This window comes from Phlebotomus papatasi, chromosome 2 (assembly GCF_024763615.1).
Source record: "Phlebotomus papatasi isolate M1 chromosome 2, Ppap_2.1, whole genome shotgun sequence".
In the NCBI taxonomy this organism is placed as follows: Eukaryota; Metazoa; Arthropoda; class Insecta; order Diptera; family Psychodidae; genus Phlebotomus; species Phlebotomus papatasi.
Window position 1 is genome coordinate 71,805,370 of NC_077223.1, and position 288,358 is coordinate 72,093,727.

General features: G+C 32.9%; 6 protein-coding genes across 11 annotated transcripts; 3 read left to right on the forward strand and 3 right to left on the reverse strand.

Annotated features, from left to right (window-relative positions):
• The first annotated feature begins 20,119 nt into the window (after window positions 1–20,119).
• Window positions 20,120–150,480, forward strand: LOC129804241 (potassium voltage-gated channel subfamily H member 8). Of its 6 annotated transcripts, none has more exons than XM_055851377.1 (16): window positions 20,120–20,427; window positions 25,751–26,367; window positions 49,071–49,178; window positions 63,976–64,086; window positions 64,326–64,445; window positions 83,136–83,273; window positions 104,111–104,301; window positions 107,024–107,252; window positions 111,952–112,320; window positions 123,222–123,401; window positions 123,502–123,620; window positions 127,472–127,552; window positions 138,033–138,128; window positions 143,253–143,406; window positions 147,906–148,335; window positions 148,678–150,480. In XM_055851377.1, the coding sequence occupies exons 3-16, from the start codon at window positions 49,103–49,105 to the stop codon at window positions 149,951–149,953; spliced, it is 3,570 nt and encodes a 1,189-aa protein (XP_055707352.1). In that variant the 5' UTR covers window positions 20,120–20,427; window positions 25,751–26,367; window positions 49,071–49,102; the 3' UTR covers window positions 149,954–150,480. The 6 variants fall into 6 exon arrangements, with proteins under 6 accessions (XP_055707352.1, XP_055707353.1, XP_055707354.1 ...); XM_055851378.1 differs by having other exon boundaries at window positions 25,917–26,367; XM_055851379.1 differs by having other exon boundaries at window positions 20,120–20,380.
• Window positions 150,481–153,019: 2,539 nt separating this feature from the next.
• LOC129804280 (calcyclin-binding protein) lies at window positions 153,020–153,979 on the forward strand. Its single transcript, XM_055851435.1, has 2 exons — window positions 153,020–153,157; window positions 153,243–153,979. Exons 1-2 carry the CDS (start codon window positions 153,137–153,139, stop codon window positions 153,912–153,914), a joined length of 693 nt encoding a protein of 230 aa, XP_055707410.1. The 5' UTR covers window positions 153,020–153,136; the 3' UTR covers window positions 153,915–153,979.
• LOC129804279 (nucleolar protein 11-like) lies at window positions 153,969–156,159 on the reverse strand. The gene is made up of 3 exons (XM_055851434.1): window positions 155,933–156,159; window positions 155,691–155,855; window positions 153,969–155,632 (listed from the first exon to the last, which is right to left on the reverse strand). The coding sequence occupies exons 1-3, from the start codon at window positions 156,062–156,064 to the stop codon at window positions 153,995–153,997; spliced, it is 1,935 nt and encodes a 644-aa protein (XP_055707409.1). The 5' UTR covers window positions 156,065–156,159; the 3' UTR covers window positions 153,969–153,994.
• A 25-nt stretch (window positions 156,160–156,184) lies between these two features.
• Window positions 156,185–173,802, forward strand: LOC129804278 (cyclic AMP-dependent transcription factor ATF-6 alpha). Its single transcript, XM_055851433.1, has 5 exons — window positions 156,185–156,358; window positions 160,291–161,258; window positions 165,846–166,003; window positions 166,078–166,685; window positions 173,037–173,802. Exons 1-5 carry the CDS (start codon window positions 156,331–156,333, stop codon window positions 173,336–173,338), a joined length of 2,064 nt encoding a protein of 687 aa, XP_055707408.1. The 5' UTR covers window positions 156,185–156,330; the 3' UTR covers window positions 173,339–173,802.
• Window positions 173,803–177,049: 3,247 nt separating this feature from the next.
• On the reverse strand, window positions 177,050–202,808 carry LOC129801029 (paired box pox-neuro protein). The gene is made up of 5 exons (XM_055845786.1): window positions 202,725–202,808; window positions 196,122–196,302; window positions 195,916–195,995; window positions 188,097–188,289; window positions 177,050–178,262 (listed from the first exon to the last, which is right to left on the reverse strand). Exons 1-5 carry the CDS (start codon window positions 202,806–202,808, stop codon window positions 177,442–177,444), a joined length of 1,359 nt encoding a protein of 452 aa, XP_055701761.1. The 3' UTR covers window positions 177,050–177,441.
• A 62,488-nt stretch (window positions 202,809–265,296) lies between these two features.
• LOC129804281 (zinc finger protein 512B) lies at window positions 265,297–267,901 on the reverse strand. Its single transcript, XM_055851436.1, has 4 exons — window positions 267,394–267,901; window positions 266,636–266,894; window positions 266,131–266,568; window positions 265,297–266,059 (listed from the first exon to the last, which is right to left on the reverse strand). The coding sequence occupies exons 1-4, from the start codon at window positions 267,400–267,402 to the stop codon at window positions 265,731–265,733; spliced, it is 1,035 nt and encodes a 344-aa protein (XP_055707411.1). The 5' UTR covers window positions 267,403–267,901; the 3' UTR covers window positions 265,297–265,730.
• Between the last annotated feature and the right edge of the window lie 20,457 nt (window positions 267,902–288,358).

Here is a 288,358-nt window from a genome sequence, read left to right on the forward strand (position 1 = left end):
TACTTAAGGAGTGTTGCTTGGAACCTTGTAGACAGTTTATCGTCCTTATTTAATCTAAAATCATTCTTAATACATTTTAAAATAAACAAAAATGTAGACATAGCTTTGGTGCCCTATTTCGGCCACCTTCATTCTCATAGTTCCTTGCCCTTCAGGAATTCTTCCAATGCCTTTTTCACGTCATCTCGTTTGTCGAAGCTGCATTTCTTGATATTATTTTGCATTGTATAATCTCTGGAGTATGTAAAAACTAAAAATTCATGAAAATTCGAGGAACAAAAAAGGTGGCCGAAATTGCAAGCTGGCCGGAATTTGGCACACTTACCCTACCACAAAAGTACTTTCGCATCATTTACCGTCTACCGGTACTCAACCGATTTGAATCGGTTCATAAATCACTCAATAGATTCCACAAAATAATAATTCCACGCTAAATAACCGGTTCATTACCGGTTCACAACCGATTTGAATCGACTTATAAATTACTCAAAATATTTCCCAAAATACACCTCAGGAGCTATTTAATTGAATTTTGTATAAAAATTATTCATCGGTTATGAACCGGTTCATTACCGATTCAAAACCGATTCAGTTTTATAGGAAATTCCAAGACCTTTCCAACGAGTCCAAACATGACCCAATTCGATTGATAAATGCGCTCTCTAGTGTCTTTTTAACCTTTGACCTTGAAAAACCGTTAGTAGGAATGATTCAACGGTATTTTCGCTTAAGGACGAAATGTTCGCCTGGGTAATCACAAACACATATCAAAAATTAAAAAAATGAAGGGGAGGGGTTATGTTATGAGGGACGTGTTAACGATCCTTGGGTCGACTTATGAGGGGTCCCTAGAAGGTCCCAAGTCGCTATCTCTAACCGTTTGGCCTCTAGAGCTGGCGACAGCCGGAAGGACAGACGGACAAACAGTATGACGACATTTCTCAGAAATCGTCTGAAATGTGAAGATTTGTTGAAAAAAAGAGGTCTCCGGGGGGTGGAAGGTGGAAATTTTGGGGGGTGAAAAAATCGAGGGATTATAAATACTGATCTCTCTGTGAAGTTAGAGCAGTAAAGAGAGTTCTATAACATGAGAAAATCTAATACGCGCGAAGTTTATGTTGAAAAATAAACAGACAGGGGAAGGTTTTCAGGCTTCACACAGACTGTGGCTTCGAACACTTCATATTTTTTCGTATATATGCCTTCCCTACTAGACTTCAAATTAAAGCATTTTAAGAGTAAAATAGTAAAGACATAAATTAATAATTTCAGATTTTAAGGGAAAAGTACCCGTTTTAAATACCTGGTTAAGAAATACATTTTATTATCGAAATTTTGGGACAAATCTTGTGATCAAATCTTTGGCCATCAGATATTTTTGACTCAAAAATTTATTGACCGAATATTAGGTCACCAAAAAACTAAGGCCTCAAGAAGTTTATGGTCAAATATTGGGTTACCAAAATTTTGGAACTCAAGAGGTTGGTGATCAAAAATGTTGTAATCAAATATTAGACAATTAAAATTTTGGATCTAACTCTAATTCTCGAATTTTTAATATTGGCAAAATTTTGAGATTAAAAAATTATCAAATATTGATTATCTGGATTATTTATACATTTTGGGACTCAGACATTAAGTTATTAAATTTGGTTACTTTGAGATTCAATAAGTCAGTTATAAAATTTTTAATTACCAAAATTTTGAGACTCAAAAATTTAGTAAAATTTAGTAAATTTTAGTGGTAAAAATAAATAGATCAAATTGATCCAAATTTGATCCTTTTGCAAAGGATGGATCAAATTAATATGTTCTATTATGATAAAGGACATTGGACAAAAATGTGTGGGAGTTGGTCTATGTAGCGACGACAGATGGGACTAGGCGCATTTTATAGATAATGGTGTAGGATGAAAAACTACCGATACCCAGGACGATATTCGCCGGGAGTCCTTGTAAAAATTCCTTTATCCTTTCGAAAAAATATTATTTTGACATTAAATTACTCAACATCAGCTAAAGGGATCTTCATGAAATTCGGTATGGAGTCAATGTATGACTTATGCTATTTATCTATGGATACAACCCCTTCCCCCTACCCCTTCTTCCAGTAGCCCCCATACAAAATGTGGACATTTTTTATTATAACTTTCCTCTGAGAAGAAGTAGAAAGCTAAAACTTGGTATGGGATCAAGGTTTATCAAAGGTTCCTTAACCATGTATATAGGCTCTTCTCTCCTCCACTCCTTCTTGTTGCTTCCCTACCAAAATAATGACTTTTTTCACTATAACTCCTCTGTGAAAAGTAGTAGAAATCAGAAACTTGACATATGACCAAAAGTAATATAAGGCTCTTTAAGCGTGTATATATACATTTCCCCCCGCCACTCTTTACAGCAGTCCCCATACAAAATGATGACTTTTTTCACTATAACTCCTCTCTCAGAAAAGGTCGAAAACTGAAACTCGGCATGGGAACAAGGTTTATGGAAGGCTATGCAATCATAAAATCAGATTACGATTACAAAAGAAAATAAATTAAAAAAAATAAATCACAGTTAGAAAAATAAGTCAAAATATGTAATGATTCTACTGAAATCGATGAATACAATGAGCCCATATCTCTCTCTAGAACATATTAAAAGTAAAATCATTAAAATCGGTTGAATAGTTTCGAAACTTAACACACTTCTTGTTAATTGAAAACTTTGATAACCTGGATCGTCCCTAGCGGGCGACTCGTGAACTTAATATATACCGCCATTATGTAGGATTTTGCGAGACCTTTCGATTGAGTAATCATTGATTAAATTCGGTTGATAAAACTATGAGATATAAAGTTTGAAGTTTTTACTTCAAACGCATGTTATGCATTGCAAAGACATATGCTTTTATATCCATTTCGAGAATATGCAGTCATTTAATTTATTTTATAATGCAATTTATGTTGTTCCTTAAAAAAAAAGACAGTATAAATGCGCACATTTCCTATAAGAGATTTTTTTTCTTCTATAAAAATATTTTTTATGCTCTGGAACATTTCCCCCATGGTTTAGAACTTTAGTCCCGGAACAAAAGTTGTTACCTACACTGAGTGAGAGAAATCCGAAAAAGTTAAAATAACATTCCGGAAATGTTAATTTTACCCTGCAGTATTGATCCGAAATCGGTGTAAATATTACCCTTTTTAGGTGTATTCGGTGTTAAAGTTACCCTTTTTTCATGTTAATTTTACCCTCAAAAGGTGTAAAATTAACATTAAAAAATGTTGATATATTTTTACACCTAAAAAGTGTTAAAGTTATGAGGAAAAAAAGTTAATCGCACCCTCTTTTTTTTCTCAGTGTATATCATGGCCTATACCATGGCCTATTCAATGATATAGGTCTCATTGGTAGTTGCACCATAGACCACTTTTGCCCATTGTCCTTTGAATCACTACAAATCGTTTTAAGAGATTTAAGTAAATCTTCGGCTGAAACCGATCGAGAGTGATTGAAAATGGTCGGTAGATGCGGCAATATAACTGATTAGAAGATTTAGTTAATTCATCACAAATTTGACCTATTTTGCAAAGATTTAGGATTTTTACTGACCAAAATTTACTAACCAAAATTTGCTAACCAATTTTAATTTTTTTTCTGACGTTTAATTTTTCTGCCTTATTTTTTACCGTGAAATATTGGTGCACGATACTTTAAGATTCATTATATAGTAAGTGTAAGTAATATTCTTAGGTATTTTATCTAATATTGAAGTTGCAAAAAAATATAATGCAATTAGCGAAATATAACGCTTGAATAAGCATATCAGGAATTGACACAATTTGTATCCGTAAATTGCCAGATTTGATTCCAAACACGATGCTCTCTTAACACCTGGACGATTCACCCGAACTGAAAATTAATGTAGGTGTGTGAGTCCGAGGAGTTTTATGCATAACATTACCCAGGTCAGAAAACATGCCGAGAATATTATTGGCGCAACCTGTGCGTGGTTAATTAGCAATTTAACAATTTATGGAATATCGTTCAAAATTGAATTATTTTAGCAATATTCCCTGGAAAACGGTGGGTTCATAGTCAGCAGGTGTCTGCGGGGTGAAAATGATGGAAAAACGCACACAACGATACTCTATAAGAAATTTAATTATTTCGCTGCGTGATGGGATTTTTTTATTTGTATCTTTTTCCGACATACTAATTTATCACTTTATGACGGTGGAAATTAGATGAGAAAATACTGCAAATTGTTTGATAATAGAGTGTGGGAGAAGATAGTAAAAGTAAGAGGGTAGAAGAGTATTTTAATTGGAAAATTATTTTCTTGTTTCTTGAATAATTAAAAAGCCCCTTAAAGCATAATTTAGAATTATAGTTTTTAGATGGTGTAATTTAAGTGAACCATAGAGAAAGTTAAATGAAGAACCTTCATAGTTTGTTAACCATAATATTATGTATTAAGGTTCATTTCGATAGATTTGAAATGTCTTTGAGGTCGAGTAATTGTGGATTTTAATATTTTAAATAAATTTATAAATTGGTAGGGCAATTTCATGAAATCAAAATTCACATCCTTTTCTTTCTCAAACATTTGGCATATGTCTATCCTCCTCTTTCACACTCTTCTTCTTCTTCTTTGAAGCATCACAATAAATTCAATTTAGTTTCATAAGCAATTTTGAATGCGAGAGAGTGGAATAGACAAATACAAAATGTTTGAGAATGAAATCAATGTGAATTTTAAATGTATGAAATTTTCTTGATCTGAAAGGTACATAGGTATACCGGAGCTTTATATAATTTTTTGCTGCTTTATTGACCAAAGTTTTCAGTCAAGTTTAAATTTTTTCGGCTCTTAGTTTTGACATTTTTTTGTCAGTTTAAATGGAAAAATGGCAAATGTTTTAATACTTAAGAAAAACCGTATCAGAACATCGAGAATATCAAAATCAAAATATAAAATCATTGTTTCATAGTTTCAAAACTTTTGTCCAAATAAAAAAAATATGCCTTAAGATACTTTACACTTTCTCTGAGTGTAATATATAGTTTTAACCTCTCAAGGAGATTCAGTAGATTTTCTTTATGTTTTATCAACCAAGAACAGGATATCTTGGTGATGATAAAATAATTTCCCGGAGATTTCTATCGATTTAACGATCCAACTTTGCACTGACCAGAGGAAGTATGTATTTTCAGGCCTCTAGTAAAAAAAGGCATCTTACTCGTAAAGTGAAATCTTTGATGCTACTTTGGAGTAATATTCTCGCATGCAAACGCAAAATTTATTTATTTTATCAAAATCCAACCCACAGTCTCTCTTCGACACATTGTACCATTAAAATCACAGTTTTATTGTGATATTATTAATAGAAAGTTTTTGGTGGTGTTTATCTCTTCGATTTCCACGCGAGATTTCATTGAGATTTTACGGTGTGGGGAAAAAAAAGGTCAATGAGGCACTCTTGTGAGCTCTTGGCGGGAAAATGTCTGGCATGGAAATTAGCATTTGAGTGGGAAAATGTTGAGGATGTCGCATTCCACCGTAGAGACTTTTCTTCCGGAAGTTCTGTTTGGTATTCCTTCATCAGCATTAATAAAATACCAAGATGAAGAAAGGAGCTCTTTTTGCGGAACGGGTGAATCGATATTTTGGTACTTCTGAGAGTTGAGAAAAAAGTATTTCTGTTTCTTGTAGAAGTTCCAAATGTCACAGTTTTTAAAGTGGTTCCCAGAGAGAGATCAACAATGAATATTTATGACCAAATCCCAGATTTGTCAATTTAAATACGTGCCTTATGGTATTTTGACGATCTCAGGACAAGAAGAGTGGACCATATTTTAATTAATAAACCCATTTTCTCATAAGGAAATTCCCGCATCTTTGGGTTGAAAAGAAAGTCATCTATCTTAATTAGAAAATAAAGTCTAGAGACTGTTTAATGTGGTTGAAGGTACGTAAATCACTTCATATGAAAATAATTCAACCCTCCATAAATTTCTCCCTCAGGATTTGTTTAATTTTTTTTCCTATAAGAGAGTCTTTTTGCTAAAGTACACGTTTATGTAGGGGCGACTGGCGAATTCTAGAACAATTTTTAAAAGTCCCTCAGTGGGAAATTCTTCTATTCAATAAAGAATAAATCAGGATAATTTTGTTTAGATAATAAAAGCATTTTTTGTTACCTAAAAATTAATTTTAGTACTCAATACAAAAAAAGTTTTATAACTGAATTTTCCGTGATATACTTCAGATCAAAACAGTTTTTGTTTAATAAATTCAATTTTTTTTTTAATAAAATGAAGAGTATTAGCTGAGATTTTGATTATTAAAGACATTTTATAATTATTAGAGAAAAAGCTATAAATATTTAGAATAAGAAGACAGGACGAGTTCCTCATGATGGTCAAAAGAAAAACAAATTATTATGCTTTTTCAATATTAAAAACCCTGTACTCAGCTTGTGAAGTCTCAGCTTGAAATCGTTCTCCTGTAAAATTGCTTTCATTGAATAAGCTTCCAAGGGTATTTATTAAAAAATTTAAATTTTTTTAAAAATTATTTTGAGGGAGAAAAATATTTTCTCCCGTTTAGAGGTATTAGAAGTAGTCAAAGCGCATATTTCGTCCTCGAACACCTATGTTCGAAAATCATTTCGATATCGAATTTTCGAAGATCAAAGTTTAACGACTTTGGATGGCCTATTTTTCAACCGATTTGCTTAAACTTGGATTTTTTTTAAATATCTTGAAATTTACGACTCGACTGCATCGCTTACAATCGGTCATGAGCTGTGCAAAGGAACTCACGAGAGAGAACTATCCGTCTATTAATTTTTTACATGCTTTGTAGGTTACATACCGCTTTATTACCGCTTAAAATGATTGATAAATTTAAAAAGCCATTCTGAAATAAGAAATTGCTTATGAAAAGTAGGTTTTAGAATATTTTAGCATGAGTACAAGCTTTGGAACAAATAAAAAAGTAAATCCGAGCAAGGTAAATCATTTAGGGTAAAATGAGGTAAGTAATTTGGAACCATTTACAATTTGGAACACTTGAGATTTTATCACTGTTTAAGAGATTGAAAAGGAATAGAAGCTGTTCCTTTTCTTCTTAATCGTGTTTTTCTTCTATTTTGGGGTCTTTGTTTTCTCTTTGCTCATCTGAAACAATGAGAAAATCTCAAATGTCCCAAATTGTAAATGGTTCCAAATTACCTAATTTTACCCTACGTGTAGTATATCTACTCCTGGGACACTCAGAAAAGGGCAGTTCTAACTTTGTATGGGATTTGCAAAAATACAGCTCTTGTCTGTAAGAATATTTTAAGAACCGAATCAACCTAAACATGTTGTGCTTTGAATTAAGAGCTGTGCTCTAAAACAGAACAAGTAAGAGCTGGCGTGACTTGATCGAAGTACCGTCTCACTGAAAAATTTCCAGTGGCTTCCAGTGCTGTCAAATAGCAGAAAATATAATTCACAGTGCAATTAATTGGCAAAGTTGTGATTGTTTTCGGGAGTTTTCTCAATGAAATTATAGTGAAAAAAATGAAATTATAGTGATTTGTGGATAGAAGTGTTTACAAGTAGTGAAGTGTCTTGTGATTAAAAAAAAATACAGTACCGACAAGGATTATGCGAAAATTAGGTTAATTAATGCTCAACGCACAATAACTTTTGTTTTGTAAACATGTTTTTGACATTTCAATGAAAGTGAATGAAACAGAGATCTAGTCACCTCGCTCTCTCTCATAGAAAATTTTGAAAAGATGTTTACAAACAAAAGTAATTGTGCGTTGGGCATTAAAAGGCACAATGTGGTATTTTTTTTTTTAAATTGGTTAAAAAGTTGCATTGTAATATTTCTTTAGGGTTGAAGTTCCAGAATCGCTCGAAATTGTCTTGAAATTTCGTTAGGTATTAAATAGTTATTTTGCTTATAATTTAAAATTATGTAGCAAAAAGTAAAAAATAATATTTTGCGTAGAAACCAACAGCACAGGGTTAGAAATGCTCATCATGATGATTCTAAAAAAACTAAAAAAAATCATGAATATTTTTTTTAAGACGCAACGTATTCCTTTTTTTCTGACCGAAAAACAGTTCCAGTCAAATATTCCTGAATAATTTTCCTATGCATATGACAACTGCAAGAAAATCTAGGAATATTCCAGGATTTTCATTTTTAAAATGTAACAATTTAAGGGAAACTAGAAAAATTCATTGGTTAATTCTACCCCTGAGTAATTATACTACGGTATCCCCTACTAAACACTAAGTTCAGGGTAAGAAAACGTTACCGAATTTCCCTGTTTTCCCCTACAACATATGAGAATTTTTCTGCAGATAACATCTCAAGAGATACCGAATAATTGTATTTCTATCATTCAATTCCAGCTTTCTTGCTGTTGTGAAAGACACGAAGTTTTTCTTTGTGGCATGAGGAAGGAAAATTGCGAATGATACAAATAAGCTGATAATGTAAATAAGAATTTTATCAAATTTGAACTTGAAAGCATCTCAAGGGAATCCATCATAGAACATAAACTCGCACTGGTTGAATTTTGTGGGGAAAATTGAGGAAGTGGAGAGAGTTTCTTTGCATAAATTTCCACCACTTTTACCACGCAAATATTTCTCTCGATCATAGAACTTTTAATTAAAGAATCCCCACGACTCTTTCTTTTATTGAACGAGCAAATACTTTTCCAGATCCATCTCTGTCCTACTAAGGGCACAAATAGGGCGAGAGAAAAAAAACCGTGAGAAAATGATTGACTAACGATTAGGGAGATAATCTCAAAATCCATTCATCGTGTTCTTTTCACAACGAAATTGATTGATTGACAGTGTCTCTGGGGATAATAAAGGGTGGACAAGTCATTTGCTATATGTTATCATTCCTTCTCTCTTGAAATCTCCTCATTAATATTTAACCCACGAATGCTCCACTAGCCCACTCCAAAACTTAATTATCCGCGCAGTTATTAACATTTTCAAGATCAAGCTAATAAGAGATATTTCAATTTGTACGTACATTCCTGCTGAAAGATGCATCATAAAGTTGATGTTTATGCCATGACTTCCAATGGATTTGTTGTTAAAGTCGATAGAGTCGTTAAGTTGATGTATTTATGGCACTATGGAATGGATTTCTCTAGATGAAATGGTGCTAAATTGATCTCACAAATAACTTTGACCCTCTTAATCATATCCTCGAGACATTCTCTTGGGATTTTGGGGAAAATTCTTTGCAACTGAGTTGAGAAAATTAAATTACTTTGCTACAGATAAACACTAGCCACACATAAAACTTTTTTTTTATTTTAACCACCATAAAACTTTTATTTTACGTGATTCTACTATGATTTCTGTGTTACTTTTATAATTATGATACAACAATCCACAAAGTTCTTAGAACAAAGAGAGATAATAATTCTTTTTAGGACGAAAGTTACGTTTTATGTCATTTGAAAGGGGTGAAGTTTACTTTTGAGCCAATGTTTTAATGGTTTTAATGGTCTGAAACTTTGCACTAACACATTATTCATTATATGATTAAGTATTTAATCCCGGAAAATATTTTAGGTCTATCACTTTATTTGACTGGCAGAAGCTTGAAAGCGTTTTAAACCATCGAAGTTCTAAGAACACGATGAGACTAAATAACTTAATGCTTAGTTCCTAAATACACTTGTGAATCAATTGTCAAAAATCTGTCGTCTGAAATTTGTAGAATATTCATAAACTCGTTGCTTTGTCGCTACACATGCCTTTGAATTTAGTACATTGCTTATGTTTGTAGAAGCGTATGGCCTATTCGACACATGTCAACCCAGTCGACGGCCATGGCCCACCAATCCTAATCCTTTATTCCTTTGACACGCCCACTCCTACTATCCCGTATGGGTGCTGAAAGGTTGCTTTGGGGCTTTTATTGTTAGATAAATATCCTCAGTCTTCAGTGAGTGAGCATCAGTAGCCGTGGACGGTTCACTCTGATGAAGTGAAAAATGGGTGGCACCTTCAGTTCTCCAATTTCTCTCTAAGTTTGTATTTTTTTTTATTTAGGTGAGCCCCATCTGGGCTTAGGGGAAAGTAACCATGCTTGATACGATCCAAGCTTGATAATAACTATTTTTTTCTTCTGTTAATCAATAGTTATGACTCATCGCAATATATTTCAATAGCTGGTGCTAAGCCTCACATTTCCTAAAAAAATTAGGATTCTAGCTCTTTTTTCCTAGTTTCAGGAAGCAAAAATCAAAAATAGGCCCAAAACTGTAATTTCGATACATGATATTTCATAAGTATTTCTTAATTAATGTCGCTGTTCACGAAAACTACTATCATAGGCACATAGAGGGGTCATCAGAACTAATATTTATGTAAAAATATTTTTACCTGGTGGACACTGTTTTTGTGGGTGGTAACAAATTCATAACTTCTACTTGTGTCCATCCTATATTTTAAGAAGGGTCCATGAATGATAATTTTAATGTGGCAACTATATTATTAGATGTGATTATTTCATAATTACATATATTGCAATCCGCCAATTTTATCGACAATTGACATAATCTTCAACCCTGTTGCCTGAATTTTAAGAGTTGCAGAATGACATTTTCATGGACTCAAAGTGAAAAAATGGTTTTCGCTAGCGCCCTAATGTCATAAAAACATGGCTTAGAAAAATTACATAAAAGTGATTTTAAAACTAATAACCAGTCATATAAACGATTTAAGCAGAGAGATTAGAGTTCCGTCTAAATATTGATGTGCAATTTTTTGTATCCGGTGATTTTTTTGCAGTGAAAATGGGCCTCCGAATTGTCGCATCAATTATTATACAGGAAGGCCCGAGACCCAACTTGTATAAAAATCGCCACTGAATTTCCATTTTCTTCTTGAGGAAAATCTAAGGATTTCCAGGAACTATTTGAGGTTGGATTATGAACCTAATAAGTGAGACATTTTTTTGTCATAGTGCAAGAATCGCTTCGGTTTGTGTGTTAATCAGAAAATAATCACAAACCTTGGACATCATTTTACAGTATCAAGCATGGTCACTTTCCCCAACATGTTGCTTATTTTACAATTTTTTATTCGGTTTACAATGTTTATGTGAAATATGTACCTTCAGATGCTTCAAACATTTGCACCGGATAGGCCTCGAACTTACAACTGTGAAAGTCGTGTTGGGAATCACAATCCTTGAAATAGAATTCTACTGATGTAAAAAAAAAAGATTTTTTTAGCAATATATTGTGAAAATAATGAGTTTTCCAATTAAAGGTTTCCTTAAGAATTTGTTTCTATTTTTTAATGTTTTATTTACTTATTATGCAATATATTTTTTTGGCTCTTTACAGGTTCATTACTGCTTATGCTTGGTTCAGGATTCCAAGACCTTTCAAATGAATTCATATTTGCTAAAATCGGTTCAGAAATGGATCCTTCATGGCAGATTATTTTTTCAATATTTGTTCTTGAATAACCAAGGGCCGAAATAGGTTCAGGCTGATCTTCGAGAATATTTAGCCTGCCTGCCAAATTTGACAGTTAAGGTTTAGGTAAAGGAAATTCATGTAAATGACGTCTACTTGATGATTTATAAGCTCTCAGTGTACGATAGTTCCGGATAAATCTTTACTGCCAAATTATTTACTGCCGAGGATCAGCCTGGAGGTTTAGCCCAGTTCCCAAAGGTCTCAAAAATCTAAATAACAAGCAATTTTATTTATTTTTCAAAATCTAATGGATCATTTGCCCTTAATATCTAATCCTAAACAACAATTTCCTAAAAAATCGTACCTGATAAGGAATTAGTGAAGTTAAGCCAGATGGCTAAGCCTTAGATCTGAAGCCCGTACTAGGCGGGTTATTAGGAATATTTTAAGTTTATTTTCATATCAGAACAAAAAAAGTCTGCCAGCTCTGCCAGCAATCAAAAAAGCATAACGGAAATACAATAAATCAGACGACACATTTTCGGGATATCGCAAACGTTTTGATGCGGGATAGAGGAATGATGGACGAAAAATAAAGCACATGTTTATGATCCAAAGATGGATTTAGATGTGTATCCTCCATAAAATAAATTTAATTTATTTTAGCATCATAAACATAAGGACTTCATTTTGCGCTACTATACCTAAAAACCACTATCTCTGACCGTTTAGTCTTGTAGGTCTCGTGACTTTGGCCGCTCTCTCTATGGATTTCAAGCAGTACAATAATTCAGTAAATTAGGTTTTAATACCGGCTTTACTCCTCTCCAAGATTCCAAAACTTTTTTAAATACTGAATCCTATTTGGATCAATAAAGCTTTTTCAAGGATAGTTTGTGTTATCCTTAATCTGTTTCAGTTAAGAGTTTCAACTCTTGATATGAAAACCTAAGTCAAGAGATAATCTTAAAGACATTGTATACACAATAATGGATGCGATATCAGGGACATATAGATGCCTCTCTGGTGATGAATTTAAATCCTTATTATCTCTATCCATTTCTGGGTCACGTAGAGGTAAAAATTTGCTGAAAAGATTGACCTCTTTCATCTCCCACGCCAATTCACTGACCATGGAACACTAACTGAAGACCTTTCAGGTCCACATTCCTTAATTAAGAGTCATAGAATAATATTTGTCATGTCAAATGTAAGCTTCAAAAGGAAGGATTATGGACATTTGTGTTCAAAGATATTCGATAGTTATATAATTGTCCACTCATTCGTATGAATTAATCAACTTCATGTCCGGTTCTATGAGATTAGGATTAACAATGTTTATTTTAGTATTTAATTTACATGAAAAGTCATCCAAGAGGAAAGTCACATGGAAAGGCACTATAGTAACTATATTTAGTTTAGGTTATAATGACATAATAATTCAAATTCCTTCTAGTCTCACCCAATGGATAATTCAATTAGCATTGAATGCTTGAATAATCCAATTCTTATTCGATACTCAGTGCATAGGAAGTTCGTAGCTTAGAAATCTATTTTGCATGGTCAAGAATTATCAAACTATTTAAAATCAAAAATTAATGGGTTCTCCAATAAATAAACTTCACTGATTGGGAAATTAATTGATTTTCCTGGAAAATGACATTTGAATAAATATATAGTTTAATTCATATTCAAATTTATGTACAAAACCTTCTTAATAATACGTGCAATGTAATTCTTATTGCAAAAGACCCTTACTCTCTTAAAAGAGAAATTAATATTGAATTGTTAAACAAATATTTTTACAAAAAAAATGAACCAGCCATAATTTGTCAAGAATATGATTAAATAAATAAACTTCATTTAAAAATATCCCTTAACAAACTAAAATCTTCTACAAAATAAACATAAATAAACAAAATAAGCAACCAGAATAATCCTCAAAGTCTTTATTGGCTTAAAACGGCCAGGATTCTTATTAAATCACCCCGAAACAAAAAAAATAATATAAAAGATCAATGAATAATTTGCCCCTAACATTAATTTATTTGAATAAATTCTTGTCAAGCTTCCACTGAATCATCCACCATCTCCAACCTTTCGCCCGAAACCGAAGGATGAATTACAGTGAATTGTAAATTTTCCAGTAGGGGTTGATTAGGAGCTTTTGATAGAATTCGAGGGGTGCTTATTGAGTTTTCATCAATGAAATTGAATAGAAATCCACAATACACAGATGAGTTAAATACAAATAATGTTTGAAAGCTCCAACTGTTTTTTGTCGATACTTTCCCACTAAACTCTGTTTTTTTTTTACGGAAAATAAATACGGGTATATTTCTACAAACGTACAATGGAGGATTTGTCAAATAAAATAATTCAGCACGATCTGACATAACAAATACCATTCTGTTCTTTCAGACATTTTTGTTCATTTTATTAAAAGTTGATATAAGGGAATTTGAAAATTGAATTAAATATAAATCATGAAAGGAAAGTATTAGAATAAAATGAATTATTGTTAAAAAGTAAAAAAGTAAAGTTTGTACAGTAAAAGCGTAAATGGAGCACACAGTGGGTAAAATGATGAATCGATTGGTTTATGATTCAAGTGCCTTGGGTTTGAATTCGTTTATTCCCTACAACTTTTTTTTTAGTATTAAAGGTCAATTGTATCCATAAGGCTTTATTGTAAAAACAATGATAAGGCTTGAGACGTTTGAGATTGAAATCATCTCTGTATAATGAAAAAATATAGACATGTATATAGAAATTTCTTTTCCGTTTATGGGATGATGACTCCTAAAACGATTTTATTAATTTTAAGTTCTAAATTTATCATTTTTTATTTTTACTTTTTGTAATGCTGATAAAATTTATTAAGATAAAGACAATTTAATAGCACCTGAAAAAGAGGCCTTGAAGACAGAATTATATTGCATTATTTTATAAATTTAATTAAATAAAAATAATTTTATTTTAATTTTAACCTCACATTTCCCTTTTATTAAAACCAAGAATCGCGAATGGCCAACTTTACAGGAGAGCGATTTAAAGCTGAGATTTAACATGAAGAGTATATATGATTTTAAGGATTTGAAACCCCTATAACTTTGAGAATAATTCACTTTCCGGTATACTATTCACAGGGATGGTAGAGGGTGTCAAGGAGTACCCAAAAAGCGAAAATACAAATTTTACAAAAAATCGACTTATTCGACTTATATTCTGACAAGTCGATATGAAATTAGTTAGCGCTGAATTCAACGATCATTGTGAGATAATAATTTAAAGCAATGTTACATGAATTAGAGTGTATAGAATATTTATTTAAAATTCAATTAAAAAACGTCATGGAACTTAAAACTTGCACTTCGTTTTGTTTTATACTCTAAGTTAACGATATAGTTAAAGTACTACAGGTTACGAAGCACAAATAACTAGGATTAGCAAATTACATGTTAAAATAACTACTTTTCTACAAATTGTAATTTTTACACAATTCAGGGTCAAATTTCTTGATTCACTTTTAATCTTCCACCTGTATGTTAAAGTTGAGAACTTTCGCAAACAATTTCAATTTTTCTGTGTCCTCGGGAATAAGAAGGGAATTTAAAGAGATAAAACCAACATACAAATTGAGTTAAAATTGCTGTTATATGTAACATAGAATTTAATAACGGATAATGAGGACTTTCATAACTCAAAACTTTCTCACAAAAGCCACTTGGCTTTGGAATAAAGTTTAATTAGACTTTGCCAAGCTAAATTTATAAATCCCCGAATGGCAACTAAAAGAAATTTATGTATATATCATTATTTTGTCATTTATAAGCTCCATAGTCGTCATACTCGAAAAATTCTTAGTCAGCACTAATACCATCGATTTCCCAACTAATTTAATGTATACATGAATATTTAATACCTCACCATTTTGAGAGATACTCGTAAAATCATTTACGACATATGCTGGTTGATTTGCTGAGTAAGTTTGCCTAAAATACACATATGTTATGAGAAATTAGTCAAGTGATGGATAAATCAATAACTGTGGCCTATGTTTTGTTAGAAGTTAGTTCAATTGAGCAAGGAATTTAATCGAATCTATGCTTGACCAAACATTTCTGATTAATGGTTTTATTACACAATTTCTTCTCTCGCACTGAAAAAATTGGGTACAAAATGTATAAATTTGTTTTTATATTAAATTATAACCCAGAATCAATCACATATCGTTCTACGTCTTTTAACGTCAGAGAAATTCCTGGTGACCTGAGGTATGCGATCTTGCATTTGCATCATAGAATGAGTCATAATAAAAATTAGAAAAAGAAGAGAAAATGGTATAACTCGTATAACTATACTATAGGGGGAAGAGGGGCACTTTTGAATTGGGGTATATTTAAATTAGACTTTTTTCTCCTGTTTTTAAAAGAAATTGAAGCTTATCATAATTTAATTTAGCTTCACAATTGGATTGGAGCTAAATATTATCATGCGGTAAGGTTCAGTTCTGTTTAAAAATAAGACAGAAAGGCCCAATTTTAAAGCTGCCCCATTTCAAAGGCACCGTACTGTGCTTGTGCATAAAAAATAAGAATTTTCAAATAAAGATTTTAAGTTTAAATAATTCTATATTAAGGTGTTCACCTTATAAAGGTAAAAATATTATATATAATCTATTAAATGCAATTTTCATTGTGTATAATCGTGACAGACACACTGTCCATACTTAAATTATCATGATCGTATATTAAGGACCTGTGACCTGTGTAAATTTTATGATCATTGAAAAGGTTGAACGCTTAACATATTCTCTAATTTAAGTAGGATAACAAAGTGGTTCAATATCTAAAAACTCACGTGTTCCAGCAATTTGCTAAGTGTTCTTCCTTCGGTCAGTTCCTATGTGTTACGCATTCATATGCGCCTTCTCATTCAATAAAAGTTAAGTGTGCATTTATTCAGAAAATATCTTTCCGATATCTATATATACATATATATACAAAGATGGTGTAGCAGAACCATGAAGCTTTTGTAGCTACCAATACATGCGTCATCGTTAAAAAGAGTTAGAACATGGATTTCATTGATCTCTTATGAGGAAGAGGATTTCTGTTAACAATCGTAAAATTTACAAAATTCTTTGAAAATTCTATTGAAATAATAAAATATTCTCGAAGACCAGAAGATACCGTTTTAGGAATATCAGTATTTAAAAAAAAAGTATTAATATCATTTTTCTTTTGTAAGCACGGAAACTATATATTTTTACTTTTTAATAGACTTTATTGCTTAATGGAGAACTAATTTTTCAATACATTTCGTACTTTACTTAAAAACAATAGCCTTTTGTGCTTTCATTCATAATGAAAATTCTATGCTTTTTCAATTAATAATTAGTATGGATATAGTAGGAGCATACCTCAAATATACGTTCCTAGAATATAATGTTTCTATGCCATATTGTAATAAATTGTCTTTAATACTTCACTAATTATAATCATGAAAACACAAAGAAACTTAAAGTATAAACCATACCGGCTTACTTTAGTTATTTTTGATAAGAAGATAATTAGAGGCGAGTAAAATATTCTATTTTATTGTGTATATTAATTTTTAAACAACTCAAAATTAGTAAAAATATTTGAAATCATAATCTTGACGTTATTACTCTCAATTTTCTAATTAATGACTGCGTATGTAGGGGAATGTTAGCATGGTTCGCACAGAGTGAACCTACAAACATCGCAAATTTTCTCTTTGTTTGCAAAGAGCTAGTTCGTCATTTCTTAGCCATAAGATAGATCATTAATAGGTTTATGAAACGATATGAGAAATGGTAGGTCAGCTCTTTTCAAAGAAAGAGAAAATTCGCATCGTTTGAAGGTTCACTCTGGGCGAACCATGCCCACATTCTCCTATAGTTATAATGTTAGCAATTCATTTTTAAGTGTTCAAACTCCAAGAGAGAGCAGTTTTAACAATCGTTTTTTATTTATTATACAAATGATTGACTTTGATACTATTATTTACCAAACATCCTCTCAAACTTTCAATATTGCATTTATTCTTTTTCCTTGAAACAATAAATAAATTCCAAGCAGGTGGTCTGTTTTCGAACAAGAAATTATGTTCAATATCTAAGAAGTTTTCCTCAGGATTGTGAAAAAAATCAATATTTGAAAGCTGGTGTATACAAGACTTACTAACCTTCTTTTTAAAGCACTAAAATTGAGACAGCTTCACATTTCCCTACAATAGGGGAAGGCCTTCACGCTTCACACATTCTCTGGTTTCGAACACTTCATATTTTTCCCATATATAGTGGGTGTCGAAAGTTTGTTACCTCTTTTGAAAAGTGATGCAGAATGATCAGAAACATGCAACAAACTTTATGTAATCCGACTATATTGTCAAGTTATGTTATTTAGGACACAAATGGTGGGCTTGCACATTTCTAAAGTTTTCAGTGGTCAATATATTATATTTTTTATAAAACGATGATAAATAATAAGGAAATAATTATATTTTTTATTATTTTAAATTTAGGTTAAAAATGGAAAGTAACATAACTTAATCGGATTACATTAAGTTATAGTTGCATGTTTTTGCTAATTTTGCATTACTTATTAAATGGGGCAACAAACTTTTGACGGATGAAAACTATAAACATTTCTCGAAAACATTTTTTTTTTATGAAACGAAAAATATATTAATTTTTAAAATACATGAATAAAATTTACGGATTACATGCAACCCATTTTCAAAAAGAAAAATTTAAAAATTTTTTCTATATTTTTTTTTCATCTGGTTTCTCGAACATACATTAGGCAACAAACATTTGTCATCCACTGCACCTTCAATGAATCTAACCTATCTATGGCAATATATATCGACGGTTCCATTCCATACTATTCTATCTCAGAATGACAACATTTCAGGAGAGCCATTTGAAGTTGGCGATTTCCTATGCTGCCGCCTGTGTAATTTTTTTTTTTTTGAAAAAATTGAATATTGCGTTACCCGAATGCCAGATGACCACCAAATTTTCACCAGTTGTAGATCTCGGTCTAGCTAGTTTTAAGTCACAACTTTCTTGAAAAAAATAGGCCAGATTCATTAACCCTTTAAGAACGATTGAGTCACCGGTGACCCAAAAACAAAATTTGTCCTACTACGATTTTCTAAAGTTATGTTTAGCACCAAAAAGCCAAACAACAAGATTTTTTCTAACCCCCGATTTTTAACCTTCTCGTCCTTAAAGGGTTAAAGGAATATGGAAAAAAATTAAGTGTTTAAAGACAGAGTTTGCGCGAAGCTTTTGAAAGCCTTCTCTTTACGTGGTTTTAAATAAAATAATACTACTATTTTTCATTTTTTACTCCGTATGCTTAGAAAATCTTTTAAACTTATTTTAAGTTTCTATATTCTCTATTGCATGTCTTACCATACTGACTTCAGCTAAACAACTGATCCATTCTGTAATATTCGGAAACGATTTAGAATAATTTTAGTCTAAGAAATTTATTCTGTAACTGAAAAAATGGTAGGTATGGTTCATGAGATTTTTGTTTAGGGATAATATTCAATTTTCTCGAAAAAAGGACAATTTTAACGAAATTTTTCAAACAACACAAAAGTTTCTTAATTCACTTAATTAACAGCTCTCTGGATATGGTGTCATTGAAAGTCATAATTACAATAGTGTCTAACGGAAGCAGCTAATTATACTCAAATCTTATTTATGACCTTGTTAATTGGATTGATTAAAAGTTCTCAAACCCTTAAAATTTGAATTTCCAATTTCGTCTTCCAAATACTATTTATCTTCTAATAAACAATCATACAAAACAGTATTGAACTCGTGTAAATAATACGATATAGAATATTGCTGTATCCAACAATATTGTTGCATACCCCAGATATTTGCAATATCCAAGGTAATTTCAATAGATACCTATATATTTGGTCTGGGAGAGAGAAAGAGCTTTCGAATGTCAAAGCTCAATATTTGAGGAGGCTAAAAGATAGGGAGATATTTCACTCTGTGGGACCTTTCGACATTTTCATTTCATTTAAAGGCCACATTGAGAGAAATCCCTGAAATCTCACCCTCTTTCACCCAGAATCTCATCCTCAGACGTACGGTCTATTTATACGCCGTGGAAGCAACATGTAGGTGAAACAGAGAGTCCAAAAGAGCATGATGCAGGCGTTTTTCGATTGGGGATTTCGTTAGTTGCAAGTGTTGCTTCGGCGCATGCCACGTGGAGAGTCTGCCCAGGGCAACGATTTCCTTCGGCGGGAAAATATATGACTGTGGAGTATACCCACTCAACAACTTGTGGAGTCGATTTTCATGGACACTGTACTTGCAATATCCTGAAAGGAAATCTTGTTGGCGAAGTTTCAAATTGTTCAGTGAAATTAAAACTAACTGTTTGTTGAACTATTTCTGGTATTTCTGGCAATTTCCTCGGGAAAAGACCTTACGGTAGTGAAGAGAGCATACCAGTAGCGTTCGGAAAATTTTTCCTGGACAACCCTGTGAGAGAATTTTCCCAGTGTGAGAGGAGAGAAAGCATGTGAGAGAGAGTTCATGCAACAACCACTTGTAATTTTCATATTTCATCCAAATCGGTTAGTTGTCTGGGAAATCTTGACGAGCTCAGACGTGTCTCTTTCCCAAGGATTCAATTTTCACCCTCTGATCCCTACAACTGTTCTCTCATTCACTGGACCAGTGAATGAGAAGAATATCTGCGAAATTTCTCAGTTATTTCTCATGTGGAGCATTATAAGAAAAATTTTCATTGAAAGTGTCCTCGGCAAAAAAAAATTAACGATCACATTTTATGGTGCAATTAGTGAAAATTTAAATTAGTGCATGACATGGTTTGAGTGCTACATCCCAGAGAGTACGTAGAGTTTTTGGTGGAAAAGGACGATAAGACTAATTAAAAAGGTTCAAATTGATTTTGTATCGTATTACAATGATGACTTTTTTTCTGTCCTTCTTCCTCACATTTCCCAGTTACAATTTCGATCTAATTATGTATTTCCATCTGCAATCTGACATCCAATATCATTTGCCGTGGCGACGGTAAAAATTTCAGGATGTGACTATAAATTAATTCCTATTCCAGTCAGGATTAATAATAACGATGTTGCCTGTAATTAGATTTATCCAATTTTTCAATTTTTTTTCTGCTCAGTGTCAGCATTTCACGCATTTAAAGAGCAAATTGAAGATCTATTTATTTTCACCACGCCAATTTTTCTCTTTGGGAAATCTTTTCGAATCTCTCCAAAGAAACAATTTACATGACAAAAGAATCCCATGTACTCAATATCTTTGTGGAGTATTATTGGTTTTCCGGACACAGTGAATTATAAGCCCTTTCTCTTTCCTTTTGTCCTCTTGAGACAATTTTAGCACACAGAGATAACGTTCCACTGATGTTTTTTTTTCCTTATATACATGTTCTCAAGTATTTTTATCCCATATTTCTCAACTTTTGTGATTTTGCACAAAAAAATCCACAGAATAGGGCTTTTGAGTATGATAATATAGGGAAATAATGCAAATAAAGCTCATTAAATAGAGTTGAAAATGTTCTATAACAGCTCGTTAATGCTATTGCATTTTATATAATTTTATTTGTATTTGTACATGTGTCAGTGAATTATAATGCTTTTGTGTCTTCTTTCAGCTCTCATTAAATTGAACAGATCATCAACATTTGCTCAATATTTATTTGTTCGAAGTGTGATGAACAAATTTAATAATTATTTTCGGAAAGTGAATTTATAGAAAATCGACTTTTGTTGAATTTAATCGTAATAGAATTGAAGAAGTAGAATTAAGTTTTAACATCTTTAGAAGACAAAATTTTAAACATTTGATAAAAAAAATTCGAGTTTTTTTTAATAATTTCCCTAAGAAAATCTTGTAGACTTTTATCGTATTTAGAATATACCCTATTATACTAAAATAGCAACGCAACGTAAAGAAAACATGACTTTTACGTTATTTAATACTTGGACCGAAGGTTATCATTAAAAATTCACCGTTACGTCTTAAAAACATTAATATTACATGAGAAATTAATTAACTTAAATACGCAGGTTGTTCATAATTGTTCATGATTTTCTCAGAAAACTTAATAGAAAAAAGGCGATTTTTACAACGAGAAAAATTTTAATGGTATTTTTAACAAATCGTGTCTTTTCAATTTATGATGTGTTTTTAATAACGGGTTTTCAAGGTCAAAGCTTAAAAAAGGCTCTAGAGAGCACATTTATCAGGCAAACTGAGTCATGTTTGGGTTCGTTGGAAAGGTCTTGGAATTTCCGACAAAATTGAACCGGTTCTAATCGGCTTTGGACCGGTAATGAATCGGTTTATAACCGATAACTAATTTTTATTCGAAATTCAATTATATTAATCCTAAGTTATTTTGGGGAATATTTTGAGTGGTTTATAAATCGATTGAGAATCGGTAATAAACCAATCATGAATCAATAAGTATTTTTTGTCCTAAAAACAATTTAATTACTCTTAAATTTATTTTGTGCGGTCTTTTGAGTAATCTACAAATCGGTTTAAATCAGTTGAGAACTGGTAAGCAATAAATGATGTAAAAGTATTTTTAACCATTTAAGAACGATTGGAACACCGATGTCTCATAAAGAAAATAATTTTTCCTGACTATCGAAAGTTATTCTTTTTTTTATGTTTTTACTTAATTGCAAAGTAAAAGGTTGAAGGAATTTAGATTATTTTTTGAAAGTTTCCAACTATTTGCTAGATCGGAAATTTTTAAAAGCTCAAAAATGACGAATTTTTAAATTCTCACATTGGAAGTTGATTTTAATTATTTTTTATACTTTTTTTTTAAGGAAAACCGTTTTGGTAAAAGAAACTACAATAAAACATATTTTTTTCATTAGAGTGAAAATTATCAGTAATTGGTATCGTTAGAAAAATTACTTAAATTTTTGGGCTATTTTTGTCCCTATTGTTCATAGAGATGAAAAATACACCAAATCAGACTTTGTTGAATTTTCTAAGATTAGATGTAAGACCTTTTACTGATTTTGTTTATCTGTTTAATTTTGGTGCTGATTTTCGGTCAGCGAAAACTGTGTCGTCGTTATAGGGTTAAGGGATAGCATCTAATGTTACGATTTCGAGCACTTCGTAAAACCTGGGACGCTTTGCCACTCCTTTTAAATAAGTTGGTATAAGCTTTCTTAAAAATTGTATTTTCCATGGTGTATTTTAAAGGAAGTCTAAGTAGTTTTATTGAATCCCTAACGTTTTGGAAAGTTTAGAAGACATAAAAATTGGAATTCGGAGATTATGTAGACAATATAGTTAATACTAAATCAAATTAGAAATAATATATGCTAATTTCTTAAAATGAAAGGGGTGACAAAGAATCCGAAGCTACGCGATCTGCTCGAACTCTCAAGAAGGAGCCCAGCCTTATATTCTTTTTCGAAAACTTTTTGGATAAATATAAGATTAATGTCTATTTATATTTGTCTATAAATTACCATAAATCATCCCATTCGATATGGGTGTATTTTAAAAAATCATTAACAGTTTAATTACTTAATTGACTTAACTTCCGATCTTGAATTATTTAATATGGCGATTTAACAGGACGAAATATTCATCTAGACTAAATACAAAACTTATTCAAAAATGATCAAAACAGATTGGGCTTCTTGTGATAAGTCAAAAACCGAAAATCGATATCCCTTACCTTTTAGAAGCCAGGGTAGTGAAAAATTCAAAAAAAGAATTGGATTGTGGAAAGTGCTTTCTCATGGAGTTCTAGCAGTTAAAAATCTCGGCTAATTATTAAATTAACAGTTTCTTTCTATAATTATTAATCATAGCATTGTTTAAAAAATGCTTTTAAAATATAGTATAAAATTTAATAATTCTTTCGCTTCTTCTTTATTACACAAGCTATGTAATTTTTTTTGTTGATTTTGAGATTATTTTTGTTTTTTGACAGTAATTTTGTTAAATATGAATTCAACGTGTAAATCTACATATTAATCAAGTATTATAATATATAATTATTGTGTTAATGCCACGTAGAACTAGTAGAACTTTGTTAAAAAATTACTTTCTATGAAAACAATTTTTTGGTACGTTTCATGCGTAAATAGAATCTCTAAGAAACAGGAAAATATGTATCTTTATGACTTTTACGATAAAATAATGTTAAATTGTATGAATTTATGTGCAAAATTTTATAGATTTTTTAATATATCGACGGTTCCATTCTATACTAGGCTACATCAAAATTGAATATCTCGTCACTCGGATGTCGAATAACCATAAAATATTCACCACTTATAGAGATTGATCCCGGGATTAAAATATATCGAAGTACAGTAGACTCTCTCAAATTCGGGCACTTAAGACTGAAATGTCACCCCAACTAGAGAAAAATTCGTGCGTCAAACTGGTTGAAATGCAATGATTTTTTAATCATCTGCTCATTTATTAAATTAACATCTTCATATTTATTGTAAATTTCATGAAATACCCTTAAAAATAGAAAATAACATCATAAATGAAGGAAACCAATGCAAATTTAAGCATATTTCTTTCATTCGATAACCAAAATCAATCTTGAAAAATGTCAACAAACTTTTTGCAAATAGGGGAATGTACTCTCCCTTAGAACGTTCATGCCTTCGAATAATGTGAATTTTATTTTAATTTTCCTAAGAGACTTACACATTTCTATTAAATATTAGTTAGTTTATCATTAATTTTATTGATAATTACGTTATAATTATGTGTAAGTCTATTAGGAAAAATAAAACTAAATTCACATTATTCGAAGGCATAAACGTTCGAAGGGAGAGTACTTTCCCGTATGCCTCAATTAAAAAGTATGCCGAGCCTAAAATAGCCGAAATAGCGAGAGTCTACTGTAATATATTAGTAGACTCTCATTCAATAGAGTCTTTTGCAATCAGTCTACTTTCTTTTTCTGGTAGATGTTAAGGGAAAGTGCCCATGCTTGATACCATTTTAAACTTCGTAATGACTAAATTTTCTATGTTTCATAATATATATGACTTATCGCAACCATATATTAAAAACTATGGGAACGTGGCAAGTTTTTAAAATATATTGCGGAGTCATATTTATTGGGAAACATAGGAAAAATTTAATCATTACGAAGCTCCCAATGGTGTCAAGCATGGGTACTTTCCCCTACATTTCAATAAAGTTTGTTTTTTTTTTGTCAAAAAAGAAAATTTTCATGTCAAGTCAAGTTTTAATTTTAATTTAATTTTATCGATATTCAAAATGAACTTACACCCGTGTCACGTTAATGATACGATATTAATGTTTTGATGTTGATACAAGACCGTTATTTAACTACAAAAATAAAGCATTTTAAGTTTTTTTTTTTTGGAATGAAAAGGTTCCCTTTTTCGTACAAGTTTAGAAGTTCTACAATGAGCCTTAAAAGGTTAAATTAAAAAAAACAATGCTTATAAATTCAATACCACCTGTAATTGAATTCGCGTGGTTTGTCAAGTTTACCTAATAAGCCTGAAAAACCTAATCCAAATTCATGAGTGTATCTTGAACTTACTTACAAAAATAAATAGCTCCATACTGAGAAATAATATGTTGCCATAAGAACCATCCCCAGATTTTCCTTGACAATCTCTTTGTTCAGAGGGGTAAACTTGGAAAATCGGGTTTCTACGTTCTTAATAATAATAATAATTCGTAGAAGAATAGAAGGAGGGAAGATAAAGAATCCATAACTTGAGACGTGCGTTGATTCCTACTTAATGCGAATGTGATTTCATGATGGTTTTTCCAGGGAAAATTTATATATGTGCGGTTTCATTGGCTCTTGAGACGTCCTGAAGGGTTGACTGCTTTCCATCAAGCATTAAGTTTATATTTGGAAAATTCTAAAGCTCATTATATGGTTGACCTTTGTCTGAAAGATTTATCCAATTCCCTTTTTTAAGGGGTTTTCTCCAAATTGAGTTGGATTTTCCAGAATTTTTTTTCTCAGTAAACTGCATAAAATTGATTTGATTTTTCTGCTGCTATGGAAAATATTTGTTCCGTAAAAGAATTTTCCGGACTTCTAAAAGATTCTTTTTTTATTTCACAATTTCACCACATCAATTTTGAAATATCAAAACGATATCCCATGGAGATCGTACATTCCCATATTTTCTTTCCCCCTGTAGCTAGTACAGAGAAATTTTCCATTTTCCAGCCCATACAGGGGTTTGAGTGACAATTTATGAGAGTTCATGTTTGAGAGGGAAACTACAGGAAAAAAAATCGTCGTGGCAAAATTTTCCATGTATTCCAACTGTGAAAATTGACTGAGCTTTTAGTATTTGCACTCGCAATTTTTCATTCTGAAGACTTCTCTTCAGGAAACGAAAGAAAGTACGCCAAAAGTGAAAGGAAAAAAACCGGGAAATATACCCCACATTGTGAAACAATACTAGAAAATTTCATTGTGCACAATATCTCATGTGAACGCCACACCAAGGCACAGTAAAGAAAATCTGTAAAGGAAAAGACTCTATAAACGACAGTGGAAAGGAGTATTTTCACACTAATGAATGCAAATGGATTGAACAAAAAGGTGGAAGACGGGGAAAAGTGTCCACAGAAAAATTAAACAAAAAAATGTGGTGAAAGAAAACAGTTTGTGTGCGGAAAAAGGTGAAGCGAGAAATGAAAAATATTTAATTACTGTGTCTATCAAGCTCTCCATTTAATTATGGAATGTGCAATAATGGATATAGCAGCTGTTTAGGGGTATTTCTGCCACAATCATCCTATATTGAATTCACCAACGTTGCAGAAGAGGAGTAAAAGGTAATGGAACAATTTTCCCATTTAGCTGAGGGAGAAAAAAGTTTAAAATATTGTCGGATAAATCTTGATTTTACGCACAGTGAATTTGAAATGGAATTTCTAGGGGGTAAGAAATTTAATGTGGATGCCCTTAGCTTCAGAGGTAGCTTGAAAGTCACTCCTTATCTCCATAGAAAACAAGATATCTCTAAAATCAAAGTACCTTAAGAAGCACAGTTATGATTTATGTATATATTGTAAAAATTGTTTTCAATTAAAAAATTTTCATTAGGGGCATTAGGGCTTATCTGGGATAAAACGTAACAAGTAAAATTTCAAAATTAAATTTAAGATTTAATGTACATATTTAAAATTTTGAATTAATATGCTATAAACCTATTTTAATGACCAAGGTTTTAAGTCATTCCAATGAGATGTAAGAAATTTGAAAGTTTTACATTTTCAACCCTCATTTTAAAATGTATTTCTAACATCAATTTTGACAAAATTATTTCCCAAAATTTCTACATTATAAAATATTATAAAATGACAACCTCAAAATCTAAAAATATTATACTTACTTGTAATTTTTTGTATGTAAAAAAATATTTTAAATTTATTAAGACATAACCAAAACAGAACATCGTAGTCTTGATCACTAAAATTAATATTTTTACTAGATATGGGCTACTCTATGAACTGTGGGGCTATGAGTATTTACTAAAAAATCTAATTTGACTATCATATCAGTTTCATTTATCCTAATTCATTCATACAAATTTAGAAATTAAAAGCCAAACAGACAATAAGTCATAGTACTCTACCACGTCAACCACATACTTCTATAACTTGTCATACTCATTAAGATCGGTGGCAGCCAAAATCCCGAAAGCCAAAATTCCGAAAGCCAAAATCCCGAAAGCCAAAATCCCGAATTTTCAAAATCCTGAAAGGGATGAAATTATATAGCAGAAAATGTTTAGAATAATTTCATAAAAGACACAGAAGATTTCCCTTTGCCTCCAGCAAGCGCAGGTACAATCGTGGGAGTAGCTGTGACACTTTTGAGAATTCGGGATTTTGGCTTTCGGGATTTTGGCCTATTCAGGATTTTGGCTTTCGGGATTTTGGCGTTCGGGATTTTGGCTTTCGGGATTTTGGCGTTCGGGATTTTGACCGGGACCCCATTAAGATAGTAATTAAACTATACATAGGAAGGGGTCTCGGTCAAAATCCCGAACGCTAAAATCCCGAATGGGCCAAAATCCCGAAAGCCAAAATCCCGAATTCTTAAAAGTGTTACAGCTACCCCCATGACTGTTCCCACGCTTGCGGAGGTAAATGGAAATCTTCTGTGTCTTAGGAAATTATTCTAAACATTTTTCTCCATATAATTTCATTCCTTTCAGGATTTTGAAAATTCGGGATTTTGGCTTCCGGGATTTTGGCTTTCGGGATTTTGGCTTTCGAGATTTTGGCTTTTGGGATTTTGGCCTTTTCGGGATTTTGGCTTTCAGGATTTTGGCTTTCGGGGTTTTGGCTGCCACCGATAGGAAGAAGTGGGGTACCTTTCGAATAGAGTATTTTTGAAATTAGATTTGTTCTCTTATTTTTAAAAGAAATTAAGGCTTATCATAATGTTACTAAGTTTCACAATTGGTTTATGAAGCCAAATCATATCACGGTAATGTCCACTATTCAAAAATAAGACAAAAAAGCCTAATTTCAAAAGCATCCCATTTCAAAGGTGTCCCACTTTCCTCTATTCTTCAAAAGTTGTTTATGAAATACAGTGAGATTTCACGTAAAAATTACTTTGTGTATGAATTTTTAAAAGCTCTATCAATGTATTTTTGATAACCAAAAAAGCGAAAATATCGGGTTATGGAAGAAGTCATATAGGGGAAAATTTTGAAACTTCTAATGATAGAAGTTTCATGCCATTGGTTTTTCCTATGTTCCTTAATAAGTTTGACCCATGGCAGTTTTCAGGCAATATTTAGGAAGAATAGACTTTTAGCTTAACATAAATAATATTGGCATGAAGTAGGTACATGTGAGAACATACGAAAAAATAAGTGTCACGAAAAATGCCTCATCCAAATTATTGTTTTGTAAAGTCATAAAACTTAGTATTCAACTTACAAGTTCTTTTCTAAATTGAAATTGAATATCGTAGAATAGATTAAACAATATAAAATACTATGAGTTACTATTACCTATTTATGTTAGAATTACTTAAAGATGGAAGATTGTTCTACGTGCCAAGGTAATATCTCTGACTGTTTAGCCTGTAGGTGCGGTATTTACTTGAATATAATGATAGATAAACAGGAGAACGCATTACACTAGCAGACACACTTACAATTTAAGCAGAGAGACGGCTTGACGTAATTATTATATAATCAAAATATGATTAGCTTACATTTCCATCAGTTTCTGAAATAATATGACTCTCTGCTTAAGCTGAGAAACGACTTAGTTAGTGGAAAACTGATGTCAAATCATTATTTTCATTATAATTACATTAAGCCATTTTTCGGCTTAATTCATAAGTGTGTCTTGGGCATTAAGCTTAGAAAAGTTATTAAAAGATCTTTTTATGATATGTGATTTAATTGTTGTTAAGGAGAATATTTCAATTTAGTTGGATACTGTAGGCATGATACCATTTCTTAGGCCCGTAGTGAGTCAAAACGAGTTGAAGTGCACATGACAATTGCTTGAGATCGGTGGCAAACACAATCAGATCCGGTACCTCCATAGCTCAGTTGGTAAAGCATTAGTCTAGAAGACAGCGACAAGCGCCCGGTTCGAGTCTCGGTAGAGGCAGGAATTATTTACTGTCTCTAGGACAAAGTGATATAATTTGGAATTAGTGTTACAAGTTGGACAATTCGCCGGTACAAGTTGGACATGGCTTTTTTCTTAATAAATGCAGTACTAAATTTATTTTTAAGCACAAGGAACCAAATTATAAAACTAAAGCATTAAAAGTATACAAATATAATAAAAATGAAGTACTAAATTTATCAAGACAAAAAGCCCTGTTCAACTTGTACTACTTTACTCTATTTGAGTGAAATTTATGGAGTTGGGTTTGGGTATCACTAGTTCTTATTGTCGCTTCCTCTTTGCACAAACACAAAAAATTTTGGGATTACGTACCAAGCGAACAGTAGTCTGTTCAAAAATACTTACAATGAATTGAATTATTTTTATTTTCATCTTATTTTTAACGTTTTTAATCTTTCGCACTCCCAATACGTCCATCCGTGTGTTAAATTTAATTCCATCCTCCAGGACCAAACGATCACTGAGTGAGAAATCCGAAAAAGTTAAAATAACATTCCGGAAATGTTTATTTTACCCTGAAGTATTGATCCGAAATCGGTGTAAATATTATGCTTTTTAGATGTATTAGGGGTTAAAGTTACCCTTTTTTATGTTAATTTTACCCTTAAAAAGGTGTAAAATTAACATTAAAAAATGTTGATATATTTTTACACCTAAAAAGTGTTCAAATTATGAGGAAAAAAAGTTAATCGCACCCCCATTTTTTTCTCGGTGTAGAAATGCCTCTTTTTGATGTATGTTATACCAATTTCTAACCTAAAATTTTTCGTTACCGTAGATGAGGGTTATTTAGCACTCCTTTTTTTTCATAAGTTTCTCTTTAAGTCCAACACTTTTAGGATGATCTTTAGACCATCTTTAAGTGTTCTTATGATCACTGAACCATCCTTAAGTTTTAGGATTAAAGGAAATATTGCGTAAAGCAGGGGTGGAAAGCTACCCACATCTATGGTAATGTACAACTTTGTTCTCAATGAGACACCCCTTTGAATGTTCTACTAATCATAAGAGCATAGCATTCATGTTATATTTTAACTTGTTCGTTCACCCGTTTCACCCTTCTTATGAATTTAGCAATAAGCAGTAAAAAAAAACATTTTTCCATTATATGCAATATATTGCAGAAACTTTCTTAAATTTGAAAGTCTAGCCGAAACTTCTACATAACTCATGAAAATGTTCATTTTTATTTCATATTAATATTCACAACGGATAATCTGTTAAAACCTCGAGAAAGGGTTCAGAATATTAAAGGGATTCCCTACTAAAAGCTTTGCATGAATTCTTTACATGTGCATAATTGAAAATTATATGCAAGAATGGAAAATCCATAAATATTTCAGAAACTTTGCGTGGTAAAAGATTTTCTTCCATTCCAAGCGCATCAATTTGAGCATTGAATTTTTCATAAAATGCTGTTAAGAGAGATTTTTCGCAGTAGAAATCATCTTTTTGCTATGGTGCGAGAAAAAAAAGTCATTAAGGTGAATTTCTGAAGAATTAATGTCGTTTACTTAGAATTTATTTTTCTTGGGAATTCTTCAAGGTGCTCTCGTGAGAAGAAGGTTTTCCCTGTGCTGACGAATGGTTGATGGCGAATGATGTCTCACCGAAGTACCAGGTGGCTCCATTGAAAACCATTATCCATGAGAAAAGCAAGAAAAAAAAGTCCTTAATGCAAAAGTCTTCTCATCATAAACTTCTATATTCTCTGCTACTTTTAATATTTCCACAAGAAGAAAATTCAATTACATACGAGTAAATATTTTCACCACAGATGAAATACCCAGTTGTTTTTAAATATTTTATAGGTAGTGTGTGTTAGCAAAAAAAGGAGCTGTTCTGAAGATATGGAATTTTGGGTTTTTCACTGAAGAATTTTACGAAAATTGTAATATGAAAAATGAATTTTAATTCCAAATGAAAGGATGAATTATTTGGCAAAAAAATTCACATTCTCATTCCTGTAGCCACAGAAAAAAATTATTATATACGTGTGATCCCTAACAAGCCTTTCCCTCTGTTTCAATATTGATTTTGGGATTATTGTACATTTTTGGCCACACAAAGGCTGCGTGGTAAATACTTCCCTTCGGCGGGATGTGTTGGCATCTTTTCTGGAGAACAAAAAAGAAAAAAAAACCCTTTCTACTCTATTATTTACGAAGCATCCGAGGTAGTTCGTCATCATTTTCCCTTGCAGACCGAATAATAATAATTTGTATGAAATTCTTCCTTTTTTTTCTCTCACCAAGAATCCGCTTTCACGTGTGAATTATAAATGTGTACACACGCTCTGTGTTGGATCACTGGATTCTAGTCCTGGGGACATGTGGGTAATTCGTCAAACATTGTGGAATTTTCATCTCGTTTGAGCTCCTAGCAGAAGCTACAACATCACAAAGGGAGCTTTTCCTAACACCCAGCCAAAGGGTGACTCTGACGCTCTCAATCGCTTCCTACGGATTTATGGCTTAATCTATCTTTGCTGGGATTTTTCTTGGACTCCCCTTTGATCATATATTCCATCAATTTTGAATTTCTTTTCTCAGAACCTTCCGCAAAATATCAAAGTGTAAAATCTTTAAGTCATTCTTGAAATATTCTCCATGTGGATTAGAGGAAAATTGCGAAAATGTAACCACTGTAACAATAATCCCTGCAGAAGAATTGAATTTAAAGTCCATTATGTAGGTGGGAGAAAGTGCATTTTGTGTGGGAGAAAATACCAAATGCAGAAGATTATGTGGTGCAGCCTGTTAAAATTCCGTTAAAGTGAAAAATGTGACATTCTGTTGTGCATGGTGTCGTTGCTTCTACAATTTACTTCATCACTCTTTATATAACTTTGCTGCTGAACTATAGTGAAGAGCTGGGTAAATTCCGGAAATAATTCTATACATTTCAGCATGATTTGTGCTAGAATTACCTGAAATCAAATAATTAAACTTCCCGCTGGCATTTGAATTAACGTCAAGAACAAGAAGGTTTCTTGGAACGACGTAGATTTGCCCTTAAAGCTTTTCTAGTATCACCCTGCTACTGTATTAATATTTTATGATGATTCGCATGTATTGTCGCTAATTATATTGCTTAAATTTCTCACCTAATAGCAACAAATTCTCTGCTAGAGCAACCCTAACCATTTGATATGAAACATCTCCTCCTTACAATGATAGAAAAGAAGACTGTATAGAATAGTCGATTGTACCGATTGTACGACCTCAACTGAAGAAGTTTTTAGTGATACGTTAAAGTTGATAAAGTACAGAGAACACTAATGAATTAAAAAATTAAATATCATAAAAACCTCAGACTAATTCAAACTTGTTCTTATTAATATTGAAAAGCGTTTTTGCTTTTTTATCATAGGTTTCCTGAGAGCTCTCCTATAAAATACGAGGGTATGAATAAAATAAATAAAGTTTTTAAACATTGCTAAAAAAAATATAAAAAAAAAGAAATGAATAATTCAGACTGAAAATGCAGTTGAACATGTGTAAGCTATATTTAATTAAAAAGGCGGCGAACGCTTAAAGTTCAAAATAGCTCAAACTTGAATAAAAATTTAATGGAACTCACCGCTTCTATAATTTCATAGAAGGGGTTTTTCGTATGTTGACATTGTTATTTCTTTTTAATATTTTTTTACTTATAATGACTGGAGTTTGAAATAAAAATTGTGAGATCAGAATTACGAGATATTTTAATTAATATAACTTTATCAGTATTAGAATTTAGTAAATTAAAAAGATACTAAATTTTATGTTATTCCTTTACTTATACTCACAGACATAATTTCAATTAATATTAATTAATTAATTAATCACGCCTGTCGATCTCACACTATTTCCAGGTGTTCTGAGTCGATCCCAAGACGACCTAGGGCAAAGTCCTAAATTTGTCGCTTTCTCTTTTGAAATGCCGCTGTCATCGTGGTAGGTTTGTTGAACCTAAGGTCAAATTCTCTAACGTAGCTAGTCACAACTGTTTAATGGTTACTGTCTGTTTCGTTTGTCGATTGTTAATCGGAAATTTAACCATAGCCAAAACCAATTATCTCGTACAACACTCCTTTTTGTATTAACCCGAGACACTTTCGCTTCTTTTAAGCAATGAGACAAAATTATCTTTATAAAATGTATGAACCAGTAACTAGTCAAAATTTATCTAGTTACGCTCGTGAATATGGACCTTGATATCGTTTTTTTGCAAGCAGAATACTGTGAAACTCGGTGCAAGCCTGAGGTCTCAGGCCTCTACCCAGGAGAGACGGGTTTTGTGGCGGTCCACGTTTTAGTATTCACTAAGGACTTCTCGAAGACGCAAGAATACTGATACATTCCTGTAGCTATTTCCAAACGGATCCCGGTCAAAATCTCTAAAACCAACATCCCGAAAGCCAAAATCCAAAATTCCTAAAAGTGTCACGATTGCACCCGCGTTTGTTGGAAGAAAAAGAAAATTTTCTGTGCCTTGGGGAATTATTCTACACACCATCTTCCATATAATTTCATCCCTTTCAGGATTTTGAACATTCAGGATTTTGGCTTTCGGGGTTTTGGCTTTCAAAATTCTGGCGTTCGGAATTTTGGCTTTCGGGATTTTGGCTACCTCCGTTCCAAACAAACTAATACCGACTCTCCGGACCAATTAAAGTCTTTTGCTATCCACCACCTAGAACACACCTGATGGGCAATGTGTAAGTTTTGATCTTTATAATATTTTTCAAAATTATAATAGGAGGAAATCAAATAAGAGCCTTAAATTAATAAATTTAGAATGGGTCCCTGCTGTACCTTGAATTTTAATAAGCGATATGTCTGAGTTATTCAGATATCAAATTTTAAAAAACCAAGCATTAGAACTGAAATTATTATATAGAATGGGTTGAATGGATTGAATTCAAATTCGTCCTAGAAAACCTATAAAATAATAAATTTACTGATTGGCAGTAATTGATTAAAGATGTATGTATTGGAGAGCTACGAGAAAGTTTTAAAAATACATCATTTTTAATCTCATACTTAATATAGGGGAAGTCTTTCAGACTTTGCACATACTCCGGCTTCAAACACTTAATATTTTTCCATATTTTTTTTAATGAATTTGACCTATTTTTTCAGGAAATGTGTGACTTAATAATAAGAAAATATATGAACTATTTTTAGGCAGAGTACGTGCGAAGACTGAAAGACTTCCCTCACTAGAATACGATACGTAGGAAATATTTGTCATATGTTGTGACTTCCTTAGAAGTTTTTTACGAATTGGGTCATCGTCGTTTGCCCTGATTTTTCTCTATCCAATAATGGTGTACTCTAATGATTGGGCCTGTGTCTGCGGGCTGCGAGACGATCCCTAGTGTCCCATCCTCTTTTCTCCTTAAACTTCCTCCCCGATTCAGAGTCTGTATGCTTTATCCTCAAATCGATCCATTAATTAATTCCTTAAATAATTCCCCTAATTCCGGTATCAGCGACACATGCCTTCTTGACCAAGCTGTCACTTATTCATCATTACGCTAGCTTCTGTTGTTTTAAAGCCTATCAACAGCTGCCACAAATTCAAAGAATTCAAAAAATATAAACCACACAACAAATTTTAACCCTTTAAGGACGATAAGAATACCGGTGTCCCATGAAGAAAATAATTTTTCCTGACTACCTAAAGTTATCTTTTTCTTATGTTTGTATACGTAATTGTAAAGTAGAAGGTTGAGGGAATCTAGGATATTTTTTGAAAGTCTTCAGCTATTAGGCTATATAGTAAATTTTTGAGCTTAAAAATGACGAATTTTTAAATTCTCATATTGAAAAATTATTTTAATTTTTTTTTATACTTCCAATTTTTTTTTTTAAACAAAACCTTTTTGGTAAAAGAAACTACAATACTCAAACATCATATTTTTCATTAGAGTGAAAATTATCTCGGTATAGTCAGAAAAATTACTTAAACTTTTAGACTATTTTTGTCCCTATTATTCACAGAGACAAAAAATACAACAAATCAGACTCCGTTGGCTTTTCGAAGGTTAGATGTAAGACTTTTTACTGATTTTGTTTATCGGGTTTATTTTCATTGCTGATTTTCGGTCAGCGAAAACTGTCTCGCCGTTAAAGGGTTAAGCAATATTCTGAGTCATACGATCTGTGATTCAGTGATTTCTGCCGGTTACCTGATGAGATCGCTAGTGGGCAGTCGGTCAGCACCATAACCAAGCATACTTCAGGAGATAGCGGAAAGTACTCTCACTTCGAACGTTCATACCTTCGAATAATATGAATTTACTTTCAGTTTTTCTAACGGCGTTATCACACTTGCACATTAAAATTTTAATGTGATTCACATTAATTTTCATTTCTGAGCGTCCAAATATGTTATTTGTGTCTTTGAGTCACTTAATATTTGGGGTTTTTCTATTTATTGATAAAGAAGTGGACTTGGTCTGCAAAAATAAGTTTAAATTTACCTAAAGCATAAATATTTTTCACATTCAAAAATTAAAAAGAAAATCGCATTAATTTTTCGCATTAATGCTATAAATCAATTTATATCAAATTTTGCGAGTCAAGTCTACCTTTTTATAAACAAATAGATCAAATTTTGAATATAAAATGATTCAAACACACAAATTACACATTTGGATTCTCACCAGCGACAATTAATGTGAATCATATTAAAATTTTAATGTGCAAGTGTGATAACACAGTAAGAGATTTACACATTTCTATTAAATATTAGTTAGCTTATTAGAGAGCACTTTCCCCTAGTAAACTAGTAACTTCTTTTATAGGAATGGTTAAACATTCTTGGTTGTCCTAAAACAGCTCCCACAACTCTATGCTGTTGCACACACTGGTTACATTCGCGATATCCACATCCTAGGAAATAGAAAAACAAATTTTTTGACAGTCTCGTTTCTATTGTTGAGAATATACAAATGGTGCCAAAAATAGAGCATGGAAAAATCTAGCACTGGGAAAACTTTCATCACACGTTTACCCTATATTTCCCCTTGAGATTTCATAGCTCCCTGAAGTGGGTTGCCGGGTAAAATCCTTTGGTGATTCAGTTTCTGAGAAAATGATCAAATGGACAAACTTTTGATGTCTTTCTCTTCATTGTCTTGTGAAACTTCAGAAATAGCCGCAAATGCGCTAAGAAATTTTGACGATAAAAAATTCCCAGAAGACTTGAATTTTTTAACACTTTTTGAGCTAATGGCGATGGACATGAAGCAGGAGAATATGATGATTACAGAAGACACTACGAAGTGTGCAAAATGTTGAAAGATATTGAAGTGAGACGAGTTGGAGCACCTGTTGGTTATGTTTGTTTTTTCGAGGGCGCCCTCAAGCTTCTGCTATCAGTGATGCGTGGAAATTCGATAAGAGAAGTGCCAATGCCAAATACTGCAACCCCAGTTTGATTTGAACCTCGACAAATTGGTGGACTCACAAATGATAAGCAATGTCATATTTTCATGCTCCCACGACTTTCCCAACAAGTGACAGAGCATGGTGTATAAATCAACATAAATTCTTCACTTGTGATTTCACTGATGAAATTTTCCTCTTTACTTAGAACACTCAATGGAAGTGTTACTGAAGCATCTGCGACACGTGAAAAGATTGGACGTCAACAGATTCGAGATTCGCAATATAAATTGATTTTTTTTCACCCATAAATACGCATAAATCACACGCTTTTTTTCACCTTTTCTCATCGCTCTTGAGGGAAACTTTTCTAACACGTGGGATACAGAGATATAAAAAAAAAGTTTCGCTATTGCTTTGGAAGGTGAGATATACCTGAAGAGACTAGGTTTGCGAGGAAGAATTATCGTACTTTGATACACTTTCGGGAAATAATCTATAAATTATGGGTAAAGTTTGTCTATGAAACGTATAAGAATATTTTACACTGGTATAATTACGCTAAATTTTTTTTTGTAGAAAAGTTCGCGCCATAAAGGCTCCTATGAATTTCAATTATATTTCATAATATATTGAATTAAAAATTTCTTTTTGATATCAAAATTTGTTAATTCAAATAATTTTAGACGAGATTATACCATTTTTTCCCTCTTTGATATGCAGATTTGGTTTCAGATATTCTTTATCTCGGCATTTATTTCTTTATTTTCTTTTATTTCTTTATTTTTTTTTCATAAATCTTAAGATTTTCCTACTTTTCTGCCTGAATTTATAAATAAAATACTAGTAAAAAATACAGTGGGACCTCGATAGAGTCAACCCCCGATAGAGTCAACTTGGACCCAAATTGACTTCGATAGAGTCAACTTTTTCATTATTATTGAACTGATAATATTGTATGACTTTTTCGAAATTAAAATCAGTGTTTTGGTGTATCAATGCAACGTTATGTCATTTGTAAAATATTCTACACTGGTACAATGACGTAAAATTTTCTTGTATAAAAGTTGGTATAAAAAATAATTTTATGAAATAGGAGCTAAAAAAGTTCGTTTTAGTATTTGAGCGGTTAATTCGAAAAGCTTTAGACGATAATATAGGATTTTTTTCCACTTTGTTTTGTAGATTTTGTTTCCATTATTTTTCAGTAAAGATGTTTCATTAGTATGTATTTTATCTTTTCATATTCCTATTCTAATATTCTACATGAATATTTTTTTATTATTTAAACTGAGTTGATTAACAAGATATGATATATGTTGTATGTGTAATATGTATAACACTGAGTGAGAGAAATCCGAAAAAGTTAAAATAACACTCCGGAAATGTTAATTTCACCCTGCAGTATTGATCCAAAATCGGTGTAAATATTATGCTTTTTAGGTGTATTAGGAGTTAAAGTTAACCTTTTTTCATGTTATTTTTACCCTTAAAAAGGTGTATAATTAACATTAAAAAATGTTGATAAATTTTTACACCTAAAAAGTGTTAAAGTTATGAGGAAAAAAAGTTAATCGCACTCCCGTTTTTTTCTCAGTGAACATTTGGGAATTTTCTACACTGGTATAATTTTAAAGAATTTGATTGCAAAAATGTTCGTATCATTATAAAACCGTGCCACGTAAAAATAAAATTATTCTGTATAATAAGTTTGAATTCATTTAGGTGAATTTAGGTAAAATTACACGAGTTTCTCTAGTTTCTTCTGTAAAATTTTATTTGCTATATTCTCAATTTTTTTTTTTTATAAATCTCATCATGGTGTACGTTCTTCACCTTTGAAAGTGGGGCACTTTTGTAATTGGAATTTTTCTCTTGTGTTTAAGTGGTACTGAAGAATATCATAGTGAAATTTAGCTTTTTAATCTGTTTGTGCAGCTAAATTATATCACGATAATGCTCAATTTTATTTAAAAATAGGTGAAAAACAGAATTTCAAAGGTGTTCCACTTCCCCTACTCCACATTCTCTCATTGTTTAGACGAGTTAAGTACCTTTTCTCAAATTTAATACGCGTAAAAAACACTTCTTCGTCAGAAAATATTTACTTTCCAATTTACATTAATTTATCGACTGAAAAAGTGAAGAATTCCACAAATTTAAATTTTTTTCGTATCTCTTTATCAAAATAGAAAGTAAAAGTAATTTGTCAAATAACTTCTCAAACAACTCCCAACTTGCAATATTTCTTTCATAAGTATTACATGACTTTGTAAGAGCAATTTTGATCGATTTTCACTCAAATATATTTTTCTTCGCTGAGCTTTTGGAAAGCAATATTCAGTCTTTTTCTGCTACTTTTTACCTCAGATACATCTGGAGTTACATCATAAATTTGAAGAACCTCCAGACCTCCACATATTGATTTTAAATGTCTTTCCGGAAATTCCCTGAAAAAGCTGAAAACAGGAAAGAATCAAAGACCCCGCGTGAGTCACGTGAATAGTGTCGAAAAGTTGCTAATTAAATTGTCTCTAATATTCCAAGAAGTTGTTGTTTCCCCAAAAACCTTACGCAAAGCAGATATCAATAACAATGAAAAAATAGAAAACTAATTTCTATCTAAACACTCCGCTAATAAAGCGATAATTCATTCAATTGATGATTAATTTTAATGATCAGTTTGTTGTCTCGTTTCCGCTGGTGGAAATTTTTGGTGCTAGAGAAAAATAGAAATCTCTTTTTAGCACGAGATAAGATTAAAAGGCGCGAATGACAAAACACCATAAAACGCATACGTCTCCAAAACGGAATTCACACAATTTTCTTATCAATTGCGTTACCTGACTCTAATTAATGTTATTGATTCAGGGCTATACAAAGTTATGATGGAACATTTTTCCATCGTTCGAAACTTCAGGGGCTTTTCAGGACGACTATGAAAGATTGGATGAAAAACTCTAGTGCGGTATAATTAACCTATTTTGTTTAATTACTTCTCAGGTAGGATCGTTGCTCGTTGCAGGAGAGCATTCTAATTAAAATATTTCATTGAAATTCATATCAGGGAGATGGTTAATAAAGCAAAAACTCCAGGGATTCTATTCCAGAAAAAATCCAAATAATAGTGGGAATTTTTTCCTGCAAATTATTTTGTTACAGAACTTGCTAACTTGTTTACATCAAGCATATAATTTCGTAAATGTTACGAATTGGTTTCTGAAATATATATGGTATGTATATTCTTAGAAAGTTTATCTATCAATTTAAACAATAGAAAATACAGACCGCTTTTGGCATTGTAATTCATGCTTCCCCTTAATAAGTAATTTTAGAACCTGCCCGAATAATTGTTTATTTGATACAACACACAAAACACTAGTTAATTCACTATTTTAATTTTATTTTTGGTTTAGACTTATTAAGAACTTTAACACTTTCCAAGTAAAATACCACAAAATATACACATTAAGACGTGCTTATTTATTCTGAACTTTTACCAACATTTCGTGTAATTTCTACTATCTTTTCATGTTGAGCAAAGCAATTTTCCATGTTCTGTGAAATATTTGTTTGGTCAACACTTTTAACATGGAAAATGTATGAATAGCGCTTAAATTAAACAACAAAGTTTTTCACGTTCATTGTTCAGAAGAGAAATTTACACTAGAATTTCCCTATTCTCTTACATTCGAACATTGAAACAAACTATAAAGTTTAATATATAGGTGAATCATTTGTTAATGTATCTTGAAATGGATTAAAGTTAATTATAAACAAAAATGTTGTATTCACAGTTTTGGGAAGACTAATATGTATAAGGCATAGCAATGGAATAGGGGTATCTATATGAAAAATTCTACACTATAAGTTCAATGTTCTTCAGGTGGAAACACTAAGAGAAATTAACAACAATTGTTTAAAAAGTCTAAAATCATTGTATTACTCTTAAGATAGGGTAAAGTGATACAAGTTGGACAGTGGTACAAGTTGGACAGAGCTTTTTTCTTGATAAATTTAGTACTTCATTTTTATCTGTATATTTTTAATGCTTTAGTTTTATAATTTGGTTTCTTGTGCTTAAAAACAAGTTTTGTATTGTATTTATCAAGAAAAAAGTCAGGTCCAACTTGTACCGGCGAATTGTCCAACTTGTAACACTATGTCCAAATTATATCTCTTTACCCTACAATTAAAACATTCGTCAATAAATTCTTTGGCTTAGTGTCCTTTTTCATATATATCTGAAATGGACACAGATAAATAAATCATAAGAATTACAATTAAAAAAAAACGATAATTGTCAGATGAAACAATTAATGACGGAAAGTTTGGTAGTCAATACTCAAAAAAGGGATGACAAAGCGTCCCAGCTGTGCGAAGTGCTTGAACTCACGAGAGAGAACTATCCGTCTATTAATTTTTCACGTGCTTTATAGCTACATACCGCTGTACTACCGATTAAAATGATTGATAAATTTAAAAAGTTATTCTGAAATAAGAAATTGTTTAAGAAAAGTAGTTTTTAGAATATTTTAGCATGAGTAAAAGCGTTGGAACAAATAAAAAAGTAAATTCGAGAAAGGTAAATCATTTACGTGTACTATATCCACTCATGACCGATTGTCAGCGATGCAGTCGAGTTGTAAATTTCAAGATATCCAAAAAAATCTAAGTTTAAGCAAATCGGTTGAAAAATAGGCCATCCAAAGTCGTTAAACTTTGATTTCGAAAATTCAATATCGAAATGATTTTCGAACAGAGGTGTCCGAGGATGAAATATTCGCCTTGACTACCTCTAAAACGTATTAGAAAATGAAATAAAACCGTAGGAGCCGTTTTCGAATTAAACTAAAAAACATGGTTTTGGTGGGGTAAGAGGGGGTTGAGGGGGAGAAAAATAATAATAATAATAATGGTGGCACAACGTTCCGTAGAGGAACTAGGCCTTCCCACCAGGGGAGTTCGGGACATCCATTATTATTTTTTCTTATACAGGGATGGGGTTGTCAGTCCCATGCCCGTGGAATCAAGTGCAGTGAAGCTCACTGGATGCAATCCGAACACCTTTAACGCCAGAAAAATTTCTGGTGACCTAAAGGGGATTTGAACCCGGGACACTTGCATCATAGATCGAGTGCTCTACCACTTGACTCATTGAGTGCCCTTATTACTTATGACTTTTTTATGTGACAGGAGGAAGTAATTTAGAAGGAAATATAAAATTCTATCTCCATAGTATTTCTTACGTTGATCAAATGGGTTAACACTAAACCTGCCGACCGTTTTTGGTAATTTTTCCTAGCGCGCTTGGTCAAATAACAGATTGCTGTAGGGTAGGATACTCAGCAAATTTTCCTTGGAAAATAGGAAAAAATTATAATTTAAATACTGAAAAATTTATTACATGGATATTTTAAGAAATTCATAATGTTTTATAGCGACATAGTGTCGTTTAAATATAAGGAGATGGGAAGAAAAATAGACTGTTCTAAATAATGTTGACTTATGGCAGGTCGTCGAAGACCGGAAGTCAATACCTTTTACCGTTTGGTCTCTATCCGTGTCACAAGTTGAAAAAAAATAGTGGACTGCTCTCTCTTTGAGTTCGAGTAATAAAATGAAAATTCATAGAATTCTACTCAATTGCACTAAAATAGTAATGAATCAATATTCTCTGGCATACCAAAAACAATTTAATTGGCGTATGAAAATGAAGTTATCCAAAATTTTACATTCTAGCTGTGAACAAATATTTAAATCTAACTTGTCTTTAGCACGTCACCCATTAAGGACGAGTATCGAGAAAATATTTTTTTTTATTATCTACTATTAGTAGGGGAAAGTCGTCTGCCTTCAAACGAAAAATGGAGTTCCAAATTTAAGATTTTTTTCTGAAGAATCCACAAAATGGATTTTATTTTCTACTACACCAAAAAATTCTCTTGTTCATTCGGCGTATAAGATTACCTCATTTAGCACTCGCAAGTCCTCAGTTTTTCCTTCTGAGGAAATTAAAAAAGTGATGTCGATTTGTATGAAGGCAGCTGGCATAGTCTGCCTTCAAACGCGAGGCAGCTGCCTTTAAATTTTTTTTTTACTGAGAATATTGAATCAATAAAACTAAATGGGCTATAAATGATTAGGTTGAAGCCTAACGCACTCACTAAAATCATCACTGCAGTCGAAAGACATTAAACAATAACTTTTCTTCACATTTTTCTGAAGCACTGTTTTGCACATGAAAATTTGGAAAAAAAAGCCATTCAAGTTGACAATTGTCAACTTGAAACATTCCGGCCGGAGAAAGATAGCAGGTTATAAGTATTTGTATGACGTTCGTCAGAGAAAAGTAGGAGTTCGATTTCACATGTTTTGATGTATGGAAAGATAGGATTTGAAGGCACACGACATTAGCATTTAAAGGCTGCTGCAGGGTGATATTTGCAAATTTTTGCCACCCACAAAAATTGTGTCATCTGAACCAAAATGTATTAACAGAAATATTAAGCCTGATTAACCTTCTATGTGTCACAATGGAAGATTTATTTGTAAAATGATTTTTACTATGAAAAATCACATGATTTGTGGAACATCAAAATTACAGTTTAGAGCTCATTTTCATTTTTTTTTGATCTAGCACCTAGGGAATAGGAGCTAGGCTCTCCATTTTTTGATGATTTGTGAGGATGATGGATAGCTACCTAATAGTTAATAGAATATAATTTATGCTTTTGAGAACAACGAAAAAATCGCAACATTTGAAGGCTGCTGCATTTAAAGGCAGACGATTTTCCCCTATTTCTTTTAAGTATTTGTATATATTATCACAAAGTAAGAGCTTTAAATAATCTAGGATATTTTTTGCAAATCTGTAGATTTTTGATAATAATATTTAATCTCAAAAATTAAAATTTTCGCATTGATGATTAGATATTAATATTTTTTATATGCCATTTTTTTAAGAAGTTCATGGAACTACAGTCAAGTGTGCTAATCCGGGCGCTTCGCTATATGGATCGTTTATGACTAATCCACTTAAAATAATATTTTTATTTTTATTTCCGTAATATAGTCACTACAGTAACATAATATAACTATTCAATTTTGAGAAAAAGCAAAAATAATATTTTTATCCATTAAATAAGTGAGTGTAATCGACTCATTTCAATCTTGTGCCAGCTGGGTTTTTCACTAAAAATTTTCTATCAGTGATAGAAAAAGTATTTTAAATCCAAAGGTTCAATTAAAAGTGAATTAGCGAAAAGGCGACCCAGTTAGTGCATGCTGACTTATTTCAGTATTATCATTATTTTATAAATTTTCTCTAATATTTTTGAGAATTCTTTTTATATTATGTTTCTGAATGAAACAGTGAATAATTCTATGGATTTAGAGGAAGTAAAAAAGAATTTCATCAGTCCAAAAACAAGCGTTTAAGTAGCACTCTTCGGAAAACGATCCAGTTACCCCACCTTACTATAGGGACTCAAATATTTTATAATATTTTTCTTTATTGGATTTAAAATAAGCAAAGCATTCATAAACTATGTATAATAATTATTTAAGTGAAATCTTTAGAAAATACAGTTTAATATAATTTAAACTGAAGACATTGAATTAAATATTTTTAATATTGACAAATAATTTGAAAAAAAAAATTTCTTGTTCTTTGTGATCCACGTAATCCCTTAAGGCTCTTAAGGCTTAACGCTTATACAACTGACTTTATTCTTCGTTCCAACATACAACTATTGGAGCATGGATAGTAATGTCTAATTTCAAGAAACACTTTCTTGGAGAATCAGAACAAAACGAAATTTGTCAACCCTGCATCGCAAACTTATTAGATTGTAGAGCATACAGACTTTCTTGGAAGACTGTATGGAGTTTCACCTGGAATTTCACACCTTGAGTCATTCAGTGGGTTGGTGCCGTCGTCAGAAGTCAGAAGTTTGTGTGTAGATTTAATCAATTGGGTCTAATTGCTAGTGCAAATACGAGTGCGTGCTGGAAAATGACTCGATGAATAACTCAATTTTCTCATGTTGTCTCACTAAACCATGGACCTCCTTTCTCTCTTCATTTACTATTGTGTGTGGTTTGTGATAGTTTACTTGACAGTTAGAAGTATTACTGAAATTATGGCCATCACTAAATCACGCAAGAAAGGTAAATGTCCATCAATCTTGAGGCTATTGGTGTGACAAAATCTCAGTCCATCCCACATTCCTAATCTCAAAGCTCCAGTAGATAAGTGTATCTCGAAATTATCTTACATTTTCCCAATTGTATAGACTAACTAGTGGGTTATGCTAGCAAATTTAATTAAATTCTGTTTGCATTACTGAGGAAATGTGAAATGATCCCAAAGTGACATTAAGCAAATATTTCACGTGTGTTTGTGATGTATTATCCTTCCCTATACAAGACTAAATCTCCAGTTTAATATCATCGATAATCGTGACAAAGTGACTGGGAACCTCCTTATCGACATCGTATGAGGAATTATGAGATAATCCACTCTATGAATATTAAGCTCTTATCCGAAATTGAGCTCATGTGGAGAGCAAAAACCTCATAAGATACCACCATAAAGACATTATTCATACTCGAATTCAAGGCATTAAATTTATCAATAAAGTCATTCATAAAAAGTGAAGAATGTTACGCAAAGCAATTGAAGAATGGCGTAGTATGTATAACATGTATAACATTTAAAATACGTTTTCATCGTAAAAAGAAAAAAAATAAAATCTTGAATTTATTCTGTGTTACTAAAAATACGTAATTAAGAAAAGTGTTAAATATAAAAAAACACCGAAATGAAAAATATATAGATTTGTTTTTTTCTTTTTTTAATAAATTAGAGATTCAAATAACATTATGTTAAATTTTTGCATTGCAATAATTTAGTTCTAAAACATTATACAGAATTTCAAAGATGTGCTTGCAATGCTATGCCAAAAGCGCTTTGACATCAAAATTGATGAATTCACCATTTAGATATGAAATTGTACCTCTAGTTTTATCTTATCGTTTTTGGTGTTGTGTTTTGATTTTTCTTGTATTGGAGTGAATTATAATCTAAATCAAGGGCTAACGTGGACCCTAAAAGACTAATTAAAAATCATTTTTTCCAATTCTTTTTTCAGGATAATAAAAAAATCAAAAGTAATACCTATTAATTTAACTCGGTTAAATTGATTCATTTAAAAAAAAGAATTTTCAGTTAGCAGTTAAGTGAAGCTTTACTTGAACCGAGAATATTATATTATATTTTATTTATACCAAAAATTTTCTGAGTATTTTACCCCACAAGGTCTTGCAAAATAATATAAAATGAAACAAATAAACAATCATTCGATCAAGTACTACACAATCCTGAAGAAGTGTGTAAAATTTCAAATAAACCGGGTCATTGTTCATCTCACTAGCCGAGCATAACAGAAATTTAAAGGCTCCAGTTAGGGTCCAAGGAATACCAGAACCAGATCGGCCGGGAACTCATCCTAGCAATTTCATTAAAATTTTGAAATCAATTTAATGTACCCGCCAAATAAGTTCATAATATATCTTTAAGATTTCTGCAGAAAATATCTACACCTCTACCAAAATTCTGCCGAAAGTCTTCAGATTTTCTCTGAATATATCGTCGTGGTAACAAACCGACGTGAAGTTGAAATCAACAATAGGGAAATTCGGAAGTCGTCGGGAAGAGACAATCACTCAGGGAAACACATCAACTATCTCCAGAGCTTTCGGCTCGATCTCCAAGCATCCTTTGTTAGGTGCTAACAAAGAGAAATCCCAGCAAAATCCAAAAAGAAGAAAAAGACGTAAAATTGTAGCAAATATTACAAAAATTTTAAAAAGACAGTGTAAAAATAGTGTCCCCGTTCCCTCTTATACCCTGTTATAATTCTGACCAATACCCTGAACAGTCTTAGAGAAAGATTGCAAGACTTGACTACTGATGACGGATAGGAAACTGATCCGAAAGCTCTGGAGATAATTGATGTGTTTCCCTGAGTGATTGTTTTTTCCTGACGACTTCCGAATTTCCCTATTGTTGATTCTGACTAGACCGATAAAATTAAAAAAAAAACCTCAGGGTAAAGTCGGCAGGTAGTGTAATGATTTGACGAGTATTTAAGAAAATTCCAGTAATATGAAGTTTTCTCATTATTCTACCTTTTCCTATAGAAAAAATGGTTTAAAATTTCATATCCCAAATGGTACAAAATAGGATGTCAATAGGTCATGACACAAATTCTTAAAGTATCAATAAGTGTTCTTTCGACCCTATTTTCTAGAGTTTTATTCCGAATCATTTCGAACATTGAGAAAAAAAATCTTGACATATTGTAATATATGGCAAAAAGAAATTGAATGTTTTTTTTTACATTTTTGCAATTTTTGAATTAGGAACTTCCATAACCACTTAACTGATTTCTCAGCAATACACTTTGTTTTACTTTTATCATTAAAATCTTAAAATTATTTGTTTTTAATCAAGATGCGGATTAAGGGTACTCTCAGCTAGAGCTTTTATCAATTTAGCTCTAAAACCTCCATAATAAAATTTATTTATGTTTTTTTTTAATATTTAGAAAATTTTTAAATATTTAGGGCAGAGGTGTGCAAGAACCGTTGAAACCGAATAAACGTCAAAATAAGTTTGTTGTGGTAGCGTTTTGGCCATTGACGTACATGTTTCATATGACGTTTATTCGGTTTCAACGGTTCTTGCACACCTCTGATTTAGGGGAATGTGGGGTAAAATGTGCAAAAGGGATATTTTGTTTTTCACGATCTCCAAAAGGATCTGCGAGATTTCTAATCAGCACATTCTTATAGAAAATTTACTAGTTTAAATCTTTGCTAATGACTATTTTCCTTTAGCTGTAAAGAAAATGTGTCATTCAAGAAATTTTAAAATATTTTGGCGTAAATATTGACGCATGGTGTAATTGGTACTATAATAATTTGATTCATTTTATTATTTTTATAACATCACAAGACAATTTTTCTCAAAATTAGAGACAAGTAATCTGTTTTTCAAGTCATTTTCCAAAAGATCTTTTTTGCTAGGTCATTGGATTCGATAAGGCGAATTGGAGATGAAATGAGCTGAGTAAATGACACTGCAGATATTAATCACTATGTAATGCGTGTTTTCTACATTTTATTACCCAGAGTGATATATTTTAATAAAAGAATTTCTGAACGGAAAACTATTAGGAAAGTTCAAAAACGACAATAGATTCAAATAAAGGAAGGCTTTCAGGTTTTGCACATGCTCTGGCTCTCGAACACTTTAGATTTTTTCCCATATTCAATTAATGAATATGAGCTATGGCAATATATTTTATTAGCTTGTACCAAGTCCCACAATTCCTGAAAAAAATTAAGTCAGATTCATCAGGGGCCTATCAAGCCAAATAAAAAGTGAAGCTTTGTAAAAATGTTGCATCTATTGCACCGCGACTCAAACAAATTTGCTCGTAGTTCTTATATAATTTTGGTGAACATTATAAAATATATATTTTTAGATAGCTTTTAATACACGATTTCGAAATATATCAGACTGATAAGTCATTTCTCTTTAGCAAACAACTTGCCAATAGTCTTCAGTGCCTCTATGCAAAAACGTATGGAAAAATGAAATGTCGAGAGGCCCTTGGATTCATTAAAGAAATATGATAAAATATAAAGTGTTCGAAGCCAGAGTATATCTGAAGCCTGAAAGCTTTTCCTATGTATATCAAAATTATTTTATAATCACCTAACGTAGAAATTTAGGAAAATAAACTCGTCAAAATTGACATCACTTGTAAGAAAAATATTTTGAGTTATGAAAAGAGGGGTCAAAATTTCGACATTTTAATTTATTATATTTCTTGTTCAAATTCTTTTAAAAAAATTGGTTGTTCAAGAAGGTTCATAAATGCCATTTAAAAAAAAAAAACAGAGCTTTGATTTCTTGTATAGTGAAAGAATTTTGGAATTTACGACCTGTCACGTTTTGCCCCAGGTTTCTCTATAAAAAATTGTATTTTCTCTTTGGAAAATCTCATTACATTTCTGTGTACGAAAACCTTGTGGAGAAGTCTTAGATTTCAAAGTGGAACTAGCCTGGAAATCAAAACCTATGTGCATAAGCAATTACTATCCTGACCAAAAGTTAATTAATTGAGAATTGTATGTTTGAGTATCCTTGTATTACATTTAATGAAATTTTATGTGAAATTTCATGTTATGAGAATTCTTGAGCTGCAAATTTGTGGTTTAAGGATTTCAAGAGGAAGCCAACAATTCGTGGAACTCTCTGTAGCATTCTCCAAGATTTTCAATTTTCCGCATTCTGATCATTTTATCTTGGAAAATATATTGTCATGTAGTAAATAAAATTTGCGTTATGAATTTGATAGTATCACACAATACCTCTTGCTTCCAAGGGCTAACGAGACTTTACCATTCTTGCAGGCTACTATCGGAGGCCAAAACGAAGACACTCAATGCCAGCCAGGAAGGGGCTTTTGGCGCCCCAAAATACATTCTTGGATACAATAGCGACTCGCTTTGATGGCACACGTAAGTAATAACACCATGAATTTACTGCTGCTCAAGATGTGCAAATGGTTCTCTTAAAATATTTCTCTCCATGAAAAAGAAAAGTGAATTATATATCAGACTTGTACAATCTTTTGCACTTTTTTTTTAAATGGACTTCCAAGGAAATCCTGTTTCTCTTTTATGGATTAATTTCAAGAAACTCTCACTTTTCTCCTTCGTGCTGTCAATCTTGAAATCTTCACTAGAACTTGTACTTTACGACAAGGAGTTTTTGTTTATGGCTCTGTTATTTTTGCAGAGATGCTGAAATATTTATTTTAATACTAAATAATTGTAGAAATTATGGAGCATTTGTAGCTCCAGATGAGCATATATTTTGAGGGAAAATTTGTTAATTTTCTAGGGGTACTCTGTATGCTAAATTTTTGGAAGAAATTCTCAAGACTAGGGCAATGGTAATGATTTTGTGTAAGCCGGCTTTTCTTGGTGAAAATTGTGCTATTTCTTCAGGAATATTGTATACTTTTATGAGTTATTACTCAAATATTTAGGCAAAATGTGCCCAGTAATAATTCACTCAACACTAAGTTTATGATTGATGGTTCACTGTTAAATGATAATTTTTGAAAGAGTCTTTATTTTAGAAAAGTTACATTTTAAACTCTATCTATATATAACATAGCGTTGTGCAACAAACCGAGCCACAATCGATCACATTTTCGATAACCCGGAGCTCTGTATCTAAAACTTTCTTCAATAAAAAACTGATGACAGTGAGGATTTATTTTTTTTCTCAACTTCTACGTCATGTCATTTTGATTCCCCAGGTTTATCATTTTCCTTGACATTGCTACTTATTTGCTTTCGTGTGTCGCACGACATTTTGTACAATTGTCTCTCAGGACATCATTTGACAATGTAAAGCAAATGAAAAGAAAATGAAAATGTCACAAGTTTTTTTTTTCACTGAAAACAGTAAGGTGCGTTGTTACCATTATACCTTTAGTCCTCTCTGGAAACAAGATTTTCAAAGAGGGCAACTGAATCTTACTTAATTTTTTTTTCAAAAAGGATGTTGTTTTCAAAAATGACAAAACTTTTTCATAATCTTTATAAAAAATATCGTTTTGCCAAACTTATCTTGTTAGTTTGACGAACTTCTTTTTAGAGTAGTATGATACTTACTTATTAAAATTTTAATGAGATTTAGAAAAAATTATTTAAAAATTTATTTATTGAAAATTATAGACATGCATCGCAAAAATAGATTTCAATTGACTAGCATAAAAAGTGTTTTAGCACTAAAATGTTAAAGAGATTTGTTTTTATTTTTCACATACTTGTCAATTTGAATTAATTTTTGCTTAAGTGTATTCTGTTATCAATATATTATAGATCAATCAAGAGTATCAAAAGAAAAATACACAAATCATATATTTGAACGCATATTAGCAACTTTTAAACTGAATTGCATTAAAATTTTAATGAGCACGTCTGCTAACACCATAAGGACGAGTGGGTTAGCGTTGTACCCCACGCCGTTTAGGTTTAGGTAGAGTTAACTATTCAATAAAATACATTGGCAAACAGAACTCAAATTAGGAAAGAGGATAAAGGTCAATTTTAACAAATTCACAGGGATCTGAAATATTTCGTCCATAATTTTGAGCAAAACTTTGCATGACTTTCCATGAATAGAGAAAATAACAACAAAATGTATTTCCATCTCCGTTGGGCTATTTTTGCCAAATAATTAAAAGACTAAAGTAACTAAAAATAAAAATCCATCCTCGACCACAATATGAATATTAATTGCTCAAAAATAAATAATTCAAAATCGTCTACTTTTTTTGTAAATCGATATTTATAAATTAATTCAAAAAGTCAAGAAATATTTTTTAAATTATTGTAAATTAGGGGAGGCCGGGGAGGTTTGGGACACTTTTTCATGTTTTGACTTTGAGACAGTATTCCAAAAAACCACGATAGTGTATTAAATTTCATGCGGTCTATAGGATACTTATGGGTATTTACTTTATAAAAAGTACTCGATAGAACTTGGAAAACAACTGAGTTTTCTTGGAGAAGATAAAACATTTAACTTGACGCTTTGTCCCAAACCTCCCCGATATGGGGCAGTATGGGACGCAAAAGGGGATGTTTGAGACGCATTTTTTCTCGCATAATTTGCATTATTGGAGTACATTAATTAATTTTAAGTACTAGATAAAAAATATTTCTAATAGATATAAAAATGTTTAATCTTTTTTTTTCATACTTAGAAATTAATATCAATTTAATTTGTACAGTAGAGTCATTTATTGTCAATCAATTATTTAAAGTATTTTCTTCTTATTTTCCATTTGCCTTTTTTTGCTTTTTTTTAATTCTAAGTATTGCAATTATGTTCATGCAACTGTTAGCAACTGTTAGTTTTGAACTCATTGATGGATTCTTGTTTGATTTTACGACAACTGCATGTTACCTGTTTTTTTCCTTATTTCTCTGAAAAAGCTCTTGTCTTGCCTTTCTGGAGAATTTGTGAGAATTGTAGAGGATATTGCTCGAGAAATTTTCGAGAAAATAGTTTTTAACAGGATTGAGCAAAGGTTGAATATACACTGGAGAGTAAATTGTTGATTCCCAAGACATTGATGGTTTAATTGTCCCTGCAAACAACTGCTCAACTGGTAAAGTTTGCACAAGAGGTAGATTTCCAGTAGAAACTGGGCATTACTCTCCATTTTGACAATAAGAAATTGCACGCCACTTACAATGTTGTCGAAAATCAATGTCCCATTCATCCCCTTTCAGGTGTCCCAAACATCCCCGCAGGTAGTTTTGGTATTTAAAAACTTTAAGTAAAAAACAAGAGCGTATAATCTCTGAAACTTTTATAAAAATATGTTCCCAGATTATACTGCTAGCTAATGAGATAAAAACGTTTTGATTATATATCGCTGATATGAAATACAAAGAGCAAAACTGAGAAATCAAAAAATACAATTTTTATCAATTTTGTGTTCATAGAGGAAGTGTGCCAAATTTCGGTCAGCTTCTAATTTCGGCCACTTTGAGTGTAATTCCGGCCATGCAAATAAATTAATTAAAATTATATATGTAATCTTCGAATAGTCAATGAATTCATTTTGCTTTTAAATATTTATTCATTTTAGGATGTATTAACACAAAGACCGTTAAATTTTAGGTAAGATTTGAATTTAAATTGTATTGTAAAAACTCAATGTGGAAATATTCTTACGAAAAATGTGACAGATCGATAGTGTTTCTAGCAGTCTTGTGACTTGTGGTGAAGTGCAGAAGGTTTTCCTTCAGTGTTTTTCATGAAAATTGATTAGTTTTCATTAAAGATTGTTTCTGTTTATGTTAATACTGAATCAATCTTTAAATTTCGGGTAAAATTTCCCAGCTGGATCCTGTATTTCGCGTGAAAAAGTATATACTTTGTGAGCGTCTCTCCGGTGAGGTAGTGTTGCTTATTCCGGCAACATCTCTTGCTTTCCTAAATTTATTATTCATTCAATGTTTTTCTTTGTTTGTTTTTGAGTTCTACAATGTCCAGAGAAAAAAACCATCACTTTTATGTAAAAGATGATGTGGAAAAGACCTTGGAAGAGTTCAGGAAGGTCAGATTGCTACGGGAATCTGCGCGTAAATTTGAGATGCGACTCTTCAGGTCTTCAGGACAAATTACTCGGAAGATCTCAGGGCTAGTGGGTCATATAAACGTATTAAACTAAATATTAAACTCGTTCGGTTTGACGTTTTGAAATTTTCTATCCGTTGCGTTATAAAAAGTGGCCAGAAAAAAGGTGGCCGGAATTTCACTCAAAGTTGCCGGAATACTACCCAAAGCATTGTTTATATTTTTATTATTTTTTCAATATTTTAGGAAGTGATTTAAAGAAAAAAAATACAAAGATGATAAACTAGTTTTCAAGGTTCCACACAACCTTCCCGAAAAGGAAGTAACAAAAAAATATCAATATGAGTTAAAAATATTGCATTTCAAACTTAGGACTTCGGTGCTTATATGCAACTATGCCGAAATTAGGCACACTTACCCTAGAATTAAAACAATAAAACTGAGGATATTCATGCTTTTAGTCAAGATACATCTTAATATTGCTTACGATTGAGTAGTGGTTAAATCATATTTATTTAAAAAATTAATGAAAAAAACCGCCTTGTCCCACACTACCCCTGTCCCAAACCTCCCCGGTCTCCCCTAATATAAATTGTGAGTAACATTTATGTGTAACTACAGTAGATACTTAATCTCATACATAAAATATTTCAGTTCAATCGTTTTACTGATTTGCTAAGGATTTGAGTGCCTTGTTAATGCTCTAACCCTAGCCAATCAGAAATTATAGTGTAGCCAATGTATTCTTTATGATTAAATTTTTAACTTTAACTACATGTGGCCAAAATTACTGACAAAAGTCATAAATTTCTAGAAAATTCTTTGAATTTCTTGACTTCTTGTCTTGGAATCATATTATTTAAGCCGAAATTTAGATTTATTAAATAAGATAGAAGATTTATAGGATTTAAATACATTTTTCAGGAGACGATTTAAATTCTTGACATGATTTAAATAAATTCTTTTTTTTAATTTTAGTTACAGTAGACTCTCGCTAATTCGGCTCTTTCAAGATCGGGCTACTTTTTAATTCGGGCAGCGGTTACATTTGAAAAAAGTTTGTTGTCATTTTTCAAGTTTGATTATGATTATCAAATGAATCAAAAATGCTCAAATTTGACATGATTTGTCTTAGTTTTGATGTGATTTTGCATTATTGAGGGATTTTCATGCAATTTACGTTATAATGAGTGTGTAAACTCAATATGTGTATGCAGATGAATAAAAATTCGTTGCATTTCAAAAAGTTTGTCGCCCGAATTTCTGTCTAATTCGGCTAACATTTCGGTCCCATATACCCGAATTTGAGAGAGTCTACTGTATATAGTGAATATATCAAAACATTATACCACAACTACAGATAATTTTTAAGTAATTATCGCAATTATGATGGTGCTGATTATGTTATATTCATTTGCAATATGAGCATTTAGTGCTAGAAATGTGTAATGGAACACAGAACATTTGACTGTTCTCTCACAAATAATTTTCTTTATTCAATTCGTAAGCAATTATTGACCTCTGCGTGGGCTCTTTTGCATGATTTATTGAGGAAAATTACTGTATCATATTTTTAGAATACAATAGAATATCTTTTATGGCTATTTTCGCTAATCGCTGAACAATATTTCGCGATAAATGTATTTGCTCAGGTGCAACATTTTTTCCATACCCATCCTCAAAACGATAAATATAAAATGTTTTTCACAGAAGGAAAGATAAAATAAATAACTTTTAATGACTGAGGAGAATTTGGATACTTTTGAAGGAAAATTGGGTGTATTGAACATTACAGCGGAATTAGCGAAAATTGCTCCAGAAGTAGAAGAAGAATTTTCCTGACTATAATATTCAATGGAACGGGGTGGTATTTGGATAAGAATCTAGCGAGTGTTTCTGAAACTGTGCTGTGAATCAAAATAATCATGTGAATCTGCCAGGAGAGACCCCATATAATTCCCTTTATCTTTTGCCACAGTATCATTGTTAAATTCCTCCAATAGCAGCACAAAATGCCATGATAATTGCTCAGTAAAGAAGGTATATATATATGTATATAGTAAAGGGGAAATTGCAATACATTCTCGCTGTTCTGATATGGATGGAATACCTAAGGTAGTTAATTGGAAAGTTGGGAGAAAATGTGGAGTCTTTGATGTGATGTGGTGTTTGTTCAACCAACAAATAAACAAAACTATCTCACGAACAATTTACACTCAATAACACTCAATAAATATTGGGATTCGACGATCGAGAAGGGGTATACATGCAAAATGAACAATCCAAACATTTATCTACCAACCATTAATCCCAGGGAATTAATGAAGAGATTTTTCCCGCACTGTCATGCTCATGGATATCTTCTCGCTTAAATTAAAAGGGATGGTATATACAACCGCAGAATATCCTAACATCCTGAAAAGAAATCTCCCATCATCGTCTCCTGACTTTCACCGCATAAATATTCTCTTTTTAATTAATTGTGAGATTCTGCGAAATTTCTGAATGGTCTTTCTGACTGAGTGTGAAATGGGAGAAGAGTAAGATGAGATGAAATGCTCTAAAAGAGTGAAAGACATAAGAGTCATGACAAACCAGGGTGAAAGAACGTCGAGCCAGTGACTTTAATTTCCGCTAATCATTAGGAAAGTTCTTCACCTTCTCCTCATCACAATCTTATCCCCTGATTTTAAGCCTTCATCTCTACTCTAGAGTATATTTCCACGTAAAAAAAACCTACAACACAGGCGTGTGCACGATAAAATTGTCACAATTTGGTGACAGTGCAGAAAGTGCAGAAAGATTTCTTTTCGTTCACATTAATGTGTCATTCATTAGTTTTGTTTTAATGGTATTCCCATTTAATTATGTTTATTAATCAGTGAGAAATTATACAAAAATGAATGAGAAGGTGTGAAGTTAAAGTTGACAAATATCTTCAAAACCATTTTATTGTTGGATAATGAGCTGGCGTGATGGATATTCTGTGGGGACACTTCCGGTAATCGCCAGTGGAAATTTATTTCGCCTCAAGAAGAAAAACAAATTTTCTGTCTTGCCCAGAGCTTTCGGTCCGGATGTGGACCTTCTTCAGTGGTCGACTAGACTATGTTTTTTGATTTCCTGAATCCGAAAGCTCTGGGCAAGACAGAGAATATGTTTTTCTTCTTGAGGTGAAATAAATTTCCAGTGCGTGGCGATTACCGAAAGTGTCCCCACAGAATCTTCAAAACCCATCTCACGTATTCAAAATTAGGAAGAACGACTATGGGAACTCATGTGAGACCGTTCCGGAATGTAATTTTACGATTCAAGGAAACCAAAACTATTGTTCAAAAACCAGGTTGTGATAAGAATCGAGGAATTCTGACCACCAAATGGACAAAAAAGGTGTTTGTGTACTTCATGATTCACACCTCTGCTTCTACACGAGATGTGACCAAAAAATGGGTATCTCATCCAACCTGGAACAAAAGATCAAAAAGAGAAACGGTTTAATTACTTACAAAGCACAACCAGCAGCCCAGCCCACCTTAGTGATGAGCAATGTCAAGTTGCCAAAACTGAGTCCCGAAGGTTGAATGGCAAACTTGTAAAGGGTTTTTAAAGATGCATTCTGATGAAACGATCGTAAAATCCGACTTCAAACAACTTTCTGATCAGTAATTTTTAAAGCTTTATAAATACTGGAAAATTTCGTACGGATGTAGCGAAGAAATACAGATTCAAGAACTACTCGAAGTTTCCAAAAATTTCGTCGTTTGGATGACGATTTGGACCTGTGGTCATAGGAACCAAGAGTTCTTCATTATGGGCACAATGAACTGCGCGATTTACATAAAGGAGTGCCTATCCCAAGAAGCAAAATAGCTGCCTTATAAAACCAAGTATTAGACAAGTCTTTTAGTGCACTTTTAAAAGACTTAAAGTGAAAATTTTCCGTTGGAATTCCTATAGCAGCTCTTAAGATCCTTAAGAGTGCGCCACTTTACTTATAGTAATCTCAATGATGGAAGCAAGAGCGTTATAAGTAAATAAATAGATTTTTGGTTCTATATTGCCTTACTTAGGGAATTCTACAAGACTATTTTAAGAAAAAAAATGCTGCTTGGGTAAGCGTCTTCTATTGCTTTATATTGACCACGACATTTCTCCAATATTCTGGCCAGACCTAGTATCCTGTCATTATGCCAAGGGCACCATAAGATGCTTTGAAGATAACATCATCCTATATGTACCCCATGACTGCAAGCCATCAAATAGCCCATAAATTCGGCTAATCGAGAAATACTGGGATATTTTTAAGAGAAACTTGAGAAGGAATGCTAAACCCGCCAAAAACACCAAAAATTTTGCTCAGAAGTGCAAAAGTGGAAATGACCTTGTCAAAGCCATGATGATAGGTCTCAAAGGAAAAATCCGAGAATTTGGAAACCAAAAGTTAGATTGAAATAACCAATGAGTTCAAATAAATACTAATAAAATAAACTTTTCAAAAATATATATAACACATGCTTTAAAGTTAAATAGTTTTTATATGGGAAGTGTTTTTGTTTGTTAAAATTTTATCGTGCACACACTTTAGAGAAACAAGAAGTATGGAAAATCTTTGCAAAGTGTCGCAACATTCCAGACTGAAGAGGGATGTTCTTAATTGAATTCCTTTTTTCAACTCAGAGAAAAATGCTTAACTCAATCTTCACCCTCTCACTTTAATCACTAAAATCCTGCGAGAAAAAAAGTATAACAATTTTGTTAAATTCAGCATTTATTTTTCAAATTAAAGCTTTTCAACAATGTTAAACTGCCAATATCTATGAACAAAGGAATTAGAATTAGCTTTATGCCACTTTGTGCATATTAGTTTCCACACGTGATAAACTCAATGAGATGATATGCATTTCCAGAACGCAGTCAAACGCAATTCCGACACTAGTTAATTGAAAATGCAGCATGGAACATTTGAAGTAGGAAACTAATCAATATTGTCATTTATCCGCTTTTTCCTTTATAATGCACTTAATTAGGTTGACAAGATAAACTAGATTAGTTTTATGACATATATTGCTCTCAAAGTGTTTTTATTATTTATGAATAACCGTTGTGCAATTTGTCGAGTAAAATACGAGCAATTTACATTGTAGACATGATTTAAATATTACACGTCATTCTATAAATTGTGGCTGATACTCTACTTTTGGGAATGTTGCAATCATTTTTACATTTTATCAAAAATTAGCAGTATTTAGAGTCCTGTCAGATTCATTAATAGAATATGGGAAAAAATACGAAGTGCTCTAGATCCAGAGTATGTGCGAAATCTGACAGCCTTCCCCTATATGAATCCATTGTCGTTTTAGGACTTTCCTAATAATTTTCCATTCAGAAATTCTTTTATTAAAATTTGCCACTCAGAGTAATAAAATGTTGACAGCACACATTACAGAGTGATAACCTGCTTTAATGCCTACAGACTACTCGGAAAAAAAAATGTTTTGTCAAATTAATAAGACAAGTTTGTAAAAAGAATGTTCTTCCATACAGAATATGCAAAAGTTTTGTCAAATCGGCGGTCAATTGTATCTTGTTAAAAGTTTGTCAAAAGGGTGTTTCTCCATATAAAATGTAAGAAAAAGTTTTGTCAAATTAAAAAAGTAGAGTAGAGAAATTTATGCCCATATTTGACAGTTTTTTGTACACAATCATTAGGTAATTTTCTTCAATATGGACAAAAACTTTTCTATTGTGTAGAAGCCATAATATAATCAAAAATAGGTGTTTATTGACCTCTTACCCCTTAGGGACTATCGCACACTGAGAGAAATCCGAAAAAGTTAAAATAACATTCCGGAAATATTAATTTTACCCTGCATTATTGATCCAAAATAGGTGTAAATATTACCCTTTTTAGGTGTATTAGTTGTTAAAGGTACCCTTTTTCATGTTAATTTTAGCCTTAATAAGGTATAAAATTAACATTAAAAAATGTTGATATATTTGAACACCTAAAAAGTGTTAAAGTTCTGAGGAAAAAATGTTAATCGAACCCTCTTTTTTTTCTCAGTGTAGTTACTATTTCACTCTTTAAGAATTGTCACAAGTTCTTACTTAACAAAAGCAGTTCAAAGTTTGATCTTAAAAAATTTTTTTTTCTATTAAAAAAATTTTATCTTCTACTTTACAATTATGTACAGACATAAGAAAAAATAACTTTAGGTAGTCAGGAAAAATTATTTTCTGTATTGGCCTCTACACACTAGAGAAACTTATGTCCATATTGAAGAGTTTTACCTACAAAAGTACAGGGAATTTGCTTCAATATGGATATAAATTGCTGTAGTGTGTAGAGGGCATATGGGACACCGGTGTTCCAATCGTCGTTAAAGGGTTAATGACTTTCTCTTATACGCAACGATTTACTAAAAAAAATGTTAACGATTTTTTTCTGGTACTATTGTGTCACGTCTCTTCCAAAGTCTTTACAAAAAGATAAAAAAAATCAAAATAAGTTTAAATATTAGAATACTGGATGATTCTTGATTTTTTTGATCCGTTATTGGTCATAAGTTTTACAAATTGTCAATGTGAAACGATGTAAATTTTCAGTAAAGTTTAACACAGTATTTTGAGAAATCCAAATATTTCAAATGAGGCTATTTCATTTAGAGTCGTAGTCAATAAATTAATAAAATTAAGCAAGAATATTAAAACTATATGCGACCGTACATGTTTAATGTGATTGTATGTTATGAACTTTACCCTAATTCAGTAGTTTTGATAAAGTTTGAATGTAAAATAAATTGGCTTAAAAAGTTTGTTTACACGAAGCGTGCTTAAAAATCACTCAATTCCTCTTTTCACAATATGAAAGGACAAAGTTTGTTTTTAATAAATTTATCACACTTTATTTTCAACAGAATTGAAATATTTATGTCACGACTTTTCGAAATACTATTAGTTGGGGAGTGAAAAAGCTGTAGTATTAGAAAACTGGGGCAAGATAAATTTTGTACAGAAAATCTAAATTTGGTCTGTAAATAATTTAGGACTTTGAAAGTAGTGAAATCACCATTGTAATCATCACGTTTGGCAAAAAATTGAGAAAAATGAAATGTTTATCATTTTATAATAAATAAATAAAGTAAAATTAAACTGTGTACTTGGCAGTATCAAAACTTTTAATGTTATCTTTTATTATAGCTCCAGTACACCTTTGAATCGTAAAAATAGTTCATAATTATTTTATATATAAATTTTGCTCCCACTATAACTTGCATTAAATATGTTTTATTTGCGCATTTATATGATTTAAACTCTTTGGTTTGATTTATAAAAAAAAATTAATTGAAAATGTTCATACGACAATTAAGATAAATTATTATATTTCAAAGTATATTATAATATTCAAATAATAAAAACAAAAATTAAAACAAAACATGGAATAAGAAAACGCCACCCATTTCTTTTAAGATTATTAAGGAATTGCGGGTTTTAACTGCCCTCTTTTGTGATAATGGTATAGCTAACTAATTAATTTAATTTTCCTACTTATTTACCAAGATGAAATTTCACCGCATAATTTCCCCAAGAATTCCATTCATCAATTTCGCGACGTTGATATTTTGAGGTTGATGAAGAAATTGATCCTACCAAGGTAGCATTTTGGCGAAAATTCTACCAACATGTGACTGCTGTGGCAAAAGAGCCTAGACATGTTGGAAAGGTTTGAAATATGTCAAAATTGGAGTGTATTGTGGTAAAGGATTATAAGCCATTGCTCTTAAATTTTATGTTTCTACTATACAATCAGAAATGAAGAAAAGTTTACAACATTAATCTCCTGCACGTTTTATTTGAGCTGTAGAAGAAGTTTATATACTAGGAGGAATTAAGTAACTTCTTGTGTTGGATTTTTTTCCAATGGTTAACTCAATTGATGGGTTACGAGAGATATAGAAAAGTAAGATATAAATTGCAGAGAAGAAAAACGTTTTGAGAAGATGGATGGAATATTTATTTATCTCTGTGAGCAATAAATTTTTCTTCGAGAACATACCACTGTTGAAAATGTTAGAGGTTAGGTAGTATCTTGTGTTTCTTGTAATATGGGAAAAGTATGGCTCAGAGCTGATTAGTGATGTCTTGAATGTTTTCCATGTGAAGACAACCTCAATAATGTCTAAACGAGTATTATATCATTCTTAGCCTCCGTGGCAATTAATCATCCTCGTCATAACGTGTGAATGAAGTTGTGTGTGCTTTTCTCTTGATTAAATAAAAATTCCTTCAAATGAATGGAATTTGGATTCAGTTTTACCCTAATTCACTGCAAAGACTTTCATGGAAATAAAGCCCTTTAATTGCGAGGAGAACCCTAAAGAAGAATTTTGCTTTATAGTGTCAAACACTTTCATATCTTAAGGTATTTTCCATTAAAATTTCCTCAAGATACCCACATCATCGCGATGACAGTGAATGAAATGTGGCTAAAGGTGATGAAGAAAATTGACACAGGATAATATGAGGAGAGGATGAAACACCCTCACGATTTTCTTCCAAGTAGAGTCATAAAGTTTTAGAAGAACTCTTGAAAGGTGCTTTCCACCCAATAGTTTACCACAAACACTCCATGAACACTAAAAGTTATTTTTAGTGTAAGTTATTCTAGATAAAATGGCCTTTTCTAAGGGGGTTACGAACGGGTTGAATGCAGGGAATGTGTCGATGAATGGATCAGAAAATGAAAAAAAAGCACAGCGAAATTCTTGATGCTTCAATCTCAATTGAATCTGACAAGTTACCCTAGCAATGAAATTCTTAAGTGATGTGGACAAATGGTCAGTATAGCATCTACAACCTGCATTATTCAACATTTTCATGAAGGTGAAACTTTCTCTCTAAACATTTGATGCTTTTCAAGCAGGAAAAAGTCCATAAAAATGCAGCATCAACAGAATATAAGAAAGCACTAGATTCTTGTGGGTGGAAAAGTCGTTAGTGCACTTTCATAGAATCATAAAAAGTCCCTCTTTGACACCTCCTTACCGTTATATTTGTTTTATAGTATCACTAAATGATATCAATTATTTTTTCATACTTCTTTTCATAAAGAAGCTTTATATTTTCTTGATCTTTCATCGCAGTCTATGTGAATGATTTGCATAAATGCAATATAGAATTATAATTTATTCCTCTTAATTAAACACTTACAAAGTTCTATATATCTTCCGGCTTTCTTCCCACATTCTAAATCGTCTCACCGTGATGTACTTTCTTGGTATATCTCTGTACCATTGACGGGAAAATTAATTAAGAGAATATTGTTCTGAAAAGGAACTTATTAAAGTGAATAAACATTGAATAAAATCATTTCAGCTTTTAGTAAAATCCTCAAACTCGTAACATATGGCTCCGGCATACCTTTTAGATAAGGAAAATTTAATGTAGTCGAAATTCAAATCTGTTTCTTTCTCACACGTGTTACATATGACTATCTCATTCTTTCGCGCTCTTCTTCTTTTTTTAGACATCACAGCAAATTCAATTTTTAGTTCAATCGAATTAAGAGGGCAGAAGAATGAGATGAACATATGTAAAACATGTGAGCAAGAAAGGGATGTGAATTTTGATTTCATGAAATTTTCCTGATCTAAAAGGTGTGCTAGAGCCATTAGATACTAAATTCCAAAATTAGTTTCGTATTATTTCTGGTAATTGTAGTCAGTAAAAGAAGTCACTTGGTCAACAAATTTTGATTGGTAAAAAAATTACTTTGATCAGTAAAATAGTAAAACCAATTATACATTACCACAAGCTTTGTCACTACAGAAATTCGATTTAGTCAAAAAAATTGTATTTAAAACATCAATGTTAGTTAGTAATAGCTGTAATACACCTCAGAATCAGAAAATTTCATATAGTTCTTTCTAAAATGTTTAGCATATTCTGTCTCACTCTTTCGAACACTATTTTTTTTAAATCACACCAAATCAAAATTAGTTCAATCGAATTTTGACCGCAAAAGAGTGAGATGGTTATATGCAAAACGTTTGGTAGCCGCAGATGGTTTAATAGCAAATAAATCTATCTATCTATCTATCTAAATGTAAGTTAGGGTTGTTAATTTTAATTTCGAAAAATTTTCCCGATCTAAAAGACGTGCAGGAGGCTTATAAATTGATTTTGGTCAGTAAAAAATTGATTTAGGTCAGTATAAATCAATTTTAATCATTAAAAAACTCGATCTCTGTCAATGAAAAAAATAGTTTTCATAAATAAAAATTGATTCTAGTCAGTTGATTAAATTAAATTAGGAAAAATTTGTTTATCAATTTGAGGTGGTAGTAAAAACCAAAATAGTCTTTATTTACTAAAACATAACAGCCTATTTATGATGCGTCTTCACTGTTTCGAGAAATCTAATGATTTTTATACTGATCAGAAATATTTTGTTTTACTGACTAAAATAGACTTTTCACTGATCAAAATTGATATTTTACTGACCAAAATTTATTTTTCTGTCCACCAAATTTGACTTTTTCACTTCCAAAATTAGATTTCAAGCCGACTAAAATTACTTTTCTTAGTGAACAATAGTTATTTTTTCTGATTTTTTTATTGTCCAAATTGATTTAAAATATTTCTGATCAAATTTGATTTTTTACTGACCATTTTTACCAAAATACCGCTTATTCTGATGAAACCTTGTTTTCCTAGATTAATAAAAAGGCAAACCCAAATGAGCAGAAAATATCAAAAATGTGCAATAGAATATTAAATTTCGGTTATTAAAAGACCAACATCTTTACAATTTTCCCATTTTCTTTTTCAAACTAAAGTCCAACAAATGTTCTACGAATTCCTAAAAAGCCATTACCAATTCATCCCTTTTGGTTAGTTTTATATTTATTCAACTCTTGAACCTTTAGTTGAGATTTTCTGTATAGTTTTGTTTTCTAAAGTCAAATTCGCTCGAAAGATATGAATCCCAGTCTATTCTGAATGTGGTTTTAGAAGAAAAGCCCAGTGTACCCTTGGGAACCATTCTCTTTTTCTAAAGAGATGCCAAGCCAAGAGGTCACTATTCAAACACAAACTTTGAAGTGAATAAACCCTCTCATGATTCTATTTCTTCCATCTCTATTGCAGATTCAAATTTTGTCCTGGGAAATGCTCAGGTGGCTGGCTATCCAATTGTCTACTGTTCCGATGGTTTTGTGGAGCTGTCCGGATTCTCTCGTGCACAAATTATGCAAAAAGGTAAAGATACAAGCATTTAGTAACCATTCTCGTATTTTTTATTCCAAATACAGAAGCTTTGAGAAAACTTTTGCAATTGAGATAAAAAAGTAAATATATATTTTGCCTAATACGGATGAAAGAATAAACATTTGATTTTACAATTCTTTTTTTACCAAATATAAACCACTCAAACGGAAATTTGGTACAGAAATTAAAAGTTGCCTCTTTTCTCTCTGATTTTTCTGCCTTTCCTTTAGGATGTGCCTGTCGCTTCCTGTACGGTCCGGAGACAAAAGATGAACACAAAGCTCAAGTGGAGAAGAGCCTCGATGGGAAAATCGAGCTCAAGCTCGAAGTTATTTTCTACAAAAAGAATGGTGAGTCCATTTGTACTACATTGGGAGTTAACATTCCTTTTTCTACACTTCCCGTCAAATCATTGCTCTACCTGCCGATTTTACTCGGAGGTTTTTTGAATTTTAACGGTATATTCTAGTACATTCAGAGAAAATCTGCAGATTCTCGGCAGAATTTCTCCCTAGAAAATTTGCATAACCTCCATTACTTCACAAAAATATTGTTGATTTATGAAGAAACTGTAGAAGTTATAAAGAAAATTGTATGCTCTGCTTAACAAGCATTACCGAGTACACATTTTAGATACGTAAAAAAACTGCGAGCAAAAATACTAATTTCTTAAAAATCGCCAATCGAATGATACAAAAACACGAAATTTTGGTCGACACTCTGTTTAAAGTTTTCACTTCACTTTTCTCTACTTGTAACACGGCGTCGCAGAATTCTTTATTTTATATAAACACCGTGATATCACTAAGAATAACTCTATAGAATTTTGCAAACTTCAGTGAAAAATTTTTCCATCTCTTCTGACACATCTTGTCTGGAAAGTCTGGAATGTAGAAAAAATCTACAGAATATCTACAGAAATTCATCAGAGATTCGTCATAAATCTGCCGAAATATTCTGACGAATTTTGTCCCAAGCCCAAATAAAATTCGTAAGAATATCTACAGAATTTATCTGCAGATATTCTGTAGAGGTGTAGATTTTCTCTACAGAAATCTTAAAGATATCTGCAGATATTATTTGACGGGTTCATTTTAAATTTAAAGCATATAAAAATTTATTTTTTCATGAATTTTTGTGTTGAAATATTGAGTAGGAGTAGCACAACTAAACAGTCAGTTATAATAGTTACGTATTTTTGATAGTCGATTATAAAAGTACCAAACCAATAAAATTGCTATAAAATCCCTTTAGGGGAAAATACTCTTTGTTGGATCAGAAATATGAAGTTCAATCTTTGGGATTTTTTTCTGGGTAAACCACAAAAATAATTTCAGTTTTCGCTATCCCGAAAAATTCTCTGCTCTATTAAGTTCCCATAGGGTGGAGTCTATACTTATGGATGTTATACACTTATGGACAGTTTGCAAAAATCTTAAGTTGTTACATGAAACTGATTTCGAAAACCACACAAATTGTTAATTACATCATAAACTAATATTTTTATGATTTTTCGAAATCTGTTCTAGGTAAGACCTTAAGATTTTGCACGCTGTCTATAAGTGTATAACATCCACAAGTGTAGACTCCACCCTATGAGAACTTATCCTTATTTACCTACCTTATTTAGCATCCTAAAGTTCTTAGTTTTTCCTTACAAGAAGAATGAAAATATGATGTCAATTTATTCCAAGGGTTCAGCCGGGTTCAGGCAAGTACAAACATTCACTTTTGTTGTGCTCCTGGAATTTTTAATTTTTCTGACTGAAATTTGTTTTCAGCCAAACTTGGCTGCTATTCTAGGGTGCAGGGGGTTCACGGACACAAACCTAGCGTGAAGAACCCTACTCCCGTGAACTCTTTGTACCAAAAAGAGCATTTTTTCACTATGCCTGAAAACGAGAAGCCGTTGACACTCACTGACGAATGTTCGCCGTTGACAACTGTCACCCGAATGGAGGAGGATATTAGCTCTGGCTCGCAATGGCAAAAAGCTACTGGGAAAAGGAACAGATCCAGCCCTCTAAAGAAGGGTGAGAAGCCACCAAAGCAGACAAAACTGGGTGATTATTGGTTAGGAGTGCCCACGGCAAACAAATTTAATAACCTGGAGGTCGAAGAGACCACCGGAAAGTCTCCAAATGGAGAACAATTGACTGGCTCAAAAAGCTCTGAGCCAAGACCCCCTCCTATTTTTGTATACAATGTAGAACAAATTCAGCCGTTAACAAATCTTTTGAATGAAATCGCCCCAAATAAGTACACTGTAAAAATTCTCGCTAATTTTCAAGTGAAATTGCAGTTGCAGACTGTTGATACATATAGAGCTGTGTTGAAGTCTCTTCAAGACAGAAACACTGAGCTTCATTCCTACCAAATAAAAGGGGATAGAACATTCAGGGTGGTTCTCAGAAACCTTCATCACTCAACTGATCATGACGAACTGAAAAAGGAATTGTTTGAGAAAGGACACACGGTTGTGAACATTTTTAACGTAAAGCACAGAGTCACAAGGCAACCTCTCTCCATGTTTTATATAAACCTTGCACCGAAGCCTAATAACAAGGAAATTTACAATATAACAAGACTAATGCACTGTGTTGTCAAATTTGAAGCTCCTAACACAAAGAGAGTGATCCCACAATGTACTCGGTGCCAGAGTTTTTTGCATACAAAAGCTTTTTGTAGTAGATCTCCGAAATGTGTTAAATGTCTTGGGAGTCACCTCACTAAAGACTGTGATAGAACTGAGAGAAACGACGCTGTTAAATGTACTAACTGTGGCCAGAATCACCCAGCGAATTACAAAGGTTGTCAAGTTTATAAAGATCTCCAAAAAAAGCTTCATTCAAGGCTCAGACAAAAAAGGAGTGATGTTCCTATTAACACTGATAATATGCGTGTCCCGGGGAATTCTGATAGAGGACAAAGGAGTTATGCTGATACGGTGACTGGATCAGAAGCTGATCGAACGAATCCCAACAATGGACAACCAAGAGTGTCTACATCTTTAGACCAAGGGTCTAACGATATGCATGAGCTGAAAGAGATGATGAAGCAGCTGATGACCCAAATGTCAACCATGTTAAATCTCCTAACAACTGTCGTGTCCAAGCTAAAGTAATGTTAATTGAAACTTTGAAAATTGCTTCTTGGAACGCCAATGGCTTGTGTAATCATGCACAAGAAGTTAAAGCATTTATCTCCCTCCATGAAATTGATGTCCTTTTGATCTCAGAGACACACTTCACAAGCAAAAGTCACTTCAGAGTACCTGGTTACAATCTGTATTCTACAAACCATCCCAGTGGCCGTGGCCATGGTGGGACTGCAATCCTGGTTAGAAGTTCCATTAGATACTTTGAAAATGAAAAATATGAGCATGAAAATATTCAGGCAACATCTGTAACTCTAGATGACTATGCTGGGAAATTGACTGTGTCTGCTGTTTACTGTCCACCCAGACATAACAACAAGGCTGAGCACTACACTAGCTTCTTTACATCTCTTGGAAGTAGATTTATTTGCGGTGGTGATTTCAACGCAAAGCATACTTACTGGGGCTCCAGATTAGTGTCAGCTAAAGGACGTGAGCTCTTTAAAGCGATGAATTCTATGCGTCTTCAACCACAGTCTTCCGGTGAACCCACATACTGGCCGTCTGATAGATCGAAGATTCCAGACGTGATTGATATTTTTGTTTCCCGGGGTATCGATAAGAAACTCTGTGTAGTAAAATCTTGCCTAGATATGTCTTCAGATCATACACCGATTTTAATGTCTCTGCATTCGACAGTGCAAAGAGTCACCAAGCCACCTACTCTCTATAGCTCTCGTACAAACTGGGAAATTTTTAGAAAGTCACTCAATGAGAGAATTTCACTCCAAGTCTCTTTGAAAAATGAAGCTGAACTTGAAGAAGCAGTGGAAAAATTCACTTGCACTGTGCAGGATGCTGCTTGGGCAGCTACTCCATCTCATCAAACCAAAGAGACGAAAGATTTGCCTCCTATCAATGTGAGACAGAAAATATCTCTCAAAAGGAAGCTCAGAAGACGTTGGCAAAAAACGAGGAGTCCAGAAGATAAGAAGATTCTCAATAAGTGTACTGAAGAATTGAAGGAATTGCTAAGAGAAGTAAGAAATGAGTCTTTCCAAAAATATCTCTCCGAGTTGTCCCCTTGGCAAAATACGGACTATAGTCTCTGGAAGGCTGCTAGAGGAATTAGGCGACCTCAGCAAAGCAACCCTCCTATCAGAGACCAGAACGGAGATTGGGCTAGAAGCGCCGAAGATAAGGCAGAGGTTTTTAGTAAACATTTATCAGAAGTATTCCAACCCTGGGATATGCCTCAAGATGATGCATTTGTGGCTTCCATGGAAAAATCTCTCGATGTCCCATTCCAAATGGATTTTCCTATAGCAAATTTTAGTTCCACAGAAATAATTGATGCTATTTTTACATAAGTCCTACCAAGGCCCCTGGTTTCGATCTGATCACGGGGACAATTCTTCGTGAGCTGCCAGTCAAGTGCATCAAATTTCTACGCCTCTTATTAAATGCTGTACTGCGCCTGCAATATGTCCCTAGACAATGGAAGGTTGCGCAAGTGGTCATGTGCTTAAAACCCGGGAAGAAGCCTGAAGACTATACCTCTTATAGGCCAATAAGTCTCTTACCTGTCATGTCTAAGCTATTCGAGAAGTTACTTCTTACAAAGCTGACTCCAGTGCTTGAGAAACAGGCAATCATACCAAATCACCTGTTTGGCTTTAGGAGTGAACACTCAACTGTTCAACAGGTACACAGAGTTGTCAGCAAAGTGAATTACGCCTTAGAAAATGAAATGTATTGTTCAGCTGTTTCCTTGGATGTCAGTCAGGCGTTTGATAGAGTATGGCACTTGGGACTTTTTTACAAATTAAGAAATATTTTCCCACATCAATTGTATTTGGTGCTCAGATCCTACCTAGAAGATAGATTCTTCTTTGTTAGAGTACAAGACAGGACCACTTGTTTGAGACCGATTTGCTCGGGCGTTCCACAGGGTAGTGTGATCGGTCCTGTGCTTTTCTCAGTGTACACGTCTGACTTGCCTGTGAACAAAGAGGTAATGATTGCCACATATGCAGATGACACTATCCTGTTGTCTTCGGATGTGTCTCCAGAAGTTGCTTCGGCCAAACTACAAAAGTGCGTTAACAGGGTAGCGGACTGGATGCACACATGGAAAATTAAAATTAATGGACTCAAATCCGTGCACATGACCTTCTCTACGAGAAAGGGCCAATGTCCTCCGGTTACCATCAACAATGAACTTGTGCCTTCATCAGACTCCGTTAAATATCTGGGATTCCATTTGGACAGAAGGCTGACCTGGAAAAAGCATTTGTGGAACAAGAGGTTACATTTGAGCGAAGTTTTGCGAAAAATGTATTGGCTCATTGGCCGAAATTCTCAACTGTCTATTGAAAGCAAGCTCATACTATATAAGTCAGTTTTGAAGCCTAAATGGCTTTACGGTATCCAAATTTGGGGTTCTGCATCCCCATCCAATATTGATATCATTCAGCGCTTCGAGAACAAGATGCTTCGAATCATCGTTGATGCTCCATGGTATGTGCCAAATTCAGTCATCAGAAACGACTTACAAATGCCTACAGTCAAAGAGGAGATAATTCGCTATGCCATTAAACACAGGGAAAAACTTGCTATGCATCCTAATTCATTAGCTTCGAATCTAATGAAGTTGAGGGTGAGGAGACGTCTGAAAAGAGGAAGAATATTGAATTTTGCCAGTTTGTGAGATTTTGTATTGTAGAATCTGTCTCTAATGGAGACGCACCATTGGGTGTGTTCTCATCGTGTCATTATTTCAGTATCCGTCATATAAATTACTTATTGTATATAATACAGATTGTAATAAATAAAGGAGTCAAAAAAAAAAAAAAATTTCCAAGACATGGTGCTATTTTTGCCTTCGAAAGTGACGGTGCATCTCTTTGAATTTAAAATTTTCTAGAAAAATATTGCTGCTGAAACACTAAATGATGTATTATTGATTAGCCTGAGGCCTAATGCACTCACAAAAACTAGCACTGCATTAAAAAATGCTAAAAAATTATTCTTTATTTAATTTTTCTGAAGCACTGCTTCTTCTGGGAATAAAATTGTTGGAAAAGCCATTTTATTAATATTACAACCCAAAGACACACTAGCATGTTCAGCCGCTTTGAAATTAATTAATTGAGATTCTGTCTATCCCGGAAGAAATATAAACAAAATGTTGGAAATTGTGTCTTATGTGATATCTTATCAATCAATTTTCCTGCCTCTTTTTTGAGAATCTGAAAAATCACAATGGTAAGCAGTGAAATAACCCAAAATAGCCACAGAATGATTTGAAGATTTTTAAGCTCCATTCTTCTATTTCATTCTTCCCACCTTTTCCAATCTTTAAATCAAAACACATAGCATCAGGGACATTCCAGCTTGAAAGGAATAACAACAAAGCTGCAAAGTTTACTATTTTCCGCAAGAACTCCCAACGAACAAGAATAATTCTACTTTGAACTATTTTTTTTTATATGAGTGGGGACGGCAAATATATTTCCTTTTCACCTTTTCACCCTATGACACAACAATCCGGGAGCCCTAAGGATAAGCATGAGCATACTTTCCGCAATGCGTGAGGGATTAGATAAATCTTCGCTTGAAATTTCATGCAGTTCTGAGCGTTCCGGGCTTATAAGCGATTAAATCTTGTGGATATTTGTGATGATCCTGATCATTGTGTTCTGGACAGTTATAGATACAAGTATTCAATTCACGCAGACAAAGAAATGAAAGATTCGCCGTTCTGTCACCTCTAAATTCTTAGAATTCTGACTGCATATTATAATGATTATAATGTTGTCGTAGCTTTAATCAAGCAGCAGCCCCAAAGCTCTTATATCGTGTGAGCAAAGTTGTCTTGGCAATCCCGTAGTGGTGGGATGCCTGGTGCAGACTCATAGCTTTGTCTTTCAATTCTTGGAGAGCCAATAACACTATGTCCTCATCAATTAATTTTCTTTATCTCTTATGCTCCATGTCAGAATAAAAATCACAGCGAATACGTCAAAATATTCACTTGAATTAATTCAAACTGCACGTTAAAGAAAACAAAATAATCCGCGAGGTTATGTCGAATAACGACACATCAAATGGCGGTAGAGTTACCAGATGAGCATTCGAATGCATGAAATTCTAAAATTCGAAAGCAACACAGTAAAAAAATGTGTAAAATTTTACTGCTATAATAGTGCAAAATCCACCATTTTAGTTGTTTAATTTAAAAATGTTTTAAAAAAATGCACAACATTTTGGTAATTTATTGTCACGTGATTGAAAATTACCACTATTATAGTTAAAAAATTTTCAACAACGTTGTTTAATTTGAAAATGTGTAAAATTATAACACTATAACAGTGTGAAATCGGATAAATTAATTATTTAATTGGGATCTGTATAAAATTTCTCACTATTAGTCATAAAAATATTTCGACAATGTTTTGTAATTTAAAACTGTTGAAAAATGATCAAAAATTAACACTATTATAGTTTGATCATAATTTTTCATACTATTATAGTGTGAATCGTTGTGTATTTCAATCAAATTTGTTGAATTTTTAAACAAAAGGTGTTGAATTTTCAGTTAAATGTTGTGTAAAAATTATTGAATTTCCATTTAAGACATATACTTTAGTCGAGATGCTTTTTATTGGGCAAAAGTCATATAAAACATCAAATATTTATATGCATAATAAGTATATCGTGAAGATCCGAGCATCAGATGTAATTATCTCGCATTAGGGAGGATCCCGAGTACAGGAAAAAAACATTACAAATATCTAAAAAGGCAAAAAACTAAAATAAACGAAATGAAATGAAAATTGAACAATTTAAGCTGTCTACACATTATCAAAAAATTCTGTAAAAAAAGTTCTTTAAAAAAAACGCCTCCAGACTAGTGAAATTTTTTTTAAAAAAACTGGATTTTTTACAGAAATTTGTATAGTGTGTAGGCGATTTTGTAAAAAAACGACCCATTTTTTTAAAAAATTAAGGTTTTTTCTTTAAAAAAATTCTTTTAAAAAAATGCCTCTACACACTGGGACAATTTTTTACAAAACAGTTTTTTAAAGAATTTTTTAAAAAATCACAGCAACTCGAGACATTTTTCATGAAAATTTGTCATTTGAGTGGTGGAAAAAGTGTGAAAAGTGTTTGTTGGAATTCCCTGGGATAGTTTTTAGTGAATGTTCGTGGAAAATTTTCCAAAATTGCGAAAGTGCAGTGTTTTTCTACAGAAGTTGTTCCCAGTGGAATCAAAGCCAGCTTTGGAGGAACACTTTCGCTGATTTTTCTTTTGACGTTGCCGAAAGTTGTGATGTCTGTGTATTCTTGAAGATTTTTATGGTACAGTGACCTCGTGCACCAAATTAAAACATGAATGGAAAGAAGGAAATTGAAGAATTTTGGAACATGAACCTGGTAAATCAATCAAGACAATAGACCTATTCAGAGCCACTGAGGAGATCCTAGTACATACAAGAGTCATCCGTAGTTACCACAGCCCATCACTTGAAGCCCCAGAACCACCTCCCATCATTCCTCCTTTTCAACCACGATGGAAATGTTCCCATCCGGAAGCACAAGGATGAGATGGCTAAAAACTTTTGCTTCCTCCATGGGACTCCTGCTTGGACAGTAGTGGATAGAGGGAGAAGGCTTTAATGTACACCGGATAACCAATAAAAGATTTCGGATTGGAAACCAAGATATGAGAATTTATTTTTCATAAAATTTATCATAATTATCACCAGTGTCCGGAATCAAATCAGTGTCATCCAGTATCCGGAATCAAATTTGTAGAGTTGCACTGGATCAATTTTTGCAGGAATTTTGGTGAAGCACTTTCTAATTATTCCTCAAAGTCCTTCCCCTCATCCACTATCATGCTCTTCCAATTGTAGTCCTGAATTTTTTGCAGGAATAGCTTTGCAATAAAATCAGCGAGTTTTTTTTTAGCATATTCATAGTACTTACGTCAATGTTCTTGGTTACAAATACTCCTGTTCATCCAAACGTATCCATAAGTTTTCCTGAAGTCCTGAAGCTTTTCCAGAAAGAGCTGCTGATCAATGGAATCTAGGATCTTTTGAGCTGCACACCTTCTTCTCCACTCTACCCATTGTTCCTGGTAACAAATTTGTCCTTCCGAGTAATTTCTGCGGTTCTTCTGATGAGCATGTCTTGGTTTCCAGATTATCGCAAAGAAAAACAATTTCTGTACATAAATAACTGCGATAGTCACACAAAATTTTTAGGGAAAAACAACATTTTGAGGTTATGTTCACACACTCCGGAATATTGATTCCACTGGGAACAACTTCTGTAGAAAAACACTGCACTTTTGCAATTTTGGAAAATTTTCCACGAACATTCACTAACAACTATCCCAGGGAATTCCAACAAACACTTTTCACACTTTTTCTACCACTCAAATGACAAATTTTCATGAAAAATAATCCCAAGCGAAATGCTGAGAGTAATCTGTCAGAAATTTTTTACAAAAATTAAGTCTAGTGTGGAGGCATTTTTTTTAAAAAAATTTTTTAAAAAACAGTTTTTTTTTAAAAAATTTTTTAAAAAATTTTTTAAAGAATTTTTTTAAAAAATGCTCATAATGTGTAGACAGCTTACACACAAAAATTCAAGAATTTTTAAATTCAACAAGATATATTGTTATAACCGAATCCAGAATGATTTATTATACAAGATTCTTGTAAAAGTGTTGACTTGTGGGGGGTTATTGAAAACCGGAAGTAAATATTCTTCTCCATTTGGAAGCAAGAATGGTGATACATTGAAACAAATTTGGTTTATATGTATTGCTTTCTCGTAAAGATCGAGCAGAAAAAGACTTTCAAAATTTCACAATATTCGTTTGTTCTTAGTTTGGTTTTCTTTGAAGTCAAAGTACGTCTGTAGTATTTTAATAAATGTGTTGCTGTTCAAGTTTCGCATTTAATTTCTTAGTAAAATTTTCCATCGGGTTATTTTGACGAAATAATGAAATCTATCAGAAAAATATTCAGATCAAAGATCTCATTAAGTGCTCAAAATATTACACAAGTCTATATGGTTTTTTTTTTTCGAGAAGAAAATTCCTCATTTTTTAAAGTGATAAGAGTCTTAATTTTTTGTGCAATATTTTGAACTAACAATGTTTCTCCTCTCTTTTTGGTAACCTTGTTCAAAATTCCATTGTGGACAATGAACACTGAGAAAGTCGTAAATAGCGTCCTAAATGGCATATTTTGGTGTGGCAGAAAAAAATTTATTGTGTCCATTGGGAGTGAACATAGAGCTTTTTTGGTATTTGAAATGTAACTTTAACTGAAACGTCTACAAATTTCATCTGATAAATTTATCGTCTATTTTCCACCTCAACTACCACTCTTTTCCACTCCATCCAACAGAATTAGTGTCACTCTTTTCAAAAACCACAAAAGCTTGCAGATTTCAACTTGTTTCGATAACATACTAATCTCCTGAAATAAATTGAACGAGATATCTTGCCAGAAAAATCTTTTATCTGGCAACAATGTGTCCTCCAACTTTCCTTTTAAAGCATCATGCCATCAGCAAGATGATACAAACACGCGAAGAAACCTCAAGTGTCTCATTTCTTAGTATTTTGGAGGATGATGAAGTGAGGAGTCTTATTGCATTGTACCACAACTTTCTGGAGAATCCTCTTTGGTTTAAGTTTTCACCCCACCGAAAATTCACCGCACAAGAATTGTGTGTCTCAAAATATGGTTATTGCTGAAATGAATAGCTTTCCCTATGGGTAAATTATTCCAATTAATTATGATACACTCGTGAGTGAAGAAATGAACATTATTCGGAGGGATGATCATTGTTCCTTACCCATTAATATAAACACCCACTCATTTAGCAATTGGACGTGTGATAAAGCCAAAGAATGGCAAGAATTGACAATTTGGCAAAGAGGAGCGCCAATGTCATTTAATACTTTACCACTGTTTTTGATTAATAGGTGTAATTTATCATAACACTGTATTTTTGCATGGGTTTTCACATTGTATCTGCAGAAATTTCGCTGATTAACCCATCTGTTGAATTTACTACTGTTATAATTGTATTACATATATGGATGTAAAGCATATTCACAAGTAATTAAGTATTATATTTAATCTCATAAAATATTTAATTCCCGATTTAACTAGAGCTTGAAAGCATTCTACCCGCAAAATGCTCAATCAATAAAATAAAATTAAATATTTTGTGAAAATTATTATTTAATTGAATGTGGACATTTTTGTTTAACTCATTTAAGACCAGTAGGTCACGAGTTACCCAATAATGCCCAACACACAATAACTTTTGTTTTGTAAATATGTTTTTGACATTTCAATGAGAGTAAATGAAACAAAGATCTAGTCATCTCCTTCTCTCTTATAGGGAATTTTGAAAACATGTTTACAAACAAAAGTTATGTGCGTTGGGCATAACAAAATCAAATCTATTGACTTTGGAAAGTCATTTTGTTCTCTGGATAGTTAGAAAATTGACTTTTTTGGATCAAAAGTAACTCCCCGAACTTTGAAAAATATATAGTCAAGGCCCAAATGAACTTAGGCTGATCATCGAGAATATTTGGCATGTAAAATTTGGATGAGATAAGGGAAATTTATGCAAAGGACCTCTAGATCCTAAGTCCTCAATGTATAATAGTTTAGAATAAATCTTGCCACATATTTCAGGCTAATTTTCTCGAAGATAAATCTGTATCTATTTGAGCCCTAAAGCCCTGATAGGGCATGCTTAACTATTAGGTGATATTCTTAACAATGTCATCTACTAGGGTGAAAGGAACACCTATTGACACTTTAAGAACTCGTGTCAAGACTTCTTGACACCCTACTCTGCACCATTTGGAATACGAAATTCGAACAATTATCCTTATCGAAAAACGCAATTTAAATGAAAAAATGTTATATTACTTAGATTCTATTAAATGCTATAAATAAATATCAACATTTCGACAAAAGTGTCAATAGGGGTTCCCTGTCGAAGAGGTGTTCCTTAGACCCTATTTCATAAGAAAATCTTGTATTTATAACATTTAGAGAAAAATAAAGTTAAATCTTCTCTTCGCCATTTGCAGGAAAATTTAAATCTAACTCGAAGTCAAGAATTCAAAATCCAAGATAAAAGAGACCAGAGGCTTTAAAAAGTTTTATTATCTAGATGGCCTTAACCCTTTTACTCTCTAAGAACGAATGGAACACCGGTGTCCCAAAAATGAAAATAATCTTTTTTTGATTATTTAAAGGGCAAAATAACAAAATAACAGTTAAAACAAAAATATTTTTATTTGTGGAACACCGGTGCAGTGTCAGGAACACCAAAGCAATCCTCAATTATTCAAAAAGAATCCAAACTTTCATTAAATTGTTATAATTTCCTTCGTTTTACTGTTCGAACTCAAAGAGAGAGAGCAGTTATATAATCGACTTTTTTTCAACTTGCCACCGTTCTAGAGCTTAAACGGTAAGAGATATCAACTTCCGGTCTTCGGTGACCCCCAATAAAAAACGATATCTCTAGATGGTTTTTTTCTTCCCCCCCCCGCCGCATCCCCTTCCTTCGCCACCAAAACCATGTTTTTTTTTTTAATTTTCTTGAAAACGAATACACTGAGAAAAAACGGGGATGCGATTAAATTTTTTTCTTAATAACTTTTAATACTTTCTTGGTGTAAAAATATATCAACAGTTTTTAATGTCAATTTTACACTTTTTTAAGAGTAAAATTAACATGAAAAGGGGTAACTTTAATCCCTAATACACCTAAAAAGCATAATATTTACACCGATTTCGGATCAATACTGCAGGGTAAAATAAACATTTCCGGAATGTAATTTTAACTTTTTCGGATTTCTCTCAGTGATCCTACAATTTCATTTATTTTTGGATACGAGTATTGCGTCCGAACATACCTATGACCTAAAAAAATTGCTATCTTGAATTTTTGAAGGAAAAAGTTTTTACTACTTTGAGGGTCTATTTTTCAGCCGGTTTGGTTAAATTTGGATTTTTGGAAAGGTTTTGAAATATCCAACCCGATTGCATTGGTCGCAATTGCTAATCAATCGGTTAAGTACCCGTAAATGACCAATCTTTTTTTTAAATATTCTTTTTTTTTGTCAGTAAATTCGTTACCCGTTTAGAGACGAAACGGTAAGAGATACGAACTTCGGATCTTCAGAGGATCCCCCCATAAGTCGACAAAATGAACATTATTATGATTTTTATTGTCCCTTCATCCCCTTCCATCCCCTTCAAAACCATGTTTTTTTTTCGTTTTTCTCGAAAACAGATCCTACGATTTCTTTTATTTTTGGATATGTTTTGCAAGTAGTCCCAGGCAAACGTTTTGTCCAAACATACCTATGACGCAAAAAATCGCAATCTTGAATTTTCGAAAGTCAAACTTTAACTGGTCTTCAAATAAATTTTATGAATCGGTTAAATATCCGTGCTTGTAACTCATGCCAGAACTTTCTAAAATTATCATTTATTTACCAATTTTTGATATTAAAATGCTTTTATGATTTATGAATCAATTTAATCTCTAGTAGATAAGTAAGCACCAAAAGATCATGCGAGAAACTAATTCACGGAGAGCTCTACCTTGTGCGTTCCAGCATTCCGCAAAGATGGGACCCTTTGTTTCCTATCTGAAATGAAAAAAAAACTTATTAAATTTAATAGCTTCAAATTATGTATTAAAATTTCATTCGAAACTTTAAGCTCTTTATTATTTTCCGGAAAATTAAAAGCTCATTAAAACCGCAAAAAGTTGTGAAAATTAATTAATATTATCATATTAGTTGTCAACTATATATATATTGGGTTAATTTTTAATTTACTTGTTGGAGCAGTTTTTGAGCAATAAATTTATAAATTTGCTTACTTCTGCAAAAAATGAATTTTTGCACAAGTCGCAGTATTTTGGTAAAAAAAGCTCTAGAATTGAATTACGAGAGAAAGTGGCAGCGTGATTTATTTCAATTTACACACTGTGGTCGTTTTCTCGTTATCGTTATTCCCAGCCTCAAGGCTGCATCCTCAAATTTTCTCTAATGTGAAAGATGAAAATATTCAATTTGATATGCTAATTGAGATTAATGTCGAATAAATAAATGTTGAAGAATTTATTCAAATAATTTTGGGGGTGTCTTGGTCAAAAATTGAATTATTCACGTTTTTGGCAACATGCTGCGTTAATGATTTTAAACAACTTTTTCTGAGGTCAAATCGATGGGAAAGTAAATGAAAATCATTTGCATATGATTATAAATGTAGAATAATTCTATTAGGAGTTTCACTTTATCCCAGGCATTACTAGAAATACACCGAAGAGAGTCTCTTGTTTATAGATGTTTGGTCTATTTTTAGTGTATGAAATTTTTTATTTGGCGATTTTTATTGGTACATGGGAGGAAGATGATGAAAAAAATGAAACCATCTCGTACTTTTCTTTCAATTTATCGCCTACAGAAAAAATATTCCACTTATTATTGTTTGAAAGGGACAGATAATCCTAACCGGCTTATGTAGGTGAGATTCTTAACGTGAGCTAACTCGGAGTGCATGCAAATTCGATTTGGAGCTGAAGTTGGGAGACGCCATTCAGTTATCTTGAATCAAATTCGTGAAATTATACAAATTTTGTATTTAAACCAAAATATCAAGGATTTGGATGAACTGACAGAAAAGTGTTATATGGGTGAAATGTAGACCAGAATGTTCTCTATAATTTTGCCGTAGAACTTGAACTCATCGATTACTCAGAAGCCAAGATAAGCGAGGTTTTTTGTTTCTTAACTCGTTTTTTCATCCAGAGTGCCCCAAGTAGTCATTTGTTGAACTTCAACTATATCAAAGAATTGTTGTATTTTGCGGGACTTTCCATTTAAAACCCTATTTTAAGTGTCTTGGTGGAGTAGAGGCAGTCAAATTGGCATCTGAGTGATTTCAAAGCGTTATTATGGGAAAAATCAATTTTTTCACACTTAAACGGCAAAATCGGAGTGATAGCGTAGTCTGAGTGGAAAATGATGTATGGACGAAATGTAGAGACAAATGTGCTCTACAATTATGTTGAAGTAATCATCAAAATCGGTTCAGCAACAGTCGAGATAATTGAGGTTATGTGATATTGAAATTGGTTTTTCGACTGTGGCGCCCCTGGTGTTGGTCCCACGAAGTTCAAACATTCTAGAAAGTTGTAGCATTTGGTGAGATCTTTCGTTTAAGCCCTCATTCATCAAAATCGGTCACATAGAACCGGAGATATGATTTTTTGAATTTCGTGAACTTTGACCCCTCATATCTCCGGTTCTATTGAAACCACAGCGCGCATACGCACAATTTTGGAAACGTCCTAGACTGGACTACAACATACTAAAATTTCATTAACTTGCACAATGCCGTTTTTTAAAAAAATGACTTTGAATTTCGATGAATTTTGACGCTATCACAGCGCCACCTGTGGTGACTTTTTGAACTTCCATCTGAAAGTGCTCATCGAGACGAAACCAAAAAGGTAAAATTTAGGTCGCTATGTTAATTAGAACCGGAGATAGAGGCCGGTCAATGTTCGAACTTTGACCCCTTATAGCTCGGGTCAGGGGTTATGGATCGACTTAAGGTTTTTTTTGTTTGATAGGTATAATCAACGGCTACAACATACTAAATTTTCAGCCCGATGCACAATGGAATTTTTGAGTTATTTAACTTTTAAGATTTAAAAATTTTCTTTTTAAAAAAAGCGCCCCTAGCGGTGGTTTTATGAACTTGCGATGTTAGAAGTGGAAGTGGCATTTCACGAGAGCTTTCCAAAAAGCCCTCACTTTTTAAATTCTGACAATTAGAACCGGAGTAATGGCCATTTTAAGAAATTTTTTTTGGACCCTTATAGCTCGGGTCAGGGGGGTCGGGGGACCTTAAGTTTGGTATTGATGGAAAGCTCTAAGGCCCAGCTATAACATACTAAAATTTGAGTCCGCTGAATGCCATAGGGGCGGAGCTATTGAGAAAACAAAAAAAGGGGGGTCTTCAAAATGGCGGAAGGAGGGGTGGGGGGTGGGGGGTCTATGCACCAAGTTGCAATTTTCACCCGATATATAACCTTTGCCGAAAACCGCAAGTCGATATCTTTTTTAGTTTAGGAGCTATTAAGCTCCAAAGAGCGGCCGGCCGGCCGGCCGGCCGGGAACGTAAATTAGCCACATATATATTCGTGATCAGGAAGTGCTGAAACACATTTTGGCCAAGTTTGAGGTCGATCGGACGACATGAAATTTTGTTAGGATTATAGTAGGTGAGATTGTTAAGAATCTCACCTAATAATAATTCAAAGGAGATAGAAAATTGTACGACGTATCAAAAGAAAAAGAATTGTCACATCACTCTTCGAATTCAGAAAGCAGTGTATCAATCTTTAGATCTTTAGTTGCATGCATGCTAAAGGTCAACCGATCTTCACTAGGGTAAAGTGATATAATTTGGAATTAGTGTTACAAGTTGGATAATTCGCCGGTACAAGTTGGACATGGCTTTTTTCTTGATAAATACAGTACAAAATTTGTTTTTAAGCACAATGAACCAAATTATAAAACTAAAGCATTAAAAATATACAAATAAAAACGAAGTACTAAATTTATCAAGACAAAAAGCCCTGTCCAAATTGTACCATTGTCCAACTTGTACTACTGTCCAACTTATACCACTTTACCCTAAAGCTGTTTTTTTTTTATTTTTTCTAATCGAAAATAAATTCAATGATTTCTTTCTTGTTGCTTAGTATATAAAGTATTATTAACATGCTAATTTAATATTTAATCTCATAAAACTTTAGTGTCACCGCGTTCTTTAATTGGTTAGGGTTGTAAGGCATTCTCATCTAAAATATGTTTAATTTTCTTTACATATTCTTTGTTATAAATGTGTAATAAACCATTTACGAGGCTTTCAAGAAACAGAATGCGTAAAACTGATAAAACCTTAGATTTTTTATTAGATAGATAACCATATTAAATTCTTTCCGTAAAAAAAACATATTTCCACAAAATTTTGCGTAAGGGAGGCCGGGGAGGTTTGGGACACTTTTTCGTCTTTTGACTTTGAGGCATTATTTCAAAGAGTCAGGAAAGAATTTTAAAATTTTATATGGTTAATAGTATATTAAAAGGTATTAAATTAAATAAATAAAAGGATTCGATTGATCTCAGAAAATAAATAGGTTTTCTCGGAGAAAGAAAAATGTTTAATCTGTCGTTCTGTCCTTAATGTCGGGGATGTCGTGGAGATGGTTTTTTTTTCTGGGATAATTCGGTATTTTTGCCGATAAGAAGCTTCAGGTCTGGATCAGGTAATTCCTTGGGAACAATCTCATCTGTAGCTTACACTCTAAATACCTTCAGCCTTATTACCAGAGACGTTTATCCAAAACAATACACCATTCATAAAACTTTGCGGACTTCCTGATGCTTTTGAGTTTTCATACTACTTTGTTTTACAGACATCTCTAATAAAACACTTTTTTTCATTTTTTCACATGTTTGGAAACAAGTAAACCACGTTAAATTATTAAATTTACTTAAGAATGCTTTTATTACTCTTGTTTTGACAGTAAAACGACATGTGCGCCATCTACGATTTCACCGAAATTCTGCATATAATTCATCAACTCTCAAGTAGCCAAAACATCCCCGTGTGTAGTGGTACTTAAAACGTTTAAATATAAAATAATGTAGCACAATCTCTGCAAAATCTATGAAAATATTTTCCAAAAATACTCTGCAAACTGGTGATAAAGCAAATTCTTGATTTTACTACTGAAATTTAGATATCAAAAACATACTTATTTGATCAAATTTTAGTCTTTTGACCCATATGAAATTTAAACGGTAAGAGATATCAACTTCTAGTCTTCGATGATCCCTCCTCAAATGACGTTGCCTCGAAAGTAATCTCTGTATTTTTCCCCCTTTCCCTTCATGCGTCTCCTATCCCCCTAAAATAGTCAAAAATGAGGTTTTTCTAATATTGCAAAAAATTGGCCCTAGCGATTTCAATGATTTTCGGATATGTTTTGTAGTTAGTCGAGCTAAACATTTCGTCCTTAGACACTTTTCACCGGTTAATTCGCCATCTTGAATTATTCAAGGTCAAAGGCGTTATTTTTGCCGATTTTGTTCAATTCATTAATTAAAAGGTTAATGATTTTTTGAAACCCTCTTCTTGAACAATTTTCAACTTCAAGCTCGTTTTGAGGTGATTTATAGACAATTTTTTTTTAAAGAATGGTTTGCAGAATATAAATCTAAACAATGTCCTTTTAATTAAAATTCATCTTAATGCCACCTACAATTGTGTATAGTGATTTAATTCCATTTATTTTGATAACCAATGAAAAAATTACCTTGTCTCACGCTAGCCCTGTTCCAAACCTTCCCGATTTCCCCTATATGAATTTTTGGAAATCAAAGGACTCCCTTTCAATATAGTTAACCTAGACCTAGAGAGTAAACGACTTGAGATACACACTTTACATTTTAGATAAGCCCTACTATAAAACTTGAAAATTCTATTTTTTAAGTCGTGGGCTAAGCAGAAAAACAATATAATTTGTAAAAAAAAACAATAATAAGACATTGAAAAGGCGAAAAAAAATATAATAACGATTACAGAGGAGCTTATCTATTTCATCCTGTTTGAACTCTCATATTCGAACAGTCTACGAAGCTCCGTAACCTTTGTTTCCTTTTCATATAAATTCTTTTGTGCTACTTTTTTTTTGTTGTCCTCCTTTTTTCTGTGGTTCAAGTGGGAAGGACGAATGAATGAGGTAATATTCTAAAGTTGTTTTGATATGTTTTCTTTCTTCTCTGCAGGAACTCCTTTTTGGTGTCTTCTCGATATTGTTCCAATTAAGAATGAGAAACGTGAAGTGGTTCTATTCTTGGCATCTCACAAGGATATCACAAACACCAAAATGGCAGAAATGTCCTTGTCTGATGAATGTGATAGCGGTGAGTAAATAAAATTTTACGCAATAAAATTTACATCATCCTCCTACTTAATCGTCTAATAAAAATGTGAAAGAGAAGAGCTTTTAACTTCTTTTGTGGCGATGCTATGGGGTTCCCCCTTACCCATTCCCTGAAAGCTCCTCTCTTTTATCATTTCCACTTTTGTGCTGTACACATTTAATACACCAATATTATTTATTACATAAAGCGAGATTTTTTTTTAGACATATTCAACGCTTTCTATGTATTTCCAAGTGTTACACATTTTTACACATTATATACCCACACATTTTTATTTGACTCGATGGAAGTGTGGAGGCTGTTTTTCACCCCAAAGAACTTTCCCCCTTTAGATTTCAACACCAAAGAAATGTCTGTGCTTGTGCCTGGCGGTGTATTGGAAATTTCCCGGAAATTTTCAATATCAGCTGATGAAAAAAATTGTATGAAAATTTGTATAAGCATAATTTGAGTGTTTGTTGCATTTTTGCTTAAGGTTTTCTATTTTTCTGCAAGATTGATGGAAAGTTTTGTGATTTATATTGAGTAAGTTAATACTAAGTGACTCGTCAGATCGGCCATAAGAGTTTATTATCGTATAACAAAAACATATATGTTTTTTGTGTGACTAATGCCTAACGCACAATAACTTTTATTTACTAAACATGTTTTTGACATTTCAATGAGAGTGAATGAAACATAGATCTAGTCATCTCGCTCATTCTCATGGAAAATTTTGAAAACATGTTTACAAACAAAAGTTATTGTGCGCTGGTCATAATGCCCAACGCACAATAACTTTTGTTTAGTAAACATATTTTTGACATTTCAATAAGAGTGAGTGAGATCTAGATCTAGTCATCTCGCTCATTCTCATGGGAAATTTTGAAAACATGTTTACAAACAAAAGGTATTGTGCGCTGGTCATAATATTAAATATTCAAAGTCTCGTGGAATTATCATTCTGAGCAATATGTACATTAAAATAACCAAATCGTTTAACACCTTTAATTCAAGAACAATTTCTGGTTACATAAAGGACCTAAATTTTTCCTGGTGGTTTGCTAAGTTTCTTTTTTAAATTAAGCAATAAAATTAAAAATTAAAAAAAATTAACCGCCTGTAACTCTTCAAAAATTTCGTGGTAGAAAACGTTTTTATGCAGATATTACACAAGAAATCTAATTAGGATTGAAGGAACATATCTACAAGACAGAAAACATTTGCTGCCAGTTTCCTGAAAATACAAACTGCCCCATTCCTACAAAAAAAAAAGATGACAAATAGTCCCATGTTTGGCGAACTGCTCGACCTCGTAACTTAGATAATATAAGTATACCTCAAATATACTTTAAATCAATAAAACATACAATTGTTTAAAATTTTATAATTGTGTAATTAAATTCAATTAAATTTGAGAAGAATCATAGGGGAAGACTTTGATGTTTCGAACACAAAAATGATGTTCAAGTTCAGCGATTTTTTCTGACTACCATACAAAGCGTACCGATTCTTCAGCTATATGCCAAAAAATCTTTTACTTACAAGGTTCATAATCCCACCTCACAAAATCCTAGGAAATCCTCAGATTTTCTTCTAGAGGAAAATGAAAATTTAGTGACGTTTTGTGTGACGTATCAATTAAATTTCCATCTTCGCACACGATTCACGTCATCGTTGAACATTCCATTTTCACTGTAAATTCTGCACCAGACACTAAAAGGTGCACATCGTGCACATCATTGTTTAAAGGGACCTCGAATTGTTTGTACAAGGAATAAAACGTTTTAATATCACTTTTTTGGAACTTTTCTAAGAGATGTTTTCATGACACTAAAACCACTTTTTTGCTTGATTCCATGAGAATTTTATTCCTGGAAACGGTACATCTGATGAATGCTTTCTTGAAAAGTCCAAATATCACCAAATTTACACTAATCAATAGGTTTTTAAAGCTAAAAAGTGACTAAAACACTGCAAGCGAGAAGACCGCACAAGTTCCATCATCCCTCTATGGAGCCGGATGTCAATAAAACTGTCTTTGATTGCGCACCAGTGCAGATTCTTCTACCCCCAAAGCTACAGAAATTAGGATTTAGCTCAGAGATTGAGGTCCGGGGGGTGAACTGGCCAAAATTTTCACAAAACAGTCTCTTCCGGACAATTTTTTTTCTTTGACATGAAAAACAACACAAAAGTGAGGTTATGTCAAAGATGCTCAAAAAACCAGTTGTAAGCTGTGAGAGCTTATTGTCGATGTGATTCCTTTATTGCACATTCAGTTTGTGCTAGCTTGAATAATATTTTTATATAAAAAAAATGCAAAATTGCTTTTAAAATTACTCAACTGCGACCTATTTAAGTCAAATTACTTCTTTTTTATCGACTTTAAGATATTTAAGTTTTACTTTTTGGTAGTGGACCTATTCGGTAAATCACAATAGACGTGAATATGAGAGATCGCATCTAAAATGAAGCTTCCTGGAAAATGTGCGAAGAAACCATGTTTTCAATGTGCGATCGACCAATATAAATCAAGTTTGTGAATTTTCTTCCACCAACAAAAATGGCTTCCTTCAGCCCAAAATGTTTTTACATAAATATAAACCCTAATAATCCCTCTACTCCCTGTGATAGCCGTTTTTCAGAAAAGTGATATTAATTGTGCAAAATCGTATGAAGTATTACATAGAAAAATTACAGTTTTGAACCCGTTTTTAATTTCTACTTCCTGAAACTAGGAAAAAAGTATTAGACTCCCAATTTTTTCAGGAAAGGTGGGATTTAAGACTAGCTATTAAAATATATAGCAGAGGTGTGCAAAAACCGTTGAAACCGAATTAACGTCAAAATAAGTTTTTTATACACTCAGCTCTTCGTTATCCGGCACTTCGTTATCCGGGTGACAGCTGTCAAACACTGGCGGTTGATGTATTCAAAATTATTTTTACTAAACATGAAGTTTCTCCAGAGTGAATTAAAGTATCATTGTATCGAAGTTTTTAATACATAAATTGTGATAAAAAATGAAACATAAGCATACCATGAAGAAAATTCTCTTGTTCTTTGTCAGACAGAAAATAAATTCACATAGAAAAACCGTTGATCATTCAAAAAACCTAAATTTCATTTTGTCCCCCAGTCAGCCGGATAACGAAGAGTCGAGTGTAGTAACGTTTTGACCATTGACGTACATGTTTCATTTGACGTTTATTCGGTTTCAACGGTTCTTGCACGCCTCTGATATATAGCCATAGGTGAGATTCAAAAAGAATACGGGAGAAATACAAAGTGTTTGAATCTAGTGTATGTGCGAACCATCAAAGCCTTCCCCTACACTTTCACAGATGCGTTCCAGTGTACAGAAATTTCTGCTGTCAAATAATGCCATAAAAATATTGTAGCACATATATGCAGAACTTTTATAGCTTACATATATTTAAACTTTTGCCCATTTCCGTTGCTCGGAAAGTTTGCTCTCGGAAATAATCTTCGCTGGATGCTTCACGATGTGTATCACATTTTCGATGAAGTTCCTGGGGAAACGATACGCGTATGAGGAAATTTAGAAGCGTCTCATCCTTCCAATGGTTTCAACGAAGCGTCTGAGTATGGTGTGAGCTTTCAACCTCCGAAAGCTCTGTGAAGTACACAAAAAAACGTGAATCAATTCGTGTCCCACCAATGAGAGTGAGTGAATTGAGTCAACAAGCGTGAATCACTTTTCTCTCTTCTTTTTTTGAGCCTCTTCGAGGGTTTGCTCGTTTAAAGAGGTTGGGAAATGAGGAAAATTTCTTACGATAGAAAGTTTGAGGTCGATTTCTCCCCCATCTCATTCTCAAAATCAACTCTCTTTTGAATATTTTCACGCATGTGAGTAAAATTTTGATGGTTGGGAGGCAAATATGTGATTGTATGTCGTGACAATGTTGCTGACTCCGACATATTTTCCCATGGAGAGTGTTCGTCTGTGTTTTATATATCGCATTTTCATCATTTTTAAGAACATGATTATATTGTCAATTGTCATGGTGAGGTTGATATTTTTGTGAAGAGGCATTTCTTTCTTTTCTTTTTACTCCCTTTTCCTCCAAGGAAGAAGTCGAATATTTCATTTTATGTTCGAGGGAGCGTGATTTTGACTCAATTATTTCATTTCTATAAGAAGAATTGTGAAGAAAGCTTCTGTTTGAACATCTTTTGTGTCGTCCAATTAAAAGCCACCAAGTGATTTTCCCTTTTTCGCTTCACCAGTTGGAGGATTGAAGGGTTTTCAATGGAAGAGGCCTGGCCAAATGTTGCTACAGAAAGGCAACACAATATTGCTTGATACTTTAATTTAATTATTATTATTCACACTCTAACGCCTCATTGAGTTGAAAATATAATAACAATTGGGTAATAATTTTTTACCCTCGCCCATTTTTTCCATCATTCTCATGGAAGTTGAGAAGAGAGACCCCAAAGAGGAACGTGACTGGGAAATTAGCAAAGAAGAAACGCGGTGAATGACTTTTTATCGCTAAAAAAGTTCTCTCAGATGATGGCAATAGCAAATGGATTTTAGACATTTCTTTATTATCACTGTGCGTTAAAATCAATTAAATCTTCACAAATAATAAAACCTTATTATTTGTTCTATTTTTTTATAAGATTATAAGAAATTGACTTGAAATAGTGATTTTTAAATTAGGGGAATGTAGGCAGGCTTCGCACATGTGGGCTTTCGAACGATGCGAATTTTCTCTTTATTTCCAAAGTGTTGGTTCCGCATTTCTTAGCCATAAGTTGAGTATTTATGAACCTTACCTTCATTGTAAAAATAGGGAGCCAAGCCTTTCTTTCCTAGAAATCCGAAAAAGTTAAAATAACATTCCGGAAATGTTAATTTTACCCTGCAGTATTGATCCGAAACGGTGTAAATATTACCCTTTTTAGGAGTATTGGGGGCTTAAGTTACCCTTTTTCATGTTAATTTTACCCTTAAAAAGGTGTAAAATTAACATTAAAAAATGTTGATATATTTTTACACCTAAAAAGTGTTAAAGTTATGAGGAAAAAAAGTTAATCGAGCCCTCTTTTTTTTCTCAGTGTAGGTGCTAGGATCACAAATAGAAAATTGGCCCAAAATGGGTAATTTTGATGGCGCACATTTCATTTGATTTCTCATAGTTAAACTCATTTCTAAAAAAAATCACTTACACAGTGGATGAAGAGTATACTTGAGATGATATTTACGTAATAATTTCTTGCATCAGAGGGAAATTATTTTCACGGTGGCGGAAAATTCGCAAGTATTACACTGTGTGTAGTTTCAAACACTGAATGTGTTAGCGTTCGCACATCCATCAGACAAGTCCAGCTTGAAAATCATAATGTGAAAATCATAATGTGAACCGTGTGAACATCGTCGGTTCCAAAGAAGACTATTGTAAGTCTAAGATGTAAACTTTACAGAGAGAGCTTTAAAATTTGACAGCTAAAATGTATTTTTATTAATTTCACTGCAATTAATATACTTTTAGCTTTCGAAACTATTGTATCATACTTACGCATTGAATATCTTCTGGTTAACGCTACTTTTAAGTTATTTACACTAAAATTATGGGCTAAAAACTCGATAATCTGGCACGCTTATTTTCAGTTTATTTCTTGTAACTTTTCCAGGAAAATCTTAATCAATATAAAATTTTGTGGGGATGTAGATCTAAGATTTCTGCATCCAATTATACCATCTTTTTATACTACTGTAAGTAGACTTGCAATAATTTTCTTCGGTGCCGACGACATGTTCATAGTCGATTTTTCGATATTCATTTGGAAGAAAAAACAGTGCTCCAGGAAATGTGAAAAAGGTGTTTTAAAGATCTTCTTTTAGTGCAGTGATAGTTTCCGCGGGTTCAGTACAGTACAGCGGGGTACAGTATAACAATCGGAAAATAATTTTTTATTGTAGATAAAATTTATTTCGAGAAAAAAAGCAATGACGAACCCAAACCTCCATTGTGTGAACGCTGCCCCCGGGGGCAAGAATCGCACAAATCGTCATATTTTTTTTTATTTTCATGTCCAGGAAAAACCAACAATTCTGTGATAGTGAACTAGGCACTAGGCATGCATAGAAACCTAAAAGATAAGAGAACTTTTTAGTGTAGTGCAATTCACTGCCCATTTTACAGTTTAGTCAGAAAAAAATCCTGAATATGAAGCACGAAAAAATGTGCGAAGGCTGCCTACATTCCCCTATGCAGTATACAAACTAACAAAAATAAGCACAAGGGTTGTGCAAAAAAGTTAGAATACTTTTACTTGTCGAATTTTATTTTATTTTTTTTGGTGTCTACAAAATATTTTTGTATAAACATCATTATAGATAGTTTCACTTCCTAAGTGGGTAATAATAATAATAGTAATACGGTATTACATCATACAAGAATGAAATAGGGCTTCTCTGAAGCGAAACTTCCAGACAAGCGTTATTATTTTATCTTATACAAGGATGGAGTTGTTAGTCTCATAACCTGAGGAATTAACTTCAATAATGTTCTTTGGATGTAACTTTAATTTCAAGAAGCCCGCTCTACTATAATCTCAAGTTTCAAGAAATTTAACCAAACTTAGAAAATTTTAAATATTCAATATTTAATGAAAGAATATTTTTTTTAGTATTTTAGTAACAGGAAGAACTCATAAATTCACAGGCTTACCTCAGTATTGTCTAACAATTGGAAATAGACCACTTTTTGTTGTATAAAACTTGTTTTAAAAAACGTTTTACGAAAAAAATAAGAGAAGTTAGTATACGAAAGGGAAATATAGCTGGAGGTTGAAAACCATTGATAAGCCCAGATAAGCTTATGGTAGCTGAGATTCTTTGCAGGCGACCTTGAAATACGTGCAACTCGGGGTGCTTTCAACTTGGAATACGTGGAAAATTCGATTGTAATATCGAATTTTGGGGTTAAAAAATCGCGTCGAGTAAACTATTCTTGTCAGTTGAAATGGATAAAATTGGCTCGATGCGATTATCTGTGACCACAAAAGCTGATTGTGCTTAAACGACGAACTTAAATGCTATACCCTGAAAATGGTTTCAAATCATTCTCGATTTATAAAAAGAGCTGTAGAAATGAGTGATAAAATATATTAATTTTTACTTTAAAAACAATTACCAGTAGTGTTCTGACCAATGTTTTAAAAAATTGACCCGGTTGTAGTGTAGTTTTACTGCCTTATTAGACATTTCACATAATAATATCTAAACCTCGGTATACAATTTGGGGTTTTTTGTAAACTACTCAATATTAAATTGGCTTTTATTTTCTTTTTGTAATAGTAAACCATAAACATAAAAGGTATCACAAGAAAAAGATTATGACATCGGTCTCACAATCGATTTAAACTGATAAACTGAGTGATTAAATTTTGAATAAAAATTAATTATCGGTTTATAACTAGTTCAGAACTAATTGGATTCACACTTGACAGGGATTTCAAGACCTTTTTAACGGCATCAAATTTTCCCAAATCGGTTGAAAAATACGCTTTCTGAAGTCTATTCAGCCTTTGATCTTGAAATCCATTATTAGGAATAGTCCAAGAAAATTTTTATGAAGAAAAAATATCCACCTAGACAGTTTCTGTAAAACATATTCAAAAATAAAAACAAAAATCAACAATAATATGATAAATATTGGACTTTTGATAGTGTGTTCGTTCAGTACAATGGTGTTCCGATATTCAATGATAACAACGCATTATCAATTCATGATAACAATTCATAAAAAGTTTATCCGATATCTTATCCTATTATCTTATTTTGTAGTATCTTAAACGATTTAAGGTACTACAAAATCCAAATTCAATTCTCTGAATATTTTTATAAACTAAATTATTCGGGGTGATACATTCTTTTCCTTTTCCCCACATTGGATATTAAAATAACATCAAATTTATTCGTTTATACCCGTTCAAGAGGGCAAGACTTCTTTTGCGTGTATTGAAATATTCCATTATTAGAAAAAAACAATAGTTAAAAAGGTTACGGTATTGATAAGTAAGTCTTATCCAGATAGATTTTCAATACTTAAAAAAATAAAAATTCAAAACAAGTAGATTACCTAAAAAATTATAAATTTTAAATCCAGTGTACTTACATTTAACGCTTTTATTAGATTTTTATATCTATCACGTAACATGTTTCTTCTTGATCACTTATATGTATATAATATTAAATGATCCGTTATAAATATTTTGTTTAAATAATTCTGACCTTTATAGAATATAATTTAATATAAAATAGATTCATTGCGTAAACATGTATTTTAGCATTTCAAAGGGAAGGAAGAACTGCCCATTTAAAGACATTGATCCGCCTATTCTTATCTCACTGCCACACGCATTTTCCATTCCTTTTATATTTCAATAAACCCTGATAAAGAATCATATACCTCGACCCTTTAGTCGGATCACTCCTTCATCTGCCCATTGCGAATTCCATGAAGGGAAGAAATGACGATTGAAAGGGACACGATGTAATTGTAGAATCGTAAATTCGATTTTTTTCTATAAATAAAAACAACTTGAAGAAACCCAATTCTTGTTCTTCTTTTGCATCACATTTCTTAGAGGGTGTGTTTTTCTTGTTATTTGGGGGATGGTTTGAGCGGAAAATGATACTGTATACATTTAATGATGATTCCAAACGAAATTACATGTTGGTGAGCAGGAACGCATAGGCAAAAAAAAGTTTTCAGCAGAACGGAATCTCAAACTTTGTTATTTTTTCGGTTCTTCCAACATTATATAAGTTAAATATTCAATATAGTATGCATAACCTACATTATGTTGACCTTCTTAGCTCGATGAGATCCTTTTCGAAACTCCAAAAAGCTTTCTCACGACTTTAATGAAACTTTTGCAATTTGCTTTTGGACTGTTGAAATAATTAAGCTCACACTCTCTCCCTCATTAACATTTCTTGAAATTCCTAAGATGGTTGTTTGTTTTCTTCTTATCGAGGGGCTTTGTTAAATGTGACAGATATTATCTGTCAAATTTAAATTTAATTGCAACGATACAAATAATAGAGCTTTCCTTCCCTTCCAAAGCTGGAACCTTTTTGATCCTTCACTTTGAAAAGGTACTTTGGCTTTTATAAAATTTAATTTCAAAAGAGAAATTATTTCTTCACCATACATCATTGTGGAAAATTAAACTTTGAAATAACTGGTCTTTGATGAAAGATCGAGATGGTGAAAAATGCGGGAAATATTTTTATGCCGTTGAGAAAGTTTCTTATCCATCAAAATAATATTTTTTTTCTCGTCCTCATACCCCTATTTTCAATTTACATCCTTTTCCTTTGCGTCCTGGTGGACGGTTTTTGTGTGTAAGCCCGCGAGACATAAAGATGAGGGCTGGAAGGAAGTTCTTTCCCCATAGAAAGTGACTTTTCAATTTTAGTCGTCTCACCAACACCTGTTGTACCTCTCTTTTTTTCCTAAGTAGATTATCTCTTTTGGCATTCTTCCAAACTACCAACGTTTTAAAATGAACGTTTTCTCAGGGGGACATATTTTTCTTGGGAAATGTGATGAAAATTTTGTTGAAATTATTACAAAAACATTTAGCTACAGATAGAGAATAACAAAATGAGCAAACTTGGACACTTTGATAAGGATATTTTTACATTATTGATAATGTCACAGTGTGTCGCTTAATGACCCCCCTAGAAACAGAAATGAAGACACGAATTCACTGAGTCTTAGCAGGGTTATCTGAAAAAAACCTGCATTCAATTACATTTCCTTTTCAAAAAAAAAAAAACGTTATAATGGAGATCTACATAAAAAATAGCAGTATGTGCGATTTTAGTACATGTACTATTTTTTTAACATAAATTTATGATTTTCACGGAAAATAGTAAAAGATATATACCCAAACAGCAATTTTTTCTTAAAATAGTCTTGTAGAATTCCCTAAGTAAGGCACTATAGAACCAAAAATCTTTTTATTTACTTATAACGGTCTTGCTTCCATCACTGAGTTTACTATAAGTAAAGTGGCGCACTCTTAAGGATCTCAAGAGCTGCTATAGGAATTTCAACAGAAAATTTTCACTTTAAGTCTTTTAAAAGTACACTAAAAGACTTGTCTAATACTTGGTTCTATAAGGCAGCTATTTTGCTTCTTGGGTAGTTATATTTGCTTGTGGTAACTAAATGAAATCGATATCCCAACTAATATTGATCACTAATTCCTTTTAGTTTTCATTACTAATGCAAATTAATGGGTCTATATTTTCATAAAGTTCTGACAACTTTTTCAATAGTAAAGAGTGGTTTTTTTACTTATGTGTTGAAGCTTTTCAAGCTATATAGTAACCACAACCAATATGATATAGTTATTACAGCCAATAAGATGGGTATCAATCACATTTATTTAGTTATTGGAACTAATAATTTAAAGTACGCGTTACTAATCTAATTTAGTTATGATAACTAAATGAATAGGATACTGTAACTTATATTGGTCAACTATTTCATTTAGTTACCCTACTTAAATAGATGGATCTATGCTTACTATATTTTATAGTTTCCATAACTGTATATGAGGTAGTTTGAACTAAATTTTTCTAAGAGTGCATTGCAAAATGTACTAATTGTCACATTGTCATAATATGTCAGGTGAAATGCAAAATAGTAGGTAAGATTGTTAAAAATCTCACCTAATATTGATGATAAATAACATTATCCCTTTGCGATGACTTATCTCGAAGCCGATTGGTTTTTAAATTTTTCAATGTAAAACCTGTATTATTGTGATGCAGCCTCATACTTTTTTTGTACTAAATATTCAAAAACAGTAATACGACTACAGAATAACTATAAAAAATCCATGTCAAATTAAATCCTCTTTTCTGATTTTTCTTCCTTTCATAACTAAAGAATACTAATGACAAATAATTTTTGATTTTAGTAGTAATAAATTCATCTTACATTTAAACTCACCTGAAACTTGTTAAGACGCCCATGATTGATGTAACAAACTTTCCCCCTATGTAGAATAATTTTATCGTCGAGATTGCAAAAGAGATCTCGGAAAAGTTTTCTGTCTCAAGAGCAAATAGTTTAGCCAAGACTGTGAAAATGACTAATATTGCTGGTCGGTCATTATATATGTTATTTCTTAGTTTGACACTTAACTAAGAGAATGAAATGACAAATCGTCAGTTAAATCAGCATTTATCGTAACTTCATTTTTGCGATTTTGAGATATATACATATTTAGAATCAGCGTAATTTTGTTTATTAAACGCACTTGTGAAAAAGAAACTTTTACAAGCCCAATAAAAATTATTTTAAACAAAAATTATCATAAGTGCCCTTAATTAAGAAAAATTTATCAGAATTTGTCGTAACTTCCATTTTTGGGGAAGTTACGACAAATTTCCATACAAAATTTTCAATAATCAGCATTTGCCGTAACTTCTTTTGCTCACTTGCGTGGCTTGTAATTTGCAGCAAAATTGCAATATTTCTCAATAAAATGTTTATAAACTCTTCCAAATATCGAAAGACAGTGCGAATAGTGAAACATGAAATCATTTTAATTCAATATTTGCGAGAAAAAAGTGAGAAAAAATCCCTACCCATCTGTCATTAATTCAAAACAAAACAAGCGACGTGGCGCGCAAAATTTATTCAACAAAAGTTACGAAATAAAAGCTTTCAGTGACAGGGATAACAGTTTAATTGACTAATTTAGTCAAATAAAGGCGCTTATTATCACTAGAATAATTCAAATTGATATAATGCATTTTAGAAAATTGTCGTAACTTCCAAGATTTCCATACATTGGAAGTTACGGCTTTATAAACGATGGAAGTTACGATAAAATATTATTGTGTTTCTTCTAACATATTTCTCAATATTGCAGCTTTTAAATAATTTTATAAAGATTTCCTCGAGTTAACTTGCAGTTTATTAGTGCCACTTTTATTATTTTGATTCAAAAGTATCGCATTCGGGGCTCATTTTTAAGAAAAATAATATTGAACTGAAAATTTCGTTTCCTGAAAAGTTGTCAAAAGGAAGTTACGACAAATGCTGATTTAACTGACGAAATGTCGCTTAATTACTTTTCACAGTGAGGAAAATTTTAGAACTCTTATTTAATCGAAAAACTCAATGACACTCTGTCTCATGAGATTTTCTGTTATATAAAGTTTCATTGTAGTGCAAAATGAGTTAAACTGCTTTAAGGGATTGTGTGAAATTCAACAATAATACTCGGCACATATCTTTTCGACTTAATAAAATTTGACAGACTTAGTAATATTTGATACACAGTGTCTAGCTGAGTAGCCTCAATGTTAAACTTGTTTATTTTTCATCAATTCTAAATATAATAAAAATTGTTTTTTTTATAAAAATTGTACATCAATATAATTCTGCGGATCTCTTCTGGTAGCCCTAATCGAAATTACAACTTATTACTAATACTTAGTTTTTTTTTACTAAATTATAACTCTTAGTTTAATTTTGCAGCTATGTGATACATATTATAAATTAGGGTTGCTAGAAGCCCTACAAAGATTTGGTTACCATATTAGAGATCTAAAATGAAAAAAGTAAAACTTTGCAAGATTTCACAGATTTCAATTTCCACAACAAAATTTAATTTACATTTCCTAGATACAAACGTGGGGCAAATAGGGATTTCAAGCACGTATGGATTTTTGAATATATAAAAGTTTATGGCTGCGGTACATCTTTAGATTAGTGAAATTCTATGAAATCGAAATTCACATCTTCTTTTATCATGTATATCGCTATCTTAATCTTATGCCAAGCGCACAATAATTTTTGTTAAGTAAACATGTTTTCAAAATTTCGCATGAGAATGAGCGAGATGACTAGATCTAGATCTCACTCATTCTCATTGAAATGTCAAAAACTTGTTTACTAAACAAAAGTTATTGTGCGTTGGGCATTATTCGTTTTCAAACATCAAAACACATTCAAATTAGTTCAATCTAATCTCGAGTGTTAAAGAGTGGAATAGACATATTCGAAACGTCAGAGTTGGAGAAGGATGTGAATTTTTATTTTATTAAGTTTTTCTGCTCTTAAAGGAATGCCAGAGGCATTAGGATAGTGAATTACAAGGTGTCCCGGGATTATGCATATGGGAATTATATTGCAATAGGAAGATGACCTCCTTCCGGGTGCGTCAGGGCTGTTGATCCTTTCAGAGATCAAACAAAAATGTTTTTTCGCCAAAGTTTTTGGCACGACAGTGCGCCTTCTTCAAACAAAGAAACAGTAACAAAGTAATTGTAACAAAGAAATTGTATGTAAGTCTCTTAAATAAATTTTCCCGCCCTTTAGCCACTGAAGAAGGTGCACTGTCGTGCCGAAAGCTTTGACGAAAAAACATAGTTGTTTGGTCTCTGAAAGGATCAACAGCCCTGACGCACTCGGAAGGATGTCATCACCCTATTGCATTATACATATTCTTCGTCAGTTATTCTATTGGTATCGGAATTATGCATATGATGAGCTTATGCAAATATACTTGTGCATTATAGCCTACCATTAGGAGCTCATTTGTGAAATAATTTTTGAAACTCCCCTAAATGTATTTTTTTTTCGAGGTGGTAAATTTGAAATGCGTAACTTGTTAACAGTTGGTATTCGAAGTAACCAAAAAAAAATTTGCAGCAATAATTTTTTGTATATGTTATGGCGTTTCCGTAATTTAGTCAAAAGAAGTCTCCTGAGAGTATACAAAATATCTGTAGGCGAAAGTACCCATGCTTGATACCATTTGAAGCTTCGTAATGACTAAATTTTCTATGTTTCAACAATATATATGCACTGAGAAAAAAAAGGGTGCGATTAACTTTTTTTCCTCGTAACTTTAACATTTTTAGGTGTAAATATATCAACATTTATTAGTGTTAATTTTACACCTTTTTAAGTGTAAAATAAACATGAAAAAGGATAACTTTTACTCCCAATACACCTAAAAAGGGTAATATTTACACCGATTTCGGATCAATACTACAGGGTAAAATTAACATTTCCGGAATGTTATTTTAACTTTTTCGGATTTCTCTCAGTGTGTGACTCATCGCAACCATTTTTTAAAAGTATAAGAAAGTGGCCAGTTTTTAAACTATATTACGGGGTCACGTTTATTGAGAAACATAGGAAAAATTTAGTCATTACGAAGCTTCCAATGGTATCAAGCATGGGCACTTACCCCTATGCATAAAGCCGTTTAGCGCGCTTTTTCTCTGTCCCAAAAATATGTATAATCTCGAGATCCCCTGTATTGAAAATACTTTATAAACGGCTATAGCAAATAAATTTTGACGAAAATTTATTTCCCTCATTCCCTCATTCATTCTATTAATTCGAAACTCGAATTCACTATTATGTCAAGATAGTATGAGCATGAACGAAGTATATTATTAGGTGAGATTCTTAACAATCTCACCTACTATAATCCTAACAAAATTTCATGTCGTCCGATCGACCTCAAATTTGGCCAAAATGTGTTTCGCCACTTCCTGATCACGAATATATATGTGGCTAAGTTACGTTCCCGGCCGGCCGGCCGGCCGGCCGGCCGCTCTTTGGAGCTTAATAGCTCCTAAACTAAAAAAGATATCGACTTGCGGTTTTCGGCAAAGGTTATATATCGGGTGAAAATTGCAACTTGGTGCATAGACCCCCCACCCCCCACCCCTCCTTCCGCCATTTTGAAGACCCCCCTTTTTTTGTTTTCTCAATAGCTCCGCCCCTATGGCATTCAGCGGACTCAAATTTCAGTATGTTATAGCTGGGCCTTAGAGCTTTCCATCAATACCAAACTTAAGGTCCCCGACCCCCCTGACCCGAGCTATAAGGGTCCAAAAAAAATTTCTTAAAATGGCCATAACTCCGGTTCTAATTGTCAGAATTTAAAAAGTGAGGGCTTTTTGGAAAGCTCTCGTGAAATGCCACTTCCCCTTCTAACATCGCAAGTTCATAAAACCACCGCTAGGGGCGCTTTTTTTAAAAAGAAAATTTTTAAATCTTAAAAGTTAAATAACTCAAAAATTCCATTGTGCATCGGGCTGAAAATTTAGTATGTTGTAGCCGTTGATTATACCTATCAAACAAAAAAAACCTTAAGTCGATCCATAACCCCTGACCCGAGCTATAAGGGGTCAAAGTTCGAACATTGACCGGCCTCTATCTCCGGTTCTAATTAACATAGCAGTATAAATTTTACATTTTTGGTTTCGTCTCGATGAGCACTTTCAGATGGAAGTTCAAAAAGTCACCACAGGTGGCGCTGTGATAGCGTCAAAATTCATCGAAATTCAAAGTCACTTTTCTCAAAAACGGCATTGTGCAAGTTAATGAAATTTTAGTATGTTGTAGTCCAGTCTAGGACGTTTCCAAAATGGTGCGTATGTGCGCTGTGGTTTCAATAGAACCGGAGATATGAGGGGTCAAAGTTCACGAAATTCAAAAAATCATATCTCCGGTTCTATGTGACCGATTTTGATGAATGAGGGCTTAAACGAAAGATCTCACCAAATGCTACAACTTTCTAGAATATTTGAACTTCGTGGGACCAACACCAGGGGCGCCACAGTCGAAAAACCAATTTCAATATCACCTAACCTCAATTATCTCGACTGTCGCTGAACCGATTTTGATGATTACTTCAACATAATTGTAGAGCACATTTGTCTCTACATTTCGTCCATACATCATTTTCCACTCAGACTACGCTATCACTCCGATTTTGCCGTTTAAGTGTGAAAAAATTGATTTTTCCAATAATAACGCTTTGAAATCACTCAGATGCCAATTTGACTGCCTCTACTCCACCAAGACACTTAAAATAGGGTTTTAAATGGAAAGTCCCGCAAAATACAACAATTCTTTGATATAGTTGAAGTTCAACAAATGACTACTTGGGGAACTCTGGATGAAAAAACGAGTTAAGAAACAAAAAACCTCGCTTATCTTGGCTTCTGAGTAATCGATGAGTTCAAGTTCTACGGCAAAATTATAGAGAACATTCTGGTCTACATTTCACCCATATAACACTTTTCTGTCAGTTCATCCAAATCCTTGATATTTTGGTTTAAATACAAAATTTGTATAATTTCACGAATTTTATTCAAGATAACTGAATGGTGTCTCCCAACTTCAGATCCAAATCGAATTTGCATGCACTCCGAGTTAGCTCACGTTAAGAATCTCACCTACATAAGCCGGTTAGGATTATCTGTCCCTTTTGATTAGTGTGCTAGTATCATGACCTGAACAATTAGTCGTTCTTTCAGACAAATTCGTAGTATAGATTAAAATTTCAAATAAACCCTGCGTAAATCTGAAAGTACAAAGTTAAATTTGAATTCATTTTGTTCTAATAAAATATTGAAGATTTTCTTTCAAGTAATTATTGAGATTTCATAAGCATTAAATATTTCAATATTTGTTCGAGCCTACATATGTAATATGTTTTAGCTTCAGATAAATATCCTCTGGCCAAATTATATCTGGGTGAAATTAATTAAATTTTCCTCTTTCATCCATCTTACATATTTAAATATATACTAAAAAATAATGAAACTTGGTGTGTGTGAGCTGGAAATTTATGATGTTGTGTAAGTATTTCACGTTAAACTCCTGAGTCTAGTCAGAATTGGCAGAATTTTCTTAGAAATTACATAGTATTTCTTCTGCATTTCTCCTTAAAGCTATCTCAGCTTTATCTTGAATAGATGAAAAATGAAGAAGACTGAAAATATGCTTCGGAACTTTCACCAGCTTTTGCATGATGCTTTTTTCCGCTGATTTTTCTTGCACAATTTTTCATCATAAATTGCTTGTTTCACAATTGTTATTCCACGCTTAGAGCTCTTACGCTTGACTCTTCTAGTTCATTTGTATGGGAAACTTTTATCCAGTTACGCGTGCAGAGCTTTGAGGGAGGGAATTTTTTTTGTGTAGCTTTGAAATCCGAAAAAAAGGGTTAGAAATGAAAGACACCCTCCAGGCAAATAAATAACCCAACTGAAAAAAGCCAAAAAAAAAATAAAACTTAGACCGAAGAGTTGAGATTGATGGGGAGTTGACAGGGGAGATGGACCAAAATATGTGAAAATAAAAATAAAGTGGCCTAAAAGGACCAAAAGCGTCTGCTAAAAGCTCTAGCTGCATTGACAAACTGACGGGGTATGGGGACTGTTTTTCAGATGATTCTAACTCAAATCATCCTGACAAAATTGCCCAATTGGACGAGTATTTGTCTGTGAAGAATTCTATGGGATAAATTCCAATGTTGATGGCTTTAAACCTCTACGGAGTAGTATAACATTGAAACATGTGTCACAAATAAAATGTTTGCAAATGAGACTTTATATCCCATTTCCCAGTCAAATCACGTACCATTTTAAACTTTTACCAGACTTTCTTATAGGATTTCATTCTATTTTTGGGGGTGTTTTTCTACCTTCTTCGGAGAGATAATTGAAAATTGTGTATTTCACTTATCTCTGATTCGTTTTCAAACGTGACTTTCTGTCTTTTCAAAGATCAAATGCTATTTTAGCGTACTCTTCTTCTGCACTTTTTTTTACTAATAAATTTTTTATATACTCTAGCTTATTTAACAAATAAGATTTGCCCTTTATAAGCTTAATACAGTTTCATTTTACCAAAATCTAAACTGCAAGCACTTGTACAAGTCTCATTACAATTTACAGTAGGTGTCAAAAGTTTGTTGCCTCATGTATGTTCGTGAAACCAGGTGCAAAAACGATAGAGAAAGGTACTTTTTAATATTTCTCTTTTTGCGAATTAGTTACCTGTAATCCGTAGATCTTATTTATGCATGTCGAAAAAATTATTTCATTTTATTTCATATAAAAAATAATTGTTTCCAAAAGTTGATCGTTTTTGATTCGTCAAAAGTTTGTTGCCTTATTTGAAAAATTACTCAAAATGATCAAAAACATGCAACTACCTTAAAATAAAGCGGATATATTTTGAGCTTATATCATTTGAGAGGCTAATGGTGGGTTTGGACATTTCTAAAGTAGTATATGGTAAAATACATGTGTATAAGATTGATGATAAATAATAATAAGAAATAGTCTGTTTTTTAATAACTCATAATTTAGGTTAAAATGGTATGTTAGGAATAGTTGTAGGTGGGAAATCATCCAGAGATACCGCCGGAATGAATCTGTGTCGTTAATTGCCAAATTTTATGGAAAATCACGAAAGGTTATACATAAAATATTCAAATTATTATAGTAATTAGGTACGAGTACATCTGAAAAACGTTACTGGCAGACCTAGGGTATCGACTCAGAGGCCTGATAACAGCATTGTAAGTATCTCTGATAGTGACCCAATGATGTCTGATTCATAAATTGAAAGACAGTTGGTTACTGAAGGGACACAGGTCTTTACTGTTACAAAAACAAGCCCATATTAAATGGAAATGTAAAGAATGTTTTGGTGGCAAGCAATATTCCATTGGTAAGTAAGACCAATCTTAATGAAAGGTTGTAGTTTTACTTAAAACATGTTAAACAAGTAAAACTACAACCTTTTATCTAGATTAGACTAGCTGACCAATTTAATATTGCTTGTCAGCCAAACTTTCTTACCATTTTCATTTAATATGAGCTTGTTTTTGTAACAGTAGGGACCTGTGTCTCTGCAGCAACCAACTGACTGTGAACTTTTTGAGCAGACATCATAGGGTCACTATCAGAGATACTTATAATGCTGTTATCGATCCTCTGATTCGAAACTCTAGGTCTGCCAGTAACATTTTTTAGATGTGATCGTACCTTATCACCATATATTTTGACGATTTTATGTACATCCTGTAGAGATTTTCCATAAAATTAAACAATTAACGACGAAGATTCATTCCGGCAGTATATCTGGACAATTTCTCTTCTTTTAACTTTTTGTAATTGCCATTTTTAACCTAAGTTATATATTTATATAAATTATCAAAAATCAGATTATTTCTTGTTATTTATCAATACTTTTATATATATTCTCCATTGACAACTTTAGAAACATAAAAACTCACCATTTGCCTCTAAAATGACATAAACTCAAAATGTAACCGGTTTACATTAAGTTGGTTACGTTTTGACCATTTTAAATTGCTTTTTCAAATGAGGCAACAAACTTTTGACGAATCAAGAATGATCAACTTTTGGAAAAAAATAATTTTTTTATATGGTATAAAATTAATTTTTTTTTTGAAATACATAAATAAGATCTACAGATTACAGGCAACTAATTTGCTAAAAGAAAAATTCGAAAATGTAACTTTTCCTATCATTTTTTGCACCTGGTTTCAAGATCATACATGAGACAACAAACTTTTGACACCTACTGTATCTTTCTCTTCAAGTTTTTCTCAGCTCAAAACGAATTGCTCTGAAAGTTTTTTATCTTTCTTTCTTGAATAGGAATGTGCAATGATGATTTTTCATTGATGAAACTTATTTTCTTATTCTTATGTTCTTAAAAGATCGTATTAGACTTAATAAAAAAGATTTTTTTAAATAAATATATATAAACCTATAAATATAAAAAATATAATATAAATCTCTTTTTTTGAAAATTTGGCTTTTACTAATTCCTACGAAAAGCCGTATATAACTTGAGAAAACTGTAAATATAGCTTCTTTCTATTGCTCTATAAATCTTTTATATAAGCAATATTTACTTTCAAATATGGATAAATAAGTACGATTTAATTTAACATTAGAATTCCGATTAGGAAATATGGTAGGGTAACTGTGCCATATTTCGGCCACTTCTTTCCTTCCTCAAAATTTCCGTGATTTCTGTGAGCTTGCAATCATGACGAAATTTGGTTCAGTTACCCCATACAAGGCTAAAAAGAGACATAATTGATTTGGTAATATTAATAGTTCTTTAGGTCACGCCCATAAACAAATTTATAAAACTGATTATTGTTTGCAGTGCCAAACCTGCTACTATACATTGGATTTTTTTAAATCCAATGGGGCGTGAACGAAAATAATTTTTAAAGTGAAGCTTAGGAAGTTTTGATATCTTCATGGAAAATATAGCATTTTAGTCAAAAGTTGCAGCATTGTTAAATGCTAGCATACAAGTATCATAGTTTAAAGAAAAATATTTCATTGAAGAACAAATTTTTAAAATTCTGCACATTCTTATTCCAGTCTTTCATTGAATTTCATCTTAAGATAATCTCCTTCGCTTTAATTAAGATTATTGTTAATAAAGTTGAGTAAGGTTGATGCTTTGTAGAAAATCACTTGAAAGACTTTCTCCTCTGAAACACTATATTGGAATTACTGAGTAGGGATTTTGTCGATTTATATATTTATATATAAGTATATAAAATCCGCATTAAATCCAACTTCACAGGAATAGCCTTGCGTTCAGAGGAGAAAGTTTTTTTTCTGTAAAAGAAAAAGTGAGTGAGATTTGAGATGTTTCTTCAATTAATATTCATTGAATTGGCCGTATAGTGGTGAAAGAGAGTGAATTGAATTTATTTTGGTCACGTGATGTAATTTTCTGTCTGATCACAAGACAGGAAATTGCAGAGATTGAGAGAGAGGAAAAGCTCTCTTTAAAAAAAAAAAAGCAAAATCTCACGGAGCTTCTCCTCTACATCCTCTGTCCCTGGAAAATGCAATTTCAGGGCAAAAGAGGTTGATTAAGTGAATGTCTTAAGTGTGAACTTTGATGGGTGTTGGTCATGAAACTGGACAATTTTATCCTTTACAGCTGCCTTATTGGGTGCACGTTTTAGATCATCAGCTGACTCCTCCTTACTTCCAGACGATGGTGGTTTACCGGGGGACTTTGATGTGCCAAGTGGGGTCAACATGGGCCGTAGGCGATCACGTGCAGTACTCTATCAGCTCTCTGGCCACTACAAGCCTGAGAAAGTTAAGACTAAACTGAAATTGAACAATGTGAGTGTCAATATTTGAATTCTATCCTACTTTTTGTTTAGACCATTTTATGTCCTGCACTTCTCTTCCCCCCATCACTTTTTAAAGTGTGATATTCATTCCCAACAATGCTCCAGTCAATCTGGAAGAGTATATTCCTATTCTTCTGGAGTTAGAAACTAAGGAGAGCATGGGAAAATGGCGTGACTTGTGATAATTTTCCATTTAATCGACAAACACTGTCCTGTGGTTTGAGGGAGATTGAACAAAGTTTCCTGATTAACACCCCCACAAACATTCTTCACTGGCAATTGCTGGGAAAATAACCAACAGAATACTTTTCATCAGAGTTGGAAATTACAGATAGATCAAAGTTCAAAGCTATATCCAAATGTAATAATTAATTAATTAATCCCATAAAATATTTTAATTCCATCGTGTTCTTTAATTGGTTAAAATTGCGATCGCTTTTCAATTTTAGTTAATCATAGAACGCATTGAAAGTCAGATATTTTGTGAAATTGAATAAATAGGGGAAAGTGTCCATGCTTCATACCATTGGAACCATCGTAATGAGTACATTTTTCCTATGTTTCTCAATAAATGTGACTCTGCAATATATTTTAAAAACTGGCCACTTTCCCATAGTTTTTAAAATATGGTTGCGATGAGTCACATATATATATTGTTAAACAGAAAATTTAATCATTAAGAAACTTCCAATGGTATCAAGCATAGGTACTTTCCCCTATTTAATTACGGTAGAGTCAGCCCTTTTGGCCATGTAAGCACTTTTGACCACATAAAGTAAAATCACATTGTAAGGCAATTATGACTTTATTTAGAACAGGAAAATGGGTCTTATTTCGTGACCTCTAATCTAACGAATCAGAAAACCATATTTGATTTTGTATCGACTTGATTAATTCTAGGTTATTGAAAGAAATTCTCGTCAAGGTAAACAATCACTAAAAAACATGGGATTCTTAAGAAACTTGTTAATGTTAAGAGAAATTGTTTTACTTTATTTCATATTTTTGATGAAAATATTTGATGTTATTCAATAAAAGTCGATTTCTTAATTAACTAAATTTTATTGTGATATCATCCTTAATAAGATTTTCTAACAAATTAAATGAAAATTGGATGTGGCTAAAAGAGCTTACTTTTTTCGGCTGCGTAAGTACAATTGGCCATTCATTTTCCCATACATTTTACACGCGGCACACCTCGCGGATTTCAGTAAAAACAATCGTGACTTTTGACTGATTTTTACATCAAATAGAAAATGTGTAAAAGGTCGTTTAAAATACTCTAATAATCACATAAAATTGGTGTTAAATAAGAATAGGACTTGTACTGTGTATTTGTGAAAGTTTTCGAAAGCTATTTCTTCTGTTATTTTATTAAAATTATATTGGAAACAAGTGGCCAAAAGTGCTTACACACAATGGCCAAAAGTTCTTACAAAGTGGCCAAAAGTACTGAAATATGCATAGTTGCATAAAATGCATTTTTCAGTAAAATATCCAAAAAAAAATTTGGGAATTCTGTTGGATTATTAGGAAGAAAAGGCTTTAAGTTATCTTTGTACAAAATTTCATTTTATTTAAATAAAGATTATAAATATTACAAGCACATGAAACCTTAAAGTGGCCAAAAGTACTTACTCCACCCTATATCTGGATAATATTTTACAACGAAGGATACTAAAACTAATCTGTATATCTGTAATTCAACAATTACATTTTCCATCAACTTTAATTTATCAAATTTAAAACGAAAACGTATCCTATATCAATATAGAATTATGGATTATTTTCAGTGTAATACGAAGTTTATTTCTTCTATGTGTCTTAGCTTTCTTTTTTATTTTTGAAAATCGAGCGAATTAATGTATAGTAAAATATATTTTTATTAAAACTTTAATTAAAAAATATCTAAAATAAATAAAGAAATCTGCTCAATTAGCTTAATCCAGAGTTAGTAACCATATTTATTGAAACAGCTTAAAATTTACATCGACAATTGATATTTATATAATTTTTGAGATTTAATTTTTTTTTTAAGACTTATGGATTTTTTTTCGCAGAATCCATCGAGATTAAAGGTATATTGAAAAGTATAGTAATGATACGGAGATATACATCGCTTATAAAATTTTCACTTTCATTTTTCATTAATTTTTGAATTTTAGCACGCTTTTATTCTATTTTAGACGCAATTAAGAATTAAAAAGGGGAAATGAATGGGGCACATTTGAATTAAGGTACCTTTTAAATCGCGCATTTTTCTCCTATTTTTGAATGAAAGTGGACCTGACTATGACATAATTTCGCTCCATAAACCAATTGTGAAGCTAAAATACGTCATGATAAGATGCTGAGTTCTATTTAAAAATTAAAGAAAAATGCACAGTTTCAAAGGTACTCTAATTCAAAGGTGCCCCATTTTCTCCTATAGCTACAATAATTTTATCATCCGAATATTTTTCTTCAAAAAGCTTTCATTTCAAATACTAGAGAAATAGGGTCATAGACAACCCCATGAGACAATGAAATTTTTTGCGAATTGTTTTTCTTCTTTAATCTTTTACGAATTTAGGTCTTAAAACTAGAAAATTAAAAACTTATCCTAACACAAAATTATCTCTATTCTTTAACTGCAATTTGAGGTTTTGGTCTAGAATTTTACAGAATATCTCTTTTCTATCTAACCCTTTTGCTTTGGGACATTTTCACAGAATCTTCTGCACTCAACGGACGCCCCTCTTCCGGAGTACAAGACTCAAGCCGTGAAGAAATCCCGCTTCATCTTGTCCCACTATGGCATGTTCAAGGGATGCTGGGACTGGCTCATTCTCGTGGCAACGTTCTATGTTGCCGTTGCTGTACCATACAATGCAGCCTTTGTCAAGACGGATCGCATGACAATGGCCTCAGACGTTATAGTGGAGGCTCTTTTTATTGTAGGTAAGTTTTTATTTGCTATACACTTTCTCCTCTATAGCCATTTCTCAGTAATTTAATTTAATATACTTTTAGTGCAGTTTTTTTTGGAAAATATTTTCAATAACAAGAAGCTTTAGTTTTTTCTCCAGTATATTTATTTATAGCATTTATCTTAATATTCGCTTAGAAAAAAAATGCAAATCTTCCAAATCTTATTTTATTATCATAAATTATATTTGGAGTACTACAAATTTGATTTTTATTACCTGGAAAATGTAAAAATGCGTAAGAAAAGTTGTTTCAAAAACATTTTCGGAAAGCCATAAAAAAGAATTATTGCAAGTTTCCTGAAAATTCATGAGGGCCTTTTGGAAGGGTAAAACATCCTTACAAATTCATTAATGCAGCTTGAATGGGTTTTTGTCTGTCTCGGAAACGCGTTAAAATTCAAACAGTCCACCAAAATCCCATCAACTAAAAGCACCGTGGAATGCTTTAAAGCTATTAAAGATGGATTTTTTGTGGATTTACATTTGCGTCTACCAGTTTATTCACATTCTTCAGGAAAAGACAGAAAAAAAGGAAGAGAGATTAGGAAATTTAATGCCTTCCCTCGGTGTCGCAAATTTCCTCAACTTTGCAAAAGAATAAATTTTGGAATAAGAGGTTTTGTCCTTATTTCTTGTTTACAATTGCTTCCTACTTGGGAATGACTCCTTGAGCTTTGAATTTTTAATGACGGAAGTCATTTATTTGAATCAAGAGCTTGAGATATAATTTGTTCAGAATTAGGACAAAAAAAAAAGAAGTTTAGGCAAGAGATTTTAGAAGTTGAAAAAAATTGACACAAAAGAAGACAACAAAATTTAAAAAAAAGTTTTCTTCATAGAAATGCTAATGATAATGGTTCTATGAGTTGTTTCTTTTATGCTTTCGACATGAGCTTTTGAGGAAAATGTTGGTTCACCTCATAAAGTTTGCAGTTTAAATAGAATTTTCATTCGACTTGTATGAGACATTTTCCAAAATGAATTAACAAACATTTATGAAGACAATCACAAATATTTGAAAACTAAAATAATAATTTCGTGTATATTTAAGTTTTTGCCTCCCAGGAGAAAAAAAGCTTTTAGTATTTTTCATTTATTCACAAAAACACCTGTGATATAATATAGTTTTCCACCATAAAGCTTTCTCTATATTCTTTATTAAAAAAAATATCATAAAATCCTACTGTGACAGGAGCTAATACGGTTTCACTGTTTTATGAGCTTATGAAAGCAAAAAAGATAATCTTGCACAAACAAACAACACTATCAAAGAACTTTCCAAAATAATCGTCTGACACGACCAGATGTTTTTTTTTTAGATGAGTGGATCTTTTTTATATTATGTATCACATATATATGTATTTTAGAAAATATAAACTCAGCTCTGATGCTCTCTCCTCCTAATGCTCTCTAAATATTAAGTTTCAAACATATTGACGGTTGAAACTAAACAACAGTAAGGAATTACACAAATAAAATATTAAAAAGATTAGTCAATTAATCTATCACAAATTTAAATACTGTTACACTTTGAATTTACATTAACCCTTTAGGGACGAGAAGGTCAAAAATCGAGGGTCAGAAAAAATCATGTTTTCTAACATTTTTGAGCTAAAGATGACTTTACAAGACTATAGGAAAAAAATTGTTTTTGGATCACCAGTAACCCAATCGTCCTTAAAAGGTTAAGTAAAAAAAATGTTCAAAGGTTTAAACTAAAACTATGTACAAACAAATAAATAACACTGTTTTCGGAATAGGTCTCGGTTTAACCCTTTAAGGACGATTGGGTCACCCGTGACCCATAGAGAAAATAATTTTTCCTGACTACCCGAAGTTATTTCTTTCTAATGTTTGTACATAATCACGAAGTAGAAAGATGTAGGAATCTAGGATATTTTCTACAAATCTCCAGCTATTTGCTATATTAAAAATATTTGAGCTAAAAAAAAACGAATTTTCACGTTGGTGCTTGAATTTTAATATTTTTAATATTTCTATTTTTTTAAGCAAAGACCTCTTGGGACTAGAAACAAAATATACATAATAATTCTCAACAAAGTAAAAATTATAGTTTATTAGTATTTTCAGGAAAGCTTTATAATTTTCATGGGTCATATATGACCCAATCGTCCATAAAGGTAAAAAACACCGAATCTGTCTCTAGTAGATTTTCCAAGATTTGAGGTTAGAATGTTTCATGTTTTTGTGTATGTGTGCGCAAAATAGTTAATTATTCGTGTAATATTGTGTGATATATCAATTACCTGAGATTTTCCAGTGCAATACTGACTGAAGAAGGTAATATTTTGATAATTTATGAGATACTTCTGCGTATATGTTGTAAATTCATAACTTTTTAATCTTGTAGATGACTTCAAAAATGGAAAAAAAAATCATGATCAATGAACCCGAAATCATCCACATATTATGTCCGGAAGATAGCGATAATGCCGAAATCTTGTCCTGAACGAAAGCGACAAAATATACTTGGAACAAGACGTGGATGAAGTGGACTTTGAAGTCTTCATTGAAAGCGCATCAACTCCGGAAGAACTCCTGGATCCACAGCAATGTACAACTGTACGTCTTAAATTCCCAGCGACAAACAACATTGCACCTATCCATTACCATCAAACATGTTTCGAAGAAAACTGAGTTGCACATGGTGCTATCAGAAAAGAAGATTATAAGACCAATTGTATTTGTGAGGCATGCGACATTTATCTCTGTGTTACCTTACCAGTATGCGAAATTTGTTTCGATGAATATCATAAAAATTAAAAATGAAGTAAACAATAACACTAATAATTTTATAAAAAATTATTGTTTTTGTGTACCAGTCTTCAAGATTCTTTGAGACCAAAAATTAAAAGAGATTTTTTAACATTAATTTTTGATGGTTTTAATTTTTACTCGTACTCTAAATATTTTTTTTTATTATTACAAATATATTCAAGTTATTTATCCTTCAAAAATAACAGAGCAAACGAGTAAACTATTCGTCTGGAAAATTTTGTGCTTTTTTACCTTTATGGACGATTGGGTCATATATGACTCATAGTTTTCCAGGACTCCTAGGGATGGAAAAATTTCTTTTTAACCGTAAATCTCTTATTTAGGCTAAAATATCGAGGGAAACTTGGTTTCATTGAATTTCGCTCAGCGGAAAGCTTCTCGTCCTTAAAGAGTTAATCTAAAAATTCGAGCATTACAGTTTTCCAATTCATCTTTTTACGAAATATTCTTTTTCTTACCTATTTTGCAAATGTTAGAAATATCACACATCTGTTGCTTTCTTAATTAATAATATCGGTAAGAGACATAGATTTGTGGTTATCAGCTATGATTTTATATATTAAACTGAATATCAAAATATAAGCAAAACAATGCAAATTCACTCCTCTTTGCCATTTTATAAGATTCACATTGCAGTTTCTAAACCATTGACAAACTAACTTAAAAAAAACTGGCTTTTAGGCCCCTATGATACAAATTCTGAGTTGAGTCTTAGGACTTGCTGTCATTAAATGATTTCCAACGCTCACAGGATGTTCCAGAGAATCAACTAATTCTGAGATTTTTTCTAAACTTTTTTTTACAAATATCAAAGTAAAACCTTTTACATATTTCTTATTTGTTACAAAACTCGTTTGATGTTCTTCTCTTTCTGCACTATAAAAACAAATGAAAAAAAATAATGAATGTTTCTAAGAAAATAATTTAGTTTATAATTCAAATAATAATTATTAATTTAAAAAAAAGATAGTTTAATTTTAATTTATCATATTCTCTTTCCACTAAAGTTATCAAAATCTCAATAACATCAACGTTGATTCCTTTCAATTTTCAAAGAGTGATATAGGTAGGCACTTAATATTAAAGTTTTGTGTTTTTATAAACACAACTTCTTTTAAAATCTTCACAGACTAATCAGCAATGTCGCGAAAAAAACGTTTTATAAAATTCCACGACTCTTCATAACATTAATGACACTGAAATTTTTAATAGTGGAATGTAGGCATGGTCCGCATAGAGTGAACCTTCGAATCATACAAATTTTCTTTTTCTTTGCAAGGAACTCGTTTACTATTTCTCATCTCGTCTCAATACGTTAATAATTTATCTATCATATGGCTAAGAAATGATAAACTAGCTCTTTACGAACAAAGAGAAAATTCGCATCGTTTGAAGGTTTACTGTGCGCAGACCATGTCTACATTCCACTACTATTATTATTCAAAACCGAATGTATTCATTTATTCACCGTGACTCTAATTATTATGTGAAATTAAAGTTCATGAAATTCTAACGCAATATCTTTGGTTCTAAGAGACACATTTATATGATTATCTCTTGCTCAAATGAAAGAAATAGCAAGTAGTCTACAACCCTGTTAAAAGATTGTCCGACAAGGTTTAAAGGTGATATAGTAAAGTATTAGGCAATTAATGTGTTTAAACCATAAATGCATCAAAACTGCCATTTTAGTAGAAAAGAGTCAACACAAAAGTTTTCAAAAACAATTTTCCATCACCGTTTATGTCCTATGGCTAAAAAAGCTTTCCCCCACGATAACGTATAAAATTCAATCTCACATGAAATTTAAAACAGGTAGAGATTTTATGTTTCCACTCTGAAACCTCTCTCAACTTTCTTCTCTTTTGCAGATATTATATTAAATTTCCGGACAACGTACGTGTCTCGTAAGGGCGAAGTGGTGTCGGATTCAAAAGCGATAGCCCTAAATTATCTGAAGGGGTGGTTCGTAGTAGATCTCCTGGCCGCCCTCCCTTTTGACCATCTCTATGCCAGTGACCTGTACAGTGGGGAAGAGTCCCACATCCATCTCGTGAAACTCACGCGATTGCTGAGGCTGGCCAGGTTGCTGCAGAAGATGGATCGTTACTCTCAGTACACCGCCATGATTCTCACCCTCCTTATGCTGTGTTTCTCACTTGTTGCTCACTGGCTAGCGTGCATTTGGTTCGTGATAGCTGAAAAGGAGAGAATGTACAACGACATTGACTGGGATATTGGTAAGTCTGAAAGCGCAATATATTTCTTTTAGGGGGCGGGGGGGGGGGGTAAAGGGGGCAAATGATTTACTGACCTGTTACTTTTTGAGCGCTAAATCAAATGAGTCACATTTACGGTACAAGATGGGTTTGTTTTTTTTATTGTATCCGTTTTTTTTCATCAGTGTATAGTTAAAGATGAACCGTTTCAATAGTACTAAGTCTTGAATCTCCTTGTTAACCCTCATTTGTCCTTTGAATGATTTTTAATAAAACCTTTCTTATTTCCATTTTATATGGAGAACTCTTACTGTGTTAACACACTTCCACATTAAAATTTTAATATGATTCACATTAATTGTCGGTGGTGAGAGTCCAAATGTGTAATTTGTGTGTTTGAATCATTTTATATTCAAAATTTGATCTATTTGTTGATAAAAAGGTAAACTTGGCCCGCAAAATTTGATATAAATTGATTTATAGCGTTAATGCGAAAAATTAATGCGATTTTCTCTTTAATTTTTTAATGTGAAAAATATTTATGCTTTAGATAAATTTAAACTTATTTTTGCAGGCCAAGTCCACTTCTTTATCAATAAATAGAAAAAACCCCAAATATTAAGTGACTCAAAGATACGAATAACATATTCGGACGCTCACAAGCGACAATTAATGTGAATCACATTAAAATTTTAATGTGCAAGTGTGATAACGCCGTTAGAAACGTTTTATGCGTTTTATGTATCAGCTTTATTTTGAACTTTGCTTTTCCTTGACCTCAGAGTAACCTTAAATTATTAAAAATTTAAGGTTAAGTGATTAAAAATTTATTTAATTCAAGTTCGCAACACGTGGAAGTAAAATATTTAAATTATATTTTCTAGATTTTCATTTCAAAATTATAAATATTCAATTGTTGTTCGGGCCTGATTTTCGGAGAGCTTTTTGAAAAAAAACCCACTCTACAATGGGCAAAATTATTCAAAATATATTCGTTTGAAATCATCTGAATTCATCTGTAAAACCAAACATTTCCAATTAGCAGATGAGTTAAAATCATATTTAAACGAAGGATTTTTAATTTCAATTATTACAGACGAAACACGGTGAAAATTTCAAAATTTTTGAATAAAAATTCAAGAAAATATAAGTTTAAATCTTAAGTAAATATAAGTTTAAGATTTTGAATGAAGTACAAATGAATGAAGAATAGGGGAATGTTGGCATGGTTCGCACAGAGTGAACCTTCAACTCTTTGTTTGCAAAGAGCTAGTTTGTCATTTCTTAGCCATAAGATAGATAATTATTAAGCTCATGAAACGAGATGAGAAATGGTAAGTGAGCTCTTTGCAAACAAAGAGAAAATTCTCATCGTTTGAAGGTTCACTCTGTACGAACCATGCCTACATACCCCTAAATGGCATAACATGCAGCATAATTTATCTATAAATATTGTTTACGATACCATTAAAGAAAAAGCTTGCTTGACAGTAAACAAATATGTGCTGTGCATGTGCAATTAGTATCATTCGCAGTTTACTATACCTCAAGGGCTAAGAAGGGTTAAATTTCTTTTAGAATTTCCTTCAGAGCCCTCTTTGTGGTCAATGCCACGTGTGTGTTCGCCCTAAGAAAAAGAAAATAACATTTGGGACTAAAAGGAAAATTTTCAATGACCAAGTTTTTTCCCCCTATTCAGCTAGAATCGATCCCGTAAGTGACTTTTGATTTATTTGCCAACAATGAAATATTAAGCGAAAGTTTCCCTTCTGAAACTCAATTTAATCCTAGAAATTTTCCCTCCGTGTGCCTTGTCCTTCTCTTTTCGACTTTCACTTTTCGCACAATATCTCAGAGGTTTTTTTTTCCTTCAGGTGTTGGCTTTCGTGAGAATTTTCAGCAAAAGATGCTAGCACATTTTCAAAGGCACTGTTGGCAAATTACAAGTTTATCACTTTTGTATGTTTGGATGGCACCATCCACTTAATGCCACAAGAATTGTCCCATTTTGTCTGCCTCCAAAAACCCTCGCGCGTTTAACTAATAAAATGGATAACATGTAAATGTAATGGTTGGATGAAGGGTGTAATTAGCTCTTCACCCATTTACTCAAATACTCCCAGTGCTCCACAAATTTCATCTGACATGCTCATTTACTGCACTAGGAAGGTTCCCATCCTCAATGGAAGAGGGTGACTGTGAAAGGGTTAATTTATCTAACAGAATTTCTTCTCGCAGCTTGTCCCTGTAAACTCCACAAAACACCTCGGGGAAAAATGGTTGAAAAAACTGAAAGATGTTTCTCCAGTGTTGATTCTTCACTCATGAGATTAATCTTACTTATTTTAGCTACACGAGAGAAGACAGTTGTGTTGAATATTTTATGTAAAACTATTTTATTTGCAAGAGCAACATTAAAATTCATTGAAATTAGGTTGCAATGTATGCTCTTGCACCACCATCTGTGATGATAGGGATACTTTAATAATTTCTTATAAAACTTTAATAAATTTGTGTGGGTATGCAGTAACTTCAATCCATTAATTAGCCCCCAATCATTATAGAAGTGTATTTTATTTCACTAAAATAATGAGTTTGCTATACATAGAATTTTTTATTTGCTCGAATACTACCAAGAGATAAACATATTTCCTAAATTTTGTTGTTACTTTTATATTTTACCCTTTATCTTTTTTACCTCCAGAGGTATACCATAATTTCGCAAAAGTAATGATTTCAGGAAAAGGCGAAACAATTAAGGATATAGATTTATAGATACTTTACCTTCGGTGGCTCTATATAAATTGACATAATGTAAGGTAAATGAAGCATGTATCAACCATGAATGTTGGATCGTTACCCCAAAGTAAAATGATGTTTTTGAAAATTTATTCTTGCTTTTCTGAAATGTTCCGAATAAATTATTTGGAACACTAGAATATAATAAAAAACATCTTTAAAATAATTAGAAAGAAGGGGGTTGAGTAATTTCAATAATGCATAATTTTTAAAGTTTAAATAAAATGTTGGAACGAAAATTATGCGTAAGTAATAAATTTTCCATTCAGAAACTTTAGGATCGGCTTTAATCTACAGTAGAGTTCCTCAAATTTGAACATTCTAGGGGTATAGATGACATTTCTCACTCCTCAAATTTGAGCACCATTTTCAAAAACGTAACGGATTTCATATAAAATTCACTTTCCCTAGATTAAGAAAAATAAATTAAGAGAATTTATCAAAAAATTTATTGTTAAAAATAGATATAATTTGATGAGAAAATTAATATATAATACGGTAAACTAGGGCACTACCAAACATGGGGTAGCACCAAACACTGCGATTTTTTATCAGATATTTGACTTCCCAAGACAAGACCTATATGCTAGGCACTATAAAGATGCTTGTCCACTGAAAAAATGGTTGAGATATTCCAAATAGTTTAACAATGAAAATGAGTGTTTGGTGCTACCCCGTGTTTAGTGGTGCCCCAGTTTCCCCTACAATGATATTGAGGAAACACCAGAGAAAAATAGTTATAACTCAGACTCCACAGAAAATTTCTTTTACATAACCCCATATTTTACTTTTTGTATTCAACCGTCTTTCAAATTTGAGGAGTTTAAATTTGAGGAACTCGACTGTAGTTCAACCGATTCAATATCAATTTAGCGTAAACAAGAGTACAAGTTGCCGAGATGAGGTACCTTCGGGCGGTTAAGGAAATCACTCGTCGAGATCCAATGAGGAATGTAGCCGTTCGTGAAGAACTAAGGGCCTTAACAGACCTGAGGATTAGCCGAGAGACGGCTTAGCATAATTATATTCGACATAATGGTTAAACTTCATTTCCATCATTTTCCGCTAAATCATCTCTTGGCTTAAGTCGTAAGTGTATCTAGGGCATAAGAGTCGAGGGCCTGCTTCTTCGGGTTTAGAGATCACAACTTCGATGGTATGGACATGTTCAGCCCATGGATAGAAAAAGATTCCCCAGAAGAGCTATGCAAGCCATTGTGAGGGGGCATCGATCTCGAGGCAGACCTAGGGCAAGGTGGCTGAATCAAATTCAGAATCTTGCCTTGGAACGCCTTGGAATCGAACCCGAACATCTTCCTGAAGTGGCGGAAGATCGACAAGCGTGGGTTGCTAATTTGTAAGTCATGGGCCCGTGACCACAATAGGGATAAGCCGTTGAAAATAATGATGATGATGATTTAACGTAAATCAATACACATCCAACTACCAGGAAGAAAAGTTTCCGATATTTATTTCAGTTAGACCACTCTGCTTATTTTCTTTCGCCATTGATACCCAGCGAGAGTTTTCTCAACTTTTACTAATTAGAGATTTTTGCTTAATATCATGCATTTAATATCGACTTTCATCTTTATAGGAAAACGTAATCCATTTCACTCTTTTCAATTCGAGAAACATTTATTTACACAGTATAAGTTTTCAAATGCTTAATGGAGTGGAAAATTCATTTTGAGTGAAGTAATGAAAATTTTCACTCATCTTTATGGGAAATGTGAATTTTGAACAGTTTGTTGCAAAATGAATTTACTTTTGTCATCCAATGAGTCTGGAAAACGTGCAGAAGAGCTTGAAAAATGGGAGTTTGTCGGAGACACACTTGAGAAGAAAAACTTATCTTTTGTCTAACTTCTGCTGAAAATAATTAATGACAAAAAGAGACATTGCTGCAATTTTTATTAGCGAATTTACAGTCTTATTCAGAATGATTAATATTTCAGTGAAGAATATTTTAAGTTTTATGGAACGAAAGAGTGATCTATGGTTTGTTTTTTTTTCTATATACTTCTAACAATATCATTAAATTATTCTTTCCTTTGCACAGAAAAACATCGTGTAATTTGCAATTTTCAGTCTATCTTTTAAATTTTTAAAGTGATCTAAAAAATATTATAACGCGGAAGACTTGCATTTATAGATCGAGTATTTTACTAGACTTATTGAGGCACTTAAATGTGGTCTTGAGATCATCCTTAAATGTTAGAATTAAAGAACAGCTTACAAAAAGTATGGGTGAACAGTTATTCGTACTTATGGTAAATTAATATTGGCCATTAAAAAAGAAAGTTCTCATCCATTTCCTGATCATCACCGCAATCTTTAAACGCGAATATCTCGTAAACTAGAAGAGATAGACCCCAAAAGTTGGCATCAAAAAAATTCCTTTAAAGGCATATATTGTATGCAAATCTTTAAACGCGAATATCTCGTAAACTAGAAGAGATAGACCCCCAAAAGTTGGCATCAAAAAAATTCCTTTAAAGGCATATATTGTATGCAAATCTTTAAACGCGAATATCTCGTAAACTAGAAGAGATAGACCCCCAAAAGTTGGCATCAACAAAAAATTTTTTAGGCATATTTTGTATGCAAATCTTTAAACGCGAATATCTCGTAAACTAGAAAAGATAGACCCCCAAAAATTGGCATCAAAAAAATTTTTTAGGCATATATTGTATGCAAATCTTTAAACGCGAATATCTCGTAAACTAGAGGAGATAGACCCCCAAAAGTTGGCATCAAAAAAATTTTTTTAGACGTATATTGTATGCAAATCTTTAAACGCGAATATCTCGTAAACTAATAAAGTACTTCTTGATGAAATTTTTCTGAAACTATAATAAGGAAAAACTTTTAACTTCTCAAAGTAAAACCTTTCAAGTGCAACATATAGAGAAATGTTGGCATGGTTCGCACAGAGTGGGCCTTCAAACAACGCAAATTTTCTCTTTATTTGCAATGAGCTAGTTCGTCATTTCATCGCCATAAGATAGATAATTATTAAGCTCTTATGAAACGAGATGAGAAATGGTAAGTCAGCTCTTTGCAAACAAAGAGAAAATTCGCATCTTTTGAAGGTTCACTCTGTGCGAACCATGCCTACATTTCCCTACTCCCTACACTTTTGTGAAGTCATCAGCAAATTTTCCAGCAATTAACCCGGTCAATTCCAAAACACTAACAGCAGTAGTAGTTATGAGTTCACTTCCACTCGAGATAAAGACAATGCGGCAAACATGGAATATCAAGTGATGACCAGAAGGTTCAATTAATTGATTAAATCCCACCATCATTGTCACATATAAATACGTTCCAATTATCTCTAGAATGTGTTTCAATTTCAATTGAGCCAAAGAGTGAATTTGAGTGACAACAAAATGATGGGAGAGCGAGAGTTTAAAATTAATGTGATTGGTAATTCAGCAATTGGGAGGAAATTATTGTCTTCCTTATTAGTTAATTTTGTATACTCTTCTATAGAATCAATTTGGTTATGAGTATCCTGCTGGGTTTTATCTACTCTAGGAGGACATCAATGAAATTTTCATGATGGAAAATGACCTTCTTTTTTGCCTTCTTTCGCGGTTAAATGTAATGTATGAAGAAAAGCCATTCGGTAAACGATGATGTGACCATAAAAATTATACGATGATTTCTATCTTTTCACAAACAATTTTCCCATGTTTCGTTTGTTTTTAGGAGCCATGAGACTCCCATAAGTAAAGCGTCCTCCAGAGAGTTTATTCGCCTCTCCTTGGTATTCATCCTGAGTAACTTTTGTTAGATACAATTTCACCTGAATAGCTTTGGGGAAAATTCTATAGTGCTCATACTGCAAATGAGAATCAAATGAGCTTCTTCATTTCAAATTGATAGTGCTTACTATTCCACGTTTATTTTCAAGCATAATACAGTAACTAATTTTAGCTGGAAGCATATATGGGATTTTCTGTGCATGAAAAGCTTATTGATAGGGTATTCCAAGCTTAAATTTCATTTAGCTTTCCTAAAGAACAAAGGTTGATATTTCCAATACTCCCACGCTAATCAATTTTTTTTTGCTAACAAAATTAATAATAAGCTTTTTTGAATCACTAACTGCTGTGGCTTCCGGTTTTAGGATTCTTCATTTGCTTGGGATAAAAAAAAATCAAAAAAAAGTTTTACTGAAAAGCCAAATACATTTCCTATCCAGTGAACAGGGATAGAACTGTAATCATGAATTTCCGTAATGTGGGAAAAAAAAGAAAATTCTCTAGGAAAGCTCTCTGTATGAAAGTTCTTTGATTTGAGAATAGAAAAATCCACATTTGATAAGATTTCTTGCAACTTCATTCACAATTTTCCTGAATGGAAAATACAATATTTGCATTTTCCATCTATGGTTGCACACTGGAAAAAAAGCTTCCAGACGCTCTTCAAAAGGATTTCTATAGCTACACGCAAGACATATACATTTCGGGTACATAAGAAAGAATAAAAGAGAGCATCATGATAAATGGGATAGGAAAGAGGGAAAATGAATTTTTACCTTTTTCTTGATTGATATCGATGTACAAAATGTACGATAGGGAGGTTACTTTTCTGGCTGTTTCATTGGTACAGCGATAATGTTTAATGCATGGTCGTTGGCAGAATAGTTAAATTCATTGAGATATATACATCCCCCACATTTATCAGAATTATTTTACTACACCCACATACACTTTCACATCAATATCAGTTGAGATTTCATACAATTTTCAGAACAGCCTTTCAGCTTTTCAACTTGATGAATGATTAGGGGGATGATAATCCATCAAGAACACTAGTTTCTGCTCAATTATTGCCACCGAAATTTTCTACAATGTTATAGAAATGAGATATTGTAAAGAATCTCAACTGCCTAAATTTAGATTATTTTGGGAAAGGGTTATTAAACAAGACAGTTTCTCAGTGAGGTTTATTGCTATGATAAAATAAAATTTAATAATTCTTAAACTATAAATGAGTATTGGAGCACAGAAACACGGTGAAAAATTTACATAAAATCTTTAAAATTTGCTTATGGCCAGCGCACAATAACTTTTGTTTGTAAACATTGTTTTCAAAAATTTCCCGTGAGAATGAGCGAGATGACTAGATGTATATCTCACTTACTCTCATTCAAATGTCAAAAACGTGTTTACTAAACAAAAGATATTGTGCGTTGGGTATTACAATGACGTAACTATTTTTGAAAGGACAATGGGCAAAAATGTATGGGAGCTGGTCCAACCCTTCGCCAGAGATAAGAGTAGGCCCATTTTGTAGGTGTTGGTGTATGACTTAAAAACTGTCTAGACCCAAGTCAAAAATGACTGTCAGTCCTTGAGAAATTAGCGATATCTTTCTGAAAATTCACAAGTTTGATATTTTATTTATTGAAAACGGCTTAACCGATCTTAATGAAATTCGGGTCAACGTTAATGTGCGACCTAAGCTTTAAATATATATTTTTAGATTTTATCTTTGACTGCTCTATCTGGTGGCTCCCATATAAACTAATCGCGTTTTAAACCTTTAAGGACGATTGGAACACCGGTGTCCCATAAAGAAAATAATTTTTCCTGACTACCTAAAGTTATGTTTTTTGTTATGTCTGTACATAATTGTAAAGTAGAAGGTTGAAGAAATCCAGAATATTTTTCGCAAGTCTCTAGCTATTTGCTATGTAGTATATATTTAAGCTCAAAAATGGCGATTTTTTAAATTCTCAAATTCATAATTGATTTTATTTATTTTTTATACTTCCAATTTTTTTTTAAGCAAAGCCCTTTTTGAAATAAAAACTACGATACTCATACGTAATATTTCTCAATAAAGCGAAAAATATTATTCATTGGTATTGTCAGAAAAATTACTTAAATTTTTGGGCTATTTTGGTACCTATCGTTCATAGAAGCACAAAATACACCGAATCAGTCTCTGTTGAACTTAACAAGGTTAAATGTAAGACTTATCATTGATTATGTCTCCAGTTTAATTTTTATTGTTGATTTTCAGTTCGTAAAAAGTGTCTATTCGTTAAAGGGTTAAATTCTTCAAACATTACAGGACAATAAAATGAAGAAAAATCATATGACAAGAAACCATTGGTATTTTGGAAGTCATTGTTGTGTTTTGAACATTTCCCGAAGAAACTTATAGTCCGTCGCGTCAGGTTTCTGAGACATCTTATAATGAAAGTTCTTAAAAAATAGGTAGAATTATTTTTATAAAACTTGCTTTTTTTCTCGATAACGGTATATCGTAAGTTGTCAGTGCCAAAGAACTATTTCTAAAGAAGAACTTAAGGAATATTTTCCTAGAAGAAACCATGCCCCTATCTGTCCGTTTTCCTTGTAGTTATCCAGATTTTACTCAAATATCCTCGAATGTCCTTTAATTCCATTAGAAGTATTGCGTCCTTTTGTCTCCTTAAAAGAAATATTCTCCTTAAAAAAGGTGCCAGGGTTGATGAAGATCATAGGGTTGGTAATGTACCGTTACTAAAGGAATTGTAACAAAAGGCTCAGAATATAATAGCTAAATTAAAATATTTTTACTCTAAACTTATTATTCAAAGTTTTCGAATTACGGTAACTTTTAGGACCATGTGATCTTCAGAGGCTAAGTCTTTTTCTTTCAAGGAGAATTTTTACTCAGCAGACATTTCCCTACATACAATTCTTTTTTATGAATTTGAAGAATATTCAAGGATTTATTAAGTAAATCTGGAAAATTGTAGAGAAAATGAAGAGATAAAGATATAGTTTGTTCTAGAAAAATCTTCTTTGAGCCCTTCTTTACAAATTGTTCTTTGAAATGACCAACATAAGATAAACTGTTATTTTATAAAATGAGTTTTGTAAAACAAAATTCGTCACTTTTTTTAATTATATCGACGCTTCCATTCCATACTATGCTATATCAGAATGACAACATTTCAGGAGAGCCATTTGAAGTTGGCGATTTCCTATGCTGTCTGTGTAATTTTTTTCGAAAAAATGGAATATCTCGCTACCCGGACGTCGGATGATCACCAAATTTTCATCAGTTGTAGATCTCTGTCCCAGGAATAACATATTTCTCGGAGTAATAAAAGGCTAAGTCGACTTAGCGTAGTATGGAATGGAGCCGTCGATATGTTTTATGCTCTAATGCTTTTCCTACATACTTTTGGGGTTAGTCCCGGAACAAAAGTTGTTACCTTTGCCAATATACCTATTCGATCGTATAGGTCCCATTCGTGGCGAAAGGTTCTACCATTTTGCACATTGTCCTTTATATTTAACAAGAGACACAACACATTAATTTTTGTTTTCATGAAAAATCTGAGCTCAAAAATTAAATTAAAATATTAATATAATATTTAATGCATAATGAGACGCCACTTTTTGTATAACTCACGTCTACAATTTTTTTTTCAATACTGGGCCCTAACGGTTCTGTCATTTGATAAATAAGCTACGCCCTTGAGGATCTGTATTGAAAAAATATATATAGTGCAAAATTTTGTGAATTAATCTATTTAAAAAACAAGAGCAAAACTATTTGAACATCCCGTAGAAGCTATGTGCAATTTACTGAAATACTACCACGTACGGTTCTTAATTTTAATTATTTATCCCTGATTGGACGGATGAATTTGGGTTGATCCAGAAATAAATAAATGCTGTAGTTCATCTTGTTCAATCTTATTTTATCCCTTTTTTATTAAACATTTATAAGTTCAAAATTATACTTAAATCAGTTATGACTGCTAAAGGGGATATGACCGAAAGCTTTCCGTTGACCAGAGCTTTTTTAGGAGATCAAAAACTTTACCTCTGTAAAATAAGAGGTTAATAAAATTTACAGCTGTGTAAAATTTTGCCAAGTATTCATTAAAACTCTATTCATAGCGCATTTCAACTTAATGAGTTTCCGTAAAAATATCGTTTCGAATCATTTCGAACGTTCATACTAACCTTATTTCCATATAAATCTTCTTGTATGGTTCATAGATGGTCTGTAAATTTTAAGATAGTTTTTCCCACAATTCTCATAAAGATATTCTCGTTAAATTTACTTTTATATCTCTTTTATTGAAATTTATTTTTCAGGATGGATGCACACACTATCAGAGAGGTTAAAAATCCCCATAACGAACCTCACCCAGGTGGAAGTGTATGTCACAAGTCTCTATTTCACCTTCACGAGTCTCACGTCTGTGGGATTTGGCAATGTAAGTGCCAACACTACAGCTGAGAAAGTCTTCAGTATCATCATGATGCTGATTGGGGGTGAGTACTGGAAAAATCTGCATTTTACCATGGTATAGAAATATTTTTCTACTTTGAATTTTCTTCACCTTGGGTATTTGCTATATCGTCCAAAAAATAGCTCTGATGCATGCTGTCGTCTTTGGTAATGTCACTGCAATCATCCAGAGAATGTACTCAAGGAGATCTCTCTATCAGAGCAAATGGCGAGATTTGAAGGATTTCATTGCACTGCACCAGGTAAAGTTTTTCATGTTAGTTTTTCTTTTCTATAACTTTCTGTGGCTTCCATAAGATAGATTGTATTTTCTCAGTGTGAATTTCAAAGTTTCTTTGCACTTTGTTGTATTTCTGTGATTTCTAGAAGATTTCCAAGATTTTTTTTTTTAAATATAGAACTTAATTATAATGTATTATTATTTCTTATATACACAAAACCCAGGCAGCACATTTTAGTTACTAAACTACTAGAATGTATTTTCCAAATTATTATAGTGGAAACACATTAACATAGAACAGAAGCACAGAAAACTTTTTATTATTATACTTAAGGGGGGAGTGGCACACACAGAAAAATTTTGACTCTAAATTTAAGAATATATAAGATCCTGGGAACTTAAATTGGACGTAAATCCCCGAGGCGTTTAAGTTTAGAAGGTCTGAGCGAAAGAAATGGGCTAGAATCCCCAGCTCTTTCAAGTTAAGAGATCGGGAACTTAAGTTCAGCATTAGCTGGAAAATGAAAAATGTCTACAGATTTGCAAATTGCAACTAAAATTAAATGATCAAGGATTTAGAATTAGGGCATTGGCATTCATTGGATGGGATTTGAAATTAAATTCCTGGGTGTTTCTGTTTAAGAATTTTTCATTTTTCTGTGTGCAATTAAAAGGTCAAAAGTTGTCTATAGGATCTATATTTTTTATCAATAAATAAACTTTATAAGAATATACCGAATATACCATAAGTATTCCAAAAGGTTATTCAAAGTATTTTCGAGGATACAGAGTCGAAAGCAAATGAGCGCCGAGCAGACTTTCATGCGCTCGAACGCATATCCAAAACTTCGAGGCGTCTTTTCTCCACTTCTCATTTTCAAAATTTTGTCGATTTTGCAGATGAATAAAGGCTTATTCTCTTCAACATTAAATTCTGATATAGTTGAACTAAAAGAATTGTTGAAAACCTATTTTTCATTTTTTTAGAAGGTCAAAAAGTTTGTCCTAAAGATGCATCTTTTTTGAAAAACCTTGAAAAAAAAGATTCTGATTTAACGATTTTCTTCTGGTTTTCTTAGTTTAACAATGAAACATTAATGAAAATTGATTTTTATTAAATTTTGTTTCTCAGACAAAAATTACGAGTTGCAGATTTCCCGCAAATAAGGAAGTACCTAATTGTAAAGTGTAAATAAAATTTACTTTATGATAATTATAAAAAAAATCCTTAACTTTATTTATAAATAACGTATGATTCAAAACAGGATAAAGCGATCTACTTCTGATATTACAAATTTTCTCTTTTCTGAAAAGCAAAAATTCTTATTAATAGGATATAATAGAAATAATGGAATAGATTTCTTGCTTTAAAAATTCTAATATTTAAAAGATGGCACTTTCAAAACTTAATCACTGCCTCCCTCTAATATAATTCCAATCCAGCCGAAAACAAATACCTCTAGGGGAATGTAGGCATGGTTCGCACAGAGTGAACCTTCAAACGATGCGAATTTTTTTTTAGTTTGCAAAGAGCTCACTTACCATTTCTCATCTCGTCTCATGAGCTTAATAATTATCTATCTAATGGCTAAGAAATGACGAACTAGCTTTTTGCAAATAAAGAAAAAAATTGCGTTGTTTGAAGGTTCACTGTGTGCGAACTATGCCAACATTCCCCTATACGCAATATAAAGATTGAACTTCTCTGAAATTTAAAGACCTTTTGAATGAATATAGATTTTTCTCAATCTGTTGTACAAGAATGCCGGTAGCAATGATTTAATATCAATAGCGTATAATCAGTAACAAGATGCAATCAAGATCTGTGTTTTTTTTAAATGTCAAAGTGAAAATGTGAGTTCGGTCGAAAATGGAAAAAAATGAAACCAAACCGCGTATTTATTAGGTGAGATTTTTAGTAACCTCATTCATAATTTTCATATCTTCCGGTCAGGGAAAAACATTGACAAGGGTTGTAATTAAATCTTGATAAAGTTGTACTGAATAGTTATCCGACAGCTAGTACAAAAAAATCTTATATCTTCTGCACAGAAAAAAATATTTAGTAAAATTGTCGATTAATGTTTGTGAATTCCTACACACAGAAAAATTTTGACTCTACATAATATCTTCTCATTTTTATGCATTAAACTTTTCCTTAAAATGAGCATCCGAGTTTGATCGAATTCAAGGGAGTTAGAAAAAAGCATCGCAGTAAGGTTCTTGCGCATATATTAATATTATCGTAATTTTATTAATTTTCTTCAATATTATTTCTAAAATTCTTTTTCTATCATGATTCTAAATGAAACAAAGAATAATTCTATTGATTTAGAAAACATTTGGCATTTAGCAGCATTTAGCAAGACATGAAAAGCATCGGAATTACCTCTCTTTACTATATAAGACTCCAGGAACTTAAATTGGACATGAATCCCCGAGGTGTTTAAATTCAGAAACTCTTTCCCAATGAAATGGGCTAGAATCCCTATCTCTTTGATGCTAAGAGATCGGGAGTTTAAGTTCAGTATTAGCTGAAAAATGAAAAATGTCTTGAGATTTGCAAATTACAATTAAAACTAAATGATCAAGGATTTAGGATTATGGGATTGGCATTCATTGGACGGGATTTGAAATTAAATTCCTGGGTGTTTCTGTTTAAAAATTTTCCATTTTTCTGTGTGTATGGTATTACGAAATGTTCGTAAATCACATAGCCCACTAAAAAGTTCGTAAAAGTTTGTGCTTTTTTCACAAGCTTTCTTCGTAACATCATCACTTGACGAACATTTTTTGTTCTTTCACATCTTCATTTCATTCACAACATTTTTGTGTGTTTACAAACATTTACGAAAAAATGTTTGTAAAAGTACAAAATGCGCTCATAAAGTAATTATCTTACGAACAATATTTGTGAAAATGTACAAACTTTTTCGGACTGTTCGGACTTGTTTGTGGAATATACGATTAATGAGCATTTCGTAAGATCTTAAGAGGAATTCACAAACATTTACGAACAATTTTACGAAATATTTTTTTCTGTGTAAAAAACATTTCAAATTCGGTTAATTTAGACTAGGATCCTCTATTCGCAAATTTCAATTTTAATGACACCTAACCTGAAGAATCCCAAAGAGGAAAAAATTAATATTTAAACACTGAAAAAAATATTACATGCAAATTTTAAGGAATTCATAAAGTTTGATAGCGATATTGTACACACAGAAAAATGGAAAATTCTTAAACAGAAACACCCAGGAATTTAATTTCAAATCCCATCCAATGAATGCCAATGTCCTAATTCTAAATCCTTGAACTTTTAGTTTTAGTTGTAATTTGCAAATCCGTAGACATTTTTCATTTTCCAGCTAATGCAGAACTTAAGTTCCCGATCTCTTAGCTTGAAAGTGCTAAGGATTCTAGCCCATTTCTTTCACTCAGAGCTTCTAAACTAAACGCCTCGGGGATTCACGTCCAATTTAAGTTCCCAGGATCTTATATATTCTTAAATTTAGTGTCAAAATTTTTCTGTGTGTACCGTTTAAATGTGTTAATTTTAAAAAGTTTATAAGCCAGTCAATTTGACCGGACTTGGTAGGTCTTGTTAAACAGGCGAAAAATAAGAAGTTATAAACTATCTGATGCCTTATCATAAGGTTCAATGTAATTTCTGATCAATTTTCGTTATTTACCGATAAAAAATAAAATAGAATATTTTACTGACCAAAAATGATTGTTCCTCATTCTTTTTATAATCAGAAAAATTGAAATTTAATGCCATGCCATGTTTTATGTTAATGTGTTTCCATGGTTATTTCTTAAGCAATGTATTAAAGCTCTGCCTTAAAGCTGTTCCTACAATTTTCTTTGCAGATGCCGAAAGAGCTGAAACAACGAATGCAGGACTATTTCCAGACTGTGTGGTCTTTAAATCACGGTATTGATATCAATGAGGTGAGTGTGTGAAGTATAAAGAAAAAAAGCTCTGGGTATGAGGTATCTATGTAGTCAGTGCTTTCAAGCTCTAGTTTCCATACTCTATTTTCGCAAAGAGAGATCCCTATTAATAGACAATGTGCTCAATTGGTTGGCAAACAAGTCAGTAAATTTAGCTTGACACACAATTTGGAATATTCATGAGATGATTTTGGGGGCGAGAAAAAGAATATTCTTCGTTTGGCAAAGAAAAATTCACTCTCATCCTTGTGACATACTAAACCAAAAGTTCCTATTCTTGTCATAAAGAGATGACCAAGAAAATGTGGAAATAGACACGCAGAGAGAGGCTTCCGCCTCACTCTCTTCTGCAACCAAATTGTAGCATCTTCTGTCCAATTTCCTGACATCTACAAGACATTCATGATTGTGTGAACAGCAGGATATGAAGTCACAGCTCACGTTTCTGAACAATAATAGAAAGCTCGGCCGGAAGCTCTTCAGGTGGGAAGGTGTATGTATGTGTTATGAAGCAAAATGGATTTGATTGTTAAATTGGATTATATCGAAAATACGCACTTCCGATTCAGCAGAATTCAGCTATATCTTTACGTTGGCGTTGGTGGAAAATCTTCAAGAAAGAATTTCCCTGAAGTAGAGAGATTACTGAAGAGTCTTTGCTCTTTTTCTCTAAAAAAAAAACACGTAGGATTTTGTCAGAATCAATTGTAATTCAAGGGATGGAATATTTTTGAGCACCTGTATAATTCATGATTTTTTTTTTTCGTTAAAAATTTGTTGGTTTTAATCTGACCTGAAAAGTATATTTTAGAGAGGTATTAGATTCTTGGAGGATCTTTGGAGAAAAAGTACTGATAAGACCAAGTCTTATAATCCGGGAAGGATTAATTTTGAGACATAGCAACAGCGCTGAAAGTTCACATGAGGAACTCCCTGGGAGCAAGAGCTTTTCTTGACTTTTGGTGTGTATATTGTGCCACAGCTTAGTGGCCCCCAAAATAGGATGGTACGCTTTTTTCCCCATCTTCCCGGGGGGTAAAATGTTTTAAGAGGATGAGATAGGGGTGGTTGGATGGAAAATTGCCACATAATTCAACCAAGAGAGCAACACGTAAAGCAATTTATGGTTAATAAAGCGCTTAGGTGGTGGATGCTGAAAGTGGGAGTCACTTTATGGATTACAATCCAATTAATAGTAGCACTTGAGCCAGAGAAAATTATGCACCACAAACATACATGATGGTCGAAAGATGGGTGGTAATTTTGTGTATGGGGAAAGGATGATGTCTTTCTAAGATTACTTAAGAGCAAAAGGGGATAAATTCTCAGGGAAGGGGATTGATGTGCAATAATGACAAATTATTATGGAAGACAAAATGTCTCGTCCTCTTTCCGGGAACAAATTCTCCATGTGGTTTTTGGTTGAAGCATCCATCCACAAAGAAGTGATTTCCGTGTCACACTTCCAGAGGAAATTGCTTAGGTATTTCTCATCAATTCTCAGGGTATATGGTGTAAAATCTTCTAACATATATGTGTCAGGACATCAAAAGGAAAACCTATAAGGAAACAATAAATTTTCGCCCTAACTCAAGAATATTACTCAGGAAATTTTTAGATTTATTTATTACCCAAAGTTAAATGTTCGAAGTTCTGCCATAAATGTAGTTCTTTCACATCCGATTAAACCATTTAAACTTTCTTTAAACCTAATATTAATAATAAGCCTCCAAAATATTTGGTTTTTGATCCTTTTGGTCATAACTAAGTTAAAAAGAATTCCTATCTCAAAAAGAATGTTTGAGAACTGGGAAACATTCAGCATGTTATGAAAATTATCATATGAAACTTTTAGTGACGACACTCACGAAAACTTTCGTAAATATCTTACAGTTGCAAGAAATAAAGCTTGTGCCAAACCGGAAACTTATTTCAAAGTTCATGACAGAACAAAATGAATTATTATGAACGCATGTATAAAGATATAAAGCTAATGCTTATACTTTAGCAGCTTCTGCACTTCATACGACATAGGTTTCGAAACCTTTACAACGATAAATATCATATGATTTTCATCAGTTCAAAACTTATAAGTCGCATAGGGAGACCAGACCAAGTTTAGTTAATAAATAAAATATGTCTTTGGTATAATTCGTAAGAATAGTTGGAATAGACTCAGAAATATTTCATTGAACAGGGCTAATGTAGGGGAGGTGGTGCTACATTGAAACTGCCTTTTTCAAACAATACAAAACAATTATGAATCTAAAATAATTATAGCTAGATCATCCAGGTTCTTCCTAAAAAATATACTAAAAATAGCGTTATCAATACAGCTCCACCTCAATGTGGCCTCACCTCCCCCTACTAACTTTAAAATAGTAATTTGCTCAATATTCCTTTTAAAGCTAACTAAACCATTTCACCGTTTAATTATACCCCTGGGCTAATACTACTCCGGTTTCCCGTATATGTTTGCGGAAATCAACTTCTGTTTTTTACTTATAAACTTCTGCTGAAAAGGCTAGAGTTTGAATTTGTTTCTACTAAAAGCAGTACAAAAGTTTCAAATTTTAAATTGTTGCATTAATTAGAAACGAAAAAGTAACAGATATCATTGCTGTTTTTTCATGAAAAATTAGGAAAGCTCATTAACAGCTGTACATTCTAATTAAATACTGTACTAATTAAGTTAAAACAAAAACGGAAAAGATCGAATTTCTTTTACTGTGTTAATATAGTAGGGGAGACTGGGGCAAAGAGTCACAAATCGAAAACTTCAAAATTCGATATCTTCCAAGATAAAAAAAAGATAGCAGCTCAAAATTTTTTCTATAGATAGCCTCCATAGACCTTCTTCAATGTCGTAAGTTTCTTAGAATTCGAACAAGGAATTTAGAAAATAAAAAATATCGAAATTTTTAGCCCTATTTTTGAAATGTTTTCCTTGCAGAAGATAACAATTGTTGCCTACTTATTTTCCAAAATTGATGCACTGGTGAATATTTTCTAAATAATTTGAATTCTTTAAATACGAATCCGCTATCTATTTTAGAATTTCACAAAAGTTCTTTTCTTCAGAAATCCTTTTATTAAAAATGGCCACTTGGGGTAAAAAGTAACAAAAGGTATAAAGCAAAAAGTAACAAAAAGCGAAGCAATTTCTGATGTCTCACGGCGAAAAGAAACGTCATTACAATGTCTCGCCGCTTGTTGTTTGCATTGGTCAAACGATTTGCAGTGTTTTGTTTGTTTTTTTTTTTCTAAAATAGCTTGAAAACCGCTTTTCTCGTTTTCTCATTTTTCTCGCAGAGAAATCGGTCTTTTTACCCCAGTCTTCCCTATGAATAAATACAAATAAGGCAATAAATTGGGATTTAATATTTCACTCCGAAATTAGTTGCAGTGTTATAGCGCAATTAATCTAATACCCTGGACTGGACACATATACGACTTAAGCCGAGAGAAGCCTTAACGTAATTATAATCAAAATAATGATCATTCTAACTAATCCGTCTCTCAGCTTAAGCCGAGGTACGGCTTAGTAAGTGGGAAAGTGATAAGAATTTAGTCAATTCATTATTTTTTTTATAATTACGTTAAGCTGTCTCTCGGCTTAAATCGTAAGTGTGTCTAGAACATAATTAACTGTGATGTCGTATTGCTAAGATCTTTTTTTTATATTTTTTGCAAATAAGTTCAAAATTATCAAGAACTATAAAATATAGAAAACGAAATGTGAGATTCAAAATTCTTTTAGAGGGTATATGCGCTTTTTGAAGATGTTTGTGTTTGTATATATATATATGATTCAAGTCATAATTTGTTTATGAATTCCTTAAAATTTGTGATTTCCAGAATTATTCCTCGTGGTTAGGAAAAATTTCTAAGATAAAAAAATAAGAGTCAGAATGCTTTATTTCCCTCTGATTTTCATTAAAAATCGAGAAAAGTTCTCAATTCAAATTCTGCAAATATTATATATCGCAAGAGTGGAAATTCTTCATATTTGTACTTTATGATTTATCAACAGTGACAAATATAATATTTAAACTAAAATAATTAAAAACTCACATCTGGTAAATATGCGAACTTTACTTAAGAATTCTAGTAATCTCCGACTAAAGTTTTAAATAACTTTGTAATCCGGACTGATTTAGAATACAAGAACTGAAATCATGGATCCAAAATTGATCTTATTATATATAAGTGCTTCTCAAGTAGAAACTCTTTATTCAAGCAACAATAAACTATCAAGGCTCGAACATTAGGTCCACAAACTTAACTTTTGACCTGGGGCTAATTGTGAACAGGCGTTATATTAGCTTCGTAACATCTGATGATCACTTAGGAAGACAAAAAATGTACCCATGTTCCCAAGGAAAGTTTTCTTAAGGTATGAAAGCTCCAGCCCTCACCTGTTGGCCCATTTGGCCTCTTCCTATTATCAAAGACTCGAGGATGGATATGACGATGGGTCGACAGTTTGTCAAAACTTCTGAATCATAAAATCGTGTACAAAGTTAATGTTTTATGGGGGTGATGAGCTGAGACATAACCTAAATGTAACTCAAAATCAAGGATGTATATAACTCCACCCATTGGTGTTCCAGTAATAAAAAAATATTTGAAATTTTTGGGTCAAGAAAAGCCTGTAAATCCTGTTATACGGGTTAAACATATTTCTTTAAGAAATATATGAAATTTTCCACATGGATAAATGTTCATAGAAAAAGACTGAAATGCTCTAATTGATGAGGAAATATCGGATTTCCCACACTTTTTCGCAGACATTCTCTCCATCTTAATCACTCAACAAAATCCGATGATGACGAGAAGACAAAGGAAAGAATTTTCAATAAGGATAAAAGGCTGCTTTTTCTATTCTCGCAGCCTATCCTATATGGAAGCAACAACTGGGCATGAATTTTCCACCCTCTCCACGCATCTTTTTATTCCTATGGGACAACACATTGTGGGAAAAAAAATCAGGAAAACGAATAGAGATAATATGCGCAATATTAGCCCTAAGGGAGTTAAAGTATCTTTGTACACTAATTAATGGTTCAGTGTTGACAAGAAGGCTTCATGGTTTGTGCGCTGTATGTTTTACATCAAAGGGATTTTCTCTGGGTGAAAATTTACGGAAGTCACTCGTCCATACCTTTTCCCGAAAAAGGAAAATCCCGATGTCAGGACAAATTTTCGATGAAAATCTATATATACGAATCAGCATCAATTTTGATTTAATAACGAATTGATATGTCCTTTGAATGTTACTTGGCATGAGACTTCGTCAGAGATTTGTGCCAAGAAGAAGGGTGATCAATCACATTGTCCCACACCTTATCATGTCGTTCACAATGTGATACATTGAAAGTGAGATGGGGAATGGAGAAAATGGGATGCTAACAAAGACTCTTTTGTTCTGGACGACAAGAACATGTTCTGCACTGTAAGAATAAAGCTCTGGGGTGACTTGAAAAGCACATATAACTGTGGAAACAAGATGGGGATATTTCAGGAAAAACTTTGTTACTAAATTCGCCCAATGGCTTTAACCAATATTATGTTCTCAAATTCTTCTCAAACTTTTATTACGCTTTCAGACTAGTTTAGTTTGAGCAGCACGTCTGGAAAAATGTAGGTTAATACTTTGAAACAATGTTTTTTTTTGTTTAAATTCACAATTCCGATGTAAATCTATCTACGGTCTAATTATGTAGTCTGATTAATTATATCCAGGAGAAATTAATCGAACTTAATTTGTGAACTTCTGATAAAAAATCTTCAGAACAAAAAAGAATTCCAACTACCTGATTTCTCCATCCTTTCCTAAATTTTTAGATAAATCAAATTGTTTTGAGCTCAATTTTTGAAGAATTTGTAAAGTGTTTTTTCATTTCGTTATTTTTTTTACTGATTCATTGGCACTTTAAATTGATCTGTAAATTACCTCAAATTTTTCTGTGTAGGTAAATTTAAAAAAAAAACGATCAATTACTGATTAAATATAAGTTCATTAACGTTTGCAAGCAAGTTGAACTTATTAGTAATTATTCGTGAACCGAAGGCCTTTAAAATTTTTCTTAATTCTTCCTGATTGATTAATAAATAAGGTCTCTAGAGCTATATAACCTCTGTCTTCAGAACGAAATACAGTGGGACCTCGATAGAGTCAACTAATTATTTCCAAGCCTGTTGACTCCATTGGATTCGGTGACTCTATCGGAGTCCAAAAAAAGTCAATTAGAATGCGAAATCACTTAGAATGGGATGTTATTTATTTATTTATTTTTTTAGAGACAGCCTTAAATGTGTGAGTTAATTTTATAAGGGGACAAATTGTAATTCATTTGTGTTGTTTGTTATTTGTTATTTATTTATTTAGCATTTTAGCATTTTATAAATGGTTCTTGGTCATAATAAGTCCAAGGGCTTTAGACCTACAAAGGGGTAAGGGGGGAAACAAAAAAAGGGATGTTATTTTATGTTTGTACTAGATAATTGATAAATTCAACACAATAGTAAAATATTTTATTTAATTAACCCATAAATTCCACTCCCTCTGACCCAAAACAGTCGTTTGGGCAAAATTTGAAGATTAGGGAATGATTTTATGGAATGTTTTTATAATTAATAAATATCTTACGTATAAACTACTCTCCATGTGATAATATTGAAGTCCACCTACAAGATTAAGATAAGGAAAAGATGTCATAAAAATTTCTTTTTTTTCACTTTTTCTATAAGAGCTCCGGTAAATGCTTAATTATTGAAAATTCTAATGCACTTAAAGTGATTAACTAGAATTTCTTTTAAACTTTTAGCGTATAAAAGAAGAAATTGATAGTTCTATTCGTTATGCCGTAACTATAGTTCTAAGCTTTACAAAAAGAGCAATAAAACCAATTTTACTCATTTTCTTCATGTTCTGTAATATGGGCGCTAAATAGTTAGAGATATCGACTTAGTGTCTTCAGACGACCCCCTAATAAGTAAACCGGAGGATTATTAATATGACTCTTATTTCGTTCTTATCCCGCCCTTTCACCATCCAAAACCGTATTTTTTGTGATTACAAGAAAACACGTCATACGGATTTTTTTCGGAAGATGAAGAGGAGAGATGAGACGGAAATGAGGGTGGTATTAATAATCTTCAAGTTGACTTATGGGAGATTGTCTAAAGACTCCAAGTCAATATCTAAGCATTCAACACTTAAATCTTAAATGTACAAAAAAGGAAGTTTTAATCGTTTTTTCTTATCAATTTTAATTTTCTATTGATTATTATTGTATTTGAACCAAATTTCCTTTTTAGACACTAAACTTTTAAATTAAAAATGTAACTTAAAATGAATTTACACATTTTCTATAGAAGGGTAATTTTTATCATAGTTTATCGTGTATATTTTTTTTAAACAAGTAAGTTATTTAAACAGTTTGAATAAATTTAGAAAAAGTTCCTACACTAATTATACTAAAAAAATTTAGCATTCTGTACGTTTTTCTTTTTGTAATTCGAGTTCATTTTTTATGTTTATGCCATAATATTATTTACTTCCAAATTAATGATGGCTCAAAATTCCATTACATTACGATCAATAGGCTTAATCAATACATCTTAAGACAAGAGAACTTTCAATCGGTGAAAAAGCTTAAAATCACGAAAAGAAAATTATTTTGTTGAAAAATAATTAAACGGTGAATATACGAATTTTATCATAATATTAACATGTATATTTACATAAATGTTTTTTTTTTGTGTTAAAAGTGTTATATTGATACATAAAAACACTGATTTTAATTTCGAAAAAATCACACAATATTATTAGTTCAATAATAAAGGAAAAGTTGACTCTATCGGAGTCAATTTGGGTCCATGTTGCCTCTATCGGAGTGCGTAGAGTAAAGCATTAACTGTTGGCTCTAACTGTGTTATCACACTTGCACATTAAAATTTTAATATTATTCACATTAATTGTCGCTGGTGAGAGTCCAAATGTATAATTTGTGTGTTTGAATCATTTTATATTCAAAATTTGATCTATTTGTTGATAAAAAGGTAGACTTGGCCCGCAAAATTTGATATAAATTAATTTATAGCATTAATGCGAAAAATTAATGCGATTTTCTCTTTAATTTTTTAATCTGAAAAATATTTATGCTTAAGGTAAATTTAAACTTATTTTTGCAAGCCAAGTCCACTTCTTTATCAATAAATAGAAAAACCCCAAATATTAAGTGACTCAAAGACACAAATAACATATTTGGACGCTCACAAGCGACAATTAATGTGAATCACATTAAAATTTTAATGTGCAAGTGTGATAACGCCGTAATGGAGATTGACTCTATCGGGAGTTGACTCTATCGAGGTCTCACTGTATATAACTATGTATTATAATCTTTCAAGAGCGTTGCCAGCAATGTAGTCCCTCTTTCTAATTTTCCCCCTAATGGTGATTTTGATCAAAGAATTTTTGAAGAAAAGTTTTATTGAAAACGGACGACGGATTCATGCTTAGGATACAAATCATTCTATAGATACTCACTAAATATATCAATTTTGGTAAAATAATTAGTCAAAATTGATACGTCATAGGAATTATGGGAATTTTTTTAAGGGCTCACAAATTCAATAATTTTTGTTTTCTATCTTCCTTTTGTAAAAAAATTCTCAAAATTTTGGACATTTTAAAAAGGATCAGAAAAAATTCGAAAACACTTGAGAAACAGCTTAACTTCATGTATTTGTATACTTAAGAATAAGAACCTTTTCATATTCATACCGACTTTTATTGTGTCCAACTTTTAGCAAATTATTCTACTTTTTGTAAAATTTGAAGTCTCGTAAGAAGTAAGATATCAAATTTTGAAGTTTTTTACTTGTGACATTTTTCCCCAGGGAAATGTCTTTGAATTCTTGATAAGCATGATCTTATTCAAATTGTTTATTATCTAGAAATTCTATTTTTGATAAAAATAGATATTCTTTTTATCAAAAATTCTTAATAAACCCAATTTTAAGACAGCGTGTAGTCTGTAAGAACTAAGGTCCTGAACTAATATTCACTAAATCTCTTTTTTGTAAAACAATAATTTCTATTTTCCCAACATAATTTTATTGTAATGCACAGTGCACAATAACTTTTGTTTGTAAACATGTTTTCAAAATTTCCTATGAGAGTGAATGAAATGTAGATCTAGTCATCTTACTCTTTCTCATAGAAAATTTTGAAAATATGTTTACAAACAAAAGTTATGTGCGTTGGGCTTGTTATGACCAACGCACAATAACTTTTGTTTAGTAAACATGTTTTTGACATTTCAATGAGAGTGAGTGAGATCAAGATCATGTCATCTCACTCACTCTCATACAACATTTTGAAAACATGTTTACAAACAAAAGTTATTGTGCGCTGGTCATTAGCATCTTTTATTTGTTGTTATTATTCTAGTACGCCTATAGACTCTCGTGACATTATCATTAGCGGACTAAAATCTATAGTTATACTATAAAAAAATCTATATTTAAATAAGATATGTTTCTAATACAATATAATCTTCTAAACTAAAGTATACTTATTTTCTTCATATATTTGCCAAAGAGAAAATTCAATAATGATAGATTTCTACCATGTCTGTCAATTGTCACATATTTTCTCCTTCCAAATTTGTGCACATAAGTAATTGATTTGGATGGATGCATACTGATCTCTCTGATGGTTTACCATGAACCGGAAAATGGTCTGGCTGACGAAAGGAAATCCATCCTGAGGCAATGAAAATCCTTCTGTGTGGCTGGATAAAGGCGCTTCTCTGTCTCAGAAGAGCAAATATTTCTCCAGAATTGGGGGTGTCTTGCAAAACATCGGATATTCAGAAGGAAATGAGAAGAGCAAATAGAAAAAGGATTAAGGCACGATGGATGAATGCTATTCTTCGTCTTAAACAACCAAATCATGGATATTGAAAGGGACGAGAAATTTCGGGAGCAATTTTTCCTGAATTATCCCATTAAGGAAATAAGTAAGTCGTGGGCGGTCTTTGAACTTTTATGGGCCCAATGTTGACATTGAATTAAAAATTTTGTAATTTTCACCCATCTTCGAGGAAATTGAATCCTTTGAGAAGCGTCAAAGATGAGTAATGTGCGGACTTTTTCAGTACAGCAAGAATCTCTGTGATTGTTCTTTGAAGATCCCTGTCAAGCTCCACTTGCCCCATGGCCATGGGGCTTCTCCGGCTTTTCCCATAGTAACCCCAATTCAGCTTTAGCCACAACCTCATTTCTGATGGAAAATGAAAGTTAAATAATGAACTCGGTTTACTCGTACTAATCAATTAATCTTTCGCTTGCGTACCTCGAAGGTTTTCCTTTTTGTTTAACTCCCTTGAATTAGAAAATACATCAATTGTAATTCAATTTTCACAATTTTCATTTGGGTTCCCATCTCTTATTTTTCCTGCAGATTCTCAAGGAGTTCCCTGAAGAGCTACGTGGGGATGTTTCAATGCATCTCCATCGAGAAATTCTCCAACTACCGATTTTTGAAGCCGCATCTCAGGTAAGAATATTTTCTACATCAATTAAAACTTGATCCCATTTCCTGCAAAGTCTTTGTATCCCCTCACATTTAATTCGCGTAGCTGTTACTGGAATCCCATACACCGTTAAATTCTTAAGAGTTCCATGAGGTGAAGTGGGTCTTATGAGGGCGGAAAGCTTAAGCAAATCCATATATTCCAATGTACGACATGAGATGGATGTTTTATTCAAATCTCTGGGGAAAGCTTTAACGACCGACAAAGCTCTGACATTGGGATATTTTTAATAGCTTTTCATGTACAATTAATCCCATTATTTGCCGCGTAAATCTATCAGAATCGCTGTTTTATAGGTCACATTTAAATATGCACTCAGCACATTTCCTCTATAGTGAGAATGAATAAAATTGTTTGTGAGGCAAATTTAATTGACAAAAATTTGAAGTGTAAGAAGAATATCCCATAAAATTTTTAATTGCACCACCAGATATAAAGAGAGGCTCAAAAAGCTACTAACGTTAAATTGATTATTTTTTTGTTTGCGAATTTAATTTGAGCACGAAATTAGAAAACTTGGACTTTTTAATGTTACAGTCTAAAAGTCAATCAAATTTCCACAATTTCATTTACTCAATTATTCAAATAAAGTTTTTTTTATGGGCTTTAGACATTTATGTAAAAGCTTTTTCATTAAATTTATTTTAGTGACCATATTTTATTTATTATTAAAATAAAAGATTTTAAAAACCCATTGAACATATTTCAAAAGTATATTTAATTTTAATTATATATAAAAATATTTTTAAAGTTGTAACACAATGAACAGATATGACAACTTTTGCTATTTATTAAACAGAAATGTAGGGGAAGCTCTCAGGCTTCAAACACACTTTGGCTTCAAACACCATCTTTTTTCCATATTAATAAAAATAAATAATGGTTGCACAACGTTCCATAGAGGAACTTGGGCCATCCCGAAAGGGAGTGCAGGACATCCATTATTATATTATTTATTCTTATTATTTCTTCTTTTCTGAAATCAAGTACAGTGAAGCTCACTGCATACAATTCCAATACCTTTAACGTCAGAAAAAATCCTGGTGATCTAAAGGGGTTTTCGAACCCTTCACTGAGAGAAATCCGAACAAGTTAAAATATCATTCTGGAAATGTTAATTTTACCCTGCAGTAGTGATCAGAAATCGATGTAAATATTATGCTTTTTAGGTATATTATGGGTTAAAGTTACACTTTTTCTTGTTAATTTTACCATTAAAAAGGTGTAAAATTAACATTAAAAAATGTTGATATATTTTTACCCCTAAAAAGTGTTAAAGTTCTGAGGAAAAAAAGTTAATCGCACCCTCTTTTTTTCTCAGTGTTGACACTTGCCATCATAGAGCGTGTGCTCTACCACTTGACCCATTGAGTGCCCATTTTTCCCATATTCCTTAAGTGAATTTGACGTATCTATGGCATATTTTGATGATCTTACGTCACACATTTCTCAAAAAAAATGTAAGATTCATTAAAAGAATATGAGAAAAATATGAAGTGTCTAAAGTCAGAATGTGTGCGAAGCCTGAAACCTAAAATAAATAAATATTATTTCTATGGTTTATTTTAAGTCGATTAATTTCTAAATTTTCTGAAAAATTTAATATAAAAAAATTAATTGAAAAAAATTAATACAGTGGTGGAAATAAGTATAATTCCACCGGTTAATCCTTAAAGAAACTCAACAAAAAAAGAAATGTCGAAAAAAATTCATACGTAGACCATAACATTCTTTCATGCCAACATAAAAAATCGACATTTTGATTTTTTATTCTAAGTATTTTTAGAAATATAATAGAATTCTGTTTTTTAGGGTGGAAATAAGTATAATTCCACTCAATAAATTGAGCGCTAGGGTATTTATTTTTGACCAATAATTTCCTTTTTAACTATAATTAGTAAATTAAGTTTCATTTTCTAAAGTTTTGCATTAATTTTTATTGAAATATCCGAAATATCGTAGGAAAAATGTTTGACGAACAAAAATAAGGGAAACATTAAAGTCTTGGTGGGGATGGATCTTAGGAACTAAGAAAAATGACCAGGTTCTATCAGAAAATTGTCAAATTTGTCAATATATCCACCATAAATGCCTCTTAATGTACACCAAGGGTCAAAAACCTTCAGTTGTTAGAGGCCAAAAGAGCTTTTTGCCTCTAACAGTGTTGCTTTTCAGTAGAAAAAAGAACATTTCCACCGAAATTTGGATTAGTGGGTGGAATTATACTTATTTCCACCACTGTATATTTTATACGACTATTACGTATATTTATACATACATAGTACAAAGTGCTAAATAATAAGCTTTCACCGATAAAAGTCTAGTTATCATCTCCTGAGGTATTGTTACAATAAATAGGGTAAAGGAACCACTTAAAGGGTCATGTGGGTGACGAAGACTAAAAACAAACAGCATATACTTTTTCCAATTTTTTGCAACATAATAAAAATCATTTAATTTAAGCTCTTAAGCCTCAAATTTAGAAATAAAAATTTTCATTAAGACATTTTACAAATTTAGCCATTGTGATCTAATTTACTAGGACGTTTTTCGAAAAAAATCTATATTTTGTGGTAGTCGTGATCAAAGTAGAACCATCAAAAGTCGAAATTTTCTGTTACAAGATGAGTTAAGCTCATACTTGACCGAATGAATTTTGATAAAAGTGAAATTTGTATTTTTAAAAGAATTTTATTCAAAAAAATGTGAGAGTATTATTCGCATTACGTTTTGTCTTGTAAAATAGTTGTGATCAATGTAACCAAAAATCCATCGTTCAAGTACAAGTTTAACTCACCTTTCGACAGAACATAGGGGAAAGTGCTGCCTTTGAATGCGGCAGCCTTTGAATTTTTCAATATTGTTTCAATTTCTATATTGTGAACTAAAGGTAATACTATTAACTATTTTCTATTAATTTCGATTAACAAAATGGAATTTTAGCTTTGAGAAATAAGAGAAAAATGCAAGCATTCAAAGGTTGCCGCGTTCAAAGGCAGACCACTTTCCCCAATTTGGTTTTTTTTTTACTTAAAATGAATCTTTTACTCTCTGTAATCTTGTCTTCCGTAAAGTTAGTTTTTTCAAAAATGCCTTCGAAAATCACGTTCCAATAATTGAACTTTTAAAACTTTTAAATTAAATTTCGAAAAATAATAATTTAAATGAATTAAAAAAATCTTTTTATTATTTTGAAAAAAAAAATCAAAAAACGTGATATTTTGCTTAGTCTTTGTGATCAATCTAACCCCAGGATGATTAACTACCGGATGGAGCATTTTAATCCACAAATGGGATATTTTTTAAAATTCTTTATAATTTTTAAGTTTTTTTTTTGTCAGAAAAATTCAAAAAATTGCGAATTTTACGTCTTTTTCATATGGGTTTTAGGAACTATTATCCTCGTACAATCATTATAAATTTTGTGCTAATAACATAACACTAGTTACTCTTTTATTTGGTAAAAGTTTTAAAATGATTGCATTTGGTTTTATAACAAAACTAAAAAACCACTCAAGAAAAAACATACCACATTTTTGTACGGAAAATGTATGAGAATGCTCTGCCCTGATCTAACCCTTTAATGTCACCACTAACAAATTTGTAACTTTTGCTATATCCCAGCACCTGAGAATTGCAAAATAAAAAAAATGATCAGAATTATCTAATACACTTCTAAAATGTGGCAATAAATGAAAGACAACTATTTATTATAGAGATAGCACTTGATAAAGTATAGAGGAATTAACTGGTTCAAATACCCTACAAGGATTCTTGAAAATCAAACAACAAAAGTTTTCGACTATAAAATAAAAATGAAATTTTATTTGTTTATTTTTTAATCAATGGTTGAGTTCCGCCAATAATATTTTAATGGTATTTTTTTTTACTAAATAATACCCTTGGTTCTTTTCTGTCAAAATTTAAGGATTTTCATGTAGGGGAAAGCGCCCATGCTTCATACAATCCCAAGCTTCGTAATGACTAAAATTTTCCTAGTTTCTGAATAAATCTGACTCCGCAATATATTTTAAAAACTGGACATTTTCCCCTAGTTTTCAAAATTGGAGTACGATGAGTCACATTTATTGAAAAAATGTGAAAAATTTAGTCATTATGTAGCTTGGGACCGTTCAAAGCATGGGCACTTCCCCTATCTTTACCATGTTAAGAATTGCTTTAATAATTTCAATATTTGAGAGCTGTCCAAAGTTTAATTTGTAATTTCCATTATACAATAAAATTATTGTCTGTAAATTCTTCTAGGGTCGAAGGAACACCTCTTCGACAGGTAACCCCTATTGGCACTTTTGTCAAATTGTTGAAATTTATTTAATGCATCCAATAAAATTATAAGTATTATTAATCTGCGTTTTTCGATAAGGATAAGTGTTCGAATTTCGTATTCCAAATAGTACAGGCAGTAGGGTGTCAATAAGTCGACACGAGTTCTTAAAGTGTCAATAGGTGTTCCTTTCACCCTACTTCATGAAAAAATATCCTTTATAATATAGAAAATTTCTAAATTGAATTCCTTTAGAATCCAATTGTAACTTCGAAGAGAGCTATTGGCAAAAAATTCTATTATCAACTTCGCACTATTTTGCCAACAACGAATAAATTTAATCAATTACTGAGTTGAATGAGTTGAGGTTGATAAGTATACAGTGAAACATTTTGATCCCCTTAATACGTTTCCCAAACTCTGCACTTGGATGATATTGCAGTTTAATTTATTTTCAACTTTTCCCTTCTAGGAAGAGCTTTGAATTTTGACCTGATTTTGCGCACCAGGAAGTGTTAGAGGAATCATGTTGAAAGCTAAAATTTGCCCAAAAGGTTGAATGTGTTGATAGTGAAGTTTGATTTTGATATAGAGAGCATCTAAAGGGATTTCATATAAGCTGTGGGTGTAAACAATTGAGTTCATTTTTGATTGAATTAATCAATCCATTGAAACAGAAACATTTCATCAATCACATCCATATATTCCATCAGAATACAACATCTATCTCAGTTGGTTTTATTTTTAAGATCTCGTTATCTTTTATCGGTCCAGAGAAAAAGAATTATTTTCTATTTTTTAGGGATGTCTCAAACTCCTCTCACTGCACATCAAGACAACGTTCTGTGCTCCTTCAGAATATCTCATCCATCGAGGAGATGCCCTCAATCACATTTATTACATCTGCAATGGCTCAATGGAAGTTATGCAAAACAACATGGTAGTGGCTATTCTCGGTAAGTGATTTTCCCATCTTTTACCGAAATCCTCCAAATGGACGCTTCAGCTCCCATCCTCTATATCTGAGACAATTTTTCACAAAAGTGAATTCTTGCATGAATTGCAATTTTCTTTGGACATTTTGCAATTTCCCTTTTCATTGTTTCCCCCGGTCAAATGATGGGAATCGTCGGAGGAAATTGCTTGCGATTGAAAAGATTTTCTTCATGAGCTGACAGAAAAATATTGAAAGATTTCAGCAAAGACAGATATCTCAAGTAGCAGTTTCTGAACATTTTTTTTATTACATATTCATTGATGAATTCTTTCAATTTTGCTACTTTTCAAATTTGTTAATAAGTTGAGGGAGCCAAACGGAGTGATGGTAATATTCCTTTTTCAAAGACAAAATTTTAATCAATTGGATTTTATCTATTAGACTCATTTTTCGTAGTCTTCAACTTATCCTTATTAACTTGCATCTCGAACTTAAAAAAAAAAACTAAAAGGCATAATTATGAATTTCTTTAGAACGTAGGAGAGACCGGGTCAAAATTAGCCACAGATAGTATTAGATAGTGGGATGATATAGTTTGTCTCAGCAGGAATATTGAGGTAATCTAAGGAAAAATTTCGTTTGCTGACTAATTTTGATCCGGTCTCCCCAATTTAATGTGAATCTAAAGATAATCTAAAGACATTTTATGTGAATTACAACAGTTGCATTTAAATATTTTAAAACACGAAAATACATATTGTAAGTTAAAAAGAAGAAAAGTATTTAGCACCGACATGTGCTAAACTACCTTATACATCCAGTGGTGGCCAAAATAATAAGACCACCTTTGATAAGCCTACTTTTTTACCTTTTGTAATTTTTTATTCCAATGCGTTGAAAAAATTTTGATGTAGAAATGTTCAAGTGATATCCATGCGTCGAATGAGTGTTGTTTTGGCCATTAGAGATCTCTATTTTGACATATAGTACGTGAATAGTGATAATGTGTTCGGACAATAAAATAGGACCACTGTAATAAACTCAAATTTATTTCAATTATTTAAAAAATAACAAAATTTTAGTGTAATGTCAATAATTATTTAGTGTCTTGACAATTAATTGTTCAAGTTTGGATAAAGGAAACTATGAGAAAATGGAGCAAATATAGAACTTTCTTTTTAGAGGCTCTATTAGGTTTTTGAGGCTACGAAAGCATTTGGAATGATCGTGAATATCATAGCTGACTACATTAAATTACGAAAATCAATAATCCATAACACAATTATTCTATAGGAAAATTTTGGTTAAAAGGTTCTCAGATAAGTCCTGACTGAGTTAGAAATAGATTTTGAACAACAGGGTTACTTGGAAGGAAAAACATGATAACAAGTAATCCTGTTGTTCAAAATCTATTTCTAACTCAGTCAGGACTTATCTGAGAACCTTTTAACCAAAATTTTCCTATAGAATACCTTACGATGACGTGCTAGACTGATTTCGACACATTGATATATGTAAAATTTCTTTTTAAAAATATGCATCAAATTTTTAAACATGCATGAGACTTTTTCTATTTATATTAATATTTTTTTTTTAGTTTAACTCGAACTTATAGAGAAATAAACATTCACTCTGCTTTTCTGGGTAACATTCTTATTAGGTACTTTTCATGAGATTTCTCAATAATTCATACACGACTTTTATTTTTAATAGTTTTACAAACTAGGGTGGAGTCAGCCCTTTTGGCCATGTAAGCACTTTTGGCCACCTAAAGTAAAATCACATTGTAAGGCAATTATGAGTTTATTTAGAACAGGAAAGTGGGTCTTATTTCGTGACCTCTAATCTAACGAATCAGAAAACCATATTTGATTTTGTATCGACTTGATTAATTCTAAGTTATTAAAAGAAATTCTCGACAAGGTAAACAATCACTAAAAAAAACATGGGATTCTTAAGAAACTTGTTAATGTTAAGAGAAATTGTTTTGCATTAGTTCATATTTTTGATAAAAATATTTGATGTCATTCTATGAAAGTCCATTTCTTAGTTAACTAAATTTTATTGTGATATCATACTTTATAAGATTTTCTAACAAATTAAATGAAAATCGGATGTGGCTAAAAGAGCTTACTTTTTTCGGCTGCGTAAGTACTTTTGGCCATTCATTTTTCCATACATTTTAAACGTGGCGCACCTCGCGGATTTCAGTAAAAGCAATCGTGACTTTTGACTGATTTTTACATCAAATAGAAAATGTGCAAAAAGTCGTTTAAGATACTCTAATAATCACATAAAATTGGTGTTAAATAAGAATAGGACTTGTGCTGTGTATTTGTGAAAGTTTTCGAGAGCGATTTCTTCTGTTATTTTATTAAAATTCTATTGGAAACAAGTGGCCAAAAGTGCTTACACACAATGGCCAAAAGTACTCACAAAGTGGCCAAAAGTACTGAAACATGCATAGTTGCATAAAACAAATTTTTCACTAAAATATCCAAAAAAAATTGGAAATTCTCTTGGATTATTAGGAAGAAATGGCTTTAAGGTATCTTTGTACAAAATTTCATTTTATTTAAATAAAGATTATAAAAATTACAAGCACATGCAACCTTAAAGTGGCCAAAAGTACTTACTCCACCCTACTGTCGCCTATTTAGAAGTTTTAGTACATGAGCTTAAATGAAAAGCATGTTTATAAAAAACTTGAAAAACTATGTTTATAACATGCAATTTTATAGTGGACGGACACGCTTTACAATATGAAGAAATGTTTCTTGGTTATATAGGCGGTTATATAATACCCTTCCTTATCTGGTACAGTAGACTCTCACTCAATCGGCTCTTTTTCAATCGGGCGACAAATTTTGTTGACAATTTTTACGTTTAATTATGAAGCTAATTTGCTCAAATTCGGTGTAGTTCTTCCTATATTTTATCGTGATTCTTTATAATTGAGCGCTTTTAGTGGAATTTACAAAGGCTTTGACGCTTAATTCTATCGCTAAACCGGATGACATTTTGCCCCATATTCCCGATTGAGAGAGAGTCTACTGTAAATCAATTTAAATTGATGTGACAAAGTTCAGAAAATAGAACACTTGAGAATTATGCAATGATAAGGTCATTATTAAAACAAATCATTTTTAAAATTATACGTGTCTTCTTTTCTTATTTGCGATGCAAATAGAAAATATGATTATCTGGATACGGAAAAAGATAAAATGAAATGTCAAATACTTAATTAGAGTAGTATAATTTAATACAGCTTTGTAATTCATCATTAATAGAGGATACTACAGCTGCCGTTTATCAAAATATACTCAATATTCATTATGTTCATGCTCATAGTTTTGGACTCAAAATTGTTTTGAAGTGCAGTATGTAAAATTTTGTAAATCAATTGCTCTTGTCCTGAGAGGTTTCAAGGAGTCTTCTATAAATTTTTGAAGTGAAATATCCTAAACAGTGTATTTCTGAAGTTTAATGAGTAACGATTTAAAGTGCAAGAAAAAATCTTATTGGATGATTTTTTTTCATTTTAAATAATTTATTTATATTACTATTATAATCCTTCATTGAGAAAAAACAGGGGTGCGATTAACCTTTTTTGCTCATACTTTAACACTTTTTAGGTGTAAAAATATATCAACATTTTTTAATGTTAATTTTACAACTTTTTGAGTGTAAAATTAACATGAAAAAGGGTAACTTTAACCCCTAATACACCTAAAAAGCATAATATTTACACCGATTTCGGATCAATGCTGCAGGGTAAAATAAACATTTTAACTTTTTCGGATTTCTCTCACAATATTTATATCAATTGACAATATTTTTTGTAAATATTCCAAGATTTATTAATTTAATACATGACTGTTAGTAAAGGCTTTGTTGCATTTTCATGCATTGGCTCCATAGCAAAAATTTCAAAAGAATTGAGAAATTTAGAAATAAATTGGATTTCTCTGTAAGTAAATTTAAAAGTCGATTATATAAATTTCGACTATGTGTATATAATATTTATATAGAACGATTTGTGAAGAATGCAATTTCTAAGAAACTGAACAGTCTGCACTAAATCCCTAGTAAAACTCTTCCTTTTTGTTGAGGGAAAATCCTTTTCACGAGACTTGTGTGTCGTAAACACAGACAATAACTTTTTCATCTATCCACAAACTCTATTGAAAAATGATAAAGTTTGCAGAGCTCAGCACTGAAATAAAGAATACCCCGTGTCTCACTCAGAATCAAAATTCCTACTCATTTCATTCACTATATATCTTCCACTGCAATAAATTTATCCAACAGATAGACGGGTATTTGTTTAAGAGTTCATCGTATTGAATAGTGTCCTTTTATCCTATTGCGATGTACAAAAATGAGGGAATCTATATAAAGAAAGGGCACAAAGAGAATCACAGATAGATGAATTTTTTTTATTGATTTTTACTGAAGTGGAAAAATGTAAAGTAGCAAAACAATTCCCTTTCCATACTTTATCGTTTTTTTTTTTAGGAAAAGGTGATTTGGTGGGATGTGATATCTCTGCTCACTTGTCCACGCATTCCAATGGTCAAGGAGCAAATACCAATGCTCAAACGTCTCAGGATGTCGTTGTCAAGAGCAGCAGCGATGTTAAAGCGTTAACATATTGTGACCTCAAATGCATCCACATGTGTGGCCTCGTAGAAGTCCTTAGGCTGTATCCAGAATATCAGCAGGAATTTGCCAATGATATTCAACACGATCTAACCTTCAATCTGAGGGAGGGATACGAAGCTGAACAGGAATCAGACATAAATGGACCTTCCCTAGCTCTGCCGTCTATTAGCGAGGACGATGAGAATCAACCAGATTCAGATGCTCACTCAATATCTCCCCATACAAATCTCAATCGATCCCCTATTCACACAAATAGTCCAAGGCATGGAAAGTTCCTACAGAGGTGAGTTCATTCAGATAATTTCCTAAAATGCTTCGCACTGCTTCCTCTTTTCGAAAAAATTAACAGAATTTGCATTTGAAGAAAATATTTAAATTCCAACATAATAATTGCAATGCAGGTTTTGCATAACAAGTTTTTGAATTTGAACCTTGTACACCAAGCAAACACGATAAAAGAGTAAAACTTCACACAAACTGTAATTAGTTTGAAAGTTTCTACAACTCATTGCCATTAATTAAACTTTAAATATTATTTGATATTATTGTATGGAATTTTCTTGAATGAGAACTTTTGAAATCTTAGAAAGCAAATTTCAAAAATTGTTAATGCTTCTTTATTCAGGGGTAGATCCTTAGCAGCTTTGCGGGAACGTGTAGAACGGCAACGATCCGTTCCCAGTCAATCGCCTACAATGCAACATACACAGTCCAACAGCCTAGAAGGTCTCAATCTAGAACAACCCCATAAGCGTTCCCATGATCGTCTTGATAGTCTACATCAGGATGTAGCAGCACTCAGCATTGAAGTACGCAATGCCATTCAGGCCCTCCAGGAGATGGCCATGTCACGCCTAACTTCACAGGCGGACCTTTCAGCTGCACGTTTTGCACCGGCACGTTCCATTCCGAATCTACCGAATGGAACGGGCCCAATGATGGGTTTTGAACAATTCATCATGGCTAGAAGTTCGTCCCATCCGCCTGAGATTTGGGGCAGGGAAATGTCACTGCCGGAGGATCAATTTTCAAGGGGAGGTCTGGCACCACCCGAGTACGCCGAGTCCGTGCGCACCCTCAGCTCGGTGGCCACGCAGACGGATGCGGCGATCGACTACGAGACCCTCGAGAAGATCGTCCTCCGCAATCCGCGACTCGTACTCGGCATCCTCGGGATCGACGCTGTCTATCGCACAGAGTGTGAAGTGGCACCAAAGACCTCAACGCTCAACACCATCCCCGAGGCACTGAGTTCACCAGAGGTGAGGTCAATCATTTCGAAGCACTGGAATAAGCTCACTAAGCTTCTTGACTTCCAGGTGAGCAATAACAATCTCAATGGACTCCTAACCGACGAGGTGATAGTGGAAGAAGTCACCAATGAAAATTCCCGATCAACTGACGCTCTGCTGGGGAACAGTTGCGAAAATGTGGCTGAGAAGGAGGACAATCCGGTTGAGAGCACATCCTTTGCTGCAAGTCTCCGGGACAAGTACAAATGGGAGAAGAGTTTGCGGAAATCCATGTCAGATTTCGGGATGAGCAAGTCCAGCAGTAGCAACAGCCTAACAACGCTGTCAAATAGCAAGTCCACCGATTCAGAGATGACGGGTAAGCAGAAAACCACACGTAGGTCCCTCAAAGGAGCTCCTGAGAAAAAAGACTACGAACGATTCTCTTCAGCTGAAAGTCCACCGGATTGTCTGCCCTCTACTTCGAGCTACTTCGAGGAGACTGATGAGAAGAAAGCACTTTTAGGAAAGGAGAATAAGGTGGCTCTTCGAAGGACCAGTGGAAGTTCGAGGGCACCAGCAATTTATCGATTCTCAGCTGGAGATGCAGACAAACTAGAAGCAGGAATAAAGAATTTGCCGTCGACAAGATCTCTCAAGGAGAGCTGAATCCCACGTTTTTTACCTAACCTTACACTCTATAAATTGACTTCCTCGAAAAGATCTCGCAATATATCTTTCCTTTTCTTTCCATGAACGCGTACTTCTTTCGATTGTAGAATACTTTTCGATTCTGATTTCGAAGTGTGCCATCCGAAGTCAGAAGCTGTCATTGTGTACTAAATGCGTGTCAAAGTGTTGAAAAACAATCCCATCACTTTCATAATTTTGATTGATTGCAATTAATCTATCCACCCAAATTAATTAACCCTAATTATTATTCGTCATGCAACATCCCATTTAAACCATTTGCCCCACATGACGATTATGCAGTGATAAATGAGGATGATGAATCAATAATAATTTTGTACATATCAAAAGAGAGGTAACGACTCTGAAAATTCCCCACCAGAAAAAAAATGGTCTGTGGAATTAAAGACGGGAATATTTATTTTTTCAATTGTAGTGCCTCTAAAAATAAACTCCAAAAAAATATTACGATTCAGAAAAAAGAATAAAATTTAATGTATTTAAAAGGGACTTTCTTGCTTCCGTAATCACTCTTTCTCTTGAATGTGAATAACTTCGGAGCCATTAGGATGCAATTCATCCCTTTCCGTCAGTAGCAAACGTTCCAAGATTTAAATAATAAAAAATGAATTTTAATAATTTATAATAAGCTAGAGCCAGAATAAATTCAAAATCAATATGTGTACAGTAGACTCTCGCTCAATCAGCTCTTTTCTAATCGGGCGCAAAATTTTGTTGACAATTTTCACGTTTGATTTTAAAGCAAATTTGTTCAAATTCACTGTAGTTCCTGTTGTTTTATCGTGATTCTTTATATTTGAGCATTTTTTATGGAATTTACAATGATTTTAATGCTCAAATCTCTCGATAATTTGGATGACATTTTGCCTCATATGCCCGATTAAGAGAGAGTCTACTGTATTGCTATGAAAATTTTCCTTGAAGAGAATAATGTTCAACGCACAATAAATTTAGTTTAGTAAATATATTTTTGACATTTCAGTAAGATTGAGTGAAAGCTAAGATCTAGGTATCTCGCTCATTTACATGGGAAATTTTGAGTTACTAGTTACTATACTTTGGGTGTAATGACCAACGTACAATAGTTTTTATTTTGTAAACATATTTTTGACATTTTAGTGAAAGTGACTGAAACCTAGATGTAGTCATTTCGCTCACTCTCATAGAAAATTTTTATAACATTTTTGCAAATAAAAGTTATTGTGCTCTAGGCACAATGCTTAACGCACAATAGCTTTTATTTTGTAAACATATTTTTGACATTTCAATGAGAGTGAAATAAACAAAAATCTAGTCATCTCGCTCTCTCTCATAAGAAATTTTGAAAACACGTTTACAATCAAAAATTTTTGGCGTTGGGCATAATGCCCAACGCACAACACCTTTTGTTTGTAAACATGTTTTCGGATCTTCCTGTGAGACGGAGTGAATTCTAGATCTAGTCATCTCGCTCACTCTTATAGGCATTTTTGGAAACATGTTTACAAACATATTCTCAAATTTTCTTAGGAGAGTGAGAGAGATGACTAGATCGTGATTTTATTTACCCTCACTGAAATATCAAAAACTTGTTTACAAAACAAAACTTAATGTGCGTTGAACGTAAGAGCTTTATTTATTTAACAACAAACAATATTTTTTGAGTATATTTAATAAGTGGCGGAAAGTGGTGCTAAGTCGTCAGTTAAAGCAGCATTTGTCGTAACTTCCTTTTCACAACTTTTCAAGAGACGAAATTTTTAGTTCAGCTTTATTTTCCTTAAAAATGAGCCCCGAGTGCCATACACTAGATCCCGGCATTACGCACATTTTCGGGACCGAAAAAAACGCGCGAAATGGCATTAAGCATCGAGAAAATTTGCATACCCTCAGAGGCTTTCTTTTGAATAAATGGGCCGTAGAACAAATTTTGCGCGGAGTAAAAGTAGTTCAAAGTTCAAACAAAAAGATTCAACTGTTCAATAGAAATGCTAACAAACAGTACTTTTTGGCCAGAGTTCTTCAATAAATTGTTAGAATATTTAAAAAATTTACCTTAATAAAAGAAATTAAAGTTTTATTCTGAAAAAGTAGCAAAATGTTTTTAAATTTCCCACGTCGGAAAATAGTATACATTCAGGCGTATTTCAAAAATGACTTCATAAATTGATTCCCAAGGGTAGGCAAACTTGCATAATTGTATGTGCATAATTCCGTCAGGTGCATAATTCCGAAGGACATAATGCCGGGATTGAGTGTACTTTTGAATCAAAATAATAAAAGTTGCACTAATAAACCGTAAGTTAACTCGAGAAAATCTTTATAAAATTATTTTAAAGCTGAGATATTGAGATATAAGCTAGAAGAAGCACAGTAATATTTTATCGTAACTTGCATCGTTTATAAAGCCGTAACTTCCAAAGTATGGAAATTTTGGAAGTTACGACAATTTTCTAAAATGCATTGTATCAATTTGAATTATTCAAGTGATAATAAACGCCTTTATTTGACTAAATTAGACAATTCAACTCTTATCCCTATCCCTAAAAGCTTTTATTTCATAAGTTTTATTGAATAAATTTTGTGTGTCGCGTCGCTTGTTTTGTTTTGGTTTAAAATATTTTTTATTGGGCTTATAAAAGTGTCTTTTTCTCAAGCGCGTTTAATAAACAAAATATATATCTCAAAATCGCAAAAATGAAGTTACGACAAATGTTGATTTAACTGCCGAAGTGGCGAAAAGGGATGAATGCACCCTTTCGTGAAAAAAAAAACACGTGAATTAACTGTGAAACTGTAAACATTCCACTCTGATAACTAAATGACGTGATAGCTGGTAGTTTAAGCACGTATTGGCATTAAAAATCTGCTTTATTTTAGGAATAAAATGAAACAAAAAGAAATCAATTAAAATTATTTTTATGCAAAAGAGAAATTGTGTTGACCGTTGGGATTTCAAATAAAAGCGGTGCTAAAAAAATCTCCAAAAAATAGCTTTTGATTGCGTGCGTGGCGATAGATGGCAGTGTTGGCTGTGTTTTGTGAAAGTTCTAGAAATTTGTTTGAGGAGAGCGCAAGTTTTCTCAAGAAATCATCAAAAAGTGTGTATTTGGAGTATTTTTGGGCTTGGTTTTGTAAATTGTGGAAGAAAGGCCTGGAAGAATGGAGCAGAAAGTTGAAGAAGTGAGTGGAAATTGAGATAGACAGAGAAAATTTGATGATTTGTGAAGATAACCTCAAAATTCTTTGTTTTCTTTCCGCCGGGCAGCTGAAGAAGGACATCGAAGAATTGACTCAATTGCAGGGTTTGGCTATTCGGCAGAGGGTTAAAGATGTACTGATGATGGAGAGGAAGAAGTGGGAGGGTGAAATGTCTGCTTTGATGCAGAATCAAGTCGGTAAAAGTGAGAAAGCTGCAGGAAGCACAAGTGGCCCAAAGAGATACGTTGTGGAGCTGACAAATTACGCTTTTGACCAGAGTGATGCCTTTGTAAAGCTCTTCGTGACTCTAGATGGTGTTCAGAAGGTGCCCGAGGAGGGAGTAGTGGCTAGCTTCACAGAAAAGTCTCTCAATCTTCAGGTAAGTGATCTCAATGGAAGGGACTATGTTTTGGTGGTAAAAAATCTCCTGGAGGCCATAGACGTTGCCAAAAGCTACCGGAAGTTGAAGACGGACATGATTGTGATCTATATGAAGAAGGTGAAGCAGGGCAGGAAGTGGGATTGTCTCACGAGCACGGAGAAAAAAGTAAAAGACATCAAGAATAGCGCATTTTCGGATCTTGGCGATGACTCAGACTCCAAGGATCCATCGGCTGGCCTCATGAACATGATGAAGAAGATGTATGAATCCGGAGATCCTGACACTAAGAGGATGATTGCCAAGGCCTGGACTGAGGCACAAGAGAAGCGCGACGAAGCCAAAATGCCTGAATTGTAATTTCAAAATAAAAAAAACGTTCCATTTCATTTCTTATAAATAAATCCACATGGCTATCGTAAAAATCACTTTATTGTAAGCTAGTACAGTTGCACCGTCTCTATCGAGTACCATTTGGATGTGTTCTGTCTCTCTGTCATGGCTCTGTTCTGACTGATGCTGTAGAGAATTGGGGAGAAGTTCTTCATCTCGCAAATCCCATTCCAGTAGCGACAGAGAACTTTCCGCCAGAGTTTCAGAGATTTCTCAATCTCAGGATCCCCGCACATGACCAAGTGATGATAGTGAGCATCCAGGATGGCTGTAAACCACTCCAGCATCTTTTCGTCCCCATCCCAAATTCTCCCTCCAATTCGCGGACGTTCTTCCAATTCCGAACTTTCGAGAAATTTCAGGAGACGCTTCAGCAGAGGATTGACAAATTCCACACTCAACTGACTCCGCAATTCTTCAACTAGAATCTGATGGCTGAAATCCACGCTGAACACAACTCGCATGAGGTCCCAGTTCTTCTTTGTAACCGCATGGACCAGACAATCAACCAATTTCCTTTCCGGAATGCAACTGTAGCGTCTCAGGCAATTCACAGCCTCGTCAATTGCATTCCCGGAAATTGCTAGAGAAATCATCTTGCTGGAAATCTCAAATTCCGAAGCTCCTGAAGCTTCCAATTCTCTCGCCAGGAGCTCAAATTCCTCCCTGGAAAAGCTGCTGGCATGAGGATTTGAAAATACCTTCACATCCAACTCCTTCTGGCCATCTCTCTCAACAAATTCCACCACAAAATCCCGCCTCTTCATCACACTCAATTTTTCCTCTATCTCCGCCTCAGAAGTCACTCGTGAGAGATACCTCTTGGAATGTACCCTCTGCACAATTTTTTCTTCCGGTTCATCTTCGAACTGAAACTTCTGGGAATCCCATTCAATTGCCTGCTCAAGTTCATCCTCCTCATTTATGTAGTCCTTATCGACTTCTGTAATCCCCTGAGGGCTCCTCTGACTGCCCACCATGTCAGCCAACTGGGCCCGGGATATCCTAAAGGGCACAACAGCAAGAGTCTGACCAGCAGCCAAGAGGATATTGCTGTCCACGACGGAAATGCTGGAGTTACTGAAGTAAACTTTGAAAAATTGCTTAGCTTGGACGACGTTGAAATGAAGATTATAGAGGATCAGGGATGAGCCTTCCTGGCCTGCATTCGCCCCATAGATAGCCAGATAGTCTGAGGAGACACTGACCACACTCAGAGGATGCTCCACACTCACAGCATTCAGCATGGCAATAAATTGTCCCGGACCATCTTCTGCCTCCTTTTCCAATGTCAAGCCTTTCCGGAAGATTCTCTTATCTGACCAGATTGTAATCAACTGAGGACCCTCAGTTACAGTATATCCCACTAATTTCACCTCGCCCCGGTCAAGGTGGATTCTCACGGGACTCCCTGGGGTCCGGGAAGCCCCATTGAGACCAAAGTAAATCAACTCCACAGATTTAGTGGCGAGATTTCTAGCAAAAAACGTAAGTATCTCCTCTCCAGGGATTGTAGAAAATACTCTTGGGTACTCAATATCATGATTAGGCCCTAAGATACCCTCTCCGGAAAGATCTTCTCCAGTAAGAACCGCGGAAAGTGACGCACAACTCCCATCCTCAAAGATCACTAAAGTCTCCCTGTTTTCCCCAAAAACTACAAGATCTTTCACGTTTTTCTGCAACTACGCATAAATAAAGCCTCAAAACCTGTTTCCCTTAAATTTTTAGGAACCTACATACCTTAATTTTCCGGATTTTCTTGAGGTTTGTCTCAGAATCCGTCCAGCATTTTATATTCCGTTGTCCAAACACCCCGACGTATTTCCTCGATATTCCATCGTACACCACCTTGTTGGAAAGTTTCTCCAGAACAGTCCAGCTGCGAATTTGCTTCTGGTCACTCAACTGGAGCCCCAAAAAAGCGTCACAAATCACAATATTTAAGAAACCAAAAAAAATCAAAATGTAAACATAACCTCTACCTTTGTGATTACAACGATATTCCTCCCAAGGGTATTAATGATAGCACCATTTTCAGCATCCGCCGAGACTCCCAGAAAATCCCGTCGATCATTCACAGGACACAAGGTATAGTAAGCTAACAATTTTGCCATTATTTGAGAAAAAAAAGAAAATAACAAACACCACGCGAGTTGAATGGCAACAACTGCGACTTTAGCGCCAGTGGCTATTCTAAGAAACTAAACATTGTTTTCCTCCTAAAAGACACTACCGCCCCTTTCGGTTTAGTTATGAAACTAAAATGGTTGAGAAAATACGTGTCAAGTTCGTTCTGCTGAAAAAATTGAAAAATTCACAGAAAATTGAGTGAAAACCCAGTGAAAATCAAAGTGAACAGGAGAATAAAACACCCTACAACATGGATGTACAATCGGATGAGCTCTGCAGTGAGTATTTGGGGGGAAAATCACAAATATGTTTTTTCCATATGGTGGCAGAGTGCTTTTGTGTGATTTCATTTGGGAGAGAATTGCGTTTTTTCGTTGAAAATTGCGTCGGAGGATGCTTTCTTTGTAGTAATTTTGAGAGGAGAGGCTCTTCTGTCGCCTCCTACTAGTAATGTTCCACATGGGCTATTTATTTATTGTCAATTAGTCATCTTTTTGCTAGGAATTTCCTTTCAATTTCATTGATGTTTCATCACTTTTCTCACACAAATAGAAAAAGGTTAATGGACTTTTGGTAATATGATTCTCACGTTAGCCAACTAATGCTTATTAAGATAATAAGTAAATAATTTCACTAATTAAAATAAAAGAATTATTTGCACGACTTATTTGTAGTTCTACGAAAATTCTAACGAAAAACAAATATATTTGATTTATTATCAAAACGATCAAAACATTTGATCTTTAACGATAAATTCTACTAATAACGTTCCAAAATAAGTTCTAGTCTCAGAGTAATACTACGGAGAGGACATTCAAATAAAAAATCTGTGCCAGTTTTCGTATAAAATAATTTTCCTCAAATCGAATAAAAAGAATGTAATCGGCACATGTTTTTCGTGCGATGCACGCACTTTTACAACGAATTAAATCACTTCACGCTTTTTTATTGCTCTTTTTAATTGATAGCTCTTTATCAAAAAGATGTCTCATTGCGTGAGGCGCACCGAAAAATTTACTTGCTTTTGTGGAAGAACATTTTTTATAGCGGCCCACGGTGTTTGGACATCTAAAAAGAAATTCACTAAATGAAACCCTCAGATTCGAGCTTTTCACTGATCATGGAAATTTATTTTTTTACTGCCTAGCACTGTTGTACGATTCTAGCGTGCCCTCTCTAAAAGTTTTGCTCTATGGTTCTAGTAAAAAACAAAACATTTTTAGATTTATTTAGTTTAGGAGACCGTCTTTATGGTCTACATTTTAATAAATTTGACATTTACTTTTTTTATGCTGACTAAAATTTTGAAAGACAAATCCTTCGCACAATTTTTAAAATGATATGTAGTAATCTGAAATTAAAAAAAAAAAAACCATTTTGGTTTGTAAGGGCAGAATCACATTGACAATAAAATGCTCACCCTATTACGTTAATTTACGCAATTTACGCATTTTCATTGCAATTCTTACACAGATTCTTGAATATCATATTACCTCATCTCATACTCGGTGGCACTAGGTGAAAATAATTTGAGAAAATTGAAGAAATAAAACGAAAATTCGATAAACGGTGCGCAAAAAAACTAGGATTAATTTCTTATATATATTTTTTGCTCACCGTTCATCGCATTTTGGTTTTATTTCTTCAATTTTCTTATATTATTTTCATCTAGTACCACCGAGTATTCTATTTCTATTAAGTAATTTTTGCAAAAATGCTCTGTTGTTCCACAATAAAAAAGATGCTTATAAGACTTGTATTAAGATCATTTTTTTAAGTTTTTAAATATTCATTTAAACATTTTGCGAAGTTCTTTTAAATGCCACACATTCCCTTACAGCCTTCATATTTTTTACAATTAATGATATTTTAATCATCTTCATTTTAATTGCCAGGAATCTAAAAAAAAGTGATTTCTGACGCTTCTGACTTTATCAATTAGCAATGTTAGAATACAGTAGAACCCCGCTACAGGCCATCGCTCTATAGTCCACAATTTATCGACCGTTGATTTCAAGTCACTGTATTTAAGTTAGGTTATGTTTTTTTTTTAGTACGCGACATGCAATGTTGTCATAATTATTTCAATATTTTTGGCAAACTTTATTGAGTAGTTGTGATAATTGTGATCCATAATGAAGAGAGCGAGGACAAGTACCACAATCGCAAAGAAAGTGGAAGCCGTCGAGCAAATCGAATACTAAAAGTCCTTGATAATTTAAAAAAAGAAATACATGGACAATTAGCCGATTTTTTACATTTTTAACTGTAAATCATAATTTCCCTCAGGTTATAGTGAATAAATATATTTTATAGGAGAAAAAATTTCGTGAAATATGCTTCCCTCAAGAGTTCTCCAGGATTTCCTATTCATAGAGATCTTGAAATTCTAAGTAAATTTTATCCTAAAGAACCAATTTTCTTTAAAAGGTCCATAATGGACGCTAATAAAGAATTATATAAGAACCAATTTTCTAATTTCTAATCAAAATATTTTTGTTTAGAAAAAATAAATTTGGTTTAGAAAAAAAGTAAGGAAGCATCTAAACGGGGGGATTTTAATTCGAAACTGCCATTTTGAAACAAAAGTTCCCCATTGAGCTTTAAAACGGTGCATTTTTGCCTGTCTTTTGGCGCTTTTGGCGCTTAAAATCTCTTCGAAAGCTCCATTTCTTTATGTTCGAATATTTTGACATTTCAAGCGGTTTTAATTTTTTTTGTTTTTCAAGAAATGTTTTTCTCGTGAACTATTTTTAAAGTTATCAAGAGTCGCAAAGCTGATGAAATAGGGACACGGTATCGATTACTCTTCTGAATGTATCGTTTAATCATCATTAGAATATAGTCGAATTGTTAAATAGACATCCTTGTGTAGTTATGGAATTTGTCAGCTGAAAAGTGATATTCAACTAATTTCTAAGAACTTAGAGACCCTCACGTATATGAATAAAGTTGATTTACAGAAAAATAAAATCTTACGATATTTTCTAAATTTAGCAACAATATTGGCATAAAATCCTGCGGTAGAACGTTTTTGATATAGAGGATGTCTGCTCCATCTCCTCTTCTTAATAAAGTGTTCGTCACCACGCATAAATATTAACTTTACCACTCTTTAACAAATTCTTTGATTGTAAAACACTGTGTGATTGACATTCGAAACGTTTCGAATTAAAATGGAAAATCTTCCAGACTATCTATTTTAGTTAGAGCACACTTGGAGAATTTATAACAGAGGGTGGAGGTAATTTATCTCAGGAATGAACCATTAGGGGAGATTTCCCGAGACTCACCGGTGCATAGCACAGCCAGGTGCATTTCGAAATCCCCCCGTATAGAAGACGTCTAAGAGTAAAATACTAAATTTTAGTTTAAAAAGTATAAAAGTTTAGTTTAAACAGTTAAAACGCTGCTTTTAAGATCTTAATTAAGTAGTTAATGTCCTGGACACACTTACGACTAAAGTCCAGAGACGACTAAGCTCGTTCATAGCCAAGTCAGTTCCTGACACACTACGAACGAGGCTTAACATTTTCTGGCACTCACAAAACATAACTTTCGTGGGTTTTATGCAGATATTTCTACTGAAATGCACTAGTAATAATTTTAAAATGAAACTACTTTTAAATTTACTTCACAATTCACGTATAACAAAAATAATTATTCACTAAAATAGCCAAAATTGGCTTAAGTCGCGAGTTAGCTTCCACCTCACAAATAATTATAATTAACAATAATTATTGCATGTGTACTGAGACATGATATTACAAATAGTTTCATTTTCAGAGAAGTATTAGTGTGTTTCAGTAGAAATATCTCCATAAAAACCTACAAAAGTTATGTTTTATGAGTGCCAGAAAATGTTAAGCCTCGTTTGTAGTCTTGTTTGTAGTGTGTCAGGAACTGACTTGGCTATGAACGAGCTTAGTCATCTCTGGACTTTAGTCGTAAGTGTGTCTAGGGCATAAAGACTCAACCAGTTTTTTAATTAACAGCTATAGAGGGTTTATTTGTCATGTAAGATTCTTATAAGCAGAAACACAATTCAAATGTTTCCTGTTAAGTAGTCTTCTATAGATCGGAGTCGATGACAATAGCTGTGACTTTTTCTCAAGAGCACTTGAGTTGCCAGATGCACCTCGCAGCTCTTTTCAGCAGCCGTAAATTGATTGCTAAATGGGTGTTTTCTCCCAATTTCTTATCTTATCAGACGACCTTCTGCCCAACTTCGATTTGGACGTGGACTTGCCCATGATTCTGGATGAAGTGGAGTCCACGTTGATGAAAACGGAGCCTCTAGATTTTCCACTTCTCAATGAGACACAAATCAATGGCAATGACACATTTCAGTGGTCCGCCGAGACTGAGCATACCTTTCCGGACATTGATGATTTTGATAAAGAACTGAAGAATATTAATCCCTATGATTTCCTGAATGATGTCATTGTTGATCAGGACATTAAAGTGGAGACAGAGACAATACCCCGGAATACCCCTTCTCCCTCCAGCAGCTCCGGATTTTCTGATGTCAGTGACAGTGTCACGAGTTCAGTAACGAGTTCTTCTGGACAAAAAGTTCCAGATACTCCTCCATATTCGCCTCCCTCGGATTCTGTTGAATCTCCCATGTCCTCTCCTAAGCCCATTTATTTATCACCAGTGCAAGATATTAAAATAGTCCAGGGAACACTGATTCCCATCACAGCAGTTCCAGTCTCATTCACACAGAAAACTCCTACTAATCAACCTCTGAGAACCATTAAGATCCAGCCGAAGCCTGTGACACTGGCTGGAGGTGTCCTGAAGGCAACTAATGCTTCTACCAAGAAGACAATTGTCCTGTCACAGCAAGAATTTGGGGCTCTGATGCAAAAAGCCAAGACAACAACGGCTTCAGCTCTACCCCAAAAGCCAATAATTGTCCCCAAGACGTCAACAGTGAAGATACAACAGCCAAATGTGCTGCCGCAGATAAAGACAGAACCAGTTTCGGTGGATTATGGAACCGGAACGGGGATCTTCTCACAGGGAATGGATGAGAAGACGCTGAAGAAGCAACAGCGAATGATTAAGAATCGAGAATCAGCGTGTTTGTCGCGCAAGAAGAAGAAGGAATATGTGACATCGCTGGAGACGCGAGTGAATGAGTTGACAAATGAAAATGAAAGGCTAAAGCATGTAAGTTTTTTTTTTGATTATTTTCTTTCACTCTTTCCCTTTTTGCATATATTTTAAAGATTTTATTTGAAGATTCAATCGAAATTGAGAATGGAGAATAATGACCAGCGCACAATAACTTTTGTTTGTAAACATGTTTTCAAAATTTACCATGAGAATGAGCGAGATGACTAGATCTAGATCTCATTCACTCTCATTGAAGTGTCAAAAACATGTTTACTAAACAAATGTTATTGTGCGCTGGGCATAAGGCAGAAAATGATGCCAGAATGTTATTAAATTTATCCGGGAAATACGTTGCATCAAACTTCTGACCAAGGTTGTTTCATTAGCTTTGGCCTTCATGGGCCACAATTGCTCGGTGATAGACACTTTTCGAATAGAAAATGTGTGATGGCTTCTAAAGCAGGTTATAGAACGAGATTCTGATTAGTTCTTTCTTCTGTTTCGAGTCTTTCTGGAAGAAATATGGAATTTTGGTCAATCAACTATACAGAAAATATTTATTTACAGTACCTGTTTGAAAAAATAGATACGATGGTTTTTTTTTCTTTTAAAAATTTTGCTCTTTCTTTATTTTGAATTATTTATTTCATATAGTTTATTCATCGTTTAAAACACTTAAAAGCAATAAAGAACTTGCAATTTGAATTAAAAAAAAGTTTTTTTTATTAAAAATTAAGTATTTTAAAATTTATTTAAAGCAAAAGTGAATAATTAAAAACGAACTATTTAGAGTTAGTAAATAATATTCTATTTGCGCTATTTTCTTTATGCAATTAATAAAATTCTATTATTTTAACTAAACATTCTTAAATACATTAAAAAAATGTTTTTGCTAAATAATATCTGATACAACAATTGTGTATTGTGCATGTTCAAAATAATTGACAATATTCTCATAAAAAAATGTTTATTTATTATTTTTATCGAAAATTGTGGGATTAGGGTAGAATCACCTAATTCAGAACATGAAACAAACGGAAATTCTTTACAATTTCATATGGGAATAAATTATTTTAAATTTTTCCTTAATAAAAACAATGCTAAGATTTTGTGTCATAATTTTATTATCTTTATTCTTTGTAATACATATAAATCGAATGTTCATTCATAATAAATTTTAATGAAAAAATTTCCCATTTAGATCAGGTTCTGAATTAAGTTATTCTAAATTTTTAGTTCGGTTTTTTTAGGAAAGCTCAGATATTTAATTTTATTGGAAATTGAATTGGCAAAGCGTCTCAGCTTTGCGAAATGCTTGAACTCATGAGATAGAGCTCTCCGTGAATTGTTTTTTCGTATGATTTTTTTTTGGTGCTTACTCATCTTATTAGAGATCAAATTGCGTTATAAATTACAAAAGTATTTCAAAATATTAGTGTTCAAAATCAAAAATGTAAATATGAGAAAGATAAGTCATTTTGGGATATTTAACCCATTCAACTGATTTCAAAACCAAATAAAATTTAACTTTTGAAAATTCAAGATGTCGCTGTCTTTAGGTTATAGATATGCTTGAATGAAATGTTTGCCTGAATCATCTCTAAAACATATTCAAGAATAAAAGAAATCGTTAGAGCCGTGTTTGAGAAAAAACAAATAAACATGGTTTTGGAGGGATTGGAAGGAGGTGGCCGATCTTCGGAGGTTGTCCTCCGAAGATCGAAAGTACGTATCTTTTAACCTTTCGCCTTTAGATGGGTAACAAATTTATATAAAAAAGAATATATAAAAGATTGATTATTTGTGGATACTTTGCCGATTTATTTTAGATTGCGACCAATGCAATCAGATTGGAAATTTCAAGACCTTTCCAAAAAATCCGATTTTAACTAAATCGGTTGAAAATGGGCCCTCCAAAGTGAGTGGTCTTTGACCTTCAATAATTCAAAATGGCGAATTTTCCTGTCATATGTATGTTTGGATGAAACGTTCGACTGGATTATCTCTAAAACTTATCCGAAAATCATGGAAAAAGCTCGGGTGAATTTTGAGAAAAACCAAAAAAAAAAACATAATGTTGGATGGTATGGTGGGGGCGGGCTGGGGGGAGGAAAAAAACGTCTGGATATATTGTTTTTTTTTATCTGTGATCATCGAATATCAGAAGTTGATATCTTTTAGCGTTTAAGTTCCAGGACGGTCACAAATTAAAAAAAAAAGATGATTAGAGTGGAGTGACCACTTATCGCCATGTTTAGGAAAAAGAGGAATTATTTTTATTATAACTTTTGAACTTTTACTACAAGATAACTCAAATTTGACACAAAACTACTTAGATGTATTGGCTCTAGATTCGTGAAAACAATAGTCCTCTAATTTAACGCTGAACTACTTAAAAAAAACTGATTTTTCTTAATAATGCAAAAATAACCACTTCGTCGCCACTTTTCACCACTTTTCGCCAGTTTTGTAACCACTTCTCGCCACCCACTTGAAAAGGTCAAAACTTGATTATTTTAGGTAGGGTAAATGTCCTAATTCAAAACCATTTCCATACGCTTTAACTTTGACAGAAGATTCAACACATTAAGTTGATATTTTTTTCTGAAGGGAATTACATAAATTTGCTCCTTGACTCTTCTACAATGTTACTGTTTAGTGAAAATTCTTTATATATAATTTGAAAACTTATTAAATACAAGAAAAATACGCGAGCGTAAAATGCTTCTATTGGAAACAAATTAATCCAAATGGAGACAAGGGAAAGTTTCTAATTGGAGACAAACAGTGTATAAGTTGCTCTTGAGTGCAGGATTTGTTCTTATTCCTGGTCTTTTCTCCTTTCCCATCTAAAACAATAAGAAAATCTCTCCAGAAAAATCATATTTCCGGGGTTTCCTATTGAAGCATTTGCAAACACTTCAGAAAAACCCTTTTTGTTCACGAAATAGGTAATTATTTCATTTGAAAACTTCATGTACCGTTAACAATAAACACTAGCACTTAATTTAACCAAAATTAGCCAGAAATATGAAGTAAATGTTAAACAAAACGAATAAACAACAGTCACTTTATTGTGTTTTTCATTGGAAAATATGGTCGATCGATGAAAAATTCTATGGTGAAAAGGTACACTTCTAATTTTTCTGAGAAATTAACATATTAAAATTTGTGAATATTAATGGATTTTCGCTTTATTTGGAGCAAAATTAACTAAATAATGAAACTGTGGTATAGAAAATATATAAATATATAGTAATTTAGTACTGTATTTATCATGAAAACAATGACGTTTCCATTTAGAGTAGCGAAAAATTTCCATTTGGAGAAGGTTTTGAATTAGCTTAATTTACCTTATTTGTTCCAAACCTAGTATTACAAAAGTAATGAAAAACTTAACTTTTAAAAATATTTACAATACTTCTTCAAGGTCTCTTTCAGTAAAAATGAGCACCGTAACAAACTTATGATTCCTACTGTATACTTCAAGAATTAGATTTGTCAACAATATGTAAAGTTCTGTGCATAGGAACACTTATTAATTTAAAAATAAGCTTTTAATGGCCATTTTAATAAGTAACTTATTTATAAATATGTAATCCGGTTTCTGTGAATACCACCCTAATTCCCAGTAATTTTTCCTAATATTTGAAAGATTTTTCTAATAAAAAAAAAACAAAGTACAGTCGGAGAATATTTACAAAATTGACATGATTTGTAAGATAATTGTTTAGTAAACATGTTTTTGACATTTCAATGAGAGTGAGTGAGATGTAGTTCTAGTCATCTCGCTCATTCTCATGGGAAATTTTGAAAACATGTTTACAAACAAAAGATATTGTGCGCTGCTCATAAAGGAAGAAGAATATTTATACTAAATTTTAATTAGTAATATTGTAAATAAAAAAATCCTTTTAACAATGCTTGATTTTTTTTGGCTAAGGTATAACGTATGGCATATGTAACCGTGAAAATTAAAATAATATTTAATACTTTATTAAAATATTTAAAGAGATTAAAAGACATTTAAAAACTTCATCGTTTAATACCAGTTAGCCTTTAATGGTGAATTTAAAGAATGCAAACCTAAATAATTTATTTCAGAAGTTAGGAGAAATAATGCGAGATAAGAATTCCATGAAAATAAAATGAATTATCTGCACTTTGCTTTATAATTTCATACGCAAGATTTTGAAGGTTATTAAGCTTCCAATTAGTTGGAATTAAATTGAATAAATCCATACAGCGAAATTTATTATAAAAAAAATGTGCAATAATTCCATGAGATAAATTAGTTTCGGAGTAACTTTTTCAAATAATGTGTGTCTTGTGCTCCGAAAGGTTTAATTGTTTCTTTCCGGCGTTTCATAGACAAACTCAGGGGTCATCAAACCCATTTCTTTTGGTACCATTTCTTTCATAACTCATAAAGTTCCATGTTACGCACGAAATATGTGTCTAGTCCACAAAATTGGATTTATTGGATATTTTCTGAAGCGATTTTCGTGCTCTTCAAATGATTTAATCAGACGTTTTCAATTGAAAAAAAACGCCCCATTTTCAGAAGCTAAAATCCCACTTATTTTCTCTTTATCAGTTTCCTGATAAAGCTATAATATTGTTCTCTTTTTTTTTGTGCAGGAAAATCATGAATTGAGGAAACGATTGAGCGCCAATGAGTGCATAAAATGCGCAAGCAATAAATTCTTAAAAACAAATTTCACAACACTGCCCAGGAAGAATACGGCGATTCTTCTAGCGTGTCTTTTTGTCGTGTCCTTCAATATTTTCCCTCTGACGTGAGTAGAATTTTTGAAAAATATTCTATTTTTTGGGGGTTTTCTATCTAAAACTTATTAAAAAAAATCTTTAGGAATTACTTAACGTGGAATGGGGCTTCAAGGGGAGGAAGTATTCCAGCACCGGAAGCTTCAATGGGCAGAAGATTGCTGTGGATGGACGATGTGGATGGTCAAGATGCTCAATTGGATCCAAATACATCACCATCTCAGCCAAATCTCTATCCCATTTGTCCAACCAGTCAGTATGTTAATCAGACGGAGAGTATTCGGATTGCCAGTGAGCTCAGGAGGTGGATTGGAGAGGAACCAGACAAAGGTGGAGAAGGTGATAAAACAATGCAGCCAACCATTGAGATTGAGAAAAAACCAGAAGATTCTTCTCTGGTCTATGTGCCCAAGAAGAGCAGGATGGTGGTGAAGAAGAACACAAGGAGCAAGAGGAGAGTGAGGGTGGCCGGAAAGGAAGATACAGCCCTCGAAGGAGGGAATCAGGTGCAAGTGTTCAAACCCAAAGAGAATTCAGTTAAATATGCGGAACTCTTTGAGGAGATTCGCCGAAGAGATGACACATTCTACGTTGTATCTTTCCATGCTGACCACCTGATGCTTCCTGCCTTGGCTCACAATAAAACCAGAAGGCCCAGGATGTCCCTTCTTCTGCCGGCTGTTGGAATAAATGGTGAGTGTTTCCTTTTTGAGAAATCCAATTTGAAATACTTTTATTTTGACAATCTGGAAAATATTTTAACAAGTATTAATGAAATTGAATGACAAAGAAATTTTTAATTGTTATTAATATGAGAGAAAATTAAAAAAAAAATCGATGGAAAAACTTATAAATTCAATTTTTCGTAAAATATTTTTTTTGAATTGAATTTTCTAAAGAGTGAAACATGAAATGTGAAACATATTTCATGAAACACTGAATTTTGTAAGATATTTTTCGTTAAGAAAAATAAGAAAAAATTAAAGAGCGTTCTTTTTTTAAAGTCATTAAAAGGCTCTGAGCTTTTTCGGTTATTAAAAATGTAAAATTTGCAATGTTTGCGTTGACAATATCGTAATTTTTTCATTAAACATTTATTTGAGCACAGGTTTCCAAATGATTTTTTCCAAAAAAAAAATTGGTTTTGGTCTTCGACCTTTCTAATCTTTTATAAAATTTCAATAAAAACTATAAATAATATTTACAACGATCCTCAGATAGCTGATTGTAAGTAAGTTTTTTTTTTATTCTTCTACATAGCAAATTGATAATTCGATAAATTATGCAATGCACTTTCATCGCTTTTAAAAATTTGTTGAGGATTTTCATTCGGCACTATAAGCAATTTACACTACAATAATACTACTTAATAAAGAATACGATTTTTTATTGAAAAAAAAAAAAACGATATCAAAAGGAAAAAAAAACAGACGGAGTGAGCCAAGGATCGAACCCGCAGCACTCCCATTGAATGTCCTGCGCTGTATTGCTGAACCACCGCTGCATGCAGTCTCATTCGAATTTTCTTTATTATGTTCTGCATATTTTCAACTTTAGGGAATTTAAAAAAAAATTAACCAAATTTCGCGCTTTTTGAATATACCACGTTTAACTTGATGAATTTCTGCGTAGTTGAGCAAAGCCCCAGATTTATATGAATTTGATGACTCGAGTATACTTCCATTTAAGATGATACTAGTATAAGAGAAATTCTCAATATTTTCTTTCCTGAAGGGCTTACACGTGGGTCAAAGAGACTAAAAACAGCATGTTTTTCTCTATTTTTTCAATATACAGTAGACTCTCTCAGATTCGGGCATTTGGGACCGAAATGTCACCCGAATTAGAGAGAAATTCGGGCATCAAATTATTTGAAATGCAACGATTTCTTGCTCCTCCGCATACTCATACTAAGCTTACATACTCGTATTTATGGTAAATTTCATGAAACTCCCTTTATAATGGAAAATCACATCATAACTAAAACGAAACATGCCAAATTTCAGAAAATTACCTTCATTTGGAAACTCAAAAAATGTCAATAAACTTTTTTCAAATTTATCTGCCGTCCGAATTAAAAAGTAGCCCGATCTTAAAAGAGCCGAATTAGCGAGATTCTAGTGTAATAAAAAAAAAATTATTTAATTCGAGTCCTTAAGCATATAAAAGTACAACATTTAAAATATATTTCCTGAAATTTTCATTTAGAAATCTTAAAAATTCAGCCTTTGAGATTTGATTTTCGGAGACTATTTTAAAAATTACTTACTTTTCGGTAAGGTGGAGTAACCACTTATCGCCATGTTTAGGAAAAAGAGGAATTAATTTTATTATAACTTTTGAACTCTTATTACAAGATAGCTCAAATTTGACACAAAACTACTTAGATGTATTGGCTTTTGATTCGTGAGAACAATAGTCTTAGAATTTAACGCTGGACTACTTAAAAAACTAATTTTTCTTAACAATGCAAAAATAACCACTTCGTCGCCAGTTTTCACCACTTTTCGCCCGTTTTGTAACCACTTCTCGCCACCCACTTGAAAATGTCCAAACTCAATTATTTTAGGCAATGTTATAAAAACAATACATTCGGCATTTCTTTTTCCTCGTGATCACCTTATTATTACTCACTTTAAACGATTTTCTTCCAGTTTTCTTTGAGAAATCAAATTATAGGTCTATTGCAAAAAGTTAACAATGCAGATTTGACAATTGACAATCTGCGAAATGAAGTTAGCGTCGCCTATTGAAAAGAGATGGCGGCAGGTGGTAAAATCAATTCCAGAAGATAACCACTTTTCGCCATGCCTCATTTTTATATAAAAATGATATAAAATGAAATATTAATTAATTAAATACAAATTTTATGTTATTCCACAAGTTTAATTAAATATTCAATGGACAAATTATTGATCCAAAAAGATATTTTTTGCTTGATGAAAATTTGATGACACTTGTATATTTGGTAAGAAATATTGGATTCGATGTACTTGCTAAAAATATTACTCTAAAAAATGCTCAAAATCATAAATCCAAGACGAATAATAATTATTTTTCGACTCTATATGTAGCAGCAGTAAAAAGGGACAGATAATCCTAACCGGCTTATGTAGGTGAGATTCTTAACGTGAGCTAACTCGGAGTGCATGCAAATTCGATTTAGAGCTGAAGTTGGGAGACGCCATTCAGTTATCTTGAATAAAATTCGTGAAATTATACAAATTTTGTATTTAAACCAAAATATCAAGGATTTGGATGAACTGGCACAAAAGTGATATATGGGTGAAATGTAGACCAGAATGTTCTCTATAATTTTCCCATAGAACATGATCTCATCGATTACTCAGAAGTCAAGATAAGCGAGGTTTTTTGTTTCTTAACTCGTTTTTTCATCCAGAGTTCCCAAGTAGTCATTTGTTGAACTTCAACTATATCAAAGAATTGTTGTGTTTTGTGGGACTTTCCATTTAAAACCCTATTTTAAGTGTCTTGGTGGAGTAGAGGCAGTCAAATTGACATCTGAGTGATTTCAAAGCGTTATTATGGGAAAAATCAATTTTTTCACACTTAAACGGCAAAATCGGAGTGATAGCGTAGTCTGAGCGGAAAATAATGTATGGACGAAATGTAGAAACAAATGTGCTCTACAATTATGTCGAAGTAATCATCAAAATCGGTTCAGCGACAGTCGAGATAATTGAGGTTATGTGATATTGAAAATGGTTTTTCGACTGTGGCGCCCTTGGTGTTGGTCCCACGAAGTTCAAATATTTTAGAAAGTTGTAGTATTTGGTGAGATCTTTCGTTTAAGCCCTCATTCATCAAAATCGGTCACATAGAACCGGAGATATGATTTTTTTAATTTTGTGAACTTTGACCCCTCATATCTCCGGTTCTGTTTTAACCACAGCGCACATTTGCACCATTTTGGAAACGTCTTAGACTGGACTACAACATACTAAAATTTCATTAACTTGCACAATGCGGTTTTTGAGAAAAATTACTTTGAATTTCGATGAATTTTGACGCTATCACAGTGCCACCTGTGGTGACTTTTTGAACTTCCATCTGAAAGTGCTCATCAAGACGAAACCAAAAAGGTAAAATTTAGGCCGCTATGTTAATTAGAACCGGAGATAGAGGCCGGTCAATGTTCGAACTTTGACCCCTTATAGCTCAGGTCAGGGGTTATGGATCGACTTAAGGTTTTTTTGTTTGATAGGTATAATCAACGGCTACAACATACTAAAATTTCAGCCCGATTGTATAAGGAATTTTTGAGTTATTTAACTTTTAAGATTTAAAAATTTTCTTTTTAATAATAGCGCCCCTAGCGGTGGTTTTACGAACTTGCGATGTTAGAAGGGGAAGTGGCATTTCACGAGAGCTTTCCAAAAAGCCCTCACTTTTTAAATTCTGACAATTAGAACCGGAGTAATGGCCATTTTAAGAAATTTTTTTTGGACCCTTATAGCTCGGGTCAGGGGGGTCGGGGGACCTTAAGTTTGGTATTGATGGAAAGCTCTAAGGCCCAGCTATAACATACTAAAATTTGAGTCCGCTGAATGCCATATGGGCGGAGCTATTGAGAAAACAAAAAAGGGGGGTCTTCAAAATGGCGGAAGTAGGGGTGGGGGGTCTATGCACCAAGTTGCAATTTTCACCCGATATATAACCTTTGCCGAAAACCGTAAGTCGATATCTTTTTTAGCTATTAAGCTCCAAAGAGCGGCCGGCCGGCCGGCCGGCCGGGAACGTAACTTAGCCACATATATATTCGGAATCAGGAAGTGGCGAAACACATTTTGGCCAAGTTTGAGGTCGATCGGACGACATGAAATTTTGTTAGGATTATAGTAGGTGAGATTGTTAAGAATCTCACCTAATACATAGAACTTTGCGGCTCATTTATTTCACAAATCGTGAAAAATAGCGATTTCAATACAAGTGGCGAAAAATGGGGCACTGGCGAAACGTGGTTATTCACCCTAGGGGATATAAGGAAAAGTATTCAAATTTAAAATATTATGTATCGCACTTCTGCGATTTAAGTGGCACTTTTAGTATCTCGATGTTTTGAGATAGAAGCCCTCAAACAAATTATTATAGTTTGTTTTTTTTTTAAATAATAATAATAAATATTTCACGTAGAACTTTTAACAAGTGATGTATGACGTTGTAGAGTAAGCTTGAAATACTTTCATTTGACATTATTTTCTTGAATTTTGAGAGATAATGAATATTTTGAGACAATTCATGTTATTTTAGCTAAATATGGCACTCATAAACTGATAAATAGCCATTATTACACTTAAAATTTCTGAGAAATTGATTAAAAATTTTCACAATTTATTCGTAGATTAATTCAAGAACATTTTTATTGAAATTTATTATTCAAAGGAACGTTCATTTTATTTAAAAAAAAAATGCCATTCTTTTACTGATTTTTTTTAAAAGCAAATCTTGATAACGTCACTTAAGGCCCCCTACACACTAGAGAAATGTATTACCATATTTGACAATTTTTCAATTGTGTAGAGGCCATAATATATTAAAATAATTCTCTACTAAATAATCAAAAAATCTCCAAAATGCTACTCAAATCACGGAAGTGCAATATGTAATTCAAAATCGAGGGATTTATTATTTAGCATTCGCTGCGGATTTAGAGCAGTAAAGATTTCGTCTTACAGTTAAGGCCTATACTTCAGTCGAGATGGATTTCGGTGGCGAAAATTTATAAGGAACATCAAATAAAAATCAACTTAAGAGTGTTTTATACAGACGCGTGCATGACGAAATCATATGCGAGTGCTTGCTGGCAGCAAGAGGGGAAAGGAATCTAACTAAAAAAGTGAAACGATGTAGCACGAAAATTGCCCCAGATTTGGCGTCTTCTTCACTTCGGTGACGGGTGACTGAGTGTGAGAGGAGGGATACGCTTTTATACTAGACGAGCTATTTATTGGAACAAATTCATTACTAATATTGGGTATCTTTTTGTTCCTCCTAGAAGGTACAAATTTGTTCCAAAAATTATGGTGTCCGTGGACGAGCTACAATTTGGAACAAATTCGTTACTAATATTAAGGATCTTTTTGAGTCTCATAAAATGAACAAGATTATGCCAAAAATTATGGTGTCCGTGGACGAGCTAATTTTTGGAACAAATATGTGCCGAAATTTTTTACCGTGTATAATTTGTAGACATTCCACCTTATCGAAACGGCTCCAAAAGAAAACTCTGACAGAATTGTAACTTTATTTCGTAACAAAACTGTAAAGAAAACTGTTTGGAACAAACAAATATCTTCTCTAGGTACAAATCGATTCCAAAAAAAAAACAATGTTCCAAGGAAAACCTGTTCCAATATTTTGGTCAGTGTCCAAACAAGTTTTCCTTGGAAAAATTTTTTTTGGAATCAATTTGTATCTAGAGAAGATATTTGTTTGTTCCAAAAAGTTTTCTTACAGTTTTATTACGAAATATAGTTACAATTTTGCCGTATACACGGTAAAAATTTGGAGCCTGTGTATGTTCTATTAACTATGCTGCATGAACTCTCAATTTCCTTTAATTCTTTCGGGGACACAGCATATTCATCAAGCAAATATCGAAGTTTTTGATTAAAAATAAATTAGTGAAATTAGTTGAGGAATTAGTCTAGGTCCTTCAAAAATGTCCTAGATTTAAACATCCTTATACTTTGCAATTATCCACAAAAAATGTATTTTTTCGGTCCTAAGTAATTCAAAAAATTCTTTTTCCCAGAATATTCACATTTTCTTTTGGGTATTAAGGATCCCAAAAGATGCGAAAGAGATAAAAGGACAAGCTTTTTTAATTCTTTTAAATTTTTTTCTTGGTGATTCTCTGTTCCAATTGCATAATCGCGATTGAAGGTCTTGTTTATTTATTTTCCAGATTGTTTATTCTGTGTCACAAAACTAGGGGAAAATCCATCAAGATTCACTATCTTAGTATAATATACTTATTTTTCTTGCTGTTTTTTTTTTTTCCTTTCTATTGCCTTACTGCAGATTCCATCACGACAGATGCAATGACAATGATGCAAATTGATTGTGAAGTAGTTGACACATCAGTGATAAGAGTGAGGCATAAATTAATTCCTGAACACTTACGGACACCGAGCACGCGATATCAGGGCAATTCATCGAACAGTGGCAAGAATCAGGCGAATCCGTGTGCGACAAAAGGTGATCTGCAACAGAGAAATATTGGAGATGGGGAGCAACCGCTGGCGCTGAGAAAGCCATTCTTCATTGATGATCAAGTGATTGAGAAGACGACACAATCCAGTCGAGAATTGGAGTTCACATAAGACTTTGTTTTTTGTCTAGGTGAATTATTATGCGAGATATACAGGTTGAAAAAAAATTGGTGGTGGTTTGCTAAGGAAAAAAAATGTCAACAAAAGACGTTGAATTCAGTGAATTTGATTTTTCGGCATTTATAAAAAAAAAGATTATAATTTCATCACATTTGACATTTTGAAGAATTTGCTTTTACACTGTGTGTATTATCAACGTCATTGGGAAGTGCAAGAAAAATGAAAAAATAGAAGATAAAATGCAAACTGTTTTTTTGTTTGGATAACTTATTCAATTGTAAGAGTTAATTTCGTCGAACACTGCAATGTGAATTATTCACGATCTCTGGAGGATTTTGCTTATCTTTAATTTAAAACTGTTTGGTAGTTTAATTTCTTAAAGCAGAAAATTGACTTAAGAAATATTTGCACAATATTAATATATTGAAATAAAATATTGATCTTTTGATTGAAAATTCCTGTTTTTCTTCACAATTTTTTTAAGGACTTTATTGATTACTTCTCAAAGAACTACAATTCAACATTATTTTTTCGATTCTACTAACAATCAATTGGACTTTTTTACTAGCTAAGTTTTACAGCTTACATTATTTTCATTCTATGGCGCTCTTCTGGTATCAATTTATGCGAATTTTCTCTCAGTCACACTCTGCACTGATTGAATTTATTTGCGCTGATTTGTCAGGCGAAAAATGCAGCGATACGACAGGTGTGTGATTAGGAGACGAGGCAGTGTTTCTCAAACTCTTCACTAAAGGTTTCGCTGAAGATGCCGAAGTTTAGTGTACATAAATTGTGTAAATAAATCGCGTACAGCTGAAAATATTTTTTCTCATGTTTTAATGGTAAGTTTTTTTTATGTACTTTCCATTTTTAACATAATAAGTTAAGAAAGAATAGAATAATTATTTATAATCTTGTACTGATTTATTTTTTGTTCACTATTGTGATTGGATTTATTTCTAATATTGCCAGATTACTTATTTAAAACAATTCAAAATTTACTTCAAATTATACCCAAATTAAGTCATCATCATCATCATAATTTTCAACCGCTTATTCAACTGAGTGAGGATTCGATCCCAAGGCGTTCCAAGGCAAGGTTCTGAATTTGATTCAGCCACCTTGTCCTAGGTCTGCCTCGAGGTCGACGCCTCCTGACAATGGCTTGCATAGCTTTTCTGGGGAATCAAATCAATTGTGAAGCAAAATTAAGTTAAGATATGGCTCAGTTTCCTTTAAAAATATAGGTAAAAAAGTCCCATTTCAAAAGTTCTTCAATTCAAAGGTGCCCCACTTCCCCCTACCGTTTTTCTCTTTATGAGTTCTCATGCTACTTTTCTTATTGGTTTAATACAATTATTAACAATATAGTTTCAATTTGTTTTTGTCCCCGCAATGCAGACAAAATAATTTTTCCCTTTTTCTGTATTTAGATGGCCATAGTTTTGATTTCAGTGAAGTGGTATCTGAGGACGAAATGTCCACCTTGGCCATGTCAAAAACATATCCAAAAATGGAAAGGATCGATGGTCTATTTCTTGAGATATCCTTAAAAGAGTGGTTTCTGGAGTAGAAGGAGTGGGATGAGAGGCAAATGCATGTGTTGCTTCGATTTATTAGATTGACTTTTGGGGGGGGGGGGGGTACTCAGAACATTCAAAGTCGCTAACTTTGTTTCTTTGGTCAGAAAATTGATCAGAAGAAATTCTGCTCTTCTGACCAGATTATTAGCACGTGCAAGAAGAATAGGTTGGACGTTTTTGAGATGTATAGATGAAATGTCCGCTAGGACACTCTCTAAAACATATCCAAAAATGAAATGCATCGATGGTCTGGTTCTTGAGATATTCCTAAAAAAATGGTTTCTGGAGGGGAAGGATAGACGTTGGGATGAAATTGAAGTGACATTTGGATTACTTCAATCAACTTATGGGGGGGGGGGGGGGTGCTCAGAACATTCCAAGTTGATATCTTCAACAATTTGTCCAGAAAATGAGATAGAAGGATTTCTGTCATTTTTTCTTTGCGTGTAACATTTTAAAATTCTTGCAAAAGTGGATGAATAAAAAAAAGAAAGATGTCCAAAAAAAAGTTTCTTCCACAAATTGTACCTTTTGAGTTCCTCCAACAAACAGTCCATGTGCGAGAAAAGTGGGTCACTCCTGGTCCCAGAAGTAGATGGTCAAAAATGACGTTGCAAAAAGTGTCTTCTTCGACATAAATGGTTCTGGATGACCATGGTTTACTTTTAGCAAATTACATATACCAGATTCTGAAGGCTAATGACCCAAGCTTTCCAACAATAGTTCACCCATCCAATTATGTTCACCAGGAGCTGAGATATAACACTCCAAACTTTCAACCTTTTCTACTGACAGAATATATGTGCTCATCTAATAACTACAAATAAGAATTTAGTACCGTGTTTATTAAGGAAAAATTCTGTATTGCCATTTGAAGCAAGTTGTGAATTAGGCTATTTTAGAAAATCTTTGAAAATAACCGGCTACAGCAGATTGGGCAATATTTATAATAAACCTGGTTAGAAGAATAAAGCAAAACTCACATTTTAATTCTAAATCATAATGATAAATCATTTTATAATCATAATCAAACTTGAAAAATGTGAACAATTTTTTTTTTAGTCCGTAGTTATCATCCTCTAAAGTTTAACCAGTTTATTTATATGGATGAATTTTAAGTCTGAAGAAGGCTATAAGGGAGACCAAGGCAGAATTAGTCGGGGTAAACTACTATTTTTATTCATAGTAATTAAATCCCTCCCTATTCATTAACCCTTTAAAGACGATAGGGACACCGGTGTTCCAAAAAAAAATTACTTCTACATTCTAAAGTCACTTTTTGCTCTAAGAAGTAAGAAAGACTGATTTTTTTTTCTGAACCCTAAATTTTTGACAATCTCGTCCTTAAAGGGTTAAAATATTTACCAATCTGATTCAAAAATATTTTTACAATTAGATGAAGAAATATTTAATTTTTTGGCTAAAACTGTCAAAGTCTCCCTGTTAGTGTAAGATTTTGAACCTTTAAATGACAAAAGTTTCGTACCACCCGATTTTTGCTAAAATGTACCATAACGAATTTGATCAATCAATGACATTTTACTAGCAAGTTCTATACCTTACATTTTCTTTTTAAAAAGTCATGTTTCAAACTCACGAAGAAATATAAAAAAAACAAGTGATTTGAATTTGAAGTGATTTAGAAGAGGGTAAAGTATTTCAGGAGGAAGAAATGGTGTGTTGTACGAAGAATAGGGTATTAGGAAGCTTATCACTAGCTTTTATATTCTGTGTTTTTCCTAAGATCTTGCCCTTAAGGCCCACTTAAGACCTTGCCAAAATTTATCTGAATTTGAAAATTGATCGAAACGTTTTCAAGAAATAACTTTTTAAAATTTGATTTTTGAAAAATTTCGTGTCACTCTTATTAAGATCTAATTTCGTGATATAATAGCTATGAGGTGAATTAAATTACATCATGCAGTTTATCAACTCCTCAAGCTTGTTCTATATTTGAAAGAGATCTTATCGATCTTATAGTTATTAGCATGTATTACCTTTTCTGTATCTTTATCCTGCAAAGTCTGATATGTAAAATGATAATTATTATACATTTTCTTCTGATTACTTCGCTGTTGAATTTTGTTTAAAAAATAATGTGTTTTTTCCAAAAATGTTTTCTTTTTATTCTCTCTTTTGGTGACTTTTTTAACATTCTACTAATTCTAGTACCAAAAATTAAAAAAAAAGGTTAAGACTTCATAGAAATCTATTCAAACTTCACATTTTCAGCGAAACCTTTCCTTAAATATTTATACAATGTTTTTTTTTTAAATAAATTATAATATATACAAAAAGCCAGTCCTCGCTTTTGGTCACAGTTTGAGAACCACTGCTGCTCCTCATAAGTTATTCATTTGTTGCAAATTGCGTATCTCTGCCGACTTTCCTGATCAGCCATCGCGAGATCGTGGTCAGAGCGTGATCAAAGAACTCTATTTACAATTCCTATGATTTCCCGTCCTGCTGACGAGCTGGACAGGAAGAGACGCTTCAGGTGCGGGAGACTCAATCACACACCTCAATGTGACACGCTTTATCAGCCATCGCCTCGTCATCCGGTGCCAGGTGAGTGGATGAGGTGCCTGAGAGGCGGGAGGTATCATCCAGTGCAATCACAACTGGTTTGCTGGGCGGGAGACTTGTGCAGATGATGGGATCACAACCACTGAAGCGTCTTTTCTTCTCGGGCTTTTTGAGCAACTCCTCAATTGAGTAGGGGTTTCTCTTCTTCGCCACTCCCGAGCTTTGGCTCTTTGTGGTCTCCTCTTGATCCAGGGAGTCATCACTGGTATCTTGACTTTTGTTCTCTGACCCTTGAGTGTCCAAGTTCAAGGCAGCAGGAGAAATTGGGAGTCCGTTGAAATGAGCAGCATAGGGCAGGAATGCATGTGGGGGCAGTTGATCCCTACTGCCAGTGGCATAGAAGAGACTAGCAGTATTCCAGATCCAGTGCTTAGGGAAGGGGCTGATGGTATGACTTGCAAATGCATGAGCAGCTTCTTCTGGGGATGAGAGATTGGGTGGTGATGTCTGTGGACTGACTTCAGGTGAATGCTGGCTCATTTTTGGAGATATGGGCAGAGATTTGTGGGCTTCTGGCGGAGAGGGAGCCAATGCAGCTGGTCGAAGAGGAGCTCGAGGTTGAACAGGGGGAGGATGAAGGCTCAAGGGCTTAACCAAGGATGATCCAACTCCGTGGAAACGATATTGCGTGAGCGGCATTGGGGATGTCTGTTCACTTGAGGATCCTGGTGAGGTGGCTCCGTACATTGCAGAGGGATTATTCTTAGCCTGCAGATACCCATGGCTTTCCCTAATCATTTGTTCTGTGGAAAATTAAAAAAAAAATACCGTTTTAATAGTGATTGACTTACACTTCATAAAACTAAGTCCTTAAACATTTTTCTCAATTTTCAATCCCTTTTTTTAAATAATAATTTTTGCAACATTAAGAAGAATAATTTGCGTTAAAAATTATTCTCTTGAACGGCAGAACGTGTGAAAATCTCCCATTGCGGGGCACTTTCAAGATAAATGGGGCAATTTCTGAGAAAGATAAAATGCATTTATTTGAAACTTGCACTACAATTGATTAGAATCACTATTTTAAAGTCATCTAGGACTTTAAAATACAAAAATATAAACGGGCAAGAACTTTATAACAGAACTTTAATACTAATAACAATTAATCATGCAGAGGAAATAAAATATCGTGCCGTATTCCTCATTAAACGATTTTTTTTTTATAATTTTGTTAATACAAAAGAAATATCTTTTGTAGTGCTAAACTACTTCAGCACATTGACGGATCGCTTTAGAATAGGGTAAGGGCCTTGAAAGACCTGAGGATTAGAGCCAAGAGACAGTTTAGCATATTTATATTTGAAATAATGACTAAACTTCATTCTATAATTTTCCACTAAGTCGTCTCTCAGATTAAGTTGTAAGTGTGTCAATGGTGCTATCACACTAGGATTTTTGACTATTTAATTTTAATTTGAACTCAGCAAATTGAGCATTAAAATTGCGAGAACAACTTGAATTTTTTCATAGCCGGGACACATTTTTGCGAAAAATTTTTGTGATTTTGTTACATTAGTGAGTCTAGTGATGAGGAAGAAATTTTCCTACTTTATGTAGGATACATGTTCAATAAAAATGTGTCTCAGGGTAAAATGAAGAGATTATGGGCCAGAAAATTGATCCAAGAGAGATCTGCCCAGGGATTCAATGAAAAAATGTATGATGATATCGCAAATGGCGATTATTTTGAACACAACAATTTTCTGGCTACTGAAGAATTTGAGGAACTACTTCACATAGTTGGACCTCATTTGCAGAAAGAAACAATGAAAATGAGGTTGCCTATATCGCCTAAGTCCAATAAAATTGGAATAATTGAGCAATTTTAACATTTTAATTTGCTGAGTTGAAATTAATTTGAGCAACTACATTTATGCTATTTTAGCATATTTAAACATGTTTTGGTGGGCCAAGTATTAGTTTATATCAATAAGTAAGCGAAAATCTATTAATTCTAATGATTTTTAATGCAAAATAACGCATAGGAACAATTCATCTGAAAATTAAATTGAATTTACAAATTGAAAAAAATCTAGTGTGATAGCACGGTAAGGCATAGGATGGGGTAATTCGGAATCATGTCTATTTTGGAATCTTGATTTTCTCACTGTTTCGGGTGGTCAAAGAGAAAAGGAAAACCACGAATAAAATACAAGACTTTACATTCGCGAGTATACTTTTTCATTGGTTTTCCTTTCGCCATCTGAAACTGAAAGGAAATCCCAAAGTTCCAAATTAGACATGGTTCCAAATTACTCCACCTTGTCCTTTTTAGTATAACAATTTTTAATAAAAATGTTGAATTTTTATAATACTGCAAGAAATTTAGAATATCTTGATTAAAACATTCTGAAAAAATATTAGTAACAATTAAATTAATTATTTTTAAGCACTTAAAAATCACTGAAAGTTTATTTTTATTTTATTATTTTTTTTTGTTAATGAGCTTTTAGTAAATCTACTTCCTGTAATTTCGAACTTTCTTGAAAAAAACAGAACCAAAACGTTTTCAGTGATCCTTTTAAGTAAATTTTAATTAAAAAGTAAATTATTAAATACAGGAAACTTCTCCATGTGCTTGCATGGAACTGCCCCTCACGCACTCAAATTGCCCCGCACTTCTGAAATGAATTATTTTTATGAACATGGATTTCAGTTACCGCTTTATAAAAGTTTTATCCCATTTCTTTCAAAGAGACAAAGCAAATATGCAAAAATTAAACTACCCCACCCTCCCCTAATACGTTGATTAGAAATATCTTAGGTTTTTTAAACGTAGAATAATTATTTTCCCTTAATTTGCGCTGCTAAAAATGCGTACAGTGTTGTTTTTTCACACATGTATAAGACGAGAAAAAACTATAGATTTTAGAAATTCTTTCAAACAACAGACTTCTTGTTTTAAAGTTTTAAACCAATTTCGATTAGGGTAAGTGTGCCAAATTCCAGCCAGCTTGAAATTTCGGCCACCTTTTTTGTTCCTCGAATTTACATGAATTTTTAGTTTTTACATATTCCAGACCAGAGATTATACAATGCAAAAATGTAGCTTCGACAAACGAGATGACGTGAAAAAGGCATTGGAAGAATTCCTGAAGGGCAATGAGAATGAAGGTTGCCGAAATAGGGCACCAAAGCTATGTCAACATTTTTATTCATTTTAAAATGTATTAAGAATGATTTTAGAGTAAATAAAGACGATAAACTGTCTACAGGGATCTAGGCAACACTCCTTAAGTAGAAGGAATAAAAAAATCCATTTCTGTTAAAGATATTACATTTCAAATTTGAGACTTTGGCGTTTGCATGCAACTATGCCGAAATTTGGCACACTTACCCTATGTTTTTTTATAGACTTTTTGTATTTCTTTTCCCTCAAGTTTTCGTCTAAATATTTTTTTATGTAAGTATTTTTTTTATTGTTCTTGTTTCTTTCTTAAGTTGTTTTGATTATTTTATTCCAAAGATCTAGGGCAAAGTACTCTCCCTTTGAACGTTCATACCTTCGAATAATGTGAATTTTCTTGTATTTTTCCTAAGAGACTTACACATTTCTATTAAATAATATTAGTTAGCTTATTATCAATTGTTAATAATTTATGTGGTAGTCTCTTAGGAAAAATAAAAAGAAATTCACATTATTCGAAGGCATGAACGTTCAAAGGGAGAGAACTTTCCCCTACAGCTAAAGATTAATTTAAATTTGCAAAAAATCGAGAAACTTTAGGAACTTTTGTGATATAAAACATTCAATTAGGATAAATATTCTAATTCAAAACCATTTCCAGACGCTTTAATTTTGACAGAAAATTCAACGCATTAAGTTCATATTTTTTCTCAAGGGAATTACATAAACTTGCTCCTTGACTCTTCTAGAATGTTACTGTTTAGTGAAAATTCTTTATATATAATTTGAAAACTTCTTAAATACAAGAAAAATACGCGAACGTAAAATGCTTCTATTTGAAACCAATTAATCCAAATGGAGACAAGGAAAAGTTTCTAATTGGAGACAAACAGTGTAAGTGAAACCACGACGAAAGGCTTCTAAAACCTTGTTCAGTTACTCCTGAGTACAGGATTTGTTCTTATTCTTGGTCTTTTCTCCTTTCTCATCTAAAACAATAAGAAAATCTCTCCAAAAAAAAATCATATTTCCAGGGTTTCTTATTGAAGCATTTGCAGACACTTCAGAAAAATCCTTTTTGTTCACGAAATAAGTAATTATTTCATTTGAAAATTTCACGTACCGTTAACAATAAAGATTAGCACTTAATTTAACTGAAATTATCCAGAAATATGACATAAATGTTAAACAAAACGAATAAACAACAATCACCTCATTATGTTTTTCATTGGAAAACAAGGTCGATCAATGAAAAATTCAATGGTGATAAGGTACACTTTTAATTTTACTGAGAAATTAACAAATTAAAATTTGTGAATATTAATGGACTTTCGCTTTATTTAGAGCAAAATTAACTAAATAATGAAACTGAGGTATAGAAAATATATAAATATAATAATTTAGTACTATCATGAAAACAGTGACGTTTCCATTTGGAGTACCCAAATATTTCCATTTCAAGCAGGTTTTGAATTAGCTTAATTTACCCTAGTATATTATATTACAATAAAACAGATATAGAACGTTTATAGAAAGAATAACAATCTAATAATTGGCGGCAAAATTTACAGTATCTGGTCGTATCGTTTTTGATGGACATAGGGGAGACTGGGGCACTTGTAAACATTTTCAATAGATGCGAATTTGAGGTGATTTTCCAAGCACAGAGTGATTTTTTGGAAAATATTTCTTAAGCTCATGTTTTACCCTTGGATATAGGCAATTCATCGAGGGTAATGCGGATGCTAGAAAACAAGTGAGTTTTCCATAAAAATAAAATTTGTGTCACTGTGTATTTTTCTGTTTTAACAAAATACCTGGGGTAGAAGTAAACAGCTTCTGGGGAGGATGTAAACACGCTTTTTCCACCCTTGAACAACGAAAAATTTCCCAACATGAGATGCAGCTGTCAAACCAAAATGAAGAAGAAGACAAACTATTTTGCCATTCATTCTACACTCGCGACATCTATAATTACGGGAAAATTGCCTGTTTACATCTACCCCAAATGCTGTTTTCTGACCAATTCCCGTCAAATAACATCTGCAGATATCTTTAAGATTTCTGTAGAGAAAATCTACACCTCTACAGAATATCTGCAGATAATTCTGTAGATATTCTTACGAATTTTATTTGGGCTTGGGACAAAATTCGTCAGAATATTTCGGCAGATTTTCTGACGAATCTCTGACGAATTTCTGTAGATATTCTGCCGATTTTCTGTAGATTTTTTCTACATTCCAGACTTTCCAGACAAGATGTGTCAGAAGAAATGGAAAAATTTTTCACTGAAGTTTGCAAAATTCAATAGAGTTATTTTTTGTGATATCACGGTGTTTATATAAAATAAAGAATTCTGCGACGACGTGTTACAAGTAGAGAAAAGTGAAGTGAAAACTTTAAGCAGAGTATCGACCTAAATTTCGTGTTTTTGTATCATTCCATGGGCGATTTTTAAAAAATTAGTATTTTTGCTCGCATCTTTTTACTTATTTAAAATGTTTAATCGGTAATGCTTGTTAAGCAGAGCATACCATTTTCTTTATAACTCCTACAGTTTCTACATAAATCAACAATATTTTTGTGAAGTAATGGATACTATGCCGATTTTCTCGGCAGAAATTCTACCGAAAATCTGTAGATTTTCTGCAGAAATTCTGCCGAAAATCTACAGATTTTCTAGCAGAAATTCAGCAGAAAATCTACAGATTTTCTCTGAATACACTGGAATATACCGTTAAAATTCAAAAAACCTCAGAGTAAAATCGGCAGGTAGAATAATGATTTGACGGGTTATTAATTCTTTTAAAATAATGAGAATCTCAATTTCTCTAGTAAATGCATTAATATAATCTTAAAAGATGTAGGAAAGAACTGGTATTGCTACATTTCGATTATTTTACACAAATGACGAAAATAATCGAATTATCAACATTTTCAGGAAAAATGATTTTTATTTTTAAAGTATTAGGATTTTATTGACCAATTCATCTGTGGACATACATCCTCATGGTATCTATGAATGCTTATGGGTTTTATACTCTGGAGTCTTAAAATTAATGAAAAAAATCACAGTGTTTACAACTACCCCTGTTTACTACTGCCCCAGTTCTCCCTATTTTTATTTTTAAATTTTCTGTAAAAAACTGTCTCAATTTTCTTTCATATTCTTTTTTTAAATTGTAATACAGCAATTAATCTTGCCATTGAACAACTCTTTGAGTAAAAGGAAGAAAAACAATTAAGAATTACATCAATTAATTACACGCCATTTGATGTAAACATGGCTCCAGTTTTTTTTTAAAGTCTAATGGAAAATTTCAGTAATTTAAAGTTAGGGTTTTTGTAGAACCTAAAACCTTTGTTAAAATCTCCATAAAACCGTTCAAGCAATTAAGAAAATTTTGCTCTATGACCGGGAGATTTTTCACCATCTTCTCTCGTTTATTAGTTATATCATCTGCATAAAGTGTCTGAATGAATAGCTAACTTTAAGGAAATGATTTTTGCCTTGCAATATAACTTATATAGCATTTCTTGTTCTTGCAAAAACACCAAAATTACCATGGTTCATTGAGTGCGAACGAGAGGCAATAGCAGTGAGAATTGCAACGCGTATTAAATAATTAAAAATCACTTAAACGAACGAGGGCTGGCTAAAGATGTGCAATTTACTGAGTTAAATTAGAGGCAAAAATGAGCGAATTGTGCACAATCTCTTTGGCCCCCAAAAAATTCCCTATATTAGCATAATGAAATCCCACCTCCCTTCTCAGCTCTGATGATCTTCCTGGCTCCCGGGAGGAGGCGGAAAGAACCACGCTCGAGCGCCCAATTTTTGGCAAATGCACACGCAGCTCGTGCGTCTTTTGGGAAAAAGTACAAACACTTTTGCTGTAAGTTTGCTCTGTAATTTCTGGAGGCCGCTGTGGATTTTTTCACTCATCGATGAGCCTGGGTCATTTCCCAAAATGATCCACTGACTCTTCTGCCCCTTTGGCAGCAATCAATTACACCAAGTGCATCGAAATAGTGTTCTCTTTTGATGCAAAAGACTCACGCTGTTTACTCAAGCCTCCAGCATGACGAGTGCAATTAATTAAATCGTTTGCTCAAACTGTTGCATATTTGCACTCAATGAAGGCAATTTTTGGTAATGCGAATGTAAACGAAATTATGAAAATTGAACCTCATGATGCATTAAGTTATAAACGTAAATGCATTCAGTTATCGTAAAGGAGAGAACAAAATGAAGAAGAGATTTCTGAAAAATTTAGAAACATTAACAGATTTCGCGGACTTTCTAAGAAATCTACCTTTTTAAGGTGCATTTAAACCAGGGTATTTTATTTCGAAATAAAGGGGAAAGCTTTCAGGCTTTGCACATTCTCTGTCTCTGAACACATCATAATTTTCTCATATTCTTTATATTAATTTGATCTTTCAATCTATTTATTAACTAGCCCTAAGCCACAGATTTTCTGACAAAATAGGTCAAACTCATTAAAGGAATTTGGAAATATTGTGAAGTATTCGAAGTCAGAGTGTGTGTATGCCGTGTATGGGGATCTTCAAACCCTTCCCTTATCCCTTTGAGGCCTTTGAGCATTTCGCCCATTACGCTAGTTAATTTTAGTATAATTTTAGTTTTAGTTTAGCCAGTTAAAATTTCATATGATATACTAAAAAATTATTTAAGAAAAATATATAACAATTAGACAACTCTTCCTGTTATTCTAAGATAATAAAATACAAATTATAGACAGATATAATTACCTCAACAATTCAACAGTGATTTCACCAAATAGAAAAATTCTGGTTCCTTGCTTTACAAATAGTTCCAGAATTTGTTCTTTATATATTATACATAAAGCATTAAAGGAAATTTTTTAAGTAGTACTAGTGATAACAAACAGAAAAAATATAGTGAAAAAAAATTAAAAAGTAATCTAAGATGTGTTTTTGCGAAAAATCTTGCTGTAAAATGGATTTCATTTAATAGAGCTCTTTTCTCCCCAAATCCTTTTTCTATTTTAGCCAAGACTCATTTGGCGGATTTTTGACAGTTTATTGAAACATTTTATCTCAGAAATGAACCACAAAGGAAAATTTATTTATTTATGCCTCCGGCACACCTTTTGGATCGATAAAATTTCATGAAATCCAAATTCGCATCCCTTTCTTTCTCAAAAGATTTGTGTAAGTCTATCGCACTCTTTCGAACTCAAAATTAGACTGAACTAAATTTAATTTGGTGTGATGTTCGAAAGAAGAAGAAGAAGAAGCGTGCAAAGGAGTAAGATAAGCATATGATATACAGAAGACTCTCTCAAATTTGGGCATTTGGGATTAAAATGTCACCCGAATTAGAGAGAAATTCGGGCGACAAACTTTTTGAAATGTAACGATTTTTTATTCATCTGCATGCTCAAATTGAGTTTACATACTCATATTATTGGAAATTTAAGAATTTATTTGGAAAACTATATATATAGATAAACCATGGCAAATTTGAGCATTACTTGCTTCATTTGATAATCATTATCAAACTTGAAAAATATCAACAAACTTTTTTTAAAATTTAACTGCTGCCCGAATTAAAAAGTAGCCCGATCTTAAAAGAGCCGAATTAGCGAGAATCTACTGTACGTTTAAGTAAGAAAGGCAGGGGACTCTCGACATTTCATTTTTCCATACATTTTTGCATAGAGGCACTGAAGAATATTGGCAAGTTTTTTACTAAAGAGAATTGACTTATCAGTCTGATGTCGAAATCGTCAAGGAAATCGTGCATTAAAAGATATCTAAAAAATGCATACTTCATTATGTTCGCCGAAATAACACAAGAACTACGAAGAAAATTTGTTTAAGTCGCGGTGCAATATCTGCAAAATTTTTACAAGGAAAAGTGAAAAAATTGCTTCACTTTTTATTAGGCTTGTTGAGCCCCTGAAGAAAGGGATATGATCTTATGAAATTTTGCTGATCTAAAAAGGTGTACCGGAGCCGTTAGAACGTATTTCAAAATAGCCTAATCTTAAAAGAACGCTTATTCCACATTTTAAAGTGATTTTTTCGAAATGTACTCCATTGTTATGGACTAAATAAATGTAGGGGAAAGTACTCTCCCTGCGAATGTTCATGCCTTCGAATAATGTGATTTTCTTATATCTACTTTGCTAATCTCAGCATTTTAGTGCTGGAATTCAGGACCCTTATGATCAAATAGTGAGTCTCGGAAAATCTCCCCTAGTGGTTCGTTTCATAGATAAAATCTCCTTGCCATTTCTTATAATCTCCCAAGCGAATCTCGGCTAAAGTAGAAAATCTTACAAATTTTCTATTTTATTTTGAAATGTTGTGAAATTGTATTTAAGGAATGTATAATTCAAAGAAAACTTAAATTTGCAATCTATGTCGTATAAAGTCATATAATTTTATACTACGATTTGTCATTAGTTCGTCATTTCTTTTAAAAGTTATTGAATCTGTATTTTTTTAATTTTCACACTAAGAAGAAGAATTAATCAACAAAAATTTCTCTTAATCATCTCCTCAAAAATTGTCAAAACGTTGATAAGGGAAAGTACTCTGCCTTCGAATAATGTGATTCTTTTTAAATTTATTTTATTTATTTTTATATTAATAGTAATTATTATTATTTATTTATTGTAATTATCAATATAATAGATAATAAGCTAACTAATATTTAATAGAAATATAAGTCTCTAAGGAAGAATAAAAGAATATTTATATTATTCGAAGGCATGAACGTTCGAAGAGAGAGTACATTCCCCTATGAATACAAGTCAAAAAAAATTTAAAAAAAAAGTAAATAAATATTTAAGTAAAATAAGTCAGGTAAAGTTCAGTGAGAAATTTTAATTTCGAAAGGAACATTTCAAACAAAGTAAAATATCCTCGTTTAAATGAGCCTAGAACTTTAGAACTACTACATGGATTTTCCTATAGATTCTAATAAATACATTCCGTGATATTTATTTTTTGTGATGATTTGTTCTTTTTTTTTAATAATATCATATTTTCTTCACTTAAATTTCTAAAGATTCTGGAATAGAGTATTATCAATTCCGGTAAGCATCGGGGGATGGGGCAGCTAAGAAAAAATTTATTCTTCCCAAAGCTTTCGGCTCAGACTCCAAGTCTTCCTCAATGGTCAAATCTGTTCTCTTCCTGCTTTGTCATAGGTCTCCTTGGTTCACAGGGCATGGGATCTGGGGCACTACACTTGTCTTTTTTTTTAGCTATTTTCGCAATTTTCTTATTTATTTTTGTTCTGTATTTTCTTTCGGTTTCTTTGTGAGACTACTCTTTTCTTAGCTGCCCCATCCCCCGACGATTACCGGAATTGATAACGGACAATAACTCGAATGACTTGAATCAACCGTCGGAAAACACCAATAATTCTAGAATAAAGCTAATATCTCACCATTTGCTGCCATATCGTCTGTCCAGAGTCCTCCATTCCTCAAAATTCTATTGACTGAGCTTACTGAGGGAATGGTGTTAGGATCACAAATTCTCTGAGCCAGCAGTTGATCCCGAATCTCCCAGGCAAACATCCCTGGATTTTCTTGTTTGAAACGCAGAATTTTCTTCACAACCGTCGGTGTTGCAACTTGCTGGAAAAAACCAAAGGCAAATGCTAAATTTCCGAGCAATTTTCTACATTTCCACGGAGTGTTAACAAGGTTCTAAGTGAGGAAAAATTGCATAGGGAATTCCTTCTAGCAATTGCTGAGCTTTCAGGTTTTGTGATTTAATGGCGGGAAAATTGCTCGACACTCTGCAATTTAATGCAATTTGCATTTTACCATGATTGAAAAATAGAGAGAAAAAATTAAAATTAGGACAACGCACAAATGAACTTTGAGTTCTCGATGGAAATGTCATAGGGTTGAAGGAAAATCATTTGGGGGAGTGAAGGTGTGAGTACGGTGAGTTTCGTGATTCACTGCCATTTGTCCAGATTGTTCAGGTGGGAGAGAGAAACTCCTAATTAAAACGATTTGTCGCGTAATTGTGCTTTTATTGTTGAGCAAGAGAGTCCATCGCCATATAGCACAAAAAAAAACTAAGCTAGAAGGACACTTTTTTCCAACAGTAGTAAAATGTTAAGCGAGAAAATTTAGCCTATATAATCGCTAGCCTTCAATCTCTCGTGATTTTCCTGCTAAAATGCAATTAAAGAAAGAAATATCTCTTGCAACAATGTCAGAGAATAAATCCACAATAATCGCCTATTTTTGCGATTAATTAACTCTGAAAGTTGTGTGTAACACGATAAGGAGGAACTTCGAGAGCATCGAATTATTGCCACTCTTTGCTTGGTAATCACTTTTCCATCAAATTGATTGATTCGCTCGAATTTATGCACTCGATTTGTTTGTTTTCCTGCCAATAAACACCTGTACACCCCTGAAATTATTAGGTGATAATTGTGACGTGGCTACTGATAAAGTATCAATGGAAAAATCCTCAGCAGCTTTATGAGTTTTCCGGGTAATTTTGCTTATCCACCACATTTCGAGAGCGGTACGTTTCATTTTCACCCACTTTGTGAGGAAATCAATCACAATGTTGCATTTTTTATGAGAAATTTGGAACGTGTAATTACCTGATGATGAACTGATAAGTTTTATTAATGGAAAATGTAAGAAAAAAATGGAAAGTAGAGAGAGTATAAAGAATTCCAGCTAAAAGCAAAGGGTAACTCATATTGAGAAACCCTCGTCAATTGTCCGAGAAACGCTTCGCGAAGCCCGAGAAACCAAAAATTGCATCGCGAAACCCGAGAAACCAGAAACCCTTGTCAGAAAAAATGGGAATGCGTTACCCCTTGGCTAAAACCTTTTATACAGTTTAATATTTAAATCTAAAACGTTTTAATCCCTCAAAATAAACACCAAGAGGAAAAAGTTTTCAGCTATACATTTAACTAAATCTCTATTTGTTAAGGTAGGGGAGACCAGAGCAGATTATCCAGCAAAATATCAAATTTTTCCTTGTTTATAATTTGAGAAAAACTTTCTTAAGCTAGGGCAGAATCCCATTAACAGTAAAATGCTCACTGTATTTCGTTAATTTACGCATTTTCACACCAATTCTTACGCAAATTCTCGATTACCGTATTACCTTATCTTATACTCGGTGACACTAGGTCAAAATAATATGAGAAAATTGAAGAAATAAAGCAAAAATTCAATAAACGGTCAACAAAAAAACTTTAAGAGAAATTAATTTTTTTGCTCGCCGTTTATCGCATTTTCGTTTTATTTCTTCAATTTTCTTATACTATTTTCACTTAGCGCCATCGAGTATGAGATAAGGTAATACGGTAATCGAGAATTTGCGTAAGAATTGCAATGAAAATGCGTAAATTAACGAAATACGATGAGGCTACGACGAGCATTTTATTGTTAATGTGATTCTGCCCTTAAACTGAAAAATATTTCAATGGAAAGAAAGAAAGATAATTACTTTAATAAGCAGTTTGTTCAATATTGTTTTCAGGAAAAACTATAACACTCCTCTGTCTGAGTCTATTTCTGCCTTATTCTGCGCGGCCTCCCCTATTTTGGTGTTCGATAACCACAAAAATCTATCTAAATTTCAAACTAAACAAACTAAATTTCTGAATTAAATACTTTGTAAAGTATTTTTAACAAAAATGTACTATCTAAAGTTTTCCAAATATTTTGTTTCTATCATTATAAATTTAGAAAACATTTTGAAAATGTTTGCAACTATCGTAAAAATAATTTAATATTAACAAAGAAAAACATTTTTATATAAATTTAAATGAAAATCATCATCGAACAAAGAGTGTTTTATAACCAAATGAAAAAAACGAATCTATAAATACACATGTTAGTTGAACGGTTTAAATTTTTTATTATTAAAAACAAGAACATACTTTATTACAGTTTGCATCCAAAAAAAACATGTACTTCTTTTTTAATGAATACTAAATTATAATATGGCGAAATTTTATTTTTTTTGTACAAGCTTTAAATTATGATCTGTAGAAATACATTATAAAAGTTTGTCCAATTATATTAATTTCTTACGTTTTTTACAAATAATTTTTCAGTATAATATATTATTTTTTAAAACTTTTATAAGTTACAAACCCATAAAAATATTTTTGTTAATTTTTCGTACGATAGTTTTCCAATATTTTGAGTAGCAACTTTAAGTTCCAAGTCTCAAAACAGTCTTTAAACACTTAAACAGTCTAAACAGTAAAAGTCTTTAAACAGTCTTTAACATTTTTAAACACCCATCGTAATAAACTACACAAAAAAACTAAGTTGAAAATGAAAATAGGAAAGTTCCATATCTTGTTTCTATTTTTAAAACTGTTTTACAAGGTAGGGTGAAAGGCACGTCTATTGACACTTTAAGAACTCGTATCAGCACCTATTGACACCCTACTCTGTACCATTTGGGATATGAAATTTGAACATCTCTGTTTATAGTAAAAAGGTATATTACAGAAAAAACGTTATATTATTTATATTTTACTAAATACATTAAATAATTTTCAACATTTTGACAAAAGTGTCAATAGGGGTTCCCTGTCGAACATACGTTCCTCCGACCCTAATACAAATCTTTAAAAATACTAAAATATTGTTAATTAAATTCGTAATAAAATAGTTAAAAAAAACGTTATAAATCTTTAGTAGCTTAAAATGTAATGAGGAGAGTTCCACAGATAAAATAAAAGGCTTAACATTTAAAACTTTCCATATAAAAGTCATCTTTCTTGTAAAGTCACCTCTTTCGGAGACTAATTTATGCAGTCCATTTCGTAAGGTACAGCCCCCTTTTTGGAATAAATATTCCATTTATATAAAATATTTGAATAATTTTCACTTTACGCATGCTACCCAGGAATAAATATTCAATTACACCATACAAAGTTTCACTTAATGTGAGCTTAAACACTATACTTCCCTTTTATCACCTCTAATGACCCAAATTTGCATTAAAGATGAATTTTTCTTGTTCAAAATCACCCTTTTGTACCTCTGCGGCAATTTTGCCAATACTTTTAGCGTCACACAAAATTCACCAAAGACTTGCCTTGCTATCGGGCCGAGAAGACTTCTTTGCGTGTGTTCCTTGAGTTAAAAAAAGAGCTCTTGCATGTCGTGAAGCGTCTCCATTGCGCTCGATGATTTAATAAGATTTTTAAAAGCAATTTTCCAGCAATGAAACGGTTGTAAAAAATCAATGACACCGAGTATACCTCACAATGGCTCCAATAAAATTGGCCCCTCATTTGCACACGCACTTAAAATTTGCATAAATATTTTAACACGTTCCGCACTCTGTCATTATGAATTAGCTGAAGTATATAACAGTCAGTGGGATTCTTTTAGCATTGCGCATTCGAACGAGCTCATCTTTGGCATGATCACCTCTTGAGGTCATATGCATGTTGTTTTATGGCACTGCGAAATTCTCGCCTGTATTATACGACTTTATTGTGGTACCCCAATCAATTGCCCTCTTCATGAAACAATACCTAAAGTGACTGGAGTGGTCTGTACTAAAGACATCTCTCATGCGGAAATGATGAGACTTTTAACAACTCCATAAATTCACTTCGCTTTGCCCCATACTCCAAAAATTGGGTTGTTGGTTGTTTGATGCATGTTAGGATGAACTACAAGAAGTTCCCATCGATTGTCCCATACCCCCGTGGTAGTGCTTTAGTGCCCACAGTGGACACGACATTAATTCGTTTATCAGACCCAGGCACTTTGTACACGAGACAGAAAGACAAACATGTAAGAGGGTCGTGTTAAACATAACTTCCCTGACACTCAACCTTAATCTACAAGAACGATCAACTCCACGTCGCAATCAATCGAGTTCCTCGTACATCTTTTTTCCACACTTAAACCATTACCGATCGATATGTAAAATAGTGAAAATAGAACCGGACAAGCAATAACCTTCTACAAGATTAGAACTTATTGTTTTGGATCTTTTAGTCTGTTTTTCTTGAAACTTTCATCTCTATAAGGCACACTACACAATAATGGCCTCTACACTCTATAAGAAGATTTCGTCAATATTTGGAGTATTGAAGCAAATTCCTTGCATTATGGCCTCTACACACTAGAGAAATTTATGTCCATATTGAAGGGGTTTTCCTGCACAAGCGTAGGGAATTTGCTTCAATATGGACATAAATTTCTCTAGTGTGCAGAAGCCATTACTGCACTGAGAAAAAAACGGGGGTGCGATTAACTTTTTTCCTCATAAATTTAACATTTTTAAATGTCCCAATGGCTGAATTTTTAAGATGTCTACATGAAATTTTCAGAAAATTTAATTTAGAAATGTTGTAGTTTATGCTTAAGAACTTAAATAAAAATAAAAATTTATTATGTTAAAAAAATATTAAAGAAAATATAGTGTTTTCCATTGTTTTTGACCCACGTAACCCCTCAAATTAATTTACTTTACTTTTATTTCCTATTTATTATTATTTATAAGTTCACCCTAAATAAATCAATACTTGAAATCAAAAGGATTTTTAGCACGATGAGAAACATATAGAAAATTTAGGATTCCTGATGATTGGACCTGAAAATTGAGGTCCCTGATATAAATTCAAACATTTTGTAATTTAAAGTTCATGATATTTACCACATGAGACCATTTATGATAAGTCGGCTACAGCAGCATCTCAAGCTGAACATTTGAAGCGAAATATGTATATAAAATTGAATTGATTTCAAATCTTTCAGTAGTCGAGACTTATATCAATATTTTTTAACGACTTTTTGTCAGCTTTCCCAAAAAAAAACAAAACAAAATCAATTAATTTGGATTAAACATCGATAAAAGACAAAAATCGACGAAATACGTTAAAAGAATTGTGCTAAATACAATTTTTAAAATTTTCAAAATTGGTTTTTAAAAATACTTTGGGGGCCTTTTTGATCGACTTTTCTCAAAGACGCTACAATGTTGTCTTGGAAGAGGTTTTTGGGGTCATAAAGAACACTTTCCATTCTATTCTTGATAAATTTCTCGGTATTTTCTTCGAGGAAAATTTTTTTTTGTGGTTTAGCAAGCTTTCTGTTTATGAAATCCGCCGAAAGATTGAATTTAAATTAAATTTTTAATTTTAAACACATCGACAAGACTATTTGTTTTCTTTATCGGAATTTTCACCCAAGAAAAGCCCACATTGAAAATATTTTAGAATATTTTGGAAGTGTTTTCATCTTTGCAAATAATATGAATATTAAAAACCTAAAAAACGGTTCAGAAATAGATTTAATCTATACCGAATCTACCTATTGGAGTTTCAACAGTGTCAAAAAAAAGAAAAACTATAGCTGTTTTTAATCGCATTTAATTAAAACAAAAAAGGAAAATTAATATTTGCTTTTAAAAAAATATTTGAAGACGGTTTATGGGCTACTGAACTACTTAAAATAATTAAAATCGGATTAAATTAATATTATTTTTATGTCGATATAATCTATTAGCATTTATGGTCTAAGACAAGGTCTTAGACAATATAAAGTTTTGGAACATTATTCTCAAAAAATTAAAATGCAATTTTCTACCAAAAAAAAGCTATTCAGATCGGTGAGAACGGTTTTGTATCCCTTTGTTTGAATCCGTCAAAATCTCCGCTAAAATGGAATAAAAAAGTTTCCTCGAAAAAGAGTTCCTAGGTGGATTTCGTCTTTGCTACAGGTCATATTATGGATTTTGTTTTTTAAATGAGCTCAAATTAGTAAAAATTGAACTTGTTTTTAAAAATTTCGAGAAAGCTCTTTTTAGCGTTAGAAAAACGATTTCTTTTAGGGGTAATCCTCCAATTTGGCCCCTCCTGTTACTAAAATCTTGGCTACACCATTGGCACTAAAATAGAGCCTCTTATTAATCCTGAATGATGGGAACGTCAGTTTTTGTATATAGAATTTTGTATTCACAATTTTGTTTTTGGTACACCGGGGTCCTTCTTAACCATTTGCTGACTGGATTTTTCACTCCGTATCCGTCACTGAATTTAGCAATATTTGATGTCAACTATTGTCTGAAATCTAAAGTCAATAGACTTTATTTTCAACAAATTCACACAAGATGTTATTTCTGTGAGGGTCTCAAAAGGTCTTCAAGAAAAATTAACAAATATTAATACGTGCCTTTGATAATAAAATAGATTATTTTTAATCAGTCTCTAAAATCACTCCTTCCTGGTTCGTTAAAGGCTATAGGGGAAAGTGCCCATGCTTGATACCATTGGAAGCTTCGTAATGACTAAATTTTTCCTATGTTTCTCAATAAACGTGACTCCGCAATATATTCTAAAAACTGGCCACTTTCCTGTACTTTTAAAAAATGGTTGCGATGAGTCACATATATATTACTGAAACATAGAAAATTTAGTCATTACGAAGCTTCAAATGGTATCAAGCATGGGCACTTTCCCCTAGTGAAGAATAATAATGAAATTATTGAAAAATAACTAAGGTAATACCAAATTAGATATCTTTTTTTTCTATTTAAACTTTTTAATTCTTCAGAGTTCTTCAATTTTTTTTCTAATTTAGCCTAGTACGGTAACATATTCATCCATACAATTTTGTGGAATTTCTGCAAAGCTCCCAGTGAAAATGTTTCGTGTCATGCACAATAAACTTGTGCTTTTCCCAACCCCTATAAGAAAGTTCTAAAACCACAGAACACACACGACAGAGGATAAAGTGGAGGATTCTGTGGTATTTGTTTTGCACTTAAACATGTGAAATATTCGTAAAATGTCGAGCAGGAATTCCCTTTGGTTTTCCTGAACGGAAAAAAAGCAAAAATCCCTCTCATGGTACAAATTGTCCGCGACACGAAGGCTCAATTAAGCGTTGAATCGGTTCCTTTATCCCGCTCTGCTTTATTGAATACGGATTGATCAGCTATATATGGGCGGTTTGTGCGTTCATCCAGGTATAAAGAGCCCACGCAACAACAAGGTGAAAATTAGACAAAATTTACGGGGTTTAGATCGTAGCGATAGCATTTTGTGTGTACAATTCTCGTGTTCGGTTATTAAATAGGGTAAATAGACGAAATGAATTTGGGCAATAAATTTTTCTTCCTCTCAGGAAGTTCACCCTCTTTTGGCTAGGAAGTGGATGGAGGGAGGTTAGAAGTTTCATGGAAAACACACCGAAAATAAATAAAGATGGTTTTATTGAGAGTCATTTTCTTACCTTTGTTTTACTACCCCCAATTGATCCAGGTCTAATTGAACCAGTTTCATAGAATCGCGTTAGGATCTTTGAGACGCATCCTGAAATATGGCAAGATGAGGATATAAATTTAGTGAGGATTTCAATGCCAGCGGTAAATTGACTAATGATATAGGCGCTATAGGGGAATATTGTGGGAGTTAGCGTAAAAATTGAGGTTTCCTCACCGTGTGAGACAAGCAATTGGCGGGATATATCACAGGGACGCACTCCCATCAGAGCTAGCTCCACAATCCGCCTCCTGATGCAATCCGGAAGTGGTCGTCCATTCACAAATACACCGCCCAGCTGATTTACACCTGCTTGTCCTGCAAAGACAATGAGAAAATGCGGTGGATGAATCCACACCTGAGCATTACCCAATCATCCCAATTGCCTCTCAAATTTGATCTCATATCGCTTGATGATTTAATTGATTCATGTCATAAAAGATCCCTTCAAGGAATCTAAATTGATTGGACATGAAGTTAGACATTCAATTAAATGATGAAGCAATGTTCCTCAGCCCCAGACCAACATAGAAAATTTCGTATGCAGAATTAGTCATTAGGATCAGTTGCAACATGGGCCAAATTGATGAAAATTGGATGGTAATCGATTGTGCTTCCTTAGGCTTGTCTCTTATTCTTCTCTTTTTGTGGCGAAATCAAATTGATTCTTGTCTTCTTCGGGGGCTTCCGTCGGCGGATTTTTTGCCCTTGCCCATCTCTTTCCAAATCTCTCTTTGAAGATGATTGCAAAGCATGTAACCAAGTAAATATTTTGCTCAGAAAACAGTCCAAGACACGCGCCTGGTACTGAGAATTCTCCTGGGGAGGCCTTCTCTTGTAAGAATGGATGAGTTTTTGCCTCCTCCCAGCAATTGATTGAGTGTGTCTCATTTAGGGCAATGAGCGCAAATTTGCCTTGATCGGCTGATTTGATTAAACAGTGTGCTATTTACTCCACTAACTGAGGTCTGTGGGTAATAAATGACTTTCGGAAGTTGGTCCTGCACCCAGGCGGTACCTTTGAACACCGCGAAACATCTCAATTTAACCATCTAATCGTACTTTTGCATGAGTTGCAAGTGCACTGGACGACGCTTTTAGGCTAATTTTCTTCTAAATCGCCATCAAGTGATTAATTCTTGCCCCCTGTGGCCCCAGAGACTCCAACAACGAAGGGGCAAATCGCTGATGATTGATGATGTCTTCGCGATTGGAGGTTGATTGAGATGTTGAAGTGACTTAATTGGGGCTTAACTTGGTGACTTAATTATAGGGTCGGGTTAAATTGTATTTCTTAACTTTTCTAATGATTTTGTAAATTACGCGAAGTGAAGTAGCAGGGAATTAAGATCTCTATGTTGCATTCATTAATTTTGAAGGGGAAAGACTATGTTGCAAACTAAAATATACAATATTTAAAGCTGCACAAAATCGGTTAGGGGAAGTCTTTCAGACTTTGCACACATTCTGTCTTTGAACACTTTCTATTTTTCCCACATTACTTTCATCAATCTGACCAATAATGATAACATATTTTAATAACCAGACTTAAGTCCAAACATTTCCTGAAAAAAATAAATCAGATTCATTAAAGGAATATGGAAGAAATTTAAAGTGTTCGAAGCCAGAGTATGTGTGAAACATGAAATCTTTCTCCTATAGTATTTTAATAAATTTCTCCAACAAAAATCTAATTTGGGAAATAATAAAAACGAAAGTACTAATTTTTTAATGAAATATTTTGGTAAAGAGAGATTTAAAAAACTCTTGGAAACTGAAAGCGGAACTTCGCCGAATTTTAGATTTTTAATTCTACTAATATAATTTTTTTTTGGATGATTATTTTGATAAATTGGTAAATACAGTATCATATCGAATTCGTGTATGATTCTAAAGCTAAAGACCTTAGTATTTCACCATTCTTTTTCAAGTGGATTAATAATAAATTTGAATCCAAATAATTTAGTATTACTAAATTTGTAATCGAAACCGGAAAAATGTCTTTTTCAAAATAAGTACAAATTAGTATTTTATAATTAATATTCAATATCAACAGTATTATTATTATTATAACATTATTATTACTATTACTATCGACAATTTCGACCACTCAGAATATAAGTCGAACAACTCGATTTTTTTACAAAAATCGTTTTATTCGCTTTTTGGATACTTCTTTATACGCCCTACGTTCCCTGTGAACCCTATGAATATTAAAAGCCAGTTAAATTTTTTTAAATAAATCCACTTTTGTACAAATTAATTTATCTTTTTGCATAGTTTTATGTAGAGATATTACTCAAATAATGAAAAAAATGTATTAATATTAAAACTAATCAAGGACAGCACCATAAAGCGTTATAAATTCTTAAATGGGTCATCAGGTTTTATAATGCCTTTTTCGTTTTAAGCGTTTTAAGAATGTAATAAAGTGAACATGCAAGATTTCTGGCAAATTGTCGACTAATAATAGTAGTATAATGAGATATAGTTTATCTATCAGATATAGAAAAATCACTGAAATTGCTTTTTGTTTAAAAACTGAAGAACTTTTAGTAACTGATATGTAGGGGAAAGTCGTCTGCCTTTAAATGCAGCAGTCTTCAAATGTTGCGATTTTTTCGTTGTTCTAAAAAGCATAAATTATATTCTATTAACTATTAGGTAGCTATCCATCATCCTCACAAATCATCAAAAAATGGAGAGCCTAGCTCCTATTTCCTAGATGCTAGATCAAAAAAAGTGAAAATGAGCTCTAAACTGTAATTTTGATGTTCCACAAATCATGTGATTTTTCATAGTAAAAATCATTTTACAAATAAATCTTCCATTGTGACTCATAGAAGGTTAATCAGGCTTAATATTTCTGTTAATAGATTTTGGTTCAGATGACACAATTTTTGTGGGTGGCAAAAATTTGCAAATATCACCCTGCAGCAGCCTTTAAATGCTAATGTCGTGTGCCTTTAAATCCTATCTTTCCATACATCAAAACATGTGAAATCGAACTCCTACTTTTCTCTGACGAACGTCATACAAATACTTATAACCTGCTATCTTGCTCCGGCCGGGATGTTTCAAGTTGACAATTTTCAACTTCAATGGCTTTTTCTTCCAAATTTTCAAGTGCAAAACAGTGCTTCAGAAAAATGTGAAGAAAAGTTATTGTGTAATGTCTTTTGACTGCAGTGATGATTTTAGTGAGTGCGTTAGGCTTCAACCTAATCATTTATAGCCCATTTAGTTTTATTGATTCAATATTCTCAGTGAAAAAAAAACATTTAAAGGTAGCTGCCTCGCGTTTGAAGACAGACTATGCCAGCTGCCTTCGTACAAATCGACATCACTTTTTTAATTTCCTCAGAAGGAAAAACTGAGGACTTGCAAGTGCTAAATGAGGTAATCATATACGCCGAATGAACAAAAGAATTTTTTGGTGTAGTAGAAAATAAAATTCATTTTGTGGATTTTTCAGAAAAAAATCTTAAATTTGGAACTCCATTTTTCGTTTGAAGGCAGACGACTTTCCCCTACCTCTAGTCCTAAGACTGCCTTAAGTTTGTACTTTTCGGCCACGATTTCTAGCCATTCTAATATTAAATTTAGGTTTATATTAAGGCTAGCGATCTTACATTAAAAATTTTAGTTAATGCCTTGCATATTTTCATCTAAAAAAAGTTCTTGATATAATGTGTTTCCTAGGGGAGCTAATGTATGATTTAATAAGCTTTTTTGACTTTAATGTATTCTGAATAATGGCAGCTTGACGGTCTAGCCTCACTATTTTCACAATTAAGAAGTACTTGGTATTAATGAATAAAATATCTCTTTTCAATAATACTTTTAATTAGCCCACAAATCTACCATTTTTTTAAAGCAAAATTTTTTTTGTTAAAGACTACCTTTAATTAATAATACATAGTTGATTAATATACATACATATACTACAAATTTATTTTTTACTATTTGGAAACTTCAAATCGACTTGTCAGAATATAACAACTCGATTTTTTACAAAAATCGTTTTATTCGTTTTTTGGATACTTCTTCATACCCTATACCTTCCCTGTGAATATTATACTTGAAAGATAATTATTTTCAAAGTTATAGAGATTTTAAATCTCAAAAATCCTATACTCTGTATGTAAAATCTCAGCTTCATATCACAATCTTGTAAAATTTATCTACTGCGAGGTATTCGTTTCTTATTCTGAGCAGTCGAAATACTTTTCCAGTGAGAATACGGATTTTGACCAGATCTTTTCCTCCAACTATTGATCGCCTATTATTTAGAACTATCTTGGCCGTATTGGACCGAAAGGTTTTAGGCCTATTGTGCCTACTTGTGACCATAACATATTTTTGCAGTTTTATAATTTAATACAAGTTAGATTTCTAAATCAAATTGGAAAATAAGGCTAAGTAATACATCCACTTTTTAAGATTTAAAAAAAATCTTAAAGGAAATATAAAAACAATTTATAGTGTTTTCTTTTGAAATATACAATGACATAAAGGGTGAAATCTTCACAAAACATAGTCAAATAGGATGTTTTATGCCTATTTTTCAAACAGAAACACCACCTGGATAATAAACTCTTGATGACTTTAGTCAAAGTTGCTTATCATTTTCAAGTGAGTGTTAATTTCTAGCCTGTAGAGATAGCACAGTATGACCATTTTAAAAGCTCTTTAATTTGGTGGAACAAGAAAAACGCCTCAAAGCCAATTTATTGATTTTACGAACTTTAGAAAATTCTAATAATGAACGTTTATTGGTGTCGAATAGATATCATATTAATTGGATTTAATGATTTTCTTATAGTATCACAGTAAAAAGGTCGTTTTATTAATCTGGGGACTTAAGGCATGGCATGACCATTCATGCAATTAAATCTTCAGACATCTCAAGATTATATTGGAGATTGAAGGGATTATTCGAAGGCACAGAATATTTGACAAATTGGTAGCCCCTCTTGCAGAGGGTCTGTTGGAATGTGAGGAGGATCAAAAGTTAGTGCAGCATTGAGTCACGTAGTACAAGAAGTGGGATAATGTGTTTTCCATCATCCTCTATCGCGCCAATTGAGCCGGAATTTCAGTAGCCAAATGTGGAAGTTGTTATTAGAGATTCTTCTTCTTATGCGCGATCCCATAATTATTAATAATTGACACGCTGTGATTTTTACAGCGATCTCAAAACGCAATGGGATCGATCTTGGAATGAGAGATGAAATGTGGCAGCATCTTGGATTGGAACTAATTGAATTTTTCAGCAATAACACGGCACCGGAGACAATAAAATGTAATATATGGTGATGGTTGAAGAAACATATTGGAAATGCCAATAACGTGAAGGATGGCATAGTTGAAAGAAACTCGTTTAAGGAGGATATAGTTTTTTTTTCTAATTTTGAATGGGTCGATGTCAATTAAATGGTCTAAACAAACCATTTTATTATCTGATGATCGTGAATTTTTGGACAAATATTGGGTGGAAATGGTGATGATAGAATTGAGGAAACACTTTGCGATCGTGCTTTATGATTTCACATGTTATGTCCATCTCATATGGCACATCATAATAAAATTCTCAGCCAGCAGAGAAATGCTCACAGAGACTGTTAAAATCCTCCCACGCTATAAGGTCCTTATGGCCGCAAGAACTGGCAAAACATGCCTTTGAAAATTGAAAAGAGAAACTCTGTCAATCAATGCCTGATTTATGATTATTGGGGGCACGAGCCCAGCACATGATTTGACGACAGTTAAATTACACTCTTTACCCACCGCATTACCATACGTCCATCGAGGTGTTTTTTGGGTGGTGCCCCAACATGATCGATGCACCGAGAGAGGTGGAATTGTCGGTTGGTATCGGCATTTTGGGGCCTCCAATTTGACGATGGCAAGGGGGTACTTGAGAATACAAAATTACACTGGGTGCGCTTGTGCAAGACAATTCTGCACGTCTTATTCGCTTATGTAAACAGGCGCACGTGACTTCAGCGCCTGTCCCCTCCTGTAAAATGACTAATTGTACCCCATTTGCCACAAAGTGCGCACTCAAGTGAGGACAATTATCGGTACAAGACACTGCGTCGACCTCGTCCAATTGACGGTCGCGTTGCATACTTAAGTCATTCGCGCATTGGACGTTAGGAAGAAGTCGGAGCCACACATAGTTACCCAATGATTACCCCCGGAACAATGTGAAACCCAGCGCAATTTAAATAAGAAAATTAAATCTATCTTCAACGGTTATTTGCAATAACTCTCGCAATTTTTAGAAATTTAGATGATTGCAGGGACTGAAGGGAAGGCTTTCAGGGCTCTCAGGCTTCGCACATATTCTGGCTTCGAACATTTTTTATTTTTCCCATATTCCTTTAATGCATCTAACCTTATTTTTACAGGAAATATGTGACTAAAGACTAGCCATTAAAATATATTACTATTAGGTCGTATTTTATGATAAGTAGTATGATGATCTGACTATATCAGACACGTGCAAGAACCGTTGAAACCGAATAAATGTCAAAAGAAACATGTAAGTCAATGGTCAAAACGCTACCAGAACAAACTTATTTTGACGTTTATTCGGTTTCAACGGTTCTTGCACACCTCTCGACTAGATCATCATATCAGTAGATGATCTGACTAGTAGGTTCTTAAGAGATAGGAGATAGTACGGTACCTTCGGATAAGTCCAGCTTCGTACGAGTGTAGGAGTAAAGGGAAGCGAATTATGAGCAGGACCAAAACTTCTGCGGAACACACCCGATCCCTCCAATGATCGTTACCACTCTGACCAGCCAACGGCCGCGGCGATTCCATTGGATTTCCAGCAACCTTTTCTGCCATGCCCGCTGATTTTACCGCTAAAAATCCGCGTGGAATTCCCTGGATTTTACTGCTCAAAATCCGCGTAAGCTTCCGAGATGGAATTTGACGCTAAATTTCTTCCTAGCATTCCATGGACGTTTGCGGAACTCCGTATAGGACCGTCTAATAAGAAATGTCCGCGAGTTTCCATGGACTTCTCTCTAACGAATATTTCCACGGCTTTTCCTATGGATTATTAGCGTATAATCGGCAGTCAGCCCTTTAAAAATTCGGAAAAATCCTCTATATTTCCACGAAATTATCCGTGGAAATTTCCATGTAACGGCCTTAGACGCTTCCGTGGTTTAATATTACGGAATTCCACGACTTTTCCAGTGGATTTTTTAAATATATTTTTCTTCAAAATATTTCTAAAAATTGATTAAAAATTTCGTGGGACTTACATAGAGAATTTCCACACAAAAAAAAACATCCACAAATAAATGGACGATCAGTGCCAATTGGCAGCTTAGAACTTGGAGAGTATTCATCTATCAGACGAACACTCAATTGTTCTACTTTTGAGTTGACAATATTGCTACCATATCGTTCATTTGAGTATGTCTAGCTCGCAAGAATTATAGCGTTAGGGCGAAAAATAATTGCAGAATTTTCGCGTTTACTTCCATGGAGTCTTGGTCGGAAAGATATCAGAAAATATACGCGGAATATTCAAAGGAAATTTTGAATCAATTTCCAGGGAATGCTCTCAGATATGTTGCAAGAAAATTCCTCGGACTTTTTTCCAGGAAATCCACGCGAAAAAAAGCTGATAACTCCGCAGAATTTCAAGCGGATTATTAGCGTTTATTTCCACGGAAACTCTCGCGGAAAAATAAAAGATAAATTCCAGGGAATTTTCTGTTACTGTGAAACTTTGCGGCCGATCGGCTAGGCCGGTCTTACAGAGACATCCCACCTGTGAGAACCGGCTTCCACAGTACCACAGCCACTCGATACAGAAAGGATAGTGAGAGATATGGAAAAATAAGATCTTTACATTCTTAAATGGGATAAGGAGATTGAGGAGCATTTTTTGTATGGCAGAGCCACACAAGTCAATTTATTACGTTCCTTGTGAATTTTATCCATGGTTCTTTTCAGGAAATGTAAGGCGTAGGACTAGTTATTCAAAATAGTGTATTGGTAAAGGTTAGACTCATTAAGGATCATGTAAAAAAACAGTTGTTTCAGGTTTGCGTCGTCCTAAGGTACCGCAATTTCCCCTACAAAAACAATAGGATTTGAATTGAATTGAATGACTTCTAAAATAACAGCGTGGATTTGTACCCTGGCGATAAAATATAAGACACTTTGCCATTAGACGAATCCATGAAAAGCCAAGGGGAAAACAACAACCATCAAGAAGCCACGAGCCGAAAAATGCACAGAACCACATTTTTGCTGGGGATCAATTGGTGAGCACCACACCATCTAATTTGGAGTGTAGAAGAGTGTGCAGGTGTATCTTTTATCGCTAATGCTCTGATTGCATTTGTCTTTTGGCCAACACACCAAGATCACCCCAAGATTGTCTCTGATGATGGCAATATAATTACCATTAGTGGAAAAAGGTGTGCTCTTAAGAGAGCCATTTTTTTGGCAGATTATGCCCTTTGGCCCTTTTTTTGCCTAAAAAGCCACCGTGGGCGCAACGGATGAGGTCTTTTTGACTCAATAACCAAGTCACGATCGTGATCTTCGTGGAAAGTGGTCTCAAAAAATGTCTAGAAGATATTTTTTTTTTGAGAATTTAGGTGCTTATAGTTGTTTCATGGTGATTTTATGAGGACTCCCGAAATGGTAAAAATCATTAAGATCAGCCAACACATTCAAGTGTTACAGGGAAGCAATTAAAATATAACAAATTGTGGTCTTCCTACATTGTTTAACATTTTGGACAGAAAAATTTAGAAGTATGCAAAAACAACAAATGTGGGTTTGAAATTCAATGACAAAATTTTAAACTGAAAAGCATTCTAAATTTTTTAGACATATCTATGGGAAATATAACTGATTTTTATTCATTGTGTGATTAGTATTTTGCAATGTTTCGTATTTGAACTAATGAAGATTGGTCCTAGAACATTTTAACATTAGCTTTAGAAATCTTGGGATTGACTTTACTTCAATCCCAAAATGTTTTATAAATCAGCCATACGGTAAAAGGGACAGATAATCCTAACCGCCTTATGTAGGTGAGATTCTTAATGTGAGCCAAATCGGAATGCATGGAAATTCGATTTAGAGCTGAAGTTTGGGGACGCCACTCAGTTATATTAAATCAAACTCGTGAAATTATACAAATTTTGTATTTAAACCAAAATATCAAGAATTTGGATGGACTGGCAGAAAAGTGATATATGGGTGAAATGTAGACCAGAATGTGCTCTATAACTTTGCAAAAGAACGTGATGTTATTGGTTGCTCAGAAGCCGAGATAATCGAGGTTTTTTGATTCTGAACTCGTTTTTTCGACCAGAGCGCCCCAAGTGTCCATTTGATGAACTTCAACTATATCAAAGAATTGTTGTATTTAGTGAGACTTTCCAAATTTTGACGGTATTCAAAATGGCGGAAGGAGGGGGGGGGTGGTGGGTCAATGCACCAAGTTGCAATTTTCATACGTTATATAACTTTTGCCGAAACCGCAAGTCGATTTCTCTTTTAGTTTAGGAGCTATTAAGCTCCAAAGAGCGGCCGGCCGGGAACGTAACTTAGCCCCCCATATATTCGTGATCAGGAAGTGATGAAACCACATTTTGGCCAAATTTGAGCTCGATCGGACGACATGAAATTTTGTTAGGATTATAGTAGGTGAGATTATTAAGAATCTCACCTAATAAATATCAAGACATTCTTATAGCCAATTAGTTAATATATGACACTAAAATCAAATATAAAATATCTTGAAATATTCGTGGGATTGATTTTATCCCAATCCCAAAAATATATTTTTAATTTGCAGAATGGGATAGTACATAGCTTAAAAGATGTTGAAAGTAAATACAAAAATATAGTTTAAAATATATTTCAAAACTACTTAAAAGTAAATCCTAAAAGTGTCCTTCTAAAAAAAAATTCTATATAAAAATAAATCCCAAAACATATTGTTGGAGCCTTTTCCATCTCAACTGAAAGTGGGATTGATTTAAAAGCAGTCTTCTTCCCTGTGTCGTATTTCGTAAAGTATGCAATTTTTACGGAATGTGAAGACTATGAAATTCCCTAACTGAAGCACTGTTAATGAAAGAACATTCAGATGATGATGCCTCTTCCTTGAAGAGAGATCTTCATGAAACATCCAATTTACCAGGAATTTTCCAAGGTGAAAAGATCCGTGGATGGCATTGCGAAAATCACAGAAATTGCACGCGAAATGAGCACAGAAATTGAGTGGGATTGCGTTTAACATCGTGGACAATTGCAACGTCAGTAGCAACTTTATTTTGTTGGTAAAAAAAATATATATAAATCTTCAATTGGCGCGCTACTTTGAACACCATCGCATTGGATCGATGCTCAAGAGATGATCGTTGGCGTGTATGGCATGCAAGATTGGACGGTTGGACAAAAAATGAGCACATTGCTACAATTTTCTCACCTCACATATCACTCGTACGTGAGAACACTTAATAACAAATTATTTCCAAAATTAGTAAATTTAATTAAGCGAAATGTAACGCATTCCGTGGCGCAAGAGGTGAATCGCACATGGAAAAAGTTCTTCAAGGCACTTGTGACCAGTGGTTGCGGTGCCCCATAGGACATTGCATTTGCCGTGATTTGTGCCTCTCCAGAAGGTTGGAAAACCGAGGGACGAGATATGTGGTACAGAAAAAAGACATCCAGTGAATAAGAGCGTCAATAATTGAAACCGGTATCGCTTCATGTTTATATGGATTGTAAATGCGACATCACACTTGAAGGATTTGATTAATGGTCCCCGACAATCGGTGACAATTGTATTTTTTGCCATCATCTCTCACCACATGCTGTCCACCTTGCTTACTAACTTTTTCGCACTTTCCACTCTTTACCCCATCAACGTTTTTCCGCAAAAAGTCGCTTTTTGGACCTTCTGATTTCTGAAGTTTTGGCATTTTTGCCATTTCAAGTAATTTAATCACTGACAGATATCGTCGCTTCCATCAGCCAATATCGTAATAATATATTATGTGTGTAATTCCCTTTATCGGTTACCACATGATCAATTTGGGATGCCAATAAAATAACTTAAGAGAATGATAAAATAATACGATCTTGATTTTACCGGTGTTCTTCAACTGAATGCTTTCTAAAATTAAAAAAAAAGTGTTTAAGGCGCGAAATATTTACTGCAAAAAGTAGTTCATAAATTTAACCAATCGAATGTGAGCTTTTGGTTAACAATTGGTTTTGACAACAACTGTTTTTTGACAGTTTCTGACGCAAACCAATTAATGAATTAATTAATAATTACACTATTATATTCTCTTCAACTTCCTAGATATTATACACAGAAATTCTAAATAACTATATAAATGTTTTAAGTATTTACATGAAGGTTTGTGAGTAAATTAATGAAAATTGATATCTCATGAAGGGCAAATATTTTTTAAACAGGGCTCAAAATTTCAATATTTTTTTTTTATTCCTTGCTCGAATTCCTTAACACCTTTGACGTTTATTGAGGTACATGAAGGCAATTTATGATAAAAATTTGAAGCCTCGGTCTCTTTTTTCTTGGAAGATATCGAATTTTAAAATTTTAGAGATGCCAAATTTTGCCCCAGTCTCCCCTACATTTAATCAAGGAAATGATAACGGAAATGACAAAGGACAAGAAGTTTTCAAAATTATTGAATAATTTTGCAAACGACGTTCCTGTGAATTAGAGAGACCAGATTAAAACTCTTTTGAATATATTGCAGAAACCATTTGATCACATCAAAACGGAACATTTGTTGGATGAAGAAACTGGTGTAATATGCATAGATAGGGGACTCTCCCATGATCGACGTAATACACCGGCGTCTTACGTCGGCGTAATACAACGTTGTATTAAGTCGACGTGATACAACGTTGTATTACGTCGACGTAATACACCGGCGTATTACGTCGGCGTAATACAACGTTCTATTACGTCGGCGTAATACACCGGCGTATTACGTCGGCGTAATACAACGTTCTATTACGTCAGAGTAATACACCGGCGTATTACGTCGGCGTAATACAACGTTGTATTACGTCGGCGTAATACACCGGCATATTACGTCGGCGTAATACAACGTTGTATTACGTCGGCGTAATACACCGGCGTATTACGTCGGCGTATTACGTCGGCGTAATACATAGATATAAATGGGCCCTGATGGCCAGTGGATTTGAAGTCTCACAAAGGAAAATACTTTTTCAATCTTGCCCAGAGCCACCCAGAGCTTTCGGTCCTGGATATGGACCTTCTTCAGTGGTCGGCTAAACTATGTTTTACGTACTTTATGAGGATCGTTATTTTGTGTCGGATTGGACAATATCATCACTTTCAGATTATCAATTAGGAAGGTTTTTAGTAGGAATTTTTATTTTAGGAACTGATTTTCAACGTTTTAAGAAATTTTTCTTTAGGTACGGTTTTGATATGATGTAGTTTATGCCTCTTTCTGTTAATAATAATAGAACAAATGCATTGACGATGAATTTGTTCATCTAATTTAAATAAGTGTTACTTGAAAAAGTTCGAGTCCGAATATTTTTCAAGATATAATGAAACATTTCCACAAAAATCTTGCAAAAAGATGATATTTGCAATTCGGTTAACGGTATCACTTATAATGAAAATTAGCACTTATTTGATAACAGAATTATGATGCCCTATGGATGATTTTGAGATAAATAACCCACTATGGGGTCACTCTGGGAAGGGTGCTATTAAAGGAGCGTACTTCAATGTGTAAAATATTCCAAAAAATAGGCTACCAAATTAAAACTCAATTTCTCTATTATGTTTGCAAAACAGATGAAAAGAGAAACAGCTGTTTCGAAGAATAAGTCAATTTGTTAAACAATTTAGCCACAGAAAGTATAGAGTTCGTAATTAATACCCTTTACAACTTTTAGCTCAATATATTTTCATGAAATCAAAATTCGTCTCCCTTTTCTTTCTCAAAAGATTTGCATAAGTCTATTCCACTCTTTCGGTCGCAAAATTGGACTGGACTAAATATAATTTGGTGTGATGTCAAAAAGAAGAAGAAGAGTGTGAATGAATGAGGTAGGCATATGCAAAGCGTCTAAGATAGAAAGGGATATGAATTTTGATTTCATGAAATTTTTCTGAGGTATGCTGGAGCCATAATGGAACAAAAATTCACATTTATTTTAATTTGGGTATAATAACAGGGGATCATACAGAGTTAAGAATGACTCTAAGATTTACATAGAATTACAGAAACAAGTTTTATTGCCGTTTGTGCAAAAGAGCATAAGAACAAATTTTAAAGAGTATCCTTATTATTTTAGATACTGTGAGAATTATTATACATATGATGTAGCTCAAAAGAAAATTGTAAGAGAAACAGGAATTGTGGAAGATTTTATATTTAACATTTAATAACATTTTTATATTAGTGACATTTTTTTTCAAATTCTATGCATAATCTCTTAGTTATAGGGCGTCACTCATTATTGTGATCTGTAAAACTTTATATCATTTGACTTATAAAGAAAAGTTTATTTTCTTAAAATGATCCAAATAATCGAAAATATATATATAAGTACGATGATCAAGATTATCCAAGTACCGCGGACATACAAAAAATACATTTACAAAAAGAGCAATTGAAGATGAGTGGTGAAGAAACTTTTGCTTTTAGAAAAATGATTATTTTTCTTATTGAAAGCAAAGTCTAACAAGAAATAAACCTATTAATTAAAGCTTCAAATTCAAGTAATTGAACTCATTTTAAAGCAAACTTTTAATATTCCTGATAAGTAGACTAAACGTAACTGTCGAGATCGAGAAACATAAAGAAGAATATTCATATATTTAATACACATCTCAAACCCAAATTTCATTATCTTGTGGACTATGGGACAATAATTATATCAAATGTGGGCTTATGAGACATATATGGTTCATAGTTTGTAAGAATTGTACCAATTGTTTGTTGATCCAATATTGTACCAACAGTTTGTAAGAATTCTACCAACTGTTGGTCGATCAACATTCTACCAATAGTCGGTAAGGTTTTATCAACTTGGTAGAATGTTGATCGACCAACAGTTAGTAAAATTCTACAAATTATTGGTAGAATGGGTAGAATTAGAATCTTCTCAATTCTTCCGGTGTTCGTCAGAAAGTATTACTCTTTCTAATAAAAAGAATCAGGTTTTTCTCCATCAATTCTTCATCAATCCAAAAATTTCTGGAAATTTTCAATGGAAAATTTCTCTGGAAAATTTCCGACATCATAAGCGTATTTTCAACTTTATAAACAAATAAGTCATTCCTAGCTTTCCTCATGCACTTATCACATTGGTTGATCTAGTATCTAAAATGCTTATCATAAAGTCCATGAAATTGTCAACGATGTAGAAAGGAGCACAAAAAAGTCAAACGCATTGAGATCAATCCGATCTGCGGAGCTTCACGTCTCGATCGCTGACTTCCTTGTCTACTTAAGCCATGTTTAGAGAGAATCTCCATATAACTTGTATATAAAGACGATTAGGAAGTTGATGTATGCAAGATGCAGAGAGGATGGATAGATGGTGTGTGAATTGCTGACAGCGCACACAAGATCTGACAGAGGAAACACCAGATACCGACACCCCGATGGCGAATAAGGTGCAAAAGTGATGAAGAATGAGACGGTAAAAAGAACAACTGTTTTATTGTTGACCACATTAAATCAGTTTTAAATGCGAAAGAAGAGAGAATGATGGAAGAAAGGCGACGGAGGATCGTAGGGAGCGCTCCATGAGGAATTTCCACTGACATTGTTGGGATCTATCTCTGTGTTAAGTGGTTTTTCACTTAAGCACTCTGTTATTGCTTATATTGATTACCACCCCGAAACTCTTTTCCTTGCTTAATTGCAAAGCGATAAATGGCAATTTCAATATGAGTGTTGAGTGTGCATTAGAACCCATATTCACCTTTGTAACTGGCTTACCCAATGGCTCTTGTATAATTTACACCTGAGCGTGGCAAACGCAGGAAGGAACAGTATGGCTTAAGTCTCGTCTAAGATATGGTGTGAAAGTCAATTCTAATTTTTCGCGTCAAATGTAATTGAATTTGAGTAGATTTCTTGCGGCACATTTCAGTGAAATATCACTCTTTTAGATGTTTCCCACCACCTTTTAACGACTTCTCCCGTGTCAGATGCTTGTAAAGTGAAAATCAATGAGGTGGTGAATGATGCAATTTTGACGAGGACGAACATGAGACCGAGAGACAATCAATGAACCATTTAATGTCAATGCAGCAATTAAAAAAATGCCCTAGAGGCTTCATCTGGACATACCCCGAAGTGACCAAGATGGGTCAACAGGAAGACAAACAAAATGATGAATGATTTAATGGGTCCACTGACCACGACTCCCAATTTGAATTTCAAGCCCAAAATGTTCTTTTCTATTTAAAGCTTAGTCAGATGTTTATAACTCACCATAGATTTTTAACTAGAGGGAAATACGACAGTTTCACACAGTTTAATTTTTTGTAAAACTAATTTTCTAAAAGAACGCTGACTTTATTCAGGCTTATTTTGACTTTCCTTCTCTTAATTAGGGGAAGTGCTTATAATTTTGGACAGTCTGCTTATAAGCATCGAAGTTCCAAGTTTGAAGTGCGATATTTTCTATACTAATTGACTTTTCTTGTTACTCTCTTTTCAGAAGGGTTGTTTAGAAACTTAGCAAGCTATTTATCGTCTTATTTTTATTAAAATAAGTTTTAATACGTTTAAAAATGAATTGATAAGTAGAGGTGACCTTGGCTCTTATTTTGGACAACTTGGCTGTAAATTTGGACAGCTAATCCGCCTCAATAGGATGCCCATTGTTCTTCATTTGATGAACCAATCTTACCAAGTCCTCTTCCTGTTCATGTAAGGGAAACGTAGAATGTCACAGAAGCCCGGAAACTTTCCATATCATTCATTAAAGTGAGTTGACTTCGATACTCCAAGTACGTGCAGATTCGCTCATTCCCTGGCCTTTCCGGGAGCCTTTCAAGGCATTTCTCGCTGCATCTCTTTCGTAGAGATGGTGCTCCTTTGTTTCTCCAGGCATTTGTCCAACCTAGTCATCACAAAAGCTAAAACTTCACGAAATTTCGTGAGAAAAACACCTGTCCAAAATAAGAATCATCACCTCACTGCCCAACTGACCAAAGTTAACAACCAACAGCTCTGGGTACCAGAATGTTAACAGCGCTGGTAACAGTTTTGTGCCAGTGGAAAGTAGCATTGAGTTGGCCTAAAATTGTTACCAACGCTGGCAAGTTTTTAAGGTACAGCACACGAGTAGCGTAACGGCGAATTTCGTAACTAAAACGCGTCTTGTTCAGGATGACATCTGGACATTTTCCACCGCGGAAAATGTATAAAATTTAGTTTTTTGCGGTATCTTAGTGGAAAACTTTTCTTCTGAAAGGTAAGTTTAAATCAGTGTGCAAGTTTTTTCTTTATTTTCCTCAAGAAATACTCTCTGAAGTGCCTGAAATTGCGTAGATTCGTGGTTTTTTAAGATTTTCCGATTTTCCACGTTCTGCTGGTCTGAGATCGGCCAGAATCCCTTAAATATCGCATTCGTAGCCCTCATTGATGAACTTCCAAACCGATTTTCCACTTCCGGCCAGATATTTTCGCCCAAAAATAGAAAATTTCCCACAAATTATGCAAGTGCGCGACCTCCCATATTTTAACGTGTTTTTCATGTCCTGCTTGCCCCTAATTGGCCAGAATTCTTTTCCATTCTCCTCACTGATATACCCTCTACACGATTTTCCACTTCCGGCCAGAGATTTCTATCCAAAAATAGAAAATTTTCCACAAATAATGCAAATGCGCAACCTCCCAGATTTTAACGTGTTTTTCCGTCTTGCTGACCTGAAATTGACCAGAATCCTTTAGATGCATCATAAATAGCCCTCACTGATGTACCTTCTACCTATTTTTCCACTTCCGGTCAGAGAATTCCACTCGAAAATAGAAAATTTTCCAGGAATTGTGTGAATGCGCGAGCTTGTTAATTTTGATACATTTTTCGCATTCTGCTTGCAAAAATTCATCCTAAATCACTTGGATTTCCCATCCAAGGTCTTCACTGGTATACCCTTTCCACGACTTTCCACTTCCGGCTAAAAATTTCTATCCAAAACGAGAAAATTTTCAAGAAATCATGCAAGTGTCCGCATTCCGGAAGTTGCACATTTGTTCTTATCACGCTGACCAAAAATCGACTAGAATAAATTGGATGTCTAATCCACAACCCTCATTGGAATAATATTTTTTACGATTTTCCACCTTCGGCTGGAAATTTCTTCCAAAAAATAGACAATTTTCCAGAAGTTACACGAGTACGCGGACTTCGGAATTTTTATATTTTGTTGATCGTCATTGTGGCCAGAGATCTGCTCAAATTCCTAAAATGTGTTTTTTACATCACTTATTGGCATACTTTCTTCAGGATCTTCAACTTCCGTTCCGACATTTCTGCTTAAAACCAAAAATTAGACTTATCATTTTTTTTATTTTTTCTTACATGATCCTGAGGATGAATCACATGAACCTGTGGGCCTGAAAGCGGATTTGGGAAAGTCTAGCACGGAGAAAATTCCGATAGATCATCCCAAAGGCAAGAGACAAGAGGCAAGGAGGCAAGAGACAAGACAGCACCAGACAGCTTGAGAATAAGTGCAACAATTCCTGCCTCATTCGGTATTTTTAAGATATTGTGATTTTCTTTATTTTTTTATATGAAATAAAATGTCATTTAATTAAAAAAATGTTTTATTATTTAAAAAAAAGTAAAAAACGATTTTGAAAAACTCTTGTTAACACAGAAGTAACACTGGTGTTAACAGAATGGTAACAACTCTGGTAACAGAATGTTAACAGCGACAGCTAAAAATTTAGCTATTAGTTCCACTAGTGTCCACCATGAACGCAAAAGTGTCTCATTTTGGAACAAAAAGTCAGATGAATTTGTTAGGCAACCTAACAACTCTGTTAACAGAGTTGTTAACAGCTGGCTACCAACTGTTAACACCTGGTCAGTTGGGATGGTGAATGTCTTAAAAAATTTCCCATTTTTCACACGAAAAATCTAATTCACAAGGCAAATCTCACTTCAGGTCAAATGTACAAATCATCAGTAACGTGAATCAACACAATATTCAATGAATATTCAATAATATCACTCAAAAACAGCGAACAAACTTTGTTAGTACTTCACCAAAACTAAATAAGACTGAAGTAAGCCACGAAGTTCTGTCATATTTCTCGTAAGCAATTGCTCACACTGAATTTTCAACAAAGCAATTTCAACTCAAATCATATTCAAAATTTAACGTATTTAGTGTCAAAATCTTCCAAAAAGAACAAATATTTAGATATAATTCATTTTTCATCAAATATTGGAATAAAAATCCATCATTTTAATCAATTTATTTTTAGTGTCCAATGTTATCCTCAAAGTGTCCAAAATAAGAAACTGTCCAAAATTATAAGCACTTACCCTACTCCACAAAAATAAAAGGATCACATTGATCATTTTGCAAAGGATGGATCAAATTAACATGTTCTTTTATTATGATAAATGTTCATTCAGAGTTCGAAATTTAATCCATCCTTTTCAAAAGGATCAAATTTGGATCAATTTGATCCTTTTATTTTTACCAGTGTCATTTTCTGAAAAAAATTAACAAATTTCCCAAAAATTTATTTTTTTTAAATATCTGTATCAAATTATTGCATTCGTGAAACTATCCCACACTCGTTTCTGAATATTATGCACAATTCTGATAAGAATGCTTGTTGAATATACAGATAAATTTCATTTTTGGGTCACCGGTGACCCAATCGTCCTTAAAGGGTTAACCCTGAGTACTTTTGTCCTAATAAGTTTCGATAAATTGGTCATTCGATTTGCAAGAATGAGGACGACCCAGCCTGGAAAGTCTTTGTGGGTAGAATCGCGGTGAAAAGTGCAGAAATGGAGATTAGCAACGCGTATAGACTTGAATGACAATAGGTCCCAATAAAAAAGGCCAAGACAAGTAGATTGCAGCGGCGGACTGCTAAATTTTAAGAGATAAATACTGAGTTTTTTTCTCGAGCGCGCAAAAGCTATCTATGTAAGGACGATTGCCACTTTAAGTACAATGATGTTACCGGTGACCCAAATCTAAAGTTGTGTTTTACTCTAAAAAATCAATTAAAGTAATTTTTCTGACCCTCAATTTTGGCCTTCTCGTCCTTAAAAGGTTAAAATCGTATTCCCAGTGTCAACGATTTTGTTTAAATATTAAAATTTTTCGTGTTCAATTTGTTTCTTTTTTTTTGATAATTTTATGTATGAAATTTCTTTGTATTACCTGATTGACTTTAAAACTTCCAATTATTGTAAAATACATATATTTTTATGTTGGTAGGGACATCTTCATTAAAGGTCTCTACACATTGGTAGCAATTTTCATCAAAAGTGCATTTTTGACAAAATTTTTGCAGTTCTGCCTACAGCGGTGCAGACAATTTTCTTCAAAAATGCAATTTTTGACAAAAATTGCTCATAATGTGTAGGGGCCTCAATAGAATAAAATATTTTAACATCTTCCAAAATTAAAAAAAAATATGACTTAGGAGCATTATCCTAAATACGAAGATTCACCGCTTAGCTATATTTTACAAAATAATGTAAGAGGAAATTAAATTAATTAAAATTAATAGTCAAATGTTAGAGATATGTTGATGATTATTATATATTCACCTTGTTTTTTTTTATATTTTACAAAGGTATAACGACTATAATAATTTTTTTATCACTTGATATATTGATTTTTGATATTCGGGATATTCTATTAACGTATGTCCTGATAATAACAATAAAACAATTATAATCCAGCACAAACAAATATTAATATTTTATCATAACATTAGGGAATTCCTTTATGGATAATTATAAGCATAGTCCCTTTATCCCAAGTTCCGCACATTAATTTCTTCGGGATTTATCAAAGTGTTGTAACTTTCAGCATATTAGCCTTTATACTTTTCCCAATTTCCATCCGGAAAAGTTGTATTTCACCTATCAGGCCACAATTGGAAGGAATTCCACGGGCATTGCTCCCCTTATTTTCTGCATAAAACAAATCTTCATTTGATATTCTCACCTGTATGTGGCATTGCTGCGTGCGTTTGTTTATAAAGCAGGAATCCTGGCCTATGGTCTTGTTGCCCTCCGTAAAAAAAAGGCTACGAAGTGAAATCTCGTGCGTTGGTGTATCTGGATTAGAAAAAAAGGTGAAATTTTATTATGATTTATATCCTAAATATGCTTCCACATTTGTGATTAATTCGCATTTAAACGGCTCAAGTGAGTTAATAGATTCAGAATAGAACAAGCTTGGGTGTCCTTATCGGCGGACACAATCAGAAATCTACCCAGAAATTCAGAAGTAAAACACCGTTTCTGTCGTGCCACTTTTCACTTCCCAGTCCTCAATTCACCTTCCTAGGAGACGGAATTGAAGCTCAATGGGCAAATTAGTATTCTAATTTATGCAGCAAAGCGGGCGATAATTAATATAATTAGAATTTTTTCACAGTCTAAATGTAATTCGATTCACCCTGCGGCTCCTCCATCCAGGCTCTGTTTTGTAGACCCGAAGGAGCAAAATTGCCCTCCAGCTCTTTGCTGCTCTTTTGTGGTTACGTCCACCGACAATGAGGGAAATTGTACGTGTCGAAAGTTCACGCACAGATATGTAAATGTGATTTAGGGAAATTAAGATTGTTTTGGTTTTGTGGTGCTTGTACCCCAAAATTACTGGTTTTTGATGCCCATAAACACACTCGAGGGAGTTACGGACAACCCCTAACAAGATGATGACGCCACTTTTCACCACAAATGACTAATATTTTGGCAAGATCATTTTTGTTAATTTAAATAAATAGTGTTATGCTTATCTTGATTTTTAAATGTTTGTCTTTACATTTTTAGAATAAAATAGTAAAATTCAGAAGAGGTCTTGTTTTTTCTGGGAAACTAGATCCAGGAATTAATAGTCTTGAGAGTGATATATTTGGGAAACTGAGAACGTTTTTTCTCTATAAGTTGAAAATTATCCTCTATTGCCGCTTCCGGAAGGGATACTCGTGTCCTCTCTTCATATTATCTTCACGTCAATTAAAGTTACTTCTTCTAATTTTTCCGTTCAATTTATGCTATTGGTCCGAAATTTTTCAAAATACGGTAAAACTTCAAATTCCGGAAAACGCAAAATTTGGACAAACTATTTCAGAGATCGTACAACTCTCTTAAAAATATATATTAATGAAAAAACAAATTAAATTATATTTAAAGTATACACAAGAATTTAAAATTAGTAAATTCGTACACTATCAAAGTTGAAACACTTACTCCCTATTTCTATTAATTTAAAATATCCTACGTCCTGATAACCGGCCAAAAAATTTTTTCTTGTCAAAAATAGAAAAGGCCATGTGACCATTTATTGTATAGTCCTGTTTTTATTGTATAGTCCTGTTTGTTATATTATGTAACTTGGGCATCAATCAATAAATTATTATTATTATTATTATTATTATTACCAAAAAGAAGGAAATGACAAATAAAATTAAATAATTAGAAAAAACTGTAAAATTATAACAAATTGTATTGGTTATCAAAACAAGATCAATCTACTACATATTCAAAGACATATAACAGACATAACAGGCTAAATTAAGCTAATTCAAAACCTGCTCCAAATGGAAATTTTTCGCTACTCCAAATGGAAACGTCATTGTTTTCATGATAAGTACAGTACTAAATTATTATATTTATATATTTTCTATACCACAGTTTCATTATTTAGTTAATTTAGCTCCAAATAAAGCAAAAATCCATTCATATTCACAAATTTTAATTTGTTAATTTCTCAGAAACAATAAAAGTGTACCTTTTCACCATCGAATTTTTCATCGATCGACCATGTTTTCCAATGAAAAACACAATAAGGTGACTGTTGTTTATTCGTTTTGTTTAACATTTATGTCATATTTATGGCTAATTTTAGTTAAATTAAGTGGTAATCTTTATTGTTAACGGTACGTGAAGTTTTCAAATGAAATAATTACCTATTTCATGAACAAAATGGGTTTTCTGAAGTGTCTGCAAATGCTTCAAGGAAACCCCGGAAATATGATTTTTTTGGAGAGATTTTCTTATTGTTTTAGATGGGAAAGGAGAAAAGACCAAGAATAAGAACAAATCCTGCACTCAGGAGCAACTCAACAAGGTTTTGGAAGCCTTTCGTCGCGGTTTCACTTACGCTGTTTGTCTCCAATTAGAAACTTTCCCTTGTCTCCATTTGGATTAATATGCTTCCAATAGAAGCATTTTACGCTCACGTATTTTTCTTGTATTTAAGAAGTTTTCAAATTATATCTAAAGAATTTTCACTAAACAGTAACAATCTAGAAGAGTCAAGGAGAAAATTTATGTAATTCTCTTGAAAAAAAAATATGAACTTAATCACATCGAACAGACTGGGCTTTTTTACATGGTCATTGCTTTTTTACTCCTTCATTGCTTTTTTACACGTGGAAAAAATATTCAAAAAATTAAGGCATCAAACCAATTTTTGCATCAATTTGATCTTTTTCCGTTCTCTGAGACAATATTCTGTAAAAAGAAAATTATATTTTAGTAAAATTAGCCAAAATTAAATACCTTGAACAAAAAGCAAAAAGCAATTGCCCGGTCAATTGCTTTTTCTTGACACTTCCATATTACATAGTCCGTTAACATTCTCTGTTTAAATTCACTGTTCGAAATTTCATCGACCACCATCGAAATCAGCTGATGCCAGAAAAAATCAAAACAAAGGAAATTTTACTCATAAAACTCTTGTGAAAACTTTTGAAATACATTTATAATGAGTCTAGGCATTAGTGAAATTAAAGTTTAGTATAAAATACATGTGAATAATGTGAATTATATTGTTTTGAACAACTGAAAATATTTCCCGCCTTGGACATTTTGCTTACACTGGATGGCGCTGTTCTCAGTGAGTTATCTAATCGAAAAAAATGAAGGTGTCATATCACTTCTCCATTGCTTCTTTGAAAATCGATTAAAAGAGCAATGGCCCAGTCTGTTCGATGCTAATGTGTTGAATCTTCTGTCAAAGTTAAAGCGTCTGGAAATGGTTTTGAATTAGGACATTTACCCTAGAAGCAATTTACGTCAAAATTTGATTTTTTTTTAAATTGTGACGTTTTTGCGTACAAGGATAGCGGAAATTTTCTTTAAAAAGGCATTTTAAAAAAATCGCTCCTACCCAGCGAGCACCAAATGCTAACCGATTGCAATTCAGCTTAAAACATATGTATTTTCAGCTAAATTCTGCTAACCTTGAAACAAAATTGGCGATTCAGTGCCATTTCCATATATTTGGTTAGCTCTTTTTGTTCGACAACTGTTGATCAGTCAGCAAATTTTTGCTAGTCGATTCAGCAAAAATATGCTGAAAACGCTACTTTTTTCAGCTAAGTGTGCTCGCTGGGTAGTGTGTAGAGGCCTTTAGTTAATAAGTGGATTTAGGAGCAATCATTGCTGACCAAAAGGTGTTTCTTTATCCTATTTCTTCCGTTTAAACTTTGTCCACAAGACCATATGTGGAGTTTTCTGTCCTAAATTTCAAACCGTGTCTCATTAACTCTAAATGTCCGTTAATTAAATTCCTTCTACGCCATTGGCCCCATTTTATATCGCTCTTGTGGTACCATATCTTATTTTCAGGAATGGGGAAACCTGTGCTCTCGCAACGCCTGGACGTGTGCCTCATTTGAATATACAAATCCAGGAATCTTTTACGATGTGTTGAGCAATTCACAATTGCCGCAATTTCCAATGGAAATTGCGCCAAATAAAACCTTCATCTCCTCGGAATTTTCAGCAGGAAGATGATCGAATGGCTGATTTGGGAGTTTTATGGAGTCCATGTGGGTGAAAGAGGTGCCCTCCAGTTATGCAAATTCTGTCAGAGACCCAGAAAGGCGAAATGAAGTGTTGTGGAGCACGCATAACGCGTGGGTTGGATGAATTGGGGGTGGCAATACAAAATTAATTTGGGGGCTGCTATTGTGATGATTTATCGCTTTTAATTAGGTGCCATATTGATTGGGGTAAAACACACAGAAGGACTTCCCATTGACCCACCATTCAACTTGTTTATAATTAATTACCCAAAAACTTATATTAAGGGAGAGTTATGGAAGGGTGAAGTTAGGACCGCGTGTAGATTTTTGTGTCACTATTCACGACCACCCCCGCGTATAATTAATTCACTGGACATTCACGTTGTGACACGAAATAAATGAATTCCAAATTGGACATTTCTTCCTAACCAGTGTTTAAAATGTATGAGCATGTTAGGTGGAAGGAGTGTGCAGAGGTGATCTTGTAAGACGGTGATTGATTTGAGAAATTTTCCAGGCGCTAACACCCAAAAAACTCCGCGACCACACACATTAGATGCGTGGTGAAAAAATTTACGATTATTTGGATGGGACCGACAAGAGCCAGTGATCACTTTATGACTGTGACAGAGGGAGAGAAGAATCCAGCGCAAGATGAAGAGCCTCCCATTCACCTAAACACTCGGACAATCTTTTTTGACAGATATTGGCTTATTTAGCTCCACTCGACATGATCATTTTCTCTACCATTTTACCCCATCTCCGGACACAGTCAGATGCACAAGATGTGATGATAAAAGTGGGAAAACAATTAATTCACTGTGGAATGCATCCAATTTGCATTTTCTGCCTCTTGGATGCCAATTTATGGTGCCCTACCAGATGCTCAAAGACATTTTTCTCATACTGGAATTTGGAAATTATTTCTTTAAAAATTGATTTGTCCAGCATGAGCAGAAAATTGATGATACTGGTAGCAGGTTGAGTTTATTAGTTTTAATTAAAAAAAAAAAACAACGGAGGAGCTATTTGTTGAAAAAGTTATGACATTTATTTCGTGTGATGGAAAACAGGAAGAAACATATTAATCTTCAAAGTGATCAAAATATTGAGCATTAAATTTTAAACTAATCATTTACATTATTATTCTACTATTTCAAAATTATTTTATAGTTAATATTAATAAATTTATAGATTTCAGACTGAATGTTTAACCATATTCTCAAAAGATTTGAAAATTCTACATTATAATTTAGTTATTTTTCCAAAATCTAAAAATCGTTTGTGATAAGAAAATAGAAATATTAAGCTTTATGGTGAAACTTCAGGTCAAGATCGATAAAAACCGTGAGGATTACACGAACTTCAGACCTTAAGGCTTCGCCATACATGGCGTAATTTTTCTAATTTTTTTATGAAGCAAGACGTTTATCAAAATTTTGAATTTTAAATTAAGGCAATATGTTACATATTGGCATTTAAAAATTACTAATATTGCTCGTAAATTAGGATTTCGATAGATTCGTGAAGTGGACTAAACCTCCAGTTTGACATCCGTATTATATACAGTCTTCAGATCTAAAGTTTACCCATATAAATTCAATTTATCTATTTTCTTATCAAGCGAAATTTCTGGGAAACTTTTGACTTAAGATATCAAGAGCTAATTTTGCACTATTTTTCGAACATAAACACTAAAATTCTTGTTATTTAAGATTTCGAGATCCTTGTGAACTGCGCAGTCTGATTCTCCACCTCTGATTATGAAGGTTGGTCTTGAATACTTTCTTACCAGACCAGATTCCTGGAGAAATGTTGGCTTAGATTAGTGAGGATAGTATTTTTTTAAAGGATTCAGTGGGTAACTGATGGAAATGCAGTTTAGTTATTATTAAATATGATTATAATTACGATTAGCCGTCTCTCGGCTTAAGCCGTAAGAGTTTTCAGCATATAAGAAATATACATAGTAGTAGTTGCATACAAGCGTCAAATTCTCAAGTTTGAAATGTAATATTTTAAATACAAATTGATTTTTATATTCTTTCTTTTGTAAGAGTGTTGCTTGGAACCTTGTAAAGAGTTTACCGTCTTTATCTACTCTAAAATCATTCTTAATACATTTTAAAATGAATAAAAATATAGACATAGCTTTGGTGCCCTATTTCGGCCACCTTCATTCTTATAGTTCCTTACCTTTCAGGAATTCTTCCAATATCTTTTTCACGTCATCTCCTTTGTCGAAGCTACATTTTTTTGTTATTTGTTTGCATTGTATAATTTCTATAGTACGTAAAATCTAAAAGTTCATGGAAGTTCGAGGAACAAAAAAGGTGGCCAAAATTGCAAGCTGGCCGGAATTTGGCACACTTACTCTAGCTCAAATCGCAAAGACGAGGTCCCCTCTTTCATAAGTCTCTAACCGAAAATTTTCGACTGAAGTCTAGGGTTCATTGCGTGAAGGTGGAAATAGAGAATGGGATAGTATTAATTAATACTCTGAATCTTTCAGAATCTCAAAATCAAATCTCAATATGTTTTGGCTTGTTTTTGGGAAATTCGGGACTTTCAGGATATAGGTTAAGCATTTCAGCTTGAAACGAGAAATGTCCTATGTACAATTAAATAAATAAAATATTCCTCAAGTGTGCAACAAATATTTTAATGAATTTCTAAAAATTGTTAAATTTATTTTTAGCTGAGATTTTTTTACAATCTCAGTCCTGTTTTGAAGTATAAAAGTATTGTCTTTACCCCTTTAAAGACGAATGGGTCCCCAGTGTTCATATAAATTCTAAATAGTAAGAAAAAATATTTTTTGAGTAACGGGTAATCAATTTGTCCTCAATTTTTTGACGGAGAACCAAAAAATATAAGACCTCGCTCTTTAGTAGAACTTAGTAACTAAAGTAAAAGTTTATTCTCTACAAGAAAAAATAAATAAATGAGAATTTTAATAAATAGTGTTGTCGGTATTATTTAATTTTCCATAAAACAACTATAAAAAACTTTTAAAAGAGCTCGAAATATTATAGAAATCTCGATTGTGAACAAAACCAAATATTTAAAATAAACCATTTTATTGCTGGTGTATCACATGTTTCTCATAACATAACTCGAGTTATAATGATTTTTGTTATATACCCATTGGCTTAAAATATTCCAAAAGCTTGTCACAATAATTAAAAGATTTAATGTCATCCATTGCAAGTGGTAAAAGAACAATTTGAAGCTGGTCAAAAATAATGCCATAACCGAAAGATCATTATAAAAGAGTGAAACATGTAAAATGTTCTTAATTAAAGTTGCGAGGTAATTCAAAAAGATGACAAGTGTGCAATTTTTTCATTGTCCTTTTTTTACTAAACGGGAACAATTAGTTGACTTTACTTTTTCTCAGAAAATCACTTTGATCTTCTCTTTAAATGTAAATGAAGGAGGCAAAAAGTAGATGATCTTCCTGGACAGAATAAAAGTTAATGCAATAACGATGTTGAGCCAGAGCAAAGATTTTTTTTGATGAAGTTGAAAGAAACCCCTGGAGTCGACCACCATCGAAAGGAGAGAATTTTTCTGCTTTGAAAAATAAAATGGTTGGAGTACTAAAAAAATTAAACAGTACTAAACAGTTTTATTTAATTAAATTTGATTACCATAAAAAAAATAAAAGACATTTTATGCTTAGGTTGAAGTACGGTGGATTGTGTGGACGCCTTTTTACGATTTTAAAGACATTTTCTAAGATTCATTTTAATTATATATCATAAAACAACATTAAACTTTTTTGTTCCACTCTTTTGTGCCCCTCTGTTAATCAGATAAAAACCGTGTTTCGATAGATTTTAAAACCATCGCACAATGTTCGAGAAGATATCTAGCGAGCGAGTGTGTGCACTCACATCAGACAATTAAACAATCCGTGCGAGTAATTAAAAGTTCTTTATCGGTTTTACACACATTTTAACCACAAAATCTTACCAACAACACACAAAAAAACACTATGGCCCTGACTTCATCGCATTCAGTTTTAGGCCGATGAATGGAACCGAGGAGGAATTCGTACTCCTGGCACCAAAGAAAATTAATGCCCTCCAGGCAACAAGAAGCCCGTTATCGTTTATTTGCTGTGTATACCGGAAATGGATTCAAAAAGTGTCCATTTCGATTTTGGGCGGCATCTAAATCCGCGTCTCAAAAATTGCTTGAGGCATAGTGAAAATGTTTTATAGAAAATCACAGTGGAATGTATCATGTGTCAGTGCAAAAACTTTATAACATTTTGAATAAGTGCTACACTTTCTTTATTAAGCAATAGAAAACTAAGACCTCTAGAATTTTAATTAAAGCCATAACAACAGAATCGTTAAGACAAATATTACATTTTGGTATGTTCAGTAGCTTGCCAATTTAGCGCAGAAATGCTCGAATTCGTTATCTAGGTCCCAAATAGACTCAGACTGATCCTTGAGAGTACTCTGTAAAATTTGGTATTAATGGATTAGGTAAAGAAGATTCATGTAAGAGACTTCTAAGGCCTTAGTGTATGACAAGTTGGGTTGGGATAAACTTTTAGTGATAAAAATTTTACAGGTTAAATATTCTCAAGGATCAGCCTGAGTACATTTAGGTCCTTAGATCGGTGGCAGCCAAAATCCCGAAAGCCAAAATCCTGAACGCCAAAATCCCGGAAAGGCCAAAATACCGAAAGCCAAAATCCCGAATGTTCAAAATCCTGAAAGGGATGAAATTATGTGAAAGAAAATGTTTAGAATAATTTCCCAAGGCACAGAAGATTTCCCTTTGCCTCCAGCAAGCGCGGGTGCAATCGTGGGAGTAGCTATGACACTTTTAAGAATTTGGGATTTCGGCTTTCGGGATTTTGGCCCATTCGGGATTTTGGCTTTCCGGGATTTTGGCTTTCCGGGATTTTGGCGTTCTGGATTTTGGCTTCCGGGATTTTGGCTTTCGGGATTTTGACCGGGACCCCCTTAGATACTACACGTCAAAATTACTTACGCATCATTTATCGTTTATCGGTTCACAATCGATTTATTGAACTGATTGAACTACTCAAATGTTCTCCGAAAATGTCTTAGGAGTAACATAATTGTATTTTGGATATTAAAATTAGTTAACGGTTTTAAATAGTTCATTATCGATTCGTAACTAATTGAAACTAATTCAGACTTTCCAACGAACCTACCCTTTTTCCATTGGGTAAAAAAAGTATAGTTGTTGCTAAAGCCTTTTCAATATCAGGCTAGCAGGATAAAACAATTTTTTTACAATATAAAAATTAAAATAAGAAATAATTAAATAAATTACTTTAGCGCAACTTTACTTTTATTCCAAAATTTTAGCAAACTTAATAGATATTATATTCAAAGTAACTGTTTGTTTATTATTAATCACTATAATAGCTTTAGCTTTTTAAAAATATATAGCACCTTTCCTATATATTTATTTGATATCTTAAAAAAAGTGTTTTATAATGTTACACTGAAGAGAAATCCGAAAAAGTTAAAATAATATTCCGGAAATGTTTATTTTACACTTGTATTGTTTTATGTATTGATTCGCAATCGGTGTAAATATTATGCTTTGTAGGTGTATTAGGGGTTAAAGTAACCCTTTTTCATGTTAATTTTACCCTTAAAAAAGTGTAAAATTAACATTATAAAGTGCTGATATATTATTACACCTAAAATGTGTTAAAGTTATGAGGAAAAGAAGTTAATCGCACCCCCGTTTTTTTCTCAGTGTAGGAACTGTTTTTTTGAGGAAACTTTTTTATTCCATTTCAGCGGCGATTTTGACGGATTCAAACAATGGAATACGAAACCGTTCTCTTCGATCTGAATAGCTTTTTTTGAAGAAAATTGCATTTTAATCTTTTGAGAATAATGTTCCAAAACGATATATTGTTCAAGACCTTGTCTTGGACAAAAAAGGCTTATAGATTATATCGACATAAATGTAATATTAATTTAATCCGATTTTTTACCCTTAAAAGTGTAAAATTAACATTAAAATATGTTGATATCGTTGATATATTTTTACACCTAAAACGTGTTAAAGTTACGAGGAAAAAATTAATCGCACCCCCGTTTTTTCTCAGTGTATGAACACGAAAAATGCACAACATTCATATTCACAATAAATTTAAAATACAGAATATGAATTTTAAAAACTATTTCTTTTTTTAATTCAGGTGTTAAACAATGATTAAGCCTATAACTTGTTGCAATGTAAAAATGATTGAAAAAAGGAAATGTTTTTTTTATCCTTGACGGACCATGAGATTCAATTATCGTCGCTTCTTTAATTTTACTTTAAGAGCGATTAAAACAAGCATTTGATTAATCATTTAGTCCCAATAAAAAAGCCAAGCTCGATTTGATACATAAAATCGTGAGTTCCATTGAATGATTCAGTCTCAAGAGACCCTTGATTTATGAGTGTCTCCTTTTGAACATCTCATCTCCAACTCTCTGTTGATTTTTTTGGGATTTCCAAATCTCTTATTGTCTATTCACAAAGGACAAACAAACACCATGCATACAGACTTTAAAAAAAACTGCCATAAAGTCAATATTCTGATTTTTATGGACTTTGATTCACTTTTATAACTCACCCGAAAAGGTATTAGGTAAAAATGTAATGTAATTTAATGATGGATATTTAATTTTTAATTATGTGTGTCTAAATAGTGAAGGGGAAAAGCTGTTAAAACACATCAAAAGTTGGAAGTGCGCCTGTGTTATCGCGATGTTCGTGTGAGAGAAATAGCAATAAAGGTAGATGTTGGATACAAAAGTTGGGTCAGAGAGGTAAAAGGGTTTTAGTGAAAAAGGCGAAAACATCGTGGAAAAGCTTCGTGAGGAGAAAGCGTGAACTTTACAACAAAAGGACATAAATTTGCTGGCATTTTCGTTTAGCTATGAAATAAATTTTGAAGGGCACTCTTGCGTCGAGATTTCATCGGAGCGAGATTTAATTAATCGGTGCACAGGGGGCTTTTCTGTGGGGTCGCCTGGTGGTCTTTTTCGAACACATGTTTTTAACATGCACCTCGAGTCTCGCATTAAATCGCCGTTCAGTCGCGCCATTATCGCAATTATGTGCCATTTAATTGTTAATTTGAATGTGCAATGAAACCCCGCGATTACCCAGACGCATAGTGTGGCAGAGAGTTTTAGGAAGTCTTCAGGGAAACCTTCTATTAGTCTCCATGATTTTTAAAGGAGTAAATAGATCTACGTTTATAAATGTATTATATATTTTGTGAATAATGAAATTTTCTTTTCTTTTTTTCTAAAATTACCGTAAATTTAATTAAGCACAGCACTAAAAAAATAAAAAAAAAGCCTACAGCAAATTAAGAGAGTAAATTAGTAAAAATTTTCAGTAAGTATTAATTTTCAAAAGTAAAAAAGATGCATTTCCAGTGTATAAAAATAGTGACATTTTATTGGAAAGAGAAAAATTAAGAACATATTAACCATCTCGTCGATTTCAATTTATTTCAGATCAATTTTACGTTTTCTGACTACAAAAGTTTTTGCCAGAAGAAAATACTTAAAAGTAAAAGCTTAACATTTTAAATTTTTAAATTTTTTTCAATTTTAAATAACAATTTTTATTATCATTAAGAATAATAAATAATTGAAAATATACAAGTGAACAGTAAGAAAATAAATATAGAAGGAAATCAAATATAATTCAAGAGCAACTAAATCGTAAGTTTCGGCAAAGATGAAATAAAGAAATATTCATTTTCCATACAAACATCTTAGCTTTACATTATATATTATGATCCGTTTTGTAAAGATTTACGTTTTTACTGGCCAAGATTTAATATTATATTGGCCAAATTAGATTTTTCATTAAAAAAAAATGTTGTTTTTTAGCATTTTTAAAATCAGGATGATTTCAATGATCATTTAAATTTCATTATCGGAGATATATCTCTCAAAATATTGGTACGGAGTTAAGTGCATTTCAAATTCATATTAATAACGGTTTTTCAAGGTCAAATGTTAACCCTTTAACGACGAGACAGTTTCATCTGACCAAAAATTATCAATAAAAATGAAACCGATAAACAAAACTTGTAAAACGTCTTACATCTAACCTTCGAAAAGCCTACAGAGTCTGATTTCATGTATTTTTTGTCTCTATGAACGATAGGGACCAAAATAGCCCAAAAATTTAAGTAAATTTTCTGACAATACCAATGACTGATAATTTTCACTCTAACGAAAAATATTATGTTTGACTGTTTATCGTAGTTTCCTTTTCCAGAACGTTTTTGCTTAAAAAAAAAACTGGAAGTATAAAAAATAATCAAAATTAATTTTCATTATGAAAATTTAAAAATTCGTCATTTTTTAGCTTAAAAATTTACTATATAACAAATAGGTGAAGACTTGCAAAAAATATCCTAGATTCCTTCAACCTTCTACTTCGCAATTACGTATAAACATAAGAAAAAAATAACTTCAGGTAGTCAGGAAAAATTATTTTCTTAATGGGAAACCGATGTTCCAATCGTCCTTAAAGGGTTAATAAGGCTCTAGAGAACGCATTAATCAACCGAATGCTATCATGTTTGGGCTCGTTGGAAAGGCGTTGGAATTCCTGGCAAACCTGAATCGATTCCAATCGGTTATGAATCAGTATAATGAACCAATTTATAACCGATAACTAATTTTTATCCAAAATTTTATTTTATTACTCCTAAGGTTTTTTTACGATGTTTTTAGTGATTTATAAATCGATTCAAATCGGTTGAGAACCGATAATGAACCGGTTATGAGCCGATAATATATGATTTTGTCCGAAAATCAATTCTATTACTTTTAGAGCTATTTTGGGGATTTGAGGGATCTTTTGATTGATTTATGAATCGGTTCAAATCGGTTGTGAATCGGTGAAAGCTAAATAATGTGGAAATACATTTGAGGTGTAGCATCTTAAGTCACGAGTTCGAGCACTTTACAAAACCTGAAACGCTTTGCCACCCCTTTTTAATTTAAATTAATTTGTCTCAAAAATTACGAATTTTCTTTCCAAGTAGCAAGTTGGAAGCCCCTCAATTAAGATCCCTTGCGGTTAAAAGATTGGTGAATGCAAATATTTTTCACTGGATGTACAATGTACATATTTTTGCAATATAGCGACTAATTTTGAATCGTCTATTCAAGTGGTAGCGGGGGTGAAATGCCTTTCGATAGCGTGCATGTTGGATATTTCATTAGAAATTCTCTCCTCGGACAAGTTCCGCACGTTTCAAGCTCACCGGCATTTTGAGCCCATTCTTGTGTCAGTGCCCAGAGAAAAATCGGGGTGAAATTATGGCATATCTAATGAGCAAATGTGTAAATTGCCCTTGTTTTATGCAAATCTATCAAATAATAATTTTAGATTATCACCAACCGAACGACACTCGAGGGTTGAACGTACATTTTTCTCTTTTGTGCCTCTGTATTAAGCTTTCGCGCTGTTTTATGGTGCTTGAGGATTTGAAAACGCCCATGAAGTCTTCCTGGAAAATCGTTAGAGATTCATGTAAAAGGATTGTTGGCGTTCACGGATATTTAGGCTGCGTGTTTAATAGAAATCTACTAAAAAAGTGGCCTCATTCAGCAACATATTAACTGTTTATGAAGTATACATCTCTAAAGATTCTCTCAGACGTTTTTAAGAGGCGGTGTTCTATATCTGAGGATGCGCAGAACATCACCAAATTAAATTCAAAATGTTGGGGAAAAGACAAGGAAGAACCACACAATGAATGAGGGGTTCGATTTCCGCCATCACTGAAAAGCACTAGGGAAACTGTACCAAACTTCGGACAGCTTGAAAATATCGGACACTGAATCTTGGATCTTCGAACATTGCAACTAAATCGCATAAAATTATGAAATTATTTTTAAAATATGTAATTTTCAAAATATTTATTATTTTAAGAACTTACTAAATTTATTCAGTTTTGAACATGATTTAAATTAAATTCTTTTATTGAAACTTCATTGTCAAAAAAAGTTGACGAAATATATGACATATTACTTAGTGTGCTAGCACTCTCATTTAGATAAGGTAAGGCACAAATCGATATATTTTTTAAATAGAATTAATAAATGCTTATTAAAGATTGTCTTTATGTTTACATTGACTAATTCTGTATAGATTTAGATCCAAAGTAAAATTTTCCAGGTGGACTATGTTTTACGTGTAGACATAAACATTTTGTCAATGGTTCACTAGTGAACTTATGTTTGGAATATCGGACACTTGTTTTGTTTCTCGAAATTCCGTACATTTTTATTTTCCAGAGGTTATAATGTGAAAAACAACAAACAAAAAATATGTCTCTATTACAAAAAAAATGCTTAGGGAAAGGTATTGGAAGAATTGTTGAAGGGCAAGAAACTTCGAAAAACTTGGTGTCCGAAATTCTACACAAGGGGTTCGTCCAAACTTTCATACAAAACATTGTCTATATTTTTATTAGGTTTTAAAGGAATTTAAAAAAAATTTAAAGAAAGCAAAGATGATAAACGAACTACAAGGTTTCATAAAACACCCTTGAAAAGGAAATAGCAAAAAAATCAATTTGTATTAAAAATATAACGCTTCAAACTTAGTAGATTGGTGCTTATATGCAAGCTGTCCGAAGTTTGGCATAGTTTCCCTATGTGTTGGCATGAGTAAGACAATTAGAATTTTTTAAGAGAGCTTTTTGTCACCCACCCCAATTATAAGCAAACACACTTCCTCAATAATTCTCCTCACTGACGACTCATTAAGATATGAATAATTGCCGCATTTCTTGCTACACTTGGTAATAAAACGACCGTCGCCATGTGGCGAAACGGTTGTTTTTATCTACCTCACTGAGACACCCCGTAGAAAAAGCTCCATGGCATATTGGAACAATGAAGTAATTACTCTAATTAGACAGTTTAAGCACGGTGGGTAGATTTTGCTCGTGCACACGTCTCTACGAGGTGCAAATGATTTAATTAAAAATATTTAATTACGTGTGACACGTAACTCTTAAACACATTCTTCAGCTTCACAGCATTTTCTCTCATTCAGCTATATCACGATTGATTATTTCCAAAACACTCGGAGCACTTAATTAAATAAAACTATTAAAAGAAATAAATTTATTTGGATAGAGGAAAGTGGGGTAGCTTTGGAATTTTTGAAGACTTTGAAGACTAAAATTTTTAATTTCATAATTAATGGTATCAAAACTTAAAATTTAACGATTTACTAAAAGTAAAATCTAGGGGAAGATATTCTATAAATCCACATCCTTGTGATACTTCTTTTTGTACTTCAATATTTAATATGAAAAATCATATAAGCTTGCGAGCGACACTTCGTACTTTGAATTATTACTTGCCCTTGTAAAAAAAATTTAAGACAACTTTATAGCAATCTTAAGACACCATGAAACACTTGACAAACTTATTGTTTTACCTTAAAAAAAATCTGATTTGTCTAAACGTTTTAATTATGATGATAACTACCTGATCGTAAAATAATCATTTTAATTATAACAACTCTAAGTTCTGTATGTAAGAAATACATGGTATGTAAGTAAGAGAGATTAGGTAAGATTCTTAACAATATCTCCTACTTTTTATAGTAAGTAAGTATTATAACTACATCAAATATCTAAATAAGGTAATAGTTTCATTATTTCCTGAATTTATTATATTCTATTGCTTACATTTTAAATTATAACAGAATATTCTTCAGGATTTCTGTAACGACTGTTTCAAATTCAGCATTTCTTTTAGAATTAAAAAGTAGAGAGTGTATTTCTCAGAGGATTTTTTCAAGTTTGCATTGGATCTAAATGTTGAATCTAAGCCAATTTAAATGTAAATTTAAATTGGTTTCAAAAGTGTTTATGAAGATTAAGCAATAAAATAAACCAATCATAAATTTCCAAATGTTTTTTTTTATTCAATTTTATATAACTAATCCTTTATTTTTGGCACTCTTCTAGGTAAACTTTGAATTAATCTAAAATGTTTGTACTAGATATGATTATTTTACAGATATTCTCAGGGTGTTGCCCATTGATACACACTTGGAATATGTATCATTTTGATAAAATTGCAATAACAAAATGAAGAACTTTTCATACTAATTTCCTTATTCAATCCTGTCTAGGAAATAATGTATTCCTTATAAAGGGGCTGCGTGAGTAGCAAAGTATAAAAAAAACATATTTCCTTTACTTTTTTCAATATAATAAAAATATTTAATTCTTAAGTTAACCTGAAAGCATTTTCTGAAGTTTTCATTTAAACATTTTAAAAATTCAGCTATTAGGACCTGATTTAAGAGACCTTTTTTTAAGGAAAAAATTTAGAATAGTCGAAGACTTAGAGTAGATTCATCTAAGATCAAAAAATCAAATATTTGCTGTTAGTAGATCAGCTAAGCTTGTATTTGAACACAGAATTTTTGGTTAACTTAATCACAACCTAACGCGATAATAATAAATATTTTTTTATTCATAGATGAAGTATTTGCCTAACATTGCACGTTTACTTTAAAAGATCCCCTATTCTCAATTATTTTATATGAAAAAAAAACAGCTTTTCTCGGAATACAATTTTTTTTCTAAATGTATTATGGCTTTTTTGAGACAGAAGGAGTATAAAATACGCCGAAAATGGTGTTTTTTTTTGTATAAAATTCTTTCAAAAACACTAATTTCATTTTTTCAAAAGAGCCCCGTTCAAGTATATATATATACGAATTTACTTCATTTTATTTTGTTTCAAATAAATCTACACTGAGTATGTGACTACCGTAATGTAATTTTTTTCAAAAACGGTCTCCGAAAATCAAGGTTGAATTTTATTTATTTATTTATTTTTGTTAATGCAAATTTCAGTAAATGTAATTTAGGCATTGCACTTCTTTGTGCTCATAAGCTCAAATAAATATTTTTTTATTATATAAAAAAAATAGAGAAAGTATGGTGTAATTTTAGTCTTTGTCCAACGTAACCCCCTTAAGAGGAAATTATTTTTTAAATATTAATTGTTCACTTCCGAGAAATTTTTAGAATTATTTTAAGAAAACAAAAAATTTGAGGTCCAGACGTTCTTAAATCTGAAAATATTGTTTCCAGAATTGCAAATCTTCAATATTTGCAATTCTGGTATATTTTAAGATAGATTTAATATTTTTATCTTGTGTTTTTCTTTTATTTAATTAAGAATACCAAAATCTTTTAATTTTCTTGATCTTGTTTCAGAAATGAGGATATTTTACTGTATCTATCATTCATTTTGATTGAAACCCTTCCCATTGTCTTTTCGCTTCCATCACTTCAGGAAAAATTATCAAAATCCTTGTCATAGATTGTATAACACACAATATTTATAAATAAGTAACAATTAATTATATTTTAGTAAAATAATATGAAATTACAACAAACTGTAATAAACTGGGACACTTACTTTGCCACTTCTTTTTTTCTTAAGTTTTTTTTTTTCAATTTGATAAATCCATAGATAGTCGAAGTTTTAGTATTAGTGATATTTGAATATTTAGTGAGTTTAAATTTTACATTCAGTTGTATTATTTAGTAAATTTGCATAGTGCTCTACATCGAAAAGAATATGTTTGGTTTGGGGATTTGCACAGGAATCAAGAATTATTGCAAATCTAAAAAAAATCAATGATTTACACTGGTGGATGCATTAACATACGATTTAAGAACAAAACATGTTGACTGACAGAAAACATTGATTGGGGACTCATCCTTTATAACCCGAAATAATCAAAAAAAAAAACATTATCATGACTCTTGCATTTGATGAAACGCTTTCCTATTCAATTAAGTACAGATCTTTCAATGATTAAAAAAAAATTGTACATTCAAGGAGTGTATATAATTCTAAACCTCAAAAGTCTATCCTAATTCATTATGATTTAAAAAGAAAATGAAAAAAAATGACGAAGTGATAATAATAAGCAAGACTTTTAATTATTGTTCATGGATCCGAATTGAAAAGACCGTAAATTCGCGAGATAAACGGTATGCATTCAACGAACAGTGTGTTTTATCCTTTAAAGAAATATAATCAAAACTTCACAAAAAGTATACTTAAATCACTCTTGAAGTGAACCACTAGCAGATTGATTTAAGAAATATATTTTGAAATGAAACATTGTAGAATCCAATTAAAATTTTTGTAAGATAAGAATAAAGGATTATTTACCTGGAAAATTCGTTTAATTTATTCTATAACTATGCACAAGGAATTAATTTAAAGTAGTCAATTAAGCACATGAATTAAATAAACTCAGTTAATTTTCTTGTTGAATTCTGACATTGATTTTACAGTTCGTTAGAAATATTTTATTCAGTCAATTACAATTGTATTTTTCCTACTTTTCTGTTATTTATTTTTTATCATCACACTGGGCTATCAAAGTGTCCACCCAATATTGTCCTGATGCACAGATTTTCACTCAAGTCTTTCACTGTTTTTTTTTCAGTTTTTCTTTTAATCTAAAATTCAATCACAAATAGTAAATCAAAAATTTTAATTATCTTTTCAACATTTTCCATACAGAAAATATAGTTCCGCGGGATTCTCAAGTCGCGGTAGTCCGGAATGACTCGCTTAGCTACGAAACAGCCAGCAGGAAGCGCTTTTGGCAGATGACTGAGCCTGAGTCTCGTGGAGAGTGGAGGCGAACCAGAAAGGCGGCCGCGTGAACACTTAAGTGGCGATTTGTAATGCGATCCGTCGGCGCTTTCGTATCGAGCTGCAACGCTATTTGCCCGAGTTGCCTTCTCCCTTCAGCAGGAAGTCACTGGTATAGGCTTGAGCGAGAGAAGTGATGGCAAGAGGCGTAGCATAACGTGTGGGACCTGACGAACACGCACCACTGTAAAGCATAAACGGGCGAGAGCATAGAGGTTTTGGAACGGAAAGAGCGTCCGTGAATCGAGACGCTGTGCGAGCGTGGGAGCGTGAAACGGGCGAGAGGGTCGTATTGGAGGTGGATTTTCTACCCTCTCCCTTATATATTTATATTTAATCCAGGAAGATGCAGATATATAGAGTATATTCTCATATATAGGATACTCTCATAAAGCATTGAAAGTAATTGGGAAAATCTACATACATACACATACGTATAATTGGATTTTCTGAAAAGAATTAATATAATTTAGATTTTATAAAATTGTCTTTGGATTTTTGTTCGTTTTTTTTTTTAATACATCAGTAGATCAGTAGATACACCTGTAGATCAATTTTACATTTTTCTGATAAGAGTAAGAAAATATTCTTTGGGCAGCAGAAAATTAAATTAACCCAGAAAATGGTCAGTAAAATATTTAAACTTAAAGGCACTAAATGGATTAAGTGGTAGGGGAAACCGGGGCAATATTAGCCACTAGAGTTAGCCATGGATATGTTATGTAGGGGAAAGTGGGGCACCTTTTAATTGATGTACATTTGAAATAGAACTTTTCCCTGCTATTTTTAAAAGGAATTAAAGCTTATCATAATGTAGTTTAGCTTCACAATTGGTTTGTCTAGCAAAATTATAAATTGATGAGGTCCAGTCAAAGGTCCAGTTCCTTTTAAAAATAGAAGAAAAAACCCTATTTCAAAGGTACCTCAATTCAAAGGTGCCCTACATCCCCTTAATGCTACTATATAACTTACTATATAACAGTTTTATTCTAATACATAATAAAATTTTATTCAGTGAGTAAAATATTTTTACCAATTTATCGAAAGGCCTTATTAAAACCACTAAGAAAAGAAAATCTTTTAACAAATTTTGTGAAGAAAATTCTAAGTATATTATTTGGGTTTAATGAGAAATATATAAATCTACTTTGTTAAGTAAAGAATAAAAATAGTTTAATGAGAAAATCTGTCAATAGAAAAATCAATTTTGTCACTAAAAAATATCTTTGCATTTTATTTTTCTCTGACCAAAAAGATACTAACGTAAAAGATTTAAATTCTGGTAACAGAAAAAGGATCTTACTTTTCAAATAATTAATTTTTGATATTCAAAATTTCTGAAAGTTTGTACAAAATTGTGCGGAATTTAAAACGACTATTGTTAACCTTTGTAAAAATTAAAGTTATCATGTGATACGAAGGCGAGGGCAGTCCCAGAAGTTCCTGGCCTCGGGTATAGATGGTGCTTACATGTTGGGACCAGTAACTTTTTTCCAAAATACCAATATTAAAAAGATTAAGTTCAAGTTTGGCGTCAATGCGCTGCTTAGTTTTTTGACAAAAAGTGGATGTTCAGAAAAAAACTTTTAAACCTGAAAGAAATGGGCCATCGTTTCGTGATCCAGTACCAGCTTTAGAAAGGTCTTAAGACCTTTCCACCTTAGGGAAGTCTGTTTCTTCGATTTCCACTGTAAAATTTTGGGTAGCAGAGTGTAACGGCGTTATCACACTTGCACATTGAAATTTTAATGTGATTCACATTAATTGTCGCTTGTGAGCGTCCAAATATGTTATTTGCGTCTTTAAGTCACTTAATATTTGGGGTTTTCCTATTTATTGATAAAGAAGTGGACTTGGCCTGCAAAATAAGTTTAAATTTACCTAAAGCATAAATATTTTTCACATTAAAAAATTAAAGAGAAAATCGCATTAATTTTTCGCATTAATGCTATAAATCAATTTATATCAAATATTGCGGGCCAAGTCTACCTTTTTATCAACAAATAGATCAAATTTTGAATATAAAATGATTCAAACACACAAATTACACATTTGGGCTCTCACCAGCGACAATTAATGTGAATCATATTAAAATTTTAATGTGCAAGTGTGATAACACAGTAAGCGTGGTCGAAAGAGCTTGAATGATGGTCAACGCACTGGACGCCCTAAAGAGGCGTACTCACCGGAAAATGTGACGAAAATCCAAAAAATTATATTGAGTGATCGTCGATTGAAAGTGCGTGACCTTGCTGACATATCAGGCCTTTCAAAAAGTATCGTAGGGGAAAGTGCCCATGCTTCATACCATTTGAACCTTCGTAATGACTAAATTTTTCATATGTTTCTCAATAAATGTGACTCTGCAATATATTTCAAAAACTGGCCACTTTCCCATAGTTTTTAAAATATGGTTGCGATGAGTCACATATACATTGTGAAACATAGAAAATTTAGTCATTACGAAGCTTCCAATGGTATCAAGCATGGGCACTTTCCCCTACATCGCATATTGGCAGAAAATTTTTGAACATGAAAAAGCTTTGTGCAAGTTGGGTGCCGCATTTGCTCAACGAATTGAAGTTCCTTGAATTGAATTAAAGAATTTAATCAAGGAATTGAAGTTTGAACTGCTTCCCCGCGCACCCTACTCTCCAGATTTGGCCCCATCGGACTATTTCCTGTGTCCAAACATGAAAAATGGCTGGATGGACAAAGATTTTCCAACAATACTGAGGTCGAGCCTGCAGTTGACGCCTATTTCGACGACCTGGACGTAACCTACTATAAGATGGGTATAGATGCTATCCAGTATCGCTGGGAAAAGTGTGTCGACCTACAAGGAGACTATGTTGAGAAATAAAAAAGCAAAGTTAAAAATATTTTTTTCCCTCCGGGGCCAAGGTCTTCTGGGACTGCCCTAATATTTGCACTCTGTTGAATTTTTTATATAATATATCTTTTTATCCTTTTCGATGGTCTAGCCTAGCTATCTAGATACTGAAAGCATTATAATGATTTGTATAATGCAGTGAACATGTTTATTGAAGTACACTGCTAATTAATGCCAGTTTTTGAGAAATTATATTAAAATAAAATCATATTTGAACAAATAAAAGTAATTCTATTTTAATTTAATTCTTATTTTAGTATTATTTTTAATTTATAATTTATTTATAATTATATTTTTCTATTCTTTAAAAAGAAAATGCAACATAAAAGATTTTCTTATGACCTTTTCAACTGGATTGTATTTTATCTGGATGACGACATCTAATTTGCAATAAAATCGGCATTTTAAATAACAAAAAATATTACTTAGAATAGTAAGGGTAATTATTAGAATCTGTATACATATTTTACTGATTAAAAACTAACAGTTTTTATTTGTTTTATTATCGAAAATTCTCAGTTCTATATTTTTTATTAGTCTGTGTCTGTGCCATAAATATTAAAATATTCTAACTGCCCCACTGTCCCGTATATGCTGTAAATCTGTGCAAAATACAAGTTAGGACTTAGAGGATTTCTCTATTACAAAAAGATTCAGAGTTCTTTAAGCACAATAACATCAATCTCAACTATCTTTAAACTTAATGCTGTAGTAAATTAAATAAAAGCTTCCCATTTAATAATAAAGAATATTCAAATTTTAATAATGTTCAAACTTAAACCGTAAATATATGAGAATTTTATTATAGAATGTTCCTCATAAGCACATCGTCACCAATGCATTAAGAACGATTAATTATTTCTCTAAAGCTCATACAACACTGTAGTATCTAGTTCCTCAAAGGAGTCGGAAGCTTCTTCGTGCGCAAGCTTTTCAACTTTTCCACCCCATCCCAAGCTTATTACTGTATATAGTATGAATGATTCTATAGTAACACGAGATGCTTTCCCTGGGCGGAGCGTAGCATCTTTTAAACCAATAGCAGCACCAATCATACCAATTCCAAGCCAATGGCAACAGCTGCAAATACTGGTGACGAGTGCCGGAAAAAAAGCTTCGGTTGAAATGGGAAAATGCTGGGTGATGTTGAACAATGCCTGTGCATGGGAAAAGTGTGTGAGGGGTAAATTGGAAAGTGGCTCAAACATCCATTTAATTCGCACGGTTGACTAATGAGGGTATGAGATGGTATTTCCACACGCGAGGGTTTGAAATATTGTGGAATAAGAGGGATAGAAATTGATAGCATCACATCGAATGAAAATTTAATTAGAACGAGCTTTTTCGGAAAATCCACCATTGTTCATGGATTTGAACGGTTGAGACCGATAAGAATTTTCCCATTGAGTTCACAACTCGCCTCTTCATTCACTTTTTTTCGCCGGGTAATGCTCTCATATTGACAAAGATCTACAGACCAAAACTTTTCCAATCAATTTAGCTGGACAAAAAAATCATAATCCCCTACTATGCCAGTTATATAGCATTGCAGATTTACGGTGTTTTGCCTCAATTTTAGACAATTTTCAATAAATTATATCCTCATATTAAATTAATTCACAAACCTGCCCAAACCGCAAAATCACGGTAATTATCGTGCTAAATATTGTCATACAAATTATCTCATTATATCCAGACAGTCTCCAAATTAAGTTCACAGGCAATCTAATTTCTCCCAACGAGTTAATTTTAGTCCAATGTTTTCGCTTCTCTCAATCAAAAGCCAAATTGCAAATTAATAGACAAGCTTATCGGAAGCATATCGTTGGCTTGAGATTTGAATGAAAACCTTCAAAATTAGTTTTATTCACAGTTTGAGATCACTAATAACAGGAAGATGGTGTGCGGTCCATATAGTGTCAATGAATTTATAATGAGAATGATCATTACCATTCACAGCTAGATCGACAGGCATTGCCTGGAAAATTGGCCTGAGAATATCGATGGACTTGTGTGTTTTGTTTTCAAATGAGTTTTTAATTTGATCTTATCTGATAATGAAGCATATGAACTACACAAAATTAAATATTCGATATAGGGGAAAGTGGGGTAAATTCAACATAATAATTTTGATAAATTTCGTTTTAGAGATGCAGAGTTTAAAAATATTTTAGGATATAATGTGGGAAATTATAACGGTTTCGTTTCGTATTCGTTTTTAAACTCAGTCAAACTTATATAAAAGTTTGACTAACGTTATCACTGAGAAAGTATCAGCAATTTAAGGACCTTTAATGTGAACAATAAATTAAAATTGATTGAAATTGGAAATACCACCATTTGAGCGTTTAAAATTACTTATAGTTTAGAGGCCCATAAACATTTTTTTTCTCAAACTCAATTCATTAAATTTTTCTCAAATTGAATTAAGGGCAGAATCACATTGACAATAAAATGTTCGCCGTAGCCTCACCGGATTTCGTTAATTTACGCACTTTCATTGCAATTCTTACGCAAATTCTCGATTACCGTATTACCTTATCTCATACTCGGTGGAACTAGGTGAAAATAATATAAGAAAATTGAAGAAATAAAACAAAAATTCGATAAACGGTGAGCAATAAAAACTGTAAGAGAAATTAATCGTACAGTTTTTCTTGCTCACCGTTTATCGAATTTTCCTTTTTATTTCTTCAATTTTCTTATATTATTTTCACCTAGTGCCGCCGAGTATGAGACAAGGTAATACGGTAATCGAGAATTTGCGTAAGAATTGTAATAAAAATGCGTAAATTAACGAAATACGGTGAGAATTTTACTGACAATGTGATTCTGCCCTAAAAGTAAAATTTCATAGGGATTTTAATACAAAAAGTATAATACTAAATTGCAGTCTAATAGTAATAAAATTTTAAATCTTTGTTAATTAGAAAATAATAATAATAATAATATTAATAATTTATTCATTCGAGCTTTACATAATAGATAGACATAGATATAAAAGAGGCATGCTTTGCAGGTAGACAAAAGACAAGTAACTGTAGACTAAGAATTCTGCTTCTAGAGCTCGAGCGGCGGCTGCCGCCGACTTCACGTACCTCTTATTCGGCAAAAGGTATCCAAGTCTAACCACAACTGAATTTTCTATAAAATGTCATTAAAATATTTATGTTTCTTTATCATTAAGCAGAAAATTAACCACAAATCACTTAAAAATGTACTTACAAAATTTGGATAGGATTTGACGAGGTCATTTCATGTTAGACCACAAAATCTGACCAGATATATGCTTCTGGTTTAACCCTTTAAAGACAAGTGAGGCACCGGTGTCCCAAAAACAAAAACATTTTTTTGTCTATATAAAGTTATTTTAGTCCAAAAATTTAGTTTTTAGTTTTGGGACACCGTTGTCCTATTCGTCCTTAAAGAATTAATTTACACCTTTTCAATATGTTAAACTGTGTATTGTACAGCTTTCAGAATGAAAGTTTAATCCAGTTGTAAAATGTCTCGGAATCCTAAATAACAACCAATTTTAGTAACAACTAAACTAGGTCAAAGTTACCCATTTTTTTAATTAATAAATTACAGAATAAAACCATTAGACTAAACTTGAATTAAGAACACCCTATAAGGATCAGTAAAAGCCACTTCTAGCTATGTATATTCTTCACTCACATTTGCAAAACAAAATATTATAGAGGCGCTATAGGTGATGTAATAAAAGGGACAGATAATCCTAACCGGCTTATGTAGGTGAGATTCTTAACGTGAGCTAACTCGGAGTGCATGCAAATTCGATTTGATGCTGAAGTAGGGAGACGCCATTCAGTTATCTTGAATCAAATTCGTGAAATTATACAAGTTTTGTATTTGAACCAAAATGTCAAGGATTTGGATGAACTGACAGAAAAGTGTTATATGGGTGAAATGTAGACCAGAATGTTCTCTATAATTTTGCCGTAGAACTTGAACTCATCGATTACTCAGAAGCCAAGATAAGCGAGGTTTTCTGTTTCTTAACTCGGTTTTTCATCCAGAGTGCCCCAAATGTTCATTTGTTGAACTTCAACTAAATCAAAGAATTGTTGTATTTTGTGGGACTTTCCATTTAAACCCCTATTTTAAGTGTCTTGGTGGAGTAGAGGCAGTCAAATTGGCATCTGAGTGATTTCAAAGCGTTATTATGGGAAAAATCAATTTTTTCACACTTAAACGGCAAAATCGGAGTGATAGCGTAGTCTGAGCGGAAAATGATGTATGGACGAAATGTAGAGACAAATGTGCTCTACAATTATGTTGAAGTAATCATCAAAATCGGTTCAGCGACAGTCGAGATAATTGAGGTTATGTGATATTGAAATTGGTTTTTCGACTGTGGCGCCCCTGGTGTTGGTCCCACGAAGTTGAAATATTCTAGAAAGTTGTAGCATTTGGTGAGATCTTTCGTTTAAGCCCTCATTCATCAAAATCGGTCACATAGAACCGGAGATATGATTTTTTGAATTTTGTGAACTTTGACCCCTCATATCTCCGGTTCTATTGAAACCACAGCGCACATACGCACCATTTTGGAAACGTCCTAGACTGGACTACAACATACTAAAATTTCATTAACTTGCACAATGCCGTTTTTGAGAAAAGTGACTTTGAATTTCGATGAATTTTGACGCTATCGCAGCGCCACCTGTGGTGAATTTTTGAACTTCCATCTGAAAGTGCTCATCGAGACGAAACCAAAAAGGTAAAATTTAGGTCGCTATGTTAGTTAGAACCGGAGATAGAGGCCGGTCAATGTTCGAACTTTGACCCCTTATAGCTCGGGTCAGGGGTTATGGATCGACTTAAGGTTTTTTTTGTTTGATAGGTATAATCAACGGCTACAACATACTAAAATTTCATTAACTTGCACAATGCCGTTTTTGAGAAAAGTGACTTTGAATTTCGATGAATTTTGACGCTATCGCAGCGCCACCTGTGGTGAATTTTTGAACTTCCATCTGAAAGTGCTCATCGAGACGAAACCAAAAAGGTAAAATTTAGGTCGCTATGTTAGTTAGAACCGGAGATAGAGGCCGGTCAATGTTCGAACTTTGACCCCTTATAGCTCGGGTCAGGGGTTATGGATCGACTTAAGGTTTTTTTTGTTTGATAGGTATAATCAACGGCTACAACATACTAAATTTTCAGCCCGATGCACAATGGAATTTTTGAGTTATTTAAATTTTAAGATTTAAAAATTTTCTTTTTAAAAAAAGCGCCCCTAGCGGTGGTTTTATGAACTTGCGATGTTAGAAGGGGAAGTGGCATTTCACGAGAGCTTTCCAAAAAGCCCTCACTTTTTAAATTCTGCCAATTAGAACCGGAGTTATGGCCATTTTAAGAAATTTTTTTTGGACCCTTATAGCTAGGGTCAGGGGGTCGGGGGACCTTAAGTTTGGTATTGATGGAAAGCTCTAAGGCCCAGCTATAACATACTAAAATTTGAGCCCGCTCGATGCCATAGGGGCGGAGCTATTGAGAAAACAAAAAAAGGGGGGTCTTCAAAATGGCGGAAGGAGGGGTGGGGGGTGGGGGGTCAATACACCAAGTTGCAATTTTCACCCGATATATAACCTTTGCCGAAAACCGCAAGTCAATATCTTTTTTAGTTTAGGAGCTATTAAGCTCCAAAGAGCGGCCGGCCGGCCGGGAACGTAAAATAGCCACATATATATTCGTGATCAGGAAGTGCTGAAACACATTTTGGCCAAATTTGAGGTCGATCGGACGACATGAAATTTTGTTAGGATTATAGTAGGTGAGATTGTTAAGAATCTCACCTAATACGGCAATGGAGAAAACTGGTCAAGTATATGATATAGAAAAATCGTAATATTCTTAAGTTTCAAAATATAATAAAATAATGAGATTGTAAATAATTTCAGCTAAATGTCTAATAATACAATATAGTAGACTCTCAAATTCGGGCATTTGGAACCGAAATGTCACCCGAATTAGAGAGAAATTCGGGCGTCAGGCAGTTTGAAGTGCAACGATTTTTTGTCCATCTGCTTGCACACATTGAGTTAACATACTTATATTTATGGTAAATTTAATGAAAATCCCTTAATAATGCAAAAACATATCAGAACTAGGACAAACCACGCAAAATTTAAGGATATTTGCTTCATTTTATAATCATAGTAAAACTTGAAAAATGTCATGTCAATAAACTTTTTTTCAAATTTAACTGCCGCTCGAATTAAAAAGTAGCCCGATCTTAAAAAAATCGAATTAGCGAGAGTCTACTGTATAATAATAATAAATAATACTGCTGGCACAATCTCAAAGAGAAACCAAGTCTTCTCCCAAAAGGGATTTTAATACATGCAGTATTATAATAATTTATTTTGGACAATGTTGAAATTATCGGTCATATGACCTTGAGTTCGACGGCTCAGAATATAAGTCGTACAACTCGATTTTTTTCAATGTTCAGTTTTTTCTATTTTTGGGTACTCCCTTGTTGCCTCTACCTTTTCTGTGAATATTCAATTAAAATTTAATTGAAATTTCTCTCCTGTAAAATTTACCATTTACGAGTTATTCGTTTCTTGTGAGTCATCGAATTAGGGAAGCTCATTGGATCCGATTCGTACATTTATAATGCTAAAAAAAATTCGAGAGACCTAGAGGTTAAATTACTATTTGGTCCATTGAATGCTCAGAATTTAGCCTGCTTATACTTCTAGACCTCGATTAGATCCAAGTTTAAAGCCTTTAACCTAAAAATCTGTCACATTAACCTCACTATTACGATCAAAGTCTAGATGGAAAAACTATAAGATACTCAATTCCCACCTCGATAAATATTTATGTAAAAGTCTAAGATGAGTGGCCTAAAGTAAAATTTGCTGAATTAGCTTCAGAGCGGTGGCAGCCAAAATCCCGAAAGCCAAAATCCCGAAAGCCAAAATCTTGAAAGTTCAAAATCCTGAAAGGGATGAAATTATATAGGGGAAAATGTTTAGAATAATTTTCCAAGACACAGAAGATTTCCCTTTGCCTCCAGAAAGCGTGGGTGCAATCGTGGGAGTAGCTATGACACTTAAGAATTCGGGATTTTGGCTTTCGGGATTTTGGCCCATTCGGGATTTTGGCTTTCGGAATTTTGGCGTTCTGGATTTTGGCTTTTGGGATTTTGGCTCTCGTGATTATGACCGGGACCCGCTTCAGAGATGTAAAAAAAAGATTTCTTTTAATGAACTTAAAGTAATCAAATTAAATATATCCTAATCTGCCCCGGTTTTCCCTATGTCTAGATCCAAATTAAAACATAATGGTTTATGATTAGCTTGTTAGATCAATGAACTGTTTTATTCTGTAATACTTTGCTATAAACTTTAGTAAAATCCAATAAAAGAATTAATGCAATGATAACCCAATTTTGCTTAATAAATTGCAATTTTTGCATTAAGTTAATATTTTGCTCATTCTTAAAGTCTGATAAAAGATAAGAAGTGCAGTCTTTTTGAAGTATTAATTTTTGGAATCGCCATATTCTCGTGATAGAAAAAACCCTCATTTTATATTACATATTTAATTCACTAAATAATGACTGCAAAATACCCTCAGCAATAGAAATCAGAATAAATTAAATTTCTGTCTGATTTCTTCGAAGAGGTTTTTAAACTCATATCATGCCTCATCATCCAGATGAAATCAGACAAGATCATCAAATGCAGAGCAAATGCAGACGGATAAAAAATCTCGAATTAATGAACAAAGCTTCAAAATCTAAAGCCTCGAGCTTTTTCAGTCTCAAAAATAATTTTACACTCAACTACTGTGGCATTATAGATAAAGCGTTCTAAATAGACCAGAATGGATGCATTGCGTGCAGTTGGTCCAGAAGTTAGTTAATCTTAATATTTTGGTGATGCAAAAGCCCCGCGGAAGAATTTATTGTGTTCCACTTTTAATGAAATCCTCACATGCTTTAGCCGAGCATCTCATGGATAATTTATCCCTCTGTGATATAATTTGTTGTGTAAAATTTGCAAGCAAAACCCTCTGTTTTTGGGTAATCTCCAGTGTGTGCATTTGCCCTCCCTTAATTCGTCTTGGTAATCAATTTTTTCTGTTCGTTGGACTTCTAAGTCCCAAGACTCAGCTACTCCTTATCCACGCCTGTGCACTGATTCTGCGGCTAAATCCACTTCGCACACGCAGAAATGCTTATTACCTTGATGCGCCACCGACTCCAACATATCGCATTTTGCTCCAGGCGTCTTCTGGCGCGCAAATCATCCATCTCTATGCTCGCAATCGCACAAGACCATTGCACTCTGGCGGGACCGAGGGATTTTGGGGAATCTAATGATCACTTGAGTCACTAGAGAAACCGAACCAAGGGAAATTGGTAGTTTGAGTGGCGATCTTGAGTCCCAAATCAACCTCATGCTGTTTGCGCGCGATTTTCTGGCCCAAGTGGATTCACTTGGGGCATGAATTTTAGATGCAATAGGCGAATGATTGCTCCAGAGAGACTTTTTCTCCCCGATCTATGATTGCACGATTTTGGCAGCAGATGCAACTCTGCACTACTGGGAAAAAAACCCAAGGCTCATTAGAGCCAGAGTGCATCTAATTTGTGGTTCACTCATGTGGATAATTTTCTGTGAAATATTGAAGATTTTTTCCATGGTCTCAATTAAGTTTACTAAGGGGCAAATTTGAATTACTATACTCAAGAAATTTGCTGAAATTATCTCAAATTTGAATTTTTGGATTTGCAGTTGCAGCTGAAGGATAAACTTTTATTATGGTATTTTTTTGGTCAGCAAAACAAAAATTCTTATATTAGATTAAAAAATGGAGTTTATGATACTGACCGTTAAAAAAAGAATTTTTAGCCAATTTATCAAATTATAAATGTTATGAAGTTAATGTTTTTTTTTAAGTTTTATATTTTTGTGGTCGATTTTTATTTTACTGACTATACCATTCGGCTGAGAAACACGCTCATTAGAGCCTTGCAAACCTTTCACTTTGAAAAATGCCCGCCTATATACCAATTGAAAAGATCGCACGACGCGTTTTATAGAAATCTCAAAAAATGAATAACGAAGGATTTTATATGCTATTTTCTCTGTAAAGTTCAAGCTGGAAAATGAATAGAAAAATAAATTTAAAAAAATATATTTTTAAAAATTTGTCTGGATTTTAAAATAAATATTAAAAGAAAATATACAACTCTCGATATAAAAACCAACTTTGAAACTTTCTATACAATCACAAAAATTATGAGCCTTTACCCTATAGTTTTCATTTATCGAATAAACATTTTACAACATATTCCTATTCATAAATTTTACTGATCCTATTTGGTGTATTTTTTATTTTATAATAAGTCATTCATTAATAAATCAATTACAAGTTTCTTCATTAAAAAAAATTGTTAATAAATAAATTCCAAATTTTAATAAAAAAAATCTTGATCAGTTTAAAAATCTGTTCAGCTAATAAAATACTAAAAAGCGATTATCAATCCTCTTAAACTGAAGCTTCGATTTTTACTGCTTTATTTAACCCTTTAACGACGAGGCACTTTTTACGGACTGAAAATCAACAATAAAAATTAAACTAAGAAACATAATCAATGATAAGTCTTACATCTGATCTTGGAAAGTCCAACAGAGTCTGATTCGATGTATTTTGTGTTTCTATGAACGATAGGGACAAAAATAGCCCAAAAATTTAAGTAATTTTTCTGAAAATACCAATGAATAATATAATTTTCGCTTTAATGAAAAATATTACGTATGAGTATTGTAGTTTTTACTACCAAAAGGGGTTTGCTTAAAAAAAATTGGAAGTATAAAAAATAAATAAAATCAATTATGAATTTGAGAATTTAAAAAATCGCCATTTTTGAGCTTAAATATTTACTAAATAGCAAATAGCCAAATATTGCAAAAAAATATTCTAGAATCCTTCAACCTTCTGCTTTACAATTATGTGCAGACATAAGAAAAAAATAACTTTGGGTAGTCAGGAAAAATTATTTTCTTTATGGGACACCGGTGTTCCAATCGTCCTTAACTCTTTCGTCTCTTTTGGGACGAGAGTACCCAAAGCAGCATATGAATGTTCTGTGAAAAACAATGTTTTTTAAGTATTCAGAACTGATAAAAATCCTATTTTTGTGGATGATTACAAACTATAAGGATGTCCAAATGTGACATATTTTTTGTAGGACCTCAATTAATTCCTGAGCTTAGATATTTTTGATTAAAAATTGTGAAATTTGCTTGCAGCATATGCTGCGGTCCGGAAAGAGTTAAAGAGTTAACTAAAACACTACTCGATCTACTACAACCTGCAATCATTCCATCAGTTTCCTGATTTACTTCTCACTGAACCCTTCCGTAATAATACAATTAAATTTAACGTAGTTTTATTCATATTTATTTTTAATTTGATGAAATTATGCTTCTGCAGACCATACTGTTCAATAAGTTTATCGCTTTTCACAATAGGTATGCAGCGATTTAAATACAAACTGCAGGAATTCAATAACTGGAGAGGTCAAATGGTGAAGTCATAAAGTGATCTATAAATCTTACTAAAAGTGAAGATCTGCATCGGAATTTATCTACCTGAGCATTCACCTTCGAGCAAACTGAAAATGACCCAGCAAAGAGTTCATCTTTGGCGCGTTTTATTTTTGAGCTCCTTCTTTCTTCTAAGCAAAAAGCGTGGTCATGTCATCGCGAAACAGTCCATCGAGATTTATGACTTAGCACGTGACCTTTTTCAAGAATTGCGCGCTCAGGGAGCAACAGACCAATTTTTCGGATTGATTTCCATCATTCAATGTCAATCGAAATCTTCCGGAGGAATTTTTTTTCTACACCCAAGCTCTCTGAAATGCGATCTTCCCATGTGGACACAGATGGACATTCTTCGGATGGTACCTCAATTGATTCTCTTCTTTTTGGTGCTCCTTTACCATGATCAAATGCGGAAATATCGAGAGGATAATTTATGTAAAAGAAATTCATTTACCGAAGAAATAAAGAGATGGAATGGTGTTAAATTGATTTTACGGTGTTTCTCCCACTCTGTAGCTGATCCAAATGGCCATTTAAGAGTCTGTTTTTCGGGAGGATAAATTGACCGAGATGGAAATCCCAATGGAATCATTAAGGTTGATTCTCAAGTGGCAAGGAAATTTGAGAGCAATCATTACCGTATCTCAGAAGCAATTCTTTTCTCACCCAGAAATCCACGCAACAGTCACTCTTTCACACGTCTCCCCATCATATTGACGATCTCCATCGAGGCTTGGGATGATGGACCCAAGAGTGGGAGCCCCATTACAACTTAATGAAAACGATTACCATATAAAACAACACCGCAAAATAAAGCGTCAATTGAACGTTTCACTCCGCCAGCGAAATGCTATCGGCTTGATGGATTGTTGCTATTAATATGTAATTTATTTTCTTTCGATGTCTCAATACGCTGTCCGTGTCGCTCATGTTGTCGCCTCCATGGAGTGGAGAACCAGTTTTCCCCGAAAATTCCTTTTCTGGCCAAGACTTCCTTCACAATTTCGTGATCTGTGTATTTTCCGAGACGTTTGCAGGGATTTGTTAGTAGGATTTAAAATTTTCAATCATTTAGCTTTCCAAATCCAGGCAAAAATATTATTTTTTAAATTTCTGCATAAAACTTAAATTTTAATCATCGTAAGTACGGCTGACTTTGTCCCCGTGACTTTGTACCCTATGGGTGACTTTGCCCCCCTCTTGTTCGTAAGGTTTTCTTTAGTTCTCATATTTAAAAACGGTTCTCACCGATCAGACATGGTAGATTGAATCGGTAAAGACCATCCTTAAGTTCCTGAAGTAAAGAAAAGCTTAACTAAAGGGTGTCAAAGTCACCCGCACTTATGGTTCCCACATTGCTTTATATTCTTCCATGAGGAACTCGTCCTTTTAATTTTAGTGACCTATTAATTTAGATTTTATTCTTTATTTATAGGAGATAGCGAGGTAACTAAAAAATACGAAAGAACACAAATATTTGAGACGTGTAAGTTCGAAAAAAAATGTACTTCTCAAAAATATTATTGATATACAGGAATGTAATTAAACGTCTTTAAAATTTATATACCCAAGTCCATTGCGGAAATGTTATTAAAATTAGAAAATTCAATTAATTTTGTATTTCAGGGCTGATTATATAGGCTTTACAAATCGGTTGAAGTTAGGGCCTATAGAGAATTGATAATAACCTGAGATATAGCTTTAGCGAAATTGTGATTCAAATAATAATTAAATTAGATTTCCAGAAATTTTCCACCAAATTATCTCCCAACTTATATCATAGGTCTACCAAGGACCTTATAGCCTCTACACACTAGAGAAATTTATGTCCATATTGAAGCAAATTCCATACGCTTGTGTAGGAAAAACTGTTCAATATGGACATAAATTTCTCTAGTGTGTAGAGGCCATAAGGTCCTTGGCAGACATATGATCTAAGTTGGGGGATAATTTAATGGAAAATTCCTGGAAATCTAATTTTATTATTATTTGAATTACAATTTTGCTAAAGCTATCTCTCAGGTTAATATCAATTCTCTAGGCCCTAACTTCAACCGATTTGTAAAGCCTATATAATCAGCTCTGAAATACAAAATTAATTGAATTTTCTAATTTTAATAAGAGATAGTAAAATCTTGAAATGTAACAATCTCAGCCAATTTCAAATATTACTGGGAAAGTGTTATACGTCTTTTTGGCTTATGTTTTATCCATATGACTTAAATGTTCTTGTTTTATTTCCAAAGGGCTCAATTTTGACGAAAATTTCGCGCAATATGTAAACGTAAAGTTATGCCCTAGACAGACTTGCGACTTAAGCTGAGAGGAGGCTTAGTGCGAAACTAATGGGAATGTAGTCTGATCATTATTTTGATTATAATTACGTTAAGCCACTTCTCAGTTTAAGCTGTAGGTGTGTCCAGCCTTTTAAAGAAAATTGAACTATCAGATTTTGAAAAATCACTCAAATTTACTTGTTTATTTATAAATTTAAGGCCTTTGAAATAAGAGCATAATGTTTGTATCACGATGCAAGAGATACGAGTACGCTGATTGTTAATTCAGTACTGGACCGATGTGTAGGAGGTGCGTAATATCTAAACTGAAGGTGGTTTTGAAATAAATTTTGTTTTTTATGGTGCTACCTTCACTTTATTAAACCTATAACAGTGTTTTCTTTAATATGCGAAAAAAGGTTTTAAAACAATGTTTTCTATAGGATAATTATGATCCAATGAAGTCGAAAAAACTATCCATTCATCATTATCTCTTTTAGTTTAGGCGCTAGGTCAGAAAATATAAAAATTTTTTGAAACTCTTTTTTCTTCTAAAATTCACATTTTTACTTTCTTCAATTTTTTTAAATAAAATATTCAAACTGGAATGACATATCTTTCAGTTAAAAATAAATTTATTTCAATCAGATAACTTTAAATCGGTATTTTTGTTGAAATAAGAAATGAGTTTTTTTGCACAAATATTTTTTATTGCTTTTTCTCTGACCTGTCTCACAAAACTGAGAATAGCAACTAAACGAAGAGTCAAAATGAGTTTAAACTTTCAAAAGATGTTAGTAAGACTATTACCGAGGACACTACAGTACTTTTAAATAAATAAAAACTTTGTAATCGCAGTAAATGTGATTTTTGTGAAGACCGTCTTGAGACGATCTTATCTGTTAGAGGGTTAAGTTTCGTTGTAGTTTTAGAAAACAACGAAATGTTTCCACCTATCATGTGAAAAACTATTTGATCAGTAAATAACGTTAAAGATGAGAAATAATATCTAAGATATCAAAATATTTTATAACTTGTAATTTTTCCCTTTCATAAAAAAAATTCACTGTTTTTTCATGAAAATGCTTTGCTCAACATTTAAAAAGCTATATTTTCAGACATACAAAAGAATCATTTAGCGGAAATCGGACATTTTTATTTATTTGAAACTCAAGAATAAATAGTAAAGATTTACTTTTAATATCAAACATTTAAGTATATGAAATGGAGTTTATGTAAAATCCGAAAATTTAGAATTTGCTCAATTAATAGGAATCTTATTAAACCGATACTCTCATTTTATGGAAGAAGAAGAAGGGAGGAAGATGGATGTGGAATGGCACAAGACATTGACAGAAATTGGCATTCATACCGATTTTCGCTGTAATTTAAATAATTTTCATGGCAACGAATTTGATTTAAATAAGAAAACATTATACATATTTTAGGTTTTCAACTTTTCCTTTGAATGTTTTTCATTACTTCACTAGCCACTGATTGGATATGGAACTTTGGAGCCCCTCATAATTTTGCCTTATGTCTCTGACCTATGGAACAAGATATTTGGAAGATCATAGCATTCCCCTATATGCCTTATTCTGTTGTTGTGTTTGGTGTCTCAATCGAATTGTTATCAAGATAAAATATGATCCATAAGCAAATTCATAAAATTTTCAAAAAAAAAAAAAATTATAAAAATAAAAGATATCAGTTACCAATTAGGTTAGTAAGGCTTATTTTTTGCTATTCTTTGGCATAGAAATTTAAAGTGAAATCGTTTTATGAGGCCTTTATGTTCGTCTTTATTCATGATTTTCAATGAAATACTTGTTCTGTGTTTTAAGCCTCGTCGTAGATTTTAATATGAATGAAATTATTAAAATAGTATTATGTATTGCAAACTTACGTTTTCTTGTGATCCAGCTACAAAGAATTTTTTTTCCTAATTATATGAACTTTATTGATGTGCGACTTCAAAAAAAGAATAGTATTTTGTATTTTAAGTCCTTCCCATTCAAACTGGAATCCAATTAGGGATGTTGGCCGTGTAAAGTATTTTAAGATTCACACCAAACTGAAACTCTTGAAACTGTTCTTTGCCGATATTCTGAACGAACACCACAAAAACGAAAAATTGTAACATAAGTATTCAAACTGGGTCCTACGATATTTCATCAGATATTTTTTACTTAAAAATTAAGCAAATATTCTGGTTTTTGTCTTTTAATTTAATTTAATTTACAAATAATCATCCCTTTTAAGTTTTGTGTTACAAACTGCTTTATCTATCGTTGTCTATTGCCAACGAACGTCAAGGTGGCTGCTTCTTTCTGTGTTTCACTTAATTGAAACATTTACACGATTGAAGCACATTAGATACCACAACAGATCCAACCACTAACTATAAATTCTCATTTGGTGCTTAAAAAAATCTCTCATCTTGTGCGACTGGAGGATATAAGACAAGGAGAGATTGAGGACTTCAGGAGCTTGCGTGAAGAGATCTGAGGAAAAACACCTTGTAAATTTATGACTCGTTCCTTGATGTTGCACAATTACCAAACCGTCATCATCGGGACAGCCAATTTTTTTTCTCTTCAGAGCCTCAGTTTTTTTGCCTCCCTCTCTCTTGCACCGGTAAGAGCAAAAATGGTCTCATCAAGGGCGTGTTGTCGGTTCCTAGTGGTTTTCCAAAATTTATTAACTCTCCCCAGCACCTGCCCTTAAATGGCACGCATTTTTCTGGAAACAGCGAGCACGTCTCAGAGCAACATTGGTGTCTCCACCCAGTGAGATGGGACAAATTTTGGGTTGTAAATGGTGTGCAATGGGCAAAAAAGGGTCCTCCTGCTAACGGTCCGCAAAGCTCCTTTGGAAGTGCAAGAAATGCGCTCAAGCGCGGTTGCAAGTCGCAGTCGTTTGATGGTTTGCTGCTGATAAAGAAGACCCCGAGATGTTGATTCTACACCAGGTATATCCACTCACCTTTCTATCTTTTTGCTGCGCTCCCAAAATTTTACCCTCAAGTTAAAAGGGAATAGAGAGGGTAAATTACATAATTAGTGTCACGAGTGGAAAAGGAATTCCACTCACACGATAAGAACCGAAAATATTCGATTCGCTCAATTTTGACTATTTTTCACCTCGATATGCTTCAGAAAATAGATCACGGAAACGACGCGACGGAAACTTTCCATAATATTACTTTTTAATATATTGCTGAAAAACTGCTTTGAAAGTTTAAGAAAGCTTTCAAATGTATTGGAATCATCAGAAGAATGTCTCATTCACTGAGAAAAAAAGAGGGTGCGATTAACTTTTTTTCCTCATAATTTTAACACTTTTTAGGTGTAAAAATATATCAACATTTTTTAATGTTAATTTTACACCTTTTGAGGGTAAAATCAACATGACAAAATGGTAACATTAACCCATAATACACCTAAAAAGGGTAATATTTACACCGATTTCGGATCATTACTGCAGGGTAAAATTAACATTTCCGGAATGTTATTTTCACTTTTTCGGATTTCTCTCAGTGTTTTCTTATAAAACAAAACAATTTTGAATTGTTGATGTTGTTGTGTTGGAACAATGTTGTATTTTGAGGAATATAATGCAATATTTTAATTCAAATAATTGTAATCATTGTAATAATAAAATAATATTTTCAAGTGCAAAATGATTAATCCTGTCATTAAAAGATAAGAGTTTACAGATAATACTTTAACATGTTTTATCCTCAACTCACAGGATTTGAGAATATGAAAAGTAGGACTAGCTTCAGCAAGATGATAAAGTGCACCGGGCCATAAAGTGTCAGGATGTTCCAGAATTTAGTCACGCTCTGCAGAAACACTCCAGGGGAAAATCTCACGGCGTCAGGTAGAGATTTATAGGTGTAGGAAAAAAGTTAGAGAGTGGAAAGGATAAGGGGATGGTGATTTCAATGATTTCATGCATTTAATGGCCCATTCTCACCCTCTGTGGCCAGAACCGCACAACCCCTATTCTCGGATCAGTTTATCCTCAGCACGATACCTCGTAATTCGCAATGAGATACGATGTTTGTGGTTGCTTCATCCCCTCGGAGAATCATTCATCTCTTGGTGGCAGAGAAAACAATCAACACCGGCAATGGTAATAATATTTGTTGTCACATCAGTTAATATATTAATCTGTAATTGTTGCAACATATGGGACAATAAGATACTCTCTTGGCAGTCGCAGTCGAATTGATGAACTTATAACAAAGCTAAACGACCTTTTTATTAATGTCCCTGATCATCTGCTTCACAAAGATACAAGGAGCAATTTTTGGGACAGATGTGGGATGCTACCGCAATTTTTGCCACTGAATTATTCACAAATCCCATCCCAATCTTGCCACTCGATTTGCTCAATGTGTTCATTTCTGCAGATTGATTTGTCTCTCATCTTGATGGCTTTGGAGCGAATCGCGAAAACAAGATGAACGTGCTGAAATAGAAATTAATCTCTTGGGAATCGTGAAATTTAGAGACAGTGTAAATAAAAAGAAGCCGCGAATTAATCAAATATACTCTCTTCCATCGCTGAGTTTATAATAAATATTTGGCGGGAAAATGTTCAACACTGACCGTTGAGCATACATTCCGGAGAATTAGCTTTTGCCTTTCGCGGGTCTTTTTTATCGCATTTCTGCAGCTGAAACCGTCAATTGAACTGCTTCCAATCACCCATCAGGATTATCTCATTTCTATGATGGGTGAATTGATGCCCATCCGCCTTTTTTTGGCACCAGTGCTTCCTCTCAAAACCGATGACATTGTGTAATCCTCCTAATGTTGAAGTGTTAACACGAGGACTAATCGAGAGCGTCAGGCAAAAGTCACCCTCAGTGATTTGAGGGTGGAAATGATACCCTCTTCACAGAATAATTCAATGATCACCCCATCACAATATTTACAGTGACATCGCTTTGTAATCCACGACGTAAGTGAGGAAAATTCGCAGGGGACGTGAGACAATGGAAAGCCTCAATGGAACTATGCTGAGCAGTGAGGGGTTTCTCAATTCTCAATTCAGAGGCAAATATTATAATATCAATTTCACTTTGATATTCCTTTAAAGTTTTGTTTAGTGTTTCATAATTTTATAAGTTATGATTCTGTATTTAGAGACTTATCAAAGCAACTATTTATTTCACTGGTTCTCTAACCGTGCTATCACACTAGGATTTTTTCAATTTGTAAATTCATTTTAATTTTCAGATGAATTGTTCCTATGCGTTATTTTTCATTAAAAATCATTTGAATTGAAATATTTCCGCTTAGTTATTGATATAAACTAATACTTGACCCACAACAACATGTTTAAACACGCTAAAACAACATAAATGTGGTTGCTCAATTAAATTTGAATTCAGCAAATTAAAATATTAAAATTGCTCATTAATTTCAATTTTATTGCAGTTAAACAAGTAGCCTTTTGAACTAAATTGTTCTTATTAAATTTATTTACTCATAATTAATTATTACTTGTGGCCAAAAAAATAAGTACAGTGATTAGTGATAAACTTGTACGCGAGTGAAGCTTCAGTATCGGGAGTAATTTGCTGAGATCCTCCAAAGCAATTCGAAAGAAATTGTTGTGTCAAGAAATTGCAGTTGGGAGTCTCTTCATGAGCTCCGCCTTGCCTACAACCCTTTCTTCTGGCTTTGGGGATTCTTTTGCATAACAGATAAGTGACTTATAAGACCTTTTAAGTACTTATCACATATTTTCCGGAGTCATTCATAATCAAAAGTCTCGCGGCACTATTTAAAATTGAGCAAATTTCTTGCAAAATGTGTCATGTCTGTGAGAATTTTCAAGTAAATTCTAGAAATATAATAATGCTCAATTGGCTCAATTGAATTTAAAATTAAATTGTGAAAATCCTAGTGTGATAGCACCGTAAAGTCTCGCGTTTTTCAATAAAAAAAATTGTAGCGTATAACTTCTAATAGATCTGACACTTTTTATATAATACAATCCTTAATAGAAATTTACCAAAAAAAAAACCTAGAAAAGATAAATTAGATAAATTGAGACGCTCAGAGCAAAGTGATTTTCTTGTATGCATTTCCCTATTAAATGGTACACTTTTGCTCTGAACGTCTCAATTGAGCCACACGTTTGAAAACCGTCTTATGCTGGTATTAGGCTAGAAGTTTGGCCCAGTTGCCAAAGTCATGGAAATCTTAAATCAGAAGTATTGTCTCATAAGAAATTAGAGAAGCTAAACAAAATAACTAAACATTTAATTATGATTTCCGAGCGGGGAAATCAGAATTTGGAATTAAAGAAGACGTCTTTCTTCTTTTGATGTCCACTTTATTCTCTCTTCTTTCTGTTGATACATAATATTTATATGATTGCTCTTCCTTCTATCTTCTTTGTCTTTTATTAGATATTTATTTTTAGAATTTTATGATCTTATGACGATTTGAATTTCGCAAGAAGTACATTCCTTTTCAAGGTAATATAAACATTGTGATTCTTTCTTAATTCTCAGAAAAATTAATGTAAACATTTCCATATTCTTATGTCGCGTCGATTCAAAAATGAGGACTAAGGTCTAAGGTCTAAAGTTTAAACCCATATTAGAAGGTGCTCGGGTACCCATAACATCAATTGTTCAAACAATTATTTCAATAGAACAGAATGGAGATCACACAAAGATCTCATAAATAGTAAAATTGTTAATTTTTAAAAATACCATGGAACCTGCTGATCAGAGATGAAAAACATCTATCTAAAAATGGTGTAGAGGGAAAAGGCAATGTTAATTACGCCAAGTGTAGGTGTTCTTGGAGACTCAATGTTGATATCTCCAGCCATTTGGCCTTTATTTCTGGTAACAAACATAAGCACAAGCAAACAAACAGCGCGGCATCACTTTTAAAAAATCAACTCATTCGATAAGACAAAATAAAATTATTTCTTACATAGACTGCTGTTGATTCTAAAAGCTTGTGCAAGCACTCTCCCTATATAGACCATGCAACTGTCATCTATTTAAAAGTATTCAACCTTGTGAATATTGCTAATGATTATTTAAGACATAAAATCTCAAGAATTATTTTTTCGAAAATTACTGACCTAAGACCAATTATAGAAATAGTCTTACGATTTGAACATAAATTCATCTATTCGTAGTGTTACTGAAGTTTAATAATTTTTAAGTATTTAAGAATTAAATTTCAATGATCTTTATAACTATCCACGCTAAAGTGGTTTGTTTTTTCTTATTTTAATTACTTCAAATAAATCCTAAGGTAGAAGTATTAATTTACGAAGGTGTAAAAAATTAATTTGGTGGAGATCAGGGAAAATAAAAATTGGTTAATTAAAAATTAAATTTCACATTTCACCAATAAAATATTAAATTTTAGGTCTAATTTGTGTAGATATAAATTAGCATCTAAGATGATTACAGGTAAAGAAAACTTCTTCATTACCCTTTTGCCTTTGCTTGATAATTTTACTACTTTTAATATCTCCGACATAGCTAAAAATTTCTGAAATCAAAATTCACATTCACAAATTAATAAAATATAAAGTTCGATATTTGGTATTGATCATATCTAATATTTTATTGATCAAATTTAATTTTTTTCTGCTCTTTTTCTAGTTTAAAATAGATTTGTTTCGAGTACAGTATTTTTTTTTCTGAAATGATTAACCCCTCAGTCACCCTGAGGCAGCTATAGAGACAATTCTGGACGTGATGAGGATTAAAGGCGCAAAGAAATTCTTATCAGACTTGAACAAGATTTTCAATTAAATTCTCCCCCGACTTTGAGCGTGGGATTTAGGCCACTTCTCAGAAAATTCTGCTTGGAAGAGAAAATCACACCAGACGGAATATAAATATATATTGCATTGGGAATGTGGGGTAAAAATTAAGAAATCATCTTCAATTGAAGATGAGCATCAATTGAGAAATTCTTTCACCAACATCTTTCATCACCGCACATTATTGCAATTTCTCTGGAGCATTTTCACGCTAATTAAGCGAACAATTTTGTGTCATATGCATATAAAACAATAAAGTGAATTATCTTCAGTTTGCTCCACATTCGCGTCTTATGGACAACATTACTGACATAATCCATGCTTTAACGGCTGTTATTCACTTATGAATATTATCAAATAAGTTGTGTTTTTGCCGATGATAACTATCGTTCCGCCAGGTGGATACGGAACCAAATTGCTCGGAATGAGCTTGAAATATTTCGTAATTCATGCAACATTCACTTCTTTGTGCGCGATTGCATTAAAGACAATCGCGAGAGGAGAAATTACAATGTCAGACTTCACGCAATCTCAATTCACTTTTCCCGTGCAAATGTCGATCGATGTTTTATGAAGATGCCATGAGATTTTCTGGGTTTTTCTGCCAGCCTCGACTCTTTGGAAATATGAGCTGATCTGTGGGAAGCAAAAAACCAGAGGTACTTAACAGCACCAGGGCTTCAAATACCGTTGCGGTTGAAAGTGAAATTGATTAATGCGCTGAAATGTTCGACAAGCAAAAATGAACTTCTGCCAAGATTTTCACTAATGGCCTGGCATCATTTGTATCGAGAAATTCAACATGAAAGTTTTCAGATTTGTTCAATATTTAAATGGTAGCTTAGCATCTTTTGTTGATGACATCGCTGCAAGACAAACTGCATTTTCCGAGGATGTCTTAAATAATAAACTATAATTAGTAGTTGTCAATAGATAATTTGTCTTGCAGAGGAATAATTGCTCGAATGTAAGAAATTATTAAAAGAGTGGAAATGCGATGTTCACAGAATTAATCTCTTCAATAAAGTAAACCCGGCTGGCCAAAGAACACCACAGGATCAGAAAGGTGTGCTTGTAATATTTTATTAGTATATCGTCTTGAAATTTCCACGAAAATTCCACAATTTCTTTAAAGAAAATTATATTTTTTTAAAAATTAAAGAAAACAGTTGCTTTTTTTAAATAAGTGGATTAGAAAGTGTAATGTCACATGCAATATTTTTTAGATATCAAGAAATTATCAAAAAATGTAAACTAGTGCTTTGGCCATAGACTTACTAACAAATTACAAATGAAAATTATAATTTTTATTTGTATTTTGTGTTAATTAATTAGTATAATTTTCATTAAGTATACAAATTTCATAAAATTACATTTCATTCCGAATTTATATTGTTTAATATTAAAATGATGCAGATAGTGATTGTACTTTTATTTCGTATCATTACAGTAAAATTTCGAAGTTCAAGAATCTCTATTGAAAATAAAGGAAAAGGTACTAAGTAAGATATATAGTCATTCGAGGAGAGATGGAACACCTTTTTTATATTCAATATTGCGGATACGTTTCGAATGCGAGGTAAAGACGAATCTCACTGGTTTATCATTTGACGACTCTAAATTTAAGATATCAATATTAGAAAAGCCTAGATGAAAATAGTCACTTCGAAAAATAGGATTTAAAAAAAGTTGCATTTTGAGGCACTCAAAAAAAGTGAGGGTGAGATGGAACACCCCTAATTTTAGCAAAATATTTATAGTTTATTTTATTAATTTAAAATAGGATGGAAGTGATTTTAGACATGAACACTATTTCATTGAATTTATTGGAGCTTATTTTATTTTTTCAGTATAAATGTTTTATTTTGTGGAATATGTGGCTCATATACTTCGATGGCAATTTCACAGAGTGTATCAAGTCAGTCTTACCAGAAATTTAGGGAAAATAATTTCTAAGATTTACTTGAAAAGATTTTGAAAAATATTGACCAAAATTCACACCGGAAGTGTTGCCAAAACTATTAAGTTCCATCTCTCCTCAACCCCCAAATACACGTATTCTTATGGCGAAATAAAAATCTTTGGCCATTTTTCAGACATCCAAAAAATTCAATTTCAATTTTCTCGTACAATTTTAAAGGTAGAAAGATGTAACTTGGGGGTTTTCATTAGAATGTTGAAGGGCACAAATAGACCATATGAGGATGAGATCGCGCATAGGGTGTAGGCAGCAGGCGAAGTGCTCCATCTCTCCCACTGTTCCAACTCTCCTCGAATGACTATATTTTCACGAAGAATTCAAGTGATAAACACTATTAGGCATATACCCCTTAGTATATGCAATTACTATCTGAAAGATGAGCTAAAAAAAATTCAGAAGCTATTATGTTAGACTGAATGAGCTCCTCATTTATCACAATTGATATGGATCACTGGTGTCTTTAAGCGGTATGTATAATAGCTATAAAAATTTGGCAAAGCTCTTGAGGTACACTCGAACCGAAATATATAAGTTTTTTATTTAACAGATACTATAGTTGAATATTCTGTAATGGAGTTCCTTACCTTCCTGACGAGCTCCTCTCAGGGAAGCAATGTTTATCTTATGCGTGTCTCCTTTTTTATCCATTCTAATCCTATATTTTTATTTATATATTTTTGAGAACAGATAGAGGCTGAAATCTCACAAGGGTTTCATCCAAACTGTTGTGGGAATTGAGTTGAGACCACACCTGAGGAGGCAAGACATAATCTATGGAGGGATGCCTTTTCCTTTTTCAGATTTTGTCAAGCCCAGGGAATGTCTCCTTCCTGATGGCCATCAGGACTATGGAGAACGTGGAGAGCGCTCAATCTCTTGAGAAGCAGGGTCACACGATCAAGAGATAACAGAAGGCGATGGGGTTTTTCAGAAGACAACATTTTGTGTGACTGTGGGGTAGTTCAAACTACTCCCTACTTGTATGTTTGTCCATTATCTTCTTCATCTTACGATGTGGGAGATTTTTTGGCGACAAATTCCGGCACCATTAACGTGGTCCGTTTCTGGACAAGACAGGTTTAATATTTAATGCCTCGACTCGATTAAAAATAGTCCTATATTCCTTAAGCATTTTTCAATCCTCTGCGATATATTTTTCAAGTCCGCCGGAAAATATGTTTAAACTATACAGTAGGGTAAAGTGGTACAAGTTGGACAGGGTTTTTTTTCTTGATAAATTTAGTATTTCATTTTTATTTGTATATTTTTAATGCTTTAGTTTTATAATTTGGTTCCTTGTGCTTAAAAAAATTCTACTGTATTTTTCAAGAAAAAATCCCTGTCCAATTTGTATCACTTTACCCTACTAGTTTGTGCTTGGGTTCTATTAGCTTTACGTTTACTTTCTCCAATTTACAGAAAATCGAGAATCAAGCGAGAATCGTACCTGGTTCTAAACAATGCAATGGAGAGCTTTGCCACCTTTAATGTCACAGACAGTAAAAGACTGGATACAGCCTAAAAAAAACGGTACTGTTTCCATTGTCTTTAGATCCAAAGAGAATGCTGTTTCTCAAAAAACAATGTAAGTACTTGTGCCTCTACTCACTATCCTGTTTGAGGTAAATACAATTCACTCATTGGATCGCAAAAATTGCTTCCTAGACAAATTATGTTTAAAATTAAATATACTATTTGGCAGATCTAACACTAATATATTTTCATTTTTATTAAGAACATTTTTTTTTTAAATAAATTGCTTTATTGAACTATCTGAAACAATTTAAGAAAGAATAGGAAATTCATGAAATTCTCGTGAAAAAATTTACGGTTTTCTAATTTTTGAAAGCTTATAGTAAATTTATGTAGTTTAAAACAGAATCTAAATTATAATTTTTTGATTTCCTCACGGTTCAGATGGCCAAACGAAAATGACCACGCAGAAGTGCTCTTGAGTTTATAGCTTGAATACTTCTTCGCGATTTTCTTTTTCTTTTTGTCTATTTGAAACAGTACAGTGAGGAGTTTAAAAGTTCAAATCTATAATTCTTATTAACCCTTTAAAGACGATTGGAACACCGGTGTCCCATAAAGAAAATAATTTTTCCTGACTACCTAAAGTTATTTTTTTTCTTATGTCTGTAATAATTGTAAAGTAGAAGGTTGAAGGAATCTAGGATATTTTTTGCAAATCTTCAGCTATTTGCTATATAGTAAATATTTAAGCTCAAAAATTGTAAATTTTTAAATTCTCAAATTTATAATTCTTTTATTTATTTTTTATACTTCCAATTTTTTTAAGCAAATCTCCTTTAGCAATAAACTGGACTTCTTGCAGAGAGACAGAGTAACTTTTCTCGATTTTTTTTTAACTCTGTAGTTACATGCATGACAAAAACAAGATGTTCTTATGGGTCATAAATGATTAAATCAACCTAAAGAGTTTAATACAGTAGACTCTCGCTAATTCGGCTCTTTTAAGAACAGGTTACTTTTTAATTCGGGCAGCATTTAATTTTAAAAAGTTTGTTGACATTTTTCAAGTTTGATTATGATTATCTAATGAAGCACATATATATATATATATATATATATATATATATATATATATATATATATATATATATATATATATGCTAAATTTTGCCATGTTTTGTCTTAGCTTTGTTACGATTTTGCATTATTAAGGGTTTTTATGAAATTTACAATACATATGAATATGTAAACTTAAAATGAGTATGCAGAAGAATAAAAAATCGTTGCATTTCAAAAAGTTTGTTGGTCGGAATTTCTCTTAAATTTGGTTGACATTTTGGTCCCAAAATGCCCGAATTTGAGAGAGTTTACTCCAATACCTCCAATATGACATAAAAAAATACTATTTCAAAATCATATAGCTCTAGACTAATTTTTAAGTAATTATTGCTCCAAATAAAGTTGAACAACTTCTTACGAAAAATCCAGGGATTACCCATAATTTCAATATTATCTCTATTCTATTTGGAGCATGAAATAGACCTTGAATTTTCAGAAAAAAAACAGTCCTCATTAGACTTTTACTTTCTCACCGAAAAAACAACAAATCTATTTCACACAACATTTATCTTAATATGCGGTAAATTTCATTTACTGGCTTGTTTGGGCAATTGATCAAAGGAGAACGGGTAAAACGCAAGAAATTTGAGGTCTCTTTATTTAGTAATTGTAGATATAAAAGGGCATTTGAGTAACAAAAACCCCCTGAGATGAACTTTCTTTGAGTTTTTTTTTGGGTTATTCGGGAAATTGGCTGTGTTGCGAAATTTGTTCCATATAATCTTCAGCCGGAGAGTCAACAAAATATATTACGAAAGAAGTCTTTTGTTAGTTACAATTAAGTGCAGACAGAAGCCACCACAAGAAAATGCTCATAAATGTTCCACACCATTGGATGAAGTGGAGCTCACAACTTCCTTCATTTCTTCGACAAAGACCATCGCGAGCTACTTATGCAACTGGTGACCAACAAGTGCGCTTATGATTATGATGTGTAGCTAGTTACTCTTACATCTTGCTCTTACTTTTCTTTTGCACTGCTTCTGTCTTTCGCTTGACCGGGTCATTGTTCGATTGCCATTTATAACCTCCTACACGAATTGCTAGTGCATACATTTATCGATTTATTTGGATGTGAAAGACTTACTCTTAATGCATTGGCTTATGTTTGAAGCAGATACAGACTGGGAATGAATTTTAGAAGCATTACTTAGAACATTGTTATTTAAAAAAAGTTATGAGTTATGAACTACCTAAGGTAAAGTGCCCTAAAGTTGACCGGGTCCTCAACTCGACCGGTGATCAATTTTTCAATGTTTTATGGCCAGTTTCTATAAATTTGTTACTGATTTGTATCATTTATGAAATAATTGACCTAATTAATGTTAGATCATCCACTAAATATTGTAGCAAATATAAATAAATTGTATAAATAACTCTACCGGTCGAATTGAGAAACCGGTCGACTTAAGGGCACTTTACCTTATATTGAATTGTTCAGCCGGGTTCATTGCTCTTTTTTGATACTTATAAAAAATAGTTTGTCGTAACTATATTTCATGTACATATTACTTTTATTTGTGAATTGGAAAAGCAAATGGTTAGCAATCCTTGTGTTGCCGCTGTAAGTGAAAAGGTGATCGAAATGTGTAGTAAATATATATAGAAAGTCGTTCAGTGAGACAGATAAGATCTCCAGCCGAATGCATTTTAATGTTTTTATTTATTTTCTTGGCGCTCAACTCACATTTGCAGTGAGACAAACACTGCAATTCAATTCAAAATTTACTACAATTCGCACTCTATGAAATCACATTTTCTGCAAATTAAAAAAATAATCGTAAAATTTCCACCAAGATTTTCACATTAAATTCCCAATGGAGAAAAAGGTATCAATTAGTTAGTTTTACACAAAAATTATCTGTCTTTTTCATGTTTCATTTATGTTTTGTATCATGTTTTTTTCGTTAATATTTCTCAAATTATTCAACATCGTTTCTTTTTTAATGGTAGAAAATAATAATCATAATTTAGCATAATGATCATTCTTAGCGTCATCCTCAATTATTGTTATTAAATTTTATGCAAAACCATTTGCGCAAGCAATCAGGAAAAAAAAGAGTGACTGTGAAAGGAGAACGAAGATGTTATGCAAAAATCAAGAATATTTTGCAATTGTGATGAAAATTATTACAATAATTAATTAAATAGTGTCAAACTTTGCATCATATGGCACTTGGGACATGTAAAATGTGTAAAAGGTGCGAAAGTTTGCCATATTTTTAGAGTAAAATAGTGGGAAAGTTTAAGTAGTTTTTCATAAGAAATTTCACAAATAAAAAAAAGTTATTTTCCAAAAAGTGAAACAAACAAAGATTTTACGAGCTGCTGGAGAAAATAAAAGAGTGAACGTACAAAAAAACATTCATGTCTTTTTATTGCTTTTTCACACTAAAAAAACAATTTCTTGCAAAAAAATTACACATCTTAAACATTAATTAATAAAAATCACAATTGGCTAGAGTAGCTTGGAGAGAATGTAATTTTCTTGACGGCGATCCGGCTTTTCTATTTCAAACAAAAAATTCCTCGTCGTTTTTTTTTAATTCTTTTTGGTCCACTTCTTTGAATACTTCAAATGGTTGTTAAATTAGGTGATTGTTCTGGATGAGGATAGGTGGTCGCGCAGGCACAGGAGTATTGGAGACAGGCGATGTGCAAAAGAAAGGCTAATGGAGACACTTTGTACATGAACCTGTTGCTGGTGAATGATGAAGAATGAAAGACATAGGGGTTGTAGAGTCAGAAACTAGAAGCTTAGGATCCACAGGTAAACCTGTTAGCTTTTAGTGATGATGGTGGTGATCGTGTTCAAAGTGATGGTGTACAACAACCTCCTTCTGCAACTTCAATGGAACGTACTCCTTGACGGGCACTGGCACCTCCTTGGTCACTGGGAATTTGACCTCCTTGTAGACTGGGTAGGGCTTCTCAATGGGAACCTTAACCTCATATGGGACAGGCTTCTCCACCGTGTAGGGCACCTTCTTCTCCACAGTGTAGGGCTGTGGAACAGGTACTTTCACCTCAACCTTGTAGGGCTTCTCAACGTAGACCTTGTAGGGCTTGTCAACAGGAACCTTCACCTCATATGGGACTTTCTTCTCCACAACAACTGGAAAACGTAGAAAAAAGTTAAATTAATTACGGTCCTACTATTTGATCGGATGTGATTTTGATCCTTACCTGGGTAGGGCTTCTCAACCTCAACCTTGTAGGGCTTGGGTACATAGACGTTGTAAGGCTTGTCAACAGGGACCTTTACAGGAACATGAACGTGCTTCTCAACGGTGTAAGGCTTGGGCACGGGGATTTCAACCTTAACTGGAACTGGGACCTTCTTGATGACTTCATAAGGCTGTGGAACGGGAACCTTGACTGGGACCTCGATCTTCTTCTCAACGGTGTAAGGCTGAGGAACTAAGACTTTGACCTCATAGGGCTTGTCTACTGGAACTTTCACCTCATATGGGACCTTCTTCTCAACGGTGTAGGGTTGGGGTACATGGATGGGTACCTTGACGTACTCCTTGACGGTGTATGGTACCTTCTTCTCCACAACGTAGGGCTGTGGCACGGGAACCTTCACCTCATAGGGGACTTTCTTCTCAACGGTGTATGGGACTGTTATGAAAAGGAACCGAATTAGTTAGATTCTTGATAGAACCTAGCATTGTTAGAGTTTCCTTACCATGCTTGGTGACGTGGTAGGGCACGGGGACTTTCTTTTCGATGGTGATGGTCTTCACGTGCTCGTGATGGTGATGATCGTCATGTCCACCGAAGGACCAGTCCCCGATAGAATCATGGAGTCCGCGCTTCTCGTGCGCCTGAGATTCACCAGCAGCCGCCTGGGCAGCTTTCTGGTCACCTACTTCTTTCTCCGCTGCAGCAGTGCCCTCGGATGCCACGAGCGCCACAAACAGGGCAAGACAACAAGGGATAATGATCTAAAATGAATCGTAGCATTAGATCAACTTCTTGTACACTTTTAATCCAAAAATAGTAAAATTCCAATTTTGAGTGAATATTTAAATCTCTAGCGAAAATTTCATGAGGTCATTCACATAACTGCCCATCATTATCCAAAACAGATGGGCTCTTAAAATCACAAGAGTAAAAGAAATAAGGAAACAGGTGGATTTATCGGAGCAAAACGTCCATAAATCACATCTCTATTTGGTAATTTGCGATAATTTAAGTGCGTTAAGCTCATTATGTAAGTTTTGGGCATCTCTTCCGGAGCAATGAAGAGTCACGAATTTCAAAAGACCAACTCAGAGAGGTAATCCACAATTAACGGTGCAAGGTATGAATTTCACTTCTCTCGCTGCTCAGTTCCGTGAGACAAAACACGCGACTTCCATGTTGAAAAAGACAATTTGCACCGAGATTATTATTCACTCAAAATTGCACGATTTGTGAAGGAGGAAGAAGTGTTAAACTAACCATTCGCATATTGAACACTTAACTCAATGTAGTACAACAAGCGAGACCAAAGTAGGTACTGAATGTGCTGTGGTGGATGCCTCGCTATATATGTGGAGGCTCTGGTGGGTGCCCCACCGAGAAACTTTCGCCGCTTTGGTGGATTTTTCGCGTAAGCCACGACTAGAGAAAGATTCATGCATCCGTGGTTTTGTTCCATCAACATTCATCAGCTCAGTGTGGCGTTAATAGTACATTTGCTATTTTTGCACTCCTCTTCTTCAGCTGGGGATCTTCGTGTTCAAGAACCTTTCAACCAAACTCTCAAGAACCATCACATATCACTGTCCTCAGAGAATCTCCCTCATTATTTCCACTAGCATCAATCATTCTCGGTCAATAGTTCACAGAAGTGGCAACAGATGGTAAGCGTTCTAAGTTAGCCATATGTAACGATCTTAAGACTACCAGTCTAGTTCTAAAATTACACTTGATCGTGTAGTATTTTTATTTATTACACCTTGTTTGAGCAAATTATAATTCAATCCTACAAATGAATTTGAATTACCCAATGCAATACGTTTTTATTTAGATAAACCATCGGTATGTATAAAACCAAGTTTTGAATTAGTTATTACAGGTCTAGAATATAGGTTTTTTATATTTAAAAGCTTTTGCAAAACTGAAAAATCTGCCTCCAAATATTACTTTCTAATAATTGAACATAGAATGTCCGGCCTTAAAAGAATAAATAGAGAATAGAAACATTCTTAATTTTGAAATACCCACTACCATCAAAAATGTAATGTTCAGAAGAGGTTATTAAAAAAAGTCAAAGGAAATAAGTTTTCGAGATTTGTATATTTAGGTAGTGTAATTCTCAATGAGGATTTAATAAGAAAACAACAATCTGCACTGCTAAAAATGAAAGGATCAAATTAGATTATATACCGTGCTTTTCAAAAGGATGAATCATATTTGAACCTTTGAAAGGATTACTAGGGTAAAGTGTATAATTTGGAATTAGTGTTACAAGTTGGACAATTCGCCGGTACAAGTTGGACATGGCTTTTTTCTTGATAAATACAGTACAAAATTTGTTTTGAAGCACAAGGAACCAAATTATAAAACTAAAGCATTAAAAATATACAAATAAAAATGAAGTACTAAATTTATCAAGACAAAAAGCCCTGTCCAAATTGTACCATTGTCCAACTTGTACCACTGTCCAACTTGTACCACTTTACCCTAGTACCTCTTGAAATTTTGTATGTACATTTATCACGTTAGATTATGTTTTATCACGAACTTATTACTGATACCATATTTCTCTCATCTGAGCGAACACCAAAGATGACTTTATCACTATTTTTATTCTTTTATTCCGGAGGTAAATAAGAGTCAAAATAGGGACACTTTTAAAGGATCCTCGGTGATCCTTTCATTTTTACCAGTTGGATCAATTTGACCCTTTTATTTTTAACAGTATGGACTTTAAAAAAAATGTAAGGGAAAGTGCGATTCCTTGATACGACGCTCAAGTTTTGGACACCTCAGTTTTTTTCATATGTTCTTTAATAAATTACAATCTTATCATATAAAAATAATTATTTAGTCCTATGCCTCATAGTTCCTGAAAAGATCCATTGGCCAAAGTTGGCTTGAGATCCATTGGCTTGAGTCGTTCGAAAATACCGCACCTCCCTCAATTTTTGAATTAAGACTTCCATAGATGCTTTGCAAGGTAATTAGAAAGAATTTCTATTGGATGATTGCATAAGTTCGTGAGCCACCCAAAGGCAAATTTCAACAGTTAATTTTTCCAGAAATACAATTTATGTAATAATTAAGAGTATAGTCTCAATCGATCTTAACACATGTCCTCCAAAAATATATAAGCTTATCTATTCCAGTTTTTTAAAGAAAAGACTCTTTTTTCTTGAAGATAGTTCGAACGGTCGTTTTTGACAGCTTTTGGGAAATTCATGTTTTTGCGCATTTAACTATTCGATAAAAATTCGAACAAATGATAAACGGAAGGCCTAATGCATAAAGAATATTCTAGGTGCTGAAGAATTTCCCACTACAACCTCTTTGGTATTTTGATAGCGTCTCTTATGAGACTCACAATTTCGCGTTGTTGACTTCAAAAATCCATCACTTGAACCTTTCTAAAATTCGCCTAACATTAAATGTTGTTAAAGTACCTTTTTATTCCACATTTTGTAAAAGTCTTCCACAGGACATATCGACTTAACTGAAGGATACTTGGCATTAGAGCGATGTAAGACATTATAATCTTTCCAGTGCACGCAAAAAAGTTAACAAAAATAACGAGGATAAGCTATAGGATACACTATCACGCCTGTAAAAGTGACCCACGAACTTATGCAATCATCCAATACATGTCAAAAATCAAATTCATTAATTAATTTTTTATTTAAAAAAAACTGATGAATTTTCATATTTACAAATGGTTAAAAAATGCTTTGAAAAGGGCTTTAAGATACCATAATGAAGAAAAAATATTGAAAATTTTTTGAATAATAAAATTATTAAATTATAAAAATATTTATTTAAAAATAATTCTTTAAAAACCCGAAATTACACAAAAAAATTTGTTCGAGAAATTCTCATAAAATTATATCGTCTTATAGTGATTGCTTATTTCAGTCTTTTGACCGATATAAAATTTAAACGGTAAGAGATATCAATTTCCGATCTTCGATGACCCCTCTTCATTTAAAATTAGAAATGCAACAGTAGTATCACAATTAATGTGATCACAAAAACATCATATTCAAATTGCTTTTCTTAAGATCTTTAAACAAATTAAGCTCATTACTTACTGCTCATCACAATAACTTCTTCATTCACTGTATAAGTTTTTTTTTATTTATTAATTTTATTGTTATTAATAAAGTCAGATTCGTGATACTGTACAACTCCCTTAGTATCAATATGGTTTTTAAAATCTGTAATCTTACAAGATATAGGGGAAAATGAGGCACCACCATACATAGAGTAGCACCGAACAGTGATTTTTATTTCTAAACTACTTGCACTATGTCGACCATTTCTTCAATGGACAAGCATCCCTATAGTATCCATGGACTCATACAGATATCGTCCTCCATAGTCCAAAATCTAATTAAAAAATCTCAGTGTTCAGGGTGCCACAGTTTACCCTAAATTATTGTATGTAAAGTAGTTTAAAAGTTTGACATTAAACCCAGAATTTTACACATTTTTTTTATAGTGCTTAAGATTTTTATGGTTGACTGACATTATTGGAGTCTTACTGTAAACTGCTTTTCAGGTTTAAAAGTTAAATTCATGTCAAAAATTGTAAATAAAAATCGTATTAATCATTCTTTAATTCAATTTAATTTTTCTCCTTGCTTTAAAAAGAAGATTAAAATAAATTTGATGCATTGGATGGGTAAAAAGCAAAGATTATATTCTTATAAATTATGCAATTAATATATGAATTAATAAGTTCATTCATTAATATCATTTATAAAAGAAAAACAAGCTAAATATACAGCAAATTTATTTTATTCTCTCTCAAAATGAATATTTTTTCATTTTTTTATAACATTTTTATAATTTTTTTTAATTTTTTTTTAAGAAAAAGGTGACCTTATTCTTTTAGCCAAGGTCAACCTTTCACATAAAAACCAACGCTTTTTTATATGTGCTTAAACTTTTCACTGAATAGGACATTCTTATTATTCTAAGATTTTTTATAAATATAGGTATTTATCTAAAATACAATAGCCGCAAATGTTTTATTGTATGAATAACAGCTTTATGCCCAGAAGCTTGAGTCAAGTGGCATAAATTAATTACCTAGTTTTCTTCATCCAATTTGCTCTCGATCACCGCACTGAGAGCCACGAATAATCTCCTCTAATTACCACGGTATTCATAGTGTGGGAGTTTTTACCTCTGAGATCCAACTCAAATTGCCCACAGTTATCAAAGACAGGAAAATTGAAATAATTTCCTCAGGGCAATGTTTCAAGCCACAGCCAAAGTTTCTGAAAATTTCACAGAAAACGTAAAAAAAAGAACAAGATAATTAAAACTCGGCTATTCTAGTGGAAAAGAATATTCATGACGAGATGAATATGGATCAAAAGTTATGAGTTGTTTATTCTTTGCTAAAAATGGCATATTTGAAACGCAAGCATGTGAGAAGGGAAGTTTTTCTGAAACACGATTAGAAAAGAAATGAACATTTTAATCAAGTTCTGCAAGATAAACCAGATTTTCATGTTGTAGCTATTTAAAAGCTTTTGTTACATTTATGTTCAATTTAACTGGAGAGAAATGATAAGGTCATGCAGCATTGCTGAGTATGGTAAATTGACCTAAATATTTAATGCAGGATATATAGATATTTTTACTGCTCGAACTCTACGGAGAGAGCAGTATATATATAATCCCTCGATTTTTTCACCCCCTAAAATTTCCACCTTCCACCCTCCGGAGATCACTTTTCTCAACAAATCTTCACGTTTTAGACGATTTCTGAGAAATGTCGTGTCGTCACTATGTTTGTCCGTCTGTCCGTCCGGCTGTCGCCAGCTCTAGCTCCAAAACTATGTCTTTTAAGGATTGCTCGAAAACGCGTCGTGTGATTTTCTTCATTTTTGTATATGTTTCAAAGATTACCCAGGCGGACACCTCGTCCTTAAACCAAAATACCATTGAATCATTCCCAATAACGATTTTTCAAGGTCAAAAGTTAAAATGACACTAGAGAGCGCATTTATCAAGCGGATGGAGTCATGTTTGTGGTCGTTGGAAAGGTCTTGGAATTTTCGACAAAACTGAATCGGCTCCAATCTGTTTTGAACCGGTATTCGACCGGTTCATAATCGATAACTAATTTTTATGCGAAAATTAATTCGTTTACTTTTGAAACTGTTTTGGGGTACCTTTTGAGTGTTTTATTGGTTGAGAACCGGTAAACGGTAAATGATGCGAAAGTACTTTTGCGGTATAGCAGCTAAGTCACGAGTTCGAGCATTTGGCAAAGCCTGGGACGCCTTGCCACCCCTTTTTTTATTCTATGGATTTTTGGCTAATCCGGGATTTTTTAATGAATTTACTTACCTCCGTGAGAATGGAAACCGTTCTTGAAGATAACGACGTATATCAGAAAAACTGTTGTGAATGAAAAAATATAAAAAAAAATGAATTTATAATGATTTTCTCTTCACATGCTTTTAAAAACAAAAACATTTTGATTCACATCAACATAATGTTTGCAAAATATGAATCTCCTAATGATTTTATGGCTTAATATGAGTATCAAATGCCTCTGAAGAGAATTCTATGAATAATTTATAAAATCATCAAAATAATACAAAAAAAAGAATGAATATAAATGATAAAATTAAACTTACTGAACTTGAGATGAATTTCTCCCCAATATTTCCCATAGAGTGGGAAAGTTTCTGCAATAATAGGAAGTCTAAGGCCTACAACCAACCAGCAGCAGTGGAATTCGCTGTATCATCCAACAATTGCAGACACTAAGGAATTCTCCAATTTTCTCTGTGGTATTGAATCACAAAAGTGTGAATGATTCCAGGATAATTTGCATATAGAGAAAAGTTTGTGATCCATGGAGAGAAAGTATTGCATAACAACGTCTGTGGCTAATGCAGTTTTCTTGGTGCATTCTGCAGAGGCTGCAAATCGGAGCACAAAACATGGTGATTTATGCTGAAATGTCTGCGGCATTTTCCGTACGTTTTAATTTAGCGCCAATTTTGAGTCACACATCAATAAAAATGTCGGAAATGGAATTTTAAATAGCAGGTCTTCAGTAGAGATTCATCCCAAAGCATTGGCTTTTCCTCTCCTTCACAAATGCAAACGCATGCAAAATCAACAAACACGAAATACCACCTAATGCTCCAGTAACTCTTTATGCCAGGGAAACAAAAGTCACGGAATATCTTTTAGGCAGACCAAAAAAAAAATGATGAAAAGTAAAATGTAACATTTAACAATTTTACTCCACTTTCCTTAACAAACTTACTTCAACATCGCACATAAGAAACTCCGTAAAGACGCATTGGGGCATCGTTAAATGAAATTAGGAAGTTGTCTTGTAGATTATTCGCTCTCTGACTCAGTGATTTTATTGTCTCTCACTCGTTATTCTGTGTAAAGTTGCTAATTACAAAATTGAGTAACACAAGTGACTGTCTTTGATAAGTTTAATTGTGTGCTTATTATTTACTCTTACCATTTACTACTGAAATGTAAAAGCAAAGTTTTCAATGGACAGAAGGGAGTATTATACATTATGAGGCATTAAAATATTCTCATAATACCGGTAGATATGTATGATGCTTCTCGTCCGCGTGACTAACAGCAATAATGCTTAATTCGCAATTAAATTATAAATTAATGAATAGTTTTATAAAGACTTATGGATTCTTAAATTAGAAATTTGCATATTAATCTGCAAAGTGTTATTTATATTTTTATTTATATTAATATTGTGTTAGGATTATTTTATCGTTGTTTTTTTATCAAATTTATGATGCATATCACAGCTTTCTGGACAAATGAGTTACAGGAACTACTCATTTAATCATTGCGAAATTTATACTAAATTCGTGATACTAAACACAAGTAAATATTTAAAAATAATTGCAATTTCTAAAAATAGAAATTCACAGGGAAATCATAAAAAAATTTAGTACAAATAATGTCTTGTCCATTACTATTAATTATTGCTTATTATACTAATAAATAACTGTTCATTAGTTGAGGATGAAAAAGCAAAAGCTTTTTATGGATTTAAAATATATTCTACTAATTTATACAACTCCATTTTTCAATAACAACCCATCAAAGTGACATAATTTTGAAAATCCAACGTTTTAGATTAATGATCTTTCTCTGCCATGTTATTTACTTGCTTTCAGATCTGTCCAAACGGTAAAAGATCTCAATTTGATGACTTAGGTACCTCTTAAAATTTAACCCAATTTAGCATTAATTTTACTTTCCAGTCCTCTGTTCACTAAAATTTATTTTAAATCCCGAAAATAGACCCAGCGTTTTTTAACGATATTTTTAAATATGTCTTGAAGTTAACCAGACTAACTTAGAAATTATCCACGTTGTCTTGTATTAGTAGCTCAAAGAAAATAATGCTAGTCACAGTATGCTTCTTAATTCTTAACCAAATAAGTTAAACTGTTATTTGTTTTAAAATTCTCTGAATTTTAATCAATACTATAATAACAGATTCAAAAGTTTATGAATTGTGAATCGACATCATTGTTACTCTTTTTAGGGCAGTGACAATTTTTCACTTTTTCATCAAGATTTTATTTATTTAGATAAAGTTGTATCATTATTTATTTTTATTTTTTTTAAATATTTATTATTTATTTGATCTTACGCACCTACAAGTTTATAAAATGATGATATTAATATAAGGCAAATTTGCTCAAAAAGCAAAAAAATGTATTCTGCGCAACATTAATGTTAATTTGCAACTTTTAAATTATAAGAATTGAAAAACAGAAATTGCGAAAAACCGAATTATAAATTAGAAGTGTCATGTTTAGTTGGCCTTCTGGTATAACATGGCTTAAAATTATTTTTCAATTAATCTCAATAAATCATATAACGTCCAACTTTTATTAAAAATACAAAGAAACTCTATACAAAATTACCCAAAAAGCATATTTTTCTCTATATCATCATGTACAATTTTTTGAATAAGGCGTTATAGATTCAAAATTATTATAACTCGCTTATAGCGCTCTTATGGCCTCTACACACTAGAGAAATTTATGTCCATATTGATGCAAATTCCCAAGCTTGTGTAAGAAAAACTCTTCAATATGGACATAAATTTCTCTAATGTGTAGAGGCCATTAGTTTCGTCACTGAAGCTCCTAAAAGCAAAGTGTCGCACATTTAAAGGGCTTAGGAACTTCTGCAGGAATTTCAACTCAAAATTCTCCTTAAGTCTTTCAAAGGTGCATTAAAAGACTTGTTGAGTGTTGGTTTTAGTCGTACTTGGGAAAAATTCTTGTACCGAACGTTTGGGAAAAAATGGGATTAAGGGAAAGTTTGTTGGTAAATGTTTTGTGTATCAACAATTATCTCTTGTGAAGAACTTATTGTTAATGTTCAGCACTAAAATTGGGGTCTAGTCTTCATGGTAAGTTGAGGAACGAATGTCTTAAAAACGTCTTAATTTTTGCGTTTTATTTTCAATCCGAATTAAGTGCAAAATGGTGAGAGATAGAGACTTGGGACCTTCAGAGGACTCCCCCATAAGTTGACCCTGGGACCATTAATATGCCCCTGCTTTTTCCCCCGCCCCTTCTCTTCCCCTGAAAAAATCGCACGACATGTTTTCGACCAATACTAATGGTTTTGAATTGGAAGGGGAGGGGTTGGGGGAAATGAGGGACATATTAATGGTCCCAGGGTCAACTTATGGGGACTCCGCGAAGGTCCCAAGTTCCTATCTCTAACCATTTAGCACCCAGATATTTGTACACATAAAAAAGAATGTTCTTTTTATAGCTTACTCTTCAAAATTTGAGCAATAAAAAATGTCATATCGGTAATAACTGTTGAATTCTACTTGTGCATACTAAAAATTTAGTACAAATTCTAGCCTATAATGTTAATCGCAGTCCATTTTTTAGTAATTAACTACCTACCAGAGCTCTTTGAAAAAAAAAACGCAAAAAGTGAACAACTTTAGCATATGGATTCCTCAACTTACCATCGTCGTAAGATCCCCATATTATCCCTGAACATGGAGGATAGTTCATACACAAGATATTTGCAAATAACAAAAACATTCTCTGAAACCATTCCTTAACCCCTAGATTTTCTCCAAACGTACGACTTATTTCGGAACGGAGGGAGTACATTATATAAAAAAATAACTAACTAAGAATATATATTTATTTTTTGGTCTTTAAAATCCATTATTATTTAAATTAAAAGTAGAAAAAAAATTGGTAATTCTATAAATCAAACCTGTCGTAGTTGTACGGCTAGGTCATCTTTTTTGGCTTTGCTAGTCAACGTATATTATCCATTTTAATTTCATAATCTTTTAGGTTTAATTTTTTCTAACGCAGATTTTTGATATGAAAATTTTTCAAATTAGTAAATTTGCAAACGTTTCTTAAGCAAAATTTCGTTCAAAATAAATAATATTATGTCAAATCTTAAGCTTTGTTTTAAGAAATATAAGGTAAGAGAAGTATATATCGGCCATGTACCTTGTATCGGCCAGCTTGTAGAAGATATCGGCCACCAAGATAAAAATGAATATTTAAAAATTACTAACTACGTTTTACCAATTATCTAATACAAAATATATTACGTCTGTTCATATATGATCTTCTGAATTAAGTTTTTCGTCGACTTTTTAACAAAATATAATTATTCATCTAATTAATTGAATCACTGTGTCAGAGTCTTAATCAAAAAGTAGCCATTTCTCAAATTCTTATGATTTTATACTAGAATTTCAGTGACACAAAACAAGGAATTATACCTTATTTAAATTATTTACGAAAATGTCTGAATGTAAAAAATACTACTCAATTATTCTACTTTTAGTATCAGAACACTTTTTAATTGTCTCGCTACGCATAATTAGAATTAATTTGTTAATTGAGAGGAAGTACGTTTTGTTCCAAGTACAGAGCTCACCGGCCATTTTTCATCGTATTTCGATGTCATGTTCGCGAGCAGTTGAGGTTATGTCGGTAATGTTTTTGTTGTGAAAAAGGATTTCCTCAGTGTGAATTTCGCATTTTATCAATGTTAAACATCTTGAAGGAGGTCTTTTAGAAACTGCAATATCAGAGAAAAGATTGAAAAATGTGCTGGATGTCATGACGGCACGAGAATCTTCTTGAAAATGACTGTAAAGTATGGAGTGTCCAGAATGATCCTGAATGATAAACTTTCCGGAAGGCATTCAGAAGGGAAATCACTGGTAAGCTTGTACTACGTAAGCTTGTGAACCGGAGGATCGTGAATCAAGCCGAAACTGGATTTCTTATCCTTAAGTCCGAGCTCCAGGATTGGATCAAAAATATGGTGAAAATGAGAAGATGCAGACAACCTTCACCAAAAAATTCCCTGGAAAGTGCTAAAAAGTGGTCCTGATGGTTGGGTTCTGGTAAGGGGTGGATGTCAGAGAGTGTTTCTTCGAGTACAACGTAATCAATTAGAAAAATATTCAAATTTATGATATTTTTTTGGGTTTTATTTTCCGGCCGATGCCTCCTACACTCCTGGCCGATATCTTCCTCATCTGCTTTTATATGGCCGATGCAATATACGCAGTGCATGATTGCAATTTTACCATTTTTTTAACTACACCGAGAAAAATGTGGATGGTAAAATTTACCATCCTCCATACAAAATTCTAATGGCCGGATAGTAAAAAAGTCACCCAGCAAACGCGATATTAAATTGGACTGTCAAAAATTGTAGAATCTATTGCATGGATAGTAAATTCTAATAGCCGGATGGTAAATTCTAATATCCCCGGATATTAGATTTTACTATCCGGATGGTAAATTTTACTGGCAGGATAGTAAATTTTACTAGCCGGATATTAGAATGAAAAATGTCGGAAAAATTTATTTTTCCTTATTTTCATTGATTTTTGGCCATTGTTTGAGGGCTTGGGGCCCTCCTGGATGACATTCTCTGTATTTCAAGCCATTTTGATGCGTGAAAATCTTTTTCCAACATTGACGACTCAGCCGAGATTTGAACACGCGACCTTTGTGATGACAGTCCAGCATCTTCCAGCTGCGCCACAAATTGCTATAATGTATTCAAAGCATATCGGGAACCGTTGCATCGGCACCCACGATATTCCAAAATGACATTCTAACAGTAGGATGGCAAATTTTATTGGCTTGGATAGTAATTTCAATCCAAATTACTATCCTCCGTTAAAATTTACTGTCTTCCAGTTAAATTTTAACATCAAATATGCGGCCAGTAAAATTTACTTCCCGGATATTAGAATCTAAGAGAGCTCAATGTAAAATCTAAAGGAGGATAGTAGATTTTACCATCCGGCTGTTAGAATTTACTATCCATAGGATAGTAAATTTTAAAATGTCAAGATGGTAGATTCTAAAGGAAAGTATCTATGGAGGATGGTATTTTCTACTATCTTTTGAGGCAGTAGAATTTAAAGACACGATTTGCAGAAAATACCATCCAAATTTTTCTCGGTGTAATTTCTCTAAATAGTAAGAAATCAAATGTTGATATATAGATAAATGTAATACTGGAGTTCCAATTGGCATACTTTAGAATGTCAAAAACTGGTTTAGATCATTTATTTTAAGCGAATTATGGAGTATTTTTCTTAACTGGCCGATACATACTTCCCTTACCTTATTATTTATAAAAGATTATGTAAAAAATCTCTTGAATCTTCACAAGACACAATTTTAATTTACAGTTTAAAAACTAAAACTAACAAAAAACATCTATACAAAAAATAAAATTAGAAATAATTTCCATAAACGACGTATTACCAATCGCAAGTGGTAAATTGTTTGAATTAAACCTTTATTGACCCTTCAAATGAATTTCGCATAATTTTCACAAAGTTACGCACTATCGTTATTATCAGATACCTCCTTTCCACGCCTTTGCCTTGTTTTTGCCACTCAAACTTTTCATTTTATGCAACAAATAATTGCACTTTGAATTGGAAAATTAATTTAAAAAATTTTGTCATTCTAAAGTGCGGGTGTTTCAACACTTGTTTCATGACTATACAAGTATATTTGCAAATGTCGCGAATTCTTTTTCGCAATATGCTCAACCTTTTGTTGCCACGCGAAAGCGCATCGAAAAAAATCCATAATGATGCTTGTGCAGATAAAAGATGTCTTCCAGGTGACATGAATTTGTTTTGAATCACAAGACATGCACGTAAATTGCTTCAATTAGTGCTGTTATTCAATCTCGATGGCATTGTATTCTACTTTGAGTGTCAGGTATATAAAAATGACTTGGAGAGAAAGCTTTAAGATCAAATATAGTGGAATTCAATTCAATCGAACAGATTGACTTGATTGGAAATCTTATTTTGAGTATCAAGTTGAGGTGGATCGGGAAGATCATAAATTTTGCGCGCAGGAAAAACATGTGGAAAGTTACTTCCTAGATCAGTTGATCAGTTGGAGATCAATTGATGGTCCATTGAGGGATCATAATCTTGAGTCATCTATGATGATCGAGTTGCGTAAAATGAGAACGCATAATCGAAAAAGTGATCGTTCGTGATCAATCAATTGATCATTATGGCTCAATTGGCAACGACCTCAACCTCCAGCACCTAGTCTTGCAGCCATGCAAATGACGATGGAACATTCCACTGGGGAAATGGACCAAAGACTGTGGACAGATATGAATGTTTGATGGCCTCAGGTGCACAAGATCACTTTCAATTTTCTTTTCCTGCGGTTTGCCGATTAGAAAATAAAACAATATTTTCACACATATCAAATGCAAATAAAATAAATGCTATTACTTGCACTAAAAGACGATCCGATGACCTTTCTTTACGATCTTTCAGCAACTTATCAAAGGTAAGAAAAAGCTCATTGGAAATTACGAGAAACTTCCGCGTTATGAATATGAATGAAATGGTGAAAAATGTATGTTTAGTATGAGGTAAATTTGTTACAATTTTATGCAACTTTAAGCACCACCAAGTAACATTTTGTACGTAACCCTGAAAATGTGAATTCTTTTTTTTTTCGTTGATTCCACAACAATATTTCGTGCCTGAGCTCCACCCCAAAAGTCCATTGATTCACAACAAAATCAATTATTCATCAAAAGACACCTGAAAGGGTTTTGCAACGGCAAAAGAAGTGTTAGACAAAGTAGCGTGTATTGCATAAAGATCACCACTGTATATGCAATGTAATTAATTATTGTAACATACAGCAATAAAAGAAGAATTAATTTGATGATTTAATCTTCAATACAATGGAGAAACAGCAAATATGTGTAATTCGCAATGGTCAGTTACTCAAAAAATATTATTCTTTCTATTTTCTTGCACTGTTACCGCATTTCCTGTTGTCACTTAGAAAATCAAACGTGTTAGAATCGACACCAAATAAGGCTCGAAAAAATTATGTAAAATTTTTATATGTTGCCTCAATCAACTGATGAGTTAGTTAGTTCTACGCCGTAAACCATCAGCTATTCCTTATGCTCTACTATACACTTTTTATTCATTCTTATTAACACACATATACATTAAAATCCAAGAATTTACTAGTAACGTGTTAAATTGACTAAATTATTGTTTTTTTACATCCTACGTAGCTTGCTAAAATTGAATAGGTTATTAAATGTTACACTTAATGAATGATATTTGGTGTTGATTTTAATGAGCAAAGCTTTTTCTTAATATAAACCTTACCTTTAGTGTTTTTTTTATATTTTGTCAATGTGTCTATGAAATAAAAACTTTTTTATCTCAATTTTTTTCACATAGAGATAATTTCTTTAGGTAAATACTCCGTAAAATATTTGCCGTAATATTTATTAAAATTAATTTTGTAATTTACATCTTTTGAATTAACTAAAATACTCAAAAATTAGATATAATCAAAAACAGAAAATTAATACGTGCTTGGTGTAAAGAAAATTTAGTATTAAACAATAGAAATATTATGTATAAATATTCCTTTTACCAATGCATCCCTATTTGAATCTCTTCAAGCAAAACATTGAATCCCTCAAAGTTAAGAATTCTGTCCTTGATACAAAATTATTACCTAAAAAAAGGGACAGATAATCCTAACCGGCTTATGTAGGTGAGATTCTTAACGTGAGCTAACTCGGAGTGCATGCAAATTCGATTTGGAGCTGAAGTTGGGAGACGCCATTCAGTTATCTTGAATCAAATTCGTGAAATTATACAAATTTTGTATTTAAACCAAAATATCAAGGATTTGGATGAACTGGCACAAAAGTAATATATGGGTGAAATGTAGACCAGAATGTTCTCTATAATTTTCCCATAGAACATGATCTCATCGATTACTCAGAAGTCAAGATAAGCGAGGTTTTTTGTTTCTTAACTCGTTTTTTCATCCAGAGTTCCCCAAGTAGTCATTTGTTGAACTTCAACTATATCAAAGAATTGTTGTATTTTGTGGGACTTTCCATTTAAAACCCTATTTTAAGTGTCTTGGTGGAGTAGAGGCAGTCAAATTGGCATCTGAGTGATTTCAAAGCGTTATTATGGGAAAAATCAATTTTTTCACACTTAAACGGCAAAATCGGAGTGATAGCGTAGTCTGATCGGAAAATAATGTATGGACGAAATGTAGAGACAAATGTCCTCTACAATTATGTCGAAGTAATCATCAAAATCGGTTCAGCGACAGTCGAGATAATTGAGGTTATGTGATATTGAAATTGGTTTTTCGACTGTGGCGCCCCTGGTGTTGGTCCCACAAAGTTCAAATATTCTAGAAAGTTGTAGCATTTGGTGAGATCTTTCGTTTAAGCCCTCATTCATCAAAATCGGTCACATAGAACCGGAGATATGATTTTTTGAATTTCGTGAACTTTGACCCCTCATATCTCCGGTTCTATTGAAACCACAGCGCACTTACGCACCATTTTGGAAACGTCCTAGACTGGGCTACAACATACTAAAATTTCATTAACTTGCACAAAGGAATTTTTGAGAAAAATGATTTTGAATTTCGATGAATTTTGACGCTATCGCAGCGCCACCTATGGGGACTTTTTGAACTTCCATCTGAAAGTGCTCATCGATACGGAACCAAAACGGTAAAATTTAGATCGCTATGTTAATTAGAACCGGAGATAGAGGCCGGTCAATATTCGAAATTTGACCCCTTATAGCTCGGGTCAGGGGTTATGGATCGACTTAACCCTCTAACGGGTAAGACCGCCTCCAGGCGGTCATTCTATAAATCGCATTTACTGCGATAATATTACTTATTTAAGTTGAAATATCTACAGTGTCCTCAGTTATAGTCTTACTAACTTATTTTCTGAAGCTGAACTCATTTTGACCTTTCGTTTGCTTACAATTTTCAGTTTTGTGTGACAGGTCAGAGAAAAAACAACAAAATGTCGCTCGCGACATTTTGCGTTTTCAAGTACAAAAAAGATTGTTTTAAAGAAATCTAACTGTAGTAAGAATCTTATATCCTGAAAGATATGTTCTTCTAGTTTGTATATTTCAATTGATAAGTATGAAAAAACTAGAAGTAAGAGTTTAAGAAGAAAAAAAGGAAGACCGCCTATGGGCGGTCTTATCGGTTCAAGGGTAAAATTTTCAAAAATTGCCGATTTTTTTATTTAATTGTTTTGGTTGTTCTAGTAAAATACATTATTATTTTGCAAGATATTAATCATGGAAAACAATTGAGTTTACACGGAGACTGTCCAGAATGAGTAAAATGGTCGATTTCTGCGAATTAAGCGAAATTGATAAAGAAGCAGACTTCAACAGTGACGATGAGTTCCCTAATTCGTCCTTTAATGCCCCAGATCGTGAAATAAAACCATAAGATGAGCAATGTATTTCAAAGGACCTTCAAATTATACAAGAAGGTGACGTTTTCATAGATGATCTGTGACCTATTCGGTAAAAATCAGTCTTATTGAAACACCTTGAGCTTCATTAATGTTAATTATAAAAATTATAAACGTTTTTTTCCTAAAAATTATCATTTCTTAGATAATCATACAACATTCATCCATAAAAAACGTTTAAAATTCATTTATTTTACTATTTGTTCACTATTTTTCAATTAAAATATTTCAGTCTTTTTAAGCCTTAAACCGATATGGCCGCCTCCAGGCGGTCTTTACCTTTTCTCACCTGGCGCCCAAACGGATATAGATAATGAAGAATGGATGGTATTTTTGAGTTCAGTGGACGATTAATTACCCTAGACAAAATTATTTAACTACTTTTTTTAGATATTAAAGAAAACACCGTTAGAGGGTTAAGGTTTTTTTTGTTTGATAGGTATAATCAACGGCTACAACATACTAAAATTTCAGCCCGATTGCATAAGGGATTTTTGAGTTATTTAACTTTTAAGATTTAAAAATTTTCTTTTTAATAATAGCGCCCCTAGCGGTAGTTTTACGAACTTGCGATGTTAGAAGGGGAAGTGGCATTTCACGAGAGCTTTCCAAAAAGCCCCCATTTTTTAAATTCTGACAATTAGAACCGGAGTTATGGCCATTTTAAAAAATTTTTTTTGGACCCTTATAGCTCGGGTCAGGGGGGTCGGGGCCCTTAAGTTTGGTATTGATGGAAAGCCCTAAGGCCCAGCTATAACATTCTAAAATTTGAGTCCGATCGATGCCATAGGGGCTGAGCTATTGAGAAAACAAAAAAAGGGGGGTATTCAAAATGGCGGAAGGAGGGGTGGGGGGTGGGGGGTCAATGCACCAAGTTGCAATTTTCATACGATATATAACCTTTGCCGAAAACCGCAAGTCGATATCTCTTTTAGTTTAGGAGCTATTAAGCTCCAAAGAGCGGCCGGACGGACGGACGGACGGACGGGAACGGTTTTTAGCCATCCATATATTCGTGATCAGGAAGTGTCAAAACACATTCTGGCAAAATTTGGGGCCAATCGGAGGACATGAGATTTTGTTAGGATTATAGTAGGTGAGTTTGTTAAGAATCTCACCTAATATCCATAGTAACTTTATAGTCTGAGGTAGCTTTTTCTGGAGTGGCGTATGACCCATAGATGTGATTTCCGGCAAATATAGATCAATTTATTTACAAAAATATCTTAGACAGTCATTTTATCTTACATCGAAAAGAATTTCGATTTGATTTTTAGTTTCAGCCAAGCTAATGATCTTAAACATACTACATCAGCAGAAGTATATGTTAGAAAGTAATTCTCTCAGACCAAAATTGAGCTTATGAAGTAGCCAAAACAATCTGAAGATCTCAATCCTGTTGAATTTGTAGAAATAGGTTGACCGTAAGGCAAATCGCTCGAATGTGACTAATTTGGAGCAGTTTTGGATAGATCTAGACTACATATATAATACAATGGAATCACAATACAATAGTGACGATGAATCCCGATTTCCTCAATAAAGGCACTTTAACTTATGTGCCTATTATGTGTTATTACCTAATTTGTGATAAAAACGTTATATTATTTTAACATCTCTGTTTTTAATAAGACATATTACAGAAAAAACATTAGGGGAAAGTCGTCTGCCTTTAAATGCAGCAGCCTTCAAATGTTGCGATTTTTTCGTTGTTCTCAAAAGCATAAATTATATTCTATTAACTATTAGGTAGATATCCATCATCCTCACAAATCATCAAAAAATGGAGAGCCTAGCTCCTATTTCCTAGATGCTAGATCAAAAAAAATGAAAATGAGCTCTAAACTGTAATTTTGATGTTCCACAAATCATGTGATTTTTCATAGTAAAAATCATTTTACAAATAAATCTACATTGTGACACATAGAAGGTTAATCAGGCTTAATATTTCTGTTAATACATTTTGGTTCAGATGACACAATTTTTGTGGGTGGCAAAAATTTGAAAATATCACCCTGCAGCAGCCTTTAAATGCTAATGTCGTGTGCCTTTAAATCCTATCTTTCCATACATCAAAACATGTGAAATCGAACTCCTACTTTTCTCTGGCGAACGTCATACAAATACTTATAACCTGCTATCTTGCTCCGGCCGGGATGTTTCAAGTTGACAATTGTCAATTTCAATGGCTTTTTCTTCCAAATTTTCAAGTGCAAAACAGTGCTTCAGAAAAATGTGAAGAAAAGTTATTGTTTAATGTCTTTTGACTGCAGTGATGATTTTAGTGAGTGCGTTAGGCTTCAACCTATTCATTTATAGCCCAATTAGTTTTATTGATTCAATATTCTCAGTGAAAAAAGAAACATTTAACGGCAGCTGCCTCGCGTTTGAAGGCAGACTATGCCAGCTGCCTTCATACAAATCGACATCACTTGTTTAATTCCCTCAGAAGGAAAAACTGAGGACTTGCAAGTGCTAAATGAGGTAATCATATACGCCGAATGAACAAGAGAATTTTTTGATGTAGTAGAAAATAAAATCCATTTTGTGGATTCTTCAGAAAAAAATCTTAAATTTGGAACTCCATTTTTCGTTTGAAGGCAGACGACTTTCCCCTATATTACTTATATTTTACTAGATACATTAAATAATTGTCAACATTTTGACGAAAGTGTCAATAGGGGTTCCCTGTCGAACAGACGTTCCTCCGACCCTACTAGAAATTGTAGAAAATGTAAAACTTTCTCGTTAGAGGCTTTATTAGATTTTTGAGGCTACGACGAAAGCATGGAATGATCATAAAAGTCATAGTTGACCACAGTAAATTAAGAAAATCAATAAACCATAACACAATATAGTGTTTACGTAAACATAATGCCCAGCGCACAATAACTTTTGTTTGTAAACATGTTTTCAGAGCTTCCTGTGAGAGGAAGTGAGATCTAGATCTAGTCATCCCGCTCACTCTAATAGGCAGTTTCGAAAACATGTTTACAAAACAAAAGTTATTGTGCGTTAGGCATAATGCCCAACGCACAATAACTTTTGTTTTGTAAACATTTTTTGACATTTCAATGAGAGTGAATGAGATCTAGATCTAGTCATCTCGCTCACTCTCATAGGAAATTTTGAAAACATATTTACAAACAAAAGTTATTGTGCGCTGAGCATAAGGCTCGAAATTTTTGTTGCTATCGGCTCCACGTCCCAATGGTATTGAGAAAACAACAATTCAGAGTTTTCGAATTGTTCAATGTGGTAAAATCAATCTAGCATTTCATCTCAAGGTATTTTATGAGACAAATAAAGTTGAAAGGGTCCTCAGATAAGTCCTGGCCAAGTCAGAAATCGATTTTGATTATTTGTATTACTTTGAAGATAGGTTCAGATATGAACCTTTAAATTGCTTAAATGCGAATTTACATATACAAAATTTTTATTTTCTAATTTTAAAAGAAATTATATTTCAAAAGATTGTCATATTGATTTTTTTTGTTGTGCTCCGTACATTAATTTATTCATTAAAGAAATGTTCAAATAATGGTATGTACAAAAAAACAAATATTTCCATAGACTTTCACTAAATTAAATTAAAAATAGGTAGCTATTTTTCAAACTTAATATTAAATTATTATATACTATTATAAAAGTCTAGCAAAATATTTTATGAAAAAGATATGTTTATCTTTTACCCCGCATCTGCTTAGTCCATGTCTTTCAGCAAGAAAATATACATTTCGATTGAATTATTAAATATGTAACTATTTCAGTATGAATTTAAAAAAAAAGAAAGAAATAAGAAAAAACGTCGAAATTGATCACAAAATTGCACAATTTAATCTCTCGCAATTTATCAAATAAGATTATTCTTTCTCCACGCGGTATAGAAAAAAAGACCCGCTTTTTTCAGTGGTTTTGCAATGTACAATTTTTCGTTGTGTGCTCTCTCAGTGTTTTGAAAATCTCAAAATAATACCATTAATGAATTTATTGTTTGAGATCAGCAAAGTATTGCAAAAGATAATGTTCTTCAATTCCACGTTACTTGCGCAATAATGTGATTTTTAATCGCAAATTCAGCACCAACTGTTAACATGTTTTTTTTTCACCTCTAATTGTTTATGATTCCTTTTGTAGAGTGGAAGGAAAAGAAATGAAATTTGGAAATCACTGACATGAGAATTTATTAATTTCTGTGATACACTTTTGTGAACAAGTGTGGCTTAATTCAATAAATCTCCCTTGCTCTTTATTCCATCAATTTCTTGGAGCAATATATAAAGCAATTTTCGCTTGTTTTTTGATTTATTTGACACCATCATATCGCTAATAGTTAATACCTTAGAAACTCTACATCCAAGGTATTTATTTTCATATTTTACAAAATATTAAATTTGGTTGAGGTAAAGCCTTTCTTGGGAGCCGATTTGGGTCAGAGTATTTACGCCTATTAATTTTCATTTTTATTTGAAGAATTTATCCGGTTATATTTTGATATAAGTAGAAGATAAGAATTATTTTTAATGGTAAAATTACGTTGTGAGTGAAGCTTAAGGCTTTGAACAATGATTATTTCGCGATGAATAATTTTAGCTAAGATAGGGTGGTAGCACCACTGAGACCCATTTAATATTAAATTGAATAAATTTGTAATTTTCTCAATATTGAGACTTTGAGAAATACAAATTGATCTATCTATAGAGGAGACCGGGGTAGAATTTAGCCACCAAATGAAATTTTTGATTGCATATAATTTGAACAAAAAAATTTTATATGAGGCTGATAAATATTTCAATGAACAGTAGGGTGGAATCACCACTTCTCGCCAGTGCCCCACTTCTCACCACTTTTATTGAAATGGCAATTTTTCACGATTTATGAAATGATTGAGCCGCACAGGTATTTGTATTGCTGCGATGTATCGAATCGAAAAATAATATTTATTCGTTTTGGATTTCAGATTTTGAGTTTTTTTAGAATAATGGCCAGCACACAATAACTTTTGTTTGTAATTATGTTTTCATAATTTCCTATGAGAGTGAGCGAGCTGACTACATCTAGATCTCAGTCACTCTCATTAAAATGTCAAAAACATGTTTACAAAACAAAAGTTATTATGCGATGGGCATAATATTTTAAGCAAGTGCATCGAATCTAATATTTCTTACCAAATATAACAAGTGCCATCAAATCTTCATCGAAGAAAATTTACGTTTTTGATAAATAATCTGTCAGTTGAATATTTAATTACATTCGTAGAATAAAAAAAATTGTATTTGGTTAATTAATATTTCATTTAATATAATTTTTATGTAGAAATGATGCATGG

Bases quoted from the DNA above. Each gene is read 5' to 3' on its own strand.
- LOC129804241 (XM_055851374.1), top strand. From the start codon at position 44,645: ATGGACCTCCTTTCTCTCTTCATTTACTATTGTGTGTGGTTTGTGATA. The intron at 64,087-64,325 runs GTAAAGATACAA...CCTTTCCTTTAG, and splicing joins TGCACAAATTATGCAAAAAG to GATGTGCCTGTCGCTTCCTG. The intron at 64,446-83,135 runs GTGAGTCCATTT...TCTTCTCTGCAG, and splicing joins TATTTTCTACAAAAAGAATG to GAACTCCTTTTTGGTGTCTT.
- LOC129804280 (XM_055851435.1), top strand. From the start codon at position 153,137: ATGGAGCAGAAAGTTGAAGAA. The intron at 153,158-153,242 runs GTGAGTGGAAAT...TCCGCCGGGCAG, and splicing joins TGGAGCAGAAAGTTGAAGAA to CTGAAGAAGGACATCGAAGA.
- LOC129804279 (XM_055851434.1), bottom strand. From the start codon at position 156,064: ATGGCAAAATTGTTAGCTTACTATACCTTGTGTCCTGTGAATGATCGA. The intron at 155,856-155,932 runs GTAGAGGTTATG...TTGGGGCTCCAG, and splicing joins ATATCGTTGTAATCACAAAG to TTGAGTGACCAGAAGCAAAT. The intron at 155,633-155,690 runs GTATGTAGGTTC...ATTTATGCGTAG, and splicing joins AGAAAATCCGGAAAATTAAG to TTGCAGAAAAACGTGAAAGA.
- LOC129804278 (XM_055851433.1), top strand. From the start codon at position 156,331: ATGGATGTACAATCGGATGAGCTCTGCA. The intron at 156,359-160,290 runs GTGAGTATTTGG...TTATCTTATCAG, and splicing joins ACAATCGGATGAGCTCTGCA to ACGACCTTCTGCCCAACTTC. The intron at 166,004-166,077 runs GTGAGTAGAATT...AAAAATCTTTAG, and splicing joins TTCAATATTTTCCCTCTGAC to GAATTACTTAACGTGGAATG.
- LOC129801029 (XM_055845786.1), bottom strand. From the start codon at position 202,808: ATGGCAGAAAAGGTTGCTGGAAATCCAATGGAATCGCCGCGGCCGTTG. The intron at 196,303-202,724 runs GTGTGTTCCGCA...GGTAATGCTCAG, and splicing joins ACGATCATTGGAGGGATCGG to GTGTGGATTCATCCACCGCA. The intron at 195,996-196,121 runs GTGAGGAAACCT...GCCATATTTCAG, and splicing joins CCAATTGCTTGTCTCACACG to GATGCGTCTCAAAGATCCTA.
- LOC129804281 (XM_055851436.1), bottom strand. The intron at 266,569-266,635 runs GTAAGGAAACTC...TTTTCATAACAG, and splicing joins CTACCACGTCACCAAGCATG to TCCCATACACCGTTGAGAAG. The intron at 266,060-266,130 runs GTAAGGATCAAA...TACGTTTTCCAG, and splicing joins GGTTGAGAAGCCCTACCCAG to TTGTTGTGGAGAAGAAAGTC.